General features: G+C 40.0%; 11 protein-coding genes across 12 annotated transcripts; 7 read left to right on the top strand and 4 right to left on the bottom strand.

Moving 5' to 3' along the window:
• Window positions 1-7,306: 7,306 nt before the first annotated feature.
• LOC134656767 (uncharacterized) lies at window positions 7,307-12,122 on the bottom strand. 2 transcript variants are annotated; one of them, XM_063512292.1, is made up of 4 exons: window positions 11,842-12,121; window positions 11,580-11,681; window positions 8,508-8,793; window positions 7,307-7,400 (listed from the first exon to the last, which is right to left on the bottom strand). In XM_063512292.1, exons 1-4 carry the CDS (start codon window positions 11,986-11,988, stop codon window positions 7,357-7,359), a joined length of 579 nt encoding a protein of 192 aa, XP_063368362.1. In that variant the 5' UTR covers window positions 11,989-12,121; the 3' UTR covers window positions 7,307-7,356. The 2 variants fall into 2 exon arrangements, with proteins under 2 accessions (XP_063368362.1, XP_063368360.1); XM_063512290.1 differs by lacking the exon at window positions 7,307-7,400 and having other exon boundaries at window positions 8,379-8,793; window positions 11,842-12,122.
• Window positions 12,123-12,174: 52 nt separating this feature from the next.
• On the top strand, window positions 12,175-33,480 carry LOC134657118 (bleomycin hydrolase). The gene is made up of 13 exons (XM_063512670.1): window positions 12,175-12,189; window positions 12,621-12,795; window positions 14,305-14,462; window positions 16,544-16,674; window positions 18,706-18,820; window positions 20,785-20,922; window positions 21,812-21,932; window positions 22,709-22,836; window positions 23,392-23,519; window positions 25,406-25,504; window positions 25,964-26,084; window positions 27,116-27,226; window positions 33,328-33,480. The coding sequence occupies exons 1-13, from the start codon at window positions 12,175-12,177 to the stop codon at window positions 33,448-33,450; spliced, it is 1,563 nt and encodes a 520-aa protein (XP_063368740.1). The 3' UTR covers window positions 33,451-33,480.
• Window positions 33,481-37,304: 3,824 nt separating this feature from the next.
• Window positions 37,305-39,091, bottom strand: LOC134657325 (uncharacterized protein F58A4.6). Its single transcript, XM_063512900.1, has 3 exons — window positions 38,659-39,091; window positions 38,113-38,227; window positions 37,305-37,650 (listed from the first exon to the last, which is right to left on the bottom strand). Exons 1-3 carry the CDS (start codon window positions 39,012-39,014, stop codon window positions 37,366-37,368), a joined length of 756 nt encoding a protein of 251 aa, XP_063368970.1. The 5' UTR covers window positions 39,015-39,091; the 3' UTR covers window positions 37,305-37,365.
• Window positions 39,092-40,778: 1,687 nt separating this feature from the next.
• LOC134657215 (eukaryotic translation initiation factor 3 subunit A) lies at window positions 40,779-59,644 on the top strand. The gene is made up of 15 exons (XM_063512778.1): window positions 40,779-40,971; window positions 41,192-41,420; window positions 41,864-42,038; window positions 46,413-46,601; window positions 48,275-48,383; window positions 49,696-49,900; window positions 51,576-51,742; window positions 53,433-53,570; window positions 53,992-54,196; window positions 54,600-54,699; window positions 55,393-55,622; window positions 56,455-56,647; window positions 57,895-57,999; window positions 58,285-58,414; window positions 59,292-59,644. The coding sequence occupies exons 1-15, from the start codon at window positions 40,920-40,922 to the stop codon at window positions 59,627-59,629; spliced, it is 2,565 nt and encodes an 854-aa protein (XP_063368848.1). The 5' UTR covers window positions 40,779-40,919; the 3' UTR covers window positions 59,630-59,644.
• A 2,371-nt stretch (window positions 59,645-62,015) lies between these two features.
• On the top strand, window positions 62,016-68,768 carry LOC134657117 (eukaryotic translation initiation factor 3 subunit A-like; the record flags this gene model as incomplete). Its single annotated transcript, XM_063512669.1, has 8 exons — window positions 62,016-62,114; window positions 63,128-63,279; window positions 64,664-64,890; window positions 66,279-66,363; window positions 66,721-66,888; window positions 67,304-67,400; window positions 67,824-68,130; window positions 68,619-68,768. Coding segments are annotated over 8 exons (1,182 nt in total), but the record flags the coding sequence as incomplete, so codon positions are not given.
• A 12,900-nt stretch (window positions 68,769-81,668) lies between these two features.
• LOC134657251 (uncharacterized) lies at window positions 81,669-120,282 on the top strand. Its single transcript, XM_063512826.1, has 2 exons — window positions 81,669-81,807; window positions 119,087-120,282. Exons 1-2 carry the CDS (start codon window positions 81,802-81,804, stop codon window positions 120,062-120,064), a joined length of 984 nt encoding a protein of 327 aa, XP_063368896.1. The 5' UTR covers window positions 81,669-81,801; the 3' UTR covers window positions 120,065-120,282.
• A 2,889-nt stretch (window positions 120,283-123,171) lies between these two features.
• Window positions 123,172-149,027, top strand: LOC134657280 (phagocyte signaling-impaired protein). Its single transcript, XM_063512862.1, has 14 exons — window positions 123,172-123,367; window positions 123,456-123,680; window positions 124,209-124,402; window positions 126,390-126,688; window positions 127,050-127,267; window positions 128,038-128,207; window positions 129,295-129,463; window positions 130,352-130,474; window positions 131,083-131,252; window positions 140,139-140,329; window positions 142,935-143,112; window positions 144,002-144,125; window positions 145,068-145,282; window positions 148,640-149,027. Exons 1-14 carry the CDS (start codon window positions 123,301-123,303, stop codon window positions 148,991-148,993), a joined length of 2,697 nt encoding a protein of 898 aa, XP_063368932.1. The 5' UTR covers window positions 123,172-123,300; the 3' UTR covers window positions 148,994-149,027.
• A 14,687-nt stretch (window positions 149,028-163,714) lies between these two features.
• Window positions 163,715-190,913, bottom strand: LOC134657116 (TBC1 domain family member whacked). The gene is made up of 6 exons (XM_063512668.1): window positions 190,353-190,913; window positions 170,460-170,581; window positions 168,416-168,608; window positions 165,667-165,850; window positions 164,929-165,123; window positions 163,715-163,957 (listed from the first exon to the last, which is right to left on the bottom strand). The coding sequence occupies exons 1-6, from the start codon at window positions 190,487-190,489 to the stop codon at window positions 163,715-163,717; spliced, it is 1,074 nt and encodes a 357-aa protein (XP_063368738.1). The 5' UTR covers window positions 190,490-190,913.
• A 286-nt stretch (window positions 190,914-191,199) lies between these two features.
• On the top strand, window positions 191,200-191,935 carry LOC134657062 (large ribosomal subunit protein uL18m). Its single transcript, XM_063512617.1, has 2 exons — window positions 191,200-191,390; window positions 191,535-191,935. Exons 1-2 carry the CDS (start codon window positions 191,224-191,226, stop codon window positions 191,884-191,886), a joined length of 519 nt encoding a protein of 172 aa, XP_063368687.1. The 5' UTR covers window positions 191,200-191,223; the 3' UTR covers window positions 191,887-191,935.
• A 759-nt stretch (window positions 191,936-192,694) lies between these two features.
• Window positions 192,695-193,307, bottom strand: LOC134656729 (protein mago nashi homolog). The gene has a single exon (XM_063512241.1). The coding sequence runs from the start codon at window positions 193,184-193,186 to the stop codon at window positions 192,746-192,748; it is 441 nt and encodes a 146-aa protein (XP_063368311.1). The 5' UTR covers window positions 193,187-193,307; the 3' UTR covers window positions 192,695-192,745.
• Window positions 193,308-193,804: 497 nt separating this feature from the next.
• Window positions 193,805-201,842, top strand: LOC134657114 (uncharacterized). Its single transcript, XM_063512667.1, has 6 exons — window positions 193,805-194,283; window positions 194,976-195,110; window positions 195,614-195,923; window positions 198,059-198,232; window positions 199,165-199,407; window positions 199,795-201,842. The coding sequence occupies exons 1-6, from the start codon at window positions 193,980-193,982 to the stop codon at window positions 200,870-200,872; spliced, it is 2,244 nt and encodes a 747-aa protein (XP_063368737.1). The 5' UTR covers window positions 193,805-193,979; the 3' UTR covers window positions 200,873-201,842.
• The last annotated feature ends 16,226 nt before the right edge of the window (window positions 201,843-218,068 follow it).

Here is a 218,068-nt window from a genome sequence, read left to right as displayed (position 1 = left end):
GCCCACAATGTAGAAATGATCTTCATGGTGCATCAAAAATGAGATCGACTGCCAGGTACCTCTAATACCCAGTGAAGTAGCGAGCTATCTCAGACATCTATTTCTATTCTCCATGTTAGCTTTCAGAATGATACTTGTTCAGAAGCCTGTAACAAGTGCTGTATGTGAACCACTATCGGACACTATGCCTTCTTCCATCGTCATTAATAGCGAGACCAGCGCCTCCCAAACCACCAGCTTGGGACGCGAGAAATCTTATTCAAATTACTTGCCCTAACTTGAATAATCCTACAACGTACCTATATAGAAGAGCTGCCGCACCTTTACTGTTAGCATCAGGCCGCAGGGTCAATGACCTTACCCTACTACACTGTAGCCCAGGCAATTACACAGATAACTTTGACGCTATTATTTTGTGTCCGAAATTCGGTTCTAAACCAGATAACGTGTCTCACCGACTGGACTCTCTTAGAAGCTTCGGAATAAAGTATAGACCCAGTAGGTAGTCTGGGTACGTCAACTTGTGAGAATTACACAAAATGTTAGGGGACACTGCGCTTATTTCCTTCAGACACAGTAGTCATCCAATCCGGCCTCGCCTACGATTGCTTTCGATCCATGATGTACTTAATCACTAAATTAGCTGGAAAACTATCCAATTACTTAGCGATATTTTGGCTTAAGTTAATTGGGAACATGACTCTTTCTTTAGACGATCCTATCGCCGAGATTCTGCGGATCGGATGCGATTTCAAATGAGAAATCTCTCAAACCAGTTTAACGTCAGATTCGAACCTGGGATTACAGTTTAAATTCTCAATTTCCTGTAATGCATCATTATAACGAGTTATTGTGATTTCATGGGTTGCAATAAGGCGTATATATTTATTCTTTCTCTGAGTTATATGACAGTAGGTGTAGCCCTAACGCTTGCGCGCCCGCTGACTCGCCGCCAGGAGATAATAAACAGGTCTCAATGAAGATCTCAGACGTGGAACGGAACACATAATATAAAAATTTTACCTTCCAATAAAATTATTATTATGTTTCCTTCCACGTCTGAGATCTGAGTAATGCCTTCCTGGCAGGCTACTAGGCTACTTTTATACCGACGGTACTTCTCCTCAACAATGACATAGCGGCGGCGAGTGGCGGGGGGCGGGCGTCTGTTTGCAGGAAAGAGAAGCGGAACTACGTCACGGCGAGGCGGCGGAGCGACTACATAGACGCTAGCGGCATCTATCGGTCACCGGAGGCGTTACGCTCTCAATGAAGATCTCAGACGTGGAAGGAAACATAATAATAATTTTATTGGAAGGTAAAATTTTTATATTAATTACCTAGTGTTAGTTTTGTTTTGCTAAGTTTAATAATACATTTTTACTTAGTATAAAAAATTACCCAGCCGGCTTTGTCGGATAAGCTGAGTAAACATAAAAAGTTTGTAAAAACACAAAGTTGAATTGTTTTGTGGTCTAAGATTATTAAGTGTGGATTATATTCTAGGTGGCGGCGGTGGTGGAGGCGGTTCGGGAAGTGAGTATAAAACGACAGATTCACAGATTTCAGATAAAAAAGTCTCTGCGATCTCCATTTTGACAAACAATAGATTATGACTTATGACTTAAAACTTTATGGGAAACAACGGGATCCCTGACTAGTACATTCTTGTGTTGAAATGGGTGCAGGCGGGAGCATGGGTGGCGGCTACGGCGGCGGTTTTGGTGGTGGCGCTGGCGGTGGTGGGAGCGGCGGTGGCGGTTCCAGCGGTGGCACTCAAGGTTTGCTCTTACATACTTTAAAGGGGCCCTCTGATTAACAGTCCGCCGGACGATATCGGCCTGTCAGTTAGAACAAAAGGTTGACAGCTCCGAACAACTGACAGGCCGATATCGTCCGGCGGACTGGTAATCAGTGGGCCCCTTAAGATAGTTGACGACCTCTTCTCTTCTCCATATAATAGTAGTCTCCATTTTTTCTCCCTAGATATTGGTATGGGAAATAAATCAGTATAGCCAATTAAGTCGTCACAATCATTCAATTCAAATTACTTAGAACATATGACATTAAAGTCTGTGTAAAGTTACCTTAGTCGGACGGACTTCAGTTCACTTCACAAGAAAGCCCTCAAACATACATTTAACGTTATTAATTATGGCTTTATAAAATTAAAATAAAGTTGTTTTGGATATTTTTGCCCGCTACGTATTATCCAGCATGCAGCAGACTGTAGGTACTCACTATACCTATGTAAAACTATTAATAGATTGTTTCTTTACAGGGTGAAAAAGACGCTGCACTCTGGCCTTCTAAAACACAAGCATCTAGCAATATTTCTTTATGTAGCAAAAAAATCAAGTAAGTACCCAACGCAGTGTTTGAAATAAATATTTATTTGAAAGATTTTGATATTATTTATGAATCACTTATTAATAACGTCACCTATAGCAGGGGTCTCCAAACCCCGGCCCGCGAGGCGTTTCAATCCGGCCCGCGGACAGCTAACGCGGCAGCCCACTGTGGTCAACAGTGGGCCTTCGCCTTAGGATAGCCGATTTGCCCGGCGCAAAAATAAAACCGATGGTGGCCCGCGTGAAAGTTTGTAGAGGTGCAATATGGCCCCCAGGTAAAAAAGTTTGGAGACCCCTGACCTATAGTATCGAAGATTCCATCAGCCAAAGTAGTCCGATAAATATATAATAATGAATAATCTTCAGTATTTGAGATCGTTTTAGTACCATCGCCCACACTTGTCCATAGGTGGACCTTATGCCTCTTGTAATAAGGTTCACCGATGGACAGTTAAGAGACTTAAGAGTGTTGCTCTTTGTATTATTGATAATGAACCAAAAAAAGTAGATGATCACAATAAAGTCAGTCAGCCGAACAACACAAAAAAGTACATAAATATTACGGTTGACTTGACAAAATACGATTCACGGTTTCAATTGAAACAAAAAAAAAATACGGAACTTTGTTGTATTCTAAAATTTGTAATTTCGTGTCATATTCATGTAAACCGATTCAGTAAATCTTTAGTTCCTTGTCGAATTGGGACAGCAATTTTTGATTTTGAACTTATAGATCGTGCGAAAAGATAAGAGCTTTGCTCGGAAAACATATAAAAACTCATAAATGCGCGTTTTCCCAGATATAAAACCTAGCTAGATCAATTTATCATCGAAATCGTTAGAGCCGTTCCCGAGATCCCCGAAATATGCATATAAATAAATAAATATACAAGAATTGCTGGTTTAAAGTTATAAGATAAGATATTATGTATTGGTTCCCATATACCTATTCCACGACTGTTTTCTCTTTCTGCACATACTCTATAATATGTAGAGGTAGTTTAAAGAATTACCCTAGGACTACTAATTCAAGCCTTAAGGGGCCCACTGATTACCAGTCCGCCGGACGATATTGGCCTGTCAGTTGTTCGGAACTGTCAACTTTTTGTTCTAACTGACAGGCCGATATCGTCCGGCGGACTGTTAATCAGTGGGCCCCTTTAAAGATTGTTACAGCCGCATTAATATATTAGAGAACTATTTCCCTTGTCTAATATTGCTCCTCATGCCCCGAGTTACCCCATTTGACTATAGGTACTTATTACCTATTCCTTGCTTATTAGTGCTTGTCTTATACTTTACGCACTTCAGATACTTCAGGCTACGGCCAGTTTTGGTAGCCCTTAAGAATATATAATTAAAAACACAGCTCTCAACTCAACTCAACTCATCTGTATTCAAATCAAAACTTACTTATTTCTTTGACTTATGTACATTAACTATAATTATCTTAAATAACATTTATTTATTTGTACAAATTATCAAGTTAATAAGCTACAGCAGAATTATCATTCACATAATTATTGTACTTCTCCCTATCATTATGTACTTCTTCATCATTGAACATCTGGTCCAACTCCACAGGATCTTCCGGGGCATATACTACATTTCCTTTAAAGTCATCGTTATAATACACTCCATTTGCATTATTAGGTGCTTGGACCACTGCATAATTATAAAAATGAGGTCTTAAATCCTTATATTTGTCATATAAATTACTATCTAAAGCACTCGGCGCTTGGTTTTTGTCGGTATCATAATCTTCGTTAACACTGTATCTTCCTGCTTTCGGTGCATCGTAGTCGTTGTTTTCCTTTTGGTCGTTCGTTTCGGCATAATCATACAAATCGTCATCAGCATCGTCACTGTTGCTTTCTCTTGTATCTTCTTCGGTTCTTAGAGCTTCACCACTCTTAACGTATATACCTGAATCGCTTTCATCTTCTTTGCCATTCACATCTACATTTTCTGCAGAATCGTAAAAGTTGGAGGCTGATGGTATATGTTCGTGGCTCCCACTTCTTTGGTGTTCAATTTCCGCACTATCATTGGGATCTACATCCGCATTTTCTGCAGAATCATAAAAGTTTATCGCTGACGGTAATTGCTCATGGTTTCGATCACTTTGATGTTTTTCTGTTTCCGCACTATCATTGGAATCTTCCTCGCTTTCTACAACTTTATAACTTGCCTTAACTTCATCAGTTCCTGCTTGGTCCGCATCTTCAACGCTGATGTCTTCATCGTCCAAAGTTGACACGGTAATGACAGCATCGTACGCCTTATCTGGTTCACCCATAAACACAATAACAACGTACTTGTAGCCAGGTCCACCATCAACAATATTCGCTTTTAAGTCATTGTCGAAATCTATTCCAGTGACTCTTACATGGGCTATGGTATCCCCTTCTATGGTCGCTGGATACCTTAGAGCCAATGAACCACCAGGCACAGACACTCTAAACTGTTTAGAATTCGTTTGTAGTTCTTCGTTACCGATGTCTAGTAGAAATGCGTATGGATACTTATGATACGGATTAGCAAAGGTCACTGTTTGATGAACAATTAAAGAATACAGAAGTGCGAGAAACATAGTGGATGGTTTGTATAGCGAGAATGATGGGTTTTAAAGTAATTAGGTACTTATATAGACCGATGTCACGCCCGGTGGCTGTTGTTTTTGTGTGACCGTGACTGGCAATGAGGCACAACTTGTAGGTAGATACAATGGTTCAGGAAGAGTGAATTTCCTTATTGTAAGTAGTTTAAGATTTTTAAGTTTTGTAGCGACGTATAGGACTTAACAACGGTAAGCCCCTATTTTGTGGTAAACTGTTTTTGCTATAGGCGTAGAACATCCGGTCATATTGTGTGTGCTGATTTTCCATCTTATTTTAGTGCTTTTCCGGTTCTATTCTAAGTGAGTCTGGGTTCTGCTTGGCTACATCTACATACCTTATACTAAAATAAATAGCGGATAGACTTTACCTATGTACCTAAAAGACTGCCACATTTTTAACCTTCCAATACGGACTGAAAATTAAGTTAAGCAGGTACCTAATAACCTCTACACCTTCTTGGATAAAATAATACACCTTAAAAAAAATTTAGCCGGATATTTTTTTTATTTATTAGGCTTTGGAAAATAAGACATAATGGTTATTAGTACTTATGATGTGTTGTCTTGTTTATTGGTAAGTTTGTCTGGATTTCAGGAATCAGAGATCGCTCTCTAGCGATAAGACCGCCTGCTGTCTGCCTCTATCTTTAATATTGGTACTTATTGTTTTTCTTTAAGCTGTTACTTTTACTGAGGTGTGCCAATAAAGAGTATTTCTATCTATATCTATCATCTAATCTATGTTCTTGGCGTCTTCACCTACTCTCATGATATGATGAGAGAAGACAGGGGGTAGTTTCCTACATATAAACTAAGTATCTAGAAATGAAAAAAAGGTACGTAAATCACAGCTTTTATTGCAATTAATAATTCTACAATCGCAAAATATAATTCCATTTGTGTTTGACACCAAACAAACGTCCGTGTATCACAATGCTTAACAACAAATTTCGTTCTATTAAGGTCTATTATGCATTCTTTATTTTATTGAAAATGTACAGTCACCAAAAGGATTCAATAACATGGAAGAAAAGCGAAATTTAGCAATAGAGAAGTAGATACAAGGGTAACAAGATTCTAGAACATTTAAGATTTTAAAGATTAGTAGGTATAATTATTTATATACATTTTTAATTAACTGTAATATTGTCAAGACGTGTATTCACGTTTTCTTTAACTTGGCACTCCTTATACTATCCTATCTTTCAAACAATTTTGTATCCCTTTGATGTTCAATGTTAATTTCGTAGCTCATCAACCAACGTAGGGCTCATGGGAGCTAATGTGCGTTTTTTTTTTGTTGTCCCCTACACTTTTTTTTCAAATTTGGGATTTCTTATGTTATTTCTACTCAGAATCACGAGCTCTTTCTATCCTAAAAGGAGAAAAAAGTGTCCCAAAATTTCCATACGTTTTTCGATCTTTCCATTTCGCGACCGCCATACAAAGTCGTATGAAAAATGGAAATAAAAACCTTAGGACACTTTTTTCTCCTATTAGGATAGAAAGAGCTCGTGATTCTGAGTAGAAATAACATAAAAAATCCCAAAATTTGAAAAAAAAAAGTGTAGGGGATAACAAAAAAAAAACGCCCTAATTACCTACCTACTCCAATAAAGAGTCCCCAAGTTAGCTGTTAGGTATCATGCACAAGGGCGAAGAGGCCCTGGGGCTGATTTTTGAATTTCGATCGCTCGATTTCGTCACTCGAAAATCGGTGTTCAATTCTTTCAAATTAGTAGAATTCACATGCCTATGTAGAGTATGTAGTAGTGGAGATATTATTGAACTAAATACACGAAATCGAGCGGTCGAATTTCAAAAATCGGCCCCCAGTGCTAGATATTTTTCTAAACTGGCGACTCCCCCCCCCCCCCCAGACTTTTATAGTCAGGTGACCCGCCCCCCTGACTACAAAGCTGAAACGACGTAAGTAGCACTTGGCATGAAAACATAGCGTGTAAGTACTAAACTCTACGAGTAGGTAGGTAACTGTAACCTTTGGTTGCTTCGAGGTTGTTCAGCTACGATATGGCCTCAAGTTTCATTCGTCCCGATCTGGCGAACACGCCCGCAAATGTGCCTGTTTGAGAAAGGCCTAACAGCGTTAACGCAGTCATTTCGCTTAAAAGTACCTACTAAATACGAGGTCCAAGTGAAATACTCACGCTAGCCTCCAAGGACGCGTGTTCGTGGCGTATTCACCAGATCTGGCGGTCTAGCATGAGTTGCTTTCTCGCGCGGGACTCCATACATCTAGCGCGTCTTCAAGTATGGAATCACGCACGAGAACGCAACTCGCGCTAGAACGCCTGCGGCGCACGTTACTACTATAGGATACAATGTCCATACCTTTACCTTCTATAAATCTTCGAGCTGGCATCTTCATCGGAGGGACTCTCGACTGAAGAGGCCCTTCACCATAGCCCCTACACGCCGTAAAACAAAATCCGACATGATTAGGGCGTTTGTGCACTTACACTTGTTTAAATGCCACTCTCAAATTATCAGGGAATTGTAGTCAAAAATTGTAGTACTTTTTTCAAGAAATGAAAAAGTCTAACAGGGGGAGATAGCGCTAAATAGAGATATTTATGTACCTATAAGGGAATATAAGAACTGTACCTACCTAGTAAACATAGAGAAATATAGTAAAACAAAAGTGGTCACTGCATACATCAGTTTTGCTACCAAAAGAGACTATTATTTTCAGTGTCCACATCTAGCATCGAGTAGCAGAATTATCAGTACTGCTACATCTAAATTGTCAAGTAGCAGTACTGTTATACTTCCGCTACTCGATGCTAGATGTCGACACTGAAAATAATAGTCTTTTTGGTACCAAAACTGATGTATGGAGTGAGCAATCTATGTATTTTTTTTCTCTATGCTAGTAAATAAGAGGTAAGGTCCCGCGATAGTGCACTAACGCTCTATAAACCCAATGTTACAATGTTGGAAAATTATTTTTTAACCCTTTGAACGCCACTTCAAGTTTAATGATGTTGGCGTCAACCGTGATCTTTATCAATAAGAGACAAACGCAGAAATTGTATTCGCGACCTACATTTTAACAATAAGTTTTTTTTATAATTATATAGCTGTACCTAATTAGGTAGATTAATTGTGAAATTTGACCAAAAATAATATCTGTAACTATTAGGTTACAATAAGTAAGGTAAACGTGCTGGTGCTCGACGCGGTCCCAGCTTAATACATGTCATCTTAAAACTTAAGTCATTGTCAATAGAGGTGACAGCAGGGTGACATCTGTTGGGCATTAGCATGTCGAGCACTCGTACGTTTACCTTACGTGTTATTGTCAAGAAATCACAAGGGAGTGTAGGGACACAGAAGCGTTCGAATATTTTCTTAGCCGAGCATGAATAACATAATTTAACAATTTTAATTTTCCGCGGCAGACTATCGTAGAAACGACCTCATTTGCTTATTCTGATGGGACATAGAGCTCTGCGCTCTTTCAGCTTTTTCAAGTAAACTCTCAAGTTTGTTAGTTTGACCCGTCATTTTCTCACCCGCTTCCTTGAAAGCCGCGGCCGTAGTGTCGTTTTTCTGCATCGTTTTCAAATCGTCTAACGCATTGTTTAAATTGCCGCCATCTTGGGAATTTCCCGCGCGCGCCGTCATCTCGTTGTCACCGGGACCAAGGTCTTGGTTTATAGAGCCAAGCTCAGTCCTGGCTGGGACAGAATCTTTGTCGTAGTTTGTTTGGCCGACGTAACTCTGTTCGCTGGAGTAAGATAAGTTGTCTTTCGCTGATAGTTTAACGCGGAAGAAGTTTGTTAAGCTGCCGCAGACGCCCTGGAAATTAAAATTAAAATTATAAAAAAAATATGGTGGATGTACTATGCATATTAACTGGAAGAGATCCCATACAGGGATAAGTTCGCCTTTGTTGTATTTAATTTACTCTGTCTATGTTTCTCGTGTTTTTATTTCCATGTGCAATAAAGTATATACATACATACATACATACATACCTCCCATATGCATACACATTTTATATGGCAATACTCAATCGGAGCACAGGGGAAGGTCCAGAGGGCCTACCGCAAACCACGTTCGACGTGTTGCCTCTCTGTCGCACGTGTAAATTCGTACGTAAGTGTGACAACCCTGTCACACTTACGTACGAATTTACACGTGCGGGCAGCATTTCGAACGTGGTTCGCGGTAGGCCCTCGACTTATAAACACTTTGGATGTGGTACCTGTGGGGGTGCACTGTGCAGTGAAAGGCGCACTAAAGAAAAACTCACAAACTATAAATTAGGTACCTACTCCTCAAATTCACTTTATATAAAATATGTTCGACAGCGCCATCACATGCCCACAGCGGTAGTAATCATACAAATAACGGTACGCATTGGTCGTGAGACTAAGTTTTCGTGTGTGGATGGATATATTTTTTTGTTTTTTTTTTTAAATAATAAATAAATATTATAGGACAGTTTTACACAGATTGACTAAGTCCCACAGTAAGCTCAAGATGGCTTGTGTTGTGGGCACTCAGACAACGATATATATAATATACAAATACATAAATACATAGAAAACACCCAAGACTCAGGAACAAATATCTGTGTTAATCACACAAATAAATGCCCTTACCAGGATTCGAACCCAGGACCGCGGCTTAACAGGCAGGGTCACTACCCACTAGGCCAGACCAGTCGTCATACCCACATCGTACGGTCAACAGCAAAAGTAAGCATTAAAAATGTCCTAAGCATGGACCTAGAATATTACGGACGGACTGTCACCTAAGACAAACTGTGACACTGCAATGGCGGACGGTTTGAATGTGTGCGTGTAGACGAGTGTTACCATGTAACACAAATTCTCCCCTAAGGCTTAGCACGCACTGCGGTTTTTAAAAAGCGGTTCCGCTACCGCAAAAAATGTAACGTACGGCATTCTTTATAAGCGCACGCACTTGCGATTTAAGAATGCCGTACGTTACATTTTTTGCGGTAGCGGAACCGCTTTTTAAAAACTGCAGTGCGTGCTAAGCCTAATGGTGAAACAATTATTTTTAATATCGTCCTTGTTTTCAAATAAAAAAATTAGGACAGTTTTACACGTTAGACAATAAAAAAGGTGTGTGTACGTATCTGATTTTATAGATCTTGAAAATGCGCAATATTGCACAATTACTTTGTGCAAACATTATTTTCAATACCTAATGATATTTAGCATCGTAATGAAATCAGTTCGTCATGTTTTTTTAATTTATACATTTAACTTGAAACATATCTGGTTTTCAACAAAAAAAATTATAATACATAACAAACAAACGTTAAGTATCGCTCCTTAGTATCGAGAAATTACCATACCGACCTAGTTTGAAATGCACAATCAATAATTTAACCATTTACCTAAATGATCTCTTAATACATAATGATTTAATAAGAAGGGTATCAATTACCCTACTTTCGGGAAATTACCCTATTCATGTTACTGGTCACACTCCTGTTTTGCAGTTTGATAATTTATAAAAAACAAATTATCGTGATTTTACGTACTAATTGATAAACTTAAGTATGAAAAGTTATTCCGTGACTTTTTTTCTTTCGATCGGTACAATTCTAGCAGGATTTAACTACGCATGCCGGCATATTTTATATTTTTCTTCGACATGTTTACTTCAATGACATTTCGATTCGTCTGACGGCAAACTGGTGGATGTGGGCTGTCAATGTGTGTGTGTCACGCGTAAATACTTAGAAACTGGTGGATGTTGGAATCACAGTTGTGTTGTAAGCGAAGCTCTGTCCGTAATATTATAGGTTCATGGTCCTAAGGTACTGATTATATAATCCTATACTATATCCTACTCTATAATTTGTATTTCAATGCGCTTTCTATATACTTTCAAGAAGATGGATGCAAAAGAAAGTATTAGGTAGGTACACCTAAGTAATGCAAAGCAGCGAAGAGTGTCAAAAGTCAGCTAAACTTTCCCAAATTAGAAAATATAAAATTTATTTAAGTAACGTTACTTAAATAAATTGTATTATTATATATAAATAAAAGAGAAAGCCTTAGGTATAGTCAGCCAAGATAGTGGTCTACCACTTTTCGACTTTATCATCTGATTGATAGAGTCGAAAAGTGGTAGACCACTATCTTGGCTGACCGTACCCTGCAGGTACCTAAGGCTTTCTCTTTTTTTAGGGTTCCGTACCCAAAGGGTAAAAACGGGACCCTATTACTAAGACTCCGCTGTCCGTCCGTCCGTCCGTTCGTCCGTCTGTCACCAGGCTGTATCTCACGAACCGTGATAGCTAGACAGTTGAAATTTTCACAGATGATGTATTTCTGTTGCCGCTATAACAACAAATACTAAAAACAGAATAAAATAAAGATTTAAGTGGGGCTCCCAGACAACAAACGTGATTTTTGACCGAAGTTAAGCAACGTCGGGCGGGGTCAGTACTTGGATGGGTGACCGTTTTTTTGCTTGTTTTTTTTGCTTGTTTTGCTCTATTTTTTGTTGATGGTGCGGAACCCTTCGTGCGCGAGTCCGACTCGCACTTGGGCGGTTTTTTTTATGTACTAAAATAAATATTTTAGACACAGGCTTACCTTCAGTCGATTAATTTTCGTTTGCGTAGAATTTAAAATAGAATTTAACTCGTTGAGACCACCACCAGTTTGCTGGATATTTTCATCTAGCATAGCCGTATTCTGAAAAAAAAAAACAACAAAAGAAGTGTAAGACATAGTAAACGCACCAGGTGCCTAATTAGAATTAAAAAAATACCTACAGTTTAATTCGGTGCTACAAGTTTTATAATTTTTATAAACTATATACTAGCACTTCCGTAACACATAATTTTAATATTACCTCCGTGATGGTGGTCTTGATATCCACTTCTTCAAATTCCACTATATCCAAGTGTTTATGTTTTTCTAAAAACTCATCTTTGTCAGGCTTGGGCTGCCCAAACAGTTCCGCCCGAATACACGCATCTTCATATGCCTTTAACGACATTTTCACAAGTGGTGGTGAAAACTAATCTTTTATTTAGGTTGGGACGGCTTTTCCAGTCCTTGACCTAAATTTCCGTCTGATGTGTATGCGGAAAAGTCACAGATTGGGATTGGGACGCTTGACGCCTTAAAATAGGCGGGTTACATGTCTAAGTTATTGATTTCTTCGCTTAGATGAGTTTGTTACATGACTTTAGATAAAGTAATGGATTCTGGATTAATGTTACATAAGATTCTTAAAAAAACGTTGCTGCCATTATAGTTTTTGTTCATTCCATTCTTTTAATATTAATTCTCTGTTAAGTAGTCGCAGTGGTTCAAAATCGGATCTTGTGTTCAAATTTACCGCTTCAAAGGGAAATCACAGTGTTGTCAGTATTACGTTGAATACTTTTTCTCTGCTTTTAATGTTGCTGTCTTCAATGTAAAAATACGCTCCCGACGTCAGTACTTGTTTGAAAAGTCGATTGTACAATGGTTTTTCCCTATAATTTAATATATATATAAATGTCTACTTTGTTATTTTTATTAAAGTTTCCTTTAGTTATATTTGTAACAATTATACTCGAACGCGACTTTATAAAACGACAACTTTCATCCAATGAGAGCGATGATCCAGAAAAGGATAGATAGTTGAATAATTACGAGAGAAAAAGAGTAAGTTGCTTCATAAATTTTGTGCAACATCACCGGTACTATTGTTCCGTAGGTCCGTTAAATAAAATATTTACAATTGTTTCAGTGTTTGGTGTTGTTAGACGTTCCTTTGGTTCATATTTGATAAGAAGAAAGTCTACAATGTCGTCAAGTAAGAACGATCTTATATTTCATAACCTCGCCTAGGAACCCTAGGACTAATTTTAATTCATTTTGTTTTCTGAAGTTCGCAAGGTAAAGTTAAATTATTTAATCTGAATTTAGTAACTGTTCTGTTACAAATCTTACAATGCAGCTTTATTTACCCTTAAATTGATTTACCTTTGATTGCGATCCATAAACATTTGTTGTTTTGATTTGACTTATGTCGTCTTGTCAGCTGATTTCAATCTACAAATCCGTGACTGAATGTTTTTTTATACGACGACGAAATACCAAGTATAAAACCTGCTTTGTATTCCAATAAATACTGGTTTAAAAATAATTTTCTAGTACATTTGATATTTAGGTTTGATACTTTGTTGCATTGTCAAAAGAAATAAATTTGAGCTATAGTTTGCTATTTTCTTATAAATTTTTGAAATCCTTTTTTGAAATCACTCATTATGAGATGAACAGATTGATTTGGACTCAAAGAAAGATTTTTAAGAGATTCTTGTACTACAGTACATGTGTTAATAAAAGTGTTATAAAGCTTTTCCCAAGTGAGTCTGAGTTTACTTCTCTTTGACAATATAGAAGTATAGTGATCTATAAATAAATATGGAACCGTCTTATGAAGGAGATCAGACAATGCACCATGTATCGGGTTTGTACATTTGATAAGGAACTTATGGTAACTTTACATACCTCTCTTGGATTTGACTTCAGTAAAAAACCGGCCAAGTGCGAGTCGGACTCGCGCACGGAGGGTTCCGCACCATCAACATAAAATAGAGCAAATCAAGCAAAAAAACGGTCACCCATCCAAGTACTGACCCCGCCCGACGTTGCTTAACTTCGGTCAAAAATCACGTTGTATGGGAGCCCCACTTAAATCATTATTTTATTCTGTTTTTAGTATTCGTTGTTATAGCGGCAACAGAAATACATCATCTGTGAAAATTTCAACTGTCTAGCTATCACGGTTCGTGAGATACAGCCTGGTGACAGACGGACGGATGGACAGCGGAGTCTTAGTAATAGGGTCCCGTTTTTACCCTTTGGGTACGGAACCTTAAAAATACATCTTAATTTGCTTGAGGAGGATAGTGGGGAAGACTTCTCCATACAAACATAGTCCCCATTTTCCCCTCTGAAAATATCCAATAGACATTATGGGAAACATTTTTACACAGTTTGATATATATTAATTATTAACCATAACTAGGCTCCTTTGTTTGGGTTTTCTAATTTTTATTACTATTACATATATGATTTAGAACCGAAAAATAACGTCCAATGTCGAAACTGGTCAAAGTATCTATTTTGCCTACATATAGTAGATAATATAGTCAGTGGCCGATTTGCAGTCTTGGCCGCCCTAGGCACCAGCCAGGACCTGTAGTAAATACTAGAACCTGCTCCTTTCTCAGCACCCATCATCACCCACTGCCGCCCCTAATATCTGGCTGCTTAGGTCTAAATAATTGATATTTTCATAAGCTTTTCTCCTCCGTAGAACCCCTGAGTGTCGAAACATTGACGGAACTGAGAAACAAGTTCTACGCAGACCCCAAGAATGAGCTGGCTCAGAATGTGTGCACCCGTTTTGACCCGTTCGAGGTGGCTATCAGCAAACGGAGACAGGATAGCCAGCTACATGTGTATAACATAAAGGTAAGGAGTTAAGACTCATTGGATTTTGTACCCTCTGTACCATGTTCATATAGATAAGTCAAACTGGCAAAAGTATGCAAGAAGAACTGAAAGATTTGCATTTTCACGTAAGTATGCCATCTATCTGTTTTGTTTATCAGACAGTCTAGCATGAGTTGCGTTCTTGCGCGCGACTCCATACTTGAAGTCGCGCAAGATGTATGGAGACGCGCGCGAGAACGCAACTCATGCTAGACCGCCTGGTGTTTAATGTTGCCAACAGTAGCAACGTATTTACCGATTCAACTCTCAAATGGGTTCAATTTTCACTGGTACAGTTGTAAACGTAAGCTAGTACAATTTCAGATAGTACAGCCAGCAGCAGAAGTTGCTAAGCGGGCGAGATGTTCAAAATTACCTTGACGCGATCTTATCCTCTTAACAATAAAATCGCGTCAAGATCATTTTGAACACCTCACCCGCTTAGCAACTTCTGCTGCTGACTGTACCTAAGTAAACCTCAGCGAAAACCAAAATTTCATTGAACTCATAGTTTAATTAAATGCTTAGTTTTGATAAAAATAAATTTGGATGCTGGCCAAAACTAAGATAGGACTATCATGTGAATAAAAGATAAGATAAAAGATAGTTTATTCAAGTAGGCATTATTACAATGCGCTTATGAACGTCAAATAAAGCTAGGTAGACCGGCTCCAACCCTACACCTCTGCCCCGAGAAGATTTAAGTCCCCCCTCAATTGGAGGAGGGTATCCCAATATGGGACCGGCAACAAACTCGGCGGGACACATCTTTAAAAAAAAAAATTACTTCTTATAATTAACATGCATTACGAGAAGATAAGTAAAAAAAAAGTACAATTTAAATTACTATAGAATTCATGCAATTATACACATAAGGTGTAATACAATTTGTATGGAATCATACAAATACGTAGCTCTTTCAGAAAACATATCAAATTCTTACAAGTTGAATGAACCTCTTATATTAATATTATTAAATTTATTTATTGTGCTAGGCAAAGGTATACAATGATGATAAAGTGCAAAGCTCAGCACAGATCAGATGGCATTATAATTATTTAAATTCCAACTAGGTACTGTGAGTTTAGAATTCCAGGTTTCAAATAAAAATGGACTTTCTTTATTGTTGAGTTAAGAACTCAATAAACAGCGTTTTCTGCTGAAGTGAAAAAAACTATAGAAGATAAAGGAGCTAAGAAGCTTTTTTATTCTTGTGATAATAATTAATTGCTCAAGGGTTAACTGGAAGAGATCCCTGAAAGGGATAAGTTCGCCTTTGTACTAATGATGTGTGTTCTTTCATGTTTTATGTTTCTCTTTGTACAATAAAGTATTTTACTACTACTACTACTACTACTACTGCTACTACTACTATAATTTTGGGTAAGGAATAAGTTTTTTGAGCTGTCTTGTCTCTGAAATTCATAAACAAAAAAGTCGGCGAGTCGGACTCGCCCATGAAGGGTTCCGTATTTAGGCGATTTAAGACGTATAAAAAAAAACTACTTACTAGATCTCGTTCAAACCAATTTTCGGTGGAAGTTTACATGGTAATGTACATCATATATTTTTTTTAGTTTTATCATTCTCTTATTTTAGAAGTTACAGGGGGGGGGACACACATTTTACCACTTTGGAAGTGTCTCTCGCGCAAACTATTCAGTTTAGAAAAAAATGATATTAGAAACCTCAATATCATTTTTGAAGACCTATCCATAGATACCCCACACGTATGGGTTTGATGAAAAAAAAATTTTTGAGTTTCAGTTCGAAGTATGGGGAACCCCAAAAATTTATTGTTTTTTTTTCTATTTTTGTGTGAAAATCTTAATGCGGTTCACAGAATACATCTACTTACCAAGTTTCAACAGTATAGTTCTTATAGTTTCGGAGAAAAGTGGCTGTGACATACGGACGGACAGACAGACGGACAGACAGACAGACAGACAGACATGACGAATCTATAAGGGTTCCGTTTTTTGCCATTTGGGTACGGAACCCTAAAAAGCATAGAGTAGCTGTTCAATAAAATAAAATTAACAAACATTTTTATTGTAAAGATAGAATCAGAGGGCAAGCCGGTGACCAACCAGGAGAACTCGGGACGCTGCTGGCTATTCGCTGCCCTGAATGTCATGCGGCTGCCGTTCTGCAAGAAATACGCCATCGATGACTTCGAATTCTCGCAGAGGTAAGAGAACCTGTTGCAGGTGCATATATTAAGAAAAGCGGCCAAGTGCGAGTCGGACTCGCCCATGAAGGGTTCCGTATTTAGGGGATTTATCACGTATTAAAAAAAAACTACTTACTAAAGTCTATTTTTTTATTCGGTAGACTAAAATGACATTTCATAGTATGAAATGACATTTTATGTTCATACTATGAACTGTCATTTCAGTCTACCGAATAAAAAAATAGACTTTAGATCTCGTTCAAACCAATTTTCGGTTTGATGAAAAAAAAATTTTTGAGTTTCGTTTCTAAGTATGGGGAACCCCCAAAATTTATTGTTTTTTTTTTGTGTGAAAATCTTAATGCGGTTCATAGTATTTACATCTACTTACCAAGTTTCAACAGTATAGTTCTTATAGTTTCGGAAAAAAGTGGCTGTGACATACGGACGGACAGACAGACGCACAGACAGACAGACAGACAGACATACAGACATGAAGAATCCATAAGGGTTCCGTTTTTTGCCATTTGGCTACGGAACCCTAAAAAAGTGACCCAGGCCTACAGTGCCCCAGGCTGGAACCGAACCAGCGTCCTCTGGTATCGTGGCAGGTGCCTGTTTGGTCGAATTTTTCCAAGTATATGCAGTTCTTACTCAAGGCTTATGGCTTTTTCTTAGTATAAGTATGACATTTATTTCATTTTATAATTTATATACCTAGTAGTGTTTCTACTTGAAGTAAAAACAAATTAAACTATTTTCAGAAAATAATTTAATTTGTTCTAATACGCACAGACTGACTATCAGACGCCATATATTGAAAAAAAATAACATTTATGTCGAGTGGGGTGTCAATCACTTTTCATTTTGATTGAATGACTTTATAGCATCCGCAAAGATTAATTAATCACTCGTTATGGACTAATAAGTTAATCATTTTAATTTTCGTAATTGATTTGTATATTTTGTATGCTGTCGGGTTGTTGGTGGTTTATGTTTGTGGTTGATATGAAATTTACCGCAACATACGTCGCCTGTGGTAACTGTTATTATTATATTCCATTGTTTCCCGCGTAATAATCAGTTGTCCTAGTTATATTTATTGCCTATTGTACAAGCGAGATATGGATGCATCGTATGCATGCCGCGTCCGGTTGTCAAAGGTACAGTTGCCATCGTATATACTGGAGCGGTCGAGATGCTCAAAAATATCTAAATTCTGAACACGCATTCTAACGTCTGGATACCTACCTTATTAGGCGTGTTCAAATATTTTTGACCGCCTTGGCCGCTCCCATATATCTGATGGTGACTATACATATGTAATGTCTGAGCACACCAGGCTGTCTAGCATGAGTTGCGTTCTCGCGCGCGACTCCATACTTGGAAGCAGGGATGTTGCGAATATCCGCATCCGCATCCGCAACCGCGGAACTTCCGCATTATTTTCAACATCCGCATCCGTATAAAATCGATGCGGATTAAATGCGGATGCGGATGTGGAACAGGTCGGTACAGGAACGTCTTAGCATCGGCGTAAGTGCTAGACTGCTAGGTAATTTAGTCATCAACCAAAAAAACCTATTAGAAATGAGCAGTCAAGCGTGAGTGGGACTTAATGTACGGAACCCTTGGAACGCGAGTCCGACTCGCACTTGGCCGCTTTTTTTTAAATAAAAATTACTAAAATGTAATATTTGACGTTTTTTATGGTACTATCTTGACATCCGATGTCAAAAAATCCGCATCCGCAACATCCCTGCTTGGAAGTCGCGCAAGATGTATGGACCGCGCGCGAGAACGCAACTCATGCTAGACCGACAGGTGTTCTCAAGGAATAAGTCTCTTATTCCTAAGGGAATGGCGGCGAAAAGGTTAATAATTTGTCTATATACTTGGTCAACCAGATCTTGACAGTAGAAAAAGGCGGCAAATTTGAAAAATGTAGGCGCGAAGGGATATCGTCCCATAGAAAATTTGAATTTCGCGCCTTTTTTACTGACAAGATTTGGTTGACCATCTATACCTATGCAAATTTTTTTGGTCCAGCTACCTGTTCTTTTGGGACAAGATCGAACGGTCCCACTACTGGCTGAACAACATTGTTGCCACCGCCAAGCAGGGCGAGGAGTTGGACGGCCGACTCGTCAACTTCTTATTGAAGGTAATCCCGATCTTGATATTACTGAATCGCGATTAGAAAGGGATTGAGATAGCTGTCAATCCATATTGATTTTGACGTAAGCGTATGGAAATCTGTTATTTCTAATCCCTTTCTGATCGCGGCATGATAATACTTCACTGTCCGTCTGTCTGTCACCAGGCTGTGTGAACCTGACAGCAAGGCAGTTGAAATTTTCACAGATCATGTATTTCTGTTGCCGCTATAACAACAAATACTAAAAACAGAATAAAATAAATATTTAAGTGGGGCTCCCATACAACTAACGTGATTTTTTGCTGTTTTTTGGTACGGAACCCTTCGTGCGCGAGTTGGCCGGTTTTAGAAAACGTATGTTCACCTAATAAAAATATTCTGTAACAAAATAGATTCAGGAGAAAATAAGTGTGTGTAATACGTGCACTCGCAACATTTCTAAAAACATTTTTTTCCGTAAGTCAACACCATCTGATTTAAAACAAGCATCAACGGTTGCACTCCGGGAGTGCCGATAGAAGTGAAAACTCACCTCACTATGTTACCGACGCCCGGTAACACGATACATACTTTTAGCGGAGGTATTCTATTTATTTATTATATATTATTATCATTCTCAAATAAGATCACACTTTTTCATTGACATGTTTATTTACATACTGCCATGACAACGTCAAATTATTTGAACATAGGTAAAGAGTCTTGAAAAGGAGTCCGCAACATAAATGTCAAATAACATTGAGTTTTTCTTTATTGATTTAAATGCCATTTAAATTATGAGTGGCCACTATACGGGGCTTACGGTCACGTGATCGCCTTACGCCCCTTACGGTCACGTGATCGCCTTACGCTGTCTCGAGTTTATCATTTTTTCCCCACCTCAAAAAGTGTCCAGCGCCGCTAAAGAAGTTTTCACTTCAAAAATATTTCAATTAGTACCTAATGCTCATCAAATAAAGTGAAGCATATCTGTTATCACTGTTATCTGAAACATGTGTATACTGTTACGTTGTAATTGAAGTATTTGAACGTGCTGCATGATACATGATAATACCTCATGCATTTATTTACCGTCTCATGTTTAAACAGCCACGTGACTTCGTAGTGACTTATCACTACATAGTATAAAACAAAGTCGCTTCCCGCTGTCTATCTGTCTGTCTGTCTGTATGCTTAGATCTTTAAAACTACGCAACGGATTTTGATGCGGTTTTTTGTAATAGATATAGTGATTCAAGAGGAAGGTTTATGTTGTATAAGTTGTTAACCCGTGCGAAGCCGGGGCGGGTCGCTAGTTAATTATATATGACGTTCTTAGGCTTAGCTAACATACGCACTTTCTCACATATCAACCGCGCTATCTTCAACTTCATCTTCTTGTGACTTGTGGTCCTAATATTAGTACTGCTACTTTCAATGTTAAATCATTTTGAATGGCAATAGAGTTGCATGTTTTGTTTTGTTTGATTTTGGAACAAAACAATTTTAAATAGCCTTACGGGCAATAAGGATGGGGCCAGTACAGCGGTGTGACACCGCTACAACGCGATTGGTTGACGAGTTCGCATCACGCGCGCGATTGGTCGCAACTATTTGCGTTAGACTGCACGATTGGCTCGAATTCGTGAGTGACACCGCTGAACTAGCACCATTCTTAGTGCTCGTAACTCCCGTCTTTAGATATGTCAATGTAAATACCACTGATACAAATTGCACTGGTATTTTTTAAATTACGTTTCGAAGGAAAATAAATGACTTATTAGCATAACTTTGTTTATATTAAAAAAAGTTACCGAACGGTTAAGGTCGCGGGAAACCGTTGGTTGAGAGCAGCAGATTAGCAATTATTCCCTTCCATTACATAATGCGCTATTTTTCGCTTTAGAGGCAGTGGTCAGATACCTTTATCTTTATCTCTAACAAAATGTGTTGTCTAAAATCACTGAAATAACCATTCATTTATTCACCAGGACCCGATAAACGACGGCGGGCAATGGGACATGATCGTGAACCTCGTCAACAAATACGGCGTCATGCCCAAGAAGTGCTTCCCCGAGTCCTTCAGTTCAAGGAAGAGCTTGCACATGAACGCGCTCATCAAGACCAAGGTACCTATTATCTTGAGGCACTAATTTATTACCAGGCACAGGCAGTAATTTCTATTTTTTAACCTTTTAACCGCCAGCAATTTTTGATCGAGCGTGCTCGTGTCGCCACCGACAGTAATTGTACCACGCAGAGTAAGGTTGGCATATTTACGGGAGTTATAAATGTGCTGTAAAAACCAAATCAGATCTTTGTCTTATTTATCAGACTGGCGAAATGATCTGGATATGTAATGTCTTATATATCAGACTCTGGCGGTTAAAGGGTTAAGCATCGGTGGCCTAGCGGTAACACCAGGGCCGGATCTAGGGTAGAGCGAGTGGAGCGGCCGCTCTAGGCGCCAAATGATAGGGAGGCGCCAAATGATAGGGGGCGCCTAAATGATAGGGGGCGCCTAAATGATAGGGGGGCGCCTAAATGGCAAATACTGTGAAAACAAACATCTTGAAAAAACGGACGGGTAACTACGGAACCTCGAAAACTCGGGCCGGCGCTGGGTAAGAGCGTGCGACTTTCAATCCGGAGGTCGCGGGTTCATACCCCGGCTCGTACGAAATATCATTTGATATTTACCAGTCGCTTTTCGGTGGAGGAAAACATCGTGAGGAAACCGGACTAATCCCAATAAGGCCTAGTTTCCCCTCTGGGTTGGAAGGTCAGATGGCAGTCGCTTTCGTAAAACTAGTGCCTACGTCAATTCTTGGGATTCGTTGTCAAGCCGACCCCAGGCTCCCATGAGCCGTGACAAAATGCCTGGATAACGCGAGGAAGAAGAAGAGTAATTTCTATTTTATTAATTAAATATTAATAATTTGAACTTTTCCTGTAGATCTGTCATCAAATAGATTGCAGTTTTATTATAGTTTTTTAAGTATATAATTTCCGTTCCAGCTTCGCGAGTTTGCAAAGGAGCTACGCGACCTAGTGGCCAAAAAGGTGTCTGATGATGACATACAAGTGGCCATCAACCGACAGATTGGAGTCATCTACCACATCGTTGCTACTTGCCTGGGTACGTTCACAATATGTCATATTTAATACTACAGACAAAGAGAATAGATAGTATAGAGGGGTCCTGTCATAGTACATTTTGTAGTCACAGTAAATTTACTGCCATCTATCGACACAGAATTAAAACTAAATGAAAATGTATAAAACTATCAAAAAATGTATTTATATGGATAAATGATTTTATTATTTTTATATCATTTCGACCCATGTTCTTTCACTGATACCTATGCGTTAAAATTGTTAAATACGGTGTCGTCAACGCCATCTAGCCGAGCATAGGCCAAAGGTGTGTCCGCCATCTATCCGAGAATGACTCTTGATTTCCGAGGCACGTTTTTTTTCCTTAGACTTTATTCATCCTATACGGACATTACATATGTCTTTGTTATAGATAAAGGAATATATCTTAATCTTAAAAATACAAGATGAGTACTAAGTTAATATAGTGTAATTTTATGTTCTATAGAAAAATAAAAAATTTAAATATAAAAAAAATATTAAGAATATATTACCCTTGGAGGATATAATCAAACGGAGACGCCATGTCTGTAATTTTCTGTACAAAACAGTCTGCCGATTTTTGCGGGGGAGGGGAACGTCAAATGTATGCGTAACGTAAAAATAGCCATGTCAGATAAACGTCAGTCCATACATTGTGTATGACCGTTGGCCGCCTATTTTCGACAGAGGGGAAAGCCTGTTAATGGCTACTCCGTTTAGTTGTATCCTCCAAGATATTACCAGTCAACCATAGACAATATAACTTTTTGTCGACAGGAACTCCCCCGGAGAAGTTCACCTTCGACTACTACAATAAAGAAAAGGCTTACAACACGTTCGGCAGCCTCGCCCCCAAGGAGTTCTACGACAAACACGTCAGGCCGCTGTTTGACGTGGACGATAAGGTACTTAGGGCATACTGAAAATCCCTGGACTGGCCACTTAGAAAAAATAAGTCGTCCCATATATCAGAATCCAGAAACTTTCAGTACGGCCCTCGAATAATGACAACTACAGTAAATAGATAGTTTTAACATGGTTTCTAACTAATCATTTGTACACCTTATTTCGTTGAACTAAGGATTATGAATGGTCACTTTAACAGTAAAGTGGAAACAGTTCCACGATGTTTCGATACATTTTAGACTTTTATAAAGACCTAGGTGTTTTTTTTTTTTTTTCCGCTGTGAACTTTGACATGAACCCAGTGCCATAACGACTGAGCCACAATAAAGGATTCGACACACAGGCGCGTTTTCCGGGCGGCGCGTGAGCGGGGCGCGCCGCTTTTACACATAAAACGCTCACGCGCCGCCCGGAATACACGCCTGTGTGACGAAACCTTAAGCACTGCGGTGTTAAGCGGAAAATCACCACGAGTGAAAGTGAGAGATTGCATTGTGGTGTTGTTGATTTTTTTCATAATGGCGCCATTAGTAAATAGAATTGGTTTTGTACAGGTGTGTCTGGTGAGCGACCCTCGAGCCAGCAACCCGTTCGGGAGGCTTTTCACCCTGCAGTGTCTCGGCAACGTGGTCGGCGGCCGCCAGACCGCCTACAACAACCAGCCCATCGAGACACTCATGCAGTGAGTCACAATTTAAGCTTAGAATACATTTAAATTTGGAAGAATTACTGTCTTGGGTGAGACTTGAACTAACGGCCTCTGGATAGATACTCCAGCGCCCTGCCATCTGAACAACCACCACCACCACCAAGAACCAACCACCAAGAAAGTTAGTATGGGTAGCATGCACTGACTTAATATAAAAGAAATAGACACACAAAGCAGAACAAAAACGTCAAGAAATGTGGATCCCAATGACGTTTCGCACCATTTGCATTGATGATAAAAACGCTTACGTAAATTTTGAGTCAAGATAAATGTTTCGTACAGAAAAGAGCTTAATGTCGTAAGCATTAAGTGTCAAATTTGCAAACATAAGTACCAACACTGTTAAAAAATTTAGTCCGATGGCACTAAACGTAACTTATTTACGTCAAACAACGTCAAACGAGAATAATGAACGAATGGAGTCACTTTGGTACACTTTAATATGTATTACTGTACAGGAAAATATTAAAATTGAAGTAATAAATAAAACAAATTTAATTTAATCGGGAGCTCAAATAAAATTAATTCGTGGTTCAAATTCAAACAAATTAAATTTTTAATTCGTAAGTATACGTCTTTAAATACTAATTTCCTTGAAATAAATTCTACTTATTAAATAGCTGTGTATTTAAGATCTACATTTACTCATAGCACGGGTGCACGGGGACATTTAGATACTGATTGGATTTTTATAAAAAAAAATCCTGTGGTTGTCATTGTGTTCCGACAGGTTTAGCATTTACAGTTAGTCGATATAAGCCCTTATTGGTGGTGTATATGTCGGAAACAGGGAAATGGGCCAAACACACAAGTGCCGTTTTGCCTTTTTTAAAACTGCATCACCCCTATCTCTTGCTATAATTAAATAGCAGTCCACTTTGCACGTCGCATAGGTTTTCTTGGAAATCTTCAATTTAAACAATATTATTTCTAATGAATTCCATATAAAAATATAAAAAAATATTGACCTCACATCGACTCGATAGAATTTTGTTCCTTGACATCCCTTCTTTGGTACTAAAAAATTAATTTATTCAAAACCATAAAATTACCACCAGATTACATAAATTATGTAATGCTATCCAAAGAATTAACCGAAAGAAATACATTCCATCCTTTTTCCTTGTTTTATCATTGTTATTTTTACATATTTTAACGGCACATTTCGTAATTGTTGACAACTTCACATTTGAGCGTTTCAAACAAGACTAAACGAAAAAGTAATGCATGATCTGTTTTGACATCACTTTTGTGGGGCCATTTTTGGCGGCTGATTGGGTATCCAGTTCTTTATACTATATCAATGGTAGCATGTCGTAACTGATGAAGTTCACGTCAAATTTAATGTTATTTCAGAATCTCGTTTTTAAATGTACACCCTCATTCTATACCTAGTATGACTGCAGCTATATAGGTTATAGTAGAAGATCCGGGATATATGGTCGACCCTCACCGACACGTCTGACGGATGAAACTTATATTTTATGAAAGTAAATATGTTCATGAACACAAAAAAAACGCTCTGAAAGAAACAAAATGTATGTGAGGACGTATCGGTGAAGGTCGACCATATATCCCGAATCTTAACCATTAGTGTAAGGCCTGGGTGGACGCTCGAGTTGGGCGTGCAGCGGGGCGGGGCGTGCGGCGTGCATGTTAAACAAATGCGCACGTATAGGAGCGGCCTTAGTGCACGCTGCTCACATCACGCGTGAGCCCGGCGCCACGCTGCACGCCCCGCCGAACGCTCCGCTTCGAGCGTCCACTCAGTCACTTAGTGTGAATCTTTAACAATTAATTTAGAGGCACCTAATAATGTGCATTATGTTATGTTTGTCACGTAACATTGTTTATTCCAGAGTGGTGAAGGACAGCATAGCGGGCGGCGAGGCAGTGTGGTTCGGCTGTGAGGTCAGCAAGCGCTTTGAACGCAAGAATGGTCTCGAGGACCTAGACGCGTGAGTAATACCTACTACGGAGTATAACTACACACCCCATCTGTGTCTGCGACAAACAACACTTTTTTCGAGCAAGTGGCTAATGTTAATATGATTTTTTGTATGGAAATGGTTTAAGCGCTAGGCAAGGACAGAATATTAGTTTTTAATCCCGAAAATCATCCCACGTGAAAATGGGTGGAATTTAGTATGGAATGTTATATGACGAAGTCGTAAGAAGAAGCCAAAAACTGCATAATTAATGGGGTTGGCCGGTCGAAGTATTTAGCAGATGGCGCCATCATAGCTTGCCCTGTAAATCCCTAGAATTGTGTCAAATTTTTGTTTTTCTAATGCCCTGGATGCCAGCCCTATAAGCCAAATCTCATAGAAAAAGGGGTAAGCTATGATGGCGCCATCTATGCAAACCTTTGACAGTTGCCCACCCCATTAATTACAAAATAATGTTTATTATTGTAGGCATGATTACAAGCTGGTGTTCAACACGGAGGTGCAGGTCGGGCTGCAGAAGGCGGACCGGCTCCACTACGGGGACTCGTGCATGACGCACGCCATGGTGTTCACCGCTGTGGGGACTGATGTGAGTTGTAATGTCACTTGTATTACAAGCTGGTGCATCGCACAAGAACACAGTAGACTTGTCACAGACTTTTACACAACTGTCCAAGACTTACACTCACAGACAATCCAACCTCTAGCTAGACATAGCATAGTCGCGCTACCCCCTCTGCCACACATACGGTAGCGTTACTCCATCTTCGAGTCAATCCCGTGCCGTGATTGGTCCGTGTCTTTGAACGGACCAATCACGGCACGGGATTCGCTCACCTCGTCCCCCGCACCCCCGTATTTTTGGCAGCATCGGTTTCATGAAAGAATTGGCCTAAGCTCAGTCTAGAGGTTGGATTGTCAGTGCTTATACTTGACTCACTATAAGATACACCCGCCCTGTAAGCAGTACCGAGCTACTAACAATGGCGATGTATGCAGCTCGGGTGCGCGCGACCCACCCCTCGCACCCCGCACGGTTGCCCTGTCTAGACGGCTTCGTCGAATGACTGTATTGGGTATTTGACTGTATTTAAAATAAATTATTTTACACCATGCATGAAATAAAGCACCAGACGAAACGATTCATAGAGAAACGTTGACAACAGCTATTTTTAGACACAATTTCTATTTTAAAAACCGTATAAAACTATAAAGAGTAGGTTATTTGATTGTGACGTCACATGCTAGTGTTTCATATAAATTCCATTTTAGCAAAATCGATTTGACAGTTCGTAAAAAGAAACTGTTTTGTCTGGTAGTCAAATACCCTATTGTTTTATAGACTATTGGCATAGAGAAAAAACTACCTGAAAGTCTTATGTTGTTGAGCATAAGATTTTCCGGTCGGTGCTACATCTATTGTCAAGTAGCAGTACTGATAGTTCCGCTACTCGATGCTAGATGTAGAACACTGAAATTAATATCTAGTCTTTTTGGTATCAAAACTGATGTATGGAGTGAGCACTATTGTCTTACTATATTTCTCTATGACTATGGTGACAATGATAAAACCTGTATTTGTTAGAATCGTTTCGATGTTTTTTTTTTTCTTTTTGACAGGAGAATGGCAAGCCGACCAAGTTCCGTGTGGAGAACTCGTACAGCGACAAGGAGTACGACAAGGGGTACCTCCTGCTCACCGAGCCCTGGTTCAGAGAGTTCGTTTTTGAGGTAATAACATTTTCACCTCAGCAGCTCGAACAAGGGTACTTTGCTACTTAAAAACGGTGAGCAAAATCGCATTTTGCTCACTGAGTGGGACAAAATGAGCAAAATGCTATTTTGCTCACTCAGTGAGCAAAATGCGATTTTGCTTACTGTTTTTAAGTAGCAAAGTACCCTTGTTCGAGCTGCTGAAGTGAAAACTTAATTGTTGGTATATCTTAAGAAAACATGAGTGAATAGAGGTAAGTGATGAAGAAGGAATACATTTTTCGGGTTCTCTAATATGTTCTCACTGCTGAGGTGAAAAGTTTTGTGAACTACACGAGATCAAAGTTATTTACATCTCGTGCGCTTTTGAGTCCCTACTACGCTCAAGATTCTAAATTAGATTCACTCGCTACACTCGTGAATCTACTATAGAATCTTTCGCTTGCACGGGACTCAAAATAAGCACTCGAAGAAATATCAAACTTTGATCTCTTGTTGTACAAATAACTATTGTCTTAACATACCGACAGAGAATCAATCTTCTCTCAATTTATAAACAACCCTATCTACAGTGAATTTTTCAACTAGCTAAAGTTACGCTCCGGCAGATGTCGCTATACGCCACCCCAAAGGCGTGTATGCATAAGGGAAGGAATGGAAAGATTTGCGAGGGCCTGGTAGGCTTCCGTAGATCAATTGGTTAAGACCAACACACGGATTGTGGAGGATGCGGGTTCAAGTCCTGCCGGAAGCGTAACTTTTTCCATTTTTTCCTTTAATATAAAATTTGGCCTATCTACAATGGCCTATGAGATTTAGCCGAACGTTATTATAGTAATTTATGCAACAGTGATATAATAAGAACCAATTATGAGCTGTTGCATACATTACTTTTTCTATGACAGCTGCAGCAAAAAAAAAAAAAAAAAAAAAAAAAAAAAAAAAAAAAAAAAAAGTTATTATTAAAAAAAAAGTTATTATTTAAAAAAAAGAGTTATTATTTAAAAAAAATTGAGTTATTATTTAAAAAAAAAAGAGTTATTATTGTAAATGAAAACATACCTCTTTCAATCAAGATGATCGGAACTTGTATCTTTAAAAAAAATAAAGCAGTTGTATTATACTCATAAGATGACTGCTAGCAGTCATCTTATGAGCCTATAGACAAAGCATTCAAATGACATTGTTTTAGATATCACTGTCAGTCATTTAATTGACACATTTAAGTGCTGGAGTAGAAAAAATATTTATCATTCAAAAATCATCATTTAAAAGTAAATTCTACCAGCCAGCATAAGGAAACAACTTCAAATTGGCATCGGACTACTTTGCCACACATGTGGATAAAATGCAACTTTGTTATCAGTTTTTGAACAATCAAGAGAGCGTTAGGTAAAAAATCTTTAATAGTAATTTATTTTCGTGACGCTGTTCTGTTCTGTTGCGGTTTATAAATTCTATAATAGGTACTTTACACTAGTGCATATGTGAGAATCCAAAAACTTGGTTTGAAATTATTGCATCAACAATAGCCGGTTTTCAATTATGATTATTTTCTTACGGCGTTATTCATAAACGTCTGCTAAGTTAATCACCTGATGATCGTAGTTTGTCCCTCTCTATGGCATAACGACAGATAGGGACAAACGACGATCATCAACTGACTAAGTTAGCAGCCGTTTATGAATAACGCCATTAGGTTATATCGGAAAGTCATTAGTAGAATCCAGACGAGCTGGGCAAATCGACCGATTTGATCAGGAAAATAATTGGCGCCAATCTCATCTAGCGTCCACACGTACACAAATTTAATCACCAATTTGCATTCCATAGATACTAACTTCGAAAATTGTCATTTTTGTGTCTGCACGGCCTGATTCGATCGGACAATTTCATCAGATTGGCGAAAAACTGTCTCGTCTGGACTCTACTATAATTTAGACATGAAGGTTTTGAGTATCAAAGGTCAGTTTAACTTGTTTTTAGGGTTCCGTAGCCAAATGGCAAAAAACGGAACCCTTATAGATTCGTCATGTCTGTCTGTCTGTCTGTCTGTCCGTCCGTATGTCACAGCCACTTTTCTCCGAAACTATAAGAACTATACTGTTGAAACTTGGTAAGTAGATGTATTCTGTGAACCGCATTAAGATTTTCACACAAAAATAGAAAAAAAAACAATAAATTTTTGGGGTTCCCCATACTTCGAACTGAAACTCAAAAATTTTTTTTTCATCAAACCCATACGTGTGGGGTATCTATGGATAGGTCTTCAAAAATGATATTGAGGTTTCTAATATCATTTTTTTCTAAACTCAATAGTTTGCGCGAGAGACACTTCCAAAGTGGTAAAATGTGTGTCCCCCCCCCCCCGTACTTCTAAAATAAGAGAACGATAAAACTAAAAAAAATATATGATGTACATTACCATGTAAACTTCCACCGAAAATTGGTTTGAACGAGATCTAGTAAGTAGTTTTTTACTACGTCATAAATCGCCTAAATACGGAACCCTTCATGGGCGAGTCCGACTCGCACTTGGCCTAGTGATGTGCCGCCGAGAAATTACGCACTTACCGTAATTCTCATTAGTGAAAATTACCGTAAATTACCGAGAATTTACGGTAACTTACCCATGAAGTATATTAAATTAGGATTGAATTTTGCTTACAAGTTTTGTGGTTTTAAAGTATTTAAATGTTTTTTACATTATTATTATTCTATGATATTATTATTTTTATGTTATCTGACACGTGGTTGATTGGTATAATAATTTCTAGTCTTATTTCTCCTTATATTAGTCCCAGCTCTATCTGGGGTTCTGTGTACGGCGCGGCGGCGGAGCCAAACCGCTTTTTTCTGGGTTACCAATGTTACCATAGGGTTTAGGTTCTGAGCTTTCATCTCCCTCTTGATATTGAACTACCATATGCCGGGAGGTCTTCGTCTTCCCAGGAATGTTGTGAGGATATTGTATTGTATTGTAGGACGGGCAGATTTCCGTAACTCGACGACGGGCGCCTTTTTTTTTCATGACGGGGGGTGGGGGCTAGTCCAGCCAACCCAACCCCTCAAGAGGAAGGGTCACCCTTTCCTCGTGCTGGATCCTGAAAGAGCGACTTCGTGAATCTTTCATTGATACCAGGCATGGCCTTTCGGCCTCCAGCCTGGTTTAGCCAGTGTGCTGTTTCTTTGTACGTTCTAGCAGCAGTGAGCGTACCTTGCTAAAGTAGATCGGGAGAATCGTTTCCGGGCCAATCGCCTCCGCACCTGATGCGTTTTGATGTAATTATATGGCTCAGGGCGATTAAGAGTGCTCTACTGTCGGATAGCATGTGGATGGAGGATCCTACTACCCTCCTTTAGGGTTTGCACGACGGATCCGAAATGTATGGGAATAACCGCGGATCCGGATCCAGATCCGGATAATTTCATACATTTCGGATTCGGATAGCAAACCCTACCCTCCTTGCAGTGATGGCAGCCGCCGCATTGATGATGCCCATGCACTCAGCTTGGAATATGAGTTAAGGGCTCCTAGCGGAGTGGTAATGGACACGTTCAGGTCCTTTGAGAAGGTTCCAGAGTCCGACTCACTGTCTGTTTGGGGATGTCCGCTGAGGGGGATGGCCTCTTGCTGTATGTGTAGGTGAAGCGACGGAAGGTTTAGCATGCCCTGAAGGGCATGAATGGCTGCAGACTGTGTGGACTTCGTGTTTTGTAGGGATGTTGAAGAGATTTAACTGGCAAACTATCAACCGTTTCATGTGGCCGGACCGGACCATCCTAAGCCTTCTTTTAGTTTGTCATAAATAAAGGACCACTCTGAAAGATCCTCTCACGTGCTCATTGCGCTATTGAGACAAGTAACAGGACATAGAAAAGTCGAGCGCTATAAATGCAGGATCTTGAGGGCCATCAGGAACTATTTTAATCCGTTAGTACCCACACAGTACAAAAATGCATTTTCCACGTGTTTTATTTTTACTGCGGTAACTGGGTACATTGCAAACCCAGCTGATAAGCGTTTAAGTGAGGTAAATGCAACTATGGGGTTATTGCGTCTCTCCGTTCTTTCTCGAATACGATTGGCCGAAACGCCCTCTACTATGCAACGTTTAGAATAGAATAGAAATAGTTTATCCGTGGCAATAAAAATACAACAGATAAAACAGGGGAACAAAAGTAAAACTTACACTTAACATCACAACACATATCAAACATAACATGTAAAATAACCACGAAATGGTCCCGACTCAGCATTGTGTTAGCCTGGATGGGCCAACGCTGGTCTTCCGTCGGGGCCAAGGGCGAGCCTCATGCCTGAGCTACTTGGAAATGAAACGTTGCATAGTAGAGGGCGTTTCGACCAATCGTATTCGAGAAAGAACGGAGAGACGCAATAATCCCATAGTTGCATTTACCTCACTTGACCTTACCTGTTTACAATATAACAGCCTACTTAACTTAAAATAAACACGCGACGTAATAAAATTGTATCTTAAAACACACTTGTTGTAATGGAAGTCATTCATTACAAATCAAACTTTACCTTACACATCAATCCTTGCTTACATATGACATTGAAATATAATATCTGGGAGACCGAGCAGCTTTGCTCGGAAAACATATAAAAGCTCAAAAATCTGCGTTTTCCCAGAAATAAGACCTAGCTAGATCGATTTTTCGCCCTTGAAAACCCCCGTATAGGAAATTTCATCGAAATCGTTAGAACCGTTTTCGAGATCCCCGAAATATATATAAATAAATATATAAGAATTGCTCGTTTAAAGGTATAAGATATGTTTTTTTTAGATTACACAACATTTTGAATTAGGTATTTTTCTCAAAAATGGACGGCAAAGTCGACGTTGCCGGTTAAAAAATAGGTCGCGAAGTGCGTAGTTTATGGTCATTCAAAAAATTAAAAAGTTAAAAACATTGCAGTCTCGATTTCGGGACTGCAATGTCGCATACAAATTCCATTATTTAACGAGTTCCAAACTTTTTAAAACTTCAAATGGCCATATCAAATGAAGGCATAGGTCCCTTAAACAGCCAAACAGATGATCAGCACTTATTATTATAAAGCCTATAACAGACTATCGCACCGCACCGCGACCTTGGAGCGTCGCACCCATAAATGAGAGCGAGAAACAGATATCTCTTTCTCGCTCTCACTTATGGGTGCGACGCTCCAAGGTCGCGGTGCGGTGCGATAGTCTGTTACAGGCTTAATGTTGGTACCGCGACTATTTAGGTGTCTCAAATAGGTTGGCGTATTTTCAGCAGAACAATACACTTCTTTTTTTTTTTAAAGGCGGCGAACTAATTTTTTTAATGGTTGTATTTTTTTCTGTGAAAATTAATGGAAAATTAGAACGTTGCTTTTGTAAGTTCTGTAAAATATTTCTATTTCTTGCACCATTTTTGAGAAAAGCACTATATATGACTCGGCTGGAAGGCTACTTGCTGGCTTCGGATTCAATTAAACGGACTCCCAAGGTCGTCCGTTTAAAACGAATCCTCAGCCTGCAAGTAGCTACTTCCGAACCTCGACAATAATGTACTATAAAATCACTGTCATAACTATGAGATGAATTTTATACATTTAAGCTAAAATAATAAAGAACTCACTTTATTTTTTGTTAGGCAAGTTTGATTCAACCTACTTTCATTAAAAACACTTAAATCGCACATCAAATGAAACTTATTAAACATTAGTAAAATAATGTAATATTATTGTGTATTTAATCTCTAACATCTAATTACATACATCATTGAATTCATTGATAAAAGTTAAAATTTCTCTTAGAAAAGTTACCCGAGAACATTCGCGGGGAAGATTGCCCGTAATTTACGGCGGTAATTTACGGTAATTTTGGTAATAAACTAGTTCCTCTTGCCAGATCATTTTGAAAATTTCTATACAGATTGTATTACCTAAATAAGAATCAATTCTGTAAAAAAAAGTTTAAAAAAATTTAAACTTAGACCACTTTCTCGATAATTACCCGTACGGAGAACGTTACCGCGAAAGTTACCCGACGATTCTCTCTGTTCTCGTAATTTACGGTAACGGCACATCACTAACTTGGCCGCTTTTTTGTTATTGTCCGCAGGTGGTGGTAGACAAGAAGTACGTGCCAGCGGAGGTGATGGAGGTGTTCAAGCAGACGCCGCAAGTCCTGCCCGCCTGGGACCCCATGGGCACCTTGGCGTGCCCCCTGTGCTCTAACGAATAACTATAACATAAGTGTGCCCATCATGGTCTACCTATTCTAATACCTTTAAACGAGCAATTCTTGTTTATTTATTTATTTATTTATATATATATATATTTCGGGGATCTCGGAAACGGCTCTAACGATTTCGATGAAATTTGGTATATAGGGTTTTCGGAGGCGAAAAATCGATCTAGCTAGGTCTTATCTCTGGGAAAACGCGCATTTCCGAGTTATTATATGTTCGCTCGGTCACCCAGATATTACTTTATAAAGTTGGCTTTCAGCATAGAGGAAAAAAATACATAGAGTGCTCACTCCGTACATCACTTTTAGTACCAAAAAGACTATTAGCATCTACCATCGAGTAGCGGAACCATCAGTACTGCTACTTGACAATAGATGTAGCACCGACCGGAAAGTCTTATGCTGTTGAGATAAGACTTTCCGGTCGGTGCTACATCTATTGTCAAGTAGCAGTACTGATAGTTCCGCTACTCGATGCTAGATGTAGACACTGAAATTAATAGTCTGAACTGATGTATGGAGTGAGCACTCTTGTCTTACTTATTTCTCTATGCTGTCAGTCAACAGTGTCGTCGATGGTACAGATTGTGAAATTAATAAATAGAACCATAATTTGAAGCTTATAGAAATGCGCAGTTTGGTTTATTATCTTGGCCCATTACTTGCATTAAAATTAAAGCCGCGTTTTCATTTAGTGTTCTGGGTGCCTAGCCAAGGTGACAAGCTTGCGCTACGACAACGAAACACTGTCTCTCTCTATCAGTATCACTCTGACATATTACTCACATATTAGTGCGACAGTGACAGTTGCGTTTCGTTCGCTACGGATCGTAAACGTTTAGCGTGTTGGCTACGCACCCTGAACATTTCTGAGCGAGAAATCGTAAAAACTTGCTCTCATTTACTATTGTAAATGAGAAGAACAAACATTTGCTCAGTACAAATTGTTTGCTCAGAATACTAAGTGGCCGTATTAGCAGCTAAAACCCCATTAGCAGCCGTATTTGAACTCTACATTAAGTAATGATAGGGTATAAAATCGATTGAAACTTTTGGACCACAAAGTATACGTATATATTCAGTGCAATAGCTTAAATAATCTTATGTTGTGTTCATTATAGATAAGTCTGTATAATGGTGCAGAACGTATTGTCCATAATAGTTGTTAATAATTTAATAATCAGATATTTTCGTTACACCAGTATAATGTGTTCATATCATGATATAGCGAATCATGATAGTATGGTATTATGATCCTAAAGCAATAATTGACTAGTATTCTATCCTATTTACTTATTTTTTCTGCTCCCGTACTTTTATTTGTCATTTAAAGGGTCGTGCACACGCCTTTAAACCCCTATCTTATAGTTGTCAAGACAAGTCTTTAGTCTATTCCCCAAAAAAGTATTTGTGCATACACGTAGTATCTTTTTGGCACTTTTACGATACTTCGTGTAATGACCACTTAAAGAATATTGTATGAAATACATTGTTGCCAACCTAATTTTAATTGTCATCTCTGACAGATGAGTGAACGATAGACATGTTTTTTTTATTTCATTCATACTTTTCGTACCCGTACCCTCCATTCTTTGCTACTTCTTAAATGAAAAATATTTGTTAAATTTGTCAATTTTATTTCAAAGTAAGTGCTGGGTCGTAGAAAAAGTATTGTATGCAACGTTGTTTAACTGAGTCAAAAGATACTCGTGGCGTCTTTATTAACAATTTTCGGCTTCGCCTCAAATTTTTACTCACGCCACTCGCCTTTTTTGACCTCTCTTAAACAACGGTTGCATAAAATACTATAACAGGTCGGTACGAATCCTATTTTTTTCTTCAATAAACTAAAGGTTTTAAGTACTTAAGCCTTCAATCGAATTGATAAGTGGTATATTGTTTTAATATGTATGTATAATAATGAATGCGAGACCCACATAGATGATCAATTTTGGCTGAGACCACTTAACTCTGATAGTTTATAAGCGGCTGTATACTGATTTTTAATTACTTCGCTAAGTAAGAATTAAATATTTATAAACTAGATTTAGTACCAAACTAAGACCAAGATAAGTCTGCAACGATTTTGATAGCGTACGCAGTGCAAGTGTTATCTCAAACGTCAAACTTCTATGAAATTATGACGTATGAATAACACTTGCACTGCTTGTGCTATCAAAACGGTTGCAGACTTATCTTGGTCTAACTCTACTACTAGCAGGCGTGTCTCACTCCGCGATTTCGTCGCTTTGCTGCATGTAGCTAAAAGTACATCCGCTCGACCCCAATTTTGGGGAAAGCCATAAGCCGCGCGTGGCGCTGTCGCCACCTAGCGGCCATATCTGTGCTGATCGTAACAGACGCGTTTTGTTAGAGAGTGAGTCTTCTGTACTTAGTACTATTATTTATTCTGTGCTACTAGAAAACTTACCAACCGTCTGTGTTAAGTGGTAGCCATTATTTTGTTCAAATTGATCGTCTATTATGGTCTTGGCGCTGCCGTGAATTTTCACTTTTATACAACAATGTAATGACGAGTTGTTACCATAATAAAGATCATAGCATAAATAGTCATTTTATTTATTTATTTATTTATTATTAGGTAACCCTTTGAACGAAAATTTTACCACACCATAGAAGAACACCTATAGAGTTGTAGCATATACCTAGGTCATAGACTATGAATCCTCTACACGTAGTTTAGAGCAATTATTTCATGAAACCGATGCTGCCAAAAATACGGGGGTGCGGGGGACGAGGTGAGCGAATCCCGTGCCGTGATTGACTCGAAGATGGAGTAAAACTACCGTATAAGTGGCAGAGGGGGTAGCGTTACTATGCTCAGTCTAGAGGATGTCTTGTCTGTGACCTAGGTACACTGTGAAAATAATACTCATGAGATTTAAATTATTCGATTGATAAACTAATACGATTAAACTTTGGATTCCTCCGAAAGCGGTGCCGTGATATAGCGGCCGTCTCCATACTAAATAATACGGCTAAATATGGATGTCGTAGTATTTGTATGGAGACGGCCGCTATATGACGGCACCGCTTTCGGAGGAAACCAAAGCTTTACAGTTTTTTACGTTTTTCTTTTTGGAAGTTTGTTTAAAATGTAGCCTACGCCATAGGTACCTGTCATTTTGCCTCTGGGAAACATTTTCGCTGCATACCGTGAAATCCATGTTATCGGCTACAACGTAGCGCTACGACCGTAGCTCAGCAGTGAATGTGATAAAAATGAAGTGAACGCATTATTATAATTATGAATCACTTTTATTTACAGCACCAATAGAAATAACAGGGGAACATAGGTACAAAGGATTATTTCAAATACCACTATTGACTATTGATCAAAAAAAAAGAGTAGATATTGTCGTCCCTTTCAAATCAATCTATATAAAAAATTGGATGGCACTACAGTATTGCCACTTTTTAATTTCAACTCTTTTTTGTCAGACTATATTAGCATTCTTTTTGTCGCCAACGCCATATGACATAATCGAATCTAGAACAAGACCCTAATTTACACATAATTCAAAATACCAGTTTTTTTTTATATTTTTACCTAAAGCATAGGGTCCCAAACTGATATACTTATGTTAAGAAGGTAGGTCTAAAATGTATTAAGGTACTGTCACTGCAAAATATTTGGTTTCCGGTAGTCGAATTGAGGGTAGATTCATTGGGATCAATATGACAGTGATGATACAAAAACCAAACCAATAAAGTATGTATATCGCAAATCATAGTGCTTTATAAATAAGTAAACAAAATCATAATTAAATAACGACTTGAGTATAAAAAACTAAACAATATGTTCCTGCGATTACGACAGGCAGTGACATAGTCAGTTTTCATTTTATGACAATTCAAACTAATGATACACTGCTTATATCTCAATTATTACACAATTTTACCGTTACCGCCACCTTTACCAGAACTATTTTTAATTGCCCTTAGATACTTCAGTTTCGCCCAAACGCCTTGGCACATACGCACCAACCTCTTATCATGGGTGTGTCTACCAAATGCGTGGATGTGCCTCACAATATGCCTTGACAGTTTGAGTTTCCCTTTCTGAGCATATGAGAGTGCAGAATAGAGTTTGCTCCGGGCTGCCAAGGCGTCGTCTCCCAACATTTGGGAGAGCTTGTATTGCCGTAATGATATCCTACCTGCTTCCTCAGCCTGTAAAAAAATTTGCAACCCTAAGTTTTATGGTACATTTGGTACAATCAAAAATCAGTATGAAAGCAATCTGGCTAATTAGCAAAGTGTAGCCCAGTGGGCAGAGGGCATACTACAGCAAAATTACATTTTTTGGCAAGGATCTACTTTCTGGAAGTAAGTACTTATACAATTTAAAGTGTACAAAGGGTTTTTTTTTGTTATGGACTTGAGGGCGGAGTTGCCCGTAGCCATCAAGTAAATTGTAAAAGGGAGGGAAATTAAACGGTACAAAGGGTTGTTCTGTTTATAAATTCGCAATCCTCTTCAGGTGCTTTCGGAGTAGCCATAATTGTTAGATGCAGCTAATTTGATTACTCTAAAATTTTCCTGAAATTTCCGAACGCTTTTCTAACTTTTTAATTTTCTCTATCAGATTTTTTTAACACAAATTCAGAAGCATGAACAGGAAAGGCAACTTACACAGTCCTCAAAGTAGTCTCCAAGAGCGGAGTAGGCACCTCCGAGGGTGGACAGCCAAGAAAATGCATTCTCTATTTCTACCCTGCTCCATACTAGTTTCAGTATCCTTTCATTCCTGAAATTAGTGCAAGATTATAAATTAACAAATCAACTACAAAGTTGCAGCATTACAGATTAACATTGCATAAGTTATGTGGCAAATTCCTTAAAAAGGTACTGTTTTTTGCTACTACATTATAGTCTTTTGGCACAGACATTAGCTGAGCCACCTTCCCTTTCAATTAGTTTGTAAGCATTATTGTGTACTTTTATTATGTAAAAGTGTCTGAATACCACGTAGAGAACTGAGACAACTACGCCTACAACTCGTGTGATGGAGGATATATGGTGAAGGTAAAATTTTCTTCAATATTAAGTTATAATTGAATGGATATTTAGTCATTGAACTTAGACTTAGAACAAATAGACTTTTTTGAAAAGAAGACAATAAAACCAGAAACGTGTGGTAAATATCACAGTAGGTACTAAAAATATGTTTCTTCTTACCATGCATAATCTATAACTTCTGAATCAGGTGGCTTCAGAATTAATTTTAAAAAGGCTGTCCCATTCTCAGTATTCCCACAACGCTGATTCAAATGATTCACCACATTAGTCCTATATGTTTTGGAATTTAAACATTCTCTCACAAATGGCTGCAGAAATAATGCATTTACAACCATTTTTAGTGACTTGGTTTTGCGATCTCCATCACATCGTTCTATGTCCAATTCCCACGCATCCCCGGATTTCACACCAAGATTTTCATAGTACTTCTTGTCGGGAAAAACGAATAATTCCTCAGACATATAACAAATTGTATAATTACTACAAAATAGGCGAATTTTAGTCACTAATGGCATCTTGAGCAGGTTATATTTTTGTCTGATAAGGATCTTGATATTTAAAGACTGGTGAGTTGAGAGACAGCACTAAACGTTATTTTATTTATTTTTGTTCTGAAAAATGTCTAAGTGTATGTATAAATTAACGAATTTAACGATAAGCAAATATATTACTCTTTATATCCTATTCATGAATGAAGATTCGCGCGTGACCAGTGTTGCTAGATGAAATCTGAAATATTCAGTAGAAAAAAAATCGTTTTAGCAGTAGATAGGGGAAAAAAGCAGTAGATTTAAAAAGTGATGTCTGCAATAGGTATAATTGAAAAAAAAAAATTATGCTCTGACCTGACACCAACCTCCCATAGAAAATTTGTTTTAATTTTCCTTTTTCTGCTGACAAACTGGGCGTGATTGAGTAATTGAGTATAGCTGGCAAATCAAATTGTCAGTAACAGTAAAATGAAGAGTATCATTGTGTCTCTTACTTCTGTTATTATAATTAATAAATGAGCACAAGTTTTTTTTCTACTCATCATTCGCTTGCCCTTATCCCATTCATTTGGGGTCGGCGCAGCATGTTTTTTTCTTCCATACCTCTCTCTCGCCCGTCATCGTCATCTCATCATTCACTTGCGTTCGTTTCATATCATCTCTCACACAGTCCATCCACCTTTTCCTCGGTTTTCCTCTCTCGTTAATTCCCTCCACATTCATTCGTAATACCTTTCTCGTCACATGACTCAGCCCATTCATCTTTTCCTCGGTTTTCCTCTCCCGTTAATTCTCTCCACATTCATTCGTAATACCTTTCTCGTCACATGACTTTCATCCCTCCGCAATCCGCATCACATGCCCATACCACGCTAGGCGATTCGCTCTTACTTTTTCTACTATTTTCATTCCTTATATCCTATCCATTCTTGTCACACCACACAACCATCTTAACATTCTCATTTCCACTACATGCAATCTCTTCTCATCCGTCACCTTTAGAGCCCAACACTCCATCCATACATGACGACAGGTCTTATGATGGTTTTATAAATCTTACCCCTCGTTTTCGAAAAATCAGTAGCTCACCAGCAAAAAGCAGTAGATCAGTAGATATTTTTAAAATCAGATAGATTTACTGCTTAATCAGTAGATCTGGCAACACTGCGCGTGACTGTCAAAAACATTCGAGCATTTGACACTTAAATTTGACAATGATAATACGATTGGATACATGCACAACGGAAGGTAAACATTGATAAGAATTCCGAACAATATTCCGAGTGATTCCGAGCAAGTACAAAAAATTATTCTATGTAACAATAATATGATATTTTATGTATTTATCAAAACATGAAAATATGAGTAGTATTTTTTTTATATACTTACCAATTTTTTATTCTTTGAAATATAGTGTGTCAAAGGACTGTCTTATTTCAAACATAGACAGAGAGAGTCATACTATCTTTGTCTTACACTAGTACTAGCACCCAAAAGAAAAGGATGAGCATAGTTTTTTTTGTTCCTATTTACTGACAAATTGGTTTGACCATCTATAAAAAGAAGAGTGGTCTCGTGCATGGGTGCCTTAAGCAACCGGAAGTCACTCTGTTTCTGTTTCCATCATGGTTTCCATTTACGTAAAATTAGGTGTCAAATGACGCGGAGCTAGTGCGCTTTTTTCACGTTATTCTATTGGTTGATAGCAAGTGCTTTTGACGAATGGAATTAGTGATTGGTTGAAATTACCATAAGAAATTACACGGAAATCATCTAAAGGAAAACGGAGGAACTGACATACGAAGACAGCCATTTTGTCCTGCAGCCTGTCAGGCCGGTGACTTGGAAAGGAATAATTTACGAATTATTCCCTTTCACCAAGACGAAAAGTCCCAAAATTGTGTTAATGAAGTGAAAAGTGCAGTTTAAATGATGGCGCGATACGGTCAAAGACCGGAAAATGCCCTCAAACGGGCCAATGGTGAGTTAAAGTTTCATGCAAGCTTACCACGTTGCACGTTATATCTCTGACCTTTATTTCGTAACAGACCCACCCTCTTCGCATAATCTACACAATTAGTTATATGTGGAAAATCTAAAAGCAAATAAGACATAGTTTGTGCTTGATTACGGATTTGTTTTTAAATAGTTATTAACATAACCAAACTAAAAATGCATTTATTCGGCGTCTCTTCTCACAGAGTTTATGGACCTGAACAAGCCTGCTCGGGCGCTGGACACCTTGCAAGAGGTTTTCCGCAACAAGAAATGGGCTTACAACTGGTCGGAGTCTGTGCTGGAACCGATTATGTTCAAGTACCTGGAGCTGTGCGTGGACCTCCGCAAGTCCCACATCGCCAAAGAAGGCCTGTTTCAGTACCGGAACATGTTCCAGTCGGTGAACGTTGGATCTTTGGAGCAAGTCATAAGGTAAGTTACTGGATGGATTTGCCCAAATTTCCATTATCTCATCTAAATTGGTGTAATTTTCCTGTAGGTATGCATTAGGTAATTTTGTAAACATAGTACATTGTAATGTATTCAATGAATAATGAATTAGTGTAAATTCAATGCTATCCAAATTCATCTATAACCAGTGTATTATTTAAAAAACCTATACTGTTTACTGTTTTTTTTGCACAAAACAAGAGTTTTGTGTTGTTTTGTTTTATGTTGTTTGTTGAATGTTGTTGTTGTTTCTTATGTGCCAAAATATTTTGGTCTCTTTCCTTCTGCACATACACAAGGGATTTTAGTTTGTTTACAATATAGTATTTTTTTCTTTATCAAAGATACTGATAATCACTAAATCTTCACCATATGCCTTACAAAGTATGTATTTTAAAAGTAACACAATCATTCTTCATCCCCAGAGGTTATTTACGAATGGCAGAAGAGAGAACGGAGGCCGCCCGGGCGCAATCCACACAGGCTGTTATCGACACTGATGATCTTGACAATCTTGCTACACCTGAGAGCATCCTACTAAGTGCCGTGTCCGGGGAGGATGCACAGGACCGCTCTGACAGGACTATACTTACTCCATGGGTAGGAATTTTAGTATTTTAAACCCATGATTTAATTTTAATTTTATTTGAGACATTTTTCTCTGAAAATTGTCATACTAATCTCTAAAATCTAGTCAGTCAGCCATAGACAATGTCAAATGTTATATTTAATCAGTTTGTTATTATACTAAAGCCAAACACTTATTGGCATAGGCAAAGTGAGAGAGATCTGACTTAGTAATTTCTGGGCCCATCGGCATGTTATATTGTGAGAGTCAGAATGGCGGGTGTATGTAAATAAAATTAAACAAAAAGCATACCATATTTTAGTACCTAATTTGTACTATTTGGTACCTCATATAAAAAAATTAGTACCTCACGGTATTTAAAGTTATCAGCAAAAAACGTTACACCCGCCAACCTGACAGTCAGAATGGCGGGTGTATTTTATTACGCTATGATCCCGCGATTATTGATAAATTCTATAAAAGCCAAATTTTAGTACCTTTTTAGTACTTTCATATTCAGTTATAAATTGAGCCATTTTATTTGTGGTTTCCGAGTTATACTCATTTTACACTTTGCGTTGCTATTAAAAAAATTCAGGCGCTTTAATTCTTCACCGTATCGATATCGTTTTTAAGAAAAAACGCTACGCTACAACTATTTTTATTACGCCAGGATTTAGTACCTTTCATGATTAATCTGTTACCCTTTCACGGTTAATCTATTAGGTTCAATTAACTATGAAAATTACGTCTTACAAATGGCCAGGCGCCATGTCAAAGAATTCTTCCTAAGAAGAAATTCCGCTCTTCGTTGTGCATGTAATTGTGTACATAATACCTACTCTTAAGTAGGTACATGGTGATTAATCAAATAAGAAGAGTGGAGATCGAGGGGGGAGGCCTTTGCCCAGCAGTGGGACACTGTAATTGTATAGGCTTATAATAATAAAAATAATAGGCCCATCTAGTGCGCGGCAAGTCCCCACTTGCCTCGATAACTTGTGAACACATTGTTATGGCAGGTGTCCGTACGTCTTTGTAATAACCCAGTCTCATAGTCCACCCAAACTTCAATCCATAGATCGGTATACTGTTCTCTTTTTCTACAATAGTCCCAATGCCTCTGTCTATTGTTGCATCTGTGAACGGGTTCCAGCAGGCGTTCTACATGACATAAAAGCTCTCCAAGGGGCCTCTACGTGTTGGATCTGTGTCCCCACGCAAGCCTATCAAAAAACCGGGATTATAGGCCCGTGATATCCAAGGAGATACAAAAATAATAATATTTATAATAATACACTAACTATCCGTCCTGAGCAATTTCTATTTCGTTAATGTCTGCCCTATTATTGGGCACATTAATGTGCAATTGTTTTACAAGGGGCAAAGTTGTTGTTTAATATCCTCGTGCTAATATTGATACACGAGTAAGTGAAAGTTTCAAAAATAGAACCATGAGCGTAGCGCGTGGTTCTAAAGTACAGGAATCTTGAAAGTTGCGAGGGTTTCAACAACAACGCATGAGGCTTAAAAAAACTTTGCTACCAAATGAAACACAATTTCTTTCCACACCAACGCGAGGAAAATACTTAAACAATTTGAAATCAAATTAAATAAACGAATGCTGTAATTATTAGTGGCTTTTGTTCACTAAGTATTATACATTAATTAAATTTACAGAAATAGGCATGCACGTCATGCTCGGCGTTTTGGCACTTTTATATGCAATTATGATTATGGTAAGTCAGGATTATGATAATCATATTGATCATATGACCAGTCGATAGAGTCTGTGCAGAAGAGTCGTGGAATGTAAGGCATATAATTATACGAGTATAAATATTTTTTTCATTTTCATTTTCAAGGCAGCCCATACATTTCACGACTCTTCTCTTTCCGCACAGACTCTATTAATCTTTACAAGAAATTATAATTTTCACACTCGACTTAAAATAATAATTATTGTTGAACTTTTTTAAGGATGCACATGTTTAGCGGTATTTTTTTAACACCATTTCATGATAAAAACAAAGTTGTGTTACTAGTAGATTGTTAACCAAGGGATGAAAGGCACTCATTTCTGCCGAGGTAGTTTGGTGCTCGAACGCAGTGAGAGCGCCAATAGTCCGAGGCTGATATGATGCCTTTCACTCGAGTTAAACACTCTACTTTTCATTTCGAATACGAGGAAAGTAAAATACGTGTTTTATTAAGTATAAAATTATATATTTACTTATTACAATTACCTCACAATTTAGGCAAAAGTATCGTTATTTATGGAATGGGGAGTTAAATATCAGAATGAAAATTTTATAACAAATCCATTTAAACTCAAATTTCAATTGCTTATCGTTAAAACTTTAACATAGTCTTATTTGCAACTTAACGTAACATGCTCTACGTAGTACGTAGTGCAGAAACGTATCATCAACACCTTTTAGAACAACATTCTATCAGAGCATAAGAAATATATTTCCATCCATTTTGATCCTGATTTCGGTTTTAAGTTTCGTTATTTAGATATTTACTTATTTCCATCCGCTCTAAAGGAAAATTAAAGACACAAAAGGCGCTAATAGGGTTCAGTAATGAAATTTATAATGGTACATTACGAAAATCTTGCACAAACACGGCTTGCACGTTTTTATTTAGATAAAATAACGACATTTGAAAAAGTAGTCGATATAAAACAGTCAAACACCGATAGGTTATTAATCTAATATCTATACTTAATATACCTCCCTACGGAAATGCACTTATTTTTTGGCCAACCTGTATACCTAGCTAGTGTGAATCATTAAGTTGACGAAGAAGAAAGTTTGTCAAGGAAATGCTTGCGCAGCATAGGTACGCTTGAATGTGAATTTGGTCTGCGCTTACCTGATAGAGAGTGGGAGAACGTTCCAAAGTCTGATAGCCTATGCCTGTACATGTACCTACATACTATGCCTTAAACAGTTTTTTGAAAAAAAAAACACTATAGCCTAGTTCGGACTATATTAGTCGAGTGGCGAGTATTTTAGTTGACTAAAATCGGTCAGCTAAACTAAAATCGTTCGCACTACAGATGAGGCCACAATGAAGAGCGGAATTTCTTAGGAAGAATCCTTTGACATGGCGCCTGGCCATTTGTAAGACGTAATTTTCATAGTTAATTGAACCTAACAGATTAACCGTGAAAGGGTAACAGATTAATCATGAAAGGTACTAAATCCTGGCGTAATAAAAATAGTTGTAGCGTAGCGTTTTTTCTTAAAAACGATATCGATACGGTGAAAAATTAAAGCGCCTGAATTTTTTTAATAGCAATGCAAAGTGTAAAATGAGTATAACTCGGAAACCACAAATAAAATGGCTCAATTTATAATTGAATATGAAAGTACTAAAAAGGTACTAAAATTTGGCTTTTATAGAATTTATCAATAATCGCGGGATCATAGCGTAATAAAATACACCCGCCATTCTGACTGTCAGGTTGGCGGGTGTAACGTTTTTTGCTGATAACTTTAAATACCGTGAGGTACTAATTTTTTTATATGAGGTACCAAATAGTACAAATTAGGTACTAAAATATGGTATGCTTTTTGTTTAATTTTATTTACATACACCCGCCATTCTGACTCTCACGTTATATTTGGTTCCAGTGTAGAATGCCTCTGAATTAAATCCCATTTCTAATAATTCCATTGTTATGAGATGGTAGGCCTCAGAGGCACAGCAAATATGGACTACACGCTGCAGAATGCACCACTATTTTGTATTCTGGGTTAATTTATGTCTCTACAAAATAATCTTTAATTTTTTAGTTGACTGGTAAATATTTAGAAGACTACATTAATTTTTTAAACATGCAGATTACGTCTGCGAGCGATATTCCAAATTTTATATTAAAGGGATAAATGGAAAAATTACGCTTCCGGCAGGACTTGAACCCGCAACCTCCGTAATCCGTGCGTTAGCTCTGCCAATTGAGCTACGGAAGCCCACCAGAATCTTGCGAATTTTTCCATTCCTTCCCGCCTGTCATGCATACACGTCTTTGGGGTGGCGTATAGCGACATCTACCGAGAGACGATTACATCTTTTTAACACTTTTAGTACACAAAACAACTTTGTAGGATAAATAGATCAGAAAAGAGACAAGAAGCCTAAAATAATTTACGCTTAGAATCCAGAGGCCGTGAGTTCAAGTCTCACCCAAGACAGTAATATTTCCACTTTTAAATTAATTCTAAGCGTAATAGCATCGTTCGCAGACGTTTCTGCTTGTTAAAAATTAAAACTAAAAGAATTTATTTCAGCTATGCACACGAGAAAGTGTCTGCTTGTTGTATGACCAAATCAAAAGACTGCCTTATTTATTAGTTAAATCACCGCAATTTTTAAATAACTTTGTCATTCACCAGGTGAAATTCCTATGGGAGTCCTACTGCCAGTGCTTGGAGCTGCTCCGCACGAACGCGCATGTGGAGACCCTGTACCACGACATCGCGCGCATGGCGTTCCAGTTCTGCCTGAAGTACTCGCGCAAGACCGAGTTCAGGAAGCTCTGCGACAAGCTGAGGAAGCATTTGGAGGATATCTGCAAGCCCACCGTAAGTAGCTCTCTATAGAGTCCCCGCTCCGGGTCATTCCTGGTGCAATTCAACGCGGAAACGCAGCAAGCGTGTTGGGAACTTTTGCGCCTGGAATGACTCGGGTTATTTGATTAATTGCCTATTAGTTTTATTATGTTAAGTGATTTATCTTTGAATGTAGTAGTTTTTAAGGCTTTTATCATTGTAATATACTGTATAACTTATATGGGACATGGAATAAATGGTATTCGAAATTTTATAGAGTAGGTCTTAGTGTAAGGCCTGAGTAGACGCTCGAAGCGGAGCGTTCGGCGGGGCGTGCAGCGTGGCGTCGGGGTCAGGAGTAATTTGTGCAGCGTGCACTAAGGCTGCTCCTATACGTTTTCATTTGTTTAACATGCACGCCGCACGCCCCGCCCCGCTGCACGCCCAACTCGAGCGTCCACTCAGGCCTTACACTTAATAACTCGATAAGTGAAATCACTAGTATTACTAACGCCCTCCATTGAAAACCTTCACCATATCGCGCGCATGGCCCTATTTACGAAAGTTAGAGCCCCTTAGCACAGTCAAGGTGGTTCAAACGAGAAAATCAAAATAAAATAACACTAAAGTGCAAAGATAACTGAACATCTGCAAACAAGTTACTATCCAGCTTACTGTACATACAGCTGCCTCCGAAATAAATCCCATTCGTAATATCTCTGTTGTTGCGACATGGTACGTTAAAAAAAAAGCGGCCAAGTGCGAGTCGGACTCGCCCATGAAGGGTTCCGTATTTAGGCGATTTATGACGTATAAAAAAAAAACTACTTACTAGATCTCGTTCAAACCAATTTTCGGTGGAAGTTTACATGGTAATGTACATCATATATTTTTTTTAGTTTTATCATTCTCTTATTTTAGAAGTTACAGGGGGGGGGACACACATTTTACCACTTTGGAAGTGTCTCTCGCGCAAACTATTCAGTTTAGAAAAAAATGATATTAGAAACCTCAATATCATTTTTGAAGACCTATCCATAGATACCCCACACGTATGGGTTTGATGAAAAAAAAATTTTTGAGTTTCAGTTCGAAGTATGGGGAACCCCAAAAATTTATTGTTTTTTTTCTATTTTTGTGTGAAAATCTTAATGCGGTTCACAGAATACATCTACTTACCAAGTTTCAACAGTATAGTTCTTATAGTTTCGGAGAAAAGTGGCTGTGACATACGGACGGACAGACAGACGGACAGACGGACAGACGGACAGACAGACAGACAGACATGACGAATCTATAAGGGTTCCGTTTTTTACCCTTTGGGTACGGAACCCTAAAAAGGCATCGGAGGCACATCATTCTGTTGGCTAGATGCGACAGGGCCACAGAATAAAGTAATAGTATTATCATACAGAAACATCGTCCGCGACTGGCCGCGACATGAATGTGTGCGTAAGTCGCTCTACTGAGAGCATGCCAGAAGTCCGTCAGATACACAATGACGCGTGTACAGACGTGCCGCGCACACATATAAACGCAAATCATTTTTGATGTATGGCGTGTCCGCCCTGTGACAGGGCGCCGCACTGGCGTTCTGTGTTAATTTATGCCTGCACAAATGAATTAATAAAATAAATAAATTATTTATGTTCAATTTTTGTTTGTTACTAGTATTCCAAATATACTAACAATTGCCATTATTCCAGGTGCAAACCGGCAATGTGAGCATCTCCAAGCCGGAGACGCAGCAGCTCAACCTGGAGACCAGGCTGTTCCAGTTGGACAGCGCCATTCAGATGGAGCTGTGGCAGGCAAGTGATACAATTCTACACCAGCTGTTTGCCATATTTTTACAGTATTAGGGTCGGTTGCACCAAACTTCAGTCATCGTTAAAGAGTTCGCTAAATTTTTATGTACGGAAAGTTTCATAGTAAAGCGCCGGGGCGCGCCGGCTGACGTTGATCAGTCTGTCAGATGTGGTTGGTGCAACTGGCCCTTAAACTTGGGGCCGCGGACTGGACGCACGTGACGCGGCGGCGGGCGGCGCGTCAGCCGCGCGCTGCGTGCGTCGAGTCCGCGGCCTGACAAAAGAAGATGATAATCAATAGTAGTACATCTGCCTTAATCCTCTAAGTTTGTTTCATTTGTGATGTTTAATAGTCTTTATATGTAAAGTTCGTTACTCGTTATATTGTAATGTTTAGATAGTTTTTTATTCTCTGATATTTTTCACTGTAGCTATAATATGGTGTTAATTAGTTTGTAATATTTCCGCTAAATTGTAAAACATGCTGTGTACACTTGTTTTGGATCTCGTGCTAGATTTAAGCCATAATGTACAACAATTGTATTACCCATGATATTGTACGATGTCTGTTTAGTGTACCTAATAAAGTAAAATAAAAATAAAGTTGTCACTTTATGAAGAGTCCAAAAAAGAGTACACTTGAAGGTGTATTCAGTCCTTAACCTCTTAACCGCCGTAGACTGATATATAGGACATACAAAATCGAGCTCATTTCGCCGCTGTCTGATAAATAAGACAAAACTTCGTGTAACTTCGTACCCCCCGGCGACCCGAGCACGCTCGATGACGTATTCTATGGCGGTTAAAAGGTTAAAATGTCTCATCAATGGGTCTTATTTTAGTGCAATAAAGTCCATACAAGATGTTGATGACTTGTTAATTAACAGTCAAGCATCTTAAACTTTTTAACTTGGCATGACTAAGACTGTAAATTATAAATAAATAAAAAGTCATTTATTGTCGCAAAACACAGTAACAAAATAAAACAAACAAGGAAAAAGAAAAAAGACACAATAAGCACATAAGTCCAATAGGTTTGTTGACTGTATAAATATATATATGTTTAATTATAACTAAATGTAGAAGGAGAATTTAATTTGAACGTGACGTCGTGTGTGCGTTTCATATACACTAGTATCTAACCGTTCCGACAGTTCGAGAAAAAAAAAAGAACTTGATTTGACCTGACAGTCAACCACCCTATAAGGGCAATAAGCATTAATTACAGCAGCAGTAAAGTAGCGATAATATTTATTTGAACAATACTTGATCCTTTTTAATTGATGTTTATTTAAAATACTCTATCCCCTAATAGGAAGCTTACAAGGCAATTGAGGACATACACAGCCTGATGAACATGTCCAAGAAGACCCCCGTGGCCAAGACCATGGCCAACTACTACGGCAAGCTGGCCCTGGTGTTCTGGAAGGCCGGCCACTGCCTGTTCCACGCCGCGGCTCTGCTCAAGTTGTTTCAGCTGTCCCGAGAGATGAAGAAGAACATCACCCAGGAGGAGCTGCAGAAGTGAGTACATGTCAGCTGCAATCAGTGTTGGCCGAAAGTTAATGCAAATTGAAAATGCTGGCCATTAACCATTATAAATTGAATCGTAAACTATAATCGTCCGATACGGTTTAAGGTTCAATTTATAATGGTTAATGGCCAACATTTTCAATTCGCATTAACTTTCGGCCAACACTGGCTGCAATAGTATAGGACAGGGATGTTACGGAGCTGCGTTTCCGTTTCCGTTAAGTCGGAACTTCCGTTTGGTATTACACATCCGTTTCTGTTCCGGTTCCGTTACTTTTGAAACGGAAGTTACTTATATCGGATGAGCGGTGTACATCAAAAACAAACAGGTTTATACCAGTCATTCGCTCATAGCCCCGCTTGCCACGTGCTGCAGTAATTAGATGTTCTGGTTTATCCGTATTTTTGAATTTAAAATAAGTACCTATTCGTATGTGTTGTGTTGTGTAATGTATACCTACTGATAGTACTGACTCAGGCTCCGGTTCTGGTTCCGGTTCCGTTTTCGGTTCCGATTCCGTTTCTGGTTCCGATAAACTAAATTTAAAACATCTGGTTCTGCTTTCGGTTCCGATAAAACCACATCCGTTACATCCCTGGTATAGGATAGGAGTGTCTAAAATATCTACCAAAAACTATTGACCCTGGCAGTATCAGCTTGCTGTATCAGGTGTAAATTGATTGTGATTCAAATCATTTCAAACAAGAAAATTCAGATTGAAAATTTTGAAAAATGTAGAAAGATGAAACAAAGATGTCTATTTCACGTTTTTCATAGAGTCTGTTCGGAAAGAGAAGAGTCTTGGAATGTATTGGGCCCTATACATTCCACGACTCTTCTCTTTCAGCACAGAGTCTAGTGAGAAAAGTTATGGCCAAACCATAACTATTGTTGGACTCAAACTTATTATTAAGTACTCAGTACGCGTCGAGCAATCGCTGCAGGCCAGGAAAATTATACTCATCCCTATTTTTGGGTGTAAGACTGCTAGCGTAAGACAAAGACAGTATGAAATTTAAATTTTTTAACAAGCAGAAACGTCTGTGAATGACTTGGAACTCCGGTAGCCGTTCAAGAAGTGTAACGCTCTTACGGTAGATGTCGCTCGGGTCCCTTTGACCCATATGGTGGAAAGATTTGCTGGCTATGGATGAGGTCTTGGTGGCTCAGATGCCAGCGCGCTGGAGTATCGATCCAGAGGCCGTGAGTTAAAATCTCACCCAAGACAGTAATTTTTCCACTTTTAAATTTATTCTAAGCTTAAAAACAGTATGATCGTTTATGTTTGAAATGAGACAGTCCAGTACGGATATGATGGTCGTTCTTGTCTACGTGACAGCGTGATAAAACGGTGTCCGTCACTTTCTTTCCCACGGTGTTAAACAGTGACAGTTATTTTATCACGTGGATAAAGATGGATAAAGCTATCCATAATAGGCTGGCTGAGCAACTGTAAGTGTAAGGCCCGAGTGGACGCTCGAGTTGGGCGTGCAGCGGGGCGGGGCGTGCGGCGTGCATGTTAAACAAATGCAAGCGTATAGGAGCGGCCTTAGTGCACGCTGCTCAAAGCACTTGTGAGCCCGACGCCACGCTGCACGCCCCGCCGAACGCTCCGCTTCGAGCGTCCACTCAGGCCTTACACTAACAATCTCATTTGTTTACCAGAATGGCGTGCCGCGTGCTAGTGGCCGTGCTGTCCGTGCCGCTGCCCTCGCTGCACCCCGAGTTCGACCGGTTCGTGGAGACGGACAAGAGCCCCGTCGAGAAGGCGCAGCGCCTCGCCGTGCTGCTCGGCCTTGCCCAGCCGCCCACCAGGACCAGCCTGCTTAAAGGTATAACAAATTGCAGTTTTATTCTTTCAAGTCTTAGTGTAAAGCTTTGGATTCCTCCGAAAGCGGTGCCGTCATATAGCGGCGGCAAAAAGACGGCCGTCTTTACGGTGACATGTGGAAAGTACCACGGCGTCATAACACACCGTCAGCCACCAAGGTCAAAGCGGCAAATTTGAAAAATGTAGGCGCGAAGGGGTATCGTCCCATAGAATATTTGAATTTCGCGCCTTTTTCTACTGACATGATTTGCTTGACCATCTATAATTTACTTGGAGGATGAAATATCATCAGAAGAGGAAAATAATCGTAGTACGGAATAATTTATTCAAATCTTGTGTCATTTATTCAAAATGGCGTCACTGCTATCTAATAAAACGTTCACGAAACTATCGACGCCGTCATGACGGCCGTCTTCCAAATGACGGCACCGCTTTTTTACGTTACGTTGACAATCAACGCCGTCTAGGAAACCGCGCCATCTTGTTTACATAGACAACGTTCTAGTGACGTCATTCAACGCTATATAGCGGCCGTCATATAACGGCACCGTTTTCGGAGGAATCCAAAGCTTAAGGCCTGAGTGGACGCTCGAGTTGGGCGTGCAGCGGGGCGGGGCGTGCGGCGTGCATGTTAAACAAATGCAAGCGTATAGGAGCGGCCTTAGTGCACGCTGCTCAAATTATTTATAAGCCCGACGCCACGCTGCACGCCCCGCCGAACGCTCCGCTCAGAGCGTCCACTCAGGCCTTACACTTAGTGCCAATTGCACCATCCGCACTTGACAGACTGATCAACGTCACCCGGCGCGCCGCGGCGGTTTACTATGAAACTTTCCATACAATAAAATTTAGCGAACTCTTTAACGATGACGAACAGTTTGGTGCAACCGACCCTTAAACTAATATTTAAAACTTTCGCGTTTTGAACACATATTAACTCACCATCGCCGCCGCGAACACGACCAGTGAAATCTGTGTCGAAACGTCGGTAAATGAAGATAATAAAATAAATTCGCGATAGACCCGTCTATAAATGTGAGTTAATACTAGAGATCTGCTTGATAATTATCAGAATGAAGGGTTTTATTGTATGACATCTCAGTAATAATTAGTCCTAAGTTGGACCAGTGGAAATCTTTCAAATTGAGTCTTAAGTGTTATGACTAAACCATCCATGTTAGAAGTTCCCAACCATGCATTATTATTTTTTTCAAAATGTCTGATTTATATATAGTGGACTCCTGTGAAGTGACCTCGTGATCGAATTTAAACTGTTGTGAGACATACTAACATTGAATAATTTTACGGTTTAGACTCACTTGTTTTAAGTCACTCGCGCGACATGTTTCGGAGAGCCTAGGTCTCCTTTCTCAAGCACTAATAGTGCGAGCAGCGTTCACGACGGCGGTGTATCGCGTACTCCGTCGCGCGTGGCGTTGCGTACTCACTTGTTTTAAGTCACTCTTAAAACAAGTGAGTATAAACCGTAAAATTATTCAATGACCTCGTGATCATGATAATTTAAAAACACTTTACATGTACTTCCTTGTAAAAATATCGACAACATTGCCATTCAAGCATTTAATTATCATCACCACATCACATTAGGTATCATCGCCACTTCACCAGGTCCCATTGACCCATATTTTTCCTGAAAATCTAAATAAAACACATTTGTGTTTTGTTCTAAGATGTGGTCCGTCTCAACGTGGTGGGACTGGCGTCTCCGCAGCTGCAGCAGCTGTATGCCTGGCTCGAGGTCGAGTTCGACCCGCTGACCATCTGCCACAACGTCAAGGGGGTCATCAAGGCCCTGCAGGAGGAGCCGAGTGAGTAACAACACAATTTTAAGTTTAATGTGTAAGGAACTTTAAACCGGAGGAGTTAGGCACTTGCCTCAAAAGGAAACGGAACCCTTATTTATAGGATCACTCGTGCGTCTGTCTGTCTGACCATTACCCCCCCCCCCCCCTCCTTTATCTCCGAAACTACTAGGTTTTTACCTATAGATGACAGGAAAACCCTATTAGAAATGTGCAGTCAAGCGTGAGTCAGACTTAATGCAGGGAACCCTTTGAACGCGAGTCCGACTCGCACTTGGCCGCGCGGTTTTTTAAAGTGCGAGATTTCTTTTTTAAAATATTGATGGAATATTCGTTGTTCGTCACATACCCTGCTTTAAGATCCCATGTGATTGGTCCTTAAAGTAGAAATTCCTAACAAGTGGGTCATAATTTTTCTTTCCAACAGACTCCCCACTGGTGCAATACACGAACGCCCTAAACGACGTGGCGCTAGTGCGGCTCGTCCGCCAAGTAGCCCAGTGCTACGCCTGCGTGCAGTTCCCGCGCCTGCTGCAGCTGGCCGCCACCGACGACCTGTTCCACCTGGAGCGCCTGCTGGTGGACTGCGTGCGCCACAACGACATGCAGATCCGCGTCGACCACGCCAACAAGTAAACCTTATTACTTCCAATAAGGGTTGGTTACAATTGCAACACTTGCAACAAACTGCCTATCACCATCCAAACTTTCGCAAAATTTTATTGTATGGAAAGTTGCAAAGTTCACTGCCGAGTGATGTTGATCAGTCTGTTAAGACTCATTTAGACGGCGCGCGAACTCGTATACGATTTTAGTTACATTGCGGGCGGTTACATCAACTCAGCCGACCGATCAAATAACGCAATGTAATGAAACTCGCCTGCGAGTTCTCGCACCGTCTAAATGGGCCCTAAATTTTGGTTGGTACAACCGGATTCCATCTGCAATAGAAACAAATATAAGACAATGGACTAAACACACGGCCGGTGATTTAAAAGCTAGGATAGCTAATTAAAATAAATGATTATTGTTTAGGTGCGTGCACTTTGGCGTGGAAGCTGGTGGCGGCGAGTGGTGCTCGGCCGCCGACGAGGCCTGCGGCGGCGCCATCCTGCAGGCCACGCCCGCTGAGGAGGTAGGAAATTACTGTAGTGTGCGTTACGCCACGCACACTTACGTAGCCTTATTATTATATATACGCTAGCACTTAGGAACATTATCCAGAATAAAGACATACTTATAACCGATTGGTTGTCTTAATTAACGTCCCACACCACATGGCGACCCCGCCAGTGCGGCCTCGTGCTGAATAATAAGGCTACGTAAGAGTGTGCGTGGCGTAACGCACACTACATTACATTTTTTTTTTACCTAGCCCTCAGATTTACTTATAGACTATGGAGCCAGTCTAAGTAAAAATAGCAGTTTGGATTTTAAGAAGCTACCATCGAACAGGGTGAATAGGGAAGGCTGGGGTGAATAGGGAAGAGACAAAACTTAAAATATGATTTACCTGACTATTTCTTAATAACTACCCACACAAATTGTATCATACAAAATCGCAATTGGTGCAAGTAGTGCTAAGAGTAGGAATTTGAGTTGTACAGATACACCTATTTAGTCAAATTATTGTCTAGATCTCTAGACGAATTTTGACCTATTTTGACAAACTATATTGTCAAAGGACTGTCTCATTTCAAACATAGACAGAGAGAATCATACTATTTCTGTTTTACACTAGTACTAGCACCCAAAAGAAAAGGATGTAAGTTTTCCTGGTTCGTACTGAGTGACAAATTGGTTTGACCAACTATATGTAATCTCGCAGGTCCGCGAGCAGCTGGTCCGCGCGGCGGAGGTGCTGTCCCGCGCCGTGCAGACGCTGCTCCCCGCGCGGCGGCGCGCCGAGCGCGAGCGCGCGCGCGCGCACATGGTGCAGCACTACCACGAGCACAAGCACGCCGAGCACCAGCGCGTGCTGCAGCGCCACAAGATCATCGAGGAGCGCAAGGAGTACATCGAGCGGCTCAACACCGTGCGCGAGGAGGAGGAACTCAGGTAACTTTTTTTTTCTTTTTAGGATTCCGTACCCAAAGGGTGAAAACGGGACCCTATTACTAAGACTTCGCCGTCCGTCACCAGGCTGTATCTCACGAACCGTGATAGCTAGACAGTTGAAATTTTCACAGATGATGTATTTCTGTTGCCGCTATAACAACAAATACTAAAAACAGAATAAAATAAAGATTTAAGTGGGGCTCCCATACAACAAACGTGATTTTTGACCGAAGTTAAGCAACGTCGGGCGGGGTCAGTACTTGGATGGGTGACCGTTTTTTTGCTTGTTTTGCTCTATTTTTTGTTGATGGTGCGGAACCCTCCGTGCGCGAGTCCGACCTCGCACTTGGCCGGTTTTTTTTTTATGGAGTGGGTGTGACTAATGTGTAGGGGTGAGAGAAAGGCAAAGGAGTGGTACTCAAAGCTCGTCCTTTCAATTGTCCAAATTACAGTGCACTGTTCAAGATACAAGATATTTATTCATAAACAATGTCAATTGTGTTTGAATACATACAGTAAAAGCATAACATTAAATAAATTCATGAAATACAATGGGGAGAATTTGGCCCTACCTACTAAACCTACTCCGGCGTTTCACCCTCTTGCCATTCGTGAGCGCTCTGGAATCGATGTCATTCCACCACGGCGCCGGAGTGGGTTTAAGTAGTATAAGTAGTTATTTTCGCTATAATCATAGGTTTCTGAGCTATCTGTAAGCATCCACCATGACTTAGTATTTTTAATTAATTATTGCCTTCGGCTACCGCGATAGTTATTCACGTAAAAAAATACTATTTAAACGGATTATTTTATTTAACGAATAATTGTTCAGGCGTCAGGAAGAGCAGCTCCGCATCGCGGCCGCGGCCGAGGCGCGCCGCCAGGAGGCCGAGCGCGAGGAGCGCGAGAAGCGCCGCCACGCGTCAGAGATGGCCGCCGTGCGCGAGCGACATCTGCGCGAGAGGATCGCGCACATCTCGCAGAGCGACGTCGGCAAGCGCGTGCTGTCCAAGCTGGACGAGGAGGTACACACACACACACACACACACCGAGGAGCGCGAGAAGCGCCGCCACGCGTCAGAGATGGCCGCCGTGCGCGAGCGACATCTGCGCGAGAGGATCGCGCACATCTCGCAGAGCGACGTCGGCAAGCGCGTGCTATCCAAGCTGGACGAGGAGGTACACACACACACACACACACACACACACACACACACTAGATATACACACACGGAGGACAGACAGACATGCTTCAGACCTGCTAGCATGAGTTGCATTCTCGCCCGCGAGAACTCAACTCATATGCTAGACGATCAGGAATGGCCACGTAGAGACACGCACATTTCTCAATGAGTTGCCATTTTTTTAAATTTTGTAATGTAAGTGGGTCAACATTATTTCGTTTTTTTAAGTCCCGATAAAATGTGACGGAGTAAACCAGGGATGTTGCGGATGCCGATTTTTTGACATCCGCGGATGCGGATGCGGATGTCAAGATAGTACCATAAAAAACGTCAAATATTACATTTTAGTAATTTTTATTTTAAAAAACCGGCCAAGTGCGAGTCGGACTCGCGTTCCAAGGGTTCCGTATATTAAGTCCCACTCACGCTTGATTGCTCATTTCTAATAGGTTTTTTTGGTTAATGACTAAATAGGGATGTTGACATGAATCGCGAATATATAGCATACATAAGACGTTCCTGTACCGACCTGTTCCACATCAATTAAAAGACTTGTGTAGATCGCTTACCTTCTTGCAAGTTCTTTCTAATGCTAAAAAAAACGAACTATAAGTAAGTAAACTGAAGGTAAAGTTAACATTAAATGAAGTAGGAAACCACATCTCACATAACATTTCCAATATAATGTTGACTTGGTTGGGAAAATTACAAGAAAGTACACCAAGAAATATAGTAATAATTCTACATTGAAACGAAACAATATATATCTCGATAATAATGTAAATTGTTTTTGTTTTGAAGAATAATTTACTCTTGCCCAATTTCTAATGCTGGATCTTCTCAAGGTTTAACTCCAAGCTTTTTCTTTTTAATTATGTTAGGACATAAATTTCTCCCATCACAGAAAACGCATAATTTATTTCATTTTTATTTATTTACAAGGAATTCCAACAGCTATGAAATATTTGTTTAACATTTTAAATAGCATTACAGAGCCAATTATAGGTTTTATTATATAAGTATTTTATTATAAAACTACAATTAATAATGCCATCACTTATAATTAACATCGCAATATTGAAACTCAGGTGCTGAAGAAAATGGACGCGGAAGCGATCGCCCAGCGCGAGGCCGAAGAGCTGATGAAGGAGCGCCGAGAGCTGCAGGCCCGGCTCAAGTCGCAAGAGAAAAAGGTAACCACATTACTACTCGGTTAGCCTTTTGACCTTTTGATTTATGTTTTCATAAATGTGACACTTACCAGGCGTGGCTCACTCCGCGATTTCGTCGCGTCGCAACAAGTACCTACAAGTACATCCGTCCCACACTAATTTTGGTGGTTAGCCATAAGCTGCGCGTGGCGCTGTCGCCACCTAGCGGCCATATCTGTGCTGATCGTAACAGACGCGTTTTGTTAGAGAGTGAGTCTTCTATACCTAGTACTATTATTTATTCTGTGCTAATGTTTGTCGTGATAGGTGGATTATTTCGAGCGCGCCAAGCGTCTGGAGGAGATCCCTCTGCTGCAGAAGAGTCTGGAAGAGAAGCAGGTCCAGGATAAGGCCTTCTGGGAGCAGCAGGAGAAGGAACGCATACAACAACTTATCGGTAAGTTGACACTTGTCAGACTACTTATACAACCGTTTGTGTATGGAGGGTATTTATTTATATTGTTATTTAATCTCTGTTTTAATAAATTGTTTTTCTATGGGTAGAGGTAAGGAGAACAATCTGTGTCTGAAAAGTGACCATCTAGAAACCTTAAATAGGTGGTGGTTGGTGATTCGCCCACAATACATTGCGAACAAATATTTGATAAAAAATATCAAATCACTGACAGCGCACTTCACTCCGTCAATCACGTCCAATTTTGTCGTTGTGCTACGCTGGCGCCATCGGAGAGATTTCGAACTATTATTTACAGCTGCCAGCTAGACACTTTAGCAACAGTTCTCCCAGGGATTGTTTACCTTATCTCTACCCTCCATACGTGTTTGACTTAAAAACGGACCACATGACGTATCTGACACATATCACTGACAGTTATCTTTTCTCCATACGCAGCTTTGAATATTACCCGGTACACAATTTCCTGGTATTAAAAAAAGTAATTGGTCACTCAATGGGTTGGGTTTTCACTTATTGCGGCCTCCGAATAAATCCCACTGCTAATGTTGCCATTGTTACGCAGTGGTAGGCCTCGGAGGTAAATCATTATGTCGGCTAGACGCGACAGGACGTTTCTTGGCGTTCTGTGTTATTTTAGCCTGCACAAGTTTAGTAAGTTTGTGATTATTGGTTAAAAGAAAATAATGTTTAAGTATGTATTCGGTCCTTGAATTTTTCACGTAATCGGAATTGCTAATACCAATTGTCAGAAATATGTCCAGGAAACTGAGGCAGTTTAAAGCTTCGAATCTCACATCTTCTGTGTGTGATATGGGCCTCACGTTAGCTAGCCTCTGACTCCCCGTACTATGTGCAGAGGCGCGCACCCGCGACGTGGCCACCGCCGAGCGGCTGTCGCGCATGCACGCGCACCGCGACGAGTTCGTGTCGCGGCTGTCGGCCGAGCGCGGCGCCGCGCACCGGCAGCGGCTCGAGGCCTTCGCGGACAAGCTGGCCGCCGAGCGCACCAAGCGCCGCCAGGAGCGAGCGCAGCAGCGCGCCGAGCAGCGCCGGCAGGAGGTGAGTGTCTACACCCGGGGCTGTACTAGCACCGGCAGCGGCTCGAGGCCTTCGCGGACAAGCTGGCCGCCGAGCGCACCAAGCGCCGCCAGGAGCGAGCGCAGCAGCGCGCCGAGCAGCGCCGGCAGGAGGTGAGTGTCTACACCCGGGGCTGTACTAGCACCGGCAGCGGCTCGAGGCCTTCGCGGACAAGCTGGCCGCCGAGCGCACCAAGCGCCGCCAGGAGCGAGCGCAGCAGCGCGCCGAGCAGCGCCGGCAGGAGGTGAGTGTCTACACCCGGGGCTGTACTAGCACCGGCAGCGGCTCGAGGCCTTCGCGGACAAGCTGGCCGCCGAGCGCACCAAGCGCCGCCAGGAGCGAGCGCAGCAGCGCGCCGAGCAGCGCCGGCAGGAGGTGAGTGTCTACACCCGGGGCTGTACTAGCACCGGCAGCGGCTCGAGGCCTTCGCGGACAAGCTGGCCGCCGAGCGCACCAAGCGCCGCCAGGAGCGAGCGCAGCAGCGCGCCGAGCAGCGCCGGCAGGAGGTGAGTGTCTACACCCGGGGCTGTACTAGCACCGGCAGCGGCTCGAGGCCTTCGCGGACAAGCTGGCCGCCGAGCGCACCAAGCGCCGCCAGGAGCGAGCGCAGCAGCGCGCCGAGCAGCGCCGGCAGGAGGTGAGTGTCTACACCCGGGGCTGTACTAGCACCGGCAGCGGCTCGAGGCCTTCGCGGACAAGCTGGCCGCCGAGCGCACCAAGCGCCGCCAGGAGCGAGCGCAGCAGCGCGCCGAGCAGCGCCGGCAGGAGGTGAGTGTCTACACCCGGGGCTGTACTAGCACCGGCAGCGGCTCGAGGCCTTCGCGGACAAGCTGGCCGCCGAGCGCACCAAGCGCCGCCAGGAGCGAGCGCAGCAGCGCGCCGAGCAGCGCCGGCAGGAGGTGAGTGTCTACACCCGGGGCTGTACTAGCACCGGCAGCGGCTCGAGGCCTTCGCGGACAAGCTGGCCGCCGAGCGCACCAAGCGCCGCCAGGAGCGAGCGCAGCAGCGCGCCGAGCAGCGCCGGCAGGAGGTGAGTGTCTACACCCGGGGCTGTACTAGCACCGGCAGCGGCTCGAGGCCTTCGCGGACAAGCTGGCCGCCGAGCGCACCAAGCGCCGCCAGGAGCGAGCGCAGCAGCGCGCCGAGCAGCGCCGGCAGGAGGTGAGTGTCTACACCCGGGGCTGTACTAGCACCGGCAGCGGCTCGAGGCCTTCGCGGACAAGCTGGCCGCCGAGCGCACCAAGCGCCGCCAGGAGCGAGCGCAGCAGCGCGCCGAGCAGCGCCGGCAGGAGGTGAGTGTCTACACCCGGGGCTGTACTAGCACCGGCAGCGGCTCGAGGCCTTCGCGGACAAGCTGGCCGCCGAGCGCACCAAGCGCCGCCAGGAGCGAGCGCAGCAGCGCGCCGAGCAGCGCCGGCAGGAGGTGAGTGTCTACACCCGGGGCTGTACTAGCACCGGCAGCGGCTCGAGGCCTTCGCGGACAAGCTGGCCGCCGAGCGCACCAAGCGCCGCCAGGAGCGAGCGCAGCAGCGCGCCGAGCAGCGCCGGCAGGAGGTGAGTGTCTACACCCGGGGCTGTACTAGCACCGGCAGCGGCTCGAGGCCTTCGCGGACAAGCTGGCCGCCGAGCGCACCAAGCGCCGCCAGGAGCGAGCGCAGCAGCGCGCCGAGCAGCGCCGGCAGGAGGTGAGTGTCTACACCCGGGGCTGTACTAGCACCGGCAGCGGCTCGAGGCCTTCGCGGACAAGCTGGCCGCCGAGCGCACCAAGCGCCGCCAGGAGCGAGCGCAGCAGCGCGCCGAGCAGCGCCGGCAGGAGGTGAGTGTCTACACCCGGGGCTGTACTAGCACCGGCAGCGGCTCGAGGCCTTCGCGGACAAGCTGGCCGCCGAGCGCACCAAGCGCCGCCAGGAGCGAGCGCAGCAGCGCGCCGAGCAGCGCCGGCAGGAGGTGAGTGTCTACACCCGGGGCTGTACTAGCACCGGCAGCGGCTCGAGGCCTTCGCGGACAAGCTGGCCGCCGAGCGCACCAAGCGCCGCCAGGAGCGAGCGCAGCAGCGCGCCGAGCAGCGCCGGCAGGAGGTGAGTGTCTACACCCGGGGCTGTACTAGCACCGGCAGCGGCTCGAGGCCTTCGCGGACAAGCTGGCCGCCGAGCGCACCAAGCGCCGCCAGGAGCGAGCGCAGCAGCGCGCCGAGCAGCGCCGGCAGGAGGTGAGTGTCTACACCCGGGGCTGTACTAGCACCGGCAGCGGCTCGAGGCCTTCGCGGACAAGCTGGCCGCCGAGCGCACCAAGCGCCGCCAGGAGCGAGCGCAGCAGCGCGCCGAGCAGCGCCGGCAGGAGGTGAGTGTCTACACCCGGGGCTGTACTAGCACCGGCAGCGGCTCGAGGCCTTCGCGGACAAGCTGGCCGCCGAGCGCACCAAGCGCCGCCAGGAGCGAGCGCAGCAGCGCGCCGAGCAGCGCCGGCAGGAGGTGAGTGTCTACACCCGGGGCTGTACTAGCACCGGCAGCGGCTCGAGGCCTTCGCGGACAAGCTGGCCGCCGAGCGCACCAAGCGCCGCCAGGAGCGAGCGCAGCAGCGCGCCGAGCAGCGCCGGCAGGAGGTTATTGATTTCTACATTTACAGTTGCAGGGATATCCACAGAACGCTCCAATTTTGATCACAAGCTCAGCCACGTTCATGGAAACTTTAACTGATTCCGTTGCACCGATAACGCGCTAACCAACAACACATTACACGACTACACTACACTAACATTGCGCGACTGATTTTGGCTAAGGCGAAAACCATAGTTGGGAACGAAAGTTCCGATCACTGTGTCTCGCTCCAACCTATGGTTGTCGCCATACCCTAAGCCAGTCGCGCAATGTCGTGGCCACTGGCAAGGCCGTAAGGCATTGAGCTCGCGCTTGTACGGAACGCGGTGCTAATATGTTACTCGTGACAATACAACTTCCAAGAAGATCTTTAGCTAATTATCATTTGCCTGAAAACTGTTCGGCCTTATACTGTGTTTTTATATCCCAAATACTGAAATTTATATATGTTTAATTTTTTTTTTCCCACTAGTGGCTGGCAGAGAAGCGTCGCGCAGAGGAGCGCGCGGCGGAGGAGGCGCGCCGCATCAAGGAGGAGGAGGAGCGCAAGGAGCGCGAGGAGAGGGAGAGGAAGCTGGCGGAGGAGCAGGCCGCCGCCCGGGAACGGAAGGAGAAGGAGGAGAGGTAAGCATTACGTGTTGTGATGTTTATTAGTGGCTGGCAGAGAAGCGTCGCGCAGAGGAGCGCGCGGCGGAGGAGGCGCGTCGCATCAAGGAGGAAGAGGAGCGCAAGGAGCGCGAGGAGAGGGAGAGGAAGCTGGCGGAGGAGCAGGCCGCCGCCCGGGAACGGAAGGAGAAGGAGGAGAGGTAAGCATTACATGTTGTGATGTTTATTAGTGGCTGGCAGAGAAGCGTCGCGCAGAGGAGCGCGCGGCGGAGGAGGCGCGCCGCATCAAGGAGGAGGAGGAGCGCAAGGAGCGCGAGGAGAGGGAGAGGAAGCTGGCGGAGGAGCAGGCCGCCGCCCGGGAACGGAAGGAGAAGGAGGAGAGGTAAGCATTACATGTTGTGATGTTTATTAGTGGCTGGCAGAGAAGCGTCGCGCAGAGGAGCGCGCGGCGGAGGAGGCGCGCCGCATCAAGGAGGAGGAGGAGCGCAAGGAGCGAGAGGAGAGGGAGAGGAAGCTGGCGGAGGAGCAGGCCGCCGCCCGGGAACGTAAGGAGAAGGAGGAGAGGTAAGCATTTCGTTTTGATGTTTACAGGGTGGCCCAAAAATACGTTTACAACGTTTTTTCTAATTATTTTATTAAGTACTTAAAAACTACACTCTTTTTGTGCAACAAAAGTTAATTGTCTTCAAAATAGCTTCCTTTCGCTTTGATACACAAACGCAAACATTTGTTAAAATTTTCAACGAAATGCCGCAGTTCGCAGTTTAAGAGAGGTATGGGCATTGTGAGTGTCATCTCGTTTTGTGTGGTAGGGCACAGCACAGCGGATGTCATTCCAGATCTAGAGCAGAGCCCAACTGGGGAAGTACCTCCACCTTACAGAAAACCGCAGCCAAATAACACTAGACCCTACTCTTGTGTTGTGTTCCTGCTGGTGAGTAGGGTTGCCAGAGCGGAACGAGGGTGGGTGAGGGTAAAGGTCGGCAACGCGCATGTAACACCTCTGGAGTTGCAGGCGTCCATAGGCTACGGTGACTGCTTACCATCAGGCGGCCCGTATGCTTGTTTGCCACCGATGTGGTTTAAAAAAAAGTTCCTCCAAGGATATTTTTTCCCATCTAGTAAGTGTTGCTTGTGTTTAGTCGTATATGCCCTTGTCTCTAAGATTGGCCACAAACTATAATCCATTGGATTTAGATCAGGCGAGTAGGGTGGCCACTCTTTTGAACTTATGAATCCGGGAAAATTAGCAGTCAACGTATTTAGGGGGCGTCCTCTATTAGTTATTCTGTTTTGAATCTTGCCGGCATGGAGGATGGACGAGATCTTATAATTCTCATGTGGGCGACATATTTAGTGTATAAAAATAAAAATTTAAAATAAAATAAAACAAACGGCATTGTAGTGCCGTCTAAGTGGCATGGTCTTTGGACTTGTTTCTTCGGAACTAGCCAGCCAGGAGGCAGGATATCTTGATCAACCTACAGCTGAGACGGTACATTACAGTTTTACATAAGTGTCATACTCTAATACAGCGGTCGGCAACCTTTTAGCAGCCAAGGGCCACATAGTAGTTATCGAAGTTGACGCGGGCCGCACTTTGTTAATATTTATGACTTTATATCAGACATTGTCGTTTGTCAATATTACATACAAAATAGCCAGGGAGGCTCGCGGGCCGCAAGTGAAGGGTTCACGGGCCGCATGCGGCCCGCGGGCTGCCTGTTGCCGACCGCTGCTCTAATAGTATATGTTATTTTGTCAGACATAAGACACTCATTCTTCGCAGGTTGTGTAGTATGTTTTTGGTATGGGAAACGGTGTAGCATCGCTTCACATGTTTCGACCTTGTATCACCTTGAAATTAAACCGTTAAGGCAACAGCTTTTTGCCAGTGTTATCTAATAAAAGTAAGTAGTTAAAACCATTCATCATTGTATTTCCTCAGGGAACACCAAGAGTACCTAGCCCGCGTGGAGGCCAAAGCGCGCGCCAAGGAGGCCGAGGTGCAGCGCCGGCTCGAGGAGCAGAAGGCGGCCGCCGCCTCCTCAAGCTCCTGGCGGCGCGGGGACCCCCCGCCGCGCGACAAGGACGGCAAGCCCGACGACAAGGACAGCGCATGGAGGAGCAAGGGAGACGCCAAGGATGACAAGAAGACGGAGCCGTGGCGGCCAGGTTAGCTCATTTTTTAGGGTTCCAAAGGGTAAAAACGGGACCCTATTACTAAGACTCCGCTGTCCGTCCGTCCGTCCGTCTGTCACCAGGCTGTATCTCACGAACCGTGATAGCTAGACAGTTGAAATTTTCAGAGATGATGTATTTCTGTTGCCGCTATAACAACAAATACTAAAAACAGAATAAAATAAAGATTTAAGTGGTGCTCCCATACAACAAACGTGATTTTTGACCGAAGTTAAGCAACGTCGGGCGGGGTCAGTACTTGGATGGGTGACCGTTTTGTTGCTTGTTTTGCTCTATTTTTTGTTGATGGTGCGGAACCCTCCGTGCGCGAGTCCGACTCGCACTTGGCCGGTTTTTATTTAGGAAAACTAACTCACTTTTCTATTTGAGGAAAGTTATATTTCAGCATTCTTTTGTTCGTGTTTGTGAGAATGCTCGTTGTAAGTTAATGCTCAAGTTTATTAGCATTCAGTTAATTATATATTTTTTTATATGAGCGCTCAGTTATTATATTTCTGGATTCTACCTGGGGCCCGTTCCTGAAAAATTACTTTCTGACAGCTTTTTTTAGAAAAGGACTTCCACTTGTATTACAAGCTACAAGCTTTTTAGAAACGGGCCCATGATGTGTACTGTATGAACTTATATGTTGTGTGTTGCTGAGTTTGAGCGTCGTCACTTTTCATTTAAGTAAAACTTGAACTTCTTACTGTACTTTGTACTGTAAACTCGCCGTCATTAGAACTTGCGAACTATGTAAACAAACCGCCATATTGAAATTGTCTCTGAATGATGAATTTACTAGTGATGGGCAAGACTCTTACTTACTACTTTACTAATGTCAAACCATATCGAGTAATAAAATACCAAAATTAAAAAACAAGTAGTTACTTATTTTTAATTTGTTTAATCACGATCAGAAGACAAATTGGTACTTAAGAATGATGTATTGATGTATTTTACAACCGCGGCGGTAGGTACAGAGCGTGAGTTGGGTAGTGTGTAACGGGTTTATATCACAAACTTTAGTCACAACACTACCTATCATAGACAATTGTAGAATTTAAAAGAAACAAAAACGTCATTCCATCAGGTCCTAATAACCTAACTTATGAAACCATTTTAAACTTTTAATTAAATATCCAAGATACAGTTATATATTTATGTATTTTACGGAACGGACCGTTTCAATAGTGTATATGTGTATAGTTTGAATTGTGTTCGATGGGGAAGTGTGAAAATTCAAGGAGAAACAGTCACAAAACAAAGTTACATTGTTTGTTTACATAGTTCGCAAGTTCTAATGACGGCAACTTTAGCTGTTGGATCTCCGTAATATAAATAAATAAATAACTACATATTATAATATATTGTTGCAGCAGCGCGCGTGCGCGAGCCCGGCGCGCGCGACGAGCGGCCGCGCTCCCCCCCGTCCCGCGCCCCGCCCGCCCGGGACGACAGGGACAGGTATGTCTACTGTCTCTGTCCAACACACTACTTATGTCATCACTCAAGTATCAGCTGAAACGTGGCGTAGTGGGGCCATTCGCCTTTACCAAGGATCTTCATAACCGACTTTACTATATATAACTTATGTACATTTAATGCGTGAATTTGTAATATACGGTTAACCCATAAATACCTAGGAAGCGAAAGGAGTTTGCGCCTCACACCCCTGCACTATAGATCCAGCTGAGAACACATAAATAAATCCTCTTGCTTTTTCAGACATATATTCTACGCTTTTCTAGCGCGAATGTATTCATCAAATTTGTTATTATTTCCATCCTCACATTTTTACATTTGATGTATTATCTTCCTCAGACGCGACGAGCGTGCACCCCCGCGCGACGAAGGCGCCTGGCGCTCGGCTCGCGACACGCGCGACACACGCGACACTCGCGACACGCGCGACACTCGCGACACGCGCGACACACGTGACGCACGCGAGCCGAGGGACTCAAGGGACACGAGGGAACCGGAACGCGACAGGTAGGCTTCTGTTATACTTATGTGAATCAACAGGGTCCAAGAGACAGATACACAATTTGATACATTATAATCCATTATAACAGGTATTTAACTGTCTCACTCACGTCGGCTCACTTTCCGTTTGCGGGCCTGGGTCGTATGGCATTTGGATTTTTACCTGAACCGGAATACGGATTTGGAGACTACTATGGATTCTTAGCCTGAGTGGACGCTCGAAGCGGAGCGTTCGGCGGGGCGTGCAGCGTGGCGTCGGGCTCACAAGTGCTTTGAGCAGCGTGCACTAAGGCCGCTCCTATACGCTTGCATTTGTTTAACATGCACGCCGCACGCCCCGCCCCGCTGCACGCCCAACTCGAGCGTCCACTCGGGCCTTGTTACTTGTAGTTATTGTTCTAATAAAGCTTGTTTGGTCCAGGCCTCGGCCAGGCTACGGCGGGCGCTCCAGCGGGCCCGGCGCCGAGGGCGGCGGCAGCTGGCGGCGCGGCCCCGCAGACCCGCCACCGGCACCTACCGTAAGTATCGAACACTAGCTAAACATAGTAGAAACTACACAAATTAATATGAAAAACCTTATAATGTGTAACACTGATATTGCATGCTGCTGATAATGCTGCCTTATAATGTGTGTCAAAGGCTGGTATTCCATCTGTCCAATATCTTGGTCCAATGTGTATTTGCGTCTCACATTTTGCTTAATGAGAGATAAAGACCCAATGCACATTGGACAAAGAAATAGGGCAGGTGGAATATCACCCTAAGTGGATATTTGATAAACTCTAACCCACCCCACAACCTTTTTGTTCCATCAGTATATTTTTTTTAACCTAAAATAGAGTGTTTATAAATTTTTAAACACAGTACACTATAACTTACCCTGCTCTTAGAGCAGAAGCTTAGCCCTCACTATACTAATATTAATATATATTTTATAACAGGAACGATCATCAGCCTGGCGTACTAAAGACGCTCCACCCCGCGAGGACCGCTACCGCGACGCCCCGCGTGGCGACCGCGACGGCCCGCGCGACCGCGACGGCTTCCGCGACCGCGACCGCTTCCCGCCGCGCCGCGACGACGGACCCCGCGACCGAGACGGCCCGAGACGCGACGACCGAGACGGACCCCGGGACCGCGATGGACCGAGACGGGACGACCGCGACGGGCCGAGGCGAGATGATCGCGACGGGCCGCGACGCGACGATCGGGACAGACGCCCGCCGCCGCCTCGTCGTGACGAGAAACGTGAGTACACTTATATTATTTTTGCACAATTTAAATGTATTGCAATTAACTTTTAACGCGGAAAAAATGCGAAATACTTTTTTATTTTATTATACTTTAAATACAAGGAAACTTACATTCAAATATGTACGTACATTCTTACATACAAACACGTTCAAATAATAAACTTGATTTTCTAATATAAACTCAAATTGAGTTTTACACTGACTCGTTATATTATCGAGTACCATGAACAAAACAGTGCATAAATTCATAATTACGAACATGCTCGATCTTCAAAAGTAAGTGTTTGACTACTTTTTGTTAGTTTTTCCACAGAAAACTAAATTAACAGACAGTATACGAATACGTCTACATATTTTATTTTAAGATGTTTCATATTTTAATCATCGATGTTTGGTCATTCTTCTTATGACTGTAAGTTTGTTTGTTCAGTTTTCTGTGCTCCAAAATGGTGGTATTTTGAATGTTTTTCTCGTTTGTTTCAGCCCGCGACCCCGATGGTGACGACTGGCAACCCGTCACCCGCCGCTAAGCGCACACAAGGGTTCAGTATCACCCGAGACCACTTTGAAAACACTACCCTGTTGTGTACGGCACTAGGTTCAATATTGTATAACTGCCGTCTAAATTTTCATTCGCCGACAGTTTTGGGTCTATAGTGCTTTAATTTTCATGATTTTTGTATAGTTTTCACATGTGTAGTTGAAATATATATCGCCAATGTTAGCGATTTACAGTGTAAAATACACGCACATGCATTACAATAAAGTCCATATTCGTGGTGCAAGACGCAAAATGGCGTCTGTCCATTGGTGCTGGCGCCATCTGTAAGTTGTAAAGTGTTGTGAGGCTTTAAGCCTTGTCTGTTGTGTACCTCTTTTATGTAATAAAGAATAAAGGAATGAGATATATAATTATCTCAACACTTTAATGATTAACGGCGGCTTTTTAAAATAAACACGCATTTATTTCACGTTCGCTGCGTGCGTGTTCAAGAAACATGGTTCAAATGTTTTTATATTAATAATAAAAGGGGTAACATATGAATCAACGTCGTATTGACTTGGCTTTAACTCTCACAACGCTAGTGTCAATCAAAGTGGTTGTTAAAGGTCTCATACTGCACCCCTTTTTCATGTAATCCGATTCAGACATATGTTTAATTGTATCAATGCTTTTACTAACGGTGTAATAAACATTACGTTGACGTGTTTGGGCATATTCTGTCTTACTTATTTCCTACCTAACCCCTTATTATTTACTTCCTAGAAATCCCAAAACCCCTACGGGGATTTTTAATAAAATTATAAGCGGCATGCGATGTCCCTCTCGAGTCCTGGCGGATTGGGTACTATCGGCCATGTATAATCTACGCCAAAGATGTGTTTATATGGGGCATTATCTGTGAAAAGGGACCTTATTGTCGATGGCGCTTACGCCACAACGTCGCGCGGCATTATATTTATATCGGAGCATCATTAATAATGACGTAAGCGCCATCGACAACAAGGTCCCTTTTTATAGATAACGTCACATATGTTTCTCCTAATTACTTATTACAAAGGATTAAAGTGCAAAAGTATAAACTTATCTTTGACGTTGAATGTACAAGAATTACGACTGGTTTAGGGCGCTGAGCTTGCTAAAGACATACATTTAAAAACATCCTTTATCAATCACAGAATAAAAGATCTACATTTCAATTATGTGAATGTTTTGCCCAAACGCTTCAATGTTTCTTTACGTCGGACGCATTTACGATTGGTATAAGGGTTATTTGTTACTTTTACTACAGTGCTTAGTATCTTCTGGCATCCTTTTTGTCACAAATTGCTTCATATTTGTATGTTATCCCAAAATGAATTGTATTTTGCCGGCCAGACACTATCAGTACTCACCCAGGACCGGGACAAGTGGCGTACTAGAAGAGAGGCCTATGCTCACCAGTGGGCGATAAAGGGCTGGTCTGATGATGATGAATCACATTCAGAGGTGCGGTTTTGTAATTTCTGATGTAAAGCTTTGGTTTTCTCCGATAGCGGTGCCGTCATATGGCGGCCGTCTCCATACAAATACTACGACATCCATATTTAGCCGTATTATTTAGTATAGAGACGGCCGCTATATGACGGCACCGCTATCCTAGGAAAACCTATCTTTAGACTGACATTCGATTGTTATTTTTGAACTAGCCAGTATTAGTATAAATAAGTATTCGCGTTTTGAATGAACTGGTATTAAATTAGAAATGAAACAAAGTACTGAAAATATTAGTCAGTTTTACTGATAGTGTTGGGCATGTAGGTATCTACATTGTACAATTTATGTAACCGATTTGGATACTTTTTTTGACGTTTTGCTAATTAAAATGCCATGCCATGGTCATGGTTAATAGATGCCGAATTTCAACATGCCGTAGATAGTTCTTAATAAATATTATTGGTTCAAATCGTTGTTTTTGTTACTAACCCGAATACGCATCATTGTCCAATGATTTATAACCCAAGATAGGTTATAGGCGTTCCAAAATTGAAGCGCTTACCTTGTGACAAATTGGACAAGTTGAGCTCCGGCACACCGAAATAGAAAGAGACGACATGTTTAACAACGAGTGTGACAAAGATGGATTGAATGATAAAACTAATCAAAAATAACAGATTTCTTCGTAGGCACAGAAATAAATATGGAAGTATTTTTTGTGCTCCTCAAGTATGAGTATAACCTATCTATGTTATATAACATCATTGGTCATTGTCTGAGTAAGTTGCTTAGGGTTGACTCTTATTGCACCGAGAGCCGATGAAGTGACACGACGGGCCCAACCCAACATGTACAGTCAGCAGTACCCCCCCCCCCTGCATAGAAGTTTATACGTAAAGGTGCTAAGCGAATAGTTTTGCTGTCTGTACGCCTTAATTAGAAAATTTGCAAGCCTTCAACGCAAATTTCGTGAACGCGTGTTGGTAAATTGTATTGTATTGCATGTTGATAATTAGAAAACTTAACTGCTTGCTATTGAATCATCTCCGACAGTCCATTCTGAGTTATTAGACAAAAATGTTAAAAAGCGGCCAAGTGCGAGTCGGACTCGCCCATGAAGGGTTCCGTATTTAGGCGATTTATGACGTATTAAAAAAAACTACTTACTAGATTTCGTTCAAACCAATTTTCGGTGGAAGTTTACATGGTAATGTACATCATATATTTTTTTTAGTTTTATCATTCTGTTATTTTAGAAATTACAGGGGGGGGGGGGCACACATTTTACCACTTTGGAAGTGTCTCTCGCGCAAACTATTCAGTGGGCTTAGCACGGTAGCAGTTATCACGCAATATGGTATAAAATATGTGAATAAAACGTTAGTTACCGACGATTTTATCATGCATACTATGGTAGCAGACGATATATGGAGTTATCCACATTTGACAGCGGTAGATGACAGAAGACAATTTGCATAACATGGGGGTTGGATAATTTGACATATTATCCCATTTTGACAGTTCAACTTAGTTAATTTTATCTAAGTGCTTCTTAGGTGACGATAAGCCTTGTCGTGAAAGCAAAACTAGTGAATAAACCTATTACAAATACAAATTACAGGTAAATATCCGTTTTTCTATGATTATATTGAGAGTTATTAGTTACAATGTTCCGCTTTATATAATATAGTCAATATTTTATTTGCAGGGAAGTCAAATTTTATTATTCCTACTCGCGGCTGCTGTTGAAGAAACAAAGCGTCGAAAAATCTCGTGCATAGCTTTAAGAAACGCTTGCAACCCGTTTGATATGCCAGACAAAGAGTTTCGGCATATTTACAGAGTGTAAGGAGTGTGCAGTGCATTTATGTGCCGAACTTAACGCAGAGTCTCAAAACGGTGATGGATTACCAAAACACCTTAAAGGTAAAGCTTAATAAAATTGTAGTGTTTCTTTAAAGTTAATATGTATTCCATGTAAGACAGGCGTCTCAATGACAATGCTACTAAACTCTTAAATACTATCTCATATTATAATTGTAAAAATTAGTATGTTAAGATATTCTGTTGCACAATCTTATACTTACTAACAGAGGTTACTTATTTAAGCCACTTTTTACCTCAACATTCATATCCTAACCTAAAGGGGAAAGTCTACTTACCTAGGTACAAATATTACATCTATGTTCTTATTTGTTTTAGGTTTTAACAGTATTAGCTGTAATACTGGTAGCTGATGGCAACTACCAACGCGGGACTAGTCAAGATGATGGCTTGTCCATTGGCCAGACTACTGTAAGTCAATACCTTTCTCGAGCAACTTGCACACAGAAGGTAAGTTCTCTTGAGCACTGAATTAAGTACTTACTAGACATAAAAAACTGTGACGTTCCACTAGGCGTGTCTTAGTAACTTTTTTGAATAAGTATGAGTGTGGCTGTATTGTGCAATGAGATAGGTAACTATTGTTTGATAGTTATGTTAAGTAGTTACTGGGTCTAGGATACATACTGTTATTCTTCATATTCAATTATTCATTATGTGAAAAAAACTGACAATCACAATATAAATTCCTGAAAATCTACCATGTGTAATTTTAAGTGAAATTGTATATTGTGAGATAAATAAATCATATCATATCATATCATAATCTGGGAATGCATTTAAGGTTTAACTAAGGCATCCAGTTCTAGTTCTAATGTGCTGCATTGTTGACAAACATACTTAGTCATATTTTTATTCAAAAAAAATAATACAGGCCTATTGCTTGATGACTAGCGGAATGCGCAGCAAGCAGCAACCTCGAGTCTAGGACAAAACTTAACTTTCATATTTTTGGTGTGCATCAGTAAGCGTTCATATTGCTCTTCACGAGACTCCAATGGATAATACATATATATAAAAACTAGCGGATAATATATATAAAAACCAATGGATATTATTCCCCGAAATGGTCGTTCCCGTCGATTAGTTACTAGTAGCTATATTTTGGGTGCAAATAGCCTGCACTCATGTGAAAATATTTCATTCATAGCTGCCACATGAACCTGCTGTTACTTATTTCCTTATTTTTCTTCCAGAAAACTTCTCGTGGATACAGGGGGAAATTAGGGAAGGCGCTCCCCGAGGACTTCCTAAGCATCATGCACAAAACCGGCTGTTGTTAAGAGCCCATCAACCTGCACACTAGCGCCACTGCTAAGTAATCGTGATTATTTCAATTTAACGAAATATATTTAAAAAAGGGGGCCGCTACGCATTGTATCTTGTATTAAAGTACCTTTTGAATACTCGTACATCAAACTAGTTTCTATGTTGCTGGATTCGTCAATCTATGCGTCCAAGTTAAAACGGCCGTTTTTGTTTTGAGTTTATAGATTGACGAATTCAGCAACATAGAAACTAGTTTGATATATTCACAAGGTACTTTAATACAAGATACAGTACGTAGCGGCCCCCCTTTTTTTAAATATCTTTCGTTAAATTGAAATAATCATGATTATTTAGCAGTGGCGCTAGTGTGCACGTTGATGGGCTCTTGAGAATGTGCGCGTGCGAGCCAGCTTAATAAATACTTATTTCGCCTATAACCAACTATGTTTTACTATCACACAAATACCTACCTAATCTATTTACCTATTTTTCTATGGTCAATCTTCATACAAAACAGCATTCCCCGCATGTAGGTGTCGCTTATTCTTATTTTTCATTTTAGCGTACAAAATCTGTCACTGTTACTACTTATAGCTTCTAAACGTATTTAATCCGACTTTCATATATATACACTATAGTATAATTAAAGCATTTTAAGCACGTTCTTATTTAAAGACGCATCTAGTTAGTCTGTGGCGGTCAAAAGGTTAAATAAGAATATTCCTAAATGCTCTATTATGCTATAAGTCTACCTACTTTAGTAACTATAACTACGGTCAGACAGAGTTTAATACTCTAATAATTAATGTTAAATTTTAAAAAACTATGTTAAATCCATTAACAACAATGTCAATATTCTCGCGGCGTTGGCACTGTTGTCAGTCTTCTATGTTTACTAGGTAAGTTAAGAGCCCGTCAACGTGCACACTAGCGCCACTGCTAAATAATCGTGATAATTTAAATTTAACGAAAGATTTTTTTAAAGGGGGCCGCTACGTATTGTATCTACATAGTATTAAAGTAACTTTTGAATACATCAAACTAGTTTTATGTTGCTGGATTCGCCGATCTATGAACTTAAAACAAAAACGGCCGTTTTAACTTTGGACGCATAGATTGAAGAATCCAGCAACATAAAAACTAGTTTGATGTATTCAAGAGGTACTTAAATGTGACGGAATCTATGAAAAGGGACCTTATTGTCGATGGCGCTTACGTCATTATTAAAGATGCTCCGATATAAATATAATGCCGCGCGATGTAAGCGCCATCGACAATAAGGTCCCTTTTCATAGATAATGCCCCAAATACAAAATACAGTACGTAGCGGCCCCCTTTTTTAAATACCTGACGTTAATTTGAAATAATCACGATTATTTAGCAGTGGCGCTAGTGTGCACGTTGATGGGCTCTTAACAATATCGGCTCTGTGCTGCTGGAGAGAATATTATAAATGGGTAAATAACACAACTATTGCCAAAAAGATAAACCAAGTTTATTTTCACATTAAATTATGGTATACAAACAAATCATTAATTGTCGTCCCCGGTGCGAAAGTGCCCATGATGCTAGCAACTTTTCAACGCTGGATTACTATGGGCAGCTTTTGCACCAGGAACGGCTCGGAGCGAGGGCCGTAATGTATAGGTATACATAGTAATGACCTGAAAAGGGAAAAAGTGTTTTGGTCTCAGACACACTCAGAGTACTCAGACAACGATATAATCGGAGAGTTAGCCACGGAAATAGGTACTTATGCAATTTATAGAGCAACGTAATCCCTCTAGTTAGTGTGCCATACTAACATTATTAATTAATCCGGTCGCCTGGCAGCAGTTCAGCGGTGGGTGTGAGAGTGGTTGGGCAACAACGGAGTTGTAAAATCAATTGAAGGTGTGCAATTTATAGAGCTCTGTGTTTGGTGTGATATTATAGCTAATTATGTATTTAATTCAAATATAACAATGCCAGGCGTTTTTGCTTTACGTATATAATCCACTCGTACTTTTCGCAATCGTACTTTTTGTACTCTGTCACAGAATAAATAATAGTACTACTCTGTTCGATTACGCCTAGGTATGTGTTAAGGAAAAGTAGAAGACATATACAACTATGCGTGAAGCAATTGTGAGTCAGGTGGAATTTGCTCATGGTCTTCCTGCAGGCGCTCAAGTGGTTTGTGTACTTTCATCACCTGACACTACTATTCCCCCAAATAAAACGCCTGGCATTGTTATATTTGAATTAAATATATAATTAGCTATGATATCATTTTACAACCCCTTTGTTGCCCATCCACTCACACACCCACCGCTGAACTGCTGCCATGCTGGATTAATTAATAATGATAGTATGGCCCACTAACTAGAGGGATTTCGTTGCTCTATAAATTGCATAAGTACCTATTTCCGTGGCTAGCTCTTAGACTAATATATATAATATACAAATACTTAAATACATAGAAAACATCCATGACTCGGGAACAAATATCTGTGCTCATCACACAAATTAATGCCCTTACCGGGATTCGAACCAGGACCGCGGCTTCACAGGCAGGGTGACTACCCATTAGACCAGACCGGTCGTCAAAACATATATATGTACTTACATAAGAGAATTTGGGACGTTAGCCGCGTACCCTGCCTCGTTTCCAGCCTTGGCCACCGGTGGACTTGATCACTTTATCTTTAGTGTATGACATATATTTCAATTTATAAGAACTGAAACAAACTACTAATGATGTCGCGGGGTAAACTATAAAAATACTAACGCGTTGGCCACATTGCGCGACTGGCTCCGGCTAAGGCAGGGAAGGCTAGATGGGAACGAAAGGTCCGATCGCTGTGTCTCGCTACAACCTATGGTTGTCGCCTTAGCCGAAGCCAATCGAGCAATGTCATGGCCAAGCCGTAAGGCTAAAGGCTTCGTCACACAGGCGCGTTTTCCGGGCGGGGCGTTAGCGGGGCGCGCCGCTTTTACATATAAAACGCTCACGCCCCGCCCGGGAAACGCGCCTGTGTGACGGAAACTTAAGCGTATGCTGAGACGCAGGCGACGTAGGTCACGCAGCGCAGCACAGAGCGATTTTTGTAAAGTATAGAACGTCCTTTAGGTACGCACACTCCAGAGTAAGGACGTTCCATACTTTACAAAATCTGCTCTGTGCTGCGCTGCATGAACTGCGTCGCCTGCGTCTCATAATACGCTTAGCCTAGTGGCATTATTCATAAAAGTGTTACTGCCCTGAATTAGCTATGAATCGTTTGTCTTTATCTGTCATTTTGACTTAGATAAAGATAAGATAAAAGATAGTTTATTCAAGTAGGCATAATTACAATGCGCTTATGAACGTCAAATAAAGCTAGGTAGACCGGCTCCCTTATGTATTTGAAAGAAAGGGATAAAAAATTATTTAACTAAATCAGGTCCGTAAAGTTTTATGAATAAGGTGGTAAGTACATATCTTGTCAAATAAAAATGATATTTTTGATAAAAGTTTTTATTGCCGACTATAAAGGCCCCTGTACACAATGGGCCATCGCCGGCCAAACCAAGGGACGCAGCCATGCGGTAGAATGAGATAGCAATATCACTTGCTCCCTCTAACGCATAAATGCGTCCCCCAGAATGGCGCATTGTGTACTGGGGCCTTAACAGGCAATTAATACCTACTCATAAAAACAATTTCTAAGAAAGCCAAACACAAATTAGGTTGCTTTATATATATCAAAGAGTTTCTTTGCCCACATCCTGCGTCCATCATCAGATATTCGGTGGTACCATAATATTGCGTTATCAGTTATCACCCAACTTAAATAATGTATATTAAGTTTTAGCTCAATCGAATAAAGAGACGTGGGGTCTAATTTATCTTGTAATATGTACTTGATACATACATTGCAACTTAAAGGTTTGTTAGAAAAAACCTTTTAAATACCACTGTAATAGTTTCACCTACATATGCTTAACAAATAAACACTTTTACTATTGACTTCGAAATGCATGGACGTGCCTGCTGAGAAGTGTGTTCCAGGCAGAAAGTCAGAACTTTTTTTTGGCGCACTCTCTCGTTCTATAGCTAAATATTATGACTATCCCTTTTCTAAATAAGTCATTAAATAATTGAGGCTGCAGATTTTAGTTAATTTCTATCGTGTCCTCGATAACTTGAGTGTCCTCCAATATGTTATGACTGAAACAGAAACAAATAGATTAGATGAGGTCATGATTCTATAGTGGCGCAGGCTAGTACAGAGGTTCATTTGCAAATTATAAGAAATTAATGTCATTTTTAGAAAGCTGTCGTTTTTAAGTCAGGGGGATTTTATAGTTTCATTGGTCCGATTTCGTTTCGACTGAAAATAAATTAAATTTTGTTCCAGTAACTATTAATCCGTTATTTAAAGCATTTTTGTTATTATTATTTTATTAAAGAGTACCTATTATGTATTAAAGTGTAGTCTATGCCACCTGCGGCATAAAAACATACCAATGAACATCTTATTCAACAATATTTGTCTCAGTAGTTAAGCTTTTATGCTAGGGTAATACACGACACAAACATACCCACACACATACATACATACCTACATACATAGGCTGCTAAAATCATAATTCTTCCCATTGTCACGTATACAATCAAACCACTTAGGGTATTGCAAATGAAAACATTTAAAATAAGAGTACCTACTTAAATCTTTCAATTAAACTGCTGGCAATACACACTAGGCTATGCCTGCGCAGTTTAGCATGTACACTGTACAGTTCAACTGCACAGGTAAAGCCGGTTTGGAAACTGCAGTCGAATGCCTTTTTACCTGTGCAGTTAGACTGTACATAAAAATTAAATATTAATAATATTTTATCCTTATGTCTTAGATTCATGGCACAAAGTGTGGTGGTGTTTTTCTTTTGTCAATACACTTGAATTCTTACATACAAAACCAACTTCTACAATATTCAGACAGGGTAAAAAAACAATTTTGAAAGTGAGGTCTACGGGTTCCAAAGTTTTTAATTGTTGTTACAATCATTATGACCTTTTTCTGCAGTGTGAAAAAAATTTCAATTGGTAGTTTAGTAGTGTATCTTTCAATGTTGTTAACTCTAGTTTACCAAAAACAAGTATAACAAACTAGAACTTTCTAGTTAGGTAATTAATCTACAGTTGGATCAACTTTTATAACATCCATTGTTGCCATGACAACTTCATGCAATTATAGTAGTCATAGAACAGTTTTTAACAAACTTTTGTCACTTAGTAGAACATAGTCATAGTAGAAGATCAGTGTCAATAGTTTTAAATGGCACAATAAACTCTTCATGATTTTAGTTTAAGAAAGGTGTACTTACATCTCCAATCCTTGATTCTTCTGGATCCATTTTAGACAAGCCAGTTCTCCCGGTAATTGGTTGAGTTACCGCTCACTGCTAGCGGAGCCTGGGTTGCTGCCACATTGATTTTTCTAACTTTGCAGCTCAATTAACGACAAGTCTGACAATAAAAATAGAATTTATAGATAATTGACACATTTAACAGCTAAATTGTATTCAGTGATGACTTGATGACCCTACCTGCAACGGTAGTTAGAAACTGGATTTGGGCTAATATCAACAAGATAAACAACAAACATTAACACATTAACTGCCAGCGACTCACTAGGGGAGTTCACTGTTCGTAGGCGCTTTTTGCTACATACGGTTTTTCCCATGTTATCGGCTACACTCGTAGCGCGTAGCTCGCGCTGGCACTGAATGTTTTAAGTAATGCTAAGTTATGGATGTTTCTTGTGTCCATACTACAAACTTTGCTTAGTTTGAGATGAGGTTGATCTGTATTAATTATTAGCATAGTACTTACCGACTTCCATGCCTGCTGCCACTGATGCCACTGATCTGTACGGATCGTGCTCTCATAGAACTTGAATGCAGCACTGCACTTATCTCTGGCTTCCGAGAGGCTCATGGTCCTCCCTGTACTCCCTGTAGGCGAACAGGGGATGCTGAGTTATATATTTTGCTAGCATTTTCTTCTGCGTCAAAGAATCGACTGAAAAACATATTCATGACAAAATCAGTTATGATCAAACGAATTATAACTTTTTCTGTAAATAAATTATTGGTTTTTAGAGAAACTTACATTATGCGTGGCATTTTCTTTAGATTTCACAGCAAATCAGTATTTTTCTTCAACTTGGTTTGTATTCTGATATTTTCACTGATCACGCGCGTACGCGATGCTTGTCAATGTCAAATTATTGTCAATTGACTCAATTGTCAAACACGATTATCCGTGCATGTTATAATGTAGGTCAATTTGTATAAAGCTGTCACTCATTTAAACACTTTTCAATTTGGAAGTGTAGTAATAAAATTGACTATTCATGTTCAAACTATGTCCGACACACGTCCGACATATGAATAAGGGCAGCCATTGAATAGATTTTTCATAAGCTCTACGCATAGACAGTCGTGGTCACTATCGTATGATAGTCGATAACTTTATTCAATATCGACGTGGTAGGCTTATCGTAGCTCGGGGCCATGCTCAGCGATATGACAAATTTACCAATAACGTTAGAAGACAACGTATCATACCACGTGCAATATGATACGCCCGTGCTAAGCCCGCAGTTTAAAAAAACATGATATTAGAAACCTCAATATCATTTTTGAAGACCTATCCATAGATACCCCACACGTATGGGTTTGATGAAAAAAAAATTTTTGAGTTTCAGTTCTAAGTATGGGGAACCCCAAAAATTTATTGTATTTTTTCTATTTTTGTGTGAAAATCTTAATGCGGTTCACAGAATACATCTACTTACCAAGTTTCAACAGTATAGTTCTTATAGTTTCGGAGAAAAGTGACTGTGACATACGGACGGACAGACAGACAGACATGACGAATCTATAAGGGTTCCGTTTTTTGCCATTTGGCTACGGAACCCTAAAAATTAAACTTTATTTATGGTTCCGAATCTTAAACAGTGAGTACAAAAATACGATTTTGTTTTTCAATTAAATTTTTGATGCATGCAGTGCATGCTTTACCGACAGACACCGCTGAAATTGGGCTACCTACTTAATGAATGTCTTCATTGTGTCCATGCACCTTTGCAGCTCGTTCTACATCACACCAGCAGATAAGCTTTATTCTTCAAAAACTGATGAGCAACTTGGATTTTATTCATAAGAGTGGCAAAGTAATTTGGTGCAACTTTTGAGTTGTTACACTTGTTTGTTACGTGTAAGTCGCGGGTTAAAGCTTGTAATTGATAGGTAAATGTTATTAGCGTGTCCCGGCAAAATTAGTGAGTAATTAGTAGCGTAACAGTACCGATACCGGCTGTATTAAGTAACACGAAGGTAATACATTATTATGTTATATATATTATTAGTGAAGGTATTATACATTAGTGCTGCTATTAAATAATGTTTTTTGTAGGTACCCACTTCCTGGTAAAGTCTTACTAATATAATTAACCTAGCTAGTTTATTTTTATGTTGGTTGTTGTATACTGTAACTTATGAAATTATAATTACCTACTACCAGACCATACTGACCATTAAACCTTCAAGAAAAGAGCGTACTCCCGTTTCAAAGGACGTCAACGCACTTACAACCCCTATGGAGTTGCGGGTGTCCATGGGCGACGGTAATCGTTTATCATCAGGCGATTCGTCTGCCCGTTTGCCTCCTATATCATAAAAAATATGACGCCGGGGCGTTATTCAAGTTCTAGCACGGTAGGCACCATAAAACCGGTAACTAATATGGCCCTGTATTGCAACTATAATTTACAAGTTTAACACGTAAATACGAATCAATAGAGTCTGTTCGGAAAGAGCAGAGTCGTGGAATGTATTGGGCCTCATACATTCCACGACTCTTCTCTTTCCGCACAGACTCTATCTACCAATGTTCTTTTTGGTGTTGCCTGAGCTTTTTCCTTTTATGAGAATGATTTGCCTCAGAAAGCTGCTACTTTGAAACAATATTCACTCGAAGATTTTCGAGTTGGGTTTTAAATGTCCGAGATTGTATAACATCGGCAGATTGTATGGAGTGTGTGAGATTGTAGGCAGACTTCCACGGTAAACAGTGCGCGCGTCCATTGCCTAAACTAGTTCAACTAGTCCTTGGTGAAGGGAAAAACAACATCTGCCTTATGCACAAAGGTGTTAAATTTGTACGTAACTGGCTCTACAACTAAGTACATAGGTGGATACATTATCTAAATATTTTAGAAGCCTTTTACATTAATAACAATAAATCTACAGGTAAAAAGCAATACAAATATATGTATTAGCCATATCAAGTCGAAAGTGGCAGGGCAACTGAATCGCTGACGAGAAAGTTTGCCTTTTCAAGCAGCCTGCAGTCGCGAATCCAGCGCCGCCGTGGCACGACGTATACGTTCGGATACTAGTGATACCGGCACCGGAACTAAATACTAGTGAAATACTTTACAAAATACTCTATTGTTGTTCAGTGAAGTTCGTGAAAAGGAGTCATTTAGTGTCTGTGGGAAAATGAACGTAAGTTTGTTAGTTAACTTTTTAAATTTTGGTTTGAATACTTTCAAGGTTTTCAGCTTTTCGGCCGTTCGTTTTGGTCGTTTTACTGTTTCGTCTGTTTCCGTTGTTTTAATTTAAAGTCACTTAACTTTAAAAGCGTTTTTTAGAAACATAGTTTCTTGCTTTCAGAGAAAGTTGAATGAACGAAAAATAAAAACAGTGAAAGGAGTTTTATTTTTCGTCTGTTATTCAATCACGCGTGTTATAAAATAATAAAAAAGTAATTAAAACATTTCCTGCTACATTCCGCGCAGGTAAACCGTATTGCACTGATTTTAAAGTTGATTATTGAATAATTATCGGTTAGCTTGCTTCTGAGCACTTGCATTACAGCTGAAGGTTATTGTGTTATTCAAATGTCGGCTCCTGAAGTTATTAACTTGATAAATAACTTCATTAGTACAGGTTCAGTAACTACTGCCTGCGCTATTTTAACAAGACAAGACCTTTTTGCTATATTGCATCTATATTGATCCGGTTCGAAGGACCAACTTTTAGTTTTCGGTTCGGCAGGTTCAGCTACATATTTTTGTACGTCACGTGACTTTTTACATACATTATTTTAAGATTCGATTGACGTTTCTTACTATCAACGATTGTATGTCTGTATAAAGTCTTTATTGTGTAGAACAGAAATATTTATATGGTACAGGATAGGCAGTACAAGGGCGAACTTATCCCTTTAAGGGATTTCTTCCAGTTAACCTTTGAGTAGATTGGAGGTTGTCATCTTGGCTAGGTGTTTCTAACGTAACAGGCATTTGTCAATCAAGACTGAACTATAAACTATAACAAATAGAAATTTAATCAAATTATTTCCGTGACCATAATTTGTAATCAGTTGGCAGTCCGCGACCGATTGACTCATGGCCTGAGTCAGGGGTCACCGCCAACCCCGTCACTGAGGAAGCACATTGTTCAAACGGTGACTAAAATACTTGATATTTATCCTTAATTTACTTGTTTATAAATATTAGCGCTAACTCATTAAAATAAAACATATTTAAGTAAGGGGCCACACCAATGACCTTCGATCTGAATCCCTTCGTTTTCTAATGTTTTTTGTAGCTTATCATATATAATAGCAACGGCTTTAAGCAATATATGTACCTAGTATCACATATTTACTTCAAAGTTCATAGTCTTCGAGATATATATTTGGCATATGGCATTATAAAGGGCCTACCGGGAAACGCGAAACTCGGCTATCTGCCTCTTTATCGCTCGAATATGTAAGAGCTTAGAGCAATGAATGGTCTAATCTAAGTGTAAAAGTGATAGAGAGGTTAGATAACAACATTTAGATTCTCTCGTTTGCGGTAAGACCTTTAGATAGTGATGGATTGTGGAAGTGTCGCCCCCTACGCAGAGTTTATTATTCCCTATTGCAGCGGTTCTCAATCTTTTTTTTTGACGGAACTCTTTTGGAAAGCGAAATACTTGATGGAACCCTACAATAAAACAATATTTTTTAGAAGTGTATTTTTTTAGCATAATAATTATGCTTATTTTATTATTCTAAATTATTCTAAATTCTTGCGGAACCCCTGCAGGAGTGTCGCGGAACTCTAGGGTTCCGCGGAACACACTTTGAGAATGGCTGCCCTATTGTTACAAAGTTGGTAAAATATCGACAGCGCGTTGTGACTCGTTGTATAACAGCTGGCGATGCGTGTAAACATACGAAACCGCATAGGAAGCGGATTCCTGCGGCAGCCAGCGCGGTTTGTAGTTGTACACGAGAACGTGACGTTTTGTTGTACGTACGTAGATAATGGGGATCAAAACTGATAATTCACATATTGATGATGACATTTTTCATTAGGTTTTTTAAATGGTAAAATTTATAAAAGCAAAAAGAAAAGTGGGGTTACGATTTACTATCACGCAGTAGTGTTTGTAAAATAAACAATCATAACTCCGATTTTTTTAACAAAATCGTATTCTATCAATTACCTTAACTCAGCGGTCGGCAACAGGCGGCCCGCGAACCTCTCACTTGCAGCACCTTGCAGCCCGCGAGCCTCCTTGGCTATTTTGTATCCGCGTCAACTTCGTTAACTATACTGGCTATAACTATTTGGCCCTTGGCTGCTAAAAGGTTGTCGACCGCTGCCTTAACTTATATGGTGCAGATTTTCAGTAAGTTGGCAAAACTGTGAAAAACAAAAGTGTGAAAACTGTCCCTCGTTCCCCTACATCGCGCTAAAACGGCTGAAGGAGTATAAGGAGTAGTGTTATAACCGGGAATAGGACAGAATATTTTGATCCCCTAAAACGTGCAATGTGGGTTGTATTTGAGCAGGTACGGGAGTATATGGGTAAGTATTACGGTAGTATCTACTCTATTCGTGAACGGAGTCGCAGGCAGAGACAAGTTAATAATCAATAAATTAATAGTTTTAACGATCTTAGGCAATTCTTCAGCATTTACTATGATGGCACCCAACCAGCAAGCGCTATAATAGCCAGTTATAGGTGTTTACAAAAGTTTGTATAACTTAATAATGTAGAAAATACAGTTGTGTAACATTGTTGCATTGATTATTTAAATAAACACGCTCCATACAAGGATTATCCAACGTTTTTCAGCAATTCGATAATAATACGTTGAATTGCTGATACGTAATAGTTCCAATTTATTCGACTTAAACGGTTTCTTACGTAGTGTTTACTATTACACCTACAATACATAAAACATTAACTTAGGAGTCCTTAACCGCTTCTGCATGTAGTTACACCAAACCGCAAAAAGGCATGGCCACTTTATGTATGGAATTCATTCAAAATATGTCCATGCACTTTTGCAGTTCGCTGTACGTGTATGTACCTACATAATGTACATTTATAGTCTTTTCTGTTGACGGGAATAAGCTTCTTGCCAATTTTTTTTGTAGAAACCAAGTAGAAACACGTCGCTCGTTGTTGTAACCGGACTTTACCGGACTTGGCAGTCGAATTTTGTGTGAATTTCCGTTATAAGCGGAGTCGTAATAAACGGTTGTATTTTAATAATAGCTCATACTAAAACCAAACATGTGCCTATACTTACGTCGCTATAAACGGATGGTTGTTATATGCGAAGTCGTATCTCTAACTGGACTCTACTGTATAATGGTTGGTACCTACTTTATAACATAACATCAGTGCCGGATTTAGACATTTGCCGCCCGTAGGCTGTGCAGATTTGCCGCCCCTATCCACCTCGCTTATAGCTTTTTAAAGTACTTTCCAATCAGAGGCCTTTAATTTTATAGTACAACACACCATAGCCATAATAAAATGCATATAAGGTGACGTCACTATTCTGGATACAGATTTATATGGGCCGTTTTTGTCACTCAATGACGATGCGACCTCGATATAATTATTTGCCTGATCTGATCGGCGATCGGTGGGTACCGCTGGATTTTGGCCACCGAGTGTCAAGGTGCGGCATTGGCAGTCATGCTGGATATAGTTAAGGCGTTCGGTCGGGTCTGGCATCGAGGTCGGACAAATGGATCGCTAGCTTTTTGTCCGGTAGACGCATATGAGCCGTAGGAGACGGAAAGCTGCTCCGATAGTGTGGACATTACCGTTGGCGTTCCGATAGGTTCTGTGCTATCCCCAACTTCCCCAAGGCTGTTATTGCTGCATATCAATGATAATCATTGCTATGCAGACGACAGTACTATGGATGCGTATTACACAGGCCGTGCGTGCCAATATCCCTGATTCTGTGGTGCTGGAAAGTCATGAAAAGCTTGTATCTGATATCGAGAGCACTCTATGCTGAGTTTCGGCATGGGATCGGAAAAATTTAGTGAGATTCAATACCACGAAGACACAAGCTTCAATCGCCGACCATCCCAAACTCACAAGCGATAAGCACGTAGGAAGATATAAAAATGTAAAGTGGGGGATGGGTCACAATCACAAAGAATGTAGTAAAATGATAACGCGAGCGTAGCGAGCGCGAAAATTTTTCGATAAAAATAACGCAATTTGATAGAAAATAGTACATTTTTAGGGTTCCGTACTTCAAAAGGAAAAAACGGAACCCATATAGGATTACTTTGTTGTCCGTCCGGCCGTCTGTCTGTCTCAATTTAAAGGGTCTTGACATGACAGGGGCGGCAAAATCGACAAATAATGCTTGTTATTAAAATTTTACAAAAAATAGGGGACCGGCATATTTCTGGTCGACCCTATCTGGAAAGCAAATAAAATACTTTTTTTTGACCCCTAAAATCGGCCGCCCTAGGCTTCAGCCTACTCAGCCTAGTGGTAAATCCGGCACTGCATAACATTGAAGGTGAGTTGGGGCAGGCGTGGCTCACTCCGCGATTTCGTCGCGTCGCTACAAGTACATGCAGCCCACACCAATTTTGATGTCTAGCATAGGCAGCATAGTACTTAGTTGCCTTGCCGCGGATCGCTACGGAACGGACGCCTGCTCGCGCTTGTGCCACCTAGCGGTCATATCTCTCGTAACAGGCGCGTTTTGTTAGAGTTAGAGAGTGAACCTTCTGTACCTTGTACTATTATTTATCCTGTGGTTGTGGTCGAATACGTAGTATAATTTACTCAATATTTTGTCAACATTTGGTAAGGTAACTACATATTTCGTGCTCAATTGCCCTTTACGTAACGGCGAGTGAAAGGTCGAGCCTTCTGCGGAAACACTCACGGCTATCATTAGAGCAATATTTAGTAAACATTCGGAAGTAGGGTAATCACTGCCTTATGATTATGACTCTATTAGGAATTTATACGTGGTTTCGTACAGATTTTAAGCAATAAAACGCTCTACGCAACCACATTTCCATCTTCACCGCTTAGACGGTTGGCAGTCCAGAGGGGCTACCGAGAAATCGCAAATTGCGGGGATCTTTCTCTTTTACTCCAATGAAGGCGTAATTCGAGTGAAAGAGAAAAATGCCCGCAATTTTCGAACTTCGATTTTCGGGGTTATAGCCCTGAACTGTGCATTTCTCCAGAAACTTCCTGCCTCGCACACTAAATTGTGAAATAAACTGTGGCCCGCGATATTTCCGGACCGATATAACTTTCAAGCCTTCAAGAAAATAGCGTACTCCCATCTTAAATGCCGGCAACGCATTGTAACCACGCTGGTGTTGCAAATATCCATGGGCGTCGGTTATTGATTACCTACCCAATTTTATACATAGCCTTAAAACTTTAGCATTATTGTTACGATTACGAACGTCTTAGGCACTTTGAACACAATAAATTCAACATTTAACTGTCTCATGCACTATCCGTATAACTTATTTATTATACCTGAACAATTTGAATGTAACGTCTTATGCACCTTGAACGTAATAAACTAATAACTGGCTTAATACGTGTTATAACTTATTTATTATATTACGTGTTTCATGTTAGGAGTTTCATATTTTTTAATTAAGTGCAAGGTTTGCTTACGCACGCAATCCACGCTGAAAATGCAACAAAAAGTCTGGATAAAAACATAGTTATTGGAAGTTACGTAGGTACTAAAAATATTTATCGTGAAAATATCAGTGTTATCCAAAATACTTACTAACACGGTCTAGTTTTCTCTCGGGATTTATAATAGGTACAAAATACGAAGACAGTTTCTGTGTTTATTACCTAAACATTGAGAATGAGTAACAGCCTGGTGACAGCAGATAGACGGACGGAGAGACGGACAGCAGAGTCTTAGTAATAGGGTATTACCGTTTTTACCCTTTGTACAATATATTATCCTTCAATGGGTCTAAAAATATTCTAAATCACTTAATCGGATCATGACAATTGCGAGGACACGAAATTCGTGATGCGCCTCTATAGCTGAGTCGTTTGGAGACTCCGCAAATCACGACTGACTGTCAGGAATTTTTACGGCTTGTTTCAAAATTAAACAGCCTTTTCATGGAATATTTGACTTCTGGGAATCATTTAAAAAAGCAACGTTTAAGACATTTTCATGAGGAGATTATGGCCATATTGAAATAAATGGAGGCTTTAGGTTTTATAGGTTATAGGTACTTTGCTTACATAAGGGTTTTTTAGGGTTCCGTACCCAAAGGGTAAAAACGGGACCCTATTACTAAGACTCCTCTGTCCGTATGTCTGTCTGTCACCAGGCTGTATGCCAGGATAGGCCAGAATGTGATAGCTAGTTGACATTTTCACAGATGATGTGTACCTATTTCTGTTGCCGCTTTGCCGCTATAACAACAAAATACTTAAAAGAACGGAATCCTCGGTGGGCGAGTCCGACTCGCACTTGTCCGGTATTTTTTGACATAATGGGTAGTCTCTACTCTCTACTCGTACAGTATATATACGCAGTTCCAGAAATCGCGTGCAAGCAATCTTAATAGGTAACCATTTCCGCTAAAACTACCTAAACAATTTTTTAAGTAATTTATTAAGTAGGTATATGTCATTGTCCAATTTGCAAGCGTACAATGGATGATGTAACGTCCTAAATTCAGTGCTACCAACACTGCCAACAGCCACGTTTTTAGACCAAAAAGATTACTATCCGGCGTTCGCACCATTGTGGGTGGTTTTGTCGAATTGTTTTTACTTAATGATAATTTTATCAATAATTAATTCCCACAGTGGATTTTGCATAATTTATCAACAGTGGATTTTTTGCGCTTTTATGTTAGAAATAAATCTTGGGATTTGATATTGTAAAACCCCAAAAGCATATGACTTAATGTTTTTTTTTTTGTAATAAGATTATATTTGGACTAGGATCCCTAGGATCGCCAAACTTTTTTACCCGGGGGTCAAGACAGACCTGTCTGTTCGTTCGGCTCGTCCGCTCAATTCGATGCTCAGATTTTATGGCCCATCTGCTTCATTTCCCTGGGTCAAAAGTAAGAGTTTGTCCAGACAATTTCCGCTGAACCTTATCTATCTATAGACACAATGACACAACCTAGGAGACATAATGTGTTAGGCATTCTTTGACATTGGTGATTGGCTGATAGCTGCATTTTACAATAATACCTACATAGTACCGAATGACCGCAGTAAAACCAATATTTATTATAATACCTACGTACATTACGTAAGTTAATTATTTACACAGCGTGTATTGCTTAACGAAACTAGGGCTTGAAGCAAATAAAAATAGAACTTTAATTAAGACATTCCTTCCGATAGAAACACGCACAAACAAATCAAACTTACGAAACTTACCATCGGACTTCCATTATTCCATTAATCTAAAAATAATTTGTAACTATTCAACTCGTAGATCGTACAATATGGCGTGACCCAGTTGACTTAATTTCTTACTCCATGCGGCTTACGTTAATTTTCTAATCAATAACACGACGGCACCCTTTTCTTTTTAAAGATATAACCAATGGGAGCGGCAATATCCAAGTTTTTTTTATTTTAATTGATGCCTAATCGGCTGGTAGCTACTAAAAACAATCGACCGACTGGTTATACCTTTCGAAAAAATGTTATGTTAATACCGATAACATTTAAAATGTTAAAAATCTAATATTTGCACGATTGGCACTTGACAGTTTGATTATGTTGTAGGTATGTAACATACTTGTAACTTTATCAAGTTAATTTCGTTTAGTCAAGAAAAGTACCAAATTTTTATTTATCAAATATCGTACTAGTAATAGGTATATCGTACTAGTAAATCCACGACCCCAAATCACGTTCTTTGGCGACTATCGTTACAAAAGAAAATAATGACAACTTTTGCTTTCAATTTTCACGTACCTATAAAAAGAATATACTTAACAACACTTTTGATCTCATAACTAACCTAATCAACTGTCTTTGTTATTATCGTCTCCATAAAAGCTAAATTAACCTTTTTCACTGTTGTACTTTCAAAGCGATGGCCCCTCCTCTAAAACAAAGCATAGTTAGCAGAACAATAGACGTTAAACATGTAATTAACTCATTAAACTCATATATTGCATCTTTATGACATGATTGACATGTAATTTATTTATTACCAATAAAATGATTATGATTATGTTCTCTCCATGCAAATAAGGTTCATTCAGCCTTCATTTCGACACTAGAATACAAACTCTTAAGTAATATGTTGATCCTTTGTCGCTCTAACTCACTTTTAAAATAATATATGTAAGTAGGTACATATTTATTGCAGTCCTTCTACTAGGTCTCTAAAACGAAAAGGTGTTATGAATACGTCTCACAAGTGTAATAATTTGAATAGCAAACAATTGTTTCTCTGGCAGTAATATTGTTTGATAAATTCGTTCCTTTTAAGTTTGTTTTACATATGTAGGTATAACATTAGTTGTAAGAGTCCGTGACATGAATAAAGGCATTTCTGTTAACCTATTAACCTTCTTATTTCGCTCCAAGACCATAAAAAATTATTCAGGAGAGGCTGCTTTTATTTTTTACTGGGACATAAAAAGACAAAGTAAACAATAAAACTAAACTACATGTATTATAAAACTTAAAATAATCTTATAAATAAACTTATACTGATACTGATTAAACAAACGACACATGCTCCAAAATATCTGATATGATCTAAGCCATCTAAGGGCTCGACTATTTGTTTTAGAGTTTAGGCACTGTATAGCTGTTTTGGACGCTGTACAGTTACAATGTTCAAAGTGCCTACTCAAAATAATATAGGTACCTACCTAAGTACTTAGTTTAGTTGCAATATCGCTCGCAGACGTATCTGATCTGCTTGTTTAAAAAAACGAAAAAAAAATTAGTTTAGTCGCCATTGTCGCCAACCCAACTGTCAGACAAGTACCGACGTGAACTATATAATAGTTCTTCTCACATATCTCCCAGTCTCTACCAAAGAATATCAATCACGAGTCAAAGCCCGCTTGAGGTCGTATCCCCACTTCCGTGCATGCACATTTTCCCCTCCGTGCGGTGCATTGTTGAGGCTCATTGTTCTGATCTTCGGCTACTTGGGGAGTCAGGAGGCGTCTCACGTGAGCGACTTTAGTTTCATAGTTTTATACAAGCTATATAATTAGGATCATTGTAAACGAGATGGTACGGTATCGTCTGTCACATACCTACTTTAATTGCCGATTCTTCTAAGCTAATATTATTTGGTTAACAATACTTTTAACGATATGAATTGAAGTAAAATATATACAAACGATTTCAATCGGAATCGCAAATTGGAATTGGATGATTCTATGATGCAATTATTCAACACAACCAATGCTACCATCAAACAACCAATGTTTAAAACGCAGCAATTATTGAGGTTAGGTACATTACCTACTCTTTTATTTGTATTTAATTTTAACCAGGGGACCTAGGATTGTACCCTGAGGCATACTATGCATTTCCTACTGTCGGAACTCATCAACTAAGAGATCACGCACAGAGCATCATCTCATCAATAGTCATAGTCACTGTCAGAATAAGTACTGCACAGTGTACACGTAGGTACCACTTCCTGCTTTTACCTTGCGAGTACCTTAGGGTACCTATCTGTAACAAGTATAACAGGTAGTAGCAATTAAGGCCAAGCCACACCGGCCGGTGTGGCTCGGCCTTTAACCAGGAGGAAGCGTTTGACAAAGCCGTCTAGTGGCGTGACTAACCGGCATTTCATTAGGCAACTGACAACACCCTTATCCTGTCGGCATAAGAACGCGTTTACGTTGCGTAATGATGTGTGTAGTTTTGTTAACGAGTGAAGCGTGCGCATGCGATTAATCGCGCGAATGTGCGTAATTTCTCTTTTGGTGCCGGTCGGACATTTCTTTTTGTCCTTGTTAAAACCACAGACATAGAATCCGCGCTCGCGCTTGACAGACAGCTTAAGTGTGCGAAAGGGAAGCCATCACGTATATGAACATCCCATGAGTGCGAAAAAGTCAGACTACCAATGAGAAAACGTAACCACTTTTGAGTTTGTCGACGGCCGCGGACGGCCAAGAGCGTATCACGGTAATTTTCAAATTGAAAAATATACACGGATTAGGATGAAAAGTATTAAATAAAGTAATTCAGTGAAGATGGTGTCTTGTAGTGTGCCGGATTTCAGTGTTACAGTGCCAAATAATCCAAGCAAATACTCATTTCAGAGGATCTATGATATTCCGAGCGAAATTTTCATAACGATATTTTGTCAAATTAACAGCGTAAAAAGTGTAAGAAGCCGGTTTATAAAGTTCATTATAAGTTTTTCTTCCTTTGTGTGCTAATATTTTATCATATTAGCCTATAATTTAAAATATTTTGTGTAAAAACATAACCTGTTACTTTACGCTAGGGCTTGACAAAATGTTCATATGACAGTATCGATAACTTGTCGGTATATTAATATCTATGTAATTATTTCTTCACGAGACATCATTAAGATATTAGCTTTTATAACCGACTTGAAATAATAACGATTGTTATACCTTTTTGAAGGTGCTCATGTTTAGCGGTAAATTTAAACTTCACTTTCCAACACAGTAAGAGTTACATTAAGATAAGTCTGCAACGATTTTGATAGCACACGCAGTGCAAGTGTTATTTATACGTCATAATGTCGTAGAATCTTCACGTTTAAAATAACACATTTGTAAAAGTAGTCGATAAAGCAATCAAACATCGACAGATTATTAATATGTTGTAACATGACATCACTATTTTTGATCTCACATAGACAATTTACGCACACACTTGCATTTCATTTTTGGTCGCACTTTTGAAGATTGACAGTTGTTCTAGTCATATTAATTCTATGGTTAAAACAACAAGTGACAGTTTTGATAGTAGTAAGCAGGTAAATATTCAATACAAGTGAAGGGAAGGGAGTCGTAAAACATTTAATATTCTACTTTTAGGTCTGAGAAATAATCATCTATTCAGTATCATCACCTACGGTCAGATCTTTTTGATAGTTACCTAAGAGCCGATATGGAACTCAGACGAAATTAATAGACTAATTTGATCGAAGAGAAGACAACAACTTTTATGACGCACCGGGTGCGGTGAAGAAAACAATACTATAAATACGTCGTTAGTCGTTAAAAGGACGGCACACTATTCAAGTCAGATGCTTACAAACTTAAAACAAGAAGGAACGGCTACTGTTGCTCGTCTTTCAATTGATAGTGTAGTGTTCTGGTAGCTGTTAAATACTGCCATAATATTAGGCCGTCACTTCACCTATTTTCGAAACTAGCGATGCGAGTCACAAAACATGACGGCCTAGAGGCTAGACGCTAGACTGCACGGTTCGTTTCAAATTGAAAAACGAAAACACATTTAGAAATTGTAGCACAGCGCAGTTATAGCTCTAATTCAGTGTTACAAACGTAACCATCTAATGGTCATGAAAACAGTCACGCACATCACAAACCGTTATACAAATTCACAGGAAACCGGACAATCTCAGGAATTATCTTGGCATCCCTTCCCAGAGTTGTGTAACATGAGTGTCCGACAACAATTATGCCACTTTCACTGTGTCGTCCGAATCACAATGGCTCTCGTCAATCCGCCATAATGCAAAACAAAAGAACAAAGACAGGTCCATTTATCAAAATGGCGCGTTGCGCAAGATGCGTTCATGTGTTTTGACGTGTTCAAAACAAATGTAAACTTTGACATTTTCCCATGCTTATTTGTTTTTATTTAACTACTCTATCTGTATCTATAGTAACTAAATTCTAGTTCATATTTATTTATTTGTCAGCATAATTAGTTGATGCTCTTCTCATACCTCTATTTAAGTAAAAACTTATGACAAAAGTTATAGGTAGCTGTATTGATTTTGAACCCCTCTGAGAAATATCGCTACTGTAGGCACCTTGCACATATCGATCATAGATAATTTTTAAGAAAAAAAAACCGACTTCTATGCGGCCCGGTGAAAGATTATTGTAGATGGTGCGCTATGTAGAAAAGGAAGCATTTCGTTTCTGTAAGGCTCGCAGTTCTAACCTAACCTAACCCACTTTTGTTCGGTTCTGTGAGGATAGCAGTTCAAACCTAACCTAACCCACTTAACGGCGCATACGGTGCGGTGTACGGGGGTTTGAGCGGGAGGGGTTTGGCCTCATCATACTTTATACCTACATTTTATGGTAGGTAATCATAGTGGTTTATTTAGTTTAGGTATCATAGTGGTTTTCCGGGTCAAGGTCCGGGTCTGTGTCCGAGTCCGGGTCCGAGTCCGGGTCTAGTCCAGGTCCGAGTCCGAATCCGAGTCCAGGTCCGAGTCCGAATCCGAGTCCAGGTCCGGGTCCGGGTCCGAACCGGATCCGGGTACGAGTCCGGATCTGGATCCGAGTCCGGGTCCCAGTCCAAGTCAAAGTCGAAATTCGAAATCACCAAACATGTAACTATGCGTCGTTGAAGAGTTCTGTTCTGATCATCATCAGCAGTTCCAGTTCATCAAATGCGACAGTTTTTAATGTTAATGTATTATTTTATGATGAAAATACAGAAAATTCTATACGTGTGCCTTTAAGATTTGAGGAGTTCCCTCGATTTCTCATGGATCCCATGTTCAGAACTTGAGCTTGACATAAATATGGCTTAAAAACCTAACTTGCTTAACAAACATAACGAAAAGAAAAAATCGCCAAACGCGAGCTATGCGTCGTTAAAGAGTTTCGTTCTGGTCATCATCAGCAGTTACACTTCCTCAAATGTTACATTTTAAATGTATATGCTTGATTTGTTGATTAAAACACAACAATCACTATATGTTTGCCTTTAAGATTTGAGGAGTTCCCTCGATTCCTTATGGATCTCATCATCAGAACTCGAGCTTGACAGAAATGTGGCTTAAAAACTAAACTTGCTTAACAAACATAACGAAGAGGACAAATCGCCAAACGTGAACTATGGGTCGTTGAAGAGTTCTGTTCTGATATCATCAGCAGTTCCACTTCATCAAATGCGACAGTTTTTAATAAAAATGCTTGATTTTCTGATGAAAATACAAAAATCTCTATACGCACACCTTTAAGATTTGAGGAGTTCCCTCGATTCCTCATGGATCCCATCATCGGAACTCGAGCTTGACAAAAATGTGACTTAAAAACTTAACTTGCTTAACAAACATAACGAAGAGGACAAATCGCCAAACGTGAACTATGCGTCGTTGAAGAGTTCTGTTCTGATCATCATCAGCAGTTCCACTTCATCAAATGTCACGTTTCTGAATGTATATGCTTGATTTGTTGATAAAAACACAAAAATCACTATATGTATGCCTTTAAGATTTGAGGAGTTCCCTCGATTCCTCATGGATCCCATCATCAGAACTGGGTTTTGACAAAAACGGGACCAATCTGTATGCATATACATACAATAAAAAAAAGAATTTTCAAAATCGGTCCAGTAATGACGGAGATATGGAGTAACAAACATAAAAAAAAAAATAAAAAAAAACATACAACCGAATTGATAACCTCCTCCTTTTAGATTTGGAAGTCGGTTAAAAATAGCACCTAAATGAGAACAACAACACTTAAAAAACTTCACACATACCTATTACAATCATATTATTTTCAGTCTTCGTTTCGCCGTGGATAGTAATAGTAGTTTATGCAACAGTGATATAATAAGGGTTCTTAAAATTCAAGGGTCGAAGTTACAAAACGAGACGTAGTCGAGTTTTGTAAAAAAAGACCCGAGAATTTTAAGAACCAATTATGAGCTGTTGCATACATTACTTTTTCTATGACAGCTGCAGCAAAAAAAAAAAAAAAAAAAAAAACAAGAGTTATTATTAAAAAAAGTTATTATTAAAAAAAAAGAGTTATTATTTAAAAAAAATTGAGTTATTATTAAAAAAAAAAAAGTTATTATAAAAAAAAAAAAAAAGAGTTATTATTGTAAATGAAAACATACCTCTTTCAATCAAGATGATCGGAACTTGTATCTTTAAAAAAAATAAAGCAGTTGTATTATACTCATAAGATGACTGCTAGCAGTCATCTTATGAGCCTATAGACAAAGCATTCAAATGACATTGCTTTAGATATCACTGTCAGTCATTTAATTGACACATTTAAGTGCTGGAGTAGAAAAAAACTTTAACGAATCATAACTAAATCAAATCAATTTAATAATAAAATCACAGCGAGACTTACCGTGATTTTATGTCTACCTTGACCTGGCGACAACCTACTTTTACGCGGGAAAGTATTAATAATAACAAGTCAACACTACTAATGGCGCTAAAATATGCATATCGCCATCTTTCTCGTTTTACGTAGTTATAAATCGTTTTCTAATGTCGTTGTCGAGAAACCGAAGCATTTCTCCTTGCAAAATACATGGGAGAGATAGTACTTATTTATAGCCGGTATGATTTGTGGTGTCGGTCTGGGAAAGGGTAAAAGCTGGCTGTATGCATGATTTGCGAATTTTACTTATCTGTGGCTTTAAACTTTAATGGCGAATTAAAAAGTTGTCACGAGTTCAGGAGACATTATTTTCTTTTTGCTTTCACTCACTGTTACGAATTGGGTAATCGAATTTGGTCAATTTACAAAACGTTTTTACCGGCGAATGTGTTATTGGTCAAATAAAAAGGCTTTTAAATGAGTTATGAAAGAAAGAAAGAAAGAAAGAAAAAACCTGATATTTGTTTTCCTATTCGTTGGGACTACGTTATTTTTACTCTCCGATCATTTCCAAAATCTGATTACAATGTAAAACATTTACACCTATTCCTTTGATATCTTACGAATAGTTAAAGTTTAGGCTAGTCTAGTGTAAGGTCATCAAACGAGCTAGCTACATTGGCTACATACGACTCGGATAAAAATAAGCAAACAGGTCCAGTTGCAAAACGAAGCAAAACGATTTTGTTTTGAACTTGGAAAGCATATTAAGAGTAGCGTAGGCAAACCAGTTTACGTATGGTTCGACCACTGGATACTGCCAGCGCCATAACTTTACAATTATGCATCCAAGGCATAACCAGGCAATTTTTTCAACCATTTTCCTGGTCGATCTATCATTTTAGTACAAAATTGGGTATAGAAAATTGGCGGAGTAGTCATTTTAATACCTAGGTATATAATTTTAAGATTTTGTTTAGGATTAGTCAGAAATTTAGTGATGTAGCAGCGGTTGGTTTTCGTTGAAAGTCCAAATACATATAAGTTTGGTGCCGTTGACTCACCGACTGACATTAGACCTGAAGTTATCAAAGCCAGAGAATCAGGCTGTATGCGGTGTCGCTGTCTGTAGTTATTAAAAGCTGTCTTTGCCTAGTGTTACGCAGTTACGTTCACTTCAGAAGTGCTCAATTAAGCGACAGGGCGAGGGCAGACTTGTAGCACAAGTTCTTGGAAATTACGGACATAAATGGTAGACTAGTTACAATATTAAAACGTAGTCAACGTACAGTCGGTGCCCTAACGCGGGTACAGTCAGCAGCAATAGTTGCTAAGCGGGCGAGGTGTTCAAAATGATCTTGGCGCGACTTTATTGTTAAGAGGATAAGAGCTCATCAAGGTAATTTTTGAACACCTCGCCGGGTTAGCAACTTCTGCTGCTGACTGTACCTACAATACCTAATACTTACTGTAGGTTGGTATTGGTACAGGTACTAAGCTAGCTGCTTATGTAAGGTACTCAATTAAAGAGTTACGGGGCATAGACGTTTATGTAAATTGTGTTGGCATGCGTGTTTTTTATTGCCTGAAATGCCTGATTGGAAGACGTACGCGCGCGCGTTTATGTCTTATCTGCTGGTTTCGAGAAAAAAGTGCAAGTGCCAGTTACTTTTTTTCGAAAAGCTAACAACTCTTGGGTTATTTCGACTCGGAATTACGAGGACTATTGATTAATTTAAAACAAGTTTTTCATAAAAATGTTGGGTGACGTGACGGCATATAAGTACTAAATCTATATGAAAATGCGTAGGTAACATGATTGTAAATTATTTAGGGACACTTTTATCCCTTTTTAAATCGATAGTCCTCTTGTATTAAGTCAATGGTTAAAAAAAAACCGGCCAAGTGCGAGTCGGACTCGCGCACGGAGGGTTCCGCACCATCAACAAAAAATAGAGCAAAACAAGCAAAAAAACGGTCACCCATCCAAGTACTGACCCCGCCCGACGTTGCTTAACTTCGGTCAAAAATCACGTTTGTTGTATGGGAGCCCCACTTAAATCTTTATTTTATTCTGTGTTTAGTATTTGTTGTTATAGCGGCAACAGAAATACATCATCTGTGAAAATTTAAACTGTCTAGCTATCACGGTTCGTGAGATACAGCCTGGTGACAGACGGACGGACGGACAGCGGAGTCTTAGTAATAGGGTCCCGTTTTTACCCTTTGGGTACGGAACCCTAAAAAGGAAGTAAATGGTACACTTTTTATTGAAAATGCCCATCTATCACTGTGAATATATGTGACGTTCCATGGTAAAAGGTACCTTATGGCACTTGGCGCTTACGTCGCATAGCACCGCAATAATAATAGCGCGCGGCGGCGGAGCGGCGTTAATAATAGCGTAAGCGCCAACGGCCATAAGGTACCTTTATCCGTGGGACGTCACATATTATTCCGCATATTTTTTTATTTTATAGCATACATATAGGTACTTAGAGATGGATGATAATAATATATCGATAATTATATTGCGAAAGCGATATTTACGGTGAAAAGATATACTAAACGTGTTCGTTAAAGGAAAAAACACTGTATAATTGGAAATTAAACGAACTTACCTGTAAGTGAAGTTCATTTCAATTATATTAGCTGCACAAACTTCGAAATGATAATTTTAACTTGTAGTACGCGCTTTATCATGTAGCCTGTTCCATGAATGTTACAGAGAGGCAAAGCCAAAATTAAAAATATGTATCTGATTTATGAACGTAACTCCTACGTTGAACGGTTCCCGCGCTGTCAGCTGTCAAATGTCATTTAGTTTAGAGTAACAAGCCAAGACATAACACTTTTACTGCCAGTAGCCCGCTAGGGTTCTCTATTCTTAGGTACTTATCGCTACAAAGCGGAAAAACCATATGGTATCCGCTATGCTTGTAGCTAACGCTGGCAGTGAATATGCCAATTGATGGAATAACTTGGCCCCCAATTCAGCAAAGCCAATATTACCATAACTTTGACAGGGATTATAGGTAGGTACACGAATCCCTGGTTGTCTCAGGACAACGTGGGTACTGGGTGGGATGGGTTATCATTTCGAAGTTTGTGCAGCTAATATAATTGAAATGAACTTCACTTACAGGTAAGTTCGTTTAATTTCCAATTATTATTACGCTGCACAAACTTCTTCAATGATAATTTTAACTTGTAGATGTTTAGAGATAAGTATTCAAAGTTTGATTTGGCTTTGTATGGGAACAATGAAATCATTGATTAATGATTAACAATGATTTATTATTTCATTTTAAATTAGGTACCTTTTTAGTTATCATTAACTGATTTCAGAATATATGTAGGTATATTTAGTTTACAACATTATTTAGAGATCTAGTGATATCATTTCATCAAACTGTCTATCGTATAGTACCTATAGATAGTTGAAACAAAAATAATTTGATCCTTATTTATTAATAGCACACATCTTCGAAGAAATTCAAAGGTGTATGTGAAGTCCCCAATCCGCATTGGGCTAACGTGGGGACTATAGCCCGAGCCCTCTCGCGAATGAGAGGAGGCCTGTGCCCAGCAGTGGGACGTGTAAAGGCTGAATTATTATTTTTTATATTATTATTTATTAATAGGTACTTAAGTATTTTCATTTATACCACCAAATACCACATAAAACCTAATTATTATAGGAATATCAAAGAAATCAAAGGATAGCATGAGATGCAATTATTGGCGAATACAACAACTATAAGCAACTCTTGGCAGTGTGTTGCTGGTTACACCTTTAAGTAACACTTATTTTCTCATTTATCATAGTAAGGATTTACCAAAATTATTGGATGGAACCATGATTACGAAATTGAGAAAAATCATTACAAGAATCACTCCACCTTGATGTTTTTCTTCCACCAATAACTCCTAAACGATTTACGGTTGACACAACACATAACAGGTTAAATAGGTGGTGAAAATAAAAATATATCAATACAAATCTTTAAGAGTTGACTTAAGTAATCCCTCTACAAATCGTTTGGGAAGTGATTTTTTCATGATTTTGAGGGCAATAAATAATCACTAACAAGTTAATAACTACCATCACGAATATTATTGTTCGTTATTTATATACAGGTAATCAATGTTTTACACCTCATTCAATTTAAAATTAGTGTTTTTCCCTGAAAAATTAATGCTATGGATAGCAAGGGTTGCTGAAATTTATCAATCAGAATAACAGTAAAGTTTGATATTTTATCAAGGACAGGGTTTGCACGTTGTGTACAATCACAACAGCTAATAAAAGTGTTAAAGTAATTTTTTACTTTTTCTTAATCCTGTAATGAATGATTTTCATTAGTTGGTGACATTGTTAATAAATAATTTAAGACCGATTAAGGGTACTAGGACACACTTTATGGTTGAGTTTGGTGTAATCGAAAAAACGTTCTTCATAAAGTGTTCAATGCTATCATTTGAGGAGAGCCTATTCCCCAATAAAAGCACAAGAGCAGATTTACAATTATTTACACATCTATACCTAGCTCCCTCATTACATAAGTAATGCTATTAAAACGGCAAGCACTTCTGAAACAGATGCCATAAAATAATTAATGTAATTAATTTTTACATAACATACACCATAATTTAAAGTGTGTGTGTGCTTGACGGTGTTGGGCGCAAGGGATTACACCGTACTGTACTCCTTTCTCCTCTTCCTCTTCTCCTTCAGTGATGGCTGGTGGCACTTCCTGGATAACACTGGGGTAACCAGGATAATACGCTGTTGAAACTTGAAACCAGTTAATAAAATATGTTTTATAAATGAGAGCTGGGGCGCAAATCCATACAATTATATGTACATATGCATATAAATATTTTGTAAACTGAGTAGTTACAATGACCGAGCCTTGATGCCTTCTACTTTCCCTAAATTTTAATACCTTAGATTTCGTTTCAGTTGGAAGGAAAACATAGATAAAATATTTTTTGCAAAAGCATCTACTTATGTAGAAAAAACATCTGGGTTACTTCACCAGGATGTTTGTATAATAACCAATAACTCGGTAGGTATATGGATTTCCAAAATGTTGTAAGAAATTTCAAATTTAATTTTCGTTAATCTGAAATCTTACATTATTTTCTCTCAATCAGCTTATGACACTTAAAGCACATATAGCATTTAAGTAGAATATTGTAATGTCTCTTTTCACACCACTGCTAACGTTCCTAGACATAAAAATACTGTATTTCATTTTACCGGTTTATAAATAATTGCGATAGCTGTGTTGTCTTCTCTCAGATGTATCTCAGTGTGGTAAACCGGAAAAGAGGGTCTTTAAATATAAACAAGACCACCATAATAACCTGAACAAAATTAATGTACCTAATGCATTCTATTAGGCTCATTTAATAATTTCCACACGGGTGTAAGTATTACTGTAAGTACTTAAATATCTGCAAAAAATATATATTTATAACCCTTTATTTTAATTAGCCACCAAATTATGTCACATTAGGTGATATATTGGCATTGTATTTCTTTAAAATATACGAAATTCAGGTACTCAGCTCTTTAAATACACACATAACCATATTCATTAGCCAAACTTGTAGCTATAGGTACAACAACCCATTTATATGAGCAAAGTTCATTAAAACTAATAAGGACTTTATCTGTTGTTTGAGTTTGTATTTGTCCTTATTGGCTAAAGAAATAATTCTAGTATTACCCAGCTTTCTGAGGTAAGTACTAAGGATCTAGTTTCATTTGATTATAGCTCCATATAGGTAATGGTATCAAGACTAATTAAGTGTATCTTGTATATGTATGCACCTACATAGTATAAAAAACATTTTTAATAATGAGCTTCAACAATAGATATATAATCTAAACAATTGCTCATTATGTGACCTCTAGATCTTAGACACTTCATGAAAGGTCTAACACATATCGACAGCTAGTCTAATTGTCTAATAAAAGGACTTATGTTATTACTTAATTAGTTTCATAACAGTTCCAATTCCCTGTTGACTTAAACTGCTTAGTTGCAATAAATTTACTTCTTAAATATATAGGTATCTGTATTTATTTCTCTTAGGATTTGGTAGAGAAAATATTAAAGTCAATATTAAACTGTATAAGGTGTACATTATTTTATAAGAACATCATAGGCATATACACACAGTATATAGTTTTCTAGTATTTGACTATCAATTTCACAGAGTTGATCATATTTCGGAATATCTGTTGGCACAGACAAAAAATTTAATTTTGTATGACAAAATCCTTGTAAATATGATGTCACTGCAATTAAAGAAGTGTATTTAAATAAACCACAGCTTTTGAGAATTTGTTCTAAATGAACACAGGCTGTTGTAATGTCACTTGAGTGCGACCACTGACTGCAGAGAGGAAAATGTTGCTCCGCCTCCTTATCGCTGCTTTTGACCAGGGTTTTTGTATGTTGTAATGTTAAATGAATACCTTATCATATGAAACAAATACAAGTAACAGGAAAACATACATTGGAAAATATGATTGATAATTGAGCCCTTGAAGTTGAAGTACCAGGCCGTAAGCCATTAGTTTATCTGCTAGATTTTCTTATAATATCACTTGTCGACAACATGTTGTAAAGTAATCTCTAATGCCATTTATTGTGCTTTAGTATTTACAGGACCGCTGCTTTAGCGAAGATTCTCAGTGATAATAATCACACAAAAGAAAGTCAAGTCACTTAAAAGCGACAGCCGGTTGCAGCACAAAATTGATTGAGAGCTAAATCATCACAGTTAGCAAACAAATACTTAGCCTTGTTCCTCACCGACAAGCATCTCACCAGCCACAGTTCAAGTTGCTGGGCTCATCTTCAAAGCACCAATAAAATTTTACAGCGCAGATTATTTTTGCATAATCTTGTTTGGGTCATACTGGTTTTGTAATGTTCTTAATTATACATCTGAAAACAAACAACGAGGTTGTCCTATTAGGATTTTTCCATATCCAAATTTCTGGTGCCTCCGTGCTGAAATAAGAATAAATCTTTTAATTCACCTACTTGAAGATGAGTACATATCAAGAGACGGCCTAATGGGGCCACAAAACCCAGTTCCAGCAAGACTTGTGGCCTTAAGTCCACTGCCATTGGCAGGTAGGATATGAGCCATATCTCAGTGCTGTTAGTAAGGAATAAGTGACAACACCACAATGTCCCAAATATACTGGCATTGAATGCACCTAGTATTAGTATGTGAGAGATTGCCAAGTCCAAATATCATCAGAGATACCTAGGTTAGTACTCCAAAAAACTTAGTATAGCCATTTTGCAAACAGATGCACCTAGAATAGTGCTCCAGAATGCAGTGCACAGCTCAGTCACCATGTGCAGTTAGCAGACAGACACACCTATAATAGTGGCCCAGAATGCACAGTGCACAGCACAACCACCGTGTGCAGTTAGCAGACAGATGCACCTAGAATAGTGCTCCAGAATGCACAGTGCACAGCACAACCACTGTGTGCGGTTAGCAGACAGATGCACCTAGAATAGTGCTCCAGATTGCACAGTGCACAGCACAACCACCGTGTGCAGTTAGCAGACAGATGCACCTAGAATAGTGCTCCAGAATGCAGTGCACAGCTCAGTCACCATGTGCAGTTAGCGGACAGATATACACCTAGCTAGAATAGAGGTAGCACAAACGTCGAAAATCATGAACAAATAAGCACTTGATATTGGTCCACTGTATTTCTTACTTTGCGTTTATTTCGCTTTCGGAATTTTAGATATGAATTAACATTCGGTCGCTGGCGAGCGAGGAGGGCACAGATTGCTTTTAAACGCCACGCGAAAATCGCTTTTTTCTCTACGCCGCTGGCGGAGATGGAGATGATGATGCAGACCTAAAATAAAAAGTAGGTACCTACGTCCATGGCCTGCTAGATTCTTATTTTGGTATGCAACATGTCCGGGTGGATAGTCATGCTATCCACGAAACGACGCCGCCTTTAACCTTGGTCGCGAAAGTAGCATTTTCTTCTTCAATCTTCTTGTATTTTCTTCCAATTTTGTAATTGGTCGGACTGTCGTACACTAATATTTTATTTTTTCACATATTTAATATATATTTACTATTATTTTCTGTAAAAAAGTTATATTTTATTAAGCTCTAATGGTCTAGGCTAACATGAATAAACACAATGACATTTGACAGCTGACAGCGCGGGAACCGTTCAACGTAGGAGTTACGTTCATAAATCAGATACATATTTTTAATTTTGGCTTTGCCTCTCTGTAACATTCATGGAACAGGCTACATGATAAAGCGCGTACTACAAGTTAAAATTATCATTGAAGAAGTTTGTGCAGCGTAATAATAATATAAGTAGATCAACTATAAATACACACACAAAATCATTCGATTAAATAATCTGCCTTACTATTACCACAACTATTACAAGCACTTAATAAACACACGATTGACATCATTTTTCCGCTTGACGGAACCTTAAATTGTTAAAAAAGTTGAAGGGTTATCCAACCGTGACCGTGACCGAAACCCAACTATGAAATAAAACTTAGGTCGTCGTAGAGATTTTCGTAATGAAGTTTTTGATCCACTACGGTACATAAAAACAATAATTTACATAGTACTACATTTACAAGCAATATTATGTAACTGAGGCGCAGAAATCCCGGCTGAAGGTTTGCCAAAGGGCAATGGAGCGAAGTATCCTGGGTGTCCGAAGGTCTGACAGGGTGAGGAACACAGAGCCTCGCTCCAAAACCCGAGTCGTTGATGTTGGGGTGAAGACCGCCAGGCTAAAGTAGGACTGGGCTGGACATGTCTGCCGGATGCATGATGACAGATGGGCCAAAATAGCCACTTAGCTGGCATCCCCAGTGTAGTCGAGGCAGAGGCAGACCGAGAAAGAGATGGCGGGACGACTTGGATGCATTCCAGCGGGATTGGCGGGATCTTGCTCAGCACAGGGAGGATGGTGTTTTAACCGTGGTACCACAGCTTTTGTACCACAGGGGGACCACGGGTAATTTTTTCCCCGTAGACCCACTGCTCCAGTTTTAAGTTATCTTTTTGAATACGAAACTTTCCGTGGGCCCACGGGTCATTCCTCAGATAATTTATTTCCCCATAGACCCACTTCAATTTAAGCGTAGGTAGGTTAGGTTCGTTAGGTAGCTTCAGATGACCAAATGTTGTGGGCCGTCTAGTTACGTTGTGAACCAAATGTTTTTGGAGAAGAAACACTAAATTTGCAATTTGCTTTCGGCAATTTACATAACGTTTCACGTTTGTAAAATGACGACGCCGTTTGTAATAATTAAATGTAAGAGAATGTAATAATTAATCCTACCTATATATAACCTTCCAAATATGACAACGGTGGTCCACGGGTAAAAGACAGTTCTTTTCAATTACCCGTAGTCCCATTTTGGTGCAGTGGGTCTACGGAGAAAAAAAATTACCCGTGGTCCCCTGTGGTACAAAAGCCATGGTACCACTATTAAAACACGGGGAGGATTGGAAAAGGAGAGGGGAGGCCTTTGCCCAGCAGTGGGATACACACATAGGCTAATATAAAAAAAATATGTAAAACGAATGTGTATTTGGGCTAATATGTACATGCAAATTCAATATTACTTAATTAGCCGCTCTACACATTGGATGCGGATCCGCAAGCCTCTGCGGTGTGCGAGCGAGACATCGCTATACTCGTGCATAATAGGTACTCTCGCTCACACACCGGAGAGGCGTGCGGACCTGCATGTGTTGATTGTAATCCATATCTCTGTTGTTGGCTAATTCCTCTCATCTCCGCTCATCTCCCCCTCAGTGGAAAGGCAGTCTTAATTATGACTCCTATAAAGATGGGCTATTATGGGCTATTATGGGCTATTAGCAATGCTAGCATAAAGAGGGTAGTGGTGTCGTTCGGCCCATTTCATAGTGCGTGCTCTCAACCATCGCATGGCCATCTCGCTGGTCCAGCGCTGGGCCATCGTGTAGAGGAGCCAGTATATGCCGTGCACCGTTGCAAATCTGCACGGTTGAGGTCACTCGGGTTGAGGTCATAAACAAGATTATTTGCAACTGGGATCACTATACCGCTACATAGATGACGATTGCCTAGATTCTAGAAAACGTTGTAAATGAACAAGAAACTAATCAAACTGCAGTTAGTTGAAGCGGCAATGCGCATTTTCTGCAATCCCGTTCGTAGTTAATTTAGAAACTGGCATTGAACTGAACGGTAACATATCGTTATAACCGTCAATAATCTACAGCAGCGGTCGGCAACCTGCGGCCCGCGAGCCTCCCTGGCTGTTTTGTATGTAATATTGACAAATGACAATGTCTATAAAGTCAGCATAAATATTAACAAAGTACGGCCCGCGTCAACTTCGTTAACTCTATGTGGCCCTTGGCTGCTAAAAGGTTGCCGACCGCTGATCTACAGCTACACGATGAAAACTTTATACTTATGGCTCAAACGCTCAAATCTTATGAATATCAATTTATTACTGTATTTAACTTTCTGTTTCTTTGTCCCGTAACTTTTTCTTATGCCGTTTACAGAAAAAAATCTCTTATTGCAATTAAATTAAATATATATGTGCAGAAGTTAGGACAACACTTACCTACGTTGACACAAATAAAAAATTAAAAATAGATACACTAGTAGTTCGCCCCAACTGAGAACTCGCGGTTCGCCAAAAATATCAATTGAATGCAGTCGTCAAAGGATCGAAAACCGCGTACGATTTATTGCAAGGTCTGTGGAGCCCTTAACTGATACTGTATCTGTGGTAAGCCAAAATATTTCCTGTCAAATGTCAAATACCTATATATTATGTTTATTTTATTTTATTTTTATCTTGCTAATTATTTCAAAATGGTAAATTTAAAAACGATATCATAAAAGTGTAAGCCGAGCACTTTCATTTGATACCAAACTCGACTTTCTTGCAAATAAAATGACCAGAATAGCAAGACACCTCACAAATAGCTTTTTGGCCTTCTAAGCTCTTCTAGCTCAATAACCCCTTGATCGATCCTGCTCATAATTTAATGACCTAAATATAATGCCCTCGACTACACGTTTACCCAATTTCATTTAAATTAGAACAAATTTACTTTAGTTATTGTGTATCAAACTATCTTCTGACAGTTCAGCTTAAAAACATCGAAATGCCGGGACGTGCCGCTAGCCAGCCGCGTGATCAAAGTTGAATGTAAGAACTTCGCTTCGCTTCGCTCGCTCGTTCGATTATACAATTAGAGTATAATAAAACACAAAACATGCTTTTTTCCGAGAAACGATACAACTCGAGGATGAAATGGGTATATTCAGCTTTTACTACGATTTCCAGGAAAATAAACACAAATGTGTAGAACGCCGATAAAGTGTTGTGTTGTGTTCTTGTCCAATATAGAATAGAAGGCGCATTAGGTACTGGACAAGAAAAGCTCGACTTGGCGGGGGCACTGCCGTGCCCCCAGATTAGTCTTATGCGGATTAATTTGGCTCTTCAATATATCTTAGTATTAGGAGTCTGAAAGAAACTAATGTTAACCAATTACCACGGCACGATTGCCACGCATGCGCGAAGTCGTGCGCATCTCCATTTGGCAAACTTGTAATCGCACGCGCACGTAACTTCGACACTTCCAAATGCATTACCAAACTTACATAAAGCGGAATTGAGATAATTTGCCTTCTCTTTGCGATAATTATATTGTAAACTCAATATTATACGAGTGATGTTGATGTATTATTTCAAAATGGAAAGTAAAGGGCTTTGAGCACGCGGCGTCGTTGTGAAAGGTCACGCTGTTATTAGCGAAAGTTGTGATATACGATAATAGTTCCTTGCTACAGACAGCTACAGATTAAAAGCTATCTTTTGGACATAAGTCGATAAACAAATTATCAAACTTTGGTATTTATTTACGTTTTGCGTTAAAATGCGTAGCGTACCTTAAATATTGGGCGTTAATTTAATAGCTGCCCCCTTAAGTCAATTAGCGGTATCTCATATCAAAAGTTAATGCAAACATATACTTTGAATTCTTTATCTTATAATTCCATTTTCAACATTATTTGTTTTTGAGATACCGCTAATTGGCTTAAGGGGGCAGAGTATCGAAATTAATAACGGAAATTTCTTGCGATTCCTGCGGTGTATAAATTTAATACATGAGTAGGTATATTTAACAGTCGTTAAATTAGCTACTAATTAGGCCTGACATAGAGGGCCTACTTAAAACTACAAACCGCAATACGCCCTAAAAAGATTAGCTTCATGTCTAAGTAAATAAACAATAAATGACTAAGTACCGTTTTTAGACGTCCTTACACGGTCATCTTATCTAAATGACGCTTAGTTAAGCAACTTACGATACAATAAGTTAATGTTGACATAGTTGAATAGACTATTGACTTACAAAACCGTGGAGTGAAAGCAGTCTGAATTACTGTGAATGACTTATGCAAATATATAGTTGTAAATCCAGTTTCTCGACTACAGAAGGTATACCTATACCTATCGGTGAAAATATCTATGTCAGTGTCAGTCGCTGTGGTCTAGGTTTAAAGTAAGGCGGCAATGGAAACTCAGACAATAAACAATTTTTGAGAAATTCATTGCAATTTATGTATGAAACACAGGATAAAAACGAAATATATACATCCAAATTATATATTAATCACCTCACTGAGGAAGTAGTAACTACCTCATTTTGCCTTACTGACGAATACAAGCGTTCAGTTAAAATACCACGTACAGCAATACGAGTACATACCTATCGACTATTAATCGGCTCCAGCGATTTAAATCTGTTGTTGCAATGTAACTTTTCAGATGCAAGTGAAATGTCTCAAAATACATTAAATCTTACACTCGGCAATCCTGATAAAGTGTATGTCCCCACCCCATATACGCGCATCTTAACTCTTACTCCAAATTTTAATAAAGTTACGCTGTGTCGACACACTGTCAGCAGTCAGTGGATAACAAAAACATATATTTACAACATATATTATGTTCAAGGGGAAACGATATTAAATTAGCTCCTTCACTCCGTCAACATAAATCTTTCTGTCAGTCAACACTCAATTACAAGGCGGTCTTCACATTCGATGTGGATCCGCACGCCGCTCTGGTGTGTAAGCAGGATAACGCTATATACTTGACAGGTTTTCCCACCATTCAGAAACTTTTAAAAAAATCTGCCAGATCTGGCAAGCCAAGTGTGTCAGTAGAAAAAGGCGATATATTTGAAAAATGTAGGCGTAGTGTCTATCTCGTATACAAATCTTGAATTTTGGAGCTTTTCTACTGACAAAGTTGGCTTTCCAGACTATACCTATATGTATACAATTACAAACGTTAACATATATTCCCTTAAACCAGAGAGAGAGCGAGTTAGAAGCAATTTGTGTTATCGTTAGTACCTAATGGTGACATTTGCATCACAAGCACTAGCCATGAATAAAACGCTCGTCTGTTTCACAATTTCTGTACCGAGGCCCAGTTCGGGGCCATAATGGAAGCGCGTGACATGGCTATTATTTATATTGCTAGGTAAATTGGTGATGATATTGTCTCCCTGTAAAATTTTGTAACCCAAAGCTATCCGAAGTGACCATGCATAAACATATGAAGATGGATATTACGAACAGATACAAGACGACTGCCATGACGTTGCAAGGGGTGGTATGAGTGCATTGCCATAATCAATTCAAATGTTGCCGTGGGAAGTGCAGATGAAAAAGTAGCTACCAGGCAGCCCGGGCCAAAGAGTAAAGTAAGTGGCCCAGGCTCTAGATATGGAGATATGGATGCAACGGTATGGAAGAGAGGGATGTCTTTATGAACGAATACCTGCATGGTTAAGCCAAAGCGATAGCCCTTCCATATTATGAGACCAGAAAATGTTAGGAGATAGTTATCCTCTCTAGCTGAGACTCCGAGAGCGGATACGACTTGAACTCAAACGGTATGTGCTATAATAGGTATAATGTACGCCGCCGCGCCGTACGTAGATAGCGCGAAGTTTGATAATCAGTGTTATGCATACATATCAAATCAAATTTTTAAAATTTGATTTTGTTCGTGAGAAAAAAAGTATTTTTGGTCACAGCAACATAAAATATAGTACTCGCAGTTTCGCAAGATATGAGGAAGATAGTATACGCAATTCTAGAACTCTGTCCTTTGTCTTGTGTTCTACACGTACCTTTCTACGGTTCAAAGCCATACTTTTACAGGACCATAAAATTCATGGACACCGGTATGGTTCAGTGAACCTCGCCCGACCAGTTCACTCATGCAATTCATTGCTTGCAAGACTTATAAGTGCACAGATCAACTTTCAGGGCTACTTTTCAATTTTAGACAGCCTTCTTCTAATACTAATTACATTAGTTATGTGTTTAGGTTTTTTGTTACTGGTTGTAGGTTGCATAAACATTGCGTGTTTGTTGGATGGCAAGGCAGATAGTGATTAATATTCTTAAAAACATATGTACATTATGTATTCGTGAATACTAAATTACTGTTACTTACAGTCAAGTCTAAAAATATGGATGCATATAATTTACTCACCAATTTGTCCCATCGTTCTCAATTCGTGGACATAAGAGCTAAGAGACATATTTTTGTCATTTTTGAGTATGATGAGTGCAACCATATTTTTACACTTGACACATGAACTTGCTTTGGCTATCATTATTCAGGGCTATATTCTACGTTAGAATAGTAAGGGTCAATTCGAACGGAAATCAAGGATTTCATGACCTGAAGGTACAATTAGGTACATTTTGTACAAGAAAAGTAGGTACAATAAAAAATATCTAAAATAAGCTGCTCAAAAATACGCACTTACGCTTTGGCAATATTGATAAATTATGATATAATGTACCATCTAGTTCTCTGTTACAATACGTTTTAATATGGCAGCAGTTAAGAAATGAATATTATATTTGACTAAACCGTATCGAAATGAATATTATAGTTGACTAAACTGTATCGAAATGAATATTATAGTTGAGTTGGGGTCCCATAGTGAAAAAAGTATGCGATTTCACTTTGGTATACGAAGTCTTAATTCAAGCATTGCAGTCGACGAGTAGAAAAATAGTATTAGCGATATTAAGAGTAAAACAGAAGACAGGTACTATTACGTTTCTCAAATTACAAGTATATATTACAACTAATAACCGTTACAGTAATAACACTGTCCGAAAGATCCGTTTAAGCTAAGTTTTCACTTTCTTTCATATGCCACTCACGAAAGTCGCGAGGGGAATGCTAATCAGCCGCGAGATCAGCTGCGGACCGGTTCAAAAGGTATTATCAAAACATCTTTGTCTATGGAACAATGGTGAAGCTGCGTGTAAAATCGAGATGTTATGGTATGCAGTTCTACACTAAGTGTATTACCTAATAACATATCCGCCGGCAATGGCAGTAGGGCCAAACACAGTTCAGAAAAATAAGTTTTTGGCAAAAATTTCATTTTTGGTACAAGCTTTTATCGCTGACTGTATTTTTCTTATGACAGACAACTAATACTTATCGAGAAAATTCTAAAAACCCCTAACACAATTAGGTTGCGTTGTTTCATCACAGAGTTCCTATGGCCACCTCCTGTCTCCATCATCAGATCAGTTCGACAGTACCATATTATTGTATTGTCATCAGAACTACATACAGCTGCCAATTTTCATGACGCTACGATCCTTGGAAGATGGTTAAATTAGTTACTTTCGATTCCATTACATAGTTACATACAGGTGATACAGGTCGACCTAATAAAAGCTTGTTAAAAAGACACCCTTCTGTGGACAAAACAAGAAAAGTTAACGTCCCGGGTACAAATGTCACGTTTATTTTTATCTAAGGCATCATCGTACTGAAAAAATGTATCTTGTAACAGGCGCAGGTAAAAAACTTGCTTTTGATCAAGGTAAAGTTTTGGTAACGTGTTCAAGTAAGAAAATTTAAAACATATAAGTAAGTTATCGTCCCATAGAAAGTTGTTTGACCGGCTATAACATATTCATAACGATCATAATATAACAAACACATTATTTAACACTTCCTCATACAGATACATTGCATTTTTTTAAACAGAATGATTTATTAACTCGTAACGCTGATGAAAGGTAATATTACGATATTTACGATAGAATACCTTGGTTTCCATAGAGCGTGAACATGAAGTTGTGGTTTACCGCCAAAGCGAGAACTCACCGGAAGCGGATGTGAAAGATTCTACTCGAAACTTATTTTACTGATCTTAAACTTATTAAAAATAAAAATAGGTACACGTTATAGTAACCAGTTAACCTTTTGGACACCAACGACTGATATGCGCACCGTAGGTTCAACGCCAACGAGGGCATGGCATGAGTGGTGGGGATAACTGACAAAACGGGATAGTCTTATGTATCTTTCACTAGGAGTAGCAGAGAAAGCGCTATTATTGTTTGTCTTTGTCACAGTCTCATATTTTTTTATTCCCCACCGTAGTTTATGGTGGGATACAAACAATGCGTAAACGTCAAATTAGTGTGAAACATATGAACAGTGCAAAGATTATCAGGAAAAATATTGAAATCAGTGTTTCGTGTGTATGTAGTAGTACTTAAAAATTCAACAAATATGGTGAATTGCTCAGTTTTGCGCTGTACAAGTGACTGCCGGCAAAAACAGGACAACGTAACATTTCACAGGTAAATACAGTATTTTATACTTCGGTCACATTATCATGCTTAGTAACAGCATCCTACAATCTATATCAATTAAAATCTGAGTAGATAAAGCATTTACAGTAAATAATAACTCGGGTAAAAAAATTAACCTATAAATATTTCCTGATAAATTAACCGACCAAATTACGTACGCATATTGACAGTAAGCCGTCACCATTTTAATAACGTGTATTCAATTTAGTCGCATTGCTATTATTCGAGGGATACCAGCCCGTGATGCATACAATTACCCCAAAATTCGGGTATTTTGTATTTTAATAACATTTTTATAAATAATTTTGCTGTAGAATTGGACATATACGAACAATAAAATTGAACTGTGTTTAAATTAGAATGTAAATTATATTAACGTTATAGGGGGTTTTGCCACGACTCAGAGAATCTAATTTTATGATATGCTGCAGGCACTAATTCTTAATTTTGCAATAAGAGTGTCAGATTACAAAATGAATATTTCGTTTATTACCTCCAGATTTCCACAAGATGCAGGCACGCGTGCTAAATGGATTTTAGCAACCGGAAGGAGAAACTGGGCACCGACGCAAAACTGCCGGATATGCTCAAAGCATATTACGAAAACCTACCTTTTCTATTTCTTCCTGTGGCACACAGTATGCTAATATGTATAATGAATCGCTTAATGATATAGACATTTTTGTTCATAGTTTGTCCGTTTTCAAGAACAAAGTTCGGCATATTTTGTTTACTAGTAATTGAAAAATTGTTTCAAGTAAATATTTTGCATTGTTTTCTTACTTTATTTGCGTGTTGTACTCACAACTATACCTACTGGTAATTTATAATTAACCTATTTATTTTCATTGTAATAGTCAACTTAGTAACGTATGAAACTTTAGGCCTATTTTTAGTAATTTTTGTAAGACTTATTTGTAAAAGGCTGTTTGTTTTCTACATAAATTAAAAAAAAAAAGAAAATTGGCCCATTGATATTTTATTTATCGCTGCGTCTTACGTAGGCGAACTACACGCGAACGTGATTAAAATTACCCCAATATTTGATAATATTGGGGTAATTTTTACCTATATGGTACCCCCGGGTTTGTGACGTCATCTATGTCTATCCCTTACGGGGGCACGCGGTAGGCCACATCTATAGAAATACTACCATCTATGAACGCCAAAGACCGATTAATCTGTCACAGACATACAGTTCAACTTCAGTTTTGACACTTCAATGATGTGGCGTCTGAGTGACAGCTTTTGTATTTGACATGGCGTGGAAAAGGTTAACTTAGTTTGAAACTATAAAAGAAAATAAGTAGGTACATAGTTTTAACTTTGTCAGTAGGTATAGAAAAAGGCGGCAAATTTTTAAAATGTATGCGTGAAGAGTTGACTTCTCATATAAATTTATATTTCGCGTCTTTTTCTACTGACAAAGTGGGTGTGTTTGAGTGTGGATTATTATTCTACTATTACGAAAGATCTAGAATATTCTAGAATGACGCTTAATAAACACACTATTTGATTTGTATAAAACCTAAGATAAAACAAATTCATTATAAGCTTTTATTTAGGTATTGTCGCAATCTATTTCGCCGCATACATGCATGTCACGTTTCGAACTGACCCGCGTTGCCAAACAAACGCCAATTGTTTTTGATGTGGCAACATTGGTCATGGCGGGAAAATGCAAAATCGAAATGGCTGCCCTAACCTTTAATAATTAAGCATATAAAGTAATCGAAATTCGTCCTTAAATACTAGAAAATAACGACGACGTTGTTGGCATTTGTTATTTTTGTACTGGTTAAATTTCTATAGAGTCAATCTATATGGTGGATGCGGCGGTCTACAAAAGGTGCGATGCAACGTGCATTTAAATGATATTTTTGTTTGAAACCTCGTTAGGTTTCATAAAGTAGTTTATGTAACGCTTTGTTACGTATATACTTGGGAATATGGCTTGCAAATGCATTGAATTTTAAATGGGTAATAGTTTCAAGGCTGACTTTGGCAAACAAACTGCATATTTCAAATATCATTCCCATCTATTAGTGGTCATTATATTTAATATCTGGGAGACCGAGCTTTGCTCGGAAAACATATAAAATCTCAAAAATTAGCGTTTTCTCAGAGATAAGACCTAGCTAGATCGATTTTTCGCCCCCGAAAACCCCCATATACCAAATTTCATCGAAATCGTTAGAGCCGTTTCCGAGATCGCCGAAATATATATATATATATATATATATATAAAAAATAAATATGCAAGAATTGCTCGTTTAAAGGTATTAGATATGCTTAATCACAGTTATCATGTTAAAATAAATAGTACGCGCATTAACTGTAGGTAAGCTTTTACTTATGTATAAATACAATATTTTAAAGGCAAAACTTATGTAGGTATTCTAACTTCATTTACCAAGCAATATTTTCACATTGGAGAAACTTTAAAAAAACGTCTCTAATTAGCTAGACTTTTAGTCAAAAAAATACTTAAATACAAACACACCACACTAGAAACGTAAGTAAAAACGATAGATTCGTTAAACAATAGTGATCTCAGCAGTATTCTCACGATGTGTTAAAAAGGCCTTGACAAGACCCCATAAGTGGTACACACGTAAGACATTATACTATTGGTTCGTGATAGGGAGGATAGATTAAGCAATCAAAGAGGTCAACTAATACCTAGGCAACTTAAAAAAAATATTACCTATAGGTAGGTAGTAGGTACCTAAAATTTAGTAGGTAGGTACCTATAGGTACCTACTTACTTGGTTTCCTATAGATAAATTGTTTCAAAAGGTAATTTAATCTGGGGGCACGGCAGTGCCCCCGCCAAGTCGAGCAAAACAAAGAGGCACGGCCGTACCATCCTTTTCTCGAAGCGATTCAGGCCATTTTCGACGTCCTGTAATTTTGTGCTGGCTGAAGCTAGAACCCTGAATTTTCAGTAATTTATAGGGCTTAACATGCTTAAGATATATTCTCAAAAACATTCAATTTGAACTTGTAGTTTAAGGATTATTGTATGTTAAAGTTCCTTAATTTCGACACTGATTCACTCACTCACGATCATCATAATTCTAAGATACTTCTAGCATTCCCACAAGCTTCAAATTTTAAACATAAGCAGTTTTCAGCTTATCAAGCCATAGAAAACCTAAAAATATTGCCATATCAGTCAAGTTTTAAAGATCTAAGAACTAAAAGTATTAAGTAAGTTTGTAATCCCATATAAATATATGCTATTACAAAGTTACTGTTGCAGTTCCTACAAATATTACGTAAAGAGATGATAATGAGTTTTCATTATAACTGGATCAGGAGCTCCATCGTATATTTTTCATTTCATTATAGTTTGTGGTCTATTAATTAAACATTTTTAGGTCTCTTTAAATTAAATGATACAATAAGCTATCAGATACGTAATCGTAAATACCTTCGCAGTTTGGTTCGCATCAATGATTTGTACCAGATCGGCTCACAAAACCTCCGTCATTTCACTTTCTTACTGATGAGAATAGGTCATTGCATCATCGAACTGAACCTTTGTGAGAATATCTGTCGGAAAAACATTTTAGGCCGCTTATCTAGGCAGTGTGACAAAAATTGTTTTGTGATCCAGTTCACACGTAATTTTTTACAAAGTTTTAAGCTAATCTTGTTTAAATAGGATTAAATCAGATTGATACTCGATTTACACAGGCCTTTCCCTCAAAGCTTAATGTCCTAGGTCCTAGACATTTAGCAACTTAAAGCAATAAATAACAAATTAGTGGTGTCTTGGTTTAGTTGTGCTACATAAGACACATAATGTTCTAGACTTAGGGTCGGTTGCACCAAACTGTTTATCATCGTTAAGGAGTTCGCTAAATTGTATTGTATGGAAAGTTTCATAGTAAACCGCCGCGCCGCGCCGGGTGACGGGTGATGATGGTGCAACTCGAACTCTAAGGGCTCATTTAGACGGCTCGCGAACTCGTATACGATTTTAGTTACATTGCGGCCCATTGAGGTGACATCAATTCAGCCGACCAATCAAATGACGCAATGTAATGAAACTCGCATGCGAGTTCTCGCACCGTCTAAATGAGCCCTAAGAGTTGCCAGACTTAAGTGGTAATTAACGCGTTACATATTGGTCGTAAAAATAAAGCCATTCGTAAAACCTTTCACAAACTGGGACAGAAAGGTTCTTAAGTAAGGACTGCGAATAATCTCGTCATGCTTGCAGAGAACCGTTGAGTAAGACGTACGTACCTACGACCGATCTCTGTGAAGATTCTCGAGGGAGGCCTGTGCCCAACTATGGATGAATGGACGTCTATTTTATTTATGATATGATGATGATGAGATAATAAGCAGCTTCCAACAAAACTGCGTGATGATGGTGTCAATGTGTACTCGTGAAAAAACCGTGGTTAGCAAAGTGGCCACTTTCTTGAATTTCTTCGGTCATCGTTTAATTACCAAAGATCATTAAAACGCAAGACGCGTCGCATGTCCTTTCCTACTTTTCGCAGTAACATTATTCCGGGATGTTAGTATTCCGCGAATACCGTAAAACGCGAAATCTCATTACCATTTAACTACACACCTACTCCCATTACCATCTACACTTCTATCCGATCACGAAGTGCTTGTACTATTGTATTGCCATAGCTTCGGAGCTAGTATAACATGATACTGCGAAATTCGAAATGGCTCGAATATGTAAGAGTGATATTTCCCTGCAAACTATGTAGTATGTACACGTGAAACCGGTAGCTATGTCGTCAATCTACGTCCAAGATAGCATAGCGAGAAAAGCCATCTCACACTGGAACAGACCGTGAAAGAAGTCCTAAGAAATAACCACAGAAATAATAACTAAAGTTCTACGTTAGCTTTAAGCTTTGGAATTGGAACTTCTATCTCTCGTGTGTTAAATTGTAATACAATTTAAGGCCTAGATCTAGGCAGTGAACCCTCATAGATATACTTACCTACTTAGAAAAAGCCAGCAACTTGCTTTTCTGACCCACTTCAAAAAAAGAGGGAGGTTCTCAACTCGTATGCATTTTATATCATTGCTTTAGAAAACTATGAGGCGAAAATGGTACAAAAATCTCGAAATCCCTACAAATACTGGTTCGTTTATGACAAGTCTGTAAGCGACGTTGCTAGTTGCTACTGAGAGAGCTCTCAATGTCACGATCAAGACCATGTTATGTGGGCAGAACGCATGGAGATGACGGAGCGGTTTGCAAAACGTAACATCATGTCGGGTGTCAGTGACCTGAGATACCTACTCTACTCGTTATCTCATTAACATTACTTGCATTGTTGCTAAGCATGTGATGTTATTACTTGATTTGTATACTGTTTCATGGTTACCACAATAGATCGACACATAAAACCAAGACTTTTAACTTTTTTTTATGGTTATGATGTGCTCCTAAACTTTCGAACTTTTAATCGTTGTCTGACCTAGCTATAGAAAGGAGTAGAATTACGACTCCAAAGGCTTTTAGATGGGTAATTAGATAAAGGCATCTTAACACTTAATATAAATTAGGCATCGTTATCTGTCGTTATACAATTTAAATTGTAATCATCTAGGTACTTATAATAAAAACAAACATACCACGTTTCGTAAACACCCAAAAGTGTTGCCGTAAACAAACAACATCCAGTGATAAAATCTAAATACCGTAATTTGGACTTTACCCACGCTTCAAACAACAAAACCAATGAAAATGTATGAATAAATTTATACCTATCGAAGTTTTGTGGTCTCTAATAATAGTAATAATAGATACAATCCCACAGCGCGTGAAGAGCGGCCATTAAGTACTTATACTCGTAAGCTGAGAAAGCGGTCGAAGCATGGTCGAAGGAATTGGTGCATAAATATTATCAATTGGTCACTGACGTAATGTTGTGTAAGATGATAATCCCATGGATGTTTTAATTGGATGAGCCGTGGAAAATCGGACCATAATCGATAATCAGCCGTAGAAATGAAGGCACCATTGTATCGCATAAAAAGGTTTGCTGGGATTGAGGACAAGGCTGAATTAAAAATTTATGTTAAAGTAGGTAAAATAATAGAGAATTCAGGGAATCTTATCATACAGGATGTGAATTGGAAACCATCAGGTTGTGTAGCCAATTGTTATTATTTATAGCAATAAAGTTCGTTTACCCTAATCGACCGATACTTAATAGTTACCTACATCAAAATAGCATAAAAATTGCAGATTACACGTTTAAGCCGTTTAAGGTGATGCCACCTACTACTCATACACCGTTAAGTTTACTGTAGTTTTCTGGTTTATAGAAGTAGGTAGACGTCTGAACATTCATAACATAAATATTCATAAATAGTTTAAATATTCATAGTCCTTTTTCATCTTTCCAGATAATATGGTGCGTGGTGGGGTTGCTAGCAGTGCTCTGCCCCCCAGCCAGCGGGCACGGGCGCCTCACTGAGCCCCCCTCCCGCGCCAGCGCGTGGCGGTTCGGCTTCGACACCCCCCACAACTACAACGACCACGAGCTGTACTGCGGCGGTTTCACCCGCCAGTGGAAGAAGAACGAGGGGAAGTGCGGCGTCTGCGGGGACGCCTGGGACTCCCCCGTGCCCCGCGCCCACGAGCTCGGCGGACGCTTCGGGAAAGGCGTCATCGTACGAAGATACGCCCCTCAAGACCCCATCACGATCAAGGTCGAACTAACAGCCAACCATAACGGCTTCTTCGAATTCAGAGTCTGCGAGGAGCCTAAAGCCACCACCCAGGAATGCTTAGACAAAAACGTCCTAAAAATCGACGGGAGAGACGGCACCAAATACTACCCGCGCGACGGAAATAAAGTTTACGAGATGAAATACCGCTTGCCGGAGGGCCTGGAATGCGCGCACTGCGTGTTGCAATGGCGGTATATAGCCGGAAATAACTGGGGTACCTGCGAGAACGGGACCGGGTTAGTGGGTTGCGGGCCGCAGGAGGAATTCAGAGCTTGTGCGGACATCGCTATTGGAGATCGTTTCGCTACTACTACAAGAAGGCCGAGGCCGAGCTACGTGCCGCCTGGCAGACGGCCAACCGTGCCCGCGCCGGAAGAAAGCACGTCCAGCAGCGCGTGGTACGGCGTCGTTGTGGCTGTCGTCGCGCTGCTCGTCGCTGTGTCCGTCCTCGCCGGCTTCTACCTGTACTACTACAGAGGAGGCATGAGAATCAAAAGCTTCTTAAAGAAAACCCCTCCGCCCGCGCCTGTCCCGCCCCCACGACACAAGCGAACCTCCCTTTCAAGAGAACACCCACCAGAACTGACCTCACCTAAAGTAGCCACCATCTCCGACTCAGGCTTCGAGACAGTAGATCTCAGAGCGAAGTAGACTTAAAATGATTACCTAACACTGCCTTTAATAGTGATATTTTTAGTGTGAGTGACTGTGTGAATAAGACAATGGTTCAAAGTGAATCTGTGAAGAAATGAGATTTTGACACAATTCTGATCACTGTCGTGGTTTCCATGTTTACGTGGAAATCTGATGATTTTTACCGGTTGTATTGAAACTTGACCATAAATACGCTAATACGCCATACGCCAACAAGTTAGGTACCATACTTATGTATTTCCGTTGCTTTGTAATTATTCTCAGTTTAGGGCTTAACAAGAGTCATTAAGAAAGGCTTGGTAATAAAACATAACTAGGTATGTTAAGGCGAAAACACGTAGAAGTTGATGAAGTCATAGTAAATTTTGCCGTATTTCTGGTCAAGTTAAGCCGGTAACAGTAGTGTTCGGTTTTGGACTGACGCCATGGCAAAGGCTTATAAAAATCACTTGATACCCACAATCCCACATATCGAATGCAGCTTTAGCTAGTTGTTATAAGAAATTGACTTTTTTGATGTTACTTTTATTTTCATTTTTTCTTATGTTTAATGATTATGAACTTGCAGTTTTGTCTATATTTAGTACCTAAGTACTAGCGGACATGGGCGCAAAATTTGAACCCATTCGCCAATAAGTTTCACCTGACGTATTAATCGTATATGGTCCAAACAACTTATTTATTTCGCTCTTTTTATTGACAACTCGTTTAGCTTGTGTTATAGTTGTAACATAAAGACATTTACGTCCTTATTATATAAGAATTAGAGTCTAAATTCAATAATCAATAAGAATGCAATGACTATACAATGTTCAAGCGAGTATAAGTAGTTTAATATAAAAACTATGCCAACAATCAACAATACCAGCTGACCTTATATAGATCAAGTGTTTTTAAAGCCTGCGCCACGGAGGCTAAAGTACTTGATGTTATGTTAAGTAAGTAGTATTAATTAGCTGAACTAATTCAATTTTTGTAAATTATATTTATGTTGTTAAATTAAATGAATTTGGATATTCATGTTACGGTATCTCATTTCTGCAGGTGACCCCCTCCCCCTCTGCCACCCCCTGGCGGTGCCCTTGACGTGATGTAAGATATATTAAAACTATATACTTTATATCCATAAGGTACTGACCGAAGGGCCGACTTTTAGAAATATCGTTATCTATCTTCTTGGATATCTATCCACCAACCAACCAATCCACCAATTCAATCGATCTCGAACACAATGGAACTATCAATGTAGCTACTAGTAGGAATTTCTTTAGATATCATTTCCCTATGTATGTACTTTCACACAGTTCCTTATTGGCTTGGTCCAGGGTTCCATTCCAATGCCTCTAGTAACGGATTTGGCTAACATCAAGCCGTTGTATATATTACGGGAAAGGGAAACCCTTTTAGATTATAATAGACGCCAACCAAATTAGCACATAAGAAATATCACGACAATATTAATTTAATACATGGTATAATAATATACTCCGCCTGGTACTCTCTTCCGAGATTCGCGAATGACCTAACTGTCACTTGCCTACGTCATCATGCTGTTTACAGGTTCTCAAACTTTAAAATGTGGGAGAATTTTAACCAACGGTGAAAATTCTTTTAACGGCATTAATTTTAAGTTATTCATGTAGAAACATAGTAAAATAAAACAAATCTATACTGCACTTTTCACTCCTACTCTTACAGTTCCGAATAGAGCAGCCAACCATTTTCGTAACAAAACATTAATTACCAAGCTTACGACGTGAAAAGTTTGGAAAACACTGCGACTGCTGACACTGAGCGAGAAGGAAATAACAAATAACACGCGTTCGACAAGGACGGTCGGTCAGGGACAAAATGGCGGATTGTCAAATGTGACAGCGCTATCCTGTGTTGCCAATAGTGTAAACAGAATTACCCGAACGTCTGAAATTTCTTTCGTGAATCGGAAGATATTGCTAACGAATAATTAAAAATGACGTGTTATTGTAAAATTTAAGATAAAATACATATAAATGAAAATTATTAAATTATAAAGAAATAAATTAACTTATTAACCATAGATATAATGTACCCATGTAACATGTTATGTTGAAATAAAGTGGCAATGTTATTGTGTCGTAGGCAAGTGACACTCTGGGAAGAGAAGACCATGTTTTATTAGACCATGAATTTAATATGAAATAGTGCTGCCATCTACAGGTCCTGCGAGTGCGAGTGAACTAAACTCTCATCTATGGTCCGAAAAGAAATTGTAGAATATATACTTGGTCAACCAGATCTTGACAGTAAAAAAAGGCGGCAAATTTGAAAAATGTAGGCGCGAACGGATATCGGCCCATAGAAAATTTGAATTTCGCGCCTTTTTTTACTGTCAAGATTTGGTTGACCAGCTATAAATGAGGGAGCCACTTCCTACGTAACTGTCATAGGCGGATTAGACTCTCGCGCGAGCCACGAGACGAGCCGCGAGCCGCGCCACGAGACGCGAGTGTAAGCGGTGGGCCCGCGACTCGTCTCGTGGCTCGCAAGCTCGTCGAACTAATATAATTGAAACACTAACGGTACGGCATAAGGTTTATAACCGAATGACAAGCCGAACGCGAGTGTAAGCGGTGGACTCGCGTCTCGTAGCGCGGCTCGCGGCTCGTCTCGTGGCTCGCGCGAGAGTCTAATCCGCGTATCACATATAGATGGTCAAGCAAATTTGTCAGTAGATAAAGGCGCGAAATTAAAATTTTCTATGGGACGACATCCCTTTGCGCCTACATTTTTCAAATTTGCCGCCTTTTTTTACTGACAAGATTTGCTTGACCATCTATAAATGTAAATTTTTTTTGACGTAAAACGCTTAAACATAGCAACAATTTAGTATGGAAAATGTTTACTTCCATTTTATTTAATTACTACTATAGTTTGTCAAAGGACTGTCTCATATCAAACATAGAGAGAATCATACTATCTTTGTCATACACTAGTACTAGCACCCAAAAGAAAAGGATGTGTATAATTTTTTTTGTTCTTATTTACTGACAATTTAGCTTGACCAACTATATTTTATGATTTTTATATCGCAATGAATGGCGGCCTTTAGTATTTATTTTTACTGGCACCATTTTTACAAAACGTCACTGTCAGAGAATCGACCTAACCAACGACAACAAACGTGCTGTAAAAAGCCAAAAAAGAGCCGAAATATCTTCTTTCACCCCAAAAAAAAAGGGCTCTATAAATGAAAAATGGCGGGCCGGCCACAGCACATGCATGACGGTGGAATTGTTGAACGCCGGTTGCGTCCTATTTACGGTAAAACGAGTGTGAAAATTAGTGTTATATTTTCAGAGTTCGCTCCCTGGGAGACGGTTGTTTTTCAGGTTATTTTTGTGCTTTCTAGATTGGTTGGACAATGGGAATAACAAGAAGGCCCTCCAGGAGGCAGAAAAGGTGCTTAAAAAGAGTCCTACGCTGCAAGCGGCGCGGGCTCTGAAGGCCCTGTCGCTTTTTAGGTTAGGAAAATCGCCGGAGGCTCACTCGGTACTGGAGGCGCTGGCGGAGGAAAAGCCGAGCGACGACACCACGCTGCAGGCCATGACGATATGCTACAGGGAATGCCAGCAATGTAAGTTGTGTAAAATTGCTGGTACAGTCAGATAGTAACGTAAAAATCATCTTTGTATTTATGAAAGCCCATTACGCCGACTGAGTACCAGTACCGTATCATATTTTAGAATATTTAAGTTATGCTCATAGACTATGACCATGATAACTTTGCACAAACTTGGCATTTAACAATGCATACATGTCCCTATAAGCTCCATACTTGATGCATGGAAACTTAGCATTGTCCTACTCTATTATTTAAATTTGACTGTACCAACAACAAGTTTTCGGCTAAAATTTCCTTTAAAAGTCAGGATATTTACACAGAACAAAATTAATCCTGTCTCAAAATTTGTATCATAATCAAGATACCTATTAATACACTTACGTAATGGAGCAACTATTATTTAGAATACTTAATACTAAATCTAATATTTAGTCTCTAAAGACATGCATAGTTATGCATCTAAAGTTATTTAGACTAATGTGGATTGCTGAATGTATCTAACTGGCATCTTATGAGAATTTATTGTAATACAACCCCCAGTGCAAAAAGTATGCTCGCTCTACGAAGCGGCAGTGAAAGTGGACCCGACTAGCGAGGAGCTGCTCTCCCACCTGTTCATGTCCTATGTCCGCGTCGGGGACTACCGGGCGCAGCAGCGGGCAGCCATGACGCTGTACAAGTTTGCACCTAAGAACCCGTATTACTTTTGGGCTGTCATGAGCATTGTTTTACAGGTAAGGCTAAAAACGTCACATAAATAGTGTACTAAGTGAACTAACAATTGTTCTATTCAATGCTTGACAAAATTCGATTTGGCCTTCGGCATGTTGTCGATTTTCGGTTGTACTAATTTTGTTTAATGGCTACTACTTAGCAGGTACTCTTTGACAGCAGACCTGGCGGGCTAGCCAAGGTGACAATCGCTATCTCTTTGCCATCGAATTGCTTTGTGTCTCTCTATAACTCTTCCATATTAGTGTGACAGTGACAGTTGCGTTTTGTTCACTACGGAGTGTTAGCGATTGGCATGTTGTCTATGGGCCCTGAAGTCATTGAATGTCACCAATGTAAACAAGGTGAAAATATACTTTGAATACAATAAAATATTAACATGAAGAAAGGACAAGAATTGTGTAACGTTCCAGTAAACAATGTTTTGTATTTTGTCGTTTACATGACCCATACTGACATTTTTTGTTTGTAGCGATTCTATCTCGGGGCCAAATAGAATTTTGTCAGGATTTAAATTCAAATAGTATAGATCAAGGCACCATACATACTGACTTGAAACTTATAATCCCACATCCCTATATAAAAAATTTTATTGTGCAAAGCTGAGCTGAGAAATCAGCTATTTGCAAGCTCATTACAATCACTGGTAGAAACCCTAGGAGTTTGAATGTGTAGACCACCTTAGTAAAAATACGCCCAGAGGGGCCGCACGGGATCCTGGATCCATAAGGGGATCTTTCTCTTTTACTCCAATGAGGGCGTACCGCGTAGTTAGAGTGACAGAGAAAAATGCCCGCAATTTGCGAAATTCTGTTTTTGCGGTAGCCCCTCAGTACCTACAACAAGAACTCGTCACGATCTCACGATGCAACTGATGACGGTGTCTTGTCTGTGTGTGAATTGCGCGCGCTCTTTCTTTCTTCCGTGGAATTGCCTAATGAGAGACGATTAAGGCATTAAGTAGAAAATGTGATAATGTCACGTAGTGCCATTGTTCTAATTGGAACATTTATTCCGTATAGGTAAATGGTAACAATAAAGTGAGTCATGCTTTTACGGCGCTGGTATTGGCATTTTAGATAAGTATGGAATTCGCTAACAATAACAAAGCACCCTGCGCGAATATCCGAATCTTATAGATACCTACTATATGTATCTTCTTCCTCGCGTTGTCCCGGCATTTTGGCCACGGCTCATGGGAGCCTGGGGTCCGCTTGGCAACTAATCCCAGGAATTGGCGTAGGCACTATAGTTCGTTTTTTTTTAGCATTAGAAAGAACTTGAAAGAAGGTAAGCGATTTTGACATGTCTTTTAATTGAAAAAATACTTTTTAAAAATCAATAACTATTACTTATGAAAGCAGAAGACTATAAAAGATTGTATTAGATTCATAATTGTTACATATTTACCGTAACTTATTTTTAAAATGTGTTTTTCAATTAAAATACACATCAAGATTGTTTACCTTATTTGTAATGCTAAAAAAAACGAACTATAGTTTTTACGAAAGCGACTACCATCTGACCTTCCAACCCAGAGGGTAAACTAGGCCTTATTGGGATTAGTCCGGTTTCCTCACGATGTTTTCCTTCACCGAAAAGCGACTGGTAAATATTAAATGATATTTCGTACATAAGTTCCGAAAAACTCATTGGTACGAGCCGGGGTTTGAACCCGCGACCTCCGGATTGCAAGTCGCACGCTCTTACCGCTAGGCCACCAGCGCTTATTACCTACTATATGTAATTATGTATATTCCACTAAATTGGAAGCTATATCTGAATCTGTTTGTTACCTTTCACGGAAAACTAAACTAAAGGGAGACCCCAGGGTCCCCTGGGAGTAGAAATTATACTTCGAATAAATCATGTCTTTCTTAGTTTACCTGCTGTATTAGTTTAAGAACAATTTATTCGTATTGATTTTGAATAAACTTATTTTATGTGAGCAGCCTTAAGTATGCGCATAACGGATATATTTTCTTTTAGGCCAAAGAATCTGATGACGCGTCCAAACGTGGCATCCTCCTGGCCCTGGCCCAACGGATGGTCGACAACTTCATCTCGGAAAACAAAATGGAGGCCGAACAGGAAGCTCGCCTATACATCATGATCTTAGAACTCCAGGAGAAGTGGGAAGACATCTTGAAGTTCATAGAGAGCCCACTCTATGATAAACTTCTGCCTGGAGCCATTACCCAGGCCGTTATACCTTATTTAAAGAAACTTAAGAGGTGGAAGCCGCTGAATCTTTTATGCAAGGAGCTGTTGTATGATAATCCAGATAGGTAAGTTTATTAAAAAAAATATAAATTAATTCATTTATACGCGATCTAATCGGTGTAAGCCTTTGAAAAGGGTCTCTATTGTTTTCTATAAAGTTTGAAGTCATTCATAACATAATATATTTTTTGCTCGCAGTTTCGTTACTCATAATTTATTTGGTAGGATAACCTTAGGAGAATCCTGAAAAGTTAACGGTTTCAGTTTTATGACTAATGATAATTTAACAAACAATACATTATGACTTAAAACTTTATGGGAAACAAAGGGACCCCCTTTGAAAGACACCCCCTTATCGAGCGCGGCGCGAAGCTAGTCTGAATGCACGATGCACGAAGGAGGGTTATTTTTTAATTATTATTACAGGTGGGATTACTACGTCCCATACTTCGAATCAGTATTCCATCTGATGAAGGAATCAGACAAGAGTGACAGATGTGACGATACTGCGGAAAAGTGCCATGAATTCATCTGTCAGTTGGTGGAGGGCATGGGATCAGGCAGGGTGTTACGTGGACCTTATTTAGCAAGATTGGAGCTTTGGAAACGATTGGCGGTTGATGGGAATCCTACTGAGCTTTTAGGTGAGATACCTAGCCATTCACCCAAATGTTACAATTACTAATTTTATGATTTTAATTCGACATTAAAAATCCAATGTTGCCAGTCTTAAAGAAACACCAACCAAACTAGCTTCCCCAATAGTGTTAGCTGAGATAAATCTCAAGCTAATTTTATTGCCGAAAAACTTTCGGTACATTGGGTAGTTTATATAAAATTACTTGATTGTAGGACACACTTATTTTTTATTTAGTTAGGGCTGGCGCATTGTTACTTGTGAATTTCCAGTGACTTGGAACTCCGGTAGCCGTTTAAGAAGTGTAACACTCTTACGGTAGATGTCGTTACGCATATGGTGGAAATATTCACTGTCCCCGGGTGAAGTCTCGGTAGCTCAGTTGGCAGAGCATGGGCTAGCTAGTGGTTCAGTGTCGCAAGTTTGGGCTTCGCCCAGGACCGTGAATTTTCCACTTTTGATTTAACACTGTTTTTCGGTCATGACTATCATATATTTAATACGGGTCTCTATTGTTTCCCAAATAGTTTTAAGCCATAATGTATTGTTTGCCCGCATTTTCGTTAGTCATAATTCATTTGGTTCAGAAACGCGTCACTTTTCAGCTTTGCCATAAAACAAACCTAACCTAACCTATCTATAGGATAACCTAACTAAAATCCTGAAATGTTAACGGTTTCAATTTTATGACTAATGATAATGACAAACAATTTACAACAAATCATTATGACTTAAAATTTTATGAGAAACAACGGGACCCCATTTAATACATTTTAGGTAGTGGTGTAGCACTATGCGTGCAATACTTGCGAGTGTTCGCCAACAAGCCGTGCGCGGTGCCTGATCTCCGGCCGTACCTGGAAATGATCCCGCAGGGCGAGCGCGAGCAGCACTGCCGGGATTTCCTCACGTGTTTAGGCTTCGACGAGGACAGTGAGCCTACCACGGTAAGTTACTTTTTGGCCGCTTTCATTAGCTTTAGATAGATAGATAGACAATCTATTTATTTGTTTGCCACAATACACACAAGGTATTCGAAGTACAAAAACAATCCAGAGAAAAATGGAAAACTACAAAGACAAATAATAGTTACACAGATTTTTACAAAATAGAAAAAGAAAGAAAATATACATAAAACCGGCCAAGTGCGAGTCGGACTCGCGTACGGAGGGTTCCGCGCTATCAACAAAAGATAGAGCAAAACAAGCAAAAAAAACGGTCACCCATCCAAGTACTGACCCCGCCCGACGTTGCTTAACTTCGGTCAAAAATCACGTTTGTTGTATGGGAGCTCCACTTAAATCTTTATTTTATTCTGTTTTTAGTATTTGTTGTTATAGCGGCAACAGAAATACATCATCTGTGAAAATTTCAACTGTCTAGCTATCACGGTTCGTGAGTTACAGCCTGGTGACAGACGGACGGACGGACAGCGAAGTCTTAGTAATAGGGTCCCGTTTTTACCCTTTGGGTACGGAACCCTAAAAACATGCATTGAAACATGCATTGTAGCATTAAGTCCGCCTTTTGTACGTTTGTATTTTCTTTTGTGCAATAAAGATTAAATAAATAAAAACACTTTTCATACAAATAAAAATGCTTTGTGCGTCGCAACAAAAGGGTTCTGGCTCAGTATTACTTACCTGTTGCTTTGTGATCTTCGACAGATGGGTCTAATAGCTCGTAAATGCGTTGCGTGCTCCAAGCAAAAAAGTGAAAGAAATATCCTGGTCACGGCACCAAAATGTAAACTACTGTATTTATTTTCCATCTTAATTCTACATAGCGAGCGTGATGGACTTATTTGGACCGGAAACGATGTTCTTACATAAACCTAAGTAGCAATAACATGTAGGACAATAATATAAGACAAATATTTTTCATCATCATCATATCAGCCTTTTATCGCCCACTGCTGAGCATAGGCCTCTCTTCGAATATAGCAATCTTCCGAATATCGTCCACCCAACGAGCCAACGGACGCCAGGCACTTCTTTCACAAATGTTTTGTTTTTACAAAAGTTTTCTTTGCAGCCCGACGATATCCAGCGTCACATCTCCTGCCTGTCGCTCTGGCGGCTGACGGCAGCCCCTCTCCCCGCGGCGGACTGCCTGTCGCTAGCCGCTCGGCTACGGGCGCACTACCTCAGAGCCAACTCCGACGGGTACGCGATACTGGCCGCGCATCATTATGTATATGCTGGTGAGTTTTGCTCTAATTTGTTGTTTATTCGGAAAAGAGCTTTTTCTTCCCTGCTAGGAGGGATCAAAGTGGCACTTTTCCTCCCTTCTAGGAGGGATCAAAGTAACACTTTTCTGTTCTCCTCTTCTTCCTCGCGTTGTCCCGGCATTTTGGCCACGGCTCATGGGAGCCTGGGGTCCGCTTGGCAACTAATCCCAGTAATTGGCGTAGGCACTAGTTTTTACGAAAGCGACTGCCATCTGACCTTCCAACCCAGAGGGTAAACTAGGCCTTATTGGGATTAGTCCGGTTTCCTCACGATGTTTTCCTTCACCGAAAAGCGACTGGTAAATATCAAATGATATTTCGTACATAAGTTCCGAAAAACTCATTGGTACGAGCCGGGGTTTGAACCCGCGACCTCCGGATTGCAAGTCGCACGCTCTTACCGCTAGACCACCAGCGCTTCACTAACACTTTTCTGTTCTAGCACACTAATTAAAAAAAAAATTGCACTTTATTTTTTTACCTTAAATAATCTGTTTAAGCATCAGATTGTGTCAACACTAAGATTTTTTATTTTCCTCATAGTTGATGTGAAAAGCAGTATGTGTCACACGGTATCAAAATTATTCGTCTTGGGCTGTTAACACTTGAATCCCTCATTACGGTCAGGATTCTACTTTAGAATCCATCGCTTCATTCAGGATTCAATGTACGCCCTTGACGGAATTATATCATTTTGATCCCTTGTAACACAAACTACTATAATAATCCACCATATGATGGAGCTTTTGAAGCCCTTTTGATCGAGGCATGTGGCGCAATTGTCAACCTTGCGAGAGTGTAACAATGACACAGTGGATGGTTTATCGTCTCGCTTTCACTAACGGCTATTTTTTGCTGCAGCGATCGAGTTACAGAGCTCAGAGCCGGTGGTGGAGGCTCTATGTCTTCTAGAGCTGGTGCTCCACCGCTCTCCGGCCAACTTCCACGTCAAGCTACTGCTAATCACCCTCTACCATCTCCTAGGTAAGTTGATTAGTGCTTGCAGTAATTCAGGTCTAGGTTGTGTCTAACATTCGCTTGGAACTGAAAGAGAACGGCTAGAGACCGATTGTCGTAGTTATCCAAGGAGAAATAGGCTTATGTGGTTGGTTTTCAGTTGTGTAATGAATAACATTAGTCCTTTTTATACACATTTTTAGGTTAAAAATATGTCGCAAAAGTGACCAAGACAACCAATGCCCGATGCCATGCCAGATTTCATCCTTCGTCTTCTGCATTTGCCTTAGAGGATACAACCAAACTGAGTAGCCATTAACAGGCGTTCCCCTCTGCCGAAAATAGGCGGCCAATGGTCATACACAATGTATGGACTGACGTTTATCTGACATGGCTATTTTTACGTTACCCATACACTTGACGTGCCCCTCCCCCGTAAAGATTGGTAAATTGTTTAGTACAGAAAATTACAGACAAGGCGTCTCCGTTTGGTTATATCCTCTTAAGGCATTCGCGGCTGACACCATAACGTTTTAGGCTACCTAATAGTCCATTATATCTAATTTAATGGTGTTTTTGCTGTTATATAGTACACCAGTATATTTTTATCTCAATCATATGACTTTTTTTACTAGGTAACGCATTGGCGGCGGACAGCATCTACCAACGTTTAGAAGTGAAGCATATTCAACTGATCTCACTAGGCTGGTTACACTGCGCGCGGCTCAGCGGCGCCGCGGCCTGCGCGAGAGCGTTACAGTTGTTAGCTGACACCAGGGCCTTCCGCGACCATCAACACAAAGACGTGAGTGTTGTCAAACGATAAACAGTATCTACTAGGTTCTAGAAGTGAAGCATATTCAACTGATCTCACTAGGCTGGTTGCACTGCGCGCGGCTCAGCGGCGCCGCGGCCTGCGCGAGAGCGTTACAGTTGTTAGCCGACACCAGGGCCTTCCGCGACCATCAACACAAAGACGTGAGTGTTGTCAAACGATAAACAGTATCTACTAGGTTCTAGAAGTGAAGCATATTCAACTGATCTCACTAGGCTGGTTGCACTGCGCGCGGCTCAGCGGCGCCGCGGCCTGCGCGAGAGCGTTACAGTTGTTAGCTAACACCAGGGCCTTCCGCGACCATCAACACAAAGACGTGAGTGCTGTCAAACGATAAACAGTATCTACTAGATTCTAGAAGTGAAGCATATTCAACTGATCTCACTAGGCTGGTTGCACTGCGCGCGGCTCAGCGGCGCCGCGGCCTGCGCGAGAGCGTTACAGTTGTTAGCCGACACCAGGGCCTTCCGCGACCATCAACACAAAGACGTGAGTGTTGTCAAACGAGAAACAGTATCTACTAGGTTCTAGAAGTGAAGCATATTCAACTGATCTCACTAGGCTGGTTACACTGCGCGCGGCTCAGCGGCGCCGCGGCCTGCGCGAGAGCGTTACAGTTGTTAGCTGACACCAGGGCCTTCCGCGACCATCAACACAAAGACGTGAGTGCTGTCAAACGATAAACAGTATCTACTAGGTTCTAGAAGTGAAGCATATTCAACTGATCTCACTAGGCTGGTTGCACTGCGCGCGGCTCAGCGGCGCCGCGGCCTGCGCGAGAGCGTTACAGTTGTTAGCCGACACCAGGGCCTTCCGCGACCATCAACACAAAGACGTGAGTGTTGTCAAACGAGAAACAGTATCTACTAGGTTCTAGAAGTGAAGCATATTCAACTGATCTCACTAGGCTGGTTACACTGCGCGCGGCTCAGCGGCGCCGCGGCCTGCGCGAGAGCGTTACAGTTGTTAGCTGACACCAGGGCCTTCCGCGACCATCAACACAAAGACGTGAGTGTTGTCAAACGATAAACAGTATCTACTAGGTTCTAGAAGTGAAGCATATTCAACTGATCTCACTAGGCTGGTTACACTGCGCGCGGCTCAGCGGCGCCGCGGCCTGTGCGAGAGCCCTACAGTTGTTAGCTGACACCAGGGCCTTCCGCGACCATCAACACAAAGACGTGAGTGTTGTCAAACGATAAACAGTATCTACTAGGTTCTAGAAGTGAAGCATATTCAACTGATCTCACTAAGCTGGTTGCACTGCGCGCGGCTCAGCGGCGCCGCGGCCTGCGCGAGAGCGTTACAGTTGTTAGCTGACACCAGGGCCTTCCGCGACCATCAACACAAAGACGTGAGTGCTGTCAAACGATAAACAGTATCTACTAGATTCTAGAAGTGAAGCATATTCAACTGATCTCACTAGGCTGGTTGCACTGCGCGCGGCTCAGCGGCGCCGCGGCCTGCGCGAGAGCGTTACAGTTGTTAGCCGACACCAGGGCCTTCCGCGACCATCAACACAAAGACGTGTGTTGTCAAACGAGAAACAGTATCTACTAGGTTCTAGAAGTGAAGCATATTCAACTGATCTCACTAGGCTGGTTACACTGCGCGCGGCTCAGCGGCGCCGCGGCCTGCGCGAGAGCGTTACAGTTGTTAGCTGACACCAGGGCCTTCCGCGACCATCAACACAAAGACGTGAGTGCTGTCAAACGATAAACAGTATCTACTAGGTTCTAGAAGTGAAGCATATTCAACTGATCTCACTAGGCTGGTTGCACTGCGCGCGGCTCAGCGGCGCCGCGGCCTGCGCGAGAGCGTTACAGTTGTTAGCCGACACCAGGGCCTTCCGCGACCATCAACACAAAGACGTGAGTGTTGTCAAACGAGAAACAGTATCTACTAGGTTCTAGAAGTGAAGCATATTCAACTGATCTCACTAGGCTGGTTACACTGCGCGCGGCTCAGCGGCGCCGCGGCCTGCGCGAGAGCGTTACAGTTGTTAGCTGACACCAGGGCCTTCCGCGACCATCAACACAAAGACGTGAGTGTTGTCAAACGATAAACAGTATCTACTAGGTTCTAGAAGTGAAGCATATTCAACTGATCTCACTAGGCTGGTTACACTGCGCGCGGCTCAGCGGCGCCGCGGCCTGTGCGAGAGCCCTACAGTTGTTAGCTGACACCAGGGCCTTCCGCGACCATCAACACAAAGACGTGAGTGTTGTCAAACGATAAACAGTATCTACTAGGTTCTAGAAGTGAAGCATATTCAACTGATCTCACTAGGCTGGTTACACTGCGCGCGGCTCAGCGGCGCCGCGGCCTGCGCGAGAGCGTTACAGTTGTTAGCTGACACCAGGGCCTTCCGCGACCATCAACACAAAGACGTGAGTGTTGTCAAACGATAAACAGTATCTACTAGGTTCTAGAAGTGAAGCATATTCAACTGATCTCACTAGGCTGGTTGCACTGCGCGCGGCTCAGCGGCGCCGCGGCCTGCGCGAGAGCGTTACAGTTGTTAGCTGACACCAGGGCCTTCCGCGACCATCAACACAAAGACGTGAGTGCTGTCAAACGATAAACAGTATCTACTAGGTTCTAGAAGTGAAGCATATTCAACTGATCTCACTAGGCTGGTTGCACTGCGCGCGGCTCAGCGGCGCCGCGGCCTGCGCGAGAGCGTTACAGTTGTTAGCCGACACCAGGGCCTTCCGCGACCATCAACACAAAGACGTGAGTGTTGTCAAACGAGAAACAGTATCTACTAGGTTCTAGAAGTGAAGCATATTCAACTGATCTCACTAGGCTGGTTACACTGCGCGCGGCTCAGCGGCGCCGCGGCCTGCGCGAGAGCGTTACAGTTGTTAGCTGACACCAGGGCCTTCCGCGACCATCAACACAAAGACGTGAGTGCTGTCAAACGATAAACAGTATCTACTAGGTTCTAGAAGTGAAGCATATTCAACTGATCTCACTAGGCTGGTTGCACTGCGCGCGGCTCAGCGGCGCCGCGGCCTGCGCGAGAGCGTTACAGTTGTTAGCCGACACCAGGGCCTTCCGCGACCATCAACACAAAGACGTGAGTGTTGTCAAACGAGAAACAGTATCTACTAGGTTCTAGAAGTGAAGCATATTCAACTGATCTCACTAGGCTGGTTACACTGCGCGCGGCTCAGCGGCGCCGCGGCCTGCGCGAGAGCGTTACAGTTGTTAGCTGACACCAGGGCCTTCCGCGACCATCAACACAAAGACGTGAGTGTTGTCAAACGATAAACAGTATCTACTAGGTTCTAGAAGTGAAGCATATTCAACTGATCTCACTAGGCTGGTTACACTGCGCGCGGCTCAGCGGCGCCGCGGCCTGTGCGAGAGCCCTACAGTTGTTAGCTGACACCAGGGCCTTCCGCGACCATCAACACAAAGACGTGAGTGTTGTCAAACGATAAACAGTATCTACTAGGTTCTAGAAGTGAAGCATATTCAACTGATCTCACTAGGCTGGTTGCACTGCGCGCGGCTCAGCGGCGCCGCGGCCTGCGCGAGAGCGTTACAGTTGTTAGCTGACACCAGGGCCTTCCGCGACCATCAACACAAAGACGTGAGTGCTGTCAAACGATAAACAGTATCTACTAGATTCTAGAAGTGAAGCATATTCAACTGATCTCACTAGGCTAGTTGCACTGCGCGCGGCTCAGCGGCGCCGCGGCCTGCGCGAGAGCGTTACAGTTGTTAGCCGACACCAGGGCCTTCCGCGACCATCAACACAAAGACGTGAGTGTTGTCAAACGAGAAACAGTATCTACTAGGTTCTAGAAGTGAAGCATATTCAACTGATCTCACTAGGCTGGTTACACTGCGCGCGGCTCAGCGGCGCCGCGGCCTGCGCGAGAGCGTTACAGTTGTTAGCTGACACCAGGGCCTTCCGCGACCATCAACACAAAGACGTGAGTGCTGTCAAACGATAAACAGTATCTACTAGGTTCTAGAAGTGAAGCATATTCAACTGATCTCACTAGGCTGGTTGCACTGCGCGCGGCTCAGCGGCGCCGCGGCCTGCGCGAGAGCGTTACAGTTGTTAGCCGACACCAGGGCCTTCCGCGACCATCAACACAAAGACGTGAGTGTTGTCAAACGAGAAACAGTATCTACTAGGTTCTAGAAGTGAAGCATATTCAACTGATCTCACTAGGCTGGTTACACTGCGCGCGGCTCAGCGGCGCCGCGGCCTGCGCGAGAGCGTTACAGTTGTTAGCTGACACCAGGGCCTTCCGCGACCATCAACACAAAGACGTGAGTGTTGTCAAACGATAAACAGTATCTACTAGGTTCTAGAAGTGAAGCATATTCAACTGATCTCACTAGGCTGGTTACACTGCGCGCGGCTCAGCGGCGCCGCGGCCTGTGCGAGAGCCCTACAGTTGTTAGCTGACACCAGGGCCTTCCGCGACCATCAACACAAAGACGTGAGTGTTGTCAAACGATAAACAGTATCTACTAGGTTCTAGAAGTGAAGCATATTCAACTGATCTCACTAGGCTGGTTGCACTGCGCGCGGCTCAGCGGCGCCGCGGCCTGCGCGAGAGCGTTACAGTTGTTAGCTGACACCAGGGCCTTCCGCGACCATCAACACAAAGACGTGAGTGCTGTCAAACGATAAACAGTATCTACTAGATTCTAGAAGTGAAGCATATTCAACTGATCTCACTAGGCTGGTTGCACTGCGCGCGGCTCAGCGGCGCCGCGGCCTGCGCGAGAGCGTTACAGTTGTTAGCCGACACCAGGGCCTTCCGCGACCATCAACACAAAGACGTGAGTGTTGTCAAACGAGAAACAGTATCTACTAGGTTCTAGAAGTGAAGCATATTCAACTGATCTCACTAGGCTGGTTACACTGCGCGCGGCTCAGCGGCGCCGCGGCCTGCGCGAGAGCGTTACAGTTGTTAGCTGACACCAGGGCCTTCCGCGACCATCAACACAAAGACGTGAGTGCTGTCAAACGATAAACAGTATCTACTAGGTTCTAGAAGTGAAGCATATTCAACTGATCTCACTAGGCTGGTTGCACTGCGCGCGGCTCAGCGGCGCCGCGGCCTGCGCGAGAGCGTTACAGTTGTTAGCCGACACCAGGGCCTTCCGCGACCATCAACACAAAGACGTGAGTGTTGTCAAACGAGAAACAGTATCTACTAGGTTCTAGAAGTGAAGCATATTCAACTGATCTCACTAGGCTGGTTACACTGCGCGCGGCTCAGCGGCGCCGCGGCCTGCGCGAGAGCGTTACAGTTGTTAGCTGACACCAGGGCCTTCCGCGACCATCAACACAAAGACGTGAGTGTTGTCAAACGATAAACAGTATCTACTAGGTTCTAGAAGTGAAGCATATTCAACTGATCTCACTAGGCTGGTTACACTGCGCGCGGCTCAGCGGCGCCGCGGCCTGTGCGAGAGCCCTACAGTTGTTAGCTGACACCAGGGCCTTCCGCGACCATCAACACAAAGACGTGAGTGTTGTCAAACGATAAACAGTATCTACTAGGTTCTAGAAGTGAAGCATATTCAACTGATCTCACTAGGCTGGTTACACTGCGCGCGGCTCAGCGGCGCCGCGGCCTGCGCGAGAGCGTTACAGTTGTTAGCTGACACCAGGGCCTTCCGCGACCATCAACACAAAGACGTGAGTGTTGTCAAACGATAAACAGTATCTACTAGGTTCTAGAAGTGAAGCATATTCAACTGATCTCACTAGGCTGGTTGCACTGCGCGCGGCTCAGCGGCGCCGCGGCCTGCGCGAGAGCGTTACAGTTGTTAGCTGACACCAGGGCCTTCCGCGACCATCAACACAAAGACGTGAGTGCTGTCAAACGATAAACAGTATCTACTGGGTTCTAGAAGTGAAGCATATTCAACTGATCTCACTAGGCTGGTTGCACTGCGCGCGGCTCAGCGGCGCCGCGGCCTGCGCGAGAGCGTTACAATTGTTAGCCGACACCAGGGCCTTCCGCGACCATCAACACAAAGACGTGAGTGTTGTCAAACGAGAAACAGTATCTACTAGGTTCTAGAAGTGAAGCATATTCAACTGATCTCACTAGGCTGGTTACACTGCGCGCGGCTCAGCGGCGCCGCGGCCTGCGCGAAGGCGTTACAGTTGTTAGCTGACACCAGGGCCTTCCGCGACCATCAACATAAAGACGTGAGTGTTGTCAAACGAGAAACAGTATCTACTAGGTTCTAGAAGTGAAGCATATTCAACTGATCTCACTAGGCTGGTTACACTGCGCGCGGCTCAGCGGCGCCGCGGCCTGTGCGAGAGTCCTACAGTTGTTAGCTGACACCAGGGCCTTCCGCGACCATAAACACAAAGACGTGAGTGTTGTCAAACGAGACACAGTATCTACTAGGTTCTAGAAGTGAAGCATATTCAACTGATCTCACTAGGCTGGTTACACTGCGCGCGGCTCAGCGGCGCCGCGGCCTGTGCGAGAGTCCTACAGTTGTTAGCTGACACCAGGGCCTTCCGCGACCATAAACACAAAGACGTGAGTGTTGTCAAACGAGACACAGTATCTACTAGGTTCTAGAAGTGAAGCATATTCAACTGATCTCACTAGGCTGGTTACACTGCGCGCGGCTCAGCGGCGCCGCGGCCTGTGCGAGAGTCCTACAGTTGTTAGCTGACACCAGGGCCTTCCGCGACCATCAACACAAAGACGTGAGTGTTGTCAAACGAGACACAGTATCTACTAGGTTCTAGAAGTGAAGCATATTCAACTGATCTCACTAGGCTGGTTACACTGCGCGCGGCTCAGCGGCGCCGCGGCCTGTGCGAGAGTCCTACAGTTGTTAGCTGACACCAGGGCCTTCCGCGACCATCAACACAAAGACGTGAGTGTTGTCAAACGAGACACAGTATCTACTAGGTTCTAGAAGTGAAGCATATTCAACTGATCTCACTAGGCTGGTTGCACTGCGCGCGGCTCAGCGGCGCCGCGGCCTGTGCGAGAGCGTTACAGTTGTTAGCCGACACCAGGGCCTTCCGCGACCATCAACACAAAGACGTGAGTGTTGTCAAACGAGACACAGTATCTACTAGGTTCTAGAAGTGAAGCATATTCAACTGATCTCACTAGGCTGGTTGCACTGCGCGCGGCTCAGCGGCGCCGCGGCCTGTGCGAGAGCCCTACAGTTGTTAGCTGACACCAGGGCCTTCCGCGACCATCAACACAAAGACGTGAGTGTTGTCAAACGAGACACAGTATCTACTAGGTTCTAGAAGTGAAGCATATTCAACTGATCTCACTAGGCTGGTTGCACTGCGCGCGGCTCAGCGGCGCCGCGGCCTGTGCGAGAGCGTTACAGTTGTTAGCTGACACCAGGGCCTTCCGCGACCATCAACACAAAGACGTGAGTGTTGTCAAACGAGACACAGTATCTACTAGGTTCTAGAAGTGAAGCATATTCAACTGATCTCACTAGGCTGGTTGCACTGCGCGCGGCTCAGCGGCGCCGCGGCCTGTGCGAGAGCCCTACAGTTGTTAGCTGACACCAGGGCCTTCCGCGACCATCAACACAAAGACGTGAGTGTTGTCAAACGAGACACAGTATCTACTAGGTTCTAGAAGTGAAGCATATTCAACTGATCTCACTAGGCTGGTTGCACTGCGCGCGGCTCAGCGGCGCCGCGGCCTGTGCGAGAGCGTTACAGTTGTTAGCCGACACCAGGGCCTTCCGCGACCATCAACACAAAGACGTGAGTGTTGTCAAACGAGACACAGTATCTACTAGGTTCTAGAAGTGAAGCATATTCAACTGATCTCACTAGGCTGGTTGCACTGCGCGCGGCTCAGCGGCGCCGCGGCCTGTGCGAGAGCGTTACAGTTGTTAGCTGACACCAGGGCCTTCCGCGACCATCAACATAAAGACGTGAGTGCTGTCAAACGATAAACAGTATCTACTAGGTTCTAGAAGTGAAGCATATTCAACTGATCTCACTAGGCTGGTTACACTGCGCGCGGCTCAGCGGCGCCGCGGCCTGCGCGAGAGCGTTACAGTTGTTAGCTGACACCAGGGCCTTCCGCGACCATCAACACAAAGACGTGAGTGCTGTCAAACGATAAACAGTATCTACTAGGTTCTAGAAGTAAATCATAATTTTTTTGGCACTGATAATCGTAATACTGTTCTTAAAAGGCGGACTTTTGTGATCATACTAAACTACACTTACGAGGCTAGTTGCTGTCAAGCTCGCACAGAGATCATGGGCGCGACAGCAATATATTATGTGCGTGCAATAGAGATAGCAACAGAGTCAATGTAAGAAAATCTATGTTGAAAGCGTGTCTGTTTTAGTGTTCTTCGTTGATTATTTTAAACTTTTATATATTTATTTCTCACATATCGTCAGGTGACAACCAAAACTCACTAATTACCACCACAAGGTCATAGCCATAGTGAACTATATTAGTATTAAAATAAGGTCGAATTTTGTTTAGTTATTTTTAGGGTTCCGTACCTCAAAAGGAAAAAACGGAGCCCTTACAGGATCACTCGTGCATCTGTCTGTCTGCCTGTCCGACCATCCTCCCTCCCCCTCTTTATCTCCTGATTTTGAAAAAAATACACAAAATAGTTCTTTACCTATAGATGACAGGAAAACTTATTAGAAATGTGCAGTCAAGTGCGAGTCGGACTTAAATGTACGGAACCCTTTGGAACGCGAGTCCGACTCGCACTTGCCCGGTTTTTTTTGTAATTTAAGTGAGTATTTTTATAGTATCTAAATGTGAGTAGGGCAACTCTGATGTTTATCGAAAATAAGATGATAAACGATCGTTAAAATCGTTATATTTTCAGAGCGTGGAACACTTGACGTACGCGTACAAATACGGCACGTTCGAGAAGCTAGTGGAGCTCGGGCGTTGGAACTGCGTGCTGCGGCGCTGCGCGTGGGGCGGCGCGGCGGCGCGCGAGCGCGCGCTGCTCGCGCTGCTGGCCGGCCCGCCCCAGCCGCTGCATGCGCCTGCGCCGCTACACAAGGAACCTGCGTGAGCATACTCATTATTATATAATAATTTTATAATAAATTACCTGACATTTTTAAGAATAATAATTTGAATATATTTAAATCACAAGTCCGTGCTTGGCTAATACAGAGATGTTTTTATAGTGTTAATGAATTTTTAAATAATGATTTAATGGGATTTGACTATGTATGACTTCGACTTTAAGATAACATAGGAAATATTTGTTTGTACACCTGTAAAGGTAGAGTCTTGGTGAGTCCATGAAATATTGTTACAATAGTAATTACCGGCAATGTAACCCATTTCTCACAAACAATAAAGATTATGATTATGATTATGAAGTCGCGGGCAAAAGCTAGTATAGTTTGTAGCTTTCTAATAGACCCCGAAGGCTAATCCTATTGTCTATTGTTAAGAAAAACCGCTCGTGCCACGTGCCACAACCACCTGCATAAAAAATCGGTACTTCGGTTACTGAGTGCCGGCGAGTCGAACGCTACAGAACAGTCTAAAATGTGTCATCGAGATGCGTAACAAAGGCGCGTTATCGGAGAGCGCACCTACACTGGTTTTTTGAGCGTTGGACTAGCCCGCGCTCAGGAGCCAAATAGAATAATTAGGACCCTTTTTTGCAGGTAAGTAGCACGTGCGGTTTTACTGAACAATAGACAATAGGATAAGCCTTCGGGGTCTACTAGAAAGCTACAAACTATACTAGCTTTTGCCCGCGACTTCATAATCATAATCATAATCTTTATTGTTTGTGAGAAATGGGTTACATTACCGGTAATTACTATTGTAACAATATTTCATGGACTCACCAAGACTCTACCTTTACAGGTGTACAAACAAATATTTCCTATGTTATCTTAAAGTCGAAGTCATACATAGTCAAATCCCATTAAATCATTATTTAAAAATTCATTAACACTATAAAAAACATCTCTGTATTAGCCAAGCACGGACTTGTGATTTAAATATATTCAAATTATTATTCTTAAAAATGTCAGGTAATTTATTATAAAATTAATAATTTATTATTCGTCTGCTATAGGTGAACCAAGATCTATTGAGGGTGCGCCATGTTGCGGAATTTCACTGGAACTATTTTTTTCATACTACACTGAATTGTCACCCTATACATGAGAATAACAGTGCCCTCTTGACAATTATCATATATTACTGGTCAGGCTATACTTAACGATTCCCCATACAAACTTCCACCCCCCTTTTCATCCCCTTAAAGGGTGATTTTTAGGGTTCCGTACCCAAAGGGTAAAAACGGGACCCTATTACTAAGACTCCGCTGTCCATCCGTCCGTCCGTCCGTCCGTCCGTCTGTCACCAGGCTGTATCTCACGAACCGTGATAGCTAGACAGTTGAAATTTTCACAGATGATGTATTTCTGTTGCCGCTATAACAACAAATACTAAAAACAGAATAAAATAAAGACTTAAGTGGGGCTCCCATACAACAAACGTGATTTTTGACCGAAGTTAAGCAACGTCGGGCGGGGTCAGTACTTGGATGGGTGACCGTTTTTTTGCTTGTTTTGCTCTATTTTTTGATGGTGCGGAACCCTCCGTGCGCGAGTCCGACTCGCACTTGGCCGGTTTTTTTGGGATAAAAACTACCCTATGTCCTTGTCCGGGACTCAAACTATCTCCATACCAAGTTTCAACTAAATCGGTTCAGCGGTTTAAGCGTGACTGGTAACAGACAGACACACTTTCGCATTTATAATATTAGTATGGATATATGTCGGCGGCCGATCGTAAGATCAGGCAGATCGTGAAATTCCTTGGCATGTCGTGAAACGTGAAAATCTACCTCGTTCCCTGAGTCGACGAAGCCCCGCGTGCGGGGCTCCTATTTCTGGATAGTTTGCCCTTCCGGCATCTAAAGCAAACTAACGAACCTATTGGCTATCTATTTATTTAATGTGACTACCGTCAAAACATTACACAGGAACATTACGACCTGCCTGATCTTAGGATCGGCCGCCGATATATCCTCCTAAGGTCCAGCCATACAAACGAAACATCCAAAACTTGCCACTGAAATTTGAACCTAAATTATAGGAAATAAAGTTGATTTTGCGTTGTTTGAAAATTGAACGAAACAAAGCATAAGCGACTGTTTAAATTGAACATGGTTTAAATTACATCGAACTGATTAGGTACTATGGGTAGGACCTTGGGCTTTAGGAGGATATTTAAATAGTTATGTCAGTGAACCACACAATTTTAGCTATCGACGTCAAAAGGTCTCTAAGAAACCAGAAGAAGAAGCATTTAACCGATTTGCAAGACCCGAAGTGATCTCATATCATAAATACTCCGTAGACAAAGTTTTTTATGGAGCACTATTATTTTTTGTCGTATGTCGTCGTCGTATGTACATGTCACTGGGTTACATATAAAGAAACTTATATGTAGTTAGAACTTCAGCCTTCCCAGGCACGCCACTGCTTTTTTTTTAAATATTATGTATTCTAAGCCATTCATCTTATGATTAAGTCAGGTAAGTACGCGACTGCTTCGTCTGTCAAAAATTTTAAATCGAAAAAAATATGATGGAGCACTAAAAACAGACAAATATTATTTATATTATTATCTATTTCAGTGACAACCGCGACCTAAGCGTGATAGTCAGCTACGACCCGCCACAATGCCAGGACCCGGACCTGAAAGCCAGGACCTTTGACGAGGAGCTAGCGTACCTGAGGCTCAAGGACGGCCTGGTGTCTTCCATAGCGCTGTGCATAGAGCTGGCTGACGGCAGACCGGTCGACGAGAAACAGGTACATATGTCAGCCATTTTATTTAAAGTTGTCCCCTACACATCTTTTTTCAAAATTGGGATTTTTGATTGTTTTGATCCTAATAGGTGAAAAAAAGTATCCCAAGATTTCCATACATTTTTCGATCTTTCCATTCCGAAACCGCCATACAAAGTCTATGAAAAAATGGTAACGGAATGGGAAAAAAACCTTGGGACACTTTTTTTCTCCTATTAGGATAGAAAGAGCTCGTGATTCTGAGTAGAAATAACATATAAATTCACAAATTAAAAAAAAAGTTTAGGATGACTTTAAATAAAATGGCCCATGTATATCGTATGAAGTATGCCTCCTATTAATGAAAGGGTTTTTTTTTTACAAACATTCAAAGATGGCCGGCTGTTTATCATTTGTCACCATGGCTGTCGTTCTAACAAACATGTAAGTGCGAAAGTGACGCAGACCATGATATGTGATAAAAATGCGACCATGATAGCTGGTCTGGATAGTAATAATTATATTATTACATACATATATTTAAATTTTTAAAAGTTATTAGACTTCGTTTTTGAGAAAAAGAAATAGAAATTTCTCTCTATACATTATAATTGGTAGATAATGCTTTTGGCATTTAGTCCGCCGTACGATAAGTTTTTCTTTTGTGCAATAAAGATTAAATAAATAAATCATTTTTTTTATTTTTTTTCTCTTAAAAAATTGCAAAGAATATTTATTTTTATAGACCGAATTCTCTGTCGAATGCGATATTTTTTAAAACGATCTAGCGGTTTGGGACCAGTGTGCGGCACGCACGATAGGGGTGGCGTTCAAATGGTTAAAATACACCATAGGATAAAGACACCATGATGCTTCTATGCCAAATTATAATGTTACATAATACATGTTACAGGCTCACTACGAGGAGTTGACGGCGTGTGTGGGTGCCTTTAGCGAAGCGATGGCGAAATGTCGAGATCTGTACGGCACCAGGCGGCGGTGGCGCGTCTCTGAACCCTTCCCCAGCAGAATTATCGGTAAATTAGCAAATATGTCACGTTTTCTACTAAAAGGTACCACATTGTTGGTTGTCGATAAGGTTGATTTCAAATTGAAGCTTAATGGAAATAGCGTCTTATTGACAACCGACAATAAGTACCCTTTTGGTTGGAAATGGCACATATAAGTAATACGCAATTTCTAGTGACAAATATCATTGGCCAACTATAGATTCCGTCTAAGCTAACCCGGCAACGACTTAGACAGAACAACGTCTAAGAGTGTCATTATAAACGTCATAGAAGAAAAGAAGTTTATTGTGAGATTATGACACCTAAACACTTTGTGCAGAGTTAGCTTGGTCCGTACTGTAGCTGATTATTGCCTTTACGGTGATGATGATGCTTATTAATAGAAAACAGACTAGAATTATTATTTCTTATTAAATACTAGCGAATAAATATTAAATAAAATAAAAACATTAAATAATAAAATTTTAATTAATGCAATATTAGTAGGTAGCGAATAAATATTCGCCTTAGTTACCTAAGTATACCCCATTTTTAGGGTTCCGTACCCAAAGGGTAAAAAACGGGACCCTATTACTAAGACTTCGCTGTCCGTCCGTCCGTCCGTCCGTCTGTCACCAGGCTGTATCTCACGAACCGTGATAGCTAGACAGTTGAAATTTTCACAGATGATGTATTTCTGTTGCCGCTATAACAACAAATACTAAAAACAGAATAAAATAAAGATTTAAGTGGGGCTCCCATACAACAAACGTGATTTTTGACCGAAGTTAAGCAACGTCGGGCGGGGTCAGTACTTGGATGGGTGACCGTTTTTTTGCTTGTTTTGCTCTATTTTTTGTTGATGGTGCGGAACCCTCCGTGCGCGAGTCCGACTCGCACTTGGCCGGTTTTTCAATTCTACAAACTTTCATCTGGTAACTTACACTTAAAAACGTTCTATGATTCCAGCATTCGTATCATCACCCGTACCCTACCGGGAGCTGTACTCCTGCGCACTAACGCTAGTGGGCGAGCTGGCAACGTCGCACACGGCGCGCGCGCACGCACTAGCGGAGGAGGCGGCGCGTGAAATACGCAGCGCGAGTCAAAAGCTGAAGACTGTGGTGCCTAGGGAGGGTTGGGGCATGAGGGAGGCTATAGAACACCTCAGTGTCTACTTAGAGGTGAGTTTATAGCTGTAGAAAATATCTAGTTACATGCTATAACGATAGTTAGCGAGTTGGCAACGTCGCACCTGTGTATTGGTAGTGAGCGAGCTGGCAACTTCGCACGCACTAGCGGAGGAGGCGGCGCGTGAAATACGCAGCGCGAGTCAAAAGCTGAGGATGTTGGTGCCTAGGGAGGGTTGGGGCATGAGGGAGGCTATAGAACACCTCAGTGTCTACTTAGAGGTGAGTTTATAGCTGTAGAAAATATCTAGTTACATGCTATAACGATAGTGAGTGAGTTGGCAACGTCGCACCTGTGTATTGGTAGTGAGCGAGCTGGCAACTTCGCACGCACTAGCGGAGGAGTCGAGAGAGCGCGAGTCAAAAGCTGAAGACTGTGGTGCCTAGGGAGGGTTGGGGCATGGGATGCTATAGAACACCTCAGTGTCTACTTAGAGGTGAGTTTATAGCTGTAGGAAATATCTACTTACATGCTATAACGATAGTTAGCGAGTTGGCAACGTCGCACCTGTGTATTGGTAGTGAGCGAGCTGGCAACTTCGCACGCACTAGCGGAGGAGGCGGCGCGTGAAATACGCAGCGCGAGTCAAAAGCTGAGGATGTTGGTGCCTAGGGAGGGTTGGGGCATGAGGGAGGCTATAGAACACCTCAGTGTCTACTTAGAGGTAATTTTATAGCTGTAGGAAATATCTACTTACATGCTATAACGATACTGAGCGAGTTGGCAACGTCGCACCTGTGCATTGCTAGTGGGCGAGCTGGCAACGTCGCACGCACTAGCGGAGGAGGCGGCGCGTGAAATACGCGGCGCGAGTCAAAAGCTGAAGACTGTGGTGCCTAGGGAGGGTTGGGGCATGAGGGAGGCTATAGAACACCTCAGTGTCTACTTAGAGGTGAGTTTATAGCTGTAGGAAATATCTACTTACATGCTATAACGATAGTTAGCGAGTTGGCAACGTCGCACCTGTGTATTGGTAGTGAGCGAGCTGGCAACTTCGCACGCACTAGCGGAGGAGGCGGCGCGTGAAATACGCAGCGCGAGTCACAAGCTGAAGACTGTGGTGCCTAGGGAGGGTTGGGGCATGAGGGAGGCTATAGAGCACCTCAGTGTCTACTTAGAGGTGAGTTTATAGCTGTAGAAGATATCTAGTTACATGTTATAACGATAGTGAGCGAGTTGGCAACATCGCACCTGTGCACTGGTAGTGAGCGAGCTGGCAACGTCGCACGCACTAGCGGAGGAGGCGGCGCGTGAAATACGCAGCGCGAGTCACAAGCTGAGGATGTTGGTGCCTAGGGAGGGTTGGGGCATGAGGGAGGCTATAGAACACCTCAGTGTCTACTTAGAGGTAATTTTATAGCTGTAGGAAATATCTACTTACATGCTATAACGATACTGAGCGAGTTGGCAACGTCGCACCTGTGTCGCATATATACAAATAATTAAATAAATATTGAACATAATTAGTTATATATTAGTTAGTTGACACTGATGCATACTATACAGTACTAGATATATTTAATAATTGTTATTATTATGTTATTTTTTTTTTAGACTTAGTATTTATTTTAATAATTTTTATTGACATAAGTTTGTATGATTTGTACTTTCTAGTACTGAAATTGATTTAAGTTTTCTATTGACATTGTTTTATTTTTTAATTTTTTTACTATAGTGACATTTTGACGTTTTTAATTTAATTCTATTTGCTTTGTTTTGATTTGTATGTACTAATTTTATTTTACTTTATATGTTGATATTCAGTTCTATTCTTATTATTATTCTAAAAAAAAACGATCATCATACGACAAGTAGTACAAGCTGAAATGTATGCATATTTTACCTGTATGAAAATTGTATATTGAGATAAATAAACTAAACTAAACTATAGAACACCTCAGTGTCTACTTAGAGGTGAGTTTCTAGCTGTAGAAAAATGTGTGTTTCTTCTGATTTGTTAGGAGTGGCCAAATACTATGTAGTGGGGCCATTTTATTTAGGGGGACTACCCCTACAAAAAAACATTATTTTGTCAATTTCTATGTTATTTCTACTCAGAATCACAAGTTCTTTCTATCCTAATAGGAGAAAAAAAGTGTCCCAAGGTTTTTATTTCCATTCAGTTACCATTTTTCATAGATTTTGTATGGCGGTCACGGAATGGAAAGGTCGAAATATGTACTTATGGAAATTTTGGGACACCTTTTAGGGTTCCGTAGCCAAATGGCAAGAAACGGAACCCTTATAGATTCGTCATGTCTGTCTGTCTGTCCGTCTGTCCGTCCGTATGTCACAGCCACTTTTCTCCGAAACTATAAGAACTATACTGTTGAAACTTGGTAAGTAGATGTATTCTGTGAACCGCATTAAGATTTTCACACAAAAATAGAAAAAAAACAATAAATTTTTGGGGTTCCCCATACTTCGAACTGAAACTCAAAAAATTTTTTTCATCAAACCCATACGTGTGGGGTATCTATGGATAGGTCTTCAAAAATGATATTGAGGTTTCTAATATAATTTTTTTCTAAACTGAATAGTTTGCGCGAGAGACACTTCCAAAGTGGTAAAATGTGTGTCCCCCCCCTGTAACTTCTAAAATAAGAGAATGATAAAACTAAAAAAAATATATGATGTACATTACCATGTAAACTTCCACCGAAAATTGGTTTGAACGAGATCTAGTAAGTAGTTTTTTTTAATACGTCATAAATCGCCTAAATACGGAGCCCTTCATGGGCGAGTCCGACTCGCACTTGGCCGCTTTTTTTCTCCTATTAGGATCAAAAGAGCTCGTGATTCTGAGTAGAAATAACATAAAAAACCCCAAATTTGAAAAAAGTGTAGGGGACAACTTTAAATAAAATGGCCTTAATTACGTCGAAATATAAATAATGGGGTTGACATCTGTCAAAGGTTTGCATAGAGGTGCCATCATAGCTTGCCCCTTTTTCTATGAGATTTGCCTTAAAGGACTGGCATCCAGGGCATTAAAAAAACAAAAATTTGACAATTAAAGGGATTGACAGGGCAAGCTATGATGGCGCCATCTGCTAAATACTTCGACCGGCCAACCCCATTTCACAACCATACTTAACCTTTTGGACGCCAATGACCGATATATCCGCACCGTAGGTTCAACGCCAAAGACCGATTAATCGGTCACAGACCACAGAGCAACATAGACCTACGTGCATATGCATAAAGTTCAATTTCAGTTTTGCCACTTCGGTGACGTGGCGTCAGCGTGACAGCTTTTGTGTTTGACACGGCGTCGAAAAGGTTAATGCGCTATAACCATATTAATTAAATGAAAAAACAAGTCCTTACCATTTATTTTTCTTCCACAGTTCATAGGCATAATCACCTTCCTCCTCGGCGTATGTAATGAGCTCTCAACTCCACACAACACCAAAAAGTCCAAAAAGAAAACCAGCCAGTCCCCGGACGAGCTCCGGACCTCAGAACTACTCTCCGACCTCAACCAAGCCGTACAAGACTCCGTCTCAGACATCGAACTAGTCATCGAAGACTGGCCAAAATATACATTCAACGCAACGCTAGAACAAGAATTAAATAAACTCTCCTTAGATAAATACCAGTGCCCGGTTCAGAATAAACTTAATAGTGGATTGAAGGATGTTTTGAGCGATTTGGGGAATATACTTAAGAAAAAAGTGAAGTATTTGAAGAGTCTGCAGTGATGTGATATGCATATCTGTTATATTGATATTATCTAGGGCGTGATTGTGCGGTTTTACAGTTTAGGTATAGTAAGGTTTATAGAAAACGTCAACTTATGCACATGTATTATGAATTTATGACGTTTCGTACGTAAGTTCCGAAAAATTCAATTTCGTTTATAAGTTTTGATACAAGATTTATGTTTATTTGTTCCTAAATAAATTTTAACATTTTAAGTACAGGGGCACGGCGCATGTGGTAACCACAGAACATATTAAAGAGGTTAGAATGGCTATCGCGCACAGTTAGTATCGGAACCGGTGTCGCCGCTCGTTCCTCTCCACATTTACTAACACTCGCGCAACGGCAGTAAAAACTAGCTAGCGCCTTGTGTGCGTGGTGAATGGATACGCCTCCTTTAAACAGATTTGATGTCTGGCTTCTTAATCTGAACGTTATTGTGGCGCAAAAAGGCATGTTTACTTCATTTTCGGTCAGCGCGGGCGAGTAGCATGCGAGCGTTTGCTCAAAACCCCGCGGCGACACGTACCCTGCTCGCATCGCCATTCTACTTGTTCTGTGGTGGTAACCCTGTTGTTGCAAACAACCTTAGGCTATAGTAATTAATCGCTTACTATCAGGGGCCCGTTTCTCAAAAGCTTGTAACTTGTAATACAAGTGGAAGTCCCTTTCTAACAAAAGCTGTCAAAAAGTGACATCCGCTTGTATTACAAGTTACAAGATTTTGAGAAGGCCCCAGGCGACCTATATAATTTTGCCATATTCGTAGTCTCAAAAAACAAACTTAATTATGAACCTTATTGTTTTAATTTGCATGCTAGAAATGTCAAATATTTAAGGGGTTAAACTAGAAACAAAGAATGGTAAACTCCATACATTAAATGTATGGAGAAAGTCCATAATGCGAATGTTTCAGCATGTTTTTCTATGAATTTTACTATATATACTACACTTATAGTTCGTTTTTTTTAGCATTAGAAAAAAGGTAAACAATCTTGATGTGTCTTGAAAAAAATGTTTTAAAAATAAGTCACGGCAAATATGTAACAATTATGAATTTAATACGATCATTTATATTCTTCTGCTTTCATAAGTATAAGTTACTGATTTTTAAAAAGCGTTTTTCAATTAAAAGACATGCTTCGCTTACCTTCTTTGTAATGCTAAAAAAAACGAACTATAGTTCACTGTTTCGTGTTTGCCAAATATCAAGCTGCAAATACAGATAAGTGAACTTGGACATTAGGGCACGTTCATAATTAGGGTCACGGTCAGCCGCCTAAGGCTGCGTTTCCACCAGAGATGTGCGAGGATGCGTAGCGAGGGTTGTTAAGAATTAAGAACCAATAGAATCGCTTCATTTACTCAGCCTTGCTCAGCGTGAAGTGTATGCCCTAATTCAGTGTAGATATTATGCTCGTGCATACAGAAATATAAGTATAAAAAAGAGTGGTAACTCCATACATCAGTTTTCTTACCAAAACGCGAGTTATTTCGTAGTCGACATCTAGCGTCAAGTAGCGGACATTATCAGTTCTGCTAGTTGACAATAGATGTCGCGGCAAACAAAAACTTTAATGCTCACTCGCGTTTTTGTAAGAAAACTGATGTATGGAGTTACCATTCTTTCTTTACTTATATTTCTCTATGGCTCATGTCACTCGCCGTTTCCACTCTAGTTCGATCGAGTGAGATACTGATCGTGTAAATAATGTAATTGTATGGTTTTATATGGCTATTATTTACTAAAATATACACGCTGGCCGTTACATCTTTGGACCTAATGTGTTGAACATGTTAGCCTTCTGGGTCTTGTTTACTAGTATTTTAACTCCATTTTGACCTTACTGAATTTGTCTATGGTAAATTTAAAACACGTCAAAATGCGTTTTTAAATACTCTAGTGAATAGAAAACCTTATTTACTGTTTTTTTGTGTTTTTCACTGTATTAGTCAATATTAATAAAATATTATGAGCTTGGATAATACAATACGCTACAATTATATATTGTTATATAATATATATTTTTGCAATTCTATCATATCATAATATTTAAAATATTAAGGCGCGTCTTCACTATGTATTACGCCACTCATTAAACGTTAGAATACACTGCCAATATTATTTGTGATTCAAATATTACCGCGTGTTTTTGGATAAATCCATATCAGTTGGATTTTGCCTTGTTTTGTTACTTATTATTTACGTATAATGTATGACATTGTCACGCAAAGGTAAAACGTGCGATAATATTGATGGTGCAATAAATCCCTTAAAATACGGGCTTTACAGTCACAGTCAGCAACTATCCTCCTAAGGCCCAGGCAGAAATAAGGAATCCAAAATTTGCCACTTTGAACCTAAAGTGTAGGAAATAGAGTTCATTTTGCGTTGTTTGAAAATTAAAACAAACCAAAAGCGACCGTTGCAATTCAATATGATTTAAATTTCCTCAAACTGAAGAGGTATTGATAGAACCTTGGACCTTAGGAGGCTATATCGAAACACGTCCTTATTCCTATGGTAATAAAGGTGTGTTACGAATGTTACGATACATTTGGCCACTTGGCTGTCACTATCTGCTTCATGCGATTAGTTCCCGTTTCGCTCGATTTCTGTTTAGACAGATTCCTAGTTCGCCGGATTTACTTTAGTACACCACAATCCGACGAGACAAGAATCCGGTGAATTGGAAACTAATCGCTAACTGACTAAGGGCTCATTTAGACGGTGCGAGAATTCGCATGCGAGTTTCATTACATTGCGTTATTTGATCGGTCGCCTGAATTGCTGTAACCTCAATGGTCCGCAATGTAACTAAAATCACATGAGAGTTCGCGCCGTCTAAATCAGCCCTAAAACTGACTGTGCGATTTTCCTGGCGTGCGATAAGTTTGTGTAGACGTGCCATTTTATTTACAAAACGTACTGCCATATTAGAATGTCACTATAATAAACTGTATTACATATAATGATTTGCAGCGAATCCTTTTTTCTGCCAACAAATATATTTTTGTTAATTTCCAAAATTGTATCCGACCACATTGGAAATTTCGGGAACTTTCCGACGGTAGGTACAGTCAGCTGCAGAGAAAAGGTACCACACCAGCATACAAACTTCTATGCAGGGGGTGGTACCTTTTTTGAATCATTGACTCATGAGATCATTGACTGTCTGCAAAGTGCTTGGGTATTAAAAAAGACTCTGCAAGCCATGGCATAAACGAAGGGTACACGGAAAGAACATGTCTAGTCACTTTTTTCGGAAAATGAGATTTTTATCTCGAAATGAAGAGCTCTTAATGAACTATTAGTTATATATTTTGCTACCACTGTATAATAAATGTAACACAACTTTTTTTTTAGTTAAATAATACCTGGTCACGGAATTACCATACGTTTTGACATTGTTCTAAATTTTAAAACCGCGATTACTCAATGTTACTGAAGTGACAAGACATGTTTTTTCCGTGCACCCTTCAAATGGTTTTGTTAACATGTGCAAAGATCGTGACTTTGAACGCCTTAAGTCATTTAAGACTAAGTAATTAATAGAATGAAGAATCTACTTTCTGGTCAATAATGCTCAGTTTAAATAATATGTTGTGTGTTTGGTTAGTGTTGTTGTATAACAATATAGTCAGAGACAAGTTAGTAATAAAGAATTATATTCCGTTAAGGAAATAATAACAAAGAGAGTCGTGCGCATCTTAATTTTGTAATTAAACTACTTAACTCTTTGACCGCCAAAGACGTCAACTGACGCGCGCAGGTACAGCCCAATATCAACCTTCGTGCATTCTGACAAGGTTTACGATGACACGCCGCGCACAACTGGCCCCGTAGACAACATGCCAATCGCTAACGCTACGTAGCGAACGAAACGCAACTGTCACTGTCACAATAACATGGTAGAGACACAAAACGATTCGATGGCGAAGCGCAAGCGATTGTCACCTTGGCTAGGCCGCCAGGTGTGGGTGGATTAAAAAGGTTAAAGATTGTCTTCTCATCGGAATAAAAATGGAAAAAATTGAGTTAGAAATTAATTAAATACGAAAAGACGAACAACAAGTGATAGATATGGAACGCCGCTTTGTGTGAAAATTAATAGTCTTCATTCACCATCTTGTCTCTGATTTAGTATAATAAAAAAAAGAAAAACAACGAGAAAGTTGCTACCCGGGGTAGTCCATTGTTCTTTTATACATATAACACAAAGATATTATCACAAATATTAAAAAAATATGTACCTAAAATTAACTGTAAAAAGAAAAGCCATAAATTTAAATCATTTAAAAATACTTCTATGACAAATCTCAAGCGCTCGTTTACAGTACAAGTCCAAGAATTGCAATAAGTTTTGAATCATTGACGTATATCTCAGGACGGGCCTTACGGGCACTAAATTTGGTACCAGTTCAGCGGTGTCACTCACGAATTCGAGCCAATCGTGCAGTCTAACGCAACTAGTTGCGACCAATCGCGCGCGTGATGCGAACTCGTCAACCAATCGCGTTGTAGCGGTGTCACACCGCTGTACTGGCCCCATTCTTATTGCCCGTAAGGCCAGTCCTGAGATATACGTGTATGTTTTGACTAAATTCAGAACACAAGATATAATGATATTATGATATCCACTTTGCATTTATAATGGCATTTATTTTAATGCTCATGAGTTGGATATAATGCGTTTTTGTGATTGACTTATTTTAGTTATTTTTATACATTTGATTTTCTACCTTGATATCCTGTGGCTCTATTGAAAAGTAACAAATCTCACGTAGCTCAAATAAAAAAGGGTACCTACACATGTTATTGAACGTACATATACCCTTTGCCTGCGCTGCGAGAGTCTTGTACAACCAGGGCTGTAACCGCGAAAATCAAAGTTCGCAAATTGTGGGCATCTGTCTCTTGTCTCTCTTATTACACCTTCATTGGAGTAAAAGAGAAAGATCCCCGCAATTTGCAAATTTTGGTTTTCGCGGTAGCCCCTCTGCATCAAAAATAGCAGATCAGACTACTCGTCATAATTATTAATTATATAATTATCTATCAGTTTCTAAGACCTTAACAATAGAACTATGTATCTATTAGTAGATCAATTAGAATTACATATACTGTAGCAAATACTTTTGAACCAGGGTTCGATAGGGTATTTATCGATGATAGTTATTATCATGATAATTATCGCGGTAGTTATCGTGATTTTTATGCCTAATAATTATCGATTCGATAATAACCTAATAAAATTTGTAAAAAAAATAGCAAAAAACGTCCATTATTTTTTACTATCAAAGAATTCAAAGAAAATAAATATAGCACCATCCATACCTGGGATATCTATCGGATAATTATCGCGATAATTATCTGGATAATTTCGAACCCTGTTTTGAACGCGAACTGTACATAGATTTATCTCTTTGTAAAAATATTAGAGTGGCTGATACTTTTGGCGCGTTGTTTATCCACTACTATTGATGCTGACTGTACCTAATTTCACTGCAGCCACGATAATAAAGTCAACATTACTAGCACCTTATTGGGCGGCATGTTTTAAATGTCAACTTTATTTTGCTTGAATTAAGGTAGAATATCATCTGTCAATCACAAACTACGTTTAAAACATCTGTAAAATTCGCTTATTATCTATCCTGTAAATTTTACAGTATACAGAACATGAATTTACTTCGCAAGATTACTTGTATGTCTATGTAAATCTCTTTTCATATCCAAATGATTGTGAACCTTACTGTAATAACAATAAGAGTTATCCTATACGTAGTGGAACTTCCTGTATGCCTTCCGATATCGCGTTGTGGATACGTTACGAGTGGATATTACAGTTTTGTATGTAATTATAATTTACACAGTCCGAATTTGTTTTATTTTCCTCAAAGTTGGTACCTATACATAGCTGTAGCTGGGCCATTTTATTCAGGGCGCCCACTAGATGGCGTGGTTGCATGGAGTGGGAGTATGAGCAACGCTAAAGCTTTGGTTTCCTCCGATAGCGGTGCAGTCATATAGCGGCCGTCTCCATACAAATACTACGACATCCATATTTAGTCGTATTATTTAGTAAGGAGACGACCGCTATATGACGGCACCGCTATCCTAGGAAAACCGATCTTACTGGCGCGGACGCGTGCGATGGATATTATTACCTACAACAGCCTACAACCTACAATGTGGCACCCTTTTCTTTTTTTTGGGAATGTATGTTATTCCACTTATTTCTGCTCTTAATAATAATAACATGATGCACTTGCACGCGGGTAAAGGTCAAGGTGGGTAAATAATAAAGAAATAACTTTCATATTATTTATTTACAACACGAATAATGCAGTAAATGAATTTGTCGGTCACAGTCAGTACAAAAATATTCATGAAGTCTTTCATACGACGTGCAGTCTGTTAGGAATGTGTTGTGAATTGGAATTATGGTACATTAACTATTTTAAAGAGTAGAAGTTGAACAGCAATATAATCAGACTAATAATTTTTCAGCGGCATAGAAATTTTTGTAATATTTGTCAATTGTTGAAGTGTTGCCTTACAATGGAGAATAAAATAGGAATAAATCAAGCCATTTTGAACTATTAGCTCAATATTTTTATATTGTCAGATTGCTTGAATCCCCTTCTAGTTAATTGTACACATTTTAAGATCAATATTCTACTCTGTAGCTATTTTAAAAATATGTCTTATAGCTAATCGTTGAAATTAGTGTGAACAACAACAAAAATATTAAAATTAATATGTTGTTAAAGTTAACGTTTAATAAAAAAAATCTCGCACCCAAACATCGAAATTATGCCAGAAATCTGTAGATATAAATAGTTATCACTCTAACTGAGAATAAATGGTTTTAATTACAAATGTGAGTTTTACAAGACTTGTTTAAAATAACATAAAAACTATTCTGATTATATCTACAATCTACATAGACTTAAACTTCTTAACAAATTTAAATAGTGATAAAATACCACTTTAAAACAAAGAATCAATTATAAAACATTATTTGAAACCATTTTATTCTCAGTTATGACTTTAAAGAGCTCAGCTCACAATATCATTTTTTTTTGTCACTTTAATACAAACCTTAACAATTAAAGTAACTAAACTAGAGTAGAAAACATTATGCACCGATACGCGTGTGCGCGTGACTAACGTAAATCATAGCCTAAGCAGAAATTGTAATAAATACACATCAAGTTAATTGAGAAACAGAAAGAACTACCGTTAAAGTCAGATTAGTCAAATTAAATATAGACAGGCAGTTTTTAGTGTTCCGTAGAAAACTTTGTTCACGGAACTTATTTTAACCTTTTCGCCGCAACGTCATGAAATAATAATTGACATATATCTCAGGACTGGCCTTACGGGCAAAAAGAATGGGGCCAGTACAGCGGTGTGACATCGCTAAAAAGCGATTGGTTGATGAATTCGCATCACGCCCGCGATTGGTTGCAACTAGTTGCGTTAGACTGCACGATTGGCTCAAATTCGTGAGTGACACCGCTGAACTAATACCATATTTAGTGCACGTAAGGCCCGTCCTGAGATATACGTCAATGGAAATAATAAAGTGTCATCAAACCAAAAATTGCAAGTAAACAATCCGTATGACATATCAAGTCGTGGCGTGTGGCGCACAAAATGTACTGACTTGATATCAAGTCAATGACGGTGAAAAAGTTAAGCAAGTTATTAAAAGTTAAGCAGTAACTGTGTAAGTAAATAAAATATAATAAATTCAGCCATATGTTACCGTGTAGTATTCAGAAATACGCCATCACACACAATAAGCGCAAAATAATAAAGCAATTTCTTGCAATATATATTAATAATAAATTAATATATATTGCAAGAAAAAGGGATAATGCAGTACAGGGACCGTGCGCGTTGGAGGATCTGCCATCTTGTGACCTAAATCGGAAACTTAAACTTGACATTGACACTTCACGTTAAAGTAGGTGCTACCCCCTACAGTTCATGCACGCTAACGTATCCATTGTAGGTTCTGCCATCTTGTGGCGCAAATTAGATACTTAAGCTTGAAATTTACATTTCGCGCCAATAAACAGGAGGGTTCTAGTGTTGCCCCCTACAGTTTCTGCACGCTCCCTATAGATACAAGGAATACAACTAAATTCTAAAAATATTGCTTTGTCGATCTATTCATATATGTATTTCTATATTAACTGTAGTTATCTATGGGGATAGTCGAGAAAATATTGTCCGATTTCATAAATAACATTTTGCTGTATAATTGTTTAAAAATATCAAATCTGTCACAATCATTATTCTTGTACATATGGGGGTGATAGGACTCTAATCTCGGAGCTGCCAAAATTATTATTGAAATTTAATTGAATATCACTGTAAAAATAAAGCCTCCTAAGGCCCATACAAGAATAAATGCGATAATTTGCCAGTGAGATTTGAACCTGCCCTAGTAGCACGGTCGCATTTTTATCGTTTATCACCATGCCTGTCACGTCCTAACACGTATGTAAGTGCGAAAGTGACGGGCATAGTGATAGTCGATAAAAATGGAACCGTGCTGAGCCCGCTGCAGAGTTGACTTTGTATTGTTTGAAAATTAACGAAACAAAACAAAATCAAGCCTCCAATTGAAAGTAATTATATTTCATCGAACTTAATAAGTAATACCGTGAGCCTTAGGAGCAAAGTATCAAAGTAAAGAGGCGACGCGAACAGAACGTGAAACTATCTATACTTTTAAGTATCGCAGACGTAAATCTTGACAGCGGTGAGACTCGAACCCAGGGAAGACTAGAGACTAACAGGAATGTATACTATATGTACTTGACACCCATTTTATTACCAAGCTAATGAAACCTTGTCAAAATTACTATTGCACACAAGATTCCAAAAGATGTTTAATTAAAACGGTGATTTTATGAAATAAAGAAGGATTAGAAGTAAGTATTCATAAGAATGGTCAATAATGTGCTTAGTTTTCAAATTTTCTTCATGGGAAATTTAAAAAAAATACTACCTTATTTTTATTCGAAATTAAATCTCCTTTTCAAGCTGTCGAGATGTCGCTAGTCGCTACTTAACACTTTTAACACTTATTACGACAAGAAGTGTCAAGTGTTAGCAAAACTCAAAAGGGACCTTCATATCTTTTTGGAGGCCCACTCAATTTTTAAAGTGCAAAGTGGATTTCATGGAATTAAATCTGTTTTAAATATTTTTTTTAAATATATTTAACTCATTTACGTGGTATTATGTTTATTCTTATGTAACTACCACTATTTTAGAGTAGGGGTTATAATCAAAAATCTTTGTTTAATAGATTCTGCCCACATTTTAAGGGCAAATGTGTTTTTTATGGTAAAAATGCTGAATTTTTGAATAAGAAACTATTTACAAGTCACAATCACACATTACGTATTACAAAAGTGCCTTAAGCATATAGTTACAGCTGCCCTTGTACTCTGCGTAGAAAGTGTTAATTGACTGGTATAAAATGTACGGGCTAAGCACTATAGTTCGTTTTTTTAGCACTAGAAAAAGACTACGCGATCTTGGCGTGTCTTTTAATTGAAAAACGCTTTTTAAAAATCAGTAACTATTACTTATGAAAGTAATGAAAGCATTATTTGTAAATAATCGTATATGATTCATAATTGTTAGGTACATATTTGCCGTGACTTATTTTTCAAAAGTGTTTTTCGATAAAAATACACGTCAAGATTGTTTACCTTTTTTCTAATGCTAAAAAACGAACTAAAAAGTAAAAAATATCGTTCCTAAATTCTCACGACAACTCTGATACAAGTAACTTTATATAACTAATTTACATTTTGTGCATTAAATCATACATTTTACAGACTTGGATTATATAGGTATGTATTTAAAAGTAGTATAAACTGTTCGCGACCCCTGATCCAAAGCACATGGCGGCGGCCTAAGTTTAAGATCAAAGAAAGCACCAGTGGTACTAAATCTTTATTTTTAGTATCTTTTAGCATGCTCGAGAACGAGTTTTTCTGTTCTTATATAGCACAACCGAGTTTGAACCCACGATTTTTGATATTTTTATGCCGAAATGAGAAACTTTACCATAAAGGAAGACTGGCACTGTTTCTTTAGTAACTTTACTTTATATACTTGTATACCGTAACTGAGTAGGCATGTCAGAATTGGATAAGTATGTATTGAAATGATTAAACAGCAATAATTTAACAAATTATACCAATCAATTATTTTATTTACACTAAGTTATTAAGAATAAATCATATTTACATAGATATGTAATTTTAATAATTACATTACTTATCACAAAATATTATGAATTATATTACAGATTTTGCGCGATCCTATATTTATACAGTTTGACAGTCTCCTTTGATAATGGAACAATAATTATAAAAACTGGAAAAATTAGCATTAAATGACCAATGGTATTAAATAACTCGTAACGCTAAAGTTACTATTAAAAAAAAGATAGACTGTTTTTATGTATGACGTACTGCCCATAGCAAATAGTATGGAACACTACCGTTTCTTTTCACGCATAGAAAATGTATGACGTAGTACTTGAAATAGTTTAAAAAACAGACTATAGATTTTTTATTAATATTAATAAATAGGTATTAGTGATTAAGGTGTCCTATTTGAAATACAAATCACATAATGCTAATTTTTGCATTTCAAGGTATGTTTGTCTTCACCACAGACTCACGGAGACATTTTATCTTTCTAACTTAATCAAAAGTTTCTACACAACGAGAATACCGAACTTGGTTAACTAACTTGGATACATAACGAATACTGAACAAAATATAGCTTTTATGAGCAATACAAAGGTTACTTCAATTTTATTGCACACACTATTCATCATTATTATGTCACAAACACCAAAAATTCGAGAAAATATAATTTTATTAGTAAAAAACAATTTCTTGTATAGAGGACTTGAAACTACCCTCTACTTTTAACATTTAAATAATTATTTCCAATATATTTAATTTATTTAAATTCAGGTCCATTTATAAAAATCTCTTTTTTTATTAAGGAACTTGAATTTATAAAAAAAAAACAATAGAAAAAAAGCTATATTGGCGACTGCTAGTCTTCTAAAAGTAATCGACAAAAAAAATGGTAGCTTATTTGGAGCCTTCCACACTATCGTTTTTAACGGAAATAACGCGTTAAAGACGTTAACGTGAAAAGTAACTGAAACGTCATACCGTTATCCGAAAGCACTCAGTCACAACACTATCACTGTTATACACTAAACAGTTCGCATATCGCGTCAGGTGCACCGTGGTAGCTCATAGAGTGTTGAATATGTCCCGCGCGTTATTCTTTGAATAACGCCTGTAGGAACAGTCGCTGAATCAGCTGCCACTGGAATGGAAAGATATGTTGTACAAAATGCAATAAAGCGACTTGAATCCCTAATATAGTCTGTTCGGAAAGAGAAGAGTCGTGGAATGTATTGGGGCTAGGGTTTGCACGACGGATCTGAAATGTATGGGAAGATCCGCGGATCCGGATCCAGATCCGGATAATTTCATACATTTCGGATCCAGATTGCAAACCCTAATTGGGGCCCAATACATTCCACGACTCTTCTCTTTCCGCACAGACTCTAGAATGAATAACGAACAAAACTGACTGCACATAAAGTGTGAAAATATTATTGTCTTCATTAGCAGAAATATGTAATGCTTTCGAGTGCAAATGCAAAAAGTATACTTGGTCAAGCAGATCTTGTCAGTAGAAAAAGGCGACAAATTTGAAAAATGTAGGCGCGAAGGGATATCGTCCCATACAAAATTTGAATTTCGTGCCTTTTTTTACTGACAAGATTTGCTTCACCAGCTATAGTATAAAAAATGCCGTAATCACTTTAGGTGGGTATTATATTTGAAGGTTTCCCTGGATTACTTCATGATTGCATAGAAATTCCCAAATCAGTTTCTAGATCAGTGCAGTCATCTTCGGGAAATTGGGGAACACACAAAAAAATATCCCGGCGATCCCTAATAAGTAATAAATAAAGAATCTGAATCGAGAATTATTATCCTTCGAAATTTGACTTAAAGTATCTTAACAAGTTAAGGTACTCGCCTTAGGTAACCTCAAATAGAAGTCGACAAAACTAACAATAAGTCCTGAGGGCCTACCGCAAAAACGAAATTCATAGATTGCGGGCACCGTTCTCTTTTACTCCAATGAAGGCGTAATTAGAGTGACAGGGAATTTACGAACTTCGATTTTCGCGATTATAGCCCTGATTCTTAAAATATATACATAAAAGGAAAGAGAGGCAGGGGCAGACCAAGACGTAGCTATGTAGACCAAATAAAAGAAAAAGCTGGTGTCGTGTCGTATCAAGAGGTCAGGGATATGGCATACGAGAGGGAGAAATGGAAAATCCACGGACAAGAGGATACCTCTTAAATTGAAGACTTTATAAAGGGTGCCCCAAAAAGGACGCAAGATTTGAAATTGATGAAAAACACATTTTTTTTTCGTTATAATATATTTGTATATAAAATCTTGAAATACATAAAATAGGGTTATTTGTAGAACGGGTCACTGCTTGGTGCTGATTTTGGGCTGGAGGCATTATTGGACCATATTTTTTTCAAAATGAGGCCGGTCAAGCAGTTACTGTTAATGGAGCTCGATATCGCGACATGATAACAAGGTTTTTTCTAGCCGAATTAGAGGATATCGATGTGGAAGCAATGTGGTTTCAACAAGACGGGGCCACTTGCCACTAGGGCTTGCAATTCGAATATTCGAATTTGTCGAATATTCGACCTGTTTTGATATTCGAATATTCGGCCGCTCAGTACGGATATGATGGTCGTTCTTGTCTACGTGACAGCGTGATAAAACGGTGTCCGTCACTTTCTTTCCCACGGTGTTAAACAGTGACAGTTATTTTATCACGTGGATAAAGATGGATAAAGCTATCCATAATAGGCTGGCTGGTTTCGAATATTCGAATATTTTTTATTAATATAAAAAAATCTATGTCATCCGCTGTAGTTACAGTTTCTGTGTGTTTTACGGGTATTTACAGTGAATGAGGAACGGTAGGTACCCAAATACGAAGGAAATAATATTTTTACTGTATTCCTCTCGATAGACTTCGTGAATATTCAGTGAAACCTAACTCAATTTAAAAGAAAACGAAATCAAAAAGTATGTTATTTTTACGGTGCGTTAGTTTTAAGTTAAATGGTCATTCTGTTTATTCAGTACAAGCGTACGTTAAGCGAATTTTTGAAGTCTAAACCTTGCCATTTATCGCAATTCTCAAAATTAATCATACCAAACCTGCCCAACTTGGTAATCTAACCATGCACCTTTAGCTGACGAATAATCCACCCAGTACTCAACTAACTTTTTCCCTTAAATATTCCAATATTATATAATTAGCCGACCATTAGGAATAATAACTTGCCAAAACAAATAAAGTCAATAAAGATTCAAAATACAATGAAATTAAAGGCCTTTTTACAGGCCTCTGAGTGATTACAAGTTAATTTAAATCGAAAAATAATTACCCACTAAAAAAAATATCTTACATACCTAGGTGTTTGGATGGTTAAAGTTATATTATTTCACGCAACGACGCATTTATAATAATTTATATCTAGAAATATTAAATACGTCTAATTTTGGCGCTTTACTTGTTTTTATAACTGTGGGCATCTTATAAATAGTATAGGATGATAAAATCTAGTCAATTAAGTGGATTTCTGCCAAATATCCTTAGTTTTAGCAATATGTGAAAAAAGCTTTTGAATAAAACGATAATAAACCGATTTCTCGTTCCTTTTCTTATTTTTTATAATATTCGAATAATTATTCGAATATTCGAATACGTCGTCAGAAAAAGTCGAATATTCGAATATCTGAAAGTTTCGAATATTTGCAAGCCCTACTTGCCACACAGCCAGAGAAACGATGCAATTACTGCATGAAACATTTCCTAGTCGTGTGATCTCTCGATTCGGTGATCAGAATTGGCCCCCTAGATCTTGCGATTTAACGCCTTTAGACTTCTTTTTATGGGGTTATTTAAAGTCTAAAGTCTATGCCAATAAGCCCACAACCACTCATGCTTTAAAAGAGGAAATTCGACGCTGCATTGGAGAAATTCAGCCGCATCTATGCAAAATGGTCATAGCAATTTTTACAAAAGAGTGCGTATGTGCCAGAAAAGCCTAGGAGGACATTTGCCTGACCTGCCTGCCTGATTCCACAAATAACCCTATTTTATGTATTTCAAGATTTTATATACAAATATATTATAACGAAAAAAAAAGTGTTTTTCATCAATTTCAAATCTTGCGACCTTTTTGGGACACCCTTTACTAACCTCCTATTAGACAGCGCCCGCCGGCGCGCGGTCTGCCTCTGGTGCTCAAACTCAAAGTCCTCCTCCGTCAGCCCCAACCGCTGCATGTGGTAATGGAAAATCCACGGACAAGAGGATACCTCTTAAATTGAAGAAGAGAAGCCCTGATTCTAAGCAAACTTTATACTAACCTCCTATTAGACAGCGCCCGCCGGCGCGCAGTCTGCCTCTGGTGCTCAAACTCAAAGTCCTCCTCCGTCAGCCCCAACCGCTGCATGTGGTAATGGAAAATCCACGGACAAGAGGATACCTCTTAAATTGAAGAAGAGAAGCCCTGATTCTAAGCAAACTTTATACTAACCTCCTATTAGACAGCGCCCGCCGGCGCGCGGTCTGCCTCTGGTGCTCAAACTCAAAGTCCTCCTCGGTCAGCCCCAACCGCTGCATGTGGTACATCAGGTACTCCTCGCCCAGAACGCTCTCCGGCGGGTGGCGGAGCACCTCCAGCGTCTCGCAGAGGCCGGCGGCGCGCTTGCGGACCTTGGCGGGGCCGAGCGCGCCCGCTAGGATCACTAGAGCCGCTTTGAAAAGAACCTGGAAAAAAATAGAGTAAGCTTACAAAAAAAAAATTACATTAAAACTAATGTAGCTTTAAATTTAGATACTTACTAAACATTTATAAACAGGACAGAAAAAATTTAGCAATTATCAAGTTGTGGGATTTTAGAGGAGTGTGACAACGTCACGCCTCACTGTTCTAATTTAAGATAAAATTATAATAAGCGTTTAAATCCTGGTCAAGTGGTCACGGCCGGCCGGACCAAATTGTAACTACCAACCCTTTATAACCCTAAATACATTAATCGATCTTATCTTGACTCCTTCATATAAAACGCTGTCCCACACTCGTATTGACTGTTCCATGGCAACGCGCGGGTCACGACACACAGGGTGGCAAGCTGGCAAGTGGCTTTCATACTAAATACATATTTATTTCCTACTACATACTCATACCAAAGTATTTCATCCTGGTCACGGCACCAACTGTGTTACAGACCCGTTCTTATATATTGTCTTAAATACTCTCAATAGACTCCTCCACAAAGGAAAAAGTCCCAGACATGCAAAGGGCTGTCCTAAGGCAATGTGCGTGTCAGGGCACATAGGAACCATTCCGTAGCGTATAGGACGGGTTCTTCTTTAATGAGGTAATTTTCAATCTTACTGACATAACAAATACTCAAACTAAACTGTGTTATCCTGATCACGCGGCACCAATTTTGTAACTCCCTCTATGCCCTTAAATACTTTAATTGGCCTTACCTTAACACCCTCACATAGAAAGCAGTCCCAGACACGCAGAAGGCTGTCCCACGGCAATGTGCGTGTCAGGGCACACAGGAACCACTCCGTAGCGTACAGGACGGGTTCTACTTTGTGCTTAACGCGGTGATTTTCAATCTTACTGACATAACAAATGCTCAAACTAAACTATTATCCTGGTCACGCGGCACCAATGTGTAACTCCCTCTATGTATGCCCTTAAATGCTTTTACTGGCCTTACCTTAACACCCTCACAAAGAAAGCAGTCCCAGACACGCAGAAGGCTGTCCCAAGGCAACGTGCGTGTCAGGGCACATAGGAACCACTCCGTAGCGTACAGGACGGGTTCTACTTTGTGCTTGACGAGGTGACGATGGACGGCGGGCGCCGTACGGCGGAGGAGCGCGTGCAGGATGTCGCCGTCTCGTTGTAATACCTGGAAATTAGGGGTAGGTAATTAGTTGTTGATTATTTTTAAGTTATAGAAGGCAAACGAACAGACGAGATTGGGACGGCTTTTAAGATGGGAGTAAGGTGGTATCGGTCGGGAAATACCGCGGGCGACAGTTAATTTTTTAATTTAATTTTTTTTTTTAATTATTTTTCACGTCAGTTCATTCCACAGTTTAGCTTGCTAGGTACTCTAGGTAGGAAGTTACTTGTTACTTACTTCAACGTGGGAAGGACTAATTATTCCAAGATATCTAAAACTCTCCATTCTCTGCTACAAATGCAGACTCAAATATCGGCCCACGCTACCACATCCATCCTCCTAAGCATCCTCCTAGGCATCCTTATAAGACGCATTCCGTAGCGTACAAACACTGCATAAATCATCTGTTCCATTCATTCGTCTATTTGCCTCTTTGTCACTTGAATATGTGAGAACGATATAAAGATATCGAAATTTCGATTTTCGATATCCGAGGTAGGCCCAAAGGCCTCAGGACGATGATGAACACCAAAAGTCAAAACCAACCTCTAAACCAGGGTTATAATAACCGCTGAGATATTTATCGCTGATGCTGACGAGGCACCAGAAGGCCTGGATCGCGGGCATGTGCATGAGCAGGAACGCCGCCACAGGCGCCTGCGCCTGGAAGTAGCCGACCTTCGGGTTGAACACGGAGTACGCCTTCAGGACTGAGAAGAGCTCTTGTTGCCTGAAAAAACATGTTGACTGTAGAATAATTTGAATTGTGGCGTGTATTTTCATAGGATTATGCTTAATTTCGAGATGCGCGCTGAATTTTCTATGCTTTTGACTTACCTAACACAAATAAATACCAGGATTCGAACCCGGGACCTCCGGCTTCGTAGACAGGGTCACTACAGACTAGGCTAGGGGGCCGTCAATATATTCCAGTGTAGGATAACAGGAGAATTCAAGGCTCAATGACATAGCCAAACAATAATATTTATGCCGTGACAGGGTGTTAAAACCAGAGCCGACCGTAGTACATATTAAAACAGAAATAATAAGATATAGTCTGTCAAGCAATTTCCGTTAGTAGAAATAAGAGCAAATTTAAAAATGTTGGCGCGAAGGGTTATTGTCCGATAGAAAATTTAAACTTCGCGCCTTTTCCTTCCGACAAAGTTGTTTGACAGACTATAATATTACGTGATTTGGTTGAATTTGGCTGGGAAGTACCCAGTTTTTACTCATTAAGGTATTAACTGGGATATTTCGCGGTTGTGGGCTTGTCAAAGGGAATTCCGGTCCTACCACGGAATTAAATGACGTCTGAAATATTCATAGCCGAGTTGATACAATTGCGATTTGTGACTCAGCACAGAGCCGGTATACCACACGGTTATGTCCCATCACAATAAGAAATTATGCAATTATTTTATAACTAAGGCCTAATCAATTTATTTATATAGTGTGTCAAAGGACTGTAGAAAAGGATAAGTATAGTGGTTTTTGTTCTTATTTACTGACAATTTGGTTTGACCAACTATAACGTCCGAAGTCCTGAGTTCCTTTAAAAAGGACAAGTCGAAATCGATTTTGATCATAATGGAATGGAATAAAAGAAAGTTCCAAATTCAAAACTTCAAAAATGAAACTGGGACTTAAAGGATAATTATTTTAGTATATTTTTTATAGATTTATTCATCGTCGCAAAACGCTATGCGCCAAAGTAGCCTCTTGTTTTGAATTTGTTTGAATAAAATTCATAAACGACACATTATTCGTGTCGTGTGTGTGTGTGTTCTTAATTTGGCAACTTTCCTCTAAACTATGTTCTATATTATAGCCCAAAAATCATTATTTACGATCTATTAATACAAAACTCTTAACTTTTCTCAAAACTTCAAACTAATATCAGCTCAATTCCGTAAAACATTGGGCACAAATCGCAAAAACCGTAAACGTTAGATATCTCACTAATTTCCTATTGCCAAATGCGCTACGCAACAATTTTAATTGCCAAATTCACAACAAGTATGCATTGCGGAATGCAATCAGTGCAGTACATTAGTCATAGTCTTTTACTGCAAAATTTAATAACCTTTGGATATAGTTCTTGCCATCTAATTTTAAACGCTATGCAGAAAAAATAAAGTTGATTTTGGCTGTGCGTCGCAAATGCATTTCAAAGTTAGCGGATTTGATAGTAGAGTCAATCAAAATTTAATGGCACTTTCAAAGACACCGGTTATCGTACTCTTACTTCAAACTCTTAGAGGGATCCGTACAATTTGGTACCATATATTCTTGTATTTTATGGACGTAAAACAAAGGCATAACAAGGTCGAATGAATGTAACAGTTAAAATATACCTTGTCGTAAAACCTTTATGCTCATATGTAAAATGAGAATTTAAACGTGACCAACATTTTTGCTGTTGAATTTGTCTTATAAAAAGGTCCTTACCCAGGCCCTTCTTCCCTGATGAACATCTCATGGTAGGGGAACTGCCTGTGCAGGTCCTTCCTGATGTCGTCCATACATTTCGGGTCCCCGGGCGCCGCCAGCAGGTCCTCGTACTCTGTGGGGTGCTTCTTCATGAGGAGTTCACCGCCACAGAGGTACAGCCACGCTCTGGGACGGACTGATGCTGGTATACCTGCAATATAAGTCTTACCCAGGCCCCTCTTCCCTGATGAACATCTCATGGTAGGGGAACTGCCTGTGCAGGTCCTTCCTGATGTCGTCCATACATTTCGGGTCGCCGGGCGCCGCCAGCAGGTCCTCGTACTCTGTGGGGTGCTTCTTCATGAGGAGTTCACCGCCACAGAGGTAGAACCACGCTCTGGGACGGACTGATGCTGGTATACCTGCAATATAAGTCTTACCCAGGCCCCTCTTCCCTGATGAACATCTCATGGTATGGGAACTGCCTGTGCAGGTCCTTCCTGATGTCGTCCATACATTTCGGGTCGCCGGGCGCCGCCAGCAGGTCCTCGTATTCTGTGGGGTGCTTCTTCATGAGGAGTTCACCGCCGCAGAGGTAGAACCACGCTCTGGGACGGACTGATGCTGGTATACCTGCAATATAAGTCTTACCCAGGCCCCTCTTCCCTGATGAACATCTCATGGTAGGGGAACTGCCTGTGCAGGTCCTTCCTGATGTCGTCCATACATTTCGGGTCCCCGGGCGCCGCCAGCAGGTCCTCGTACTCTGTGGGGTGCGTCTTCATGAGGAGTTCACCGCCACAGAGGTAGAACCACGCTCTGGGACGGACTGATGCTGGTATACCTGCAATATAAGTCTTACCCAGGCCCCTCTTCCCTGATGAACATCTCATGGTAGGGGAACTGCCTGTGCAGGTCCTTCCTGATGTCGTCCATACATTTCGGGTCCCCGGGCGCCGCCAGCAGGTCCTCGTATTCTGTGGGGTGCTTCTTCATGAGGAGTTCGCCCCCGCAGAGGTAGAGCCACGCTCTGGGACGGACTGATGCTGGTATACCTGGAGTACAAACAAGAAATATTTGGGTTGTTTCTTCTTGTTATTCTACCCCATTGTCCAGGAGTATAGTTTTGTTTAATTTATTATTTATTTAGAACACAAACAGTCATAATATGTATTGATTTGTGCACCCATATTTTTACACTTGACTGTACATAAAATATAACGGGTTTGCGTTTGATTTCCAACGTTTCCTTATACTGACGCCAATTGTTATAATAACTTTCTATTGTCAAGACACAAAGTGGAACAAAGATATTTCAAACACTCAGAGAAAACCGTTGTATGGCTACCCTAGGGGAATTTAAGGTCCCAAAGGTATCGATTGATTGAACGGTACGTCAAATAAACGATGCCTAATATATCATTTCATCATCATTTGTTATGTAATAAATAAATATTCGGATTTTCGTAAATTTAAATGTAAACAAATATTCTAACGGTTTCATTTATTCGTTTTAGCACCTGATGTGGTAAAACTAGAAAATAATATAAAGTAATATTTAAACGTAACGTATTTGTCTAAAACTTGGCAAACAGATTGAGATAAGTGATAACTTATAACCTATATTACATGAATATAGGTTATTTTATCCCGGGAATCACTCCTTGAGGTTAGAAAATGTGTGAAAACTTATGTTCATGACTATGCAATAAATGAAATATGAAATGGGGGAAACAACTATTACGGGACACGTGCAGGCCTAGCAGTAGTGGGGCATACAGCCTATCGCCTTTTACGCGGGCGAAGTCTAGTTATAATAATAATATATTTGACCTCGGATGTACAGGACGTACCCAACATAACTGGCGCCAGTTTCGCTAAGGAATTTTCTTCAATCATCATTTCCGGATAGCTCCAGTCCAGTCAATTGAAGGTAACCGCAATAGGCACCGTGTAGTTTTTTTATTTAATAAACTAAGATAATAACGGATTCGTAATAATTAGCTGTGATAATAGTAAATAAATAACATAGCGATCTAAAAATATTTCCTAGAATATACTTAGAACACCACGAAGATATATGAAAGCTAATGTAGAAAATTTAATAAATTTTCACTGATGTATCTAGAGGTAACAAATGATTGAAACACATTGTTGAAATTGAAGTTGGACAGACATTAAAGTTTTATTAACCTATCTAATCTAATTGTTCCATCGATATCTCTCGTGTCAATTTAATTTCTAAATAGACACCTATTTATTCTGTTATTTTTAATTATTAAGGGCTTATTTTTCAATTTATCGGAAGGTTCGAATATAGTTGATTGCACTTCTATCGTATACTATCGTTTCATCTGTCAATCTCAGACCTAAGTGGGTATTGTCTATTTGTATTCGTTTAGTTTATTATTGTACGCCCGAAATGGGCAAGCTGAATAAGCTGATGGACTTCTGTGATATTTATAAGAACTATGTACCAACACAACCTTGACAATAAAGAAATCTTGTCTTATACCGTCGAAAGTATTAATTTATGACCCATATTGTACCTTGTCACAGTGACAATCAATATGAAAGTCGCTAGAGACCTCATACTATTGTCACTGTGATAAGGTACAAAATGGGTCATAAATTAAAAGTTTCGACGTACTTGTTAGAAAGCCACGGTCACTGGTCACTGTACGGAGTTTCGCCCGTCAGCACTTTCCGTCACATGGCATAAACTGATTACCTATTCTAAGACAGTACATGCCCGAAAGCCGCGGAGGAAACGGTGGGTTGTGGGGTTTCGGTGGAAACTGCCGTATTATCATTATCAACTATCATCTCAAGACTGTACGAGGAGCACCCCGTACAGTCACGATAAGAGCACGACCAACCTATTTTTACTGGACTATGTGTCTCACCTTTTCTGCATCTCTCCCGCACCTTCTTGTAGTTCTTGCTCATGAAGGCCTCCCACTTGTTGAGCATGCGCAGCCATTTCTGCTCGCGTTTTAGTATCGTGCTCGGTGACACGGTCCTTTTGCTGTAACAATGGAAACACTTAATTTAGTGCCATGGACGAAAGATCGATTTTTATCATCGTTATGTACAGGTGCCATCAGATATATCGGAGCGGCCCAGGTGCTCACACATATCTGAACACGCCTCTATTGTCAAGTCGTTAGAGTGCGTGTTCAGATATTTTTGAACACCTCAGAAGCTCCAATATGGCGACTGTACAGACTGCAGTAGAATTAGCTAAGAAGGCGAGGTCTTCAAAATCTGAATACAACTTCGTTGTAACAAATAATTGTGTTGCAGATCATTATGGCCACCTGGAACGCCAAGCTGTTTCTGCACATCAAACAACCAACCATCAAATTAAAAGAAAAAGTTGCCTATTAAAAATGGAATGTATAGAAGGTTCAAAATCTTTAATTATATGTATTAAAACGCGCTACTCGTGGGTTCGTTACTACTCTTACGGATGGAGATGATCATCGAGAAAGATGTCTTTCGACAGCGACGTCCTAAGATAACATCAAAGTTGTGTGGTTAAAAATAGAGGGAAGGTAGTGTGTGACCAACTTTAACTGAAAATTGCCTATTACGGTTTCATAGTACTAACTACTACTAAGTCATCATAAAAAAGCGGCCAAGTGCGAGTCGGACTCGCCCATGAAGGGTTCCGTATTTAGGGGATTTATGACGTATAAAAAAAAACTACTTACTAGATCTCATTCAAACCAATTTTCGGTGGAAGTTTACATGGTAATGTACATCATATATTTTTTTTAGTTTTATCATTCTCTTATTTTAGAAGTTACAGGGGGGGGGACACACATTTTACCACTTTGGAAGTGTCTCTCGCGCAAACTATTCAGTTTAGAAAAAAATGATATTAGAAACCTCAATATCATTTTTGAAGACCTATCCATAGATACCCCACACGTATGGGTTTGATGAAAAAAAAATTTTTGAGTTTCAGTTCGAAGTATGGGGAACCCCAAAAATTTATTGTTTTTTTTCTATTTTTGTGTGAAAATCTTAATGCGGTTCACAGAATACATCTACTTACCAAGTTTCAACAGTATAGTTCTTATAGTTTCGGAGAAAAGTGGCTGTGACATACGGACGGACAGACAGACGGACAGACGGACAGACGGACAGACAGACAGACAGACATGACGAATCTATAAGGGTTCCGTTTTTTGCCATTTGGCTACGGAACCCTAAAAACGTAAGTCACAAATATGAAACATTTTTTATCGCCCACGCAAGGGCGTCATAACTGTCATAATGTGAATTGACGCATAGTAGGTAAACGTAGACGCATATTATTCAGTGCAAATCTATGAGTAAGGCACGCATTCTTACGTAAGTAAAACACAGTAAACACTATTGTTATTCAAGTTTTGAATAGTGATCAAGCTGTCAGGCTAGCACATGATTGGCGCGACAGTATCTCGCGGCGAGATAGACTAACCTGTCCCTCTTTTGTTAACATAGTTGGTAAAAGTCGGGTAATCTATCCCGCCGCGAGATACTGTCGCGCCAATCATGTGCTAGGGGTGCTGGCTAGTCAATACTATCAGCTGGGTGGAAGTCTAACAAATGGTTAGTTCCTATAAGTAACTACGGAATTTCAAGCATTAAGTTTCTAACAGTGGCGGGGCGACGAACATATGCCGCCGCCGTCAGTAGAGCCCAATCGACAGATTAAATAATAGTAGAGTATACCTAAGTCTGTCTCGGAAGTATCCTTATGGGGCTAACCTTGGGCCTGAGGTCGGCAAACCCATTACTCAGTGAGAATTGCACTACGAATTAGAGCGAGCGGAACTAATGGCGTATTGATTACCTATTGCCGGCGGTATGTGCAAATTGGCCACACTGTTCAATGTTAAACTATATCTGATCGAGTTTCTTAATAGACATTACAATAATAACGTAAAGAAGGGGGAGGATAGCGATAGCGACTTCGTCCATTAATTCAAATTCCCCCCTAACCACAACCTAGATAATTTTTGATGATTTTTGGACGATTTTCGTTCCTCTGGGTACGAAAATCCTCCATTTACCTCTCTAAGGCTCTTGCACATTTGAGCGATGGAGGCAAATCGACGAAGAACGCACTGGTTCGTGATTATATCCCTTTACCCCGGCATAACAATGCGGGCAACGGGCATGCAACGCAATAGATGTGACAGTGCAGAAATATTTTGAGTCTTTTGAGTGAGCGTGTAGTCGCCTTCTTGAATAAGTACCTATAACTTGCTTATTTGTTATTCTTTTTTTGCCTCAGTCCTCATTATGTTACTAAGTTAATTCCTATTTTATAGTTCGTTTTTTTTTTGCATTAGAAAGAAGGTAAGCGATCTTGACATGTCTTTTAATTGAAAAACGCTTTTTAAAAATCAGTAAAGCTTTGGATTCCTCCGAAAACGGTGCCGTCATATGACGGTCGCTATATAGCGGCAGCAAAAGACGGCCGTCTTTACGGTGGCGACATGTGGAAAGTACCACGGCGTCATAACACACCGTCATCCACCAAGGTCAAAGCGGCAAATTTGAAAAATGTAGGCGTGATGGGATAACGTCCCATAGAAAATTTGAATTTCGCGCCGTTTCCTACTGACAAGATTTGCTTGATCATCTATAATTTACTTGGAGGATGAAATATCATCAGAAGAGGAAAATAATCGTAGTACGGAATCATTTATTCAAATCTCGTGTCATTTATTCAAAATGGCGTCACCGCTATCTAATAAAACGTTCACGAAACTATCGACAAGGTCATGACGGCCGTCATCTTACGTTACGTTGACAATCAACGTAACGTAACGCCGTCTAGGAAACCGCGCCATCTTGTTTACATTGACAACGTTCTAGTGACGTCAGTCAACGCTATATAGCGGCCGTAATATGACGGCACCGTTTTCGGAGGAATCCAAAGCTTAACTTATACTTATGAAAGCAGAAGAATATAAATGATCGTATTAGATTCATAATTGTTACATATTTGCCGTGACTTATTTTTAAAACATGTTTTTCAATTAAAAGACACATCAAGATTGTTTACCTTTTTTCTAATGCTAAAAAAAACGAACTATAGTTACATCCAAATTATCCTTATTATTTTAGATATCATTTGAATTTGCTTTGTTCACATATGTGGCTGCGATAGTGCGTAACCTTAGTATAGTACCTATTAGTTTAGTATCATGTCACTACCCGTGAGTTCCTATAATTGGCTTCCTGTATCTACTATAATTTTTATGTTAATGTCACAGCTGTTGGATCTCCAAATAAATAAATATGATATGACATACAATTCTATACATTTTACATATATATTACACAACCAGAACGTACCGGTGAGCGGTGCGTACGCTATCTGATATGTGTTGGCCTTAATGAAATTACATTTAGGTGTGCTACACCCACGTAATTAGGTCTTCCTTTGTATTTAAAAGACGGTGGCCTAAATTTCATACTTCTCTCGTTACAGGTATTTTTACACTTACTAGGAAACTAACCTTTTTTAATTCTGCTGTTAACAAAAGCTTTCATTCTTAAATTTCCCGCTCCGTGGAGTAGCTACAAGTCCTACAACTCGATTTTGGCCTGTATTTCAAACATAAACACTTTTGTTATGCATTGTAAATAGGGCAAAAAATGTATGTTTCCTACTGTACAAAAACAACTCCAACTGTCAAGTAACTACCGGATTCCGGAACCACTTGAGAAAATGCAGGACCTTGTGGCCCACACGTTCATCTAAATTCTAACCGATCTAACGTCGAGAAACGTGAAGGAAGCTGACGCGCAATGAATTTCAACCAGATTGTCTCTTAAGTACGAGTAGTATTATATAAAGGAACTAGCGACCCGCCCCGGCTTCGCACGGGTTAACAAATTATACATAAACCATCCTCTTGAATCACTCTATCTATTAAAAAAAGCGGCCAAGTGCGAGTCGGACTCGCCCATGAAGGGTTCCGTATTTAGGCGATTTATGACGTATAAAAAAAAACTAGATCTCGTTCAAACCAATATTCGGTGGAAGTTTACATGGTAATGTACATCATATATTTTTTTTAGTTTTATAATTCTCTTATTTTAGAAGTTAGGGGGGGGGGGGACACACATTTTACCACTTTGGAAGTGTCTCTCGCGCAAACTATTCAGTTTAGAAAAAAATGATATTAGAAACCTCAATATCATTTTTGAAGACCTATCCATAGATACCCCACACGTATGGGTTTGATGAAAAAAAAATTTTGAGTTTCAGTTCGAAGTACGGGGAACCCCAAAAATTTATTGTTTTTTTTCTATTTTTGTGTGAAAATCTTAATGCGGTTCACAGAATACATCTACTTACCAAGTTTCAACAGTATAGTTCTTATAGTTTCGGAGAAAAGTGGCTGTGACATATGGACGGACAGACAGACGGACAGACAGACAGACATGACGAATCTATAAGGGTTCCGTTTTTTGCCATTTGGCTACGGAACCCTAAAAAAAAACCACATCAAAATCCGTTGCGTAGTTTTAAAGATCTAAGTATACATAGGGACAGAGAGACCGCGGGAAGCGACTTTGTTTTATACCACATGTAGTGATACTAAGACGAATAAACTAATGCAAAATTTTGACCCTCAACTTTTGTGAACACCCTATAACATCATTGTGTAACCACATTATTCTTTTGCAGAATGTTCAGGGTTTTAAGGGGGCGTTGAGGCTTGAATCGTAATAAAGGCCTCGTATAACTGAATGAAACGTGTTCTTCTTTATACTCTTGACTCGTTCCCTGTGTCGGAATGTTAGACCTAGGTCACCTAGGTTTAGCAAGTAGGCCGAGTTATATCATCGAAAAGGCGCTCTCCGTGACCCTTCGGTCGTTCACACGCCCGCTGAATGCTAACTACTTAACATCAAAATGTTAGCTTTACTGGTGTGTACAATATCTACAGTATGTAGGTAAGTAGGTACTTACGTTACTTAAATCAAAATGAATCTTTTCGAGCGATGGCGCCATACCTTTGGCTTAAAATATACTCGTGTAGATGGCGACACCTTTTGATGTCTTATAATACCTTTAAACGAGCAATTCTTGTATATATATTTCGGGGATCTCGGAAACTACTCTAACGATTTCGATGAAATATGAGAATGTCAGGGACGAAAAATTGATCTAGCTAGGTCATTGTGGCTACCACCAGTTTGGCACTGACATAAACTCCATCGAAAACGTAATTTACTTTTTAGGCATCTCGCTCGTACTCGCATATTAGTGCGAGCGAGATGTATAGAAAGTAAATTACGTTCTCAGTAGCGTATATGTCAGGTTTTGACACTGTCAGTGACTCATGGTACGGGCTCTTATCTCTGAGAAAATGCGCATTTTTAAGGTCTCCCAGATATTTTAACATTTTAACAAATTTAACACATATCAGTGAAAGAACAAGGATCAACGTCAAATGGCAATCTGAAAGTTTTAATCATGTGTCGAAAGATGGCAGTAAATTTACTGTTACTACAAGAATGTACTTTAAATACGATTCTATTTTCTTAAATTAACAATGAAAGGTACAAAACTGCCAGGGTTCGATTTTATTTATTTTGATATACGTTATACTCGTAAAGTTAGGTAGTCTAAAATAACAGACACGTATTTTTTTAGCCGCCCAATCTCAACCTATCGTAAGAAATTGTCCTCCAAAGTACTGAAAAGAGTGAAAAGTAACGAAACAGTCTAACTTCTGTAGAGAGATTTGTTTAAGCAAATTGCGTGTTAATTACTGGTTTGATTATAGGTATATTTGATAATACATATGAAAAAATTATGAGTGTGTGTGTGTGTGTGAATTATGTGTGTTTTGTTATATCGCCTCAAACTCACATTTTCCTAAAAAAGGCAACCTTTATAGTTTTATATTTCTCATCGTTGAAGAACATGGAAACTTTACGGTTCAATCTTTGAAGGGTGCTTTTTTTTTAATGTCTATATATGCAAAACTACAATCGATATAGACTCTACGCTATGTTGCTATGCAATTCAATGAACAATGCACATATGCCTATTTTGTAGGCAAGTTTCACAAGGGAATGATTGTTACCGCGATACAAAAATTAACATATTGACTATGCATATGCAATTTTAGATCGGCCGATAACACGTTACGATAACTACATAACTTGCGATACCAGTAACATTGCATATTGTGGCAAAAAATGACATAGTTTGAGCAATATACAAAGATTATCGAGACACATAAAGTAGACATTATTTTTTTTGACAGCTGAAGTAGATGGCGCGGCCCCTTACATTATGCCGTAGGTAACTAGATTGTGAAATGTGAAGCACTAGTGATTGAGAATCCAGTCACCACAAAAAGTATGGCATCTCATCGTAGTCCTACCTACAGACAGCGATGTCAATTTTGCGTCTACAATATTTTACACACTTTACGTATTACGTTTTACGTTTACGTTTTAGTATTCATTAGTGTATGATTTTAGTAACGAAAGATGTGAAATCATAATTGAATCAATTAATTAAAAAGAGCCTGTATGAAATCCAGTGGCTTAGGTATTTATCAAACCAACTAGGTTTCAACCAAAATGAATTATGTTTGCAATTTTAAATTAAACTAATTTGGTTAATATTTAGCGATTTATAAATGAGTGTAAAAATCACTCTTAAGGTTATATAGCATACGGTTCATTTTAAAATAGCCGCGGATTAATTAGATACAAAGCTTTATACAGAGCAATTGTCGGTGATACTGATAACGTGGTTTGGCAATGAGTTCATTCCAAGCGAATTTAAATCGTATTATCATGAAAACGCGTTTGATTTTTGAATGTGTGGAACATATGTAATATTACGATTTGCTGTACACACAATTTTATTTTAATTGCAGTCTTAAAGTTACAGCTGAGCGAAAGCGTAAGATATGCTTCTGAAACGAAACTAAACAAAGATTGTGAATAAGAGAAAACATCGTGCTAGCTTGACTTGATTTGTGGGTTGATCTGAAGGTAGAAGTGGATAAGTACAAGTCGTGGCCGCGTTCTGAAAGCTGAACGGGTTAAAAAAACCGGGCAAGTGCGAGAGTCGGACTTGCGCACGGAGGGTTCCGCACCATCAACAAAAAAGCGGCCAAGTGCGAGTCGGACTCGCCCATGAAGGGTTCCGTATTTAGGCGATTTATGACGTATTTAAAAAAAACTACTTACTAGATCTCGTTCAAACCAATTTTCGGTGGAAGTTTACATGGTAATGTACATCATATATTTTTTTTAGTTTTATCATTCTCTTATTTTAGAAGTTACAGGGGGGGGGGGGGACACATTTTACCACTTTGGAAGTGTCTCTCGCGCAAACTATTCAGTTTAGAAAAAAATGATATTAGAAACCTCAATATCATTTTTGAAGACCTATCCATAGATACCCCACACGTATGGGTTTGATGAAAAAATTTTTTTTGAGTTTCAGTTCGAAGTATGGGGGACCCCCAAAAATTTATTGTTTTTTTTCCATTTTTGTGTGAAAATCTTAATGCGGTTCACAGAATACATCTACTTACCAAGTTTCAACAGTATAGTTCTTATAGTTTCGGAGAAAAGTGGCTGTGACATACGGACGGACAGACAGACGGACAGACAGACAGACAGACAGACAGACAGACATGACGAATCTATAAGGGTTCCGTTTTTTGCCATTTGGCTACGGAACCCTAAAAAATAGAGCAAAACAAGCAAAAAAACGGTCACCCATCCAAGTACTGACCCCGCCCGACGTTGCTTAACTTCGGTCAAAAATCACGTTTGTTGTATGGGAGCCCCACTTAAATCTTTATTTTATTCTGTTTTTAGTATTTGTTGTTATAGCGGCAACAGAAATACATCATCTGTGAAAATTTCAACTGTCTAGCTATCACGGTTCGTGAGATACAGCCTGGTGACAGACGGACGGACGGACGGACGGACGGACAGCGGAGTCTTAGTAATAGGGTCCCGAATTTACCCTTTGGGTACGGAACCCTAAAAAGAATCGTCACAGTGAGACATTTGATTTGAGGAGTAAGCAACGCATGTGTCCATAGTTGTTTGGCAGCGGAGATTGGTATGCGTACTAAGGTGTTGGGATTATTGTAAATAAAAATGTAGACTCCGGAAAAATAATTACTCTATTTAACACTACTCAAAAACTAAACTAACAAAAATTACAATATTAACTAGTAGTAGTAGTAGGGAGCGATATAAAATCAAACTCGACCTGTGATAATAAAGGTACGAGACAACTCGACGAGTTGACGTCTAACTCAGAACTATCTCTGACTCCCCGCGATTCCGATGACCATAACATTGCAGGTAAGCATCAGGCTCATCGGGATAGCGGTACAGGACCGATAACGGTTTGCACATGGATCCTAGCGTTTCTCACGCTGGCTACAAATTAGTTTATTACTTAAGTTTACAATAGGTATTCGGACACCGACAAAGAAATAAAACAAAGATGGACAAACAAAGAGTCAGTGCCGACAAGGAAAAGGAAATGCATTTTACAATACTTTTACAAGCTTATTCCTAACGGCAATAAAGAAACAAAGTTACCGTTACGAATGCTATGCACATTGCGTATAACGGGAAAAGCTAAAATTTAATTTATTTAATTATTTATTTAATATCATCTAAGCTTGGGCGAATGTAGGACGCAGTCCCTACAGTACCCCCTTACTAGTGATGAAGTCACGATACGAGTAGAAAAACAAAAATAAAACAACATTCGGTAAAAACACACAAATGGAAAAGGGTAAACATATTACAATTATTACAAACTAAAAAGGAATAAAGTAAAGCTAAACGCAAATAATATACATACAATTCTAGATGTACAGTGTATAAATTTGTTAGTTACAATTCGCTTAAGTGCTATGTTAGTAACATATGACATATGTGCTAAAATAACTACAACAATATTTATTGACAATACATGGAGAAAAAACAATAACAATATAAAAACATATTACAGAAAAAGATAAATTAAGTAAACTACACACATTAACTATTCGACACCTGCCCGGTAATAATCCGGAAAACGGACTCGTCTACCTGATCTGGTTCTGGTGACGTTATCATTATTAGGCGGCGCTTGTTGTACAATCGGTGCAGGTGCTCTAGCTGTACTCGCATTGTTGTTTACAATGATCTGTGCTGAGTCGTCTTGGAACTCGTGCGACGGTTCAATGTTATCTGCTAGTACGTAGGCTGGCTTTAGTCGGTCCACCGAAACGGTTACATGATGTCCTCGTCTGTTAATGACGAATGTTTTATCGTTCCTTGATATAACGGCGAATGGACCTTCATACGACGATTGCAAGGGTCGTTTAGGGGCATCAACACGGACAAACACGTGATTCGTTGTCTTCAAGTCTTTGAATATAAATATTTTATTACGTCCATGCTGAGTTCCTGCGACGGGTTGTAGATTAGAAAAATTAGTTTTTAACTGTTTGACGAAATCCGATGCATCACAATCGCTGGTTGTTCTGGGTACTAAGAACTCTCCAGGTAAGCGAATGGTTTCACCGTAAACCATTTCGGCGGGTGTAGCTTGCAGATCGTCCTTGAATGCTGCGCGAATACCCATCATAACCGTAGGTAATACTCGTGTCCATTGTTCATTTTGATGACATTTAATCGCAGCCTTTAATTGGCGGTGAAATCGCTCAATCATTCCATTTGCAGCCGGGTGATATGCAGTTGTTCGCAGTTGAGTCGTATCAATTAGATCATTTAAGCTTCTAAAGAGATGCGACTCAAAGTTTCGGCCTTGGTCTGTAGTGACTCGTAGAGGTACGCCGAATCGTGCGATCCAATTTGAGTAAAATGCCCATGCTACAGTTTCTGCTTCCTGGTTCTCAATAGGTATAGCTTCAGGCCACCTAGAGAAACGATCAATGCAAGTTAAAATATATCTGCATCGTTCTGAAATTGGCATTACAACTATGTCTATATGCACGTGTTCAAAGCGAGTAGAAGGCGGTGCGAATGATCCGACAGGGGCTGACACGTGACGCGTAACTTTAGCACGCTGACACTCTAAACAGCTTCGAGTCCATTCTCTGCAGTCTGATTTGATAGACGGCCAGACGAATTTCTGCGTAGCTAATTTGATAGTAGCCTTGGCTCCTGGATGAGAAAGTTGATGAACCGAATTGAAAGCGGTCTTTCTGAAAGGCTCAGTAATATAAGGCCGGACAGACGGAGTAGAAACGTCGCAATAAATACTTTCTTCGAGCCCAGGTAACTGTACAAGCTTAAGCTGTAGCGTCGAATCAGTTTTGTTTAGTAGCGATGATAAAATGTCGTCCGATTTCTGAGATAAGGCTAAAGCCTTCCAATCAATTCCTCGTTCAATTGGATCAATTTCTATGCGAGACATTGCATCGGCAGGTATATTTTGCTCTCCGCTAATGTGTCGGATGTCGGTTGTAAACTGACCGATAAAATCCAGGTAGCGGAACTGTCTCGGAGTGCATTGTTTATCTTTCTTCGCAAATGCATAGACAATAGGCTTATGATCGGTATATATTGTGAATGGTCGCGCTTCCAAATTATGTCGAAATTGTTTGACGGCGGCATAAATAGCGTATAACTCTCTGTCATAAGTAGAGTACTTCTTTTCGGCACTTGACAACTTTTTAGAGAAGAATGCTAACGGTTGCCACGCGCCATCCACACGTTGTTGAAGTGCGGCGCCAACCGTGTTATCTGACGCATCTGTGAATAGCGCCAGGTCAGCGTTATCTTGAGGATGGGCTAGCATTGTTGCGTCGGCGAGGCATTGTTTGCAGGCCTCAAAGTCCTTAGTGCTATCGGGTGTCCAGTGAATCGGCGCCTTACCTTTAAGGTTTCCCTTCAGTAAATCGTTTAATCTAGCTTGATGCGATGAAGCGTTAGGTAAGAAACGTCTGTAGAAGTTTAGCATACCTAAGAACTGTCGCAACTGCTTCGCTGTGGCCGGGAGTGGAAAGGAGCGTATAGCTTCTACTTTACCAGGTAATGGGCGTGTGCCCTCCGCAGACACTAAATAACCTAGGAATTCAACTTGGTCCTTACCAAACACACACTTAGAAGGGTTAATCACTACACTACAGTCACTTAATCGCTTAAACACAGTCTCTAAATGTTTTAAGTGTTCATCACTGTCACTGGAAGCAATCAAAATATCGTCTATATAACAATAACAAAAGTCTAAACCACGTAACACTTCGTCCATAAATCGTTGAAAAGTCTGAGCAGCGTTACGGAGTCCAAAAGTCATATATGGAAACTCAAATAATCCAAATGGCGTAGTTATAGCCGTTTTGGGTATATCTTCCTCCGCCACTGGAATTTGATTGAACGCACGCACTAGATCTATGGTTGAAAACACTTTTTTTCCACTGAGAGTCTGGGCAAAATCTTCTATGTGCCGAACGGGATATTTGTCCGGTAACGTGCGGTCATTAAGCGCGCGATAATCTCCACATGGTCGCCATCCATTGTCCTTCTTCTGAACCATGTGAAGCGGCGATGCCCAGCTGCTTTGTGACGGGCGCGCAATACCTAACTTTAGCATTGCGTCGAACTCCTTCTTCGCGGCGATAAGTCGATCGGGCGCTAACCTTCTTGGTTTTTGAGCTACGGGCGGTCCCGGTTTCGTCACAATGTAATGTTTTGTGTTGTGTTTCTTTTGTGATGCCGCGGCACCGTCGGGCTTAGTAATCTCACTGTATTTCCTTAAAACTCGGTGATAAGGCGAGTCCCCGGTTATTGTTTTAATTGATAGCGCTGGCTCGGACTCGGCTACCTGACCGGTGACGGTAAGGTTTGTCGTGGCGTCTATTAGTCTATGCCGTTTTGGATCGACTAGTAAGTCATAGTGGCCTAAAAAGTCTACACCAATTATCGGCTTAGCCACGTCAGCAACAACAAATCGCCATGGGAAATCTCGGCGTAGTCCAAGGTTTAGGGACATCGTGGAGAAACCGTATGTTCTAATCGGGGTATTATTCGCAGCAACTAGCTCGTACAAAGATTCTTCATTGTGAGGAGCTTGGCTGCGAGGATATACACTTACCTCCGCTCCAGTATCGATCAAAAACCTGGTCCCTGAGTTTCTATCCACGATGACTACTCGTCGTGACGTTGTTGTTGAGTTTGGGCAACCATTCGCCACTAATGGCTCCCGCTCGCGTTTCCCGCATTCTCGGCTGATTTAAATGCGCAGGGCGGTATGCATTTATGCGCTTCATGACCGTAATTGTCATGGTACCAGCACATACCGCTTGCTGAGTTGCTCCTTGAACGAGGTCGAGATCGTCTAGAACGCGAGCGTGATCTGCTTCTGTATCGCGCACTTGCATTGAGGGATGAAGCCTTCATTTGTTGCCGCAAGTCAGCAATTTCACTCCTTAAAACTTCTATAATTTTCATCACTGGATTTTCCGTAGTCGCGATGGCAGGCGTAGGCGTAGTGCTGTCCGCTATTGCATCCGCGACGTCTGCAACTTTGTCCAGGCTCTGCTCTGCCAGCGTAGCTAGGACCATCTGCATCGGGCGCGGCAACTGCTCCAGCCACATTGTGCGAAGCAACGCGTCTGGCACCGCGGATCCAGCGAGACTTCTTAGATGCCGCAAAAACTGTGAGGGCTTGCGGTCGCCTATGTGCTCTCGCTCGAGCAACCTGCGCGTGTTCACCTCTTGTGATGCACCTAACCTCTTAATGATACCGGTCTTAAGGGCATCGTATTTGTCGTTTTCTGGCGGGGCGATCAGTATATCTCGCACTTCTGTGGCATCATGTGGCGCTAACGCACTCGCCACATGAAGGTATTTGCTAACGTCGTCGGCGACGCCGGCCTTGCTAAAAATTGTCTCTACCAATGAGAACCACATCACAGGGTCGCGAGGCATGAAGGCGGGCAAACGAAGCGCACTTTCGCTAGCCATTTTAAAGGTTCCACTAAAGTCACTTTACACGATAAGTCCACTAATAGCACTAAAGTTTATGTCCACAACACATGTACTAACCAATTCTGCCGTTAATAGCGATCACGTCGGGGTCACCAATTTGGCAGCGGAGATTGGTATGCGTACTAAGGTGTTGGGATTATTGTAAATAAAAATGTAGACTCCGGAAAAATAATTACTCTATTTAACACTACTCAAAAACTAAACTAACAAAAATTACAATATTAACTAGTAGTAGTAGTAGGGAGCGATATAAAATCAAACTCGACCTGTGATAATAAAGGTACGAGACAACTCGACGAGTTGACGTCTAACTCAGAACTATCTCTGACTCCCCGCGATTCCGATGACCATAACATTGCAGGTAAGCATCAGGCTCATCGGGATAGCGGTACAGGACCGATAACGGTTTGCACATGGATCCTAGCGTTTCTCACGCTGGCTACAAATTAGTTTATTACTTAAGTTTACAATAGGTATTCGGACACCGACAAAGAAATAAAACAAAGATGGACAAACAAAGAGTCAGTGCCGACAAGGAAAAGGAAATGCATTTTACAATACTTTTACAAGCTTATTCCTAACGGCAATAAAGAAACAAAGTTACCGTTACGAATGCTATGCACATTGCGTATAACGGGAAAAGCTAAAATTTAATTTATTTAATTATTTATTTAATATCATCTAAGCTTGGGCGAATGTAGGACGCAGTCCCTACAGTTGAATGACTTAAACCATCACGATCGCTAATACAAAATCTAAATAGTTTAGACTTTTATGGTGAAACCAGATCGGTCACATGTTTGTTTCAAAATCAGTTGAAGATAGGTGTGTAATTACAAATGACGATGAAATGACCAACAAACTTCAGACACTTTGTAACTTGTCTTTCAAACTTTCAACATGTCTGTAGATTGGCCATATTATAAAATAATGAAAAAAGTGTTTACACGTTACATTACATCCGTTTACGAAAGTGCAGTATTCTTCATTGGTGCCTTTTTTTGTTTTCGTGGTCACTTGTGCGGTTTGATGGAGGCACGTTTCGCAACTTTTCCTATTCAGTGATCTAGTGCGAATGTACAAGTGTACAGTCAACACCAATAATAGTAGTGAATCAGATTACTAGAAAGTAGTTATTTGCCATTACTCGCTCTTTCCGCTACTGTTGATGCTGACACTACGACTCAACACTATCACACAACTTTAGTCTTTATAGAAACAATTCGCGTAACCGTGACCAAAATAAGTGAATGCTCTGAAAGGCCAAATCTGTGGAAAGGCACTTAGGCAGGTACCTACCACCTACTTACAAGGAACGATCTTGGAATGTTAGATTACATAAATAAAGTAACGCCATTTTAGTGACGCTTTCCCGATATCGGAAATTAGAAACATGCCAAGAAAAATAAAAAAGTTGGACAAGTGCGAGTCGGACTCGCGCACGAAGGGTTCCGTACCATTGCGCAAAAAACGGCAAAAAAAGTCCCAAATCCTAAATAATGGGAGCCCCCCTTAAATATTTATTTTATTTTGTTTTTAGTATGTGTTGTTACAGAAATACATCATCTGTGAAAATCTCAACTGTCTAGCTATCACGGTTCATGAGTTACAGCCTGGTGACAGACAGACGGACAGCGGAGTCTTAGTAATAGAGTCCCGTTTTTACCCTTCGGGTACGGAACCCAAAAAAAGGAAACGTTAGTCATCGAGAATTTATTTACCTTGAAATTTTGCGTGAATATTAACACCTGCACAAATAAACGGAGTGAGGAATATCGGAGTGAGGATTAAATATGCAAAAGACGCAATATAATATGTAACTATAAGGCGGTTGTATTGTATAGAAACTATAGAATAATATGTGAGATGGCACATCGCTATGGCTATCGTTGCGTTACAGGCACTGTCCTTATGTTGGATCCCAGACTCCCATTATCCATGACCTGAGCATCAAAACAGTCCTGTGATTCATAGGACCTTCGGGAGCCCCGTGACGGCATCTCAATCAGAAGGTAATTTTCCAATCGTGATACCTATTACCTAGCTACATCGTATTGAATAGGACCGAACGAATGGAAAATAAAAAGGTATTATTTGGTGCCTGAACCATGAAAATACGCGACTATAATGACGTACGTTTATGACCATATTGTTTGATACCGTTGCGTAGTTTTAAAGATCTAAGCATACATAGGGACAGGCAGACAGCGGGAAGCGACTTTGTTTTATACTATGTAGTGATAAAGGCTCCGTCACACAGGCGCGTTTTGCAGGCGGCGCGTGAGCGGGGCGCGCCGCTTTTACATATAAAACGCTCACGCCCCGTCCGGAAAACGCGCCTGTGTGACGGAACCTTTAAGGTACAAATGCTAACAAACAGTACAAAGACACAAGATAAATGGTATACAAAATCAATCAAAAAATGCACGAAAACCCGCCAAGTCATTATCTGGATCGACAATGTAATTTACGACCAACATTAGCAGGCACTGACTTGCATATTCAAAGAATGAAATAGTTATTTATGATACAAGTGCGGAAAAGAGGAAATTCGAAACGAGTGGCGATAAATTAAAACACGACCGAAGGGAGTGCTTTAAATCGACACGAGTTACGAATTACCTATTCGCACGTGTATCGTACAACGTTTTACAGTACATATGACCATTTAAACTTTTGACATACACACGAAAAGTGCTATTTTGCGCACTAGTGCGGTAAAATAGGGCCATATGTACTGTAAAAGACATTATGCAAGTATTCCTTTTTTTGTGTCCATGGTCTGCGAAAAATACGAAATTCGACCACAAATCTTTGTGATAAGACTTATTTTAGATTGAGATAGTAGGAGATAACTATAGCTACGAAAATAGAAAGTATACATCTGTTATATTACGGCCGAGGAAATTGTGAACAAATGCGTGCGATTTGTTCCTAATTACCTTGTACCTTCGTGGACTTAAGGCTTCGGCACACAGGCGCGTTTTCCGGGCGGGGCGTGAGCGAGGCGTGAGCATTTTGTATGTAAAAGCGGCGCGCCCCGCTCACGCCGCGCCCGGAAAACGGGTCTGTGTGACGAAGCCTTTATTTATAAGTGTTACACAATGAGTGAGGTAATGCTGATCATTATTGCTTGTTCAGTTCATTGCTTTGTTTACTATTAGATAATATTGAGTGTGAATTATGTATGTGAAGCTACAAAATTAAAAGGCCGTTAAAGTCTACTAATACTCTCAGTTTCCGATTTGCCCTAGGCCCGGTAGGCCCGGGCAAATGTATCGCATGCGATTAGGAATGACGTGTGGAGAGTCCATAATCTATAGGTAATACTTAGAGTCGGTTGCACCAAATTGTTTGTCATCGTTAAAGACTTAGCAAATTTTTATTGTATGGAAAATTTGAAAGTTTCATAGTAAACCGCCGCGGCGCGCCGGGTGACGTTGATCAGCCTGTCAAGTGCGCATGGTGCAACTGACACTTAGTAGGTATCTTAGGTATAATATATATGTAGTAAGGGGGAGGCAACGCCGCCGTGTTATGTCCGCCTAGATGTACCTATCCCTTGTCCTCTTGAATGCTCTCACTCGGCTCGACCGAACGCCAGTCCGTTTGACACGCGCATACCTATTATAGGTCCCTAGCTCATTAAAGGTTCCTTCACACAGGCGCGTTTTCCGGGCGGGGCGTGAGCGGGGCGCGCCGCTTTTACATATAAAGCGCTCACCTTAAAGGGATAAGATCATCTGGACGAAGACGTAACTCATGGGCCATGGCTCAAAAATCTCCGAACATAGTTCAAACAGAGGACACGCTCATTATTCCACGCAGCTGTGTCTAAAGTTCGTATAGCCCCCATGATAGCCGACCTCCGGTAGGAGATGGCACTGGAAGGCGTTAATTTAATTTTTTTTTTTTTTTTTAATGCAGGAATTCACTTTTCCAGTTTCAAGGTAACTACCCAGTGGCGTAGCGTGGGTCTCGGCCGCTCGGGGCGGATGAAAATTTTGCCGCCCCCTAGCTTACGTATTTCAATATAATAAGTGCGACTGAAATAGTTCAAATATTTATACGATATTATTGGTATTTATTCTGAAATTTTTCCGCCCCCTAAAAGTGCCCCCCCCCCCCCGCCCCCACTACGCTACGCTACTGTAACTACCAATTAAAGGCTAACAAGCTGTTTACAAAGCCAATTTTACACCTATTAATAAATAGTTTTAGACACATTTGCACCAATTAATAAATATTTTTGCACACATCCAACAGAACGTATAATTAAAATCACACATTTCCTTCCAATGGCCTCGGACGAAAAATCGCGATTGATAACAATCCGCCATTACGAGTGGGAAATTGTGAAACATACGTTTTTCCTCTATTATGTGTATTGTGAATATTGTGATACAATAACAGGGTTTCTACTTTGCTCGGTTGTGTTAAATTTTCTTGTGCAGTTTTTTCTGCACTTGAGACATGCTTTGTTAGGTTGGACTGATATAATATGACATGTATGTGACTTGTTTATTGACTCATAAAGAAATCAAGGAAATTGGTGATTATACATTTTTAGCGCAATAGGTGTTTCAAGTTTTGTGTCAGTGACAAGGAGTAAATAATTGTCAAAACATTAGGCAACTGGGCTAATTTCAATAAGGCTGTTCACCTCTGGGTTAGGTCAGATTGCAGTCCCTTTTATACTTTACCTAGTACTTTAATTCTTTTATTCATTTTATAATTTTTAATATTTTATTCCCTTTTTAGGGTTCCGTAGCCAAATGGCAAAAAACGGAACTCTTATGGATTCGTCATATCTGTCTGTCTGTCTGTCCGTTTGTCACAGCCACTTTTTTCCGAAACTATAAGAACTATACTGTTGAAACTTGGTAAGTAGATGTATTTTGTGAACCGCATTAAGATTTTCACACAAAAATAGAAAAAAAAATATTTTGTGGGTTCCCTATACTTAGAACTGAAACTCAAAATTTTTTTTTCATCAAACCCATACGTGTGGGGTGTGGATAGGTCTTCAAAAATGATATTGAGGTTTCTAATATCATTTTCTAAACTGAATAGTTTGCGCGATAGACACTTCCAAAGTGTTAAAATGTGTCCCCCCCCCCTGTAACTTCTAAAATAAGAGAACGATAAAACTAAAACAAATCAAATCAAATACAAATCAAATCGTTTATTTACCAAACATTTTTACAAATCGACATAGCAGATTGAACTTATCATAAATTAAATTACACAACTAAGCTAATATCCGGGGTTCTTCAAAAAAAATATATGATGTACATTACCATGCAAACTTCCACCGAAAATTGGTTTGAACGAGATCTAGTAAGTAGTTTTTTTTAATACGTCGTAAATTACGGAACCCTTCATGGGCGAGTCCGATTCGCACTTGTCCGCTTTTTTTATTATTATTTTATGGGGTTCTTCAAAAAAGGAGTATACAGGTTATAGCCGGGATGGTATGTGCATGTAACACCCCTGAAGTTGCAGGCAACCAGGCATCCATTGTGAAAGCTTACCATCAGATGATCCACATGCTTGTTCGCCACCAACATGGTACATAAAAATATATATAGGTATAGTAGTTTTAACATTATATTATATATGATATTTTTTTATTTGAAAGATCCTATACTGTTCTTTTGCAATAACTCCATAGGATGAGTCATTTGTTTTGCCAGTCACTGATAGCACAGGTGGCCCCATTATCAGTGCTATTGGAAATATGATTCCCAGTTTAGCCACACTGGAAATAAGGCACATCGTTAATATTTAATCATTTGCCTATGATGATTATTTATTAAAATAAAAAAAAATGATTTTATTTCAGGTAAGCGCCCTTATAAAAAAAAGTGATATACAAAAATTACCTATTAAATGCCAAAACACAAAACTGACAAAAGTTATTAGAATCAGAAGTGAATGGAATATATATCATGAAAGTTGTAAATTATGAAAGACTCTGACCATGTTAACTTTGCACAAACTTGGCAGTAAGAATTCATACATATCCAGTACCAGCTCCATACTGAATAGCATTTGGCATGAAAACTTAACATGGTCCGACAATGTGCTCTGTCAAATTTTTAGAAAATAGCACAATATGGTTTTATGGGCAAATTTTTACGTTTTTTTTTTAAATACACACATAACAGAATGCACAAAAGATCGAGTTTCTATTTAATCAACATATTTTTTCTTACTTTCAAATGAAGTTGCCTAAAACACAAGTAGTGTATCTAGATAGATAAGATGAGCATAACTGGGTCAGAGATAATTGATTAGTGTCTTTGATAACTCCAGAAGGTAAACATTAAACAGAAGAAATTATTTGTAGCTTTTCATTTGACAATAGTTCAATAGACTTAGAAAAAATACTTTAAAATAGGATAGATAGCAAATAACAAACAGTAAATGTTTGTTATTTGCTATCTATCCTTTTGTTTACAAGCAGCAATGCCTATCTAATAATTTTGCACAAAGAAAGTTTTATTGTCAAAGACCAAATATGAAACAAGACAATTTAAAAAGTAAGAAATGTGTATGTAATGGTCTGTATGCAATTTCGCTGCTCGTCATACACTTTCACATTTATTGTAATTAGAGTGAGAGTCTGCATGTATTGTTATTCAAATAAAACCAACAAAAACACTACTGATAACTTTTTTTCAATTATGTTCGGCTTTTCTAGTCTAACAGATGTGCATAATAGATGCAGTGTTATGACTCACTTATGATTGGTTAAGAATGTAAACATTACTTACGGTTCTGGACTGTATTGAGCACCTCCGAAAAACCCATGCCTGTCAGGCTGGGTGGTCACCGAGGAACATATAGAAGTGGTATCCGCCTGCTCGCTCCGATCCCCTCCGGCACTTTTAACACTTTTCTGGAGCGACATATCCGAATCTGTCCCAAATCAACTGCACTATCTAGCACCCAGTATCATCACGCACGCCGCGTACACGCGCTTCTACCGACGGTCGAGTGGGCGGACGAATTAATTGCAAAACACGTAACTGTTTCTGGTGTTAACACCCGCTGACGAAACCACAGCAAACACTCGTTTCACATTGACAATACGTTAGAGAAAGAACTGAAATCACGTTCACAGCGCGAATTGTTTCGACGCACAACCATAACTGTAGTAAATATGGCAACGATACGTGCTTACGATGAACACAAACCAATATTTTTCTTATCAAAATTCAACAAAGTGTGGGTGGGCCAGAAATATGTGAGGGTACAGATAAAACATAGCCTCCTAGTAGCATACGTCACATTTGCTAGTGTTGTACCACATTATTGCTCTAGTAACGTCGTTATAACCTGTTAATAACCGTTATTTTTGTGATGAATTTATTAGACTGGCAACATTTAGCTACAATTCTGTTCAAGTTGACACGAAACACGCTATCTATATATCTCAGTATATATTGAGAAAGAATAGACTGTAATCCATTGTAATAAGGTTGTTTTTTTATTGTGTCTATTCAACAACAAAATAAAATAAATAGTGCAATTATATTACTTATGTCAAAAATCATAAAATAAACTAGGTTATGTTTTCCTTTTCTGTTTTACATTGAATAAATAGATTTAATTTACATTCAATAAATAGATTAGCTACTTAAAATGAACTCTATAAGAAAGCTCTGCGTGGTTCCTCCTTTTGCAAGGAACGCGTCATCTGCTCCAGCTGAATTCGTAAACAGAAACCCTAGAAACCTAGAGAGGATTCGGGTAGCTCGCAAACCTGATGGATATCACTTAGATAATCCTGGCAGAAAATTTTGGCACAAGTAAGAACGGCAAATTGAATAGCTTCTTAGTAATGCTTAATGTAATATAGACTTTCGAGTATAAAAACTAGAAAATGTACACTACATAGTGAGTGTAAGTCCTTAAAATTATTTTCTGTCTCTCTTAAAATATAATTGTTACAGATTGATTCTCACCCCGAGTAACCGCTCAATAACAGCACAGTTGGTCCATTACCTCAACGGTCCTGTCATTGAAGTAAAATCCTCTGACTGGGCACTCCAAAAGCAACTTTATAGCACCAAAGATATGTGTGCTTACATCAGTGTTGGCCAAGTCTTTGCTCAGAGGTGCTTAGAGGCCGGCATCTCTGAAATGTACTGTGACATTGAAGCCACGAAAGGAGGGAAGATAGAGAGACTTATCAAAGAGGTTCGGAATGGGGGCATCAAGTTGAAAGAGCCTGAAGTTTATAAGAAGCCGCATCCTTGGGATAAACATAGGCCTGAAAAACCATGGAATGTTACTGAAGAGTAGTTTTAAAATGTAATATTAGCGTAGAAATATATTTGTTAGATTTATTGCAGTGTTGTTTTGTTCTTTCGAATTTATGTCAGAATCGAAATTGTATATTTGGAGCCACTAAGCATATAATAACCTATGTGTTCTTAACTGTTGGTGCTCACTTGGATTTTAGAAAAATTATTCTACTTGATAGTTAATCTTAGAAGAAATCTATCAACCCATCATAATTATGTACCAGCAAAATGGATTTACTCTCTAATTCGGAACCTTTACTCTTATATGCAGATGAATACAAGGCTGCTCATGTTTTGATTGCATTAGTTAGTAAGGGGTAGAGTTGATGTCATGAAATAAGCAAGCATTGATGCTATTACATTTTACAATGAAGGTAAATATAGGGAATACTGTCTATAAACACTTTTGTCGCTTTTAACTCATGCATTTATACTCTTTGGTTTATACACATGCTCCACTTACAGGTTGGGAGAGCAGGAGTAAAGGTCTTCCTTTCTGTGTATGAGCAACATAACATAAATTTACAAATACAAGAGTTCTTGCCTTATGACCGTCTTCCCAGCAACAAATTTTATATGCCAGTCTGAGCCACATTTACCTTATAGTATTAGATTGAAATCTACTTTGTTAGTAGGCATCTACATTTGAATTGCAATTCAGGATGAAATCTACTGCAAGTCTACTGCTGACTATGTAAAATTATTATTTTTATCTCAGCAGAGAAGCAAAGTTTTTCAGACAATAGATATGTGTGTGTGGTTGCAAAATCTGCTATAACCAGGATTTAGTAATAAATACAACTACGAGTGGTTTACATATTTATTTAGTCATTTAGCAGTTAATCTTAAAGTTACAATTATATAGGCTTAATCTTAAAATGAAGTCCAATGAGAGAAAACACAAGGCATTTCAAATCCTGCACAAGGTAATAAAAGCCGCGGAGACCTTCTGGGTCGCGGGACTGGTTGACATCCAGCAGGGATCCAGTTTTCGACGTGGTGAACGAGATATGCTCCTCTCCAATCACAATCTCCAGCTCCTGCCTACCAACACGATCGGGTTGGGGCCACAAACGGTCGTCTTCGTGCATTATTTCGGAATCCACAATTATTCTCTTCAGTTCCTCCATTACACAGGGGTGTAGGTATGCCTCTTTCCGGATCATTGTATCGTTCTTGTAATTAGAATTGTTGGCATAGCGCAGTTTGCCATCGGGCCGGAACTCGAACTCAAGGAATTCATGACCAAATTTTCCCCTGTGACCGACGTAATACCGTATGTAAAAGTCTGTCGACATTTTCTACGGATTTGGCACACTAAAAGAACAAATTCTATAAGCGGGAAATTATTTTTTACACTCCTTTGATAAATAAAACAGGGTTATGTTTGTGTCGATGTGAAAGCGGTGAACTCCGCCAAGTTGCCACAGAATCCACAGATAAAGAAAACGCTACCGTCGCTACCTACGCTTTTTTTATCCGTGGCATTCCGTGGCCAGCGAACTAAAACAAAGTGCTGCAAAGTGCTCTCCAAACGTAAACTATTATATTTATACTTCTAAATATATTTATCTATTTTCTACATTAAAAATACTAAATATTGAAAAAGATTTCATTTTTTAGATTTCTTCAACAATTAAAAATTATAAATTACCAAGCAACAAAACGTAGTTAACTTTTTATTTCCATTTTACAAATGTCCTAAAATCTAGACCCAATTTACAATCTTAAGAATACAATAAAAATAAGTAATAATTTATACGGTTTTTGACGTCATAATAAAACTATTCAAGAACGCTAATTTACAATGTGTAACATAATAAGATACTACATTGATGCGCATTAAAAAATGGCGGAAACATATCATGGCGCCTTTATTTTCATAGCGAACTGAGAAAAATGTAGTTATCTCTTTCTAACATATAGTAAACCGCATTGGCACTGGGTCCGCTTGTGATCAATATGTCCACGTGACCTCTCGTTAGTCAGTCGCGACTCGCGTAATTGCAAATGCAAAATGTCTGAAGGAACGCTTGTGTTAAAAATGAAGTCATAATATTTTGTTAACAGTTTGTAGTGTTCTAGTGTAAAATGCCTGCGTCAATTGGTGTTAATTTACGTGTGACGGGCCATTGTAGCCAAGGCGGGAGAAAGTATATGGAAGATTTGTTTTCTGTTGCTTATCAACAAACCGAGGACGAGAGAGATTTGGAGTATGCCTTCTTTGGAATTTACGATGGGCACGGCGGGAGCGAGGCCGCAGCTTTCGCGAAGGAGCACTTGATGGACTCTATTGTGAAGCAGCGTCAGTTCTGGTCGGACAACGACGAGGACGTGCTGAAAGCTATCAGGAATGGTTACATGTTGACCCACTTGAACATGTGGAAAGAGCTAGGTAAACGTCCAAGTGCGAGGTTATTCCTTAACTATATTGGTGTTTCTACACTACCATTGCGCAAGTATTGCTGCCAATGCTTCCCATGAGAATCCTAGGTGATTGTAAAGAATTGTTTCCTGACCTTGTAGCGGCGGGAGTTTTTTGTCTTGAGTGGTTTGACATTGGGTCAACAAAAGATGTTAAAATGGTCGTTAGGCTATGTTTTTGTTTGTCCGGGTCTGTTGGATAACATGTACTATGCAAACAAGTATTTACAGATTTTGGGATGTAGTTTCCTGCTTATGTAAGCGGGATTACCAAAGTGAAAGCCGTCACGCCAGTTTGTAGTTATATTGGCCCAAGCTCCCATTACCAAAATTACCCACTTTTGTGAAAGTTGCAAAGGCTGTAAAACATTTAGAGCTCAAGAGTAACCTAGTTTTGCAATACTGTGCTACTTATGAGGTTCAGAACAATATTCTTTATTCTAGAGCAAAGGGAAACCAACTCAAAACAGTCAAAACTTAATCATAACAACTAGACAAATGATGGTATATTGCTATTAGAGAATGCTCCCGGTACTGAATTTGTAATTCCCGGTTCTCGCCATACAAATTTCAGTACCAGGAGCATTCCCTGTTATAGTGATCTCTTCATAACAATATGAAGATTTCTTGTATGCGTAACTTATGTTTAATTTATATTTACAGAGAAATGGCCAAAGACTGTAACAGGATTACCGAGCACTGCCGGCACTACGGCCAGCGTAGCTTTTATAAGGCGAGGGAAAATATACATTGGCCATGTCGGGGATTCTGCAATTGTACTTGGTTACCAGAAAGAAGGTATGTTTTGATATTCGTAGCAATCCATTTGAATCCTGGAGCTGCCGAGTTAAGTGTTGTATTGATAAGTACACTTATTAGAGAAGTAAGTATCTACTACTTACATTTTTGTATAATTTAATTGTACATGAGTGACATGGTTGTACATGTTAGTAAACAGGAAACAAGATATAGACTGTCAAGCAAATCTTGTCAGTAAAAAAAGGCATGAAATTCAAATTTTCCATGGGACAATATCCCTTCGCGCCTACATTTTTCAAATTGCCGCCTTTTCCTGATCTGCTTGACCAAGTAGAATATTCTTTATATTATTAAAATAAGAATAGGATCAACACTCTTTCTATGAATTTACATGCATAAAATATGTTTATCACAACAAAAGACTGAGAATATGTATTTTACTGATGCTTTAAATTAAATAGTTTAAATAAAACAATCTTTTTTTTGTTTTTTTTTACAATTAAATTCTGATTCTAAATAATGATTATACATATTTCTTGCAGGGAGCGAGGAATGGGGTGCGAAGCCCTTAACATCAGACCACAAACCCGAATCCAGCGCGGAAATGGACCGCATCCAAAGATGCGGTGGCAAAGTGGTCTCCAAAGCAGGAGTTCCAAGAGTTGTATGGAATAGGCCCCGCCAAGGGCACAAAGGACCTATCAAGAAGAATACCCCAATGGATGAGATCCCATTCCTGGCTGTGGCCAGGTCCTTGGGTGACCTATGGAGTTATAATACACAGAATGATGAGTTCATAGTCAGTCCGGACCCAGATGTGGGAGTGCTGACTATAGATCCTACAAAATTTAGGTAAGAATGTGTAAACAAATAGATAGTTAATTCATACTTGTATACGGCTTTCCTTATTATTTATATATCTGATACCTTTAAACGAGCACATCTTGTATATTTACTTATTTATATATATTTTTTGAGGATCATGGAAACGGCTCTCAATGAAATTTGTATATGGATGGGGGTTTTCGGGGGCGAAAAATCGATCTAGCCAGGTCTTATCTCTGGGAAAACGCCATTTTGTTTTCCGTGCAAAGCCTGGTCTCCCAGATATTAATGTATTATTTTCCTTATTACCTGGAAAAACCTATAAATGTAATGTATAATTTATTACTAACATAATGCAGCAACATACATACACACATACATACATATATATAAACAAAGCATAAATTACAAACATTAATATATTTTCCATTGGCAGAATTCTACATACTATATAAGTGTTTTAAAACTAGAAATTCCACTTCCTAAACAGGTATTATTTGAACTTAAGATCTCATTTAAAACGACATTCTGAAATATTATGTTTGGTACCTATATGTACATTCATCAATAAATAAACTAACAGGTTAGATTAGGTTTTGTTATTCTAGATTATTTTTCTCCTAACATTGACCACATTTTACAAACATGTTGTTTTGGTTCTATTTCAATATCAGAGTTGGGTCTGAATAATTTATTTGCACCTTGGAATATTTTAATAATAATAACTTACATAAAACAGTTTTGTTTCCAACAATTCTTATTATTTATAGCTTCAGCCTATTTCAAATAGTGTCAGGTTCTGAGGTGTTTTTAGGGTTCCGTACCCAAAGGGTAAAAACGGGACCCTATAACTAAGACTCCACTGTCCGTCCGTCCGTCCGTCCGTCCGTCCGTCCGTCTGTCACCAGGCTGTATCTCACGAACCGTGATAGCTAACCAGTTGAAATTTTCACAGATGATGTATTTCTGTTGCCGCTATAACAACAAATACTAAAAACAGAATAAAATAAAGATTTAAGTGTCCCATACAACAAACGTGATTTTTGACCGAAGTTAAGCAACGTCGGGCGGGGTCAGTACTTGAATGGGTGACCGTTTTTTTGCTTGTTTTGCTCTATTTTTAGGGTTCCGTAGCCAAATGGCAAAAAACGGAACCCTTATAGATTCGTCATGTCTGTCTGTCTGTCTGTCCGTCTGTCCGTCTGTCTGTCCGTTCGTATGTCACAGCCACCTTTCTCCGAAACTATAAGAAGTATACTGTTGAAACTTGGTAAGTAGATGTATTCTGTGAACCGCATTAAGATTTTCACACAAAAATAGAAAAAAAACAATAAATTTTTGGGGTTCCCCATACTTCGAACTGAAACTCAAAAATTTTTTTTTCATCAAACCCATACGTGTGGGATATCTATGGATAGGTCTTCAAAAATGATATTGAGGTTTCTAATATCATTTTTTTCTAAACTGAATAGTTTGCGCGAGAGACACTTCCAAAGTGGTAAAATGTGTCCCCCCCCCTGTAACTTCTAAAATAAGAGAATGATAAAACTAAAAAAAATATATGATGTACATTACCATGTAAACTTCCACCGAAAATTGGTTTGAACGAGATCTAGTAAGTAGTTTTTTTTTATACGTCATAAATCGCCTAAATACGGAACCCTTCATGGGCGAGTCCGACTCGCACTTGGCCGCTTTTTTTTAACTGACTTCAGAGGTTCTCAATTAGTTGGCGTCTTTATTTTATTTCATTTATATATGATCCCATCTGGAAAAGTCTACATAGGGTACTCTTCTCACATTATAGGCACACCTAAGGCATGTATGAGTCCTTGAAAACAAACATAGTGATGAAGATAAAAAAAAAAGTACTGTTATGTAAAGTAGGTTTTTTTGATTAAAATGATTATCTCTATCTATCTATGAAGCCCTTTTATTCTGAGTTAGGCTAGTTTTAGTGTCACGCGGACCGTCCGTGCGGATCGCTCGGCACCGGACCAATATGTATTAAGTTCAGGGAGCGTTTTACAGTGGTTAGAGTTCATCCCATCTTGTTCCGAGGTTTCTTCTGGCCCCGTGTGCAACCTCTTGGATACCAATCCGTTACGATTTTGTTCCATTTTTCCTGCCTGTCTTATGATTATACTCACATTTTGTTCCAGGTGCTTAATATTCGGAACAGACGGTCTATGGAACATGATATCACCAGAGGGCGCTGTGAGCCTAGTGCAGGCGACGGAGAGACACAACGAGGCAGCACTCGTTGGCGGCTCTGCTAACCAGCCGAGAGACTGGCTGAACCCGTCCAAGAGCTTAGTTGACCATGCTCTTGAGAGGTAAAATTTACAATTTATTTGTAAATACATTTTTTTTTCTATTATCTTAAGATCGGTTTTCCTAGGATAGCGGTGCCGTCATATAGCGGCCGTCTCCATACTAAATAATACGGCTAAATATGGATGTCGTAGTATTTGTATGGAGACGGCCGCTATATGACGGCACCGCTTTCGGAGGAAACCAAAGCTTTACTGATCAGTGCCATCACTCGAAAAAATGGCGCCACACCTTTGGTCTGTACTCATGTAGATGGCTCCATTTTTGGATATTTAACCAAATTAACACGTATCAGGGAAAGAATAGGAATCAAAGTCAAATGGCGTTCTAAAAGTTTTAATCATGTGTCGAAAGATGGCAGTAAATTTTCTGTGGCTACAAAATTTACTTTGAAACAGAGGGGTTTCAAATTTTCTTTGTCAGATTTAAATGCAAAGTATAATAATTATATTGTATAGGTTTATCATTATTCGTTCCTTCTGTACCAAATGGGATGAAAGGAATGGATGATTCACTAATCTATTACAGTGCTCGTAATCTTTGAGTTGTTGTCTGTGGGAATTAGGTATTGAATCGTGGCAAAAGACTTTTCAATACATACAAAATTACTGTATGTATTGAAACTGTCATTGCCATTTTTCTTTCGTGTTTCGTGGCCAATATGGCAAAAATCGAGCCCTTATAGTTTCTACCATAGAGAAAAGTGTCGACATCTAGCATCGAGTAGCGGAATTATCAGTACTGCTACATCTATTGTCAAGTAGCAGTACTGATAATTCCGCTACTCGATGCTAGATGTCGACACTGAAAATAATAGTCTTTTTGGTACCAAAACTGATGTATAGAGTGAGCAATCTATGTATTTCTTTCTCTATGGTTTCTACAAACATCAAGACTTCCTGTCTCAATGAAAGTAACTCGTTTCCGTCTCCAGATGGTCGAACACGCGCATGCGCGCCGACAACACGTCCGTGGTGACGCTGATGCTGGACCCGCCCGGGCCGCCGCGCGCCACCGTGCTGCGCGCGCGCTCCCGGCCCGCGGCGGCGCCCCTGCCCCAGCCGCCGCCCGGGGCGGAGCCCGAGCCCCGGCCCGTGCCGCAGAACGGCCTCACCATCATGACCCGATACTCGGACGTCGACAGCAATAAGCCTGCTACCCCTGAGACCACTGAAAGGTTAGAAACGTTTTTTGAACTTTTCGCAATTTCTAGAGACGTTTTGACTACAAAACGACTATTTCTAACATTCGGCCATCCTGACCACAGAGAGGTCAGAATTTCACAACCCGGCCATTCTGACACGCACCACGTCCTTGCGTTGTAATATTTTTTGTATTTAACAGGTGTCAAGAGTTGCTGCTATAGAAAGGCTGAAAAAAAGTTTACCACGTCTACATTTTATTAAATTTCCTGTCGTTTGTTGGCTCCTGTGTTTTGTTTTATATTTACTACTGACACACTCGGCCATCCCGACATGACGCGTTTTCGCAATTTTTTGTGCCTGGCAATATTTGTGCGACATTTGAAAGTTTAATATTATGTTAGTCAAAACCATTGTTTTAGCAGCAGAACACCCCTACCTCCGTGTGCAACCCTCGACGGGCGTTTCTCAACCGGCAGCGACGAGCGCGGCGAGAAGCGCGAGCAGGACGGCGACGCGATCGCCAACTACGGGAACCCGGCCGAGTCCTACTTCATCGCTCGCCTTCTCCAGCGGGCCGGGCTGGTCAACACCCTGTCCTCGGTCACGAGGGAGCTGGCCGGCGAGAGGAGGGAGCCGCCCGAACCGGAGCCGACCACCGTGCTCCCGGAGCCCGAGGCGGAGAAGGCGCCGCCGCCCGACGTGCCCGCCGACCCCCCGGCGCCCGCGGCCGAGGAGCCCAAGGCCGACGGCGACGACGTCGGCATACAGATCAACGAGGTGTCCTCCAGCTCGCCCACGGAGGGCCCGCCGCGGCCGCGCGGCCGCCGCCCGAGGGCCGAGGCGAGGCGCGACGCGCCGCCGCCGCCGGCCCACGACCGCGTGCTGCGCTCGCACGACGCCGAGCCCGCGCCGCGCCCGCACACGCGGCAGGCCGGCGGCCGCGCCCGGCCCGCCGCGCCGCCCGCCGACCGCGTCGTCATCCTCAGCCGCCGCGCGCCGCCCGCGCCCGCGCCGCCGCACCGCCCGCCCGCCGCGCCCGAGCCGCGCGCCACCCGCTCCGCCGCGCCCGCCCCCGCCCCCGCGCCGGGAAACTCGGCGCGCGCCCCGGCCCCGGCGCGGCGGGCCCCGGCGCGCCCCGCCCCGCCCCCGCGCGGCTGCTGCAAGGAGAACCGCGCCCGCCCCGCCCGCGCCGCGCCCGCCGCCCGCCGTGAGCCGCCCGACCCCGCGCCCGCGCCTCACGCCCCCGCCGCCGCCGACTGCCTGCGCGCGCGCGCGCTGCGCTCGCGCAACGACGCGGCCGAGCCGGCGTGCGCGGCGGGCAAGCGGCGCGCGGCGGCGGCGGACGGCGGCGCGGCCAAGGCGCCGCGGCTGGACGCGGGCCGCGCGCGCCTGGCGGCGGGCGAGCGCGTGGCGCGCGCGCTCACCAAGCGCGCCTCGGGCCCGTGGGCGCCGGCGCTGGCGCTGCGCAACCGCCTGCGCCGGCGGCTCGCCAAGTGACCAGTGTAGTGTCATCACCTGTCAGTGCGGGGACGACGGTGCCTTCTAGTACTGCCGAAGTACTCTTTGACTTTTCATATTTTATCGCCCCGGGCGGGCGGGATCCAAAGATGACCGCGTCGGGGCCGGCTAGACTTCCGTTGTTGATTTTTATTTTTAGCGCTCCGCTCGCGGGCCGCGGTCGACGCCGCGCGGCGAACGATAGTACAAAGAGTATATTGAATATAAACGTAAGTTTAACTCGTGGACCAGACGGAATGAATTAGCCCCGATAGATATTTATTTATGCGTATTTCCGGCCGGTATCGTCCTGCATTTATCTTTAAGCGTGTGAAAATTAAATTTTCACCCCCGAGGCTCCGCGTCCCCTCCGAACCTTACGAAGCGTGAGTCAGATATATAGTTCCCCCGTTATTTTCGAGATGTCGCGCCGGGGGAACCTTGCGCAATGATATATATTTACCCTTTAATTATAATAGTGAAATTATGCATACTATACCAAGAGTGCTTTTCTCAAAATAATGTAGTAAGTTTAATAAGAGTGCTATAAATATTTATATATTTGAAGTGTACAGAGAAATGTACAGTTTGAAACAAAATTTTCGTATTGACATAAAAAGGCAATTTTTAGTTTTGAAGTAACTTAGTTATTGGAGTTGTTATTCTTTTAGGAAAAGAATTCTTTTATGTACTTCCTTCCTAGCTCTATCCTTTAGAGATGAGAGTAGCTAGTTTGACTTAAAATGACATCTTATTTTGTTACGGAATTCTTATTAAGATAGACATGTTAGACATATCCATGTAACTTGTATTTGTCTTAATGCGCCTTCCATATTATTACATAGAATTGTGTTTTCAGTTAGGACCTAGACCAATAGAAAAAAATACGAGGAATTATTGGCTTATTAAGCCACAGTCGCAGTAAAGAGAAAAAAGTAGAAATTTTTAATATAACCAACTTTAACAATATTGTTTAATATATTAGGAGTACCTATGAATTTTTAATTTAAAACTTTGACTTATTTTAATTAATTGGAGTGAAAAACTTATGCATTATTATGTTACAAAATCTACTTTTTTCTCTTAACTTTATCCAGTAAATTAGCTATCTCATACGGTTAACAGTATATATATTTCTATAAAAAATAAAATAACTCATGATTCTTATGAAAAACTATAAAGGTGCACCAAAGTTAACTTTTGTGGAGCAACACTATGCAACAGGACTTCCGGTTGAGCTCCATAAATGGTGATGGCGTCTCGTGAATATGTATATATTTTTGTTCATGAATGTTGTTTTAAACGTAATTGAAAATAGCTTTTATTTAACCATTGTTTAGTCAACACCCGGCTATCGGTAAACTCCAGCTAGTGCTTTACTAAGAGTTTATCATTATCACCGTACAAAGTCTTGCCTTACGACCACACTTGATATTGACGAATAATGACTACTACCTTGATACCGGCTAAATTGTCTCATTGGACAGTTTTTTAAAGTGAAGTGTGCAACACTAACATTAGATAACTTACCTAGTTACCATAGAGAAATATAATTAAAGAAAGAGTGGTAACTCCGTCCATACCACAGTTTTTTTAACAAAACGCGAGTTATTTCGTAGTCGACATCTAACGTCAAGTAGTGGAATTATCAGTACCGCTACTTGATACCAGATGTCACAAGTTTCGCTACTGACGAAAAATTTACTATTAAAACAATTTACAACTAATATTTTGAACAGAAGGAGTTGAAAATAGAGTTATTAGTAGTATAGTAGTTATTATAATATTAGCTACAAATTGTCGAGCATTGGAGTTTTCGTTTGCCGCGACATCTATTGTCAACTAGCAGTACTAATAATGTCCGCTACTTGAAGCTAGATGTCGACTACGAAATAACTCGTGTTTTGGTAAGAAACCTGATGTATGGAGTTGCCGGTCTTTCTTTACTTATATTTTTCTCTATGCTAGTTACTGTAGCACAGTGTTGGTCCGGAAAAGATAACTGAGCGTTTTCCAAAAAAAAATATATTTCATTCATGTCTTCAAAATATTGACTTCTTGGGCTCATTTTACTCAGAATCATTTGTACATTCACGCCTCATACTAAAAAATGTGTCCCAAAATTTTGTATGAAAAAATATTTTTCCACTACGTCACGTTTATACAAATAAAAATCTTATTCATAAAAAAATGTGACGATCTGGAAAAGAAATCTTGGGACACATTTTTTCATGTATGAGGCGTGAATGTAAGTAGTCAGTATTTTGAAGACATGAATGAAATGTACATTTTTTTGGGAAAACGGTCAACTACAGTTTGGATGCACCTTATATAAGCAGCTCGTTGCAGATTTTCGAGACATTTGTTTATGTAAATATATTCACTGTCAACTGACTCATCTGATTTATGTTATAATAAGTATCGATAATTATGTGATGATAAACCATTGATGTTTTCCAAAACCAAAACAGTTACGTTACGTTTGCGTACCGCAATTTTGTTGACTATACGTTTATGAATATTTGTAACATTGACTTAACCAACATGTTAATGAACTGAACGTTCTGTATATTTTAATGATGAATTTTATCGTGTAACAGGGTTGCAGTGACGCACCGATTTCAAATAGTATACAAAATTTTTGCAAATTTTTAAACTTTGTCGAGTATTGAATGCAAGTTTAAGCAGTTATAAAAACGCCTTTTTTTTTTACCAAGTGTTGATGTACTATTTTGGTCTATAACAGATCCGTAGAAAAAGGTGCAAAATAAAAAAAAATATGTAAGTACTACATTTATTTTGTAATTTATCGCCTTTTTCTACTGACAAAATTAATTTGCAAACTTTTAAAAGCTGCATCCCACAATGTGGACGCACTAAAATCCGATTTTGGCGTTTTGTGACTGCTTAGTACTGTGAGAATTTTTACAAGCTACTTTTCCAAGCGATAGAAAGATTTGTTTTGCCAAAGCAATATCATATGTGGACCAATATCTTCATCTACAACTTATACTCAAATTATTAAATGTTCAAATAAAACTCAAGTTTATAAAAGTAATAATGTGTGTGAAACGTAAATAGGGATGTGTCGATCTTTTTTTAATCGATAACCTCGAATTGTCGATTAGTATTTTTGTTGTGTGAATATAATCGATTAATCGAACCAACATCGATCGTCCCTAGTAAATCCGTCGTCCTGGCAACCCAGAAAGCTGTGCGGAGGAGTACCTCAAAGGAAGTAAAATGTAATAAGAAAATGTGCCTCAATCGTTACCGACTTCACAAAAACATAGGTAAATAATACTAGTGTTCTTTAATAAATCAGATATGTATTTTTATTAAAAAAGTAAAGATTATGCATTGTAAATTAGCTGTAAAAGAAGATTTAATATAATTTGTTAAGCTTATTGTCGAAAATGTTTTAGAAAAGTTACAAGTTCGTCACTTGACCGTTAGCTTACGTTTTTTGTTAATTACATTTGTGCTTAATTTGATTGTGTTTGGTTAGGTTTGTGACGGAGTGTTAAGTTTACAAAATATAAATATCAATTTTGTAACATGGAGGGTAATTATGCCTTGGAACTGTAAGGATTGGCAATGCTAATATTGAGAAGAAGCTAAAACAAATTTTATAACTATACATATTAGTTAAAGGTAAAGGATTATTGTAGATTTTATTTTTTGATTTGAATAAAGTTTGTACGAAATAGAATGTGCAGTTTTTACTTGATTTTACCACAGAATAACTAATAGTACTACCGTACAGAAAATTCACTCCTTCACAAAAGTCAGATTTAGGCATAAAATTACACCTATATCGCCGCCTGCAAGCAAAATTTAAACTTAAAACCGCGCACGAACCGTGAATCTCCTTTGCGCGCCGCAGTTTTATGACCGAGCTGTGAGTGTCGGCACGGGGTTATCACTTGACCAGTTTTTATACCTAGTCTATATTCGGTAGACTAAAATTACATTTCATAGTATGAACATCATGTGTCATTTCATGATTTCATACTATGAAATGTCATTTTAGTCTACCGAATAAAAAAATAGACTTTATACCCACTGATTTATTATTTTTAAGATAAATATGTAGGAATTACAAACGTTGATTATGTAAACATACATTTTTTATCCGGAGATAGTATGTCTGATTCTCACGGAAGTAAGTTTCGAAGCCATTGTGCATTTACAATTTTGCGCGAGCGCCACGTGACACGACTACGTGCACGCCGAGCGGCAGCCCACTGCCATACGCCTGTCCGATGGGCGCGCCGGCCAAATGTACCTAAACTGCGGAGTGACACCCCCCTGATTTTACGCCATAAGTACAATAAAAGACATGTATTCTCAAACTGTTTAGACGACAACGGTTTCACTCACTTGAATTTTTAGTCGCTATTGGCGACATGTTTCGGGTCATTCGGGGGTCCTTCCTCAGGCTCGAGGAAAAATTCAAGTGAGTGAAACCGTTGTCGTCTAAACAGTTTAAAATATGTCTCACGAAAGTTTAATCTCGATTAGATGTATCCTCTTTCCGATTCGCAATATATGCTGGTGCCATCTATTAAAACCGTTACTAACTCCAACTACTGTTTGTAAATACAAGTAAATGGTTTGTAAGTAAAGAACTATGTATATATAAGCTGCGCTCGCGCACTCAACTACCCGCCATGCATCCGTTCGCCGCGCACACTGTATAAGATTAGGAGTCCTTTTTTTGAAGTCTGTTCAAAAAATAGCTTTACCCGGCCGCGCCGTAAAGAAACCGAATTACACCTCATCCATGAATATCTGTTCAGCCGTTTCGACGCTACGATGGAACCAACGGGACAAACATCTACGTACAGTCGACGTCAAAAATATCTTTACATTTTTCTCTATTACAAAGGGGTAAGGTAAAAAAGTCTAAAAATATCTTTGACGTTCGACTGTACATAGACTGCTAAAATCATAACCCATGCTTTTGACTGTCGTAGTTGGGTAATACTTAGTTCGGTTACATTACGTTTTGCTTAACATCGTACCCCAATGAATAGGTGCCTAAATAGACGTATATAAATGAAAACTTTAAAAAAAGGATCCTATTTAGTTAGTCAAGTAATATTTACGTACATTTAAATTACGCTCGATTTGCGTCGTAAAGGCGTCAAAGGGAACAGTTATTTAGTTACGCAGGTAAGGGCATTGAATCCGGAAGCGACAGCCTCCCCTATCATGAATGGCACGAAATGGAACCCTCCCCACGCCGCGGCGCCACCCCGGCCGACTAGGTTATACTTAACAGCGCCCGACAACAGACGTGTGCGCGATTACGCGACTTTATAACGCCATTTGTTTATTTATATTTAAAAAAAGTGTCGTTTTTCAGCGGTAAATAGAGTGTTGTGATCCATGTGCTTAAAATATTGTGCGTAAAAACGGTAAAAAAAACGCATTTACGCGCGAAACGCCGCGTTATCGATCGCGCTGCACGAGATAATGCGTTTTGCTGTTGTTTACTTCGATGCTGCACTTTCTAGGCCCGTTTTGCGTGCTATTGGCGTCTGTTATAAGTAATTGACTAATCGGTATCGATTGTGAGAGTTAATTCGTTTTGAAGAGAGTGATAGCCTGATAGGTTACAATGTTTTTAACAAACTGCGTCTTTTACATCTAATTTACGCTGTCGATAAAGGATAGGAAATACAGGATAAATACAAAATTTAATAGAGTTAGACCAAAACAAGTCTGCAACGATTTTGATAGCACACGCAGTGCAAGTGTTATTTTAAACGTCAAACTTCTATGAAATTATGATGTATAAATAACACTTTCACTGCGTAAGTGCGTATGCTATCAAAATCGTTGCAGACTTTTCTTGGTCTAATAGTTCTATTGTTTTGTTGAAGTCGCATTCCAGAATCAATAAGACCACATGAGCACCAACAGTTTTTATCACGAGTATTATTATGTGATTGTGCCTAAATTCGACAATTAAGTATGGAAGGACCGTGTGGAATCATTAAATATGTAAATTTTTGCCGACGCGGCCTGTTTCGGGCGATAACTTACATTGATCCATAAAAGCAACTAGGGTAACGGCACCAGTGGCCAGCGGTCATAAATATCTGGTATATTCGTTTAAACAAATCGCGAGTACTCAAATAGGAGCTTTGATTCCTTATTGGTTAATACGTCACACGACAGGTGCGGTGAGGGAACGGGGGGAAGAAATATACTCGTTCATACAGGTGCTGTTTGTCGACGAGTGCAATAGTGTCATGTCCGCCATATTTTTTACTGCACGTGGTGTTCTCTTAACAGGCAAGAAAAACTATGTTTTAATGTTAAAAGTTAATGTTGTTGTTAATGATTGGTTTATTTATTAGTTTATCTATTAAATTGCATTATATTTGAATGAAAATATCAATTTTTCACTTATAAATTGAGGGGGCTGGCCACTGGATAACACTTTTTTCCAAAGAATCCAGTGCCCAGCCCCCCACGGCTGACCTTTGGGTTATTCTTTTATTTTATTATTTTCGAGCCAATGCGACCGTTAGGACCGTTAAATTTACATTTTCAAATTTAGTTAGGCATGCCCTAGTCAATTTAAAGTAAAACCCAGTAGTCAGCCGCATTTGAAATAACGTTTTAATGCGGCTGAGCACTGGGTTTCGCGGATCCAGTACTCAGCCATTGACCTTGCTTGGTACGTCGCCGCCAAAAATATGTCCACATTTTTAAACCCTATCTCATTGAAATAAGGTTCAAAAGTGTATACATATTTTTGACGTTAACTATACATAACTATCATTTTGCTTTTTCCTGGTCGGTATATGACTGTTTAATAATGATAATTAGATCTGCATAGACTCGATTAATTATTTTTTACCGAATACCTACTAGGAACATAATTATATATTACAATATTACCTGATTTACCTCATTAATTTTTGACGGATTAATTATTAGAAAATAAATATTGCAATTCTTAGTTTGCAAGAATAATTAAGTACCTATGGCCAACAAATTTCGTGTCATAAGAATTGTATGTACCTATAAGATTTTTTATTTATTAAATAAGTAAATAAGAAAGTAAGTAATACATATGTATATGCAAAAAAATTATAAACTAAAATTAAAAACTACAACTAACTACAATAACAATAACTAAAATAGCCGGATGCAGAAGGCGGTGATCTTGGACACGGCGCGGATAGTCCGCCGGTTCCTCTCTCTGCGGCCCTGACCACCGGTAGCTTGGGCCCTGCCCCGCTGCCGGCGGCATTCTAGGTTAGGTTTTTTATAATGTGTTTATATGTTTTTTTTTTATTGTTTTGTAAGTGTTTTTATATTTTACTTTTATATTCATATTATAAAAACCCTAACTTAAGAGAAAAGATAAATAAAGAGAAACTAAAATAGTAATAAAAAATAGATATTTGTATAACATCGTTGATTTTGATATATGCAAAAAATTATAAACTAAAATTAAAAACTACAACTAACTACAATAACGATAACAAAAATTATAAAGAAAAATAAATATTATAATATCGTTGATTTTGATATACTTAAATATTAGAGATTTTGATCTAATTATTATGAATAGTTTATATAGGCTGAGTACTGGGTACACAGAGGCTGCTTACTGGATTTTGGAGGCTGACTACTGGAGAAAAGTGCCACTTTTTGTTTAAACTTAATTAGAGATATTATAAAGAGGATTGTTATTTTTTTTAATATTTTGTTTTAAAACTATGATAAACAATTGATCTAACCATGTCATTTGTTTAATTATCCGACTAATCCTGTAGAAATGCCGAACGTTCAAACTTAAAAAAGTCGTTATAAGGCTGACTACTGGTGCCTTTACCCTATTTGGCGCCAATGCTATTGATATTTACTATTTAGTTTTAGGTTCACTGACCGTTAAATTAGTGAGACTCATGTCCTTTACAAACTAGCTCTTATTTCTATGTAAGTTAGGTTCTTTTAAGGATTGATGCTTATGCAAAACTGATTTCTGTTATTTTTTTCCTCTATCTACCTATATCGACTGCAGTATAATAATCATAAAATATGATGGTTAAGGGGCACACTGATTAACAGTCCGTCGGACGGTATCGGCCTGTCAGTTGTTCGGAACTGTCAACTTTTTGTTCCAACTGCCAGGCCGATACCGTCCGGCAGACTTAATCAGTGGGCCCCTTTAATTAACATTTGTATTCGCACCCTGGTTCATCATTAAGCAAATACATGATTTTAATAAGTATTTAAGCATCAAGTAAAATAGGTGGCTTAATAATTAGTCCGTTAATGCGAAATTTAGGATTGAGGTACTCGTGTAGGTACCTACAATATTAATAGAAATTAGAAGGCGTGTGTCAAGCTTAAGCCCATCACAGACGGAGCTATAATATATCGGCAGATACCGAGTCTTAGTCTGTCGTCTTCTCGAGTCAAATAGCCAAAAATATGTATACAATCATAAGTCCCCCCTGTCCTTTGATATCGTCTGCCCTTTGGCAAGTCAGGTCACGGTCTAGATACCGTGACGTGTGACGCAAACCTTACACGGACTGATTAGTGCACAGACACAAAGCGCACTTGTTCTACATTTGTTTGTAGCTAAGTAACAAGTATTATACTTAGCTGAATATTCAAAACTGTCTCATATAAGAACAAATATCTGAGAGACCGAGCTTTGCTTGGAAAACATAAAAACTCAAAAATGCGCGTTTTTCCAGAGATAATACCTAGCTAGATCGATTTTTCGCCCCCAAATTTCGTCGAAATCGTTAGAGCCGTTTCCGAGATGTCCGAAATATATAAATATTAGGCAGAATTGCTCGTTTAATGGTAGGTATCAAATTTGAACGCCTTAACAGGCCGATTAGTCTATTTAATCGGATTAATTAAGTACCTATAATTATACAGTACCTATATATACTTTGAAAGCTTTCTTTATTTATTTCGGTACTAACGTACAACCTTTCAAAATTTTACGTAGAATTCAATAGTAATTGTAGATATGTATTATTGAAAACTAATTTTCAACTACCAAGAGAGGTGTTTTAGGGGACAATTTTTGTATAAAAAATAATGGTATGGCACCCAAATTTATATTTAGGTACTGTCTTACACACATATTTAACATGATGTCTCTGTACTTTCAGTCCCAGTGAAAGGCTTATTCATATGCGTGAAGCATTAAAAAGTCGTAATAAAATAATGGACTACTTGCCAAATGTCTTAGAAATGTTAGAAAGTGCGTTAATTTAATTTCCGTGTTCCGTGCATTATTTTAGTGGTAGTTAGTTAAGTTACATGCGTTTAGACCGAAATAGGCGCCGGTTGGTTATGGTTAATTTTATACTTAATTTAATTGTTGGTGATTTTGTAGACCGTGCTGTTGAAAAAAGACTTCCTGTGGTCGATATATTAGTTGTCCCACTGTCAGTCGCCGGGTGAAAGAGACTTTCTGTGATGCATTCTAGTGTACATTAATCGTTGTTCAGTGTTGCCATTAGTGTTATGTATTTCTGAAAAAAAGTTTAGGTTTTGCATAAAGTTATTACTTTAATAGGGTTGGCCAATCGAAGTATTTTACAGATGGCGCTAGCGTCCCTAAACTCAAATAATATTTTTTTTATTTTTTTGTATTGGTTAATTTTGTACATATTTTATTTTCGTCGTGTTTGTAATCTACCTACCTATTTGTAAAATGTGTGTTGTTGCAGCAAACAAATAAACGATTTATCTATCTATCTATCTATCATAAATAAAATACAAATGCTACCTATATATACCTATGTATGTTTGGCTGACAATCCTATGAATAGTTTCAATTTTTTTCTTTTAGTACTTTATGACCCGAATGCAGATGCCCTTTAAGTAAGATCCCATAAAACAAAACTATAAACAGGGGATCCTATGCTAGCGCTATCTATAAAAACTTGACAGAAAACCCCATTAACGAAACGTTATTCAGAAAGTTTTTGTGTCTCAAAGATTTTAAACCAATTGTCTGACTACAATTTTGCGACATACAGGGTGATTTTTGTTTAGGTCGTAAATCTAAAACGTATAAATATAAGAAAGTGCCTATTCGCAGTGTGTGTAGGTATTTATTGTCATAATAAGAGTGTCAGCACAGTTACAGATAACAGAACAGATTGCATCATGGGATGTGTCGTCGGCGTGGCGTCCAAATCGGTTATTACCGATTGACTAGGATATTTCCTAGTCATTTATCACACTTCATGTAATACTCGTAGTTCCGGCGTTATTACTTTGTTTTGTAGCGGCGAGAGTTTAAAAGCTTTCTTTCAAAGCTTATCAGAAAGTGAAGAAATTATTACGACTTATAAATATGTACATTTTATTGATGCCGAAAACAAAACATTTTAGCTCTTTTAGCTTAAATTTAAACAAGCATAGCGGGGTAACGCTGCAAGTGTGATGGGGACCTTGCATGGACCCGGCATGGCTCAGAACGGGTTTTAGTTCTTAAGTTTTGTATGTACGCGTATTTATATTATTGAAATAAATAAGCATAGACTATTTATAGTTACCCACTTAATATCCGGAGATCGATCGTTTTGTTTAAGCGCCAAATTGTGTAAGATTGCTACCTTAATGCAATCACACTCTGTATGCAATAATCACTGGCGTTTTCCCGTTTGATGTTTGGTTTATTTCAATCCTTTCAGTTACAAGGAATCACCAGAAAATTGGTTAAGATGAAAACTATATCAAACATTAAAAGCAGAATCGGCCTCTATGGCACATTTCCTCCCTTTCCTAATATACTTACTTTACTCTTTGGCTCAGCTTTAACAAACATGGAAACAGCAAAAAGTGAATTTTAAGGAAAGTCAACTCAGGGCTTTTCTGTTTATAAATTCGCCAACTACTTCCTGTTCATTCAAGTACTTCCTGAGACTTCCAGAGGTCTACGGATCAACGGTTAAGAACCACAGTAGGCCTAGCCAAGATCACAATATTCACATTCGTACATCGAGAAGAAAAAATGTATATATATATATATTCGATCGGGATGATAGAAAAGCACGTGACTATTTCCATTTTTTAGGATTCCGTACATCAAAAGGAAAAAACAGAACTTATAGGATCACTCGTGCGACTGTCTGTCTGTCTGTCCGACCATTCGCCCTTCACCTCCGAAACTGGGTCTAACATTTTGAAAAAAAAACAAAATAGTAGTATATAGACAGGAAAACCTATTAGAAAAGTGCAGTCAAGCGTGAGTCGAACTTAATGTACGGAACCCTTGGAACGCGAGTCCGACTCACACTTGGCCGGTTTTTAAGTTTTTATTGGCGCTTTTTATCGATGATTGTCATCTTGGCTACGCCCCCAGGAGGATGTAACGCAAACAGCAGCCGACTGTACTTGTGTAAAGCCCCGTCTCCATATCGCGCGGCAAACCATCGAACATTGGCTCGCGCGGCAGCCGCGCGCAATGGATACCGGGCTGCCGCGCGAGCCAACTCGATCCGCTCGGTATCCATTGCGCGCGGCTGCCGCGCGAGCCAATATTCGATGGTTTGCCGCGCGATATGGAAACGGGGCTTAACTGCAGTATTGAGAAAGTCGCAAATGTCGCAATCATTTATTTGTGCGACATTACCTCAGCCGCTCGATTTCTTTTGTTGACGCTCATTATACGTACGGTGACCACAAATATTACAGTTTCCAGGATAGGTATCGCGTCCAATAGATGAATAGTTAATGAAGGTTTCTGACTTTAAATAAGTGCAGTTGTTACCATAATACCATATTCTGATACGTATTCATATATGAAGCATATTTGAGTAAAATTACGTATAAGGAGTTGTAGCTATTTAAAGGCAGTTATTAAAAGTAAGGGATTACCGCCTTAACACGTACTTACTCAATCTAGTGTTATTAATGACTATGTGATGTATCTACGTAAATTATATTTACGGTTCTCTGACTTTTCCAAACGGATCGCTGAAAAAGAAAGAACTCTGATATCTATTTTGGAAATAAAAATATGTATCTGCATATTTTTTGTGGAATTCCATTCCATATCCTTGTCGGTGTCATAGGTCTTAAATTGCGAGTCCAACCCAGATCTCTAATTTAAAATTCAAGATATTTTATAAGTGTAGGGGACATTAAGTCTGTCTTTGTCAGGCTTGCGAAAACATCCAACTCGTTGGGGGTAGTGATGTGCCGCCGAGAAATTACGCACTTACCGTAATTCTCATTAGTGAAAATTACCGTAAATTACCGAGAATTTACGGTAACTTACCCATGAAGTATATTAAATTAGGATTGAATTTTGCTTACAAGTTTTGTGGTTTTAAAGTATTTAAATGTTTTTTACAATATTATTATTCTGTGTTATTATTATTTTTATGTTATCTGACACGTGGTTGATTGGTATAATCATTTCTAGTCTTATTTCTCCTTATATTAGTCCCAGCTCTATCTGGGCTTCTGTGTACGGCGGCGGAGCCAAACCGGTTTATTCTGGGTTACCAATGTTACCATAGGGTTTAGGTTCTGGGCTTTCATCTCCCTCTTGATATTGAACTACCATGTGCCGGGAGGTCTTCGTCTTCCCAGGAATGTTGTGAGGATATTGTACTGTATTGTAGCACGGGCAGATTTCCGTAACTCGACGACGGGCGCCTTTTTTTCATGACGGGTGGGGGCTAGTCCAGCCAACCTAATCCCTCAAAAGGAAGGGTCACCCTTCCTCCTGCTGGATCCTGAAAGAGCGACTTCGTGAGTCTTTCATTGATACCAGGCATGGCCTTTCGGCCTCCACCCTGGTTTAGCCAGTGTGCTGTTTCTTTGTACGTTCTAGCAGCAGTGAGCGTACCTTGCTAAAGTGGATCGGGAGAATCGTTTCCGGGCCAATCGCCTCCGCACCTGATGCGTTTTGATGTAATTATATGGCTCAGCTCAGGGCGATTAAGAGTGCTCTACTGTCGGATAGCATGTGGATGGAGGATCCTACTACCCTCCTTGCAGTGATGGCAGCCGCCGCATTGATGATGCCTATGCACTCAGCTTGGAATATGAGTTATGGGCTCCTAGCGGAGTGGTAATGGACACGTTCAGGTCTTCTGAGAAGGTTCCAGAGTCCGACTCACTGTCTGTTTGGGGATGTCCGCTGAGGGGGATGGCCTCTTGCTGTATGTGTAGTGAAGCGATGGAAGGTTTAGCATGCCCTGAAGGGCATGAATGGCTGCAGACTGTGTGGACTTCGTGTTTTGTGGGGATGTTTAAGAGATTTAACTGGAAAACTATCAAACGTTTCATGTGGCCGGACCGGACCACCCTAAGCCTTCTTTTAGTTTGTCATAAATAAAGGACCACTCTGAAAGATCCTCTCACGTGCTCATTGCGCTATCGAGACAAGTAACAGGTAGAAAAGTCGAACGCTATAAATGCAGGATCTTGAGGGCCATCAGGAACTATTTTAATCTGTGTGGGTACACACAGTACAAAAATGCACTTTCCACGTGTTTTATTTTTACTGCGGTAACTGGGTACATTGCAAACCCAGCTGATAAGCGTTTACCTGTTTACAATATAACAGCCTACTTAACTTAAAATAAACACGCGACGTAATAAAATTGTATCTTAAAACACACTTGTTGTAATGGAAGTCATTACAAACCAAACTTTACCTTACACATCAATGCTTGCTTACATATGACATTGAAATATAATATCTGTGGGAGACCGAGCAGCTTTGCTCGGAAAACATATAAACGCTCAAAATTCAGTGTTTTCCCAGAAATAAGACCTAGCTAGATCGATTTTTCGCCCCTGAAAACCCCCATATAGCAAATTTCATCAAAATCGTTAGAACCGTTTCCGAGATCCCCGAAATATATATAAATAAATATATAAGAATTGCTCGTTTAAAGGTATAAGATATGTTTTTTTTAGATTACACAACATTTTGAATTAGGTATTTAAAATCACTGTCATAATAATAAAGAACTCACTTTATTTTTCGTTAGGCAAGTTTGATTCAACCTACTTTCATTAAAAACACTTAAATCGCACATCAAACGAAACTTATTAAACATTAGTAAAATAATGTAATATTATTGTGTATTTAATCTCTAACATCTAATTACATACATCATTGAATTCATTGATAAAAGTTAAAATTTCTCTTAGAAAAATTACCCGAGAACATTCGCGGGGAAGATTGCCCGTAATTTACGGTAATTTTGGTAATAAACTGGTTCCTCTTGACAGATTATTTTGAAAATTTCTATACAGATTGTATTACCTAAATAAGAATCAATTCTGTAAAAAAAAGTAAAAAAAAATTTAAACTTAGACCACTTTCTCGATAATTACCCGTACGGAGAACGTTACCGCGAAAGTTACCCGACGATTCTCTCTGTTCTCGTAATTTACGGTAACGGCACATCACTAGTTGGGGGTAGTTGGCATTAAAATCATTAATAGCCTGAGCCGTGAGATTAAAGAGGCGGCTTCTTATGACCTGTTTGTTGAAAAGTTAAAAGCCTATTTAATTGATAAGGCATTCTTTACGGTTAGGGAATTCTACAGTAAATTTAACATTAAATGATTTTCATAATATTTGACATTTGTGATATCTGATACTTAATATGAATTGTAATGATTGCGTTTATTGTCCTTTATTATTATTATTTTGAACCGGTTATATTTTTGATTTAGTGTTGTTTATTTTGTATTTTAATGTGTCTCTAATTTAGTGTTAGTTATTTATTTTGTATTTTTATTTTATTGTCATTTTTGACATGTGTTATTTTGGCATTAAAGATTTTGGAATTGAAATAGAGGAACATGAACATTTATCACAGCAGCTTGGTCACCCCCTGATTAGAAACGATTCGTAGTTCAGTTGTTTTTGCACAGACCGACTGGCTGTTTGACAAACGTATTTGGTTTAAGAAATAGTTCATAGCTTTTTATTGTTTTTTGTTTTTTAAATATATTATTTAAGTTAAGTGCGTGTAAATTTAGCCAAAAATTGGAACCTATCGGATCTCTTCAAAACGTTGTGGTCAAATTTAGTAGGAAGCCAGTGTGATAGAATTTTAAGACTGATTAAAATGAAATTAAACTAAAACCCCAAAGAATGATTGTGATAAACCAGTGATACCTAATAGTGATAAATATCTACAAAGTTACGTCGTAAATCGTAATATGTGAATTGAAGTGAGTTAGTGGATAAAAACAGCCGAAAATTCATAACCATGGGTAAGTAAACATAATTATATTATTTAGTATTTAAAAAAAACTGCTATCCTGAACAAAAGAAGATCAATATTTTTTTCTCGAGATTAAGTTAGGTATTGTGTGTGTTCTAGAACACCTTTGTATGTATGTTGAGTAAAAGCGCGAGCCATGTCACTCATGTTAGCACTGCTAAGCGCCACTTGCACCATCCCACTAACTCGGGGTTATACCGTTAACCCAGTGTCAAATTGTACTGGTAACCATGGGTCTAGGTTTCACCGGTTAACCCCGAGTTACTGGAATGGTGCAAGTGGCACTTATAGAAATGGTTGTTAGCTTATAATATGATACGTTATTACGTCAAATTACGTTTCGTTTATGTTTAAATCAATTCTGTTAATAGGGAATATTACGCGAAAGTCTGCGTAGGGGGCGCCACATCAACAACAAGTAAACAATCTAAGGGTCTACCGCAAACGAGAGAGTCGACATTTTGTTATCTAACCTCTCTATCACTCTTGCATATTGGAGCGATAAAGAGGCAGATAGCTGAGTTTCGATTTCGCGTGGCCCGGTAGGCCCTTTGTAAGCAAACCGCCTTGATGTATCAATGTCATATTTGATTGTCTGTGAAAACTTGTCAAAAAACAGTTTAAGGTACAGAATGTATAAGTTACTCTATGGTATACTTAAGTCACTAGTGCTGCACTCTGGCGGCCAAACATTGCAATAATACTCCCTATTGTTTATTTTTACCCTTTTTGTATGCTTTTTGTTGATCTATTGAGCCAATTGGAATGACATCCCAGCACCGCACAGATTCGGCAAGGACGGCTGACTCATGCAGATAGATGTCAACAAACTGTGGCCCTATTCTGATTACAATCTGTGATTTCAAACTTATCTGTTTGAGATCACGTCGCTCAAAAATATGTACTTACCTATTTTATATGAGGCAAACGGGCAGACGAATCGCATGATGGTAAGCGATTACCGTCGCCCATGGACACCCGCAACACCAGGGGGGTTTTAAGTGCGTTGCCGGCCATTAAGATGGGAGTCATGGGAGTATGCTATTAATTAGCAACTTTTAGACTCCGACCACGTTAAGTTTACACCCTGAATACGACAGATAATACGCTGTTGAACCAACAACCAAATGTGTTAGTGGTAGAGGTTCTCTGCAGATGATTCCTAGGATTGTCGCAGCATCGCATCGCCATAGTTCACTTGGCTATATCGCAATAATTGGCACAGGTAATTTTTACGAAACCGACGCGTCATCGTGAACCTTGTCGGAATGCAGGAAGGTTGATATTAAGCTGTAGCCGCGCGCGTCAGTAGTCGTCTATGGCGTGCGAGAAAAAGGAAATTCGAAACGAGTGGCGATAAATTAAAACACGACCGAAGGGAGTGTTTTAAATCGACACGAGTTGCGAATTACCTATTCGCACGTGTATCGAACAACGTCTTACAGTACATGTGGCACTTTAAAGTTTCGACATACGCACGAAAAGTGCTATTTTACGCACTAGTGCCGAAAAGTATGTATTGTAAAATACATTTTCACCACACCAGCTCGGGCCTACTTTGCAGTTCAAAAACTGATAGCAAAGTTGCATTTTATTCACATGTGAGGCAAAGTAACCAAATGCAAATTTTGAGTTGTTTTCTTATGTTTGCTGGTAGACTTGACTTTTAAATGATGATTTTGGATGATATATTTATTTGGATTTGATTTGGTTTGATAGTTTGATATTTTACATTTAATATTTGCTTCGAGTTGGTGTGGTGATAAATTCTGTGTTTCACTCGTGGGCAAATTTTGTTTACTTAACCCTCGTTCTTTGAAACCCTCGCAACGCTCAAGTTTCCATTTTTCGAACCACTCGCTACGCTCGTGGTTTTTGGGATCTTTCGCTTGCTCGGGTATCAATATTAGCACGAGCGGTTAAACAA

This window comes from Cydia amplana, chromosome 19, assembly GCF_948474715.1.
Source record: "Cydia amplana chromosome 19, ilCydAmpl1.1, whole genome shotgun sequence".
NCBI lineage: Eukaryota > Metazoa > Arthropoda > Insecta > Lepidoptera > Tortricidae > Cydia > Cydia amplana.
The sequence above is the reverse complement of the archived record's forward strand: the minus strand, read 5'-3'. Positions and strand labels throughout refer to the sequence as shown.

What these genes read in the sequence shown, in the direction of transcription:
- LOC134656767 (XM_063512290.1), bottom strand. Translation starts at nt 11,988, where the DNA reads ATGTCGTTAAAGGCATATGAAGATGCGTGTATTCGGGCGGAACTGTTT. An exon ending in TCAAGACCACCATCACGGAG is followed by an intron (nt 11,682 to 11,841) that starts GTAATATTAAAA and finishes TTTTTTTTTCAG; the next exon opens with AATACGGCTATGCTAGATGA. An exon ending in CGAAAATTAATCGACTGAAG is followed by an intron (nt 8,794 to 11,579) that starts GTAAGCCTGTGT and finishes TTTAATTTCCAG; the next exon opens with GGCGTCTGCGGCAGCTTAAC.
- LOC134657118 (XM_063512670.1), top strand. An exon ending in GGTCTCGAGGACCTAGACGC is followed by an intron (nt 25,505 to 25,963) that starts GTGAGTAATACC and finishes TTATTATTGTAG; the next exon opens with GCATGATTACAAGCTGGTGT. An exon ending in TCACCGCTGTGGGGACTGAT is followed by an intron (nt 26,085 to 27,115) that starts GTGAGTTGTAAT and finishes TCTTTTTGACAG; the next exon opens with GAGAATGGCAAGCCGACCAA.
- LOC134657325 (XM_063512900.1), bottom strand. Translation starts at nt 39,014, where the DNA reads ATGCCATTAGTGACTAAAATTCGCCTATTTTGTAGTAATTATACAATT. An exon ending in GAAGTTATAGATTATGCATG is followed by an intron (nt 38,228 to 38,658) that starts GTAAGAAGAAAC and finishes CACTAATTTCAG; the next exon opens with GAATGAAAGGATACTGAAAC. An exon ending in GAGACTACTTTGAGGACTGT is followed by an intron (nt 37,651 to 38,112) that starts GTAAGTTGCCTT and finishes ATTTTTTTACAG; the next exon opens with GCTGAGGAAGCAGGTAGGAT.
- LOC134657215 (XM_063512778.1), top strand. Translation starts at nt 40,920, where the DNA reads ATGATGGCGCGATACGGTCAAAGACCGGAAAATGCCCTCAAACGGGCC. An exon ending in TCTTTGGAGCAAGTCATAAG is followed by an intron (nt 41,421 to 41,863) that starts GTAAGTTACTGG and finishes CTTCATCCCCAG; the next exon opens with AGGTTATTTACGAATGGCAG. An exon ending in CGCGAGGAGGAGGAACTCAG is followed by an intron (nt 55,623 to 56,454) that starts GTAACTTTTTTT and finishes ATAATTGTTCAG; the next exon opens with GCGTCAGGAAGAGCAGCTCC.
- LOC134657280 (XM_063512862.1), top strand. Translation starts at nt 123,301, where the DNA reads ATGGCGGGCCGGCCACAGCACATGCATGACGGTGGAATTGTTGAACGC. An exon ending in CTACAGGGAATGCCAGCAAT is followed by an intron (nt 123,681 to 124,208) that starts GTAAGTTGTGTA and finishes TACAACCCCCAG; the next exon opens with TGCAAAAAGTATGCTCGCTC. An exon ending in CACCCTCTACCATCTCCTAG is followed by an intron (nt 130,475 to 131,082) that starts GTAAGTTGATTA and finishes TTTTTTTACTAG; the next exon opens with GTAACGCATTGGCGGCGGAC.
- LOC134657116 (XM_063512668.1), bottom strand. Translation starts at nt 190,489, where the DNA reads ATGTCGCTCCAGAAAAGTGTTAAAAGTGCCGGAGGGGATCGGAGCGAG. An exon ending in GCTCAATACAGTCCAGAACC is followed by an intron (nt 170,582 to 190,352) that starts GTAAGTAATGTT and finishes CCATTGTTACAG; the next exon opens with CAAAAGGACCGTGTCACCGA. An exon ending in ATTATAACCCTGGTTTAGAG is followed by an intron (nt 165,124 to 165,666) that starts GTTGGTTTTGAC and finishes CCTAATTTCCAG; the next exon opens with GTATTACAACGAGACGGCGA.
- LOC134657062 (XM_063512617.1), top strand. Translation starts at nt 191,224, where the DNA reads ATGAACTCTATAAGAAAGCTCTGCGTGGTTCCTCCTTTTGCAAGGAAC. An exon ending in GGCAGAAAATTTTGGCACAA is followed by an intron (nt 191,391 to 191,534) that starts GTAAGAACGGCA and finishes TAATTGTTACAG; the next exon opens with ATTGATTCTCACCCCGAGTA.
- LOC134656729 (XM_063512241.1), bottom strand. Translation starts at nt 193,186, where the DNA reads ATGTCGACAGACTTTTACATACGGTATTACGTCGGTCACAGGGGAAAA.
- LOC134657114 (XM_063512667.1), top strand. Translation starts at nt 193,980, where the DNA reads ATGCCTGCGTCAATTGGTGTTAATTTACGTGTGACGGGCCATTGTAGC. An exon ending in GAACATGTGGAAAGAGCTAG is followed by an intron (nt 194,284 to 194,975) that starts GTAAACGTCCAA and finishes TTATATTTACAG; the next exon opens with AGAAATGGCCAAAGACTGTA. An exon ending in ACCCCTGAGACCACTGAAAG is followed by an intron (nt 199,408 to 199,794) that starts GTTAGAAACGTT and finishes CCATTGTTTTAG; the next exon opens with CAGCAGAACACCCCTACCTC.